Source organism: Vicugna pacos, unplaced genomic scaffold (genome assembly GCF_048564905.1).
Source record: "Vicugna pacos unplaced genomic scaffold, VicPac4 scaffold_106, whole genome shotgun sequence".
In the NCBI taxonomy this organism is placed as follows: Eukaryota; Metazoa; Chordata; class Mammalia; order Artiodactyla; family Camelidae; genus Vicugna; species Vicugna pacos.
Window position 1 is genome coordinate 1,415,832 of NW_027328786.1, and position 270,550 is coordinate 1,686,381.

Consider the following 270,550-nt stretch of genomic DNA (forward strand, 5'->3'; position numbering starts at 1 on the left):
GAGTTGGAGCTTGTACCTCCCCATATATATGTATGGAGTGGAGTTGGCAACTGAAAAGAAACTTTGTGTTCCCTTCAAGCTGGGTGAAGGACGGCTTTCACACACACTTATCTCTCAGAACTGAGCATGTGGAGAGACGTTCGTTCATCCAGCACAAAGGGAACGGGTTGCAGAAGAAACCCTTACTCTGGATTCTCAGTCGGTTTCTTAGTGCTGGTTTGAAGTGCCTGCCGTTTTCACTGTAAAACCGAGTTGGAGCTTGTACCTCCCCATATATATGTATGGAGTGGAGTTGGCAACTGAAAAGAAACTTTGTGTTCCCTTCATGCTAGGTGAAGGACGGCTTTCACACACACTTATCTCTCAGAACTGAGCATGTGGAGAGACGTTCGTTCATCCAGCACAAAGGGAACGGGTTGCAGGAGAAATCCTTACTCTGGTTTCTCAGTCTGTTTCCTTGTGCCGGATAGAAGTGCCTGCCGATTTCACTGTAAAACCGAGTTGGAGCTTGTACCTCCCCATATATATGTATGGAGTGGAGTTGGCAACTGAAAAGAAACTTTGTGTTCCCTTCAAGCTAGGTGAAGGACGGCTTTCACACACACTTATCTCTCAGAACTGAGCATGTGGAGAGACGTTCGTTCATCCAGCACAAAGGGAACGGGTTGCAGGAGAAACCCTTACTCTGGTTTCTCAGTCTGTTTCCTAGTGCCGGGTTGAAGTGCCTGCCGTTTTCACTGTAAAACCGAGTTGGAGCTTGTACCTCCCCATATATATGTATGGAGTGGAGTTGTCAACTGAAAAGAAACTTTGTGTTCCCTTCAAGCTAGGTGAAGGACGGCTTTCACACACACTTATCTCTCAGAACTGAGCATGTGGAGAGCCGTTCGTTCATCCAGCACAAAGGGAACGGGTTGCAGGAGAAACCCTTACTCTGGATTCTCAGTCTGTTTTCTAGTGACGGTGTGAAGTGCCTGCCGTTTTCACTGTAAAACCGAGTTGGAGCTTGTACCTCCCCATATATATGTATGGAGTGGGGTTGGCAACTGAAAAGAAACTTTGTGTTCCCTTCAAGCTAGGTGAAGGACGGCTTTCACACACACTTATCTCTCAGAACTGAGCATGTGGAGAGACGTTCGTTCATCCAGCACAAAGGGAACGGGTTGCAGGACAAACCCTTACTCTGGTTTCTCAGTCTGTTTTCTAGTGAAGGTGTGAAGTGCCTGCCGTTTTCACTGTAAAACCGAGTTGGAGCTTGTACCTCCCCATATATATGTATGGAGTGGAGTTGGCAACTGAAAAGAAACTTTGTGTTCCCTTCAAGCTAGGTGAAGGACGGCTTTCACACACACTTATCTCTCAGAACTGAGCATGTGGAGAGACGTTCGTTCATCCAGCACAAAGGGAACGGGTTGCAGGAGAAACCCTTACTCTGGTTTCTCAGTCGGTTTCCTAGTGCCGGTTTGAAGTGCCTGCCGTTTTCACTGTAAAACCGAGTTGGAGCTTGTACCTCCCCATATATATGTATGGAGTGGAGTTGGCAACTGAAAAGAAACTTTGTGTTCCCTTCAAGCTAGGTGAAGGACGGCTTTCACACACACTTATCTCTCAGAACTGAGCATGTGGAGAGACGTTCGTTCATCCAGCACAAAGGGAACGGGTTGCAGGAGAAACCCTTACACTGGTTTCTCAGTCTGTTTCCTAGTGCCGGTTTGAAGTGCCTGCCGTTTTCACTGTAAAACCGAGTTGGAGCTTGTACCTCCCCATATATATGTATGGAGTGGAGTTGGCAACTGAAAAGAAAATTTGTGTTCCCTTCAAGCTAGGTGAAGGACGGCTTTCACACACACTTATCTCTCAGAACTGAGCATGTGGAGAGACGTTCGTTCATCCAGCACAAAGGGAACGGGTTGCAGGAGAATCCCTTACTCTGGATTCTCAGTCGGTTTCCTAGTGCCGGTTTGAAGTGCCTGCCGTTTTCACTGTAAAACCGAGTTGGAGCTTGTACCTCCCCATATATATGTATGGAGTGGAGTTGGCAACTGAAAAGAAACTTTGTGTTCCCTTCAAGCTAGGTGAAGGACGGCTTTCACACACACTTATCTCTCAGAACTGAGCATGTGGAGAGACGTTCGTTCATCCAGCACAAAGGGAACGGGTTGCAGGAGAAACCCTTACTCTGGTTTCTCAGTCTGTTTTCTAGTGACGGTGTGAAGTGCCTGCCGTTTTCACTGTAAAACCGAGTTGGAGCTTGAACCTCCCCATATATATGTATGGAGTGGAGTTGGCAACTGAAAAGAAACTTTGTGTTCCCTTCAAGCTAGGTGAAGGACGGCTTTCACACACACTTATCTCTCAGAACTGAGCATGTGGAGAGACGTTCGTTCATCCAGCACAAAGGGAACGGGTTGCAGGAGAAACCCTTACTCTGGTTTCTCAGTCTGTTTCCTAGTGCCGGTTTGAAGTGCCTGCCGTTTTCACTGTAAAACCGAGTTGGAGCTTGTACCTCCCCATATATATATATTGAGTGGAGTTGGCAACTGAAAAGAAACTTTGTGTTCCCTTCAAGCTAGGTGAAGGACGGCTTTCATACACACTTATCTCTCAGAACTGAGCATGTGGAGAGACGTTCGTTCATCCAGCACAAAGGGAACGGGTTGCAGGAGAAACCCTTACTCTGGATTCTCAGTCGGTTTCTTAGTGCTGGTTTGAAGTGCCTGCCGTTTTCACTGTAAAACCGAGTTGGAGCTTGTACATCCCCATATATATGTAAGCAGTGGAGTTGGCAACTGAAAAGAAACTTTGTGTTCCCTTCAAGCTAGGTGAAGGACGGCTTTCACACACACTTATCTCTCAGAACTGAGCATGTGGAGAGACTTTCGTTCATCCAGCACAAAGGGAACGGGTTGCAGGAGAAACCCTTACTCTGGTTTCTCAGTCTGTTTTCTAGTGACGGTGTGAAGTGCCTGCCGTTTTCACTGTAAAACCGAGTTGGAGCTTGTACCTCCCCATATATATGTATGGAGTGGAGTTGGCAACTGAAAAGAAACTTTGTGTTCCCTTCAAGCTAGGTGAAGGACGGCTTTCACACACACTTATCTCTCAGAACTGAGCATGTGGAGAGACGTTCGTTCATCCAGCACAAAGGGAACGGGTTGCAGGAGAAACCCTTACTCTGGTTTCTCAGTCTGTTTTCTAGTGACGATGTGAAGTGCCTGCCGTTTTCACTGTAAAACCGAGTTGGAGCTTGTACCTCCCCATATTTATGTATGGAGTGGAGTTGGCAACTGAAAAGAAACTTTGTGTTCCCTTCAAGCTAGGTGAAGGACGGCTTTCACACACACTTATCACTCAGAACTGAGCATGTGGAGAGACGTTCGTTCATCCAGCACAAAGGGAACGGGTTGCAGGAGAAACCCTTACTCTGGTTTCTCAGTCAGTTTCCTAGTGCCGGTTTGAAGTGCCTGCCGTTTTCACTGTAAAACCGAGTTGGAGCTTGTACCTCCCCATATATATGTATGGAGTGGAGTTGGCAACTGAAAAGAAACTTTGTGTTCCCTTCAAGCTAGGTGAAGGACGGCTTTCACACACACTTATCTCTCAGAACTGAGCATGTGGAGAGACGTTCGTTCATCCAGCACAAAGGGAACGGGTTGCAGGAGAAACCCTTACTCTGGTTTCTCACTCTGTTTCCTAGTGCCGGGTTGAAGTGCCTGCCGTTTTCACTGTAAAACCGAGTTGGAGCTTGTACCTCCCCATATATATGTATGGAGTGGAGTTGGCAACTGAAAAGAAACTTTGTGTTCCCTTCAAGCTAGGTGAAGGACGGCTTTCACACACACTTATCTCTCAGAACTGAGCATGTGGAGAGACGTTCGTTCATCCAGCACAAAGGGAACGGGTTGCAGGAGAAACCCTTACTCTGGATTCTCAGTCGGTTTCCTAGTGCCGGTTTGAAGTGCCTGCCGTTTGCACTGTAAAACCGAGTTGGAGCTTGTACCTCCCCATATATATGTATGGAGTGGAGTTGGCAACTGAAAAGAAACTTTGTGTTCCCTTCAAGCTAGGTGAAGGACGGCTTTCACACACACTTATCTCTCAGAACTGAGCATGTGGAGAGACGTTCGTTCATCCAGCACAAAGGGAACGGGTTGCAGGAGAAACCCTTACTCTGGATTCTCAGTCGGTTTCCTAGTGCCGGTTTGAAGTGCCTGCCGTTTGCACTGTAAAACCGAGTTGGAGCTTGTACCTCCCCATATATATGTATGGAGTGGAGTTGGCAACTGAAAAGAAACTTTGTGTTCCCTTCAAGCTAGGTGAAGGACGGCTTTCACACACACTTATCTCTCAGAACTGAGCATGTGGAGAGACGTTCGTTCATCCAGCACAAAGGGAACGGGTTGCAGGAGAAACCCTTACTCTGGTTTCTCAGTCTGTTTTCTAGTGACGGTGTGAAGTGCCTGCCGTTTTCACTGTAAAACCGAGTTGGAGCTTGTACCTCCCCATATATATGTATGGAGTGGAGTTGGCAACTGAAAAGAAACTTTGTGTTCCCTTCAAGCTAGGTGAAGGACGGCTTTCACACACACTTATCTCTCAGAACTGAGCATGTGGAGAGACGTTCTTTCATCCAGCACAAAGGGAACGGGTTGCAGAAGAAACCCTTACTCTGGATTCTCAGTCGGTTTCTTAGTGCTGGTTTGAAGTGCCTGCCGTTTTCACTGTAAAACCGAGTTGGAGCTTGTACATCCCCATATATATGTATGGAGTGGAGTTGGCAACTGAAAAGAAACTTTGTGTTCCCTTCAAGCTAGGTGAAGGACGGCTTTCACTCACACTTATCTCTCAGAACTGAGCATGTGGAGAGACGTTCGTTCATCCAGCACAAAGGGAACGGGTTGCAGGAGAAACCCTTACTCTGGTTTCTCAGTCTGTTTCCTTGTGCCGGATAGAAGTGCCTGCCGATTTCACTGTAAAACCGAGTTGGAGCTTGTACCTCCCCATATATATGTATGGAGTGGAGTTGGCAACTGAAAAGAAACTTTGTGTTCCCTTCAAGCTAGGTGAAGGACGGCTTTCACACACACTTATCTCTCAGAACTGAGCATGTGGAGAGACGTTCGTTCATCCAGCACAAAGGGAACGGGTTGCAGGGGAAACCCTTACTCTGGTTTCTCAGTCGGTTTCTTAGTGCTGGTTTGAAGTGCCTGCCGTTTTCAGTGTAAAACCGAGTTGGAGCTTGTACATCCCCATATATATGTATGGAGTGGAGTTGGCAACTGAAAAGAAACTTTGTGTTCCCTTCAAGCTAGGTGAAGGACGGCTTTCACACACACTTATCTCTCAGAACTGAGCATGTGGAGAGACGTTCGTTCATCCAGCACAAAGGGAACGGGTTGCAGGGAAACCCTTACTCTGGTTTCTCAGTCTGTTTCCTAGTGCCGGTTTGAAGTGCCTGCCGTTTTCACTGTAAAACCGAGTTGGAGCTTGTACTTCCCCATATATATGTATGGAGTGGAGTTGGCATCTGAAAAGAAACTTTGTGTTCCCTTCAAGCTAGGTGAAGGACGGCTTTCACACACACTTATCTCTCAGAACTGAGCATGTGGAGAGACGTTCGTTCATCCAGCACAAAGGGAACGGGTTGCAGGAGAAACCCTTACTCTGTTTTCTCATTCTGTTTCCTTGTGCCGGATAGAAGTGCCTGCCGATTTCACTGTAAAAACGAGTTGGAGCTTGTACCTCCCCATATATATGTATGGAGTGGAGTTGGCAACTGAAAAGAAACTTTGTGTTCCCTTCAAGCTAGGTGAAGGACGGCTTTCACACACCCTTATCTCTCAGAACTGAGCATGTGGAGAGACGTTCGTTCATCCAGCACAAAGGGAACGGGTTGCAGGAGAAACCCTTACTCTGGTTTCTCAGTCTGTTTCCTAGTGCCGGTTTGAAGTGCCTGCCGTTTTCACTGTAAAACCGAGTTGGAGCTTGTACCTCCCCATATATATTTATGGAGTGGAGTTGGCAACTGAAAAGAAACTTTGTGTTCCCTTCAAGCTAGGTGAAGGACGGCTTTCACACACACTTATCTCTCAGAACTGAGCATGTGGAGAGACGTTCGTTCATCCAGCACAAAGGGAACGGGTTGCAGGAGAAACCCTTACTCTGGTTTCTCAGTCTGTTTTCTAGTGACGGTGTGAAGTGCCTGCCGTTTTCACTGTAAAACCGAGTTGGAGCTTGTACCTCCCCATATATATGTATGGAGTGGAGTTGGCAACTGAAAAGAAACTTTGTGTTCCCTTCAAGCTAGGTGAAGGACGGCTTTCACACACACTTATCTCTCAGAACTGAGCATGTGGAGAGACGTTCGTTCATCCAGCACAAAGGGAACGGGTTGCAGAAGAAACCCTTACTCTGGATTCTCAGTCGGTTTCTTAGTGCTGGTTTGAAGTCCCTGCCGTTTTCACTGTAAAACCGAGTTGGAACTTGTACCTCCCCATATATATGTATGGAGTGGAGTTGGCAACTGGAAAGAAACTTTGTGTTCCCTTCAAGCTAGGTGAAGGACGGCTTTCACACACACTTATCTCTCAGAACTGAGCATGTGGAGAGACGTTCGTTCATCCAGCACAAAGGGAACGGGTTGCAGGAGAAACCCTTACTCTGGATTCTCAGTCGGTTTCCTAGTGCCGGTTTGAAGTGCCTGCCGTTTGCACTGTAAAACCGAGTTGGAGCTTGTACCTCCCCATATATATGTATGGAGTGGAGTTGGCAACTGAAAAGAAACTTTGTGTTCCCTTCAAGCTAGGTGAAGGACGGCTTTCACACACACTTATCTCTCAGAACTGAGCATGTGGAGAGACGTTCGTTCATCCAGCACAAAGGGAACGGGTTGCAGGAGAAACCCTTACTCTGGTTTCTCAGTCTGTTTTCTAGTGACGGTGTGAAGTGCCTGCCGTTTTCACTGTAAAACCGAGTTGGAGCTTGTACCTCCCCATATATATGTATGGAGTGGAGTTGGCAACTGAAAAGAAACTTTGTGTTCCCTTCAAGCTAGGTGAAGGACGGCTTTCACACACACTTATCTCTCAGAACTGAGCATGTGGAGAGACGTTCGTTCATCCAGCACAAAGGGAACGGGTTGCAGAAGAAACCCTTACTCTGGATTCTCAGTCGGTTTCTTAGTGCTGGTTTGAAGTGCCTGCCGTTTTCACTGTAAAACCGAGTTGGAGCTTGTACCTCCCCATATATATGTATGGAGTGGAGTTGGCAACTGAAAAGAAACTTTGTGTTCCCTTCAAGCTAGGTGAAGGACGGCTTTCACACACACTTATCTCTCAGAACTGAGCATGTGGAGAGACGTTCGTTCATCCAGCACAAAGGGAACGGGTTGCAGGAGAAACCCTTACTCTGGTTTCTCAGTCTGTTTCCTTGTGCCGGATAGAAGTGCCTGCCGATTTCACTGTAAAACCGAGTTGGAGCTTGTACCTCCCCATATATATGTATGGAGTGGAGTTGGCAACTGAAAAGAAACTTTGTGTTCCCTTCAAGCTAGGTGAAGGACGGCTTTCACACACACTTATCTCTCAGAACTGAGCATGTGGAGAGACGTTCGTTCATCCAGCACAAAGGGAACGGGTTGCAGGAGAAACCCTTACTCTGGTTTCTCAGTCTGATTCCTAGTGCCGGGTTGAAGTGCCTGCCGTTTTCACTGTAAAACCGAGTTGGAGCTTGTACCTCCCCATATATATGTATGGAGTGGAGTTGGCAACTGAAAAGAAACTTTGTGTTCCCTTCAAGCTAGGTGAAGGACGGCTTTCACACACACTTATCTCTCAGAACTGAGCATGTGGAGAGACGTTCGTTCATCCAGCACAAAGGGAACGGGTTGCAGGAGAAACCCTTACTCTGGATTCTCAGTCGGTTTCCTAGTGCCGGTTTGAAGTGCCTGCCGTTTGCACTGTAAAACCGAGTTGGAGCTTGTACCTCCCCATATATATGTATGGAGTGGAGTTGGCAACTGAAAAGAAACTTTGTGTTCCCTTCAAGCTAGGTGAAGGACGGCTTTCACACACACTTATCTCTCAGAACTGAGCATGTGGAGAGACGTTCGTTCATCCAGCACAAAGGGAACGGGTTGCAGGAGAAACCCTTACTCTGGTTTCTCAGTCGGTTTCTTAGTGCTGGTTTGAAGTGCCTGCCTTTTTCAGTGTAAAACCGAGTTGGAGCTTGTACATCCCCATATATATGTATGGAGTGGAGTTGGCAACTGAAAAGAAACTTTGTGTTCCCTTCAAGCTAGGTGAAGGACGGCTTTCACACACACTTATCTCTCAGAACTGAGCATGTGGAGAGACGTTCGTTCATCCAGCACAAAGGGAACGGGTTGCAGGAGAAACCCTTTCTCTGGTTTCTCAGTCTGTTTTCTAGTGACGGTGTGAAGTGCCTGCCGTTTTCACTGTAAAACCGAGTTGGAGCTTGTACCTCCCCATATATATGTATGGAGTGGAGTTGGCAACTGAAAAGAAACTTTGTGTTCCCTTCAAGCTAGGTGAAGGACGGCTTTCACACACACTTATCTCTCAGAACTGAGCATGTGGAGAGACGTTCGTTCATCCAGCACAAAGGGAACGGATTGCAGAAGAAACCCTTACTCTGGATTCTCAGTCGGTTTCTTAGTGCTGGTTTGAAGTGCCTGCCGTTTTCACTGTAAAACCGAGTTGGAGCTTGTACCTCCCCATATATATGTATGGAGTGGAGTTGGCAACTGAAAAGAAACTTTGTGTTCCCTTCAAGCTAGGTGAAGGACGGCTTTCACACACACTTATCTCTCAGAACTGAGCATGTGGAGAGACGTTCGTTCATCCAGCACAAAGGGAACGGGTTGCAGGAGAAACCCTTACTCTGGTTTCTCAGTCTGTTTCCTTGTGCCGGATAGAAGTGCCTGCCGATTTCACTGTAAAACCGAGTTGGAGCTTGTACCTCCCCATATATATGTATGGAGTGGAGTTGGCAACTGAAAAGAAACTTTGTGTTCCCTTCAAGCTAGGTGAAGAACGGCTTTCACACACACTTATCTCTCAGAACTGAGCATGTGGAGAGACGTTCGTTCATCCAGCACAAAGGGAACGGGTTGCAGGAGAAACCCTTACTCTGGTTTCTCAGTCTGATTCCTAGTGCCGGGTTGAAGTGCCTGCCGTTTTCACTGTAAAACCGAGTTGGAGCTTGTACCTCCCCATATATATGTATGGAGTGGAGTTGGCAACTGAAAAGAAACTTTGTGTTCCCTTCAAGCTAGGTGAAGGACGGCTTTCACACACACTTATCTCTCAGAACTGAGCATGTGGAGAGACGTTCGTTCATCCAGCACAAAGGGAACGGGTTGCAGGAGAAACCCTTACTCTGGATTCTCAGTCGGTTTCCTAGTGCCGGTTTGAAGTGCCTGCCGTTTGCACTGTAAAACCGAGTTGGAGCTTGTACCTCCCCATATATATGTATGGAGTGGAGTTGGCAACTGAAAAGAAACTTTGTGTTCCCTTCAAGCTAGGTGAAGGACGGCTTTCACACACACTTATCTCTCAGAACTGAGCATGTGGAGAGACGTTCGTTCATCCAGCACAAAGGGAACGGGTTGCAGGAGAAACCCTTACTCTGGTTTCTCAGTCGGTTTCTTAGTGCTGGTTTGAAGTGCCTGCCTTTTTCAGTGTAAAACCGAGTTGGAGCTTGTACATCCCCATATATATGTATGGAGTGGAGTTGGCAACTGAAAAGAAACTTTGTGTTCCCTTCAAGCTAGGTGAAGGACGGCTTTCACACACACTTATCTCTCAGAACTGAGCATGTGGAGAGACGTTCGTTCATCCAGCACAAAGGGAACGGGTTGCAGGAGAAACCCTTTCTCTGGTTTCTCAGTCTGTTTTCTAGTGACGGTGTGAAGTGCCTGCCGTTTTCACTGTAAAACCGAGTTGGAGCTTGTACCTCCCCATATATATGTATGGAGTGGAGTTGGCAACTGAAAAGAAACTTTGTGTTCCCTTCAAGCTAGGTGAAGGACGGCTTTCACACACACTTATCTCTCAGAACTGAGCATGTGGAGAGACGTTCGTTCATCCAGCACAAAGGGAACGGGTTGCAGAAGAAACCCTTACTCTGGATTCTCAGTCGGTTTCTTAGTGCTGGTTTGAAGTGCCTGCCGTTTTCACTGTAAAACCGAGTTGGAGCTTGTACATCCCCATATATATGTATGGAGTGGAGTTGGCAACTGAAAAGAAACTTTGTGTTCCCTTCAAGCTAGGTGAAGGACGGCTTTCACTCACACTTATCTCTCAGAACTGAGCATGTGGAGAGACGTTCGTTCATCCAGCACAAAGGGAACGGGTTGCAGGAGAAACCCTTACTCTGGTTTCTCAGTCTGTTTCCTTGTGCCGGATAGAAGTGCCTGCCGATTTCACTGTAAAACCGAGTTGGAGCTTGTACCTCCCCATATATATGTATGGAGTGGAGTTGGCAACTGAAAAGAAACTTTGTGTTCCCTTCAAGCTAGGTGAAGGACGGCTTTCACACACACTTATCTCTCAGAACTGAGCATGTGGAGAGACGTTCGTTCATCCAGCACAAAGGGAACGGGTTGCAGGAGAAACCCTTACTCTGGTTTCTCACTCTGTTTCCTAGTGCCGGGTTGAAGTGCCTGCCGTTTTCACTGTAAAACCGAGTTGGAGCTTGTACCTCCCCATATATATGTATGGAGTGGAGTTGGCAACTGAAAAGAAACTTTGTGTTCCCTTCAAGCTAGGTGAAGGACGGCTTTCACACACACTTATCTCTCAGAACTGAGCATGTGGAGAGACGTTCGTTCATCCAGCACAAAGGGAACGGGTTGCAGGAGAAACCCTTACTCTGGATTCTCAGTCGGTTTCCTAGTGCCGGTTTGAAGTGCCTGCCGTTTGCACTGTAAAACCGAGTTGGAGCTTGTACCTCCCCATATATATGTATGGAGTGGAGTTGGCAACTGAAAAGAAACTTTGTGTTCCCTTCAAGCTAGGTGAAGGACGGCTTTCACACACACTTATCTCTCAGAACTGAGCATGTGGAGAGACGTTCGTTCATCCAGCACAAAGGGAACGGGTTGCAGGGGAAACCCTTACTCTGGTTTCTCAGTCGGTTTCTTAGTGCTGGTTTGAAGTGCCTGCCGTTTTCAGTGTAAAACCGAGTTGGAGCTTGTACATCCCCATATATATGTATGGAGTGGAGTTGGCAACTGAAAAGAAACTTTGTGTTCCCTTCAAGCTAGGTGAAGGACGGCTTTCACACACACTTATCTCTCAGAACTGAGCATGTGGAGAGACGTTCGTTCATCCAGCACAAAGGGAACGGGTTGCAGGGAAACCCTTACTCTGGTTTCTCAGTCTGTTTCCTAGTGCCGGTTTGAAGTGCCTGCCGTTTTCACTGTAAAACCGAGTTGGAGCTTGTACTTCCCCATATATATGTATGGAGTGGAGTTGGCATCTGAAAAGAAACTTTGTGTTCCCTTCAAGCTAGGTGAAGGACGGCTTTCACACACACTTATCTCTCAGAACTGAGCATGTGGAGAGACGTTCGTTCATCCAGCACAAAGGGAACGGGTTGCAGGAGAAACCCTTACTCTGTTTTCTCATTCTGTTTCCTTGTGCCGGATAGAAGTGCCTGCCGATTTCACTGTAAAAACGAGTTGGAGCTTGTACCTCCCCATATATATGTATGGAGTGGAGTTGGCAACTGAAAAGAAACTTTGTGTTCCCTTCAAGCTAGGTGAAGGACGGCTTTCACACACCCTTATCTCTCAGAACTGAGCATGTGGAGAGACGTTCGTTCATCCAGCACAAAGGGAACGGGTTGCAGGAGAAACCCTTACTCTGGTTTCTCAGTCTGTTTCCTAGTGCCGGTTTGAAGTGCCTGCCGTTTTCACTGTAAAACCGAGTTGGAGCTTGTACCTCCCCATATATATTTATGGAGTGGAGTTGGCAACTGAAAAGAAACTTTGTGTTCCCTTCAAGCTAGGTGAAGGACGGCTTTCACACACACTTATCTCTCAGAACTGAGCATGTGGAGAGACGTTCGTTCATCCAGCACAAAGGGAACGGGTTGCAGGAGAAACCCTTACTCTGGTTTCTCAGTCTGTTTTCTAGTGACGGTGTGAAGTGCCTGCCGTTTTCACTGTAAAACCGAGTTGGAGCTTGTACCTCCCCATATATATGTATGGAGTGGAGTTGGCAACTGAAAAGAAACTTTGTGTTCCCTTCAAGCTAGGTGAAGGACGGCTTTCACACACACTTATCTCTCAGAACTGAGCATGTGGAGAGACGTTCGTTCATCCAGCACAAAGGGAACGGGTTGCAGAAGAAACCCTTACTCTGGATTCTCAGTCGGTTTCTTAGTGCTGGTTTGAAGTGCCTGCCGTTTTCACTGTAAAACCGAGTTGGAACTTGTACCTCCCCATATATATGTATGGAGTGGAGTTGGCAACTGAAAAGAAACTTTGTGTTCCCTTCAAGCTAGGTGAAGGACGGCTTTCACACACACTTATCTCTCAGAACTGAGCATGTGGAGAGACGTTCGTTCATCCAGCACAAAGGGAACGGGTTGCAGGAGAAACCCTTACTCTGGATTCTCAGTCGGTTTCCTAGTGCCGGTTTGAAGTGCCTGCCGTTTGCACTGTAAAACCGAGTTGGAGCTTGTACCTCCCCATATATATGTATGGAGTGGGGTTGGCAACTGAAAAGAAACTTTGTGTTCCCTTCAAGCTAGGTGAAGGACGGCTTTCACACACACTTATCTCTCAGAACTGAGCATGTGGAGAGACGTTCGTTCATCCAGCACAAAGGGAACGGGTTGCAGGAGAAACCCTTACTCTGGTTTCTCAGTCTGTTTTCTAGTGACGGTGTGAAGTGCCTGCCGTTTTCACTGTAAAACCGAGTTGGAGCTTGTACCTCCCCATATATATGTATGGAGTGGAGTTGGCAACTGAAAAGAAACTTTGTGTTCCCTTCAAGCTAGGTGAAGGACGGCTTTCACACACACTTATCTCTCAGAACTGAGCATGTGGAGAGACGTTCGTTCATCCAGCACAAAGGGAACGGGTTGCAGAAGAAACCCTTACTCTGGATTCTCAGTCGGTTTCTTAGTGCTGGTTTGAAGTGCCTGCCGTTTTCACTGTAAAACCGAGTTGGAGCTTGTACCTCCCCATATATATGTATGGAGTGGAGTTGGCAACTGAAAAGAAACTTTGTGTTCCCTTCAAGCTAGGTGAAGGACGGCTTTCACACACACTTATCTCTCAGAACTGAGCATGTGGAGAGACGTTCGTTCATCCAGCACAAAGGGAACGGGTTGCAGGAGAAACCCTTACTCTGGTTTCTCAGTCTGTTTCCTTGTGCCGGATAGAAGTGCCTGCCGATTTCACTGTAAAACCGAGTTGGAGCTTGTACCTCCCCATATATATGTATGGAGTGGAGTTGGCAACTGAAAAGAAACTTTGTGTTCCCTTCAAGCTAGGTGAAGGACGGCTTTCACACACACTTATCTCTCAGAACTGAGCATGTGGAGAGACGTTCGTTCATCCAGCACAAAGGGAACGGGTTGCAGGAGAAACCCTTACTCTGGTTTCTCAGTCTGATTCCTAGTGCCGGGTTGAAGTGCCTGCCGTTTTCACTGTAAAACCGAGTTGGAGCTTGTACCTCCCCATATATATGTATGGAGTGGAGTTGGCAACTGAAAAGAAACTTTGTGTTCCCTTCAAGCTAGGTGAAGGACGGCTTTCACACACACTTATCTCTCAGAACTGAGCATGTGGAGAGACGTTCGTTCATCCAGCACAAAGGGAACGGGTTGCAGGAGAAACCCTTACTCTGGATTCTCAGTCGGTTTCCTAGTGCCGGTTAGAAGTGCCTGCCGTTTGCACTGTAAAACCGAGTTGGAGCTTGTACCTCCCCATATATATGTATGGAGTGGAGTTGGCAACTGAAAAGAAACTTTGTGTTCCCTTCAAGCTAGGTGAAGGACGGCTTTCACACACACTTATCTCTCAGAACTGAGCATGTGGAGAGACGTTCGTTCATCCAGCACAAAGGGAACGGGTTGCAGGAGAAACCCTTACTCTGGTTTCTCAGTCGGTTTCTTAGTGCTGGTTTGAAGTGCCTGCCTTTTTCAGTGTAAAACCGAGTTGGAGCTTGTACATCCCCATATATATGTATGGAGTGGAGTTGGCAACTGAAAAGAAACTTTGTGTTCCCTTCAAGCTAGGTGAAGGACGGCTTTCACACACACTTATCTCTCAGAACTGAGCATGTGGAGAGACGTTCGTTCATCCAGCACAAAGGGAACGGGTTGCAGGAGAAACCCTTTCTCTGGTTTCTCAGTCTGTTTTCTAGTGACGGTGTGAAGTGCCTGCCGTTTTCACTGTAAAACCGAGTTGGAGCTTGTACCTCCCCATATATATGTATGGAGTGGAGTTGGCAACTGAAAAGAAACTTTGTGTTCCCTTCAAGCTAGGTGAAGGACGGCTTTCACACACACTTATCTCTCAGAACTGAGCATGTGGAGAGACGTTCGTTCATCCAGCACAAAGGGAACGGGTTGCAGAAGAAACCCTTACTCTGGATTCTCAGTCGGTTTCTTAGTGCTGGTTTGAAGTGCCTGCCGTTTTCACTGTAAAACCGAGTTGGAACTTGTACCTCCCCATATATATGTATGGAGTGGAGTTGGCAACTGAAAAGAAACTTTGTGTTCCCTTCAAGCTAGGTGAAGGACGGCTTTCACACACACTTATCTCTCAGAACTGAGCATGTGGAGAGACGTTCGTTCATCCAGCACAAAGGGAACGGGTTGCAGGAGAAACCCTTACTCTGGATTCTCAGTCGGTTTCCTAGTGCCGGTTTGAAGTGCCTGCCGTTTGCACTGTAAAACCGAGTTGGAGCTTGTACCTCCCCATATATATGTATGGAGTGGAGTTGGCAACTGAAAAGAAACTTTGTGTTCCCTTCAAGCTAGGTGAAGGACGGCTTTCACACACACTTATCTCTCAGAACTGAGCATGTGGAGAGACGTTCGTTCATCCAGCACAAAGGGAACGGGTTGCAGGAGAAACCCTTACTCTGGTTTCTCAGTCTGTTTTCTAGTGACGGTGTGAAGTGCCTGCCGTTTTCACTGTAAAACCGAGTTGGAGCTTGTACCTCCCCATATATATGTATGGAGTGGAGTTGGCAACTGAAAAGAAACTTTGTGTTCCCTTCAAGCTAGGTGAAGGACGGCTTTCACACACACTTATCTCTCAGAACTGAGCATGTGGAGAGACGTTCGTTCATCCAGCACAAAGGGAACGGGTTGCAGAAGAAACCCTTACTCTGGATTCTCAGTCGGTTTTTAGTGCTGGTTTGAAGTGCCTGCCGTTTTCACTGTAAAACCGAGTTGGAGCTTGTACCTCCCCATATATATGTATGGAGTGGAGTTGGCAACTGAAAAGAAACTTTGTGTTCCCTTCAAGCTAGGTGAAGGACGGCTTTCACACACACTTATCTCTCAGAACTGAGCATGTGGAGAGACGTTCGTTCATCCAGCACAAAGGGAACGGGTTGCAGGAGAAACCCTTACTCTGGTTTCTCAGTCTGTTTCCTTGTGCCGGATAGAAGTGCCTGCCGATTTCACTGTAAAACCGAGTTGGAGCTTGTACCTCCCCATATATATGTATGGAGTGGAGTTGGCAACTGAAAAGAAACTTTGTGTTCCCTTCAAGCTAGGTGAAGGACGGCTTTCACACACACTTATCTCTCAGAACTGAGCATGTGGAGAGACGTTCGTTCATCCAGCACAAAGGGAACGGGTTGCAGGAGAAACCCTTACTCTGGTTTCTCACTCTGTTTCCTAGTGCCGGGTTGAAGTGCCTACCGTTTTCACTGTAAAACCGAGTTGGAGCTTGTACCTCCCCATATATATGTATGGAGTGGAGTTGGCAACTGGAAAGAAACTTTGTGTTCCCTTCAAGCTAGGTGAAGGACGGCTTTCACACACACTTATCTCTCAGAACTGAGCATGTGGAGAGACGTTCGTTCATCCAGCACAAAGGGAACGGGTTGCAGGAGAAACCCTTACTCTGGTTTCTCAGTCTGTTTTCTAGTGACGGTGTGAAGTGCCTGCCGTTTTCACTGTAAAACCGAGTTGGAGCTTGTACCTCCCCATATATATGTATGGAGTGGAGTTGGCAACTGAAAAGAAACTTTGTGTTCCCTTCAAGCTAGGTGAAGGACGGCTTTCACACACACTTATCTCTCAGAACTGAGCATGTGGAGAGACGTTCGTTCATCCAGCACAAAGGGAACGGGTTGCAGGAGAAACCCTTACTCTGGATTCTCAGTCGGTTTCCTAGTGCCGGTTTGAAGTGCCTGCCGTTTGCACTGTAAAACCGAGTTGGAGCTTGTACCTCCCCATATATATGTATGGAGTGGAGTTGGCAACTGAAAAGAAACTTTGTGTTCCCTTCAAGCTAGGTGAAGGACGGCTTTCACACACACTTATCTCTCAGAACTGAGCATGTGGAGAGACGTTCGTTCATCCAGCACAAAGGGAACGGGTTGCAGGAGAAACCCTTACTCTGGTTTCTCAGTCTGTTTTCTAGTGACGGTGTGAAGTGCCTGCCGTTTTCACTGTAAAACCGAGTTGGAGCTTGTACCTCCCCATATATATGTATGGAGTGGAGTTGGCAACTGAAAAGAAACTTTGTGTTCCCTTCAAGCTAGGTGAAGGACGGCTTTCACACACACTTATCTCTCAGAACTGAGCATGTGGAGAGACGTTCGTTCATCCAGCACAAAGGGAACGGGTTGCAGAAGAAACCCTTACTCTGGATTCTCAGTCGGTTTCTTAGTGCTGGTTTGAAGTGCCTGCCGTTTTCACTGTAAAACCGAGTTGGAACTTGTACCTCCCCATATATATGTATGGAGTGGAGTTGGCAACTGAAAAGAAACTTTGTGTTCCCTTCAAGCTAGGTGAAGGACGGCTTTCACACACACTTATCTCTCAGAACTGACCATGTGGAGAGACGTTCGTTCATCCAGCACAAAGGGAACGGGTTGCAGGAGAAACCTATACTCTGGATTCTCAGTCGGTTTCTTAGTGCTGGTTTGAAGTGCCTGCCGTTTTCACTGTAAAACCGAGTTGGAGCTTGTACCTCCCCATATATATGTATGGAGTGGAGTTGGCAACTGGAAAGAAACTTTGTGTTCCCTTCAAGCTAGGTGAAGGACGGCTTTCACACACACTTATCTCTCAGAACTGAGCATGTGGAGAGACGTTCGTTCATCCAGCACAAAGGGAACGGGTTGCAGGAGAAACCCTTACTCTGGTTTCTCAGTCTGTTTTCTAGTGACGGTGTGAAGTGCCTGCCGTTTTCACTGTAAAACCGAGTTGGAGCTTGTACCTCCCCATATATATGTATGGAGTGGAGTTGGCAACTGAAAAGAAACTTTGTGTTCCCTTCAAGCTAGGTGAAGGACGGCTTTCACACACACTTATCTCTCAGAACTGAGCATGTGGAGAGACGTTCGTTCATCCAGCACAAAGGGAACGGGTTGCAGGAGAAACCCTTACTCTGGTTTCTCAGTCTGTTTCCTAGTGCCGGTATGAAGTGCCTGCCGTTTTCACTGTAAAACCGAGTTGGAGCTTGTACATCCCCATATATATGTATGGAGTGGAGTTGGCAACTGAAAAGAAACTTTGTGTTCCCTTCAAGCTAGGTGAAGGACGGCTTTCACACACACTTATCTCTCAGAACTGAGCATGTGGAGAGACGTTCGTTCATCCAGCACAAAGGGAACGGGTTGCAGGAGAAACCCTTACTCTGGTTTCTCAGTCTGATTCCTAGTGCCGGGTTGAAGTGCCTGCCGTTTTCACTGTAAAACCGAGTTGGAGCTTGTACCTCCCCATATATATGTATGGAGTGGAGTTGGCAACTGAAAAGAAACTTTGTGTTCCCTTCAAGCTAGGTGAAGGACGGCTTTCACACACACTTATCTCTCAGAACTGAGCATGTGGAGAGACGTTCGTTCATCCAGCACAGAGGGAACGGGTTGCAGGAGAAACCCTTACTCTGGATTCTCAGTCTGTTTCCTAGTGCCGGTTTGAAGTGCCTGCCGTTTTCACTGTAAAACCTAGTTGGAGCTTGTACCTCCCCATATATATGTATGGAGTGGAGTTGGCAACTGAAAAGAAACTTTGTGTTCCCTTCAAGCTATGTGAAGGACGGCTTTCACACACACTTATCTCTCAGAACTGAGCATGTGGAGAGACGTTCGTTCATCCATCACAAAGGGAACGGGTTGAAGGAGAAACCCTTACTCTGGTTTCTCAGTCTGTTTCCTAGTGCCGGTTTGAAGTGCCTGCCGTTTTCACTGTAAAACCGAGTTGGAGCTTGTACCTCCCCATATGTATGTATGGAGTGGAGTTGGCAACTGAAAAGAAACTTTGTGTTCCCTTCAAGCTAGGTGAAGGATGGCTTTCACACACACTTATCTCTCAGAACTAAGCATGTGGAGAGACGTTCGTTCATCCAGCACAAAGGGAACGGGTTGCAGGAGAAACCCTTACTCTGGTTTCTCAGTCTGTTTCCTAGTGCCGGTCTGAAGTGCCTGCCGTTTTCACTGTAAAACCGAGTTGGAGCTTGTACCTCCCCATATATATGTATGGAGTGGAGTTGGCAACTGAAAAGAAACTTTGTGTTCCCTTCAAGCTATGTGAAGGACGGCTTTCACACACACTTATCTCTCAGAACTGAGCATGTGGAGAGACGTTCGTTCATCCAGCACAAAGGGAACGGGTTGCAGGAGAAACCCTTTCTTTGGATTCTCAGTCGGTTTCCTAGCGCCGGTTGGAAGTGCCTGCCGTTTTCACTGTAAAACCGAGTTGGAGCTTGTACCTCCCCATATATATGTATGGAGTGGAGTTGGCAACTGGAAAGAAACTTTGTGTTCCCTTCAAGCTAGGTGAAGGACGGCTTTCACACACACTTATCTCTCAGAACTGAGCATGTGGAGAGACGTTCGTTCATCCAGCACAAAGGGACCGGGTTGCAGGAGAAACCCTTACTCTGGTTTCTCAGTCTGTTTCCTAGTGCCGGGTTGAAGTGCCTGCCGTTTTCACTGTAAAACCGAGTTGGAGCTTGTACCTCCCCATATATATGTATGGAGTGGAGTTGGCAACTGAAAAGAAACTTGGTGTTCCCTTCAAGCTAGGTGAAGGACGGCTTTCACACACACTTATCTCTCAGAACTGAGCATGTGGAGAGACGTTCGTTCATCCAGCACAAAGGGAACGGGTTGCAGGAGAAACCTTTACTCTGGTTTCTCAGTCTGTTTCCTAGTGCCGGTTTGAAGTGCCTGCCGTTTTCACTGTAAAACCGAGTTGGAGCTTGTACATCCCCATATGTATGTATGGAGTGGAGTTGGCAACTGAAAAGAAACTTTGTGTTCCCTTCAAGCTAGGTGAAGGATGGCTTTCACACACACTTATCTCTCAGAACTAAGCATGTGGAGAGACGTTCGTTCATCCAGCACAAAGGGAACGGGTTGCAGGAGAAACCCTTACTCTGGTTTCTCAGTCTGTTTCCTAGTGCCGGTCTGAAGTGCCTGCCGTTTTCACTGTAAAACCGAGTTGGAGCTTGTACCTCCCCATATATATGTATGGAGTGGAGTTGGCAACTGAAAAGAAACTTTGTGTTCCCTTCAAGCTATGTGAAGGACGGCTTTCACACACACTTATCTCTCAGAACTGAGCATGTGGAGAGACGTTCGTTCATCCAGCACAAAGGGAACGGTTTGCAGGAGAAACCCTTTCTTTGGATTCTCAGTCGGTTTCCTAGCGCCGGTTGGAAGTGCCTGCCGTTTTCACTGTAAAACCGAGTTGGAGCTTGTACCTCCCCATATATATGTATGGAGTGGAGTTGGCAACTGGAAAGAAACTTTGTGTTCCCTTCAAGCTAGGTGAAGGACGGCTTTCACACACACTTATCTCTCAGAACTGAGCATGTGGAGAGACGTTCGTTCATCCAGCACAAAGGGACCGGGTTGCAGGAGAAACCCTTACTCTGGTTTCTCAGTCTGTTTCCTAGTGCCGGGTTGAAGTGCCTGCCGTTTTCACTGTAAAACCGAGTTGGAGCTTGTACCTCCCCATATATATGTATGGAGTGGAGTTGGCAACTGAAAAGAAACTTGGTGTTCCCTTCAAGCTAGGTGAAGGATGGCTTTCACACACACTTATCTCTCAGAACTGAGCATGTGGAGAGACGTTCGTTCATCCAGCACAAAGGGAACGGGTTGCAGGAGAAACCCTTACTCTGGTTTCTCAGTCTGTTTCCTAGTGCCGGTTTGAAGTGCCTGCCGTTTTCACTGTAAAACCGAGTTGGAGCTTGTACCTCCGCATATATTTGTATGGAGTGGAGTTGGCAACTGAAAAGAAACTTTGTGTTCCCTTCAAGCTAGGTGAAGGACGGCTTTCACACACACTTATCTCTCAGAACTGAGCATCTGGAGAGACGTTCGTTCATCCAGCACAGAGGGAACGGGTTGCAGGAGAAACCCTTACTCTGGTTTCTCAGTCTGTTTCCTAGTGCCGGTTTTAAGTGCCTGCCGTTTTCACTGTAAAACCGAGTTGGAGCTTGTACCTCCCCATATGTATGTATGGAGTGGAGTTGGCAACTGAAAAGAAACTTTGTGTTCCCTTCAAGCTAGGTGAAGGACGGCTTTCACACACACTTATCTCTCAGAACTGAGCATGTGGAGAGACGTTCGTTCATCCAGCACAAAGGGAACGGGTTGCAGGTGAAACCCTTAGTCTGGTTTCTCAGTCTTTTTCCAAGTGCCGGTTTGAATTGCCTGCCGTTTTCACTGTAAAACCGAGTTGGAGCTTGTACCTCCCCATATATATGTATGGAGTGGAGTTGGCAACTGAAAAGAAACTTGGTGTTCCCTTCAAGCTAGGTGAAGGACGGCTTTCACACACACTTATCTCTCAGAACTGAGCATGTGGAGAGACGTTCGTTCATCCAGCACAAATGGAACGGGTTGCAGGAGATACCCTTACTCTGGTTTCTCAGTCTGTTTCCTAGTGCCGGTTTTAAGTGCCTGCCGTTTTCACTGTAAAACCGAGTTGGAGCTTGTACTTTCCCATATATATGTATGAGGGGAGTTGGCAACTGAAAAGAAACTTTGTGTTCCCTTCAAGCTAGGTGAAGGACGGCTTTCACACACACTTATCTCTCAGAACTGAGCATGTGGAGAGACGTTCGTTCATCCAGCACAAAGGGAACGGGTTGCAGGAGAAACCCTTACTCTGGTTTCTCAGTCTGTTTCCTAGTGCCGGTTTGAAGTGCCTGCCGTTTTCACTTTAAAACCGAGTTGGAGCTTGTACCTCCCCATATATATGTATGGAGTGGAGTTGGCAACTGAAAAGAAAATTTGTGTTCCCTTCAAGCTAGGTGAAGGACGGCTTTCACACACACTAATCTCTCAGAACTGAGCATGTGGAGAGACGTTCGTTCATCCAGCACAAAGGGAACGGGTTGCAGGAGAAACCCTTACTCTGGTTTCTCAGTCTGTTTCCTAGTGCCGGTTTGAAGTGCCTGCCGTTTTCACTGTAAAACCGAGTTGGAGCTTGTACCTCCCCATATATATGTATGGAGTGGAGTTGGCAACTGAAAAGAAACTTTGTGTTCCCTTCATGCTAGGTGAAGGACGGCTTTCACACACACTTATCTCTCAGAACTGAGCATGTGGAGAGACGTTCTTTCATCCAGCACAAAGGGAACGGGTTGCAAGTGAAACCCTTACTCTGGTTTCTCAGTCTGTTTCCTAGTGCCGGTTTGAAGTGCCTGCCGTTTTCACTGTAAAACCGAGTTGGAGCTTGTACTTCCCCATATATATGTATGAGGGGAGTTGGCAACTGAAAAGAAACTTTGTGTTCCCTTCAAGCTAGGTGAAGGACGGCTTTCACACACACTTATCTCTCAGAACTGAGCATGTGGAGAGACGTTCGTTCATCCAGCACAAAGTGAACGGGTTGCAGGAGAAACCCTTACTCTGGTTTCTCAGTCGGTTTCCTAGTGCCGGTTTGAAGTGCCTGCCGTTTTCACTTTAAAATCGAGTTGGAGCTTGTACCTCCCCATATATATGTATGGAGTGGAGTTGGCAACTGAAAAGAAACTTTGTGTTCCCTTCAAGCTAGGTGAAGGACGGCTTTCACACACACTAATCTCTCAGAACTGAGCATGTGGAGAGACGTTCGTTCATCCAGCACAAAGGGAACGGGTTTCAGGAGAAACCCTTACTCTGGATTCTCAGTCGGTTTCTTAGTGCCGGTTTGAAGTGCCTGCCGTTTTCACTGTAAAACCGAGTTGGAGCTTGTACCTCCCCATATATATGTATGGAGTGGAGTTGGCAACTGAAAAGAAACTTTGTGTTCCCTTCAAGCTAGGTGAAGGACGGCTTTCACAAACACTTATCTCTCAGAACTGAGCATGTGGAGAGACGTTCGTTCATCCAGCACAAAGGGAACGGGTTTAAGGAGAAACCCTTACTCTGGATTCTCAGTCGGTTTCCTAGTGCCGGTTTGAAGTGCCTGCCGTTTTCACTGTAAAACCGAGTTGGAGCTTGTACCTCCCCATATGTATGTATGGAGTGGAGTTGGCAACTGAAAAGAAACTTTGTGTTCCCTTCAAGCTAGGTGAAGGACGGCTTTCACACACACTTATCTCTCAGAACTGAGCATGTGGAGAGACGTTCGTTCATCCAGCACAAAGGGAACGGGTTGCAGGAGAAACCCTTACTCTGGTTTCTCAGTCTGTTTCCTAGTGCCGGTTTGAAGTGCCTGCCGTTTTCACTGTAAAACCGAGTTGGAGCTAGTACCTCCCCATATATATGTATGGAGTGGAGTTGGCATCTGAAAAGAAACTTTGTGTTCCCTTCAAGCTAGGTGAAGGACGGCTTTCAGACACACTTATCTCTCAGAACTGAGCATGTGGAGAGACTTTCGTTCATCCAGCACAAAGGGAACGGGTTGCAGGAGAAACCCTTACTCTGTTTTCTCAGTCTGTTTCTTTGTGCCGGATAGAAGTGCCTGCCGATTTCACTGTAAAACCGAGTTGGAGCTTGTACCTCCCCATATATATGTATGGAGTGGAGTTGGCAACTGAAAAGAAACTTTGTGTTCCCTTCAAGCTAGGTGAAGGACGGCTTTCACACACCCTTATCTCTCAGAACTGAGCATGTGGAGAGACGTTCGTTCATCCAGCACAAAGGGAACGGGTTGCAGGAGAAACCCTTACTCTGGTTTCTCAGTCTGTTTCCTAGTGCCGGTTTGAATTGCCTGCCGTTTTCACTGTAAAACCGAGTTGGAGCTTGTACCTCCCCATATATATGTATGGAGTGGAGTTGGCAACTGAAAAGAAACTTTGTGTTCCCTTCAAGCTAGGTGAAGGACGGCTTTCACACACACTTATCTCTCAGAACTGAGCATGTGGAGAGACGTTCGTTCATCCAGCACAAAGGGAACGGGTTGCAGGAGAAACCATTACTCTGGTTTCTCAGTCTGTTTTCTAGTGACGATGTGAAGTGCCTGCCGTTTTCACTGTAAAACCGAGTTGGAGCTTGTACCTCCCCATATATATGTATGGAGTGGAGTTGGCAACTGAAAAGAAACTTTGTGTTCCCTTCAAGCTAGGTGAAGGACGGCTTTCACACACACTTATCTCTCAGAACTGAGCATGTGGAGAGACGTTGGTTCATCCAGCACAAAGGGAACGGGTTGCAGGAGAAACCCTTACTCTGGTTTCTCAGTCTGTTTCCTAGTGCCGGTTTGAAGTGCCTGCCGTTTTCACTGTAAAACCGAGTTGGAGCTTTTACCTCCCCATATGTATGTATGGAGTGGAGTTGGCAACTGAAAAGAAACTTTGTATTCCCTTCAAGCTAGGTGAAGGACGGCTTTCACACACACTTATCTATCAGAACTGAGCATGTGGAGAGACGTTCGTTCATCCAGCACAAAGGGAACGGGTTGCAGGAGAAACCCTTACTCTGGTTTCTCAGTCTGTTTCCTAGTGCCGGTTTGAAGTGCCTGCCGTTTTCACTGTAAAACCGAGTTGGAGCTTGTACCTCCCCATATATATGTATGGAGTGGAGTTGGCAACTGAAAAGAAACTTTGTGTTCCCTTCAAGCTAGGTGAAGGACGGCTTTCACACACACTTATCTCTCAGAACTGAGCATGTGGAGAGACGTTCGTTCATCCAGCACAAAGGGAACGGGTTGCAGGAGAAACCCTTACTCTGGTTTCTCAGTCTGTTTCCTAGTGCCGGTTTGAAGTGCCTGCCGTTTTCACTGTAAAACCGAGTTGGAGCTTGTACATCCCCATATATATGTATGGAGTGGAGTTGGCAACTGAAAAGAAAATTTGTGTTCCCTTCAAGCTAGGTGAAGGACGGCTTTCACACACACTTATCTCTCAGAACTGAGCATGTGGAGAGACGTTCGTTCATCCAGCACAAAGGGAACGGGTTGCAGGAGAAACCCTTACTCTGGTTTCTCAGTCTGTTTTCTAGTGACGGTGTGAAGTGCCTTCCGTTTTCACTGTAAAACCGAGTTGGAGCTTGTACCTCCCCATATATATGTATGGAGTGGAGTTGGCAACTGAAAAGAAACTTTGTGTTCCCTTCAAGCTAGGTGAAGGACGGCTTTCACACACACTTATCTCTCAGAACTGAGCATGTGGAGAGACGTTCGTTCATCCAGCACAAAGGGAACGGGTTGCAGGAAAAACCCTTACTCTGGTTTCTCAGTCTGTTTCCTAGTGCCGGTTTGAAGTGCCTGCCGTTTGCACTGTAAAACCGAGTTGGATCTTGTACCTCCCCATATATATGTATGGAGTGGAGTTGGCAACTGAAAAGAAACTTTGTGTTCCCTTCAAGCTAGGTGAAGGACGGCTTTCACACACACTTATCTCTCAGAACTGAGCATGTGGAGAGACGTTCGTTCATCCAGCACAAAGGGAACGGGTTGCAGGAGAAACCCTTACTCTGGTTTCTCAGTCGGTTTCTTAGTGCTGGTTTGAAGTGCCTGCCGTTTTCACTGTAAAACCGAGTTGGAGCTTGTACCTCCCCATATATATGTATGGAGTGGATTTGGCAACTGAAAAGAAACTTTGTGTTCCCTTCAAGTTAGGTGAACACGGCTTTCACACACATTTATCTCTCAGAACTGAGCATGTGGAGAGACGTTCGTTCATCCAGCACAAAGGGAACGGGTTGCAGGAGAAACCCTTAGTCTGGTTTCTCAGTCTGTTTTCTAGTGACGGTGTGAAGTGCCTGCCGTTTTCACTGTAAAACCGAGTTGGAGCTTGTACCTCCCCATATGTATGTATGGAGTGGAGTTGGCAACTGAAAAGAAACTTTGTGTTCCCTTCAAGCTAGGTGAAGGACGGCTTTCACACACACTTATCTCTCAGAACTGAGCATGTGGAGAGACGTTCGTTCATCCAGCACAAAGGGAACGGGTTGCAGGAGAAACCCTTACTCTGGTTTCTCAGTCTGTTTTCTAGTGACGGTGTGAAGTGCCTGCCGTTTTCACTGTAAAACCGAGTTGGAGCTTGTACCTCCCCATATATATGTATGGAGTGGAGTTGGCAACTGAAAAGAAACTTTGTGTTCCCTTCAAGCTAGGTGAAGGACGGCTTTCACACACACTTATCTCTCAGAACTGAGCATGTGGAGAGACGTTCGTTCATCCAGCACAAAGGGAACGGGTTGCAGGAGAAACCCTTACTCTGGTTTCTCAGTCTGTTTCCTAGTGCCGGTTTGAAGTGCCTGCCGTTTTCACTGTAAAACCGAGTTGGAGCTTGTACCTCCCCATATATATGTATGGAGTGAGGTTGGCAACTGAAAAGAAACTTTGTGTTCCCTTCAAGCTAGGTGAAGGACGGCTTTCACACACACTTATCTCTCAGAACTGAGCATGTGGAGAGACGTTCGTTCATCCAGCACAAAGGGAACGGGTTGCAGGAGAAACCCTTACTCTGGATTCTCAGTCTGTTTCGTTGTGCCGGATAGAAGTGCCTGCCGATTTCACTGTAAAACCGAGTTGGAGCTTGTACCTCCCCATATATATGTATGGAGTGGGGTTGGCAACTGAAAAGAAACTTTGTGTTCCCTTCAAGCTAGGTGAAGGACGGCTTTCACACACACTTATCTCTCAGAACTGAGCATGTGGAGAGACGTTCGTTCATCCAGCACAAAGGGAACGGGTTGCAGGAGAAACCCTTACTCTGGTTTCTCAGTCTGTTTCCTAGTGCCGGTTTGAAGTGCCTGCCGTTTTCACTGTAAAACCGAGTTGGAGCTTGTACCTCCCCATATATATGTATGGAGTGGAGTTGGCAACTGAAAAGAAACTTTGTGTTCCCTTCAAGCTAGGTGAAGGACGGCTTTCACACACACTTATTTCTCAGAACTGAGCATGTGGAGAGACGTTCGTTCATCCAGCACAAAGGGAACGGGTTGCAGGAGAAACCCTTACTCTGGATTCTCAGTCGGTTTCCTAGTGCCGGTTTGAAGTGCCTGCCGTTTTCACTGTAAAACCGAGTTGGAGCTTGTACCTCCCCATATATATGTATGGAGTGGAGTTGGCAACTGAAAAGAAACTTTGTGTTCCCTTCAAGCTAGGTGAAGGACGGCTTTCACACACACTTATCTCTCAGAACTGAGCATGTGGAGAGACGTTCGTTCATCCAGCACAAAGGGAACGGGTTGCAGGAGAAACCCTTACTCTGGATTCTCAGTCGGTTTCTTAGTGCTGGTTTGAAGTGCCTGCCGTTTTCTCTGTAAAACCGAGTTGGAGCTTGTACCTCCCCATATATACGTATGGAGTGGAGTTGGCAACTGAAAAGAAACTTTGTCTTCCCTTCAAGCTAGGTGAAGGACGGCTTTCACACACACTTATCTCTCAGAACTGAGCATGTGGAGAGACGTTCGTTCATCCAGCACAAAGGGAACGGGTTGCAGGAGAAACCCTTACTCTGGTTTCTCAGTCTGTTTTCTAGTGACGGTGTGAAGTGCCTGCCGTTTTCACTGTAAAACCGAGTTGGAGCTTGTACCTCCCCATATATATGTATGGAGTGGATTTGGCAACTGAAAGAAACTTTGTGTTCCCTTCAAGCTAGGTGAAGGACGGCTTTCACACACACTTATCTCTCAGAACTGAGCATGTGGAGAGACGTTCGTTCATCCAGCACAAAGGGAACGGGTTGCAGGAGAAACCCTTACTCTGGTTTCTCAGTCTGTTTCCTAGTGCCGGTTTGAAGTGCCTGCCGTTTTCACTGTAAAACCGAGTTGGAGCTAGTACCACCCCATATATATGTATGGAGTGGTGTTGGCATCTGAAAAGAAACTTTGTGTTCCCTTCAAGCTAGGTGAAGGACGGCTTTCACACACACTTATCTCTCAGAACTGAGCATGTGGAGAGACGTTCGTTCATCCAGCACAAAGGGAACGGGTTGCAGGAGAAACCCTTACTCTGGTTTCTCAGTCTGTTTCCTTGTGCCGGATAGAAGTGCCTGCCGATTTCACTGTAAAACCGAGTTGGAGCTTGTACCACCCCATATATATGTATGGAGTGGAGTTGGCAACTGAAAAGAAACTTTGTGTTCCCTTCAAGCTAGGTGAAGGACGGCTTTCACACACCCTTATCTCTCAGAACTGAGCATGTGGAGAGATGTTCGTTCATCCAGCACAAAGGGAACGGGTTGCAGGAGAAACCCTTACTCTGGTTTCTCAGTCTGTTTCCTAGTGCCGGTTTGAAGTGCCTGCCGTTTTCACTGTAAAACCGAGTTGGAGCTTGTACCTCCCCATATATATGTATGGAGTGGAGTTGGCAACTGAAAAGAAACTTTGTGTTCCCTTCAAGCTAGGTGAAGGACGGCTTTCACACACACTTATCTCTCAGAACTGAGCATGTGGAGAGACGTTCGTTCATCCAGCACAAAGGGAACGGGTTGCAGGAGAAACCCTTACTCTGGTTCCTCAGTCTGTTTCCTAGTGCCGGTATGAAGTGCCTGCCGTTTTCACTGTAAAATCGAGTTGGAGCTTGTACCTCCCCATATATATGTATGGAGTGGAGTTGGCAACTGAAAAGAAACTTTGTGTTCCCTTCAAGCTAGGTGAAGGACGGCTTTCACACACACTTATTTCTCAGAACTGAGCATGTGGAGAGACGTTCGTTCATCCAGCACAAAGGGAACGGGTTGCAGGAGAAACCCTTACTCTGGATTCTCAGTCGGTTTCCTAGTGCCGGTTTGAAGTGCCTGCCGTTTTCACTGTAAAACCGAGTTGGAGCTTGTACCTCCCCATATATATGTATGGAGTGGAGTTGGCAACTGAAAAGAAACTTTGTGTTCCCTTCAAGCTAGGTGAAGGACGGCTTTCACACACACTTATCTCTCAGAACTGAGCATGTGGAGAGACGTTCGTTCATCCAGCACAAAGGGAACGGGTTGCAGGAGAAACCCTTACTCTGGATTCTCAGTCGGTTTCTTAGTGCTGGTTTGAAGTGCCTGCCGTTTTCTCTGTAAAACCGAGTTGGAGCTTGTACCTCCCCATATATACGTATGGAGTGGAGTTGGCAACTGAAAAGAAACTTTGTGTTCCCTTCAAGCTAGGTGAAGGACGGCTTTCACACACACTTATCTCTCAGAACTGAGCATGTGGAGAGACGTTCGTTCATCCAGCACAAAGGGAACGGGTTGCAGGAGAAACCCTTACTCTGGTTTCTCAGTCTGTTTTCTAGTGACGGTCTGAAGTGCCTGCCGTTTTCACTGTAAAACCGAGTTGGAGCTTGTACCTCCCCATATATATGTATGGAGTGGAGTTGGCAACTGAAAAGAAACTTTGTGTTCCCTTCAAGCTAGGTGAAGGACGGCTTTCACACACACTTATCTCTCAGAACTGAGCATGTGGAGAGACGTTCGTTCATCCAGCACAAATGGAACGGGTTGCAGGAGAAACCCTTAGTCTGGTTTCTCAGTCTGTTTCCTAGTGCCGGTTTGAAGTGCCTGCCGTTTTCACTGTAAAACCGAGTTGGAGCTTGTACCTCCCCATATATACGTATGGAGTGGAGTTGGCAACTGAAAAGAAACTTTGTGTTCCCTTCAAGCTAGGTGAAGGACGGCTTTCACACACACTTATCTCTCAGAACTGAGCATGTGGAGAGACGTTCGTTCATCCAGCACAAAGGGAACGGGTTGCAGGAGAAACCCTTACTCTGGTTTCTCAGTCTGTTTTCTAGTGACGGTGTGAAGTGCCTGCCGTTTTCACTGTAAAACCGAGTTGGAGCTTGTACCTCCCCATATATATGTATGGAGTGGATTTGGCAACTGAAAGAAACTTTGTGTTCCCTTCAAGCTAGGTGAAGGACGGCTTTCACACACACTTATCTCTCAGAACTGAGCATGTGGAGAGACGTTCGTTCATCCAGCACAAAGGGAACGGGTTGCAGGAGAAACCCTTACTCTGGTTTCTCAGTCTGTTTCCTAGTGCCGGTTTGAAGTGCCTGCCGTTTTCACTGTAAAACCGAGTTGGAGCTAGTACCTCCCCATATATATGTATGGAGTGGTGTTGGCATCTGAAAAGAAACTTTGTGTTCCCTTCAAGCTAGGTGAAGGACGGCTTTCACACACACTTATCTCTCAGAACTGAGCATGTGGAGAGACGTTCGTTCATCCAGCACAAAGGGAACGGGTTGCAGGAGAAACCCTTACTCTGGTTTCTCAGTCTGTTTCCTTGTGCCGGATAGAAGTGCCTGCCGATTTCACTGTAAAACCGAGTTGGAGCTTGTACCTCCCCATATATATGTATGGAGTGGAGTTGGCAACTGAAAAGAAACTTTGTGTTCCCTTCAAGCTAGGTGAAGGACGGCTTTCACACACACTTATCTCTCAGAACTGAGCATGTGGAGAGACGTTCGTTCATCCAGCACAAAGGGAACGGGTTGCAGGAGAAACCCTTACTCTGGTTTCTCAGTCTGTTTCCTAGTGCCGGTTTGAAGTGCCTGCCGTTTTCACTGTAAAACCGAGTTGGAGCTTGTACCTCCCCATATATATGTATGGAGTGGAGTTGGCAACTGAAAAGAAACTTTGTGTTCCCTTCAAGCTAGGTGAAGGACGGCTTTCACACACACTTATCTCTCAGAACTGAGCATGTGGAGAGACGTTCGTTCATCCAGCACAAAGGGAACGGGTTGCAGGAGAAACCCTTACTCTGGTTTCTCAGTCTGTTTCCTAGTGCCGGTTTGAAGTGCCTGCCGTTTTCACTGTAAAACCGAGTTGGAGCTTGTACCTCCCCATATATATGTATGGAGTGGAGTTGGCAACTGAAAAGAAACTTTGTGTTCCCTTCAAGCTAGGTGAAGGACGGCTTTCACACACACTTATCTCTCAGAACTGAGCAAGTGGAGAGACGTTCGTTCATCCAGCACAAAGGGAACGGGTTGCAGGAGAAACCCTTACTCTGGATTCTCAGTCGGTTTCTTAGTGCTGGTTTGAAGTGCCTGCCGTTTTCACTGTAAAACCGAGTTGGAGCTTGTACCTCCCCATATATATGTATGGAGTGGAGTTGGCAACTGAAAAGAAACTTTGTGTTCCCTTCAAGTTAGGTGAAGGACGGCTTTCACACACACTTATCTCTCAGAACTGAGCATGTGGAGAGACGTTCGTTCATCCAGCACAAAGGGAACGGGTTGCAGGAGAAACCCTTACTCTGGTTTCTCAGTCTGTTTTCTAGTGGCGGTGTGAAGTGCCTGCCGTTTTCACTGTAAAACCGAGTTGGAGCTTGTACCTCCCCATATATATGTATGGAGTGGAGTTGGCAACTGAAAAGAAACTTTGTGTTCCCTTCAAGCTATGTGAAGGACGGCTTTCACACACACTTATCTCTCAGAACTGAGCATGTGGAGAGACGTTCGTTCATCCAGCACAAAGGGAACGGGTTGCAGGAGAAACCCTTACTCTGGTTTCTCAGTCTGTTTCCTAGTGCCGGTATGAAGTGCCTGCCGTTTTCACTGTAAAACCGAGTTGGAGCTTGTACCTCCCCATATATATGTATGGAGTGGAGTTGGCAACTGAAAAGAAACTTTGTGTTCCCTTCAAGCTAGGTGAAGGACGGCTTTCACACACACTTATTTCTCAGAACTGAGCATGTGGAGAGACGTTCGTTCATCCAGCACAAAGGGAACGGGTTGCAGGAGAAACCCTTACTCTGGATTCTCAGTCGGTTTCCTAGTGCCGGTTTGAAGTGCCTGCCGTTTTCACTGTAAAACCGAGTTGGAGCTTGTACCTCCCCATATATATGTATGGAGTGGAGTTGGCAACTGAAAAGAAACTTTGTGTTTCCTTCAAGCTAGGTGAAGGACGGCTTTCACACACACTTATCTCTCAGAACTGAGCATGTGGAGAGACGTTCGTTCATCCAGCACAAAGGGAACGGGTTGCAGGAGAAACCCTTACTCTGGATTCTCAGTCGGTTTCTTAGTGCTGGTTTGAAGTGCCTGCCGTTTTCTCTGTAAAACCGAGTTGGAGCTTGTACCTCCCCATATATACGTATGGAGTGGAGTTGGCAACTGGAAAGAAACTTTGTGTTCCCTTCAAGCTAGGTGAAGGACGGCTTTCACACACACTTATCTCTCAGAACTGAGCATGTGGAGAGACGTTCGTTCATCCAGCACAAAGGGAACGGGTTGCAGGAGAAACCCTTACTCTGGTTTCTCAGTCTGTTTTCTAGTGACGGTGTGAAGTGCCTGCCGTTTTCACTGTAAAACCGAGTTGGAGCTTGTACCTCCCCATATATATGTATGGAGTGGAGTTGGCAACTGAAAAGAAACTTTGTGTTCCCTTCAAGCTAGGTGAATTACGGCTTTCACACACACTTATCTCTCAGAACTGAGCATGTGGAGAGACGTTCGTTCATCCAGCACAAAGGAACGGGTTGCAGGAGAAACCCTTACTCTGGTTTCTCAGTCTGTTTCCTAGTGCCGGTTTGAAGTGCCTGCCGTTTTCACTGTAAAACCGAGTTGGAGCTAGTACCTCCCCATATATATGTATGGAGTGGTGTTGGCATCTGAAAAGAAACTTTGTGTTCCCTTCAAGCTAGGTGAAGGACGGCTTTCACACACACTTATCTCTCAGAACTGAGCATGTGGAGAGACTTTCGTTCATCCAGCACAAAGGGAACGGGTTGCAGGAGAAACCCTTACTCTGGTTTCTCAGTCTGTTTCCTTGTGCCGGATAGAAGTGCCTGCCGATTTCACTGTAAAACCGAGTTGGAGCTTGTACCTACCCATATATATGTATGGAGTGGAGTTGGCAACTGAAAAGAAACTTTGTGTTCCCTTCAAGCTAGGTGAAGGACGGCTTTCACACACCATTATCTCTCAGAACTGAGCATGTGGAGAGACGTTCGTTCATCCAGCACAAAGGGAACGGGTTGCAGGAGAAACCCGTACTCTGGTTTCTCAGTCTGTTTCCTAGTGCCGGGTTGAAGTGCCTGCCGTTTTCACTGTAAAACCGAGTTGGAGCTTGTACCTCCCCATATATATTTATGGAGTGGAGTTGGCAACTGAAAAGAAACTTTGTGTTCCCTTCAAGCTAGGTGAAGGACGGCTTTCACACACACTTATCTCTCAGAACTGAGCAAGTGGAGAGACGTTCGTTCATCCAGCACAAAGGGAACGGGTTGCAGGAGAAACCCTTACTCTGGATTCTCAATCGGTTTCTTAGTGCTGGTTTGAAGTGCCTGCCGTTTTCACTGTAAAACCGAGTTGGAGCTTGTACCTCCCCATATATATGTATGGAGTGGAGTTGGCAACTGAAAAGAAACTTTGTGTTCCCTTCAAGCTAGGTGAAGGACGGCTTTCACACACACTTATCTCTCAGAACTGAGCATGTGGAGAGACGTTCGTTCATCCAGCACAAAGGGAACGGGTTGCAGGAGAAACCCTTACTCTGGTTTCTCAGTCTGTTTTCTAGTGGCGGTGTGAAGTGCCTGCCGTTTTCACTGTAAAACCGAGTTGGAGCTTGTACCTCCCCATATATATGTATGGAGTGGAGTTGGCAACTGAAAAGAAACTTTGTGTTCCCTTCAAGCTAGGTGAAGGACGGCTTTCACACACACTTATCTCTCAGAACTGAGCATGTGGAGAGACGTTCGTTCATCCAGCACAAAGGGAACGGGTTGCAGGAGAAACCCTTACTCTGGTTTCTCAGTGTGTTTCCTAGTGCCGGTATGAAGTGCCTGCCGTTTTCACTGTAAAACCGAGTTGGAGCTTGTACATCCCCATATATATGTTTGGAGTGGAGTTGGCAACTGAAAAGAAACTGTGTGTTCCCTTCAAGCTAGGTGAAGGACGGCTTTCACACACACTTATCTCTCAGAACTGAGCATGTGGAGAGACGTTCGTTCATCCAGCACAAAGGGAACGGGTTGCAGGAGAAACCCTTACTCTGGTTTCTCAGTCTGTTTCCTTGTGCCGGATAGAAGTGCCTGCCGATTTCACTGTAAAACCGAGTTGGAGCTTGTACCTCCCCATATATGTGTATGGAGTGGAGTTGGCAACTGAAAAGAAACTTTGTGTTCCCTTCAAGCTAGGTGAAGGACGGCTTTCACACACACTTATCTCTCAGAACTGAGCATGTGGAGAGACGTTCGTTCATCCAGCACAAAGGGAACGGGTTGCAGGAGAAACCCTTACTCTGGTTTCTCAGTCTGTTTCCTAGTGCCGGTTTGAAGTGCCTGCCGTTTTCACTGTAAAACCGAGTTGGAGCTTGTACCTCCCCATATATATGTATGGAGTGGAGTTGGCAACTGAAAAGAAAATTTGTGTTCCCTTCAAGCTAGGTGAAGGACGGCTTTCACACACACTTATCTCTCAGAACTGAGCATGTGGAGAGACGTTCGTTCATCCAGCACAAAAGGAACGGGTTGCACTAGAAACCCTTACTCTGGTTTCTCAGTCTGTTTTCTAGTGACGGTGTGAAGTGCCTGCCGTTTTCACTGTAAAACCGAGTTGGAGCTTGTACCTCCCCATATATATGTATGGAGTGGAGTTGGCAACTGAAAAGAAACTTTGTGTTCCCTTCAAGCTAGGTGAAGGACGGCTTTCACACACACTTATCTCTCAGAACTGAGCATGTGGAGAGACGTTCGTTCATCCAGCACAAAGGGAACGGGTTGCAGGAGAAACCCTTACTCTGGTTTCTCAGTCGGTTTCTTAGTGCTGGTTTGAAGTGCCTGCCGTTTTCACTGTAAAACCGAGTTGGAGCTTGTACCTCCCCATATATATGTATGGAGTGGATTTGGCAACTGAAAAGAAACTTTGTGTTCCCTTCAAGCTATGTGAAGGACGGCTTTCACACACACTTATCTCTCAGAACTGAGCATGTGGAGAGACGTTCGTTCATCCAGCACAAAGGGAACGGGTTGCAGGAGAAACCCTTAGTCTGGTTTCTCAGTCTGTTTTCTAGTGACGGTGTGAAGTGCCTGCCGTTTTCACTGTAAAACCGAGTTGGAGCTTGTACCTCCCCATATGTATGTATGGAGTGGAGTTGGCAACTGAAAAGAAACTTTGTGTTCCCTTCAAGCTAGGTGAAGGACGGCTTTCACACACACTTATCTCTCAGAACTGAGCATGTGGAGAGACGTTCGTTCATCCAGCACAAAGGGAACGGGTTGCAGGAGAAACCCTTAGTCTGGTTTCTCAGTCTGTTTTCTAGTGACGGTGTGAAGTGCCTGCCGTTTTCACTGTAAAACCGAGTTGGAGCTAGTACCTCCCCATATATATGTATGGAGTGGAGTTGGCAACTGAAAAGAAACTTTGTGTTCCCTTCAAGCTAGGTGAAGGACGGCTTTCACACACACTTATCTCTCAGAACTGAGCATGTGGAGAGACGTTCGTTCATCCAGCACAAAGGGAACGGGTTGCAGGAGAAACCCTTACTCTGTTTTCTCAGTCTGTTTCCTTGTGCCGGATAGAAGTGCCTGCCGATTTCACTGTAAAACCGAGTTGGAGCTTGTACCTCCCCATATATATGTATGGAGTGGAGTTGGCAACTGAAAAGAAACTTTGTGTTCCCTTCAAGCTAGGTGAAGGACGGCTTTCACACACCCTTATCTCTCAGAACTGAGCATGTGGAGAGACGTTCGTTCATCCAGCACAAAGGGAACGGGTTGCAGGAGAAACCCTTACTCTGGTTTCTCAGTCTGTTTCCTAGTGCCGGTTTGAATTGCCTGCCGTTTTCACTGTAAAACCGAGTTGGAGCTTGTACCTCCCCATATATATGTATGGAGTGGAGTTGGCAACTGAAAAGAAACTTTGTGTTCCCTTGAAGCTATGAGAAGGACGGCTTTCACACACACTTATCTCTCAGAACTGAGCATGTGGAGAGACGTTCGTTCATCCAGCACAAAGGGAACGGGTTTTAGGAGAAACCATTACTCTGGTTTCTCAGTCTGTTTCCTATTGCCGGGTTGAAGTGCCTGCCGTTTTCACTGTAAAACCGAGTTGGAGCTTGTACCTCCCCATATATATGTATGGAGTGGAGTTGGCAACTGAAAAGAAACTTTGTGTTCCCTTCAAGCTAGGTGAAGGACGGCTTTCACACACACTTTTCTCTCAGAACTGAGCATGTGGAGAGACGTTCGTTCATCCAGCACAAAGGGAACGGGTTGCAGGAGAAACCCTTACTCTGGATTCTCAGTCGGTTTCCTAGTTCCGGTTTGAAGTGCCTGCCGTTTTCACTGTAAAACCGAGTTGGAGCTTGTACCTCCCCATATATATGTATGGATTGGAGTTGGCAACTGAAAAGAAACTTTGTGTTCCCTTCAAGCTAGGTGAAGGACGGCTTTCACACACACTTATCTCTCTGAACTGAGCATGTGGAGAGACGTTCGTTCATCCAGCACAAAGGGAACGGGTTGCAGGAGAAACCCTTACTCTGGTTTCTCAGTCTGTTTCCTAGTGCCGGTTTGAAGTGCCTGCCGTTTTCACTGTAAAACAGAGTTGGAGCTTGTACCTCCCCATATATATGTATGGAGTGGAGTTGGCAACTGAAAAGAAACTTTGTGTTCCCTTCAAGCTTGGTGAAGGACGTCTTTCACACACATTTATCTCTCAGAACTGAGCATGTGGAGAGACGTTCGTTCATCCAGCACAAATGGAACGGGTTGCAGGAGAAACCCTTACTCTGGTTTCTCAGTCTGTTTCCTAGTGCCGGTATGAAGTGCCTGCCGTTTTCACTTTAAAACCGAGTTGGAGCTTGTACCTCCCCATATGTATGTATGGAGTGGAGTTGGCAACTGAAAAGAAACTTTGTGTTCCCTTCAAGCTAGGTGAAGGACGGCTTTCACACACACTTATCTCTCAGAACTGAGCATGTGGAGAGACGTTCGTTCATCCAGCACAAAGGGAACGGGTTGCAGGAGAAACCCTTACTCTGGTTTCTCAGTCTGTTTCCTAGTGCCGGTTTGAAGTGCCTGCCGTTTTCACTGTAAAACCGAGTTGGAGCTTGTACCTCCCCATATATATGTATGGAGTGGAGTTGGCAACTGAAAAGAAACTTTGTGTTCCCTTCAAGCTAGGTGAAGGACGGCTTTCACACACACTTATCTCTCAGAACTGAGCATGTGGAGAGACGTTCGTTCATCCAGCACAAAGGGAACGGGTTGCAGGAGAAACCCTTACTCCGGTTTCTCAGTCTGTTTCCTAGTGCCGGGTTGAAGTGCCTGCCGTTTTCACTGTAAAACCGAGTTGGAGCTTGTACCTCCCCATATATATGTATGGAGTGGAGTTGGCAACTGAAAAGAAACTTTGTGTTCCCTTCAAGCTAGGTGAAAGACGGCTTTCACACACACTTATCTCTCAGAACTGAGCAAGTGTAGAGACGTTCGTTCATCCAGCACAAAGGGAACGGGTTGCAGGAGAAACCCTTACTCTGGATTCTCAGTCGGTTTCTTAGTGCTGGTTTGAAGTGCCTGCCGTTTTCACTGTAAAACCGAGTTGGAGCTTGTACCTCCCCATATATATGTATGGAGTGGAGTTGGCAACTGAAAAGAAACTTTGTTTTCCCTTCAAGCTAGGTGAAGGACGGCTTTCACACACACTTATCTCTCAGAACTGAGCATGTGGAGAGACGTTCGTTCATCCAGCACAAAGGGAACGGGTTGCAGGAGAAACCCTTACTCTGGTTTCTCAGTCTGTTTTCTAGTGCCGGTGTGAAGTGCCTGCCGTTTTCACTGTAAAACCGAGTTGGAGCTTGTACCTCCCCATATATATGTATGGAGTGGAGTTGGCAACTGAAAAGAAACTTTGTGTTCCCTTCAAGCTAGGTGAAGGACGGCTTTCACACACACTTATCTCTCAGAACTGAGCATGTGGAGAGACGTTCGTTCATCCAGCACAAAGGGAACGGGTTGCAGGAGAAACCCTTACTCTGGTTTCTCAGTCTGTTTCCTAGTGCCGGTATGAAGTGCCTGCCGTTTTCACTGTAAAACCGAGTTGGAGCTTGTACATCCCCATATATATGTATGGAGTGGAGTTGGCAACTGAAAAGAAACTTTGTGTTCCCTTCAAGCTAAGTGAAGGACGGCTTTCACACACACTTATCTCTCAGAACTGAGCATGTGGAGAGACGTTCGTTCATCCAGCACAAAGGGAACGGGTTGCAGGAGAAACCCTTACTCTGGTTTCTCAGTCTGTTTCCTTGTGCCGGATAGAAGTGCCTGCCGATTTCACTGTAAAACCGAGTTGGAGCTTGTACCTCCCCATATATATGTATGGAGTGGAGTTGGCAACTGAAAAGAAACTTTGTGTTCCCTTCAAGCTAGGTGAAGGACGGCTTTCACACACACTTATCTCTCAGAACTGAGCATGTGGAGAGACATCCGTTCATCCAGCACAAAGGGAACGGGTTGCCGGGGAAACCCTTACCCTGGTTTCTCAGTCTGTTTCCTAGTGCCTGTTTGTAGTGCCTGCCGTTTTCACTGTAAAACCGAGTTGGAGCTTGTACCTCCCCATATATTTGTATGGAGTGGAGTTGGCAACTGAAAAGAAACTTTGTGTTCCCTTTAAGCTAGGTGAAGGACGGCTTTCACACACACTTATCTCTCAGAACTGAGCATGTGGAGAGACGTTCGTTCATCCAGCACAAAGGGAACTGGTTGCAGGAGAAACCCTTAGTCTGGTTTCTCAGTCTGTTTCCTAGTGCCGGTTTGAAGTGCCTGCCGTTTTCACTGTAAAACCGAGTTGGAGCTTGTACCTCCCCATATATTTGTAAGGAGTGGAGTTGGCAACTGAAAAGAAACTTTGTGTTCCCTTCAAGCTATGTGAAGGACGGCTTTCACACACACTTATCTCTCAGAACTGAGCATGTGGAGAGACGTTCGTTCATCCAGCACAAAGGGAACTGTTTGCAGGAGAAACCCTTACTCTGGATTCTCAGTCAGTTTCCTAGTGCCGGTTTGAAGTGCCTGCCGTTTTCACTGTAAAACCGAGTTGGAGCTTGTACCTCCCCATATATATGTATGGAGTGGAGTTGGCAACTGAAAAGAAACTTTGTGTTCCCTTCAAGCTAGGTGAAGGACGGCTTTCACACACACTTATCTCTCAGAACTGAGCATGTGGAGAGACGTTCGTTCATCCAGCACAAAGGGAACGTGTTGCAGGAGAAACCCTTACTCTGGTTTCTCAGTCGGTTTCCTAGTGCCGGTTTGAAGTGCCTGCCGTTTTCACTGTAAAACCGAGTTGGAGCTTTTACCTCCCCATATATATATGTATGGATTGGAGTTGGCAACTGAAAAGAAACTTTGTGTTCCCTTCAAACTATGTGATGGACGGCTTCACACACACTTATCTCTCAGAACTGAGCATGTGGAGAGACGTTCGTTCATCCAGCACAAAAGGAACGGGTTGCAGGAGTAACCCTTACTCTGGTTTCTCAGTCTGTTTCCTAGTGCCGGTTTGAAGTGCCTGCCGTTTTCACTGTAAAACCGAGTTGGAGCTTGTACCTCCCCATATATTTGTATGGAGTGGAGTTGTCAACTGAAAAGAAACTTTGTGTTCCCTTCAAGCTAGGTGAAGGACGGCTTTCACACACACTTATCTCTCAGAACTGAGCATGTGGAGAGACGTTCTTTCATCCAGCACAAAGGGAACGGGTTGCAGGAGAAACCCTTACTCTGGATTCTCAGTCGGTTTCCTAGCGCCGGTTTGAAGTGCCTGCCGTTTTCACTGTAAAACCGAGTTGGAGCTTGTACCACCCCATATATATGTATGGAGTGGAGTTGGCAACTGAAAAGAAACTTTGTGTTCCCTTCAAGCTATGTGATGAACGGCTTTCACACACACTTATCTCTCTGAACTGAGCATGTGGAGAGACGTTCGTTCATCCAGCACAAAGGGAACGGGTTGCAGGAGAAACCCTTACTCTGGTTTCTCAATCTGTTTCCTAGTGCCGGTTTGAAGTGCCTGCCGTTTTCACTGTAAAACCGAGTTGGAGCTTGTACCTCCCCATATATATGTATGGAGTGTGGTTGGCAACTGAAAAGAAACTTTGTGTTCCCTTCAAGCTAGGTGAAGGACGGCTTTCACACACACTTATCTCTCAGAACTGAGCATGTGGAGAGACGTTCGTTCATCCAGCACAAAGGGAACGGGTTGCAGGAGAAACCCTTACTCTGGTTTCTCAGTCTGTTTCCTAGTGCCTGTTTGTAGTGTCTGCCTTTTTCACTGTAAAACCGAGTTGGAGCTTGTACCTTCCCATATATTTGTATGGAGTGGAGTTGGCAACTGAAAAGAAACTTTGTGTTCCCTTCAAGCTAGGTGAAGGACGGCTTTCACACACACTTATCTCTCAGAACTGAGCATGTGGAGAGACGTTCGTTCATCCAGCACAAAGGGAACGGGTTGCAGGAGAAACCCTTAGTCTGGTTTCTCAGTCTGTTTCCTAGTGCCGGTTTGAAGTGCCTGCCGTTTTCACTGTAAAACCGAGTTGGAGCTTGTACCTCCCCATATATTTGTATGGAGTGGAGTTGGCAACTGAAAAGAAACTTTGTGTTCCCTTCAAGCTAGGTGAAGGTCGGCTTTCACACACACTTATCTCTCAGAACTGAGCATGTGGAGAGACGTTCGTTCATCCAGCACAAAGGGAACCCTTTGCAGGAGAAACCCTTACTCTGGATTCTCAGTCAGTTTCCTAGTGCCGGTTTGAAGTGCCTGCCGTTTTCACTGTAAAACCGAGTTGGAGCTTGTACCTCCCCATATATATGTATGGAGTGGAGTTGGCAACTGAAAAGAAACTTTGTGTTCCCTTCAAGCTAGGTGAAGGACGGCTTTCACACACACTTATCTCTCAGAACTGAGCATGTGTAGAGACGTTCGTTCATCCAGCACAAAGGGAACGTGTTGCAGGAGAAACCCTTACTCTGGTTTCTCAGTCTGTTTCCTAGTGCCGGTTTGAAGTGCCTGCCGTTTTCACTGTAAAACCGAGTAGGAGCTTGTACCTCCCCATATATATGTATGGAGTGGAGTTGGCAACTGAAAAGAAACTTTGTGTTCCCTTCAAGCTAGGTGAAGGACGGCTTTCACACACACTTATCTCTCAGAACTGAGCATGTGGAGAGACGTTCGTTCATCCAGCACAAAGGGAACGGGTTGCAGGAGAAACCATTACTCTGGTTTCTCAGTCTGTTTCCTAGTGCCGGTTTGAAGTGCCTGCCGTTTTCACTGTAAAACCGAGTTGGAGCTTGTACCTCCCCATATATATGTATGGAGTGGAGTTGGCAACTGAAAAGAAACTTTGTGTTCCCTTCAAGCTAGGTGAAGGACGGCTTTCACACACACTTATCTCTCAGAACTGAGCATGTGGAGAGACGTTCGTTCATCCAGCACAAAGGGAACGGGTTGCAGGAGAAACCCTTACTCTGGATTCTCAGTCGGTTTCCTAGTGCCGGTTTGAAGTGCCTGCCGTTTTCACTGTAAAACCGAGTTGGAGCTTGTACCTCCCCATATATATGTATGGAGTGGAGTTGGCAACTGAAAAGAAACTGTGTGTTCCCTTCAAGCTAGGTGAAGGACGGCTTTCACACACACTTATCTCTCAGAACTGAGCATGTGTAGAGACGTTCGTTCATCCAGCACAAAGGGAACGGGTTGCAGGAGAAACCCTTAGTCTGGTTTCTCAGTCTATTTCCTAGTGCCGGTTTGAAGTGCCTGCCGTTTTCACTGTAAAACCGAGTTGGAGCTTGTACCTCCCCATATATATGTATGGAGTGGAGTTGGCAACTGAAAAGAAACTTTGTGTTCCCTTCAAGCTAGGTGAAGGACGGCTTTCACACACACTTATCTCTCAGAACTGAGCATGTGGAGAGACATCCGTTCATCCAGCACAAAGGGAACGGGTTGCCGGGGAAACCCTTACCCTGGTTTCTCAGTCTGTTTCCTAGTGCCGGTTTGAAGTGCCTGCCGTTTTCACTGTAAAACCGAGTTGGAGCTTGTACCTCCCCATATGTATGTATGGAGTTGAGATGGCAACTGAAAAGAAACTTTGTGTTCCCTTCAAGCTAGGTGAAGGACGGCTTTCACACACACTTATCTCTCAGAACTGAGCATGTGGAGAGACGTTCGTTCATCCAGCACAAATGGAACGGGTTGCAGGAGAAACCCTTACTCTGGATTCTCAGTCTGTTTCCTAGCGCCGGTTTGAAGTGCCTGCCGTTTTCACTGTAAAACCGAGTTGGAGCTTGTACCTCCCCATATATATGTATGGAGTGGGGTTGGCAACTGAAAAGAAACTTTGTGTTCCCTTCAAGCTAGGTGAAGGACGGCTTTCACACACACTTATCTCTCAGAACTGAGCATGTGGAGAGACGTTCGTTCATCCAGCACAAAGGGAACGGGTTGCAGGAGAAACCCTTACTCTGGTTTCTCAGTCTGTTTCCTAGTGCCGGTTTGAAGTGCCTGCCGTTTTCACTGTAAAACCGAGTTGGAGCTTGTACGTCCCCATATATTTGTATGGAGTGGAGTTGGCAACTGAAAAGAAACTTTGTGTTCCCTTCAAGCTAGGTGAAGGACGGCTTTCACACACACTTATCTCTCAGAACTGAGCATGTGGAGAGACGTTCTTTCATCCAGCACAAAGGGAACGGGTTGCAGGAGAAACCCTTACTCTGGATTCTCAGTCGGTTTCCTAGCGCCGGTTTGAAGTGCCTGCCGTTTTCACTGTAAAACCGAGTTGGAGCTTGTACCACCCCATATATATGTATGGAGTGGAGTTGGCAACTGAAAAGAAACTTTGTGTTCCCTTCAAGCTATGTGATGAACGGCTTTCACACACACTTATCTCTCTGAACTGAGCATGTGGAGAGACGTTCGTTCATCCAGCACAAAGGGAACGTGTTGCAGGAGAAACCCTTACTCTGGTTTCTCAGTCTGTTTCCTAGTGCCGGTTTGAAGTGCCTGCCGTTTTCACTGTAAAACCGAGTTGGAGCTTGTACCTCCCCATATATATGTATGGAGTGGAGTTGGCAACTGAAAAGAAACTTTGTGTTCCCTTCAAGCTAGGTGAAGGACGGCTTTCACACACACTTATCTCTCAGAACTGAGCATGTGCAGAGACGTTCGTTCATCCAGCACAAAGGGAACGGGTTGCAGGAGAAACCCTTAGTCTGGTTTCTCAGTCTGTTTCCTATTGCCGGTTTGAAGTGCCTGCCGTTTTCACTGTAAAACCGAGTTGGAGCTTGTACCTCCCCATATATATGTATGGAGTGGAGTTGGCAACTGAAAAGAAACTTTGTGTTCCCTTCAAGCTAGGTGAAGGACGGCTTTCACACACACTTATCTCTCAGAACTGAGCATGTGGAGAGACGTTAGTTCATCCAGCACAAAGGGAACGGGTTGCAGGAGAAACCCTTACTCTGGTTTCTCAGTCTGTTTCCTAGTGCCGGTTTGAAGTGCCTGCCGTTTTCACTGTAAAACCGAGTTGGAGCTTGTACCTCCCCATATATATGTATGGAGTGGAGTTGGCAACTGAAAAGAAACTTTGTGTTCCCTTCAAGCTAGGTGAAGGACGGCTTTCACACACACTTATCTCTCAGAACTGAGCATGTGGAGAGACGTTCGTTCATCCAGCACAAAAGGAACGGGTTGCAGGAGAAACCCTTACTCTGGTTTCTCAGTCTGTTCCCTAGTGCCGGTTTGAAGTGCCTGCCGTTTTCACTGTAAAACCGAGTTGGAGCTTGTACCTCCCCATATATATGTATGGAGTGGAGTTGGCAACTGAAAAGAAACTTTGTGTTCCCTTCAAGCTAGGGGAAGGACGGCTTTCACACACACTTATCTCTCAGAACTGAGCATGTGGAGAGACGTTCGTTCATCCAGCACAAAGGAAACGTGTTGCAGGAGAAACCCTTAGTCTGGTTTCTCAGTCTGTTTCCTTATGCCGGTTTGAAGTGCCTGCCGTTTTCACTGTAAAACCGAGTTGGAGCTTGTACCTCCCCATATATATGTATGGAGTGGAGTTGGCAACTGAAAAGAAACTTTGTGTTCCCTTCAAGCTAGGTGAAGGACGGCTTTCACACACACTTATCTCTCAGAACTCAGCATGTGGAGAGACGTTCGTTCATCCAGCACAAAGGGAACGGGTTGCAGGGGAAACCCTTAGTCTGGTTTCTCAGTCTGTTTCCTAGTGCCGGTTTGAAGTGCCTGCCGTTTTCACTGTAAATCCGAGTAGGAGCTTGTACCTCCCCATATATATGTATGGAGTGGAGTTGGCAACTGAAAAGAAACTTTGTGTTCCCTTCAAGCTAGGTGAAGGACGGCTTTCACACACACTTATCTCTCAGAACTGAGCATGTGGAGAGACTTTCGTTCATCCAGCACAAAGGGAACGGGTTGCAGGAGAAACCCTTACTCTGGTTTCTCAGTCTGTTTCCTAGTGCCGGTTTGAAGTGCCTGCCGTTTTCACTGTAAAACCGTTTTGGAGCTTGTACCTCCCCATATATATGTATGGAGTGGAGATTGCATCTGAAAAGAAACTTTGTGTTCCCTTCAAGCTAGGTTAAGGACGGCTTTCACACACACTTATCTCTCAGAACTGAGCATGTGGAGAGACGTTCGTTCATCCAGCACAAATGGAACGGGTTGCAGGAGAAACCCTTACTCTGGATTCTCAGTCTGTTTCCTAGTGCCGGTTTGAAGTGCCTGCCGTTTTCACTGTAAAACCGAGTTGGTGCTTGTACCTCCCCATATGTATGTATGGAGTTGAGTTGGCAACTGAAAAGAAACTTTGTGTTCCCTTCAAGCTATGTGAAGGACGGCTTTCACACACACTTATCTCTCAGAACTGAGCATGTGGAGAGACGTTCGTTCATCCAGCACAAAGGGAACGGGTTGCAGGAGTAACCCTTACTCTGGTTTCTCAGTCTGTTTCCTAGTGCCGGGTTGAAGTGCCTGCCGTTTTCACTGTAAAACCGAGTTGGAGCTTGTACGTCCCCATATATTTGTATGGAGTGGAGTTGGCAACTGAAAAGAAACTTTGTGTTCCCTTCAAGCTAGGTGAAGGACGGCTTTCACACACACTTATCTCTCAGAACTGAGCATGTGGAGAGACGTTCTTTCATCCAGCACAAAGGGAACGGGTTGCAGGAGAAACCCTTACTCTGGATTCTCAGTCGGTTTCCTAGCGCCGGTTTGAAGTGCCTGCCGTTTTCACTGTAAAACCGAGTTGGAGCTTGTACCACCCCATATATATGTATGGAGTGGAGTTGGCAACTGAAAAGAAACTTTGTGTTCCCTTCAAGCTATGTGATGAACGGCTTTCACACACACTTATCTCTCTGAACTGAGCATGTGGAGAGACGTTCGTTCATCCAGCACAAAGGGAACGTGTTGCAGGAGAAACCCTTACTCTGGTTTCTCAGTCTGTTTCCTAGTGCCGGTTTGAAGTGCCTGCCGTTTTCACTGTAAAACCGAGTTGGAGCTTGTACCTCCCCATATATATGTATGGAGTGGAGTTGGCAACTGAAAAGAAACTTTGTGTTCCCTTCAAGCTAGGTGAAGGACGGCTTTCACACACACTTATCTCTCAGAACTGAGCATGTGCAGAGACGTTCGTTCATCCAGCACAAAGGGAACGGGTTGCAGGAGAAACCCTTAGTCTGGTTTCTCAGTCTGTTTCCTATTGCCGGTTTGAAGTGCCTGCCGTTTTCACTGTAAAACCGAGTTGGAGCTTGTACCTCCCCATATATATGTATGGAGTGGAGTTGGCAACTGAAAAGAAACTTTGTGTTCCCTTCAAGCTAGGTGAAGGTCGGCTTTCACACACACTTATCTCTCAGAACTGAGCATGTGGAGAGACGTTAGTTCATCCAGCACAAAGGGAACGGGTTGCAGGAGAAACCCTTACTCTGGTTTCTCAGTCTGTTTCCTAGTGCCGGTTTGAAGTGCCTGCCGTTTTCACTGTAAAACCGAGTTGGAGCTTGTACCTCCCCATATATATGTATGGAGTGGAGTTGGCAACTGAAAAGAAACTTTGTGTTCCCTTCAAGCTAGGTGAAGGACGGCTTTCACACACACTTATCTCTCAGAACTGAGCATGTGGAGAGACGTTCGTTCATCCAGCACAAAAGGAACGGGTTGCAGGAGAAACCCTTACTCTGGTTTCTCAGTCTGTTCCCTAGTGCCGGTTTGAAGTGCCTGCCGTTTTCACTGTAAAACCGAGTTGGAGCTTGTACCTCCCCATATATATGTATGGAGTGGAGTTGGCAACTGAAAAGAAACTTTGTGTTCCCTTCAAGCTAGGTGAAGGACGGCTTTCACACACACTTATCTCTCAGAACTGAGCATGTGGAGAGACGTTCGTTCATCCAGCACAAAGGAAACGTGTTGCAGGAGAAACCCTTAGTCTGGTTTCTCAGTCTGTTTCCTTATGCCGGTTTGAAGTGCCTGCCGTTTTCACTGTAAAACCGAGTTGGAGCTTGTACCTCCCCATATATATGTATGGTGTGCAGTTGGCAACTGAAAAGAAACCTTGTGTTCCTTTCAAGCTAGGTGAAGTACGGCTTTCACACACACTTATCTCTCAGAACTGAGCATGTGGAGAGACGTTCATTCATCCAGCACAAACGGAACGGTTTGCAGGAGAAACCCTTACTCTGGATTCTCAGTTGGTTTCCTAGTGCCGGTTTGAAGTGCCTGCCGTTTTCACTGTAAAACCGAGTTGGAGCTTGTACCTCCCCATATATATGTATGGAGTGGAGTTGGCAACTGAAAAGAAACTTTGTGTTCCCTTCAAGCTAGGTGAAGGACGGCTTTCACACACACTTATCTCTCAGAACTCAGCATGTGGAGAGACGTTCGTTCATCCAGCACAAAGGGAACGGTTTGCAGGGGAAACCCTTACTCTGGTTTCTCAGTCTGTTTCCTAGTGCCGGTTTGAAGTGCCTGCCGTTTTCACTGTAAAACCGAGTTGGAGCTTGTACCTCCCCATATATATGTATGGAGTGGAGTTGGCAACTGAAAAGAAACTTTGTGTTCCCTTCAAGCTAGGTGAAGGACGGCTTTCACACACACTTATCTCTCAGAACTGAGCATGTGGAGAGACGTTCGTTCATCCAGCACAAAGGGAACGGGTTGCAGGAGAAACCCTTAGTCTGGTTTCTCAGTCTGTTTCCTAGTGCCGGTTTGAAGTGCCTGCCGTTTTCACTGTAAATCCGAGTAGGAGCTTGTACCACCCCATATATATGTATGGAGTGGAGTTGGCAACTGAAAAGAAACTTTGTGTTCCCTTCAAGCTAGGTGAAGGACGGCTTTCACACACACTTATCTCTCAGAACTGAGCATGTGGAGAGACTTTCGTTCATCCAGCACAAAGGGAACGGGTTGCAGGAGAAACCCTTACTCTGGTTTCTCAGTCTGTTTCCTAGTGCCGGTTTGAAGTGCCTGCCGTTTTCACTGTAAAACCGTGTTGGAGCTTGTACCTCCCCATATATATGTATGGAGTGGAGATTGCATCTGAAAAGAAACTTTGTGTTCCCTTCAAGCTAGGTTAAGGACGGCTTTCACACACACTTATCTCTCAGAACTGAGCATGTGGAGAGACGTTCGTTCATCCAGCACAAATGGAACGGGTTGCAGGAGAAACCCTTACTCTGGATTCTCAGTCTGTTTCCTAGTGCCGGTTTGAAGTGCCTGCCGTTTTCACTGTAAAACCGAGTTGGTGCTTGTACCTCCCCATATGTATGTATGGAGTTGAGTTGGCAACTGAAAAGAAACTTTGTGTTCCCTTCAAGCTATGTGAAGGACGGCTTTCACACACACTTATCTCTCAGAACTGAGCATGTGGAGAGACGTTCGTTCATCCAGCACAAAGGGAACGGGTTGCAGGAGAAACCCTTACTCTGGTTTCTCAGTCGGTTTCCTAGTGCCGGTTGGAAGTGCCTGCCGTTTTCACTGTAAAACCATGTTGGACCTTTTACCTCCCCATATATATGTATGGAGTGGAGTTGGCAACTGAAAAGAAACTTTGTGTTCCCTCCAAGCTAGGTGAAGGACGGCTTTCACACACACTTATCTCTCAGACCTGAGCATGTGGAGAGACGTTCGTTCATCCAGCACAAATGGAACGGGTTGCAGGAGAAACCCTTACTCTGGTTTCTCAGTCTGTTTCCTAGTGCCGGTTTGAAGTGCCTGCCGTTTTCACTGTAAAACCGAGTTGGAGCTTGTACCTCCCCATATGTATGTATGGAGTTGTGTTGGCAACTGAAAAGAAACTTTGTGTTCCCTTCAAGCTAGGTGAAGGACGGCTTTCACACACACTTATCTCTCAGAACTGAGCATGTGGAGAGACGTTCGTTCATCCAGCACAAAGGGAACGGGTTGCAGGAGAAACCCTTACTCTGGTTTCTCAGTCTGTTTCCTAGTGCCGGTTTGAAGTGCCTGCCGTTTTCACTGTAAAACCGAGTTGGAGCTTGTACCTCCCCATATATATGTATGGAGTGGAGTTGGCAACTGAAAAGAAACTTTGTGTTCCCTTCAAGCTAGGTGAAGGACGGCTTTCACACACACTTATCTCTCAGAACTGAGCATGTGGAGAGACGTTCATTCATCTAGCACAAAGGGAACGGGTTGCAGGAGAAACCCTTACTCTGGTTTCTCAGTCTGTTTCCTAGTGCCGGTTTGAAGTGCCTGCCGTTTTCACTGTAAAACCGAGTTGGAGCTTGTACATCCCCATATATATGTATGGAGTGGTGTTTGCATCTGAAAAGAAACTTTGTGTTTCCTTCAAGCTAGGTGAAGGACGGCTTTCACACACACTTATCTCTCAGAACTGAGCATGTGGAGAGACGTTCGTTCATCCAGCACAAATGGAACGTGTTGCAGTAGAAACCCTTACTCTGGTTTCTCAGTCTGTTTCCTTGTGCCGGTTTGAAGTGCCTGCCGTTTTCACTGTAAAACCGAGTTGGAGCTTGTACCTCCCCATATATATGTATGGAGTGGAGATTGCATCTGAAAAGAAACTTTGTGTTCCCTTCAAGCTAGGTGAAGGACGGCTTTCACACACACATATCTCTCAGAACTGAGCATGTGGAGAGACGTTCGTTCATCCAGCACAAATGGAACGTGTTGCAGGAGAAACCCTTACTCTGGTTTCTCAGTCTGTTTCCTAGTGCCGGTTTGAAGTGCCTGCCGTTTTCACTGTAAAACCGAGTTGGAGCTTGTACCTCCCCATATATATGTATGGAGTGGAGTTGGCAACTGAAAAGAAACTTTGTGTTCCCTTCAAGCTAGGTGAAGGACGGCTTTCACACACACTTATCTCTCAGACCTGAGCATGTGGAGAGACGTTCGTTCATCCAGCACAAAGGGAACGGGTTGCAGGAGAAACCCTTACTCTGGTTTCTCAGTCTGTTTCCTAGTGCCGGTTTGAAGTGCCTGCCGTTTTCACTGTAAAACCGTGTTGGAGCTTGTACCTCCCCGTATATACATATGGAGTGGGTTTTGCAACTGAAAAGAAACTTTGTGTTCCCTTCAAGCTAGGTGAAGGTCGGCTTTCACACTCATTTATCTCTCAGACCTGAGTATGTGGAGAGACCTTCGTTCATCCAGCACAAAGGCAACGGGTTGCAGGGGAAACCCTTACTCTGGTTTCTCAGTCTGTTTCCTAGTGCCGGTTTGAAGTGCCTGCCGTTTTCACTGTAAAACCGAGTTGGAGCTTTTACCTCCCCATATATATATATGGAGTGGAGTTGGCAACTGAAAAGAAACTTTGTGTTCCCTTCAAGCTAGGTGAAGGACGGCTTTCACACACACTTATCTCTCAGAACTGAGCATGTTGAGATACGTTCGTTCATCCAGCACAAATGGAACGGGTTGCAGAAGAAACCCTTACTGTGGTTTCTCAGTTTGTTTCCTAGTGCCGGTTTGAATTTCCTTCGGTTTGCACTGTAAAACCGAGTTGGAGGTTGTTCCTCCCCATATTTATGTATGGACCATATGCCGACACAAAAGAAGAGATTGTAGTTAATATAAAGTGGCTGAAATCAATGTCCGGAAGACCTAGCTAAGTTTCCTAAATGTCCCAACTTAACTAACCACAGGACTGCCGCATCAAGAATGGGGCAAATAGCACCTTGTGAATTTTTTTTAATAAATAAATAATGATCCACTTCCTACCACCGGCAATTATGATAAGACTGAGTATATGTTCTTACAACAAATAGTGTAGAAATCATAATTTCTACTTGATTCAAACCACTTCTTCTATAAAATTTGAATCTTTTTTCTTCAGACGGATTTGTGCCATTTGACCTAGTGATAAAATTTTCAACTTGCTTTTATTAAAAATATTCACCATAGTGAGAGTTTATTATATCAACTATTCCTTTATGGGAAACCCTTGTGCCTTGTCACTCTGTTTCATAATATTTCCTGTGGAAAATTCAATCCTTCATTCAGGAAAAGTCTGAGCAATATTTCTCATGGAAATCCGTCCTAAACTGCAACCCAAGAAATGAAATTGACACTGAGCAGCCCGTGAAGCCGGCAGACACATGCAGTGCACTGTTGTGTTCCCGCCTCGTATTTCTGTAACCAGCAGGGAAATTTGTATCTCAAGAAATAGACATAAACAATTTTCAGGACCTGAGCACACAGTTTCCCTTTCAGGGTTTAGTGGGCTTCCATTTAATTCTATGAGAAATGTTTAAAACAACAGGACAACAGCTGAGATAGGGTTTAAAATAACTTTTATTTCAGTGAAAATAAAGCCAACTGACTGTTATCATTTTTACTTTATTTGATCTCACTCTCTTACTTTACCTTCCCAACCTCCTCCACAAAATGATGGTGAACATCCCCTCCTGGGTCAGAAATCTAAGTAGAAATTACCAATCACATTGAGGTGTGCTTTGTTGTTTTATTTTTCAAAACAACCAAGTTTCATTCATATGATTTAATAATTAAGATCAGAAACAATGTCTACTCAATAAATGGTAGACAACACATGTCGTCATAGCTGCTCATCAGGTTTGGCCCCACGTTACACACTTTTACATGGACATGTGCCATGTGCTGTCATGGGAAACGGTGAGTGGGGACAGGGCCTCTGCTCTCACAGGGCACACAGCCTGGTTGGGCAGGCGGTGTTCAATCATTGCCCTTTTGTCTTTAATATACTTACAAATTATGGGAAATGCTATTTAAAAAGAACAAAATGAGTCACTGAAAGTGAAAAATACAAGGACAGTATTTAGGCTGAGGGAAGACAGGGAATCTCTTTGAAGATCTGACACTCCACTGAGACCCAAAGGACAACTCTGGCACTGAAGGTGAAGGGCAGGGACACACTGATAAAGGGCTGAAATCCAGAATATACCAAAATTTCTTTACACTCAACAAGAAGGATGAATAACCTGATTAAAAAATGAGCAAAATGCCTGAACACACACCTCATCAAAGAAGAAATCTGGATGCCAAAGAAGCCTTTGGAAAGATGCTCCACAGCACCTGTCATCAAGGGGATGCAGACTGAAACAGCGAGATACCACTGCACACCTGTCAGAACTGCCAAAATGCAGAACACTGACAGCACCGAATGCTGGTGAGGATGTGGAGCACCAGAAATTATAATGCATTGTTGGTGGGAATGAAAAATGGCCCAGGTACTTTGGAAGACCGTCTGGCAATTTTTTACAGAGCTAGACGTAATTCTAACATATGATCCGGCAACTGTGCTCCTTGGTGTTTACTCGATGAAATGGAAACTTATGTTCACACACAAATCTGCATACAGATGTTAATAGCAGCTTTATTCATACTCAACAGGATTCAGAAGCAACTAAGCTCTTCTTCAGTAGGTGAATGGATAAATAAACTGTGGTCCCGCCAGAAAATGGACTATTATTTGGTGCTAAAATGAAATGAGTTATCAAGGAATGAAAAGACATGGAGGAACCTTAAATGCATATTACCAAGTGAAAGAAGCCAATCTGGGAAGTTTCAGCAACTGTCTGATTCCAACTGTATGGTGTTCTGGGAAAGGGAAAAACACAGAGACTGAAAGATCAGTGGCTGCCAGAGGCTAGAGGGGAAAGAGCAATGAATGAGGTGAAGCACGGAGCATTTTAAGGTCACTAAGACACACGACTCTGTATGATGCTGTGATGGTGGATACATGTCATTGTACATCTGTCCAAACCCACAGAGTGCACAACACAATGTGTAAATCCTAGTGTCAACTATGGGCTATGGGTGATGATGACATGTCAGTGTAGGTTCACCCATTGTCACAAATGTACACTCTGGTGCAGGTGTCAATATTGAGGAGGCTGTGGGGGCAAACTGCAGTTCATACACCCAATCCAGCCCCAGCCACCGCTGTTAATAAAGCTCTATGGGTGTGTGGACTATCTGGTTGTTCTGGCATCTAAACAGTAGAGCTGAGCAGCTGCACCAGAGATCAGGAGGTTTTCAGACCCTGAAATATTTACCCCCAAGCCCTTGAAAGGAAAAGTCTGCTGAGCCCTGTTCTAAATGAATCAAGATTCACCCTGATGAGGCAGGACAGCAGGGCCCAAACCAGGCATGGTTAATGGGGCTGAAGCAATGTTTTAGTTCCAACACATTTGCTGAAGTCCTGCAAGTCCAGTGACAGACTGTAGCCAGGAAGCGTCTGCAGGAGGAGTCGGGAGCAGGCCTTCCCGCCAGGCTCCGGGATGCCGGGGGCCGCGTGCCGCACGGGGGCCACCCGCTTGAAGAAGGTGGACTTGCAGTGGAAGCCGATCAACTCGTAGAGCTCGGAGAGGATGCTGCACGGCTGAATTTTCTCCTCGGAACGCTGAAGCACAGGGAGAAAAGCAACAAGCATCTGAATGAAACACGTAAGTGAAAAAAGACCCATAAAAATGGTTTTCCCTTAAAACAGAGACCCGATGACACAGGAAGGAAGAGGAAGGCTGACTTAGTGCACTGATGGGACCGGATGCAGAAACACAGGGAAGCAGCACTGTGCAGACACTCCAGACCCCCTCTGGGCCCCACCTCTCCGCATTCCACCTGTCCCTTTACTAGAAAAGCCCGTATTCCCTGAAATAGAGGAATCTGCTACCTAAACATGGGACACAGAGAAGGGAAAGAGGAAAAGGAAGGGAAAGTAAAGGAACAACAGTTCATCTAGACCCTAGGGTCTGGGCGGGACTTTCACCAAACACACAACTTCTCAAAGCACAGAGCGCACAGGGAGAGGCTGACAGAGTGATTGCGACTTCTGCTCCTAAAGCACCCAGCTACCTGTCAGCACACGCTGCGCCCATTACTGAATCATTACAATCATCTCAGAAACAACTACTACCCCGGCTCACAGGCAAGGAAATCTGAAACTCGGGGAGGAATTATTATCATCCTGGACAAAGTCCCACAGCCCAGTAGTCTCAGAGCCTCCGGCAGACCCTGGGCTAAAATGCTCCTCATCACCACGGGCCCTGAGACTCAGGCTGAGGCCACGTCAGGTCTGCACGGGCCCAGAGCACAGTCTGTGGGACAGGGAATGCTCCCACTCGAAGTGCCAGGTCAAGGCCCTCAGGAACTTGAGTAATGAAACCAAATCCCCAAACTCATTTCCAACCCACTGCCCTGTCCGGGAGGACTGCTCGGCACAACTGCGCTGTAACCTGTGCACAGGCTGAGCAAGGGGCACAGACAGTGATGTGACATCCCAGTGGAAGTGGCTCGGAGACCACTTCATCACAGGACAGATTCTCCCGGCTTCCAACGTTAACTCTCCATTCCATTTCCAACTGGAAAGTAAGTTTAGACTTGTTTTCCTCTCTTAGAAACAAAGAGAGCGGTAACATCAGAGGGAAACTCAAGACAGAGGAAGAGTCTCCTGGTCATTTGCAAGGATAGGCCGGGGAGGGAACAGAGACAGGGATCAGAAAGACCCGTGTTCCAGTCCAAAGTCTGCACGTCACTCGCTTTGACAGTTTCCTTTTTAATACAGGTGATAAAATCTAAATATGATTTTTGGGAAAACTAAATGAAATAACGTATTCCACTAGCATAGGTGTAAAATCCTCCATGAGTGTTCCAGAAATGGACGTGATCGTGGTTAGTTACTGTCTGCCAATTCTTGTGTTCTCAGCTCACATCACCCAACCAGAGATGTGCGAGAGATTGCCTCACCAGCCAGCAGCCTTCTCCAACTTGGAAACTTACAGTGTCCGAAGAGCAGGCAGTGTTGGATGCTTTGCGGCACTCTGGAGGTAGCACTCCAGTGATGACTTTAAAAAGCTGGGGAGAATTTAGGGGACCATACAGTTCAAATACAGAGTACTCATTCCATGTCTACAAATATTCATCTCTAGCCATGATGAGTAAGAGAGGAAATACATATTCAAACATACATCATTTTCCCACATAAGTGCATCAAAACAATTTGGAAAGAGTGTAACTTTCTTCTCTAGATCACACAGCGGGGATTACAAGGTTTGTACTGACAGCCCTACTTGTAAATCATCTGCAAACGTAACTGGGTCCACTATCAGTCATCATAATTTGAAGGGAATGTTAGAAAAGAAAAAAGCCAAGCTAATACTCTCCAGTCTTTTGTTTGGTTACGATGTCACAGAGGAGATGGACAGCTCAATAAGGAACCACTCTGCCGTGATCACGGAGCCGGGGAGCGGGATGTGCGGCAAGATGTATGACGCAGCCGCAACTGTGCCCATGATTCTAGGCAGGTACCCAAAGTCACCTTGACAAGGTGTGAAACGTTTATGCCCACGTCCTCATAACCTGACATGTATTAAGGAGAAATGGAAACTTATAAACGGCCAATACCCTTGGTGGATACACCGTCCAAAGAGCAAAGTCACAGTTTGACAACTGGCCATCCCGGTACCTTGGGATTCATTCTTGAAGAACCTTAAAAACCACTCCTCTGCCCTCAAGAAGTGCTGCCTACTAGTCCTATCTTTGGCTCATGGATACCACATGTTGAAGTGAACTTCAATGTCTGCACAGATTTGACTGTCTTTCTCCAGGTTCACTTGTCCATTCTGAAGAGGCCTGAGCTAAGTCCAAATTCCTTAAGATTAATTCCCTCCAGTGACAACTCAACGAGCCTGTAATTACAAGCCAACTGAACAGGACTGTCCTCAGCGAAAAATGTCACCAACCCTTCACTGCTTTCTTAAACTCCTCTCCTGGTTAATTGCAACATACTAACACCACCCTCCACCAAGTTCCCCAACTATGTCAAATAGAAAGTAAGGTCCATAAAAGAGGAGACAACTCCATAGTCACCTTTGAATTCCTAGCATAAAGTAATGTCAATAAATAGAACTATGATTATGGCTTCTTTCCTTTAAAACCTTTCTGGTTATTTAAATGAGACCATGGAAGGGAGGTGTTTGAGTCCAGTATCTTGATCCAGAAGACTCTGGAGGCCTTTTTCAGAATGGCTGTCCACTGATTCATTCAAAACACACCTTCTCTTTCCGGGAGGAGCTGTGATTTTCTGCCATGGGTTTGTGGTCACTCTCATGCCAGAACAGCTTTAAACTAAATCCTTACTTTGGATATGTTATTTTTCCCGCTTCCAAAAAATTTTACTTTCCTTACTTCCTTGCCTTGAGGAATGCTTTTATTCTTTTCTTTCTAATTCAACCTTTTATAAAGCAGGATTCTCAGGATGTGTTTGGCCTTATATAAGAACAGCCATCCAACTCCCAGTGTGAGAGGACACAGGCTCACCTCCTGCCCTCCTGCCAGGGCAACTGAAACTCAGTTCAGGAGCCAACCGGCACCCCAGGGCTTCTAAGGCTCACGTATCTCCCAGAATCCCTGCTTTCTGGTTTGTCTTGGCTTCTGAGAATTTCCCCTCACTTTCTTGACAATTAGCTGTGCAGCTTGAAAGATGAGGAAGGAAGGTTTTATTTCTTAATCAGAATTTAAAGGAACTTATGTAATGAAGCTTTTCACGAGTTTCTAGAACCCTCCATTGCTGAGACAGAAAACACACAAGATATTTTCTAAATTTAGCTATCATGTGCATTTTTTCTTTGCTTTTGTTTTGTTAACTGCTAATAGACATTTTTTAATTAAAAAATAAAATAAGGTCCCAAATAAGATAGAAAATTGAAGGGGCAAACAAAATTAAAGAGCAAAGACAGAAAAATGATAAGTACTCTACAAAGTTAATAGAATAAATACACTATGGATCAGACCAGCAATTCTCAGTAACAGCTAATTGAAACCTGACCATGAGGTAAAACGTCTCTCCTGTCAGGAGATGACCAACAGAAAATAGAATTAAATCAACAACCTAAAATTCTAAGTCTGGCGAGGTATAGAAGTCTACCAGCTAAGTGTGTCTTCTTCTGGAAAAGAGGGAGACTCACCAGCTCTTTTCTGTGGAGCCTGAGCCCAGGGGAGGACAGTGAAGTGTGTTCTGTAAGTACCCAATTAGCAAAGTGAGTGATGAATAAAGAGATGTGAGCTTTGATGAGAGATGATACTACTATTCACTTGTCCTGTAAAGTATGTCTTCGCGTTCAGAGATCAATATCTCAGCAGGAAAATGCACAGCCCGGGACCAGACCACTTCTGTGATTGTGACACTGCACTTAGATGTCTCAAGGGCACCTCCAACTCCACCTGCAAAGAGCTAACTTCACGGTGTTCCTCCCATAGCCATCCTGCCCAGGGCCCTTGGTCGGGGGCAAGGTCTCCCTGCCTCTCCCAGCTCAGGCCAATCACTCACAGATGTGACAAGACCCCTCCTTCAGGGGCAAATTTCCTCAGTCAACGAGATCCACCACCCACACCTGTCCTACCAGGTACTCACTGGCACTCCCTCAGCACTGACTCTGTGCTGGGGACCATGCTGCACACTGTGCACACGTTATCTCACTGGATCTACACAGCAGTCCTGGGAGTTCGGTACATCACTGCTTCTATTGATTAGATAAATTGTTTCACTTCCTTGGGTGTGTCATCCAAAGTGACACGGCTACTGAGCCACAAACCTGGGACTGAAAATCACTTGAAAATTGAACACTGCTACACCTCGCAGCCACCCTACTCTGACTCATCACATCACCTCCTGCCGAGCCTTCTAAATGTTTCTAAGCATTCTACAAGACAAAAGTGATCTACGAGAGCATCGCACTAGCCTACTTAAAATCTGTCAATGACGGTCCACTGCTCTTAGGAGAAAGCCCCACCGGGCCTGAGCACAGCCCAACGGCCCGGCATCCGCTTTCCCTGCGCGGCCGCGCCGCCTCACCCACCACGCAGCTCTACACGTGCAGCGTCCAGGACAGGGATGCTGACTCCGTACAACCCGGGGCTTGTCTCACTCAAACAATGATCACCCTCTTCAGTGGTTACCTTCTTCAATACTGAATCTCAGAAAAATATTTTCTCTGGATGAATCAATATCTTTTTCCTTACAACTTCCCATCATTGATAATGAGCTCCCCCCAAAAGAGAGAAGACCTAATCCTCAGTCTCCTTATCTGTAAAGTGCAAATAACAGGGAAATATGAGAGGTTTTATTAGAAGTAATATTCATGTGAGGCTGAGGGACAATTCCCAACATACAGTAAGTACTCAATATGTGCTTACTTAATATTAATAAGAATAGATTACATTCCAGCAACCTTAAATCAATGCTTTATGGCTTTGTCTAAAAGACTACCGACAAACTGTTGGACGAACTGTTTTGAGCAGATCAGCACAAGTGTACTGGGCGAGGTAAGCGCTGACTCCAGTTACAGCTACAACCAACCAGCACTACAGGGCGGGAGCAGTTTGCTCAAACTCTTACATGTTGCTTGAGCATTTAGTTGTAGTTATTGAATAAAGACAGGTATTATTTACTCAAAGCTCCTGAAACATAAATCTTCAAAGATTGATGCAAATTATGTTTCAAGTACAACACTCTCACTAGAAATTACTTGAAAATTATAGTCTTAGCTCCTCCGCACATCAAAACAGCATTTTCCTAATGTATCTGACTATGTACTCTGAAAGGATTGTTTAAAAGAAATTAAGATGAAGCCATCCTGAATAAGATCTCAGTATCATCTACACAAACCCCACCCAAAGGTCTCATTTCTCACTTCCACATAGGTGTTCAGATGGCTTAAGCTGGGTCTTGGTTTCTTATGACACGGGGGTGGGAAGAATTGTGGATAGATCAATGTAGCAAATATAAACCTAGTGTATTTGCTATGTAGGAATCCTAGAAATAAATAAATTGATATATATAGTCCCACCCTTATGAAGCTAAGCCGTTCCATTTACAACTGCATAAAAAATAAAATGAGAGATACATTTAACAAAAGTTTACAAGATTTGTACATTGAATATTTTGAAGTATCACCAAAAAAATTTTAAAATATCTTCATATATGGAAGGCATCCCATGATCATGCAATGGTAGAAAATATTGTTAAAAATGTTAAGACTTCCCAAAGTAATCTACATATTTAATGGAATCCCTATCAAAATTCCAGCTGACTTCTTTGCAAAAATTGAAAAACTGATCCCAAAATTCATATTGAAAGCAAGGGACCCAGGTCAGCCAAAACAATCTTGAAAAAGAAGAGCAAATTTGGAGGACTCACTCAAAGGTTACAGCAAATCTATAGCACTCAAGTCATTATGCTTCTGTCATAAGTTTGGATGCAGAAATCTATGAGACACAATAAAAAATCCTGGGGGGAAACTTACATTTACAGTCAGTTTTCCAGAAATGTGCCAACAACACTCCATTGAAAGTATAGTCTATCCAACAAATGGAGCAGAGACACCTGGGTATCTGAAGGCAAGAGAATGAATCTGGAATCTGGACCCCGTATTTTATATAACAAATATTAATTCAAAATGGATCACAGACAGAAACGTAAAAACTAAATATATGAACTTTCTAAAAGAAGACATAGTATGAATCTTTGTGGTCATAGGATAGGCTATGGCTTCCTAGATACAATACCAAGAGCACAAGTGATAAAACAAAATAGATAAAATGGACTTCATCAAATTAAAATCATTTGTTACAAAGGACAACATCAAGAGTGTGAAATGAAAGGGGAAAGGGGTAGCTCAAATGATAGAGTGCGTGCTAAGGAAGAAAAACAAAATGAATAAATCTAATTACCTCCCCTATAAAGAAATTGTTTTAATGTTTAAAAAAATTAAAGTGAAATGACAATCTGCAGAATAGGAGAAAAATCTTGCAAAGCATATATCTAATAAGAGACTAGTATCCAGGATATAAAACAAATGCTTACAACTGAACAATACAAAGAAAATCGACCCAATTTTTTAATTTGCCAAGGATTTAAATAGATACACAATTGGCCAATAAGCATCTGAAAAGATGGTCAGCATCACTAGCGAAATCAAAATCAAAATGAGATCTCATTTTAAACTCACTAGGATGGTTATAATCAAAACATGGACAATAACAAGTGTCAATCAGGAGGCAGAGAAATGGATACCCTCAATATGCAGCCGTTGGAAAGGGGCAATGGTGCAGCTTCTTTGGAAGAGCCCGATGTTTCCTCAAAAGGTTAGAGATATGTGGCTGAGCAATTCCACTCCTACATGTAGAGTCATCCTTCAGTGTCCTCGGGGGGTTGGTTTCAGGAACCCCCACCCTGGATACCATAATCCAAGGATGATCAAGTCCCTTTGCAATCAGCCATCTTGGTCCATGAAGTGGAAACTACAGATAAGGTGGGCCAACTGTACAGCCAACAGAATGGAAATGTATTCTCACAAAAACTTGCACATCAATATTCATAGCAGTATCATTCAGAGTAGCTAAAAGTCACTAAAAATATCCATCCATCAATGAATGGATAAACAAAATTACCAAGAATAGTCCCACAAACTTTTGGTAATTGAATCTTTGACAAAGGAGGTGAGAACATACAATTGAGCAAAGACAGCCTCTTCAGCAAATGGTGCAGGGAAAACTGCACAGCTGCATGTAAATCAATGAAGTTAGACTACCCCCTCACAACATACAAAAAAATGAATTCAAAATGGCTTAAAGACTAAAAATTGTAGACAAGACACTATAAACCTCTTAGAAGAAGACATAGGCAAAACATCTGACATATATCTCAACAATATTTTCCAAGAGCAGTCTACTATAGCAATAGAAATACAAGCAAAAATATACAAGTGGGTTCTAATTAAACTTACAAGCTTTTGCACAGAAAAGAAAACAAAAATTAAAGCAAAAAGACAACCTATGGAGTGGGAGAAAATAGTTGCATTAAATGAAAGTGACAAGGGCTTAATTCCCAGAATATGTAAACAGCTTTTACACTTGATAAAAAAGAAAAACAAACAATTCAATCCAAAAATGGGCAGAAGACCTAAAGAAACATTTCTCCAATGAAGACATACAAATGGCCAATAGGCACATGAAAAAATGCTCAATATCATTATCAGAGAAATGCAAATCAAAACTGCAAACAAGTATCACCTTTCACCAGTCAGAATAGCCATCATTCAGAAGTTCATAGACACTAAATGCTGGAGAGGCTGTGGAGAATTGGGAACACTCCTACACTGTGGTGGGAATGCAGTTTGGTGGAGCCATTGTGGAAAACTGTATAGAGGTTCCTCAAAAGACAAAACCTTGGGGGCCCAGATGACACAGCAATCCCACTCCAGGGCATATATCCGAAAGGAAACATAATTCAAAAAGACAGTTTCACCCCAATGTTCACAGCAGCATTATTTACAATATCAAGACATGGAAACAACCTAAATGTCCACTGACAGACGACTGGATAAAGAGGTTGTAGTATATATGTCCAATAGACTACTATTCAGCAATAAAATAATAATAAAATAATGCCATTTGCAGCAATATGAATGGACCAGGAGAATGACATTCTAAGTGAAATAAGCCAGAAAGAGAAAGAAAAATACCATATGAGATCGCTCACATGTGGAATCTAAAACAAAAAAAAAAAAACAAAAACAAAGGAACAAAAAGATAAACTTATCTACAGAACAGAAACAGACACAGAGACATAGAAACCAAACTATGGTTACCAGAGGGGAGAGGGTGTGGAATGAATAAATTGGGAGTTCAAGATTTGCAGATGCTGAGTATGTATACAATAAACAGCAAGTATATACTGTATAGCACAGGAGAATATATTTAATAACTTATAGTAACTTATGTTTAAAAAGGATATGAAAATGAATGCAGGTATGTTCCTATTTAACTGAAGTTTTGTGCTGTACACAAGAAACTGATGCAACACTATAAACTGACTAGACTTCAATGAAAATATTTTTAAATAGACCAAAAACGAAAAAAAAGGAAAAGGATATTATCAAACAAAAAGAATAATGTACTGATTCAGGCTACAATATGAATGAACTTTGAAAATTTATGCTAAAATAAGCCCGTCACAAAAGGGCAAATAGTGCCCTTTAAGGTGAACTGTATCTAAGCATTTATTGTACTACTCCTGTAAATTTTCCGGAGTTTTGAAGTCTATCAATACCAAAATAAAATGTATTATTCATTAAAAACTTAAAACCCTTCCTCACAGGAGGGCTTTAATTATTAAATGCAGAAAAGCATGTAAAACTCTTGGAACAACAATTTTCACGTCCACACACAGTCACTGCTGTCACTGCCACTCAGAGTGTGGTGCCAGCGCTGGTGAGATCTGCCTCCACTCGCTCCCCTGCAGAAAGGAGTGAAGGCCTGAGCTCTGACAGGCAGGGTGAGCGTGAACCTGAGTCATACACAGCCACGTTCCAGACTCTGCGTTACCCAACTTTCTTATACAAACTGCAACATGTAATGTAAACACTCTAGAGGGATGTATCTTACAACACAGGGAATACAGACAATGTTTTACAGTAACTATAAATGGAGCATCTATTGTACACCTGAAACATATATTTTAAATCAGCTATGTCTTTATAAAAAATTAAAAAATAATTTAAAAATGTTATCCCTTTAATATTCAATTTGGTTTTTAATTAACTACTAAACAGCTTAGAATATATAAAAGCATTTAAGTGTGATGTTTGTTTACATATTTATTTACTTCAGCCTCCTGCTAAAAGAGAAATTAAACAATTTTTTAAACACAGCTTAACAACCATAACAACAACAAGGCAAAACTGAGAGTGAAGAGAAAATGGAGATTCAATACTTAAATGAAACCAGGGGGAGGTAAACTCATAAAAATGGATTCCATGAAGTCAGGGCAAGTGTTAAAGGCCGACTAGAAATTCAGCTGTAAGATTCTTGGCAGCTAAAGCAAAAAGAAAAAGATGATGGGGCAGGTGGTAGAGCGTGTGCTTAGTGTGAACAGGGTCCTGGGTTCAAGCCCCAGGGCCTCCACTAACAGATAAATATACCTAATTACCTACCCCCCAAAAGAGCCCCAAAGAAAAGAAAAAGAGAAATTTCTTTCCAAAAAAATCCTGATATTAAATTTGGATTAAATACTTTAAAAATAAAAGGAAAATAGAAAAGATGAGTGACACTGTGAACAAAAACCCCAGCTGGGCTAACAAGCTAAGTCACAAATCTAAGTGTGATAAGTGTCGGTTTACTGATCTAAGTTTTGCTGGGCTAACTCGTAAATCTGAAGTTCAGTGTCAGTTTACTGGGCTAACAAGCTAACTCGTAAATCCAAGGTCAACAATTGTCAGTAACGTGATCTGTTCCAAATTGATAAGCTTCAGTGTACTGATTCCTTGCTTTTTGTTGTTCGAGCCTTATTGGCTAAAAGCCCCATACTTGTAATTAACCCTATAAAACCTCATGTGCACGTCTTGGATGTGCTCAGGGCTTGGGAACAGAAGCCCCTCTGAGCCCGCTGGCATAATAAATCTCAGTACTCCCACCCTCTGAGTGCTGCTTATTTCTTGGCTGGCCTGTTGTTTCCGTAACAACACAAGCGATAATGCCCGTGAGATAAATCTGCAATGGCTGCTGGCAGGTCCCCATGTCTCATGTGGGAAAATCTGAAACATATTTCTCACCACTCAGAGTCATCCTCAGCCCACCCCACATCTCCCGCTGTTAAATGCAGGAACACACGCAGGGCCCGGCCTTTGCTCTCTCTGTGTCATCACAGTGAGACAGGCTGGAAGGGGGCAGAGCAAGCCATTCAAGAAAGACCACAGCAATTAACATCAAAATGGTGGAGAATTCAACCCCCAATAGGTCTTGAGGCTCAGGATGAAGAGATTTAACTTCTAGTAGATCCTGAGCTTCATTATACACCCATTGTAATAGTAACATGGTGAATAACACGGCCCCAGGCACCATGGCCGTCACAAGGCTAGCCACAAAAGGTCAAAGGGTGGAAAATGGCCAACTCCCTGGAATCCCAGCCCCTTGCCCTAAGGCTGGTCCTTCTACTTATTAGCATATGAAACCACGAAGCCCAAGAAAAGGAGCAACACAGAGCCACATCCCAGGAACCCCTCTCTCTACCTCTTCGGAGAAGGCCCACACTATTTCTGTGGAGTGTGTGCCTACTTTTAATCTGAGCATCAAACCCCCATACTTCGTGACGTTTCTCATGCCTGTCAATGTATCTCTCTGAATAAATCTACCTTTACTCAACACTGGCTTGTTCTTGAATTCTTTACTGCATGAAGCCAAGGAACAAAATCTGGTGGGGCACATCCCAGGGGCTCAACGGAAGCCTGGGACACAGCCCTTCTCATGCCCCACATATTTTTTCTTGTATCAACAGGACTGGGATGTGAAGTGAGGTCTGAGGCCCCAGCTAAGGGACAGAAGCAGCCTCCAGGTCTCCAATTGGTGGGCAGCCTCTCCCCCATCAGGGGCCATGGGGTCTGCCTGGTTCTGTGTGTTTTTTTGTTGTGCTGACTCCCCAGTCAGAGAGATTTCTCCTTAGGCCTGGCTCCACAAAACCCTTCTCTCCAAAATACAAGCACATCATGTCACAATCCTCTTGTTCAACCATGAATTGTTCAGCCAAATTTTTCCTTCCCCAGTTAAGTACCTAAATGTCCTCCCTGCCATCCCACCACTTCTTTCTTTTTGAGAACTCTGCACTCCCCACACACCATCCTGAACGCAGGTGCCTTGCTGGCTGGGACCGAGATGTTTCAGTCTCAAACATCCTGAGTCCTTTCTCTTTCCACTTGCTAACTTAAAAAGGCCTTCCTGTGTCTCCCACCGCTCTGATTCTGAACGTCAAAAAATGCTCAGGTTACATTCACTCTGTGAATACCTCCCAGGTTTTGGCTAGGTTTCCTTCCCAAGATCTTCATTAAGGAGCTGCATCAAGAAGTTTAAAGGGGCTATTCTTACATTTGAGTGGAGGAGCCTGCAAGAAATTTAAATGGCTTTGAAGAGAGAGTTAACCAGGGACAGAGAGGTCGCAGGTCCTAGTCAACAGTGTCATGAGGCAAAATGTTCTTCAAAGGCTCAGAGTGGCTTCTGAACACGGAGTCGGCAGGGAGGAGGTGACAGGCAGTGAGTGGGGTGAGAGACACAGGGTACGGTCCCCCAGCAGGGGAAGAATTGGTTATTTTCTAGTTTTCCAATTTCTTACTACCTTTTTCTCTTATTGCCACATACCATTTCCTACGAATTAAGCATATCAATGTCAGTCATTTGGGCCACTTGGGAGAAGCTGCACGATGCCATTCACAGGGCTGGGACATGACAGCCACACCAGTCTAGGTTGAAAGACCAGTGGGGTATTTCCATGGTAATCACGGGCATGCAGCAAACTCCCCAGCTTCAATGACCTCCTCTCAAAGTTGGCGCCAATAAAACTACCAAGCAAAATGCGTGATGATTCTGGCCAACATCTGTTTATTAGTTAAGTGCCTGTGACACCTGCCACTTAATAGGGAATGAGTACGATCAACGAGGCCCTGTCTACCTGGCCACACGCGCCCTGCCTTCCTGCCTTGGTGCAGCAGCACAGCCTGTTTAGCTGAGATGAGCGCCCCCAGAGCAGCCCCGATGGGAAAGCTCCCAGCTCTGCACGGCCAGACGTGTTCCTTTCCTTCTCAGAGCTGATCACAATTTGCTGTCGTCTGTTTTTATGTTTATCCCTTTTGTAACTGCCTCTCCTCCGGAGATTTTGCTCAAGCAGCACAGGACCAGGTGTGTCTTGTGGCCTGCCGGATATTCTGGGCTGGGAAACAGCCGAGCCCACATCTGGCTCTGGTGCTGAACGGAGAGAGCAGAAGGCCCAGGAGCCCATGCTGAACCGAGGCCCCTGCACACAAAATTATGGTCTGACTTTGGGCAAATTACACAGTCTATTTTACCCTGAGATTCCTCATCTGTCCATAAAAATAACTGCCCATGGCACACAGAGTTACAAGTATTAAAGGAAATCACCAAATTCACAAAGTAGCCAAGGGGCTACCAGTGCATCCTAAACAGACACATGCTGCCTTTAAGGCTCTGACACACACCAAGCGTGGTGGTCGAACAAAGTGTACACTGCTAAGTGTCAGTGTGTTAAGTGCTTCATGTGTGCTATAATAATCTTCAGAACTTACAACAAGCCCAGGAAGTAATGAATATTATCATGCCCATTTCACAGACTCACCATCAGTTTAAGAGAGGTTACATTCAAGTCCAAGGCGCTATGGTGAGTAAATGGCGATTTCAACCTGAATATGGGCCCAGGCCTGGGCTCCATCTCTGTCCCATCCACCTGACCACTGCCTATGAATTCCACCTGTCCAATACCCAAGTTGAAGCCAGCCAGCTCTTAAATGCAATGTGTGTCACCGTTTGTCAATGTTGGTTCATTACCATAAACAGTTCTCAGAAAGCACTTCAGAAAGGAAAGTTGGACTCACATACCTGCCCACAAAGAAGAAGAATTCTGCCTTGCCTTCTCCTGTAACGTGCAGAAACCCTTCCCATTCACCACCGAATCCTTTTGTATGCTTCCTCCGTGTTCATGTTTACACATGGCTTATTAAAGTAGAAGTTACCTGCAGTAATTCCATCTCGGTTCCATTCCAAGCTTCCAGATTATCCATAATCAGGGTAATACCATAATTTTCTGTGAATGAAAACACTACAAATTGAATGAAAATATTGCAACCATGTCACTAAACAAAGAATGCTGAAAACAAGTCATCAGCGGCTGCCGCCACCCCCCAGTGAAGACAGGCCTGCAGCCATTCACAATGGTGCCCTCTGAGCAGACTCAGAATAAGAAAGGAAGATTACTGGCCCTAGATAGCTAGGTGCTTGTCTAAAGTATATATTCAGTCAGCCCAAATGTTGGCTTCCTCCCATATATTGAAAAGCATTAAATTCATGAACTTGAGATACCTGGCTTTCTTTAGATAACAAGCAATGTTTTATTGTTCTGACTACCTGGTCTTTGTTGTAAAGCTCCTATATAATCCTAGCTTCTCCCCTACTCTTGCGAGCAGTCCCTCAGAGTGTTCTGAGAGGCGGTCATCCTGGCTTGAGTACTTCTGACAAATAAAACATAACTCTTAATATTCAGGCTGCACGTTTATTTCAATCAAGTCCCAGAATAGACACAACTCATCAATTGTGTAATGGGACACACTGGATCAGGAACCAAAAGAGTGTAGTAGTCCCTAAGAACTACGGCTCCCTCTTTCTTCCTGTCATTATACAATCCCACCAGAACTCATTACTTTGCTGTCTGCTCCTCTGGCAACCAAACTCAGAGAAGAGTCAACTCAGCAGAGCGTCCTGCTGGGGAGAACCCCTGCAGCAGCACTGCAGGCTGCCTGCCCTCCCGCACGCTCTGACGACTGCTAGTGTCCTCCGTGGAAACCAGGCCAACAGAGCTGTTCCCTACAGCTACAAAGTCCCAAATATTAAATAAAACCTTTCATTTTATACTATATGTTACATATATACCCATCTCTGAAAACAGCTTTGCCAGAAGCCCAAATCTTCAACATTAATCTGCAAAGGCAAATCAGGTCCCCAAGGGAAAACAAGTCTTAAGACGATGCTAAGACCTCCAAAGTCCTCTCCACGACCATAAAACAAACTGCCTGTAGGTCTGCAGCTGCAGGAGGCTACATGTCTGCTTTTAAAGCAACCCCTTCCTGCCCTCGGGTGCTACAATGCCCTTCTACGCCCTCCCATCTCAGGGTAAGAGCACCCACTGCAGAACCTTGCAGGGCAGCACTGACAGGACTGGACAATGAGGATCAGAGCTAAATTAAGCCTTCTGATGACACGAGTTGTCACTCTGTCACTTTACAGATGAAGATATATATAGAGAGAGGTGGGGTGTTATTGTTCAAAGTCACACAGATAAAAAGTGACAAAGTCTATAACTCTGCTCCTCCCTCCTGTGTGACGCCCCAACTGGGACAACCACAGGGTTCTTTCGTGCCTGCCTGACCAGTTCTTTCCTATCACTCATGACCCACCAAAGGGTCTGAAATTAGCCTGCATTTGCAGCATCTTTTCCCTCCAGTTTCTAAGGAACAAGGCTGTTCGGGCCACTTTATGACTTCCAGGTCCCCGAAATCTCCGTGCTCAGGCTGCAATACACATATGCCTGTGCATCCGGCCCGCTGCTCAGAGGCTCTTCCTCCCCTGCAGGAGGACGTTTCTACTCTTCACAGGGACACCCCCTTATTGGATCCCTCCTCTCGCCCTCAGCATGGCAGGTGTCCCAGGCCACATCACGAGATGCCCCAATAGGACTGCATCTGCCCAGGTCTGCTAGTCAGACCAGCAGCCTCAGAGCCAGGGATTATGCCCAGGTCACACTGCAAACCTACTGCCCTCCTCACAGACCCCAGCCAGCAGGTCACCTGGAAGTCACAGCAAGTGCCCCACCCAATCCAGAAGCCTCTTCATTTCCCAGCACCACTGATGACTGGTTTCCAAACTTTGGTCAGTTTCGCACAAAACAACACCTTCTACTGTGTAGCGGGTGGTTTTTGCTTCTGCACCCCATTCTTACTGAAAACGTTAAGGGAAACCAAAAAGCCTCTTCTCAACCCTTTTCTGATGATACCCTCCCACCCACAATACACATATGCTCAAGAGATTTGGATCCACGTGATTTTGTTTCCCTTACGATAAGTGGCTCAAAACACTGCGGGATTATTTTTCCTTTGAGGGTATTAGGACTCAGTTTCTCGGCTTTAATCTGTTTTTGTCTTTGTCTTCTTTGTTCCTAGCAGTTGCCACCTCTTACTCTCTTCAGCAGCCTCCCTCCCAACTTCTAGTCTAGGAAATCAGCTGTGATGAGGGGCACGGGGGCATTCACAGAAGATGCAACAAAGGCAAAGAGAGGCTATATAATTTGCCAAAGATATCACCTTCAACCCCCAACAGAGTGTGTCATGTCCCTGTGTTTAACTCTTATTCTAAGCAAGTTAACTTTTTGTAGATTATGTTTATAAAGATGAGAAATCAAAATACATACAAGGACACACATCAACTCTAAGATATTCATTAACTCCACTATTTTGTTTCTATTTATTTTATTTGTATTAAAAAATTAAGAACCCCTGCAACCAATATAGCAAAATGTTACTGGGTTTTAAATACAGAATATAGAGGGGTTAAGTGTGTCATTACTCATCCTTATATGTATGTTCACAGGATAAAATTATTTGAAAGTCTCTCTCCCCTCTCCCTACTCACTACTGGCTCTCACCTGAGATCCCAGACCACACATCTAACAACCTTTCACTTTACCCACAGCTGAACTCATCAGTTTTCCCCCAGAAATCCCTCTGCAGCTTTCCCTCCTCAGAACACAGCAGGACCATCATTTAACTCATTAATCCACCCAGAAACCTGGGCCTTACTCCATCCTACCTTCACAGACAGCTTTAAATCTTTCTTTTTACCATCTAAACATGCCTTCAATCTGTTCGCTTTTACCCACTATCCTACCGCTCAAGTGGAAGCCACCAACACTGCCCACCTGGACTCACGAGTCTCCCAAGTGGCCCCACAGCCACTCTCCCCTACTTGAGACAAATGGGATTGTGTCACTCCCATGCTTTTTGGGCTCTTTTCAGACCCACTGTTCATAGAAGAAACTCCAATTTCTTCACCTTGTGAAGGTGTTTGCCATGAAACTGTCAGCTCATGGAGGGCAGGGCACGCCTTCTCCCCTCAACCCCACTCTCTGGCAGAGCATCAGCTTGGGAGGACCCGCTGAGCTACATCAGCCTGTATCCTAAACCTGGTCTTGGGTTCTTAGCAAACTGCTTCACTTATCCATACATATCCAAGGTAGATAAGAAAGATTTTAGATGTTGAACTAGACTATTCATTTGGGGATTTTGCACTGGCAACCTGCAAGTATATGTTCTAATGTTTGTGTCTTGTTAAAACCACACCCAGATTAAAGGAGTATTTGTGGAATGTCTTCGGAGTAAAAGGGTTCTGTACTTTTACAGATTTTATGTTTTATAACATGAATAACCCGGACAGGGTCACAAATGGAACCGCCTCACAAGTGACAGAAGACAGGTGAGATGCATATAGCAACAGGTCACAAAGATGGTAAGAGCAAAGTTGTTTCTCCAAACCCCAAAAAAATTCCTCCAAGAACAGAAAACTCAGAATTTTGAAAGTAAAATACTATCATATAAGGAAAGAAAATAAATAATCTTCTTCATCAGGGTTTCAAGATCTGACTGCAGAGTTATTAGCAGGCTATACTGAATCCTAGCACAGAAAAATCAGATGGACTACTGGTGAGTAAGTTCCAGGAAAACGGCAGTAATTCCTCCACTTGAAAGAGGACACACACTCACTTGTTCAAGGTGATTGTAAACAACATTCTGCAGAAATTCAGAATATTCAGGCACCGCTTCTAGATGGTGATGACACGGAAGGATGGCTTGGATGCATGCTTCTAACTGAGTCACCGGCATTCTTACACTGCAGGGGGAAACGGAGGCCCTCAGCCAAGAGCAGAGATGTTCCTGTCATGTATCCCAGATCGTGCCTCGGGGACTCAGTGTCCTGTAGCAGTCCGGCCCCAGGCGAGGACCAGCAGCGTGGCCCACCCAAGCAGGAAGGGCACTGTGCTTGAGAAAGCCCACACCAGATGGGAGCAAGAGAGGCTGGTGGGGTTTTGTGAACCTATGAATGCTCATAGAAAAACACCTGCATACATTCAAGTGATACAATTAACAGTAGCATTCTTTTTAACAAAATTTCAAATGTCAGTGGTAATTTTACCATTCCTTTTCTCTTGTCCCCTGCACTCTGAGACAGGCTTAGGTTCTCTCACACTTGCAGCTCTGATGCAATAGTTGTGAAGTTATTTTACTTTACTGCAAGTGTCTTCGCTCCACGTGTCACTGTGACTGTCGTCTCTTAACACACTCAGATATCTTCCTGGATCTCTCCATGAGTTCCTTGCTCCTGCTTCTCAGATCCTGAGATAAAGAACAGGTGAAGGCACATGACTGGAAAAGTCAATGTGGACTTGAGCAAAGTCCTCAGTGACCCCCTAGGTGAGTGTTGACCACCCCTTAGCTTCGATTCTCAAAGTTCTGCCCAGGGTGACATCCAGACAGGAGGGAGTCCTGGGCCCAATTAAAAGCTGTGTGGCTTGGGTGCGGGGAAAGTTGCAGGAGCTAGTTCCGTAGCCGGGACCCTCCACACCTCTGCTCCTCTCTCTCCCGAGGCCCCGCTGCCAAGCCCCCACGTTCCCTGATATTCTGTCCTTCTCTTCTACTCTACTTCAAGCCCTTTTCCTCTTCCTTTATTCCCTGATTATCTGCAGCTGGAGAGATTTTTCCATCACAAAATCTGAAAAAATTTCCTGCAGCTGAAAAAGAGGTCTCCAGAGGTCAACGCGCATATGGTGGTTCCTGAATAGAGCCCCTGGTTAGGGGGACCCTCACCAACACTCACGGGGCATCAGGCATGTTGCAGGGTCGACCACCCCCAACAAGAGTTTGCTGTGACCCCAAGGCACGCACAGCATCCCTGCTCACTAAAGTGTAGTTGTAATCCGTTATTAAGAAGCAAAAATAAAAAAAATTTCTCATGTTTCTTACTAAAATTATTTATGAGTTAGAAAAAGAAATTGTAAAAGAAAAGAACAAATTTGACTCCATGTTAGATGTGTTCGTTTGGCTTTAAACCTGTACCTTGTTTTCTAGGCTCCGACTTGCTATCTCTGCACCTTTTGTAAAAAAAAGTTGCCTTTAGCCTGAAATATCCAGGACAGCCTATTCTCCGGGCTCTGATCTTTAAGGATATTAGCTCTTCTACACTTATGTACAGATGGCAAGTTGCAAAATAGATAATAACCTTTCTTTCATTTGGAGGTTTTACGGGGGCACCTTAATTTGACCCACCATGGACAGCTGCAGGAACAAAGGATTCCAAGGACAAACAATTCGTACAGCGAGAAGTTTGCAACAACCAACCACATCCCCGCCGCTTTTTAGTATAAAAGGAGACTGAATTCTGCTTTGGGGAAGAGAGTTCTACTGGATATCAATATGCCATTTTCTGGGTCTGCCAGATTTTCAAATGAAGTCACTATTCCTTACTCCAACATCTCATCTCCCCATTTATTGGCCTGTCATGCAGCAAGCAGAACGAGTTTGGACTTGGTAACAAAATGACTGCATTAGAGGTAGTATGTCTCCACTGTTTCCTCATTTCCAGTATGTCACAACCTATCAATTTTATATGCTGTTTAACAACATGACAAAGACCTATTATACGGAATTGATTCCACAGAAATAAAATTATTTCTACTCCCTCAAGACTTTTTTCTTTTCTATTTTATTTTGTTTTGCTTATTGAAAAGAAAATAAAAGTCAAATCATTTTATTTCATGTATTTTTATAGCTACATAATGTAAATACTACAAAAATATTTAAATTGCAATAAAAATTGTTAATATATTTGTATAAAGATATATAAACAATCAATGCAGATTAGGAAAGGAGTAGATATTTACTAAAAATCTACTGCACATCCAGTCTTTTACAAGCATATCCTGGAATATAAGCTCTATTATCCAGGGGTCCCCCACCCCCATTCTCACTGCCGATTCCCTTAGTAATCAACTACAAAGGCACCAGCATAGAACCATGCGATCGCTATTTTAGGTATAAATGAATGAATTAGCTCATTCAATTCTAAAACAGAAACCTTAAAATAAATACTGAACTTATTTACAGATAAACAAATTTGGACACAAAAAAGTACAGTTTCTCCCCCAAGACACAAAGATAATAATTGGTAAAGGCAAGATTTCAACTAACCTGCCTGATTATAAAGCTAAGGTGGAAATCCCCTTCGACTGTGTAGGTCCAGCAGCACAGCCCATCACCCTATCTTTGTTCAGATCTGGCTTTAGACAGTCTGAGACAGCACCCCTTCCTATGGAACTCGAGGGCAAACAATAACAATAAGGATTTTATATTCAGTAGTTTCTTAGGTCTCAATTATATAAAGTGTCAGCAGGTCAGCAGAAAACTCTGGGAAATATGAGTGGGTCCAGAGCTTTTCGCTGATAAGAAACTCAATCTATCAGGACAGAGTGACCTTCCCATGAGTGGCCTCATGAACATAAACTAAAGGCAGCTGAAATGAAAACTAGCAAGAACATGGAAGTGAAGCAGGAAGGATCCCTACTATCCCCTGCCCAGTTGCCTCTTCACCCGCATGGACAAGATGGCAGAAGACCCAGGTTCTTGTCTAAGTTACAACATCATGGATTCTCACCCATAAAATGTTGCGACTCTATGCTGTCTTAAGTCCTTTACAACTAAAATATGATGACACCAATATCTCAGCGGAATGTCTATGTCTCCACTTTCTCTCTTCTATTAGGAGACTATATCTATGGCCACAAACAGAAATTCAATTAAAAACACCATGCACGAAGCCTGGTGAAAGTCTGTGTAAGAGACATTGTTCTCACTCTCTGTGAATGAAAACTCAGAAAAAGTGGACCTTCTCCCTCTGTAAGTGGGAGGTAGACTGATTTTGTGTGTGTGTGTGTTTGCACGCACATGTGTGTGTGTAAATCATATAAAATATATTCTGGGATTTGCACAGTTTTTTTTATGATACTATCATTTCATGAGGATGAGCCAACCTTTAAAGTAATTTGAATCTATTTTTCTGAGAGGCTCTTTTGGTGGAGGATGGGAAAGGGGAAAGGAAAGGAGGAAATAAGTAAATGAAGCAAAGCTGTAAGAATACTGCTAGGGAAAGGCAAGACATTAATTTTGTTCCTACTTGCATCACACACAAATTAGGGACTGGCTTTCCCCCATGTCTTGTCAAGCACTGAGCTGCAGAAGAACAGGCGACAGCCCATTTCTCACTGAGCTTGTGACTGTATGTGACATCTTATAGACACAAATTATTTAACCTGATCAAACACTCTAGCAGCAGGATGTAATTCTCCTAATTTGAGAGACAAGAAAACAGGAAGTGAAAGACGGTGTATAGCTTGACAAAAGTCAGAGGACAAGAAAACTAAAGAGGATGAATTCAAACTCAGATCTGAATGCAGAGTCTGATATTCCCACTCCCAGGGCTGGAAAATCCTTAACACAAGGTTCCCCAGCTCCTCTGCATTGTTCCTGGCACCAAGCATTTCCCATGGCGATGGTCTCCAATTCTCAGACACAGTGCTCTGTGCAGCCAATAACCTCCATTCGACCTTGATCATCTACCTGCCACGCCTACCAGGCTTCACCATACAGGCAGGAAAGCTGGATTTCAAGTGCATACAAAGCCACCCTGGTTTAAGCTGGACTGTTTATCAGCTTTTCCAGCATAAAGGCAGCCATGAAAGTGCTCACAGTTTGTACATGAGCCACACTACCTCCCTCCATCTGTCTCCCCACCTATACTACTTAGCTATGACCATTTTGAGAATCTTGGAAACAAATTTTTAAAAACAGAAAAGAAAGGATTCTGTAACAAGTACTTAATACTTACAATTTTAAATGAGAAGTTACAAAGTGAGTATTTACAAACCGAATCTGCCTTCCTAGGTGTCAGTTTTAACAGTTAAAAAATATAATAGCAAAAATTTCTCACTTAAAAAATTAACAAAAACATCAACAATAATCTGGAATAAACTCAAAAACAATGCCCATGTTGTACATGGAGAAAGTACAGGACTGTACTGAGGGGTAAAGTAAAAGTGTGAAAGTAGAGACATCAACCTTTTGTATGGAGGAAAGCAGTTTTAAAGATGTACGTTCTCCTAAAGATAATTCAAAATTACTAAAAAATCCCATGACAACACTTATCTGTTTTTTTTTAACTTGAAAAAATTATATTAGAATTCTTCAGGAATAATAAAGTCATAATACAAGCCAAGAAATTTAGGGATCGAAAAAAGAATCAAAAAATCGCACTGTAATATATTAAATAAATTTTTACAATATGTAAGATATAGTGCTAGAGTAAGAAAGTAAGATTGACAGAAATAAATCATGAGCTCAAAAAGAGACTCTAGTATACATAAGTATTTTTTACAGGTGGGATTTCAAATTAAAAAGCAAAGTATGAATTTAATAATTGTCTTGTTACAATCAGAGAATACCTGGAAAAAACAAATTCTATTCCCGTCAAAATGACCACAAGAAAAATTACAGAAAATGATGTAAATATTAGAAAGTACTAATAAGAGCAAATACAACTCTTTGCTCATATCAATTCAGCTTCTCCTCACTGTAACAAGTACCATTATCATCTCCATCTTAGAGATTAAAAAAACCTACAGAAGAAATTTATACCATTATAAGAAAGCATTTCCAAGAATAAAACCCAAAAAGAAGACATTTACTATCTTAAGATTATTTTGGGCCACAACAATAATGAACCTACTGAACAAAATGAAAGGCAAGAAATGACAAGTAAAAGCTCTCTGATACATGTTGATGAAGACAAGGGGTTAATGTTCATAATACACATTGAGCTGTCACAAAGCAGCAAGAAGCTCCCCCACTTAAATGTTTGCAAAGGACAAAAGGGATCATTCACTTTTTAAAAGTCAGATGGCTAATGAGTGAAAAATGCTCAAAACCACACTGGTCATCAAGTGCAAACTAAAATAATGAAAATCATTTTGCTCCTCATATTGGCAAATATGTTTAAAAGATATTATAGCTAGTGTCCATCTTTGAGACAACAAACTGTGAGCGATCTTTTGGAGGATGACATGTCAATGGATATGTAAACTCTGAAAAACGTGTGTGCACACAGGCTGAACTCCACTTTTAGGAATCGTTACATTTAGAAAAAATCAGTTCAAAAAGATGTACTCATCAGAACATTTGCACAGCACTGTTTACAATGGTGGAAAGAAATGCTGAAGTGAAATCATATCCAGCAATAGAGAATTGGTTACATAAGTTATTCTACATCTTTTCATTCCCCACAGGAGAAGGAATTTCAAGATTCACTTGAAAGCATCCTGTGATGTATGAAGTTGTCACATCCAAGGACTAAATTTCCAGAAACCTTAGCTAAAGGAATACTCATACAAGATCACAGGAATGTTTGTACAAGAAGGATGCCAGTCAATCACCCTTTCTGACAGTGGAAAATGGAGAAAACTTAAGTGTTCACCATCAAGACAATGATGCGGTAAATCACGGAGAGCTGTGGGCACTAAAGTTGCAGCGTTTCAGCATGGTCCAAGGCCTTGTCCACAGTACTCTCCCACGAAAGGTGTCGTTACACAAGAGAACAAACCTGCACATCAGGAGACCCCTTTACTCTATCTGAAAGGACCGGGTGAGTCTGGAGTGGGAGGAGGTCTATGATATATACGTTAGTGAATAAACCGAGCTACAGAAAACATATAGTATGGCCTTATTTTTCAATAAAGCATATATACACACACATATACATAGATTTCTCATATACGTGTATGTATGTGTATATATATATGACAAAGGCATAAAGGTCATGAAATATATACTCCACATTGTCAGCAGCTTTTACTCTCAGGAAAAAAGGGGAAGGGAAGTAGGGGACTTTCGGTACCACCACAGTTCTCTTTTCAGAATTTCAATTAAGTATACTTGGAATTTAAAAGTTTACTTAAGTACAAAGTAAAATGGACGAGGACTCCACAAGACAGAATGCTATACTGGTCATTAAAAATCATGTCAGGGGAGATAGAATATTGTAGAAAAATGTGTAATAAGCCGAATGGAAAATGGAGGTCTCCACACAGTAAACAGGCACACAGTGCTCGCTGGTTTTTATGACAGAGCTGATACACACTGATGAAAAGAACAGAAAATAGATGTTAAAGTGTTAATTATTATCTTTGAGTACTGGGACCAGGATAGACACTTTTGACTCTTTTTTCAGACTTTTATATTAAATACACATTATTTTTCATCTGAAAAATGCATTTTTAGATGTCTAGTACCACACATTGGAAAAAATACATGAGTAGTTACAGAAACAAATAACTAGGAGACACCGCAGCACCGTCACACAGTGTAGAAAGGGCGATCCTGAATAACACCACGCAGTTACATAAGGACCCACAAAGTGAGAGCACCCGCTGTAACAGGACGCGGCTCCCTTCCATTTGTCAGTTGTGTCTTCAGGGCTGAGGCATTTCTGAGCATGGCCAGTGTCAGTGCTGGTGTCTGGATGGATGCCACTGGAGGTGAGGGCACCTGCAAGCCGAGAGGAAGAACAGAAGTAATCCTCTGCTTTTCTGTCTTGTTTCTTTGTTACTTTTAAAGAGAGGCGTAAATAAGATAAACTGAATCTTCCTTACTGAAATTTCAGTAATGAAGCCATTTTTAAAGTGTTCACAACTTATATTCTGCCTATAACTGTCTTTTCAAAAAAGCCTCATATTTATTAAATGTTAATTAACTCAGTTAATTAACTACCTGTTGAAACCTTTTAAAAAACATGAAATGCACTACGTGAAAGCACCACACATGCAGTGACTAGCTCAGCTGTCTTTACGGCAGTGCAGTCAGCCCCCACCATCCCGAGACCCTGAACTCCTGATGCTGGGAAGAGAGCACGCTGCTTCCTCAAATGGAGAGAAACGGTAAAAGCATTTTCTGAAATCTACAGCACTGACAAAACATAACTGACAAATCCCAGGCTCCTTTGAGGCTGTCATTTTCCGTTTCTGGCCAACACCCGTCAATGAGCAGAACCACCCCATTCCCGAGTCATGGGACTCACGTGGGCAGCAGTTTTGGAGAAATTTCCAGGTATAGAATGTTAACCAACTATACATAAAACTCTGAAAAAGAAAAGATGCAATACTCAGATTTTGGAAGACACTCAAAATATTCTCCTAAGTCTTAGTATTTGGAAAGGCTGGGCTTCTCCTAAGCCACTTATTTATTTCACAGCCAGTGAGCATCTCCCACAAACCCTGCTTCCCTGTGTGTGCTGGGAGCCTCAGGCACATTGATGCTGTCTATCTTATAAGTCACAAGGCAGAGGCGTGTGTTTCACGCCTGCAACTCTCACACAGGCTCAACTCCGAGCCTCAATTTGTGAACTTGGCCCCATTTTCTCACCTGTTTATTTGGTATCTGTTCTTCTGTAAGCTGCCTGAAGTGCTTCTTGGAACAAGTCAGAAGAATGAGTGGGTAGAGAAATGGACAGATGGACAGGTGAGAGATGGGCAGACAAACAGGAAGACTCCAAGAGAAGGGGAGCAAACAAAATTTCCTATGCAAAACCCTCTTCTAGTCAAGGAAGAAAACCATCACGAAGAAGTGTGAAGAGGCAGGTGGCTTAGGACTGTTTCCTGGATTCCATCAAAAGTCACACCACGTGATGAGAGGGTAGAAGTATAAATAATAAAAGAAAAAAAGCATGCATGTTTGAAAAATATATCTACATTATGTACTTTCTAAAGAATAGATTTATATCAGCAAGGCTCAATAACACAATCTTTGGGTATTTACAGAAGTGAGAATCCCATCTCCAATCCGCAAGACATCCCTTCGGAGCACTGAGGGTCTACACGGTGCGATCATAAAGCCGTAACCGCAAAAGCTGTGCTATCCTGCACTTATGAGGAACGAGCAGCTGTGCTTGGCCTGCCCACGCGCGTCGTTTACAACCCACAGCACCTCTACGGGGGAGGGATGACTAGCGAGCCCTGTCTCTGCAGGAAAGAAAAAAGTCCGGGAGAGGCTAAGCCGACCTACAAGTTCTCCATTTCACAGGACTTGTCACTCCAGAGCAGGACTCGAACTCGGACCCACGTTTGTAACCACAGTACTACCGTAATTTATGTGCTTTTTGTGTGTATAATACATTTGTTTCTGGCATGAAAGTGTATTTAATAAATGATCGGTTGTCTTGTATATTTCATTAGCTCACAATCTTTATATTTTTGAATTGTACTCTTCCCCTGGAGAAATGAACGGAAAGAGCAGTGGTCAGAATGAGGTGGGGCTTCATTCTTTATCTGTTACCTCATCTCATCCAAGTCCCCAAGCAGGGAGAAGGAGCAAATGTTCTCTTCATCTTTTAAAGAGAGGGCTCCAGTGATGGTGATTTACTCAACTCCAAAACTAAGTCTGGGGGGAGGGCACATGCAGCAACGAGAGCAGTATCACCTGTAGGAAGGCAAAAAGAGCTCAGGGGATGGCTCAATGGGTCAGCCTGATTTAATTTCAATTGATAATTCAATAACACACTCTAAAAATACTAGCATGCAATGGATTTGCTCTTTCTTGACATCTAGCAAGTTTCCACAGCCGACATGTAACATTATCATGAACTAGTGAAAAGAAGAGTCCACAGACAAGGAAAATCAATGCCACAGGCAGGCTGAAACCCAGGCTGGAGGAAAGGAAGAGAAAGGGCATATTTAAGAAAAGGGGAAAGTCTGGGAAAAAGACATCATCACAAGGACTCTCAAGCATCATCCAGCAATCATATAATCATTCTTTCAAGAGAGAGAGTTACTTAGGTCCTATTTTGTGCGAGATTTTACAAAGGGCAAAGAGAGACCACAGCGTCCATGGTGGCAGCAAGTTGCGGGGCTATAGTACAATTCTAATCTTGGTACCTTGCACAATTGTCCTCAGTATAAATGCAAAAATTAAAGTAAAATAATACTATGTAAACCATACACATTGCTGAAATAAATTAAAGAAGACCTAAATACCTGGAAAGACAAACCACGCAAATTCCTGGATCACATGACAATATTCTTGGGATGGCAGTGCTCCCCAGAGTGAAGCACACATACAACGTGGTCTTGATCACAATCCCAGCGGGCTCCTCAGCAATAACTGACTAGCTTCTGCTACAATTCATATGGGAATTCGAGGGTATCAGTAACCAAAACGTACCTGAAAGAGTAGAACAAAGTGAGAGGACTTGTAATTCTCAATTTCAAACATTACAACTGTATCTACAAGTGAGATTAGAGGCCATTTTTAAGGTATTATTGTGTTTATCCTTATTTTCTAAATTCTGTACAACGAATATACCTGTTAGAATAAGAAAAATAAAAACTAAAGTATCTTTTAAAACATGCACACCGATTCATTCATTGGGGAAAATTGTTTTAACTATAAAGAGGTAAACAAATATCTAGTGAAAAAGGACTACTTAAAAACAAGTCTGCATTTACAATTTTCATAAATTGAAAACTGAAAAGCACAAACACATCAAACTTCTAGGGAGACTGGTGAAACATATTAATAATTATTTTCAAAAATTCTAATTGCACAATGAAAACACAAGAAAGAGAAAATCGTGATTGACAGGAAACTGCGAACACGTGGAGAGCAAAGGCCTTGAAATCACTGTTCCTTTAACTCTGCTACTAGCTCAATAGGAGAGGAAATTCCTCACTGAGGGGACAGTGGAATCCCATGCATAAGATAGGATACACAGTACAAACTGCAGTAGTATCGGGAGTGAATATGTTAGAAGAATTCTGAAGTTACAACATTGCTGAAAAACTATAAAAACACTGACAGACAGATTAAAACACACAGTCATACATATTATATAGAAACATGAACTCTGCTCCCATGTTGCATAGAAATACAAACATATTTGTTCATTTATGGGCACTGATTACTTTATCCCAGGTAGAATATTTCAACTAAAACAAATAATCAATATTACACTCCTATTGTCAAATGTACTTGATAACTTACTCTGCTATGTAACCATATGTGTCTAAGATAGATCTAAAATTAGTGAAAAAGAGCTTTGTATGGTTTCTTGAATTCTTCTCAAAATTCCAAGCTTAATTTTAAAATAGATCTGAGCAGTATTTCTATATTATCTTTTCCCTTGTGAAATGAACAACACAGTCTGTTGTCAAAATTCTGTGCTTACAATGATTCACGAGCACCATATCCTCACAAAACTGCTGGACAGCAAGTCACTATCCAGACACTGTGACCAAATAAATGAAACAGAAGGAAGACAGTGATCCTATTCTGGAGGGCTTATAGTCTGTGTCAACACTGGGGTTTTTACTTGATTGGTTTGATTGGGTAGCAAAATAAAATCAATCAAGTACTTTCTTTGAGCATTCTATAAGTCATGACTGTTTTTAGTGTCATGAGCAGGAAAGACTTAAGCATGACTTGGTTAGGTCAACTAGCAACAATCATCACTGGAGAGTGAGTAATAAAGAAGTTAACTGATAGCAATGCTTCTGCCTACATGAGACCTAAAATAAATCTACACTGATATCCGAAAGGAAAATAAGGAGATGAGGTCCCCAATGAGAAAACAAACTAACAAGAAATCAAAAAATGAAAGTCATTTTCATTAACGATTCCAGGCAGTAGTGGAGCATGGTGGTGAAGATCACAAATGCTGGGGACAAACATGAGGGTCTGAAATCCCACAGCACTAGGTAGATGTGACACTGATATTTCAGTGAAATTTTCTGCATCTCAGTCTCCTATCCATAGACTGGGGACAACAACTGCACCCATCTCCTATAACGGTCCTAAGAATTAAGTTATTTTATATATAAAAGCTTAAATAAAATACCTCAGAGTTTAAATAATACCCCAAAAGCACAAGAAACAAAGAAAACAGAGACAAATTGCAGTTCATCAAAATTTAAAACTTTGCTTCAAAGGGCACCATCCAGAAAGTGAAACAACAACACAGAGGAGAAAATTTTTTCAAATCACTTATCTGGTAAGAAATTTGTATCTCAAAATGAAGAAAAAAAAAACCCTACAACTCAACAATAAAAAGGCAACTCAATTAAAAGGTTAATAAAGTATCTGAAAAGGTATTTTTCAAGGAAAATATACAAATGTCCATAAAGCACAATGTAATGATGTTCAATAGCATTAGCTGTAAGGGAAATCAAGTCAAAACCACTAGGAGAAACCGCTTCACACTCACTACAATAGGGTATAATAAAAAAAAAGCGTAACAAGCACTAAAGAGGACACAGAGGAAGCGGAGCACGCAGCCCTTGCTGGTGAGGATGTAACACAGCGTGGCCACTTTGGAAAACAGCCTGGCAGGGCCTCAGAGAGTTGAACATTTCGTTTCTGACTTACCCAGCAATTCTGCTCTCTGGGCACACACGTAAGAGAACTGAAAACAAATATCCACATAAATAATACCACATGAGTGTTCACGGCGACATTACTCATCACAGCCAAAAACAGAAACAACCCAAATGCGTATCACCTGATGAATGGGTAAACAGTGGGGCCCAGCCATAGAGTGGAATGTTATTCAGCAATAGCATAGCATAGAATAGTGACTAAGGCCACAACATGAGCAAATATTGAAAACGTTACTCAGTGTGAAAGAAGTCAGTCACAATAGACGTTTCCACTTATATGAAGTGACTCGATTTACATGAAATGTCCAGCACAGGCAAATCCACAGAGAGAAAAGTGGCTCCTTGGGGCTGGGGGAGGATGGGGAAGATGGGAATGTCTGTTTATGCATACAGGGCTTCCTGTTGGGGGGATGAAAATATTCTAAGATTGAATGGGATGCACAATTCTGGGCATAGAGTAAAAACTGATGTACATTTTAATGGGTGAATTGTATTAAAACTCTTAAGAACTAAAGGACCTTGGGCCAATATCTTCCATAGTAAATGCAAATTGCTAACTTTTATTAGAGGAAAAAGAAACTGCTCTCAGCATGAAAGCAGGAGATCAGCAAATGTGAGTTAACCAAAATTGGACAAGAGCATTTCACTTGAAACAGTTGCTGAGTGTACACGAAATATTCAGAAATAGGAAAATCACCTTGACATCACGAGGAAGCATTCTGTTTCAAATACAGATCAAGGATTCGGCAAGCCCAGCTGCCAGAAATGACCAGAGAAGAAACCTGGTTTATAAAACTAGCACCAGAGACAACAAGGAATGGTGATGAGGAAAGCAGGCGGCAAATATCTGGAACAGTTCACTACAAATAATTTCTCCACCAAAAATTGAAAAATAAAATGAAAGTGATGAAATGCTCTGTTGACATCTCGAGAATGGGCTTCCTTCGGTGCTCGACTGTTCTGTAACCCCGATTGAGAGACTAAGGAGAATCAGCATGGCTCCTGGGGGTCCCCAAAGGACTGCCCACCAGCACGCTGACCACCATCACATCTGCCAGGTTTGAATTGCAGAGAAGAGACCAAGTTCTGAAAGGCACAGGAAATATTGACAAGGGAAGAAAACGCTGAGGTCAGTCCTGGGACAGAGGCCCTCTGAGCAGAGGCCAGAAGGCTGCAGGTGAACTGCAGTAGACCTGGGGCAGGAAGGGATCACGGGGGAGCATATCTCAATTCTCTTCTGTCTCTGCCTCCGGTAGGAGAGATAAAGCCTGCATCCTTCTCACCTGGAACTGTGGGTTCTGGCTGGAAGAAGTCTTACCGACAAGGAATGATTATTCAAGACTCTGTGGAAAAAGTCAAGAAATCGAGAGGGATTAGGGAGCCATCTCCATGAGCCTCTCAAATGCTCCCATATTTATAGGGTATAATCAAAGGAAAACTTCGTTAACAGTTGTGAGATAGTAAGGAGGAAATTCGGGAAAGACAGGATGAGGCAGAGATTGTAGAATACACAATGAGTACAAAGGATTAGTGTATCTTTAGGGAAGTCATGGGGTGAGGGGAACAAGATACATTTTTAGATATGTTCATTAAAAAGCAGACCACCAGACCAGCCAGGTCCTTGTTTTGGGGATAATACATTATCTAACAACACACAAGCCCAGCGTTTATAGCTGAGGGTCTCAGTCCTTGCTTTACAACCAGCAGAGTGCTATCTAAAACCTCAACTACACAAGCAAAGCATTGTCTCTGCTTTTTAAGGCAAGGAGTCTGGAGTGAGGATGCACAGGAACTTGCTTGTAAAGCAGTATCAAAGCATATTTTTTCTTCTTAAAATTCAGAGGCGACTGGGGTGTGTTACAATTTGTTAACCCAATCATCTGCTTCCACATGGAACCATTATGGAGGACACCCTAGGATGAAAATCCGGGATGTGGGTCTTTTCCTGCCATCTTCAGCCACTCTATCAGGGTCTAGACACATCCGTGAATAACGATCCTACAGTACCACTCACTCTCTTAACTCCTGGTGATTGAAACTTAATTTTAGCTCTACACAACTTAACGTAGAAAAGTTTCAGCAATAAAAGATATAATATTCCATTTATATCTCATCATATTACTGATTTTCTGATTGGTCTAAGCTGCTTCTACTTGGTAAAGCACCTCATTCTGAAGCTGAATTCAGTAATTCCCATTGTGCATTTCTAGCCAGTTTGGGCTCGCTAACTTCTTTTGGTCAAATATCGATATACTTAATTGATTTCTTTGTTTATCAATTTCAACCAGGAGGAGAGGGAGTGTCACTCTTTTCCTCAGCCCACCCTCAACTCTTTTCCCATCAACTCAGGCCTCCTGAAAACAAAACAAAGTATTTTTTTCCCTTCTACTCTTTCCACAAACCCAACAGGAAACATCAGCCTGGAGAAAGAATTCAACACAAATGTTAAAACAAAAATCTATAAACCTGAAACAATACCATCTCCGAATCATGATACACAATGACATGAGAGTAAGTGTGTCAGGCACAAAGCATGAGGGAGCCTGACTACCTGATTTCTATTCTTCAAAGGAAGGAAGGTTTTCGTATTTTTTATTATCATTCTTGGTCATTGTTTCTGATTATGCCAAAAAATAATTTATGAAATAATTATGCACTGCAATAACTGATTTTTATTGTATCAATTTTAGAAGGCATTCAGAGGGGATAGGAAAACCCACCTCTGTAAAAAATGCAAAATTTCTTCCCCTGTTAAGAACACGTATACAAAATGCAACAGAGAATTCAAATTCTTGTGGAGAGGAGGAAAAGACACAGAATCAAATCAAAGTCATTACAATGAGTCAATTTAAAATTCACTGGACAAACATGCTCAATGCATACAAATAATTTTAAAGGCACACTGCAAACCATTCACTTAATGATCTGCAGGCTAGAGGAAGAATTTCACTCTTTAACAGACAACAGAAATCAATAGGGTGCCCCACCAAACAAGGAGCAGTGAACAATCAGGTTTTTAACAATTCTGAGAAATCAGCATGTTCTAAAGATCAAAATCCAGAAATTTTAAACATTCATTCAAACCACAATGAAAAAAGCACTTAAAGAAAAAAAAAAAGAAAGTAAGCACATAGATCATTGCAACAGAACAATGAGAATTTCTTGTACCGCTAGAAGAAAGAACAGGCTATAGCCTTTTACTTGAAAAGAGACTACTTTTAAAAATAACTGCTAAAACACATTTCATCATTCATGTTGCATTTAAAAATCTGAGGTACATGTATCTGATCAGAAAAGCAATTCTGAGTAATAGTATGTTACAATTCAGTGCCAGTTTGCTTTAGAAGAAAAGAGAAAAGTTACTGTTTCTAATTCTGCACAAAGTTTAAAGAACCTCCCTGCCTCTATCTCCTCCCATTTCCTAAGCTCATGCTCCCTAATCCTTCTGAAACAAGTATGAGAAAGTCTTATTCCCAATATGCCAAATGACAACTGAATATCAATTTATTAGTGTAAATATATGCCAACACCTTGAAATGGAGGAGAAAGGTATCAGAAGTCTATATGGAATTTCTTTCTACCTTCCTGAAATCACACACACCAACGTTCACACAGACACAGACACAGACACAGACACATACCCCCTGGATTACTGGGCACTTCACAAGCTTAGTACTTACAACTTGTAGAAGGTAACTTTGTAGTTACTTTAAAATACAAAACTGTCAGCTTTTGAAAGCCTTCATCATCTGCTAAACCATCTAAATATCAAAGAGACCCAATTAGCCTTCTCTGTAGAATGTAATTTCCCTTGATGGCAAAACAGTCTCTAAGAAGTACTGGATCAAAGATTCGTGTTTATCACTACCTATGATCGTTTTTAAGCACATTAACAGATTCAGAAATGTATGTCTCAAAAACATTTATTCCTATTGAAATAGTATACGTGTTCAATTGTCTATACAGTGACTAGGTCCCATGATGGTGTTTAAGAGCTATTTTGTGTATAGCAATATTTACCTTCAAGTGCAGAAAAGGAGGGTGTGTATTACTCAGTTGTAGAGCACCTGCTTAGCATGCACAATGTCCTGGCTTCAGTCCCCAGTACCTCCAAAAAAAATAAATAAAAATAAGTGCATATTTAAAAATAAGAATAAAGTTATAAAAAATGCAGACTAAAAACCACTGCAATCTAGGTGCTACAATTATACTAAAAAAACAAGTGTTTCTATCAAATATTAACTATATACCAATCACAGAGACAACCAAAAGTCACACCTGAAGCATCACGTGTGATTCTCAGCAACCCTACTAAGTAGACACGGATGAGAAACCCGCTCTGCGTATGAGGAGACGGAGCTCGGAGGAGCCGGGGACGCTGACTGTCCTGCTCCCCGTGACACCGCGTCAGCCCAGGGCAAGCGCTGACAGAGCTGCACTGAGGGGACACCCAGCTGCATGGAACCTTGGGGCACTGGGGAGTCCCAGAAAACACTAAAAACTTTTCAGTGAAAAACCAGCTAAAATATATTACACTGTGCTGCATCCTTTAAACAGGGAAAGTGACTGAGACCTTTTTGATGCCTCCGTGTCCTTTCTGCCATTATCAGTTACTTGCCCTCACAGTGCGACCAGTGATGATCTGGACCCCATATGAAGTGCACTCAGATGGAAGAGCTTTTAAAGCTGGTTTATGAAGTTTGTAAGACTGTCTATGACTCACAAAGGCGGTCATTCATCACTTCTCACCGGTGTGGACGTACCACCTGAAATCATTCCTTTCTGCTTTTTAAAATCCCTTCATCTACTCCAGACTTTTCAACAGCAAAGAAGTAGCTCAACCACAGACAGTGGACAGCTTTTCACCAAATGGACTCGAACAGCCCATCTGACAACCTGGAAGCCCTTGTCTTCTATTAAACCCACTTCCAGGTACTTCATCATTTTCTGATTGGTGGACTCGGCCTCTGACTGGCCTACTCAGAGAGCTCCCAACCTCACATCCAGGGGTGGGAGAGGACCATGCTGTTGGGGGAAATCAGTGAGGAAGCTGGACATCCTCCAGCCACTTCTGCACGGGTAGAAGTGCCTCAACGTGCTCAGAAATTATACCGTCATCATCCCTGGGCTCCCATGGACTGGTTTCACATTAACCAAGCTCATGAGACACTGATGCAAGAAAACCAGAAACTTAAATTTTTAATGTAACAGAAGACGTGAATCTATGAACCAGACTGAAATATCAGAGTTCAACCATGAGTACATTTTCTCCTCCACGGCCCAATCACGGGCAGGCAGTCACATGGCAAGCAGGGACAGAAACGGAGCAGGAAGGGTTTCTAGATTAATTCAATGGACTATATTTCTATTATACGAACAGATCTACTGCCCAGAAGTCAATTAACGCCAATCACGGTGCACTCTCCGTGGACAGCGGCCAAGAAATGACTATGAGCTCCTGTGTAACACTCCTTTCCCTGTCCTTTCTAGGCTGACTGATGCACAGAGGTATAAAGATTCAGGGATGTCGATAATGCTAAACACCCAAAGCCCATCTCTGGGAGCCTCAAAACCAGACAGCCAAGGTTTAAATACCAGCTCTGCCAATTACTAGTTCTGTGATTTTGCCAACTTAATTACCCTCTGTGTGCCTCAATTTCCACACTGTAAAACTGGGATAACAATCAAACCTTCCTTACTCGCTTGTTGAGAAGATTGAAGGATTCATTTCTGTAAAATGCTCAGAAAAGAATGTAGCACATTTTGGGTGTTCAACAAATGTCAACTTAATATCAAATTGTTTTACAAGTCTCCCCTCTAATCATCTTATCTGTTTCCTGGCTAGCCTAAGTCCCAAATAAAATCCTTATTTCTCCTTTTACACACTCTTGGGGAGCACCCTTATGTTCCATCCAACCACCTGTTTAAACTGAGGGAGTGGATGTCTCCTAACCACTCCTCTGGGCCATGGAGGGTGCTTCTCCCTTCACACCCCTGGCCCCTGGCCCACAGCTAGCACTCATTACACTAACAGAGTGAGGTGTGAGTCCGGGGAGACAAGCAGGGCATGTGAAACCCTTCCTTTCACTCCAGTGTTGGTCACCATTGGGAAGCACCTGGGATGCTCAGCTCCATGTCAGGAAAGCCCTGTGCATGAAAGGGCAGGTCCTCTCAAGGGAAGGCTCGCTGTGGCCCAGAGCTACATGGGACAGGGTGAGTCTGTATTTCTGGGACACAGTATCATGACACGCATTTTCCCACAGCCTTGAAGTTCATGAAGAACGTGGCTTCATCAGTAACAAAGAAGACATTTATCGCCTGTCTACTCTTTTGTGTCATCTCTCAGTAGGCTGCTGGAGACAACATATGTATAAGTATTGGATCTCCTTAAACCCTAAAATATATGAAGTAACAAATAATTCTGTGGCTTAACGTTGGTTTAGGGCGACTGTGTAACAGTTCTGACTCTGCTGATGCTAAATTATGGGTGTAGGAATTATGGAACGTCCTCAAATATCTTTCATCATAAAACCATCTCTTCTTATTTTCCTGTTTCTTAGTAATTGCCAAAGACTCTCAAATGATGGCTTCACACAAAACAGCAGCTAAAGTTTAAGAGCCCTCTTGACATACACACTGTGGTAAACACTGCACATAATTTCTAATTCTCACAATTCTACAAATCAGATACAAATGTCCCCATCTCACAGACGAGGGAAAAACTCAAAACGAACTGACTCAGGCTCAAGTGGCTCAGTGGCAGCGCGTGCAGGCAAACCATATCAAAAACTACACCACTTCGTATATGTACCAAATCTCCTACCACCAATTAACACACAGCGGCGGGATCAAAACTCAGGGAACTCAATACACTTTTCACCTTTAAGGTCCTCCAGATGCCGCTTCTAGCTGTTTTATAAAATCCCGGCTCACTGGTTTCTAACACTAGAAGAAAAGCCCGATTTTGCTATTGTTTGCACAGCAAGTCTGAAATGTTCACAGTGAGATGACAGAATAAATCTAAGATATAAGCAGAATAACTTTTCCAGTTAGACAGACATAATGGACATTGGGCTATTCTGAAGCATTAAGTAAAGTAATCAAAATAAAATAACGTTGTTTAAGCCTCCTTTTACAAACAGGAAAGTTAAGACTGTAAGTAGGTGCAACAGTGCCACCTATGGGTAAAATGACCTTCCAGGTTACCAGGAAAGATGCAACACAAAAATTGCCTGTAGGATCAGTAACGAGAATCAGATAAAAAAACTTATGTAGCACATGCTGCACTTTGATTCGGGGGAAAGGAGGGATATTCAGTATTTAATCTGATATTGCTAATACTCCTGAATATAAACAGAAGATATAGGCTCATGGAAACTCATCTTAGAAGAGGAAAGAATCCAGTTCAGCCACTTCATTTTACAGGAGGGGAAACTGAGACATGGGATCTGTCCTCCTGGCAATCAGCAGCAAAGCTCTCCTATGCCTCATGTCTTGCACTGTAGCAAAAACCAACAGATCTGTATTAGGCCTATATTCATAAAATTCACTTTTGTATTTTTCCAACAGTAGGTTATCTAAGTATCTTGCAAAATACTAAAAGAGCCAGGATATCATAAAATTTTGTTGCCATACAAAAACATTTATTTACATAATAAAACAGCATGAGCTTTATTCTCTCTATTAAAAAAGTGACATGTCAAATCAATGTTTTGATATTTTAAACCTGTTAAGAATGTAGAAAAAAATCAAAATTTTCTTTAATCACAAAAGAGAGGAGCTTATTCCCTGAAAATGATCAATATGGATTTTACTAAACTTAACGGATCTGGTCAGAATCCCACGAATTTAAATGTCTGAGTGGATGGTTACACGGCAACATAAATTCTGATTTGTAACAATACATATTCTGTGTAAATAATCTTCAAGGTCATCTGATTAAGGCAATTTAACTAGTCCCTGTCTCACTAGAATGATACAGATTTCATTAAAACTTCATACTACACCAAAAAAAAAATGAATCCTTGTTACTTTAAACCATATTCAAATATATCATACAAATACATATTGAATATGTATCAGAAATAAGTGACACTCTTTAGTATTCAGAGTTGATCCTTCTAAAATATCTGTCATTGTGACAGCACACTTTTATTAAGCACCTCTTGGGTTCTTTGTATACAAGGCATCTACCTCTCACAGTCAGACAAATTAAACGATATTACTCAAATTTCACAAATGAGGAAATGTACTTAAGCCATGAAAATAACGTACATATTCATCAACAGGAAAGAAAAGAGTAAAGACTTTTCTTACAATATTCACTGACAATCTTTTCTTCCATATTAAAACTACATAAAACCAATTCAGTCTTTGTAAGTATTTCTGTCAAAAAGGGCCACAAGAGAAAAACAAGCAACATCATTAGCAGTGGTTGGACTTTAAGAGCTCACTTCTCTTTTGCACTATAATTATTTTTAATGTTTTGTTTTTAGTGCTTACAGAGCACTAAAATAAAAAAAATAACTTTTTATGTAATTACCTGAGAATTAAAAATTTGTGAAAATGAACAATTTTAATTTCTGCCACTCGGTCTCAACTTCTCAATGGTGTCTCTCCTTTCAAGGCCTCATCAGTCCGAGATCACTAAACTCGGCCGTTTATGGAGTCACAGGTGTTCGGGTAACCACTTAACGGGAGGCTGATAAGAGGAGCAATTAAGAATGCATTCTGTGCAGCCTGGGTTCCAGCACCGAGCTAGCCACAGCCTGCTGCGTGTAATTTGGGACAAGCTGCTCCATCTCTCAATCCCTCAGCTGCAAAAAGGAGACACTGATACCTACAATCAAACACCTGCTATGAATTAAAACATGAGGAAAGCATTTTAGAATTAGGTAGGTGTCCACTCACAGTGAGTTTGGTCATTATGATGATGAGGATGGCTGTTAACAAATTAAGCTAGACCAAACAGGAGAAATCCCCTTAAAGGAGAAACATTTTAAGTCAATGAGCATTTCTTTTTGGATGAATTGCAGAATATTCTAATGATTTTTTAATAAACCAAATTTTTTCCATTAATTATAGATTTACAGGTTCATGGACAAGTCTCCAGAAAAAGAATTAGAGGCCTCTTACCTCTGTAAACTAAGAAAGCAAATTTTAACAAAAATCACGGAGGAGATTATACCTCATTTGGGAGAGTAAGTGCTTAACATGCATGAGGCACTCAGTTCAGTCCCCATTAACTCCATTTAAAAACATGGTATTTTAGGAAATGGAAAATTAAAGCAAAAAGATGGAGGAATACAGAATTTTTTAGAGACTCATCTCAGATTTAAGATGGGGAAGAAACCATCCATTTCCAGAAGAAATCTTGAGGACTATGTAAACTGGATCTGAGATGTCTAGTCCTTTAACATTATTCAAGAATTCATATTACCAAGTCTTAAAATTACCTGATAACGCACAGTGGTGATACTGATCATAACAGCTTCCATCACGGATCGAGCTCCGGCTAGGACTGCTCTGTTCTGACATCTCTGCCCCTCAGGCCTCACCAGGCTGAGAGCACTAAATTCGGTCATTCAAGAGCATCTTTTGTAAGTCCTCCATTTGTGCTTCTGACTCTCCCCTCACCAGCTCCTCTGAGGGAAGCACTGTTATCATCTTTCCCACTCACAGGTAAGGCCACTGAGGCACAGAGACTAAACTCGTTCCAGGTCACATTGGCATTAAAGGAATTCTGTATTTCTGCTGTTTGCTTTTGACAAAGGAATCTGAGATATCAATTCAAGGCAGACTGTTAAATAATCAAGTCTGTCAGGTCTTCACCTCAAAGAGCAGATACTATAAATTCCTGATGTAGGATGAGGCTGCCGCCACAAACTGACTCAGCTTGAAATTAATATCCAAGATGAAGCAGCGGATACACGTAAATATTCACGATTGTCAAGTCTGCTCACGGGTCTGGGCCCTTCACTGCCTGAACGGGGGTGCAATCCCCACCCGTGTCTGGGAGAGAAGCGCAGCTCTTCCCCGGCTCACCCAGGCTTCACAGGGTATTTCCCCCCACAGACTGGCCTCAATGATTAAAAGATCTCAAGAGTTTTACACCATGCAAATCTAAAAGACATTTCTGCAGATGGAGCACTTTCTCAGGCTTAAATCTTTTTTTCCTACACTCAGCCAGGGGGAAAAAAGAAACATGACTCTACAAAGTCTCTGACCCGCACCACTCACAGGAGTAGAATGGCCAGAGCAGAAGATGGTTCTTCACATTGCAGGATGAGAAAAAAATAAAGATGCCCCGACAACAGGCACTCCCAGAGACAGTGCTCAGCAGTCTTCTGCACACTCACGGTTGTGCAGCCCTCATCACCTTCTATTTCCAGAACACTTCATCACCCCAAAAGAATCCCCCTGTCACTAGCAGTCACTCCCTAATCCCCCTCCAACCAGCTCCTTCCAACCATCACCTGCTCTCTGCCTCTGCATGTGCCTATTCTGGGCTTTTCATATCACTGAAATCAACAATATGTGGCCATTTGTGTCTGCTTCCTTTCAATTAACATGCTGTTTTCAAGTCTTGTACATTTTGAAGTGGTATCCGCATCTCTTTCTTTTTTTTTTTTTTGAAAAATTTAAAGATTATTAGAAGGTGGTAAGTACTATCAAAAAGAGTAGAGTGGAGCATAAGTGATTGGGTTTCAAAGGGAAAAGTGTGGGTTGAACAGTCAAAGTGGACTTCCCAAAACAGGTGGCATTTTTCATTTTCCTCTTCTTTTTTGTCTTTTTTATTCACTCTTACGTGTGAATAATGTTCCACTATATGGAGATACTACATTCTGTTCATCCATTCAGCAGCTATTTATGGACGAGGCCAGAAAAATGAGTGTAAGAGGTGACTAGCATGGATGGCATTGAAGCAAAGGGCAAAATGTGCTTTCAAAAAAATCCAACAAAGAGAGGCACAAGGAAATTCAGTCTGTTTCTGAGCAAAGTGCTTGCTTGCTTCGGCAGGACTACCGTGCAGGGCTGGGGTGGATATTGGCAGGAGTCACGGTGAGGGAGTCAACTAAGACTCCCCACTGCAAGCAGCTCAGCCAATCCTCCTCCCTCATCCTGTATTGTTAGAGAAATGTTTCTAGGTTACTCTTATTTCAAGTAATAGCATTTTAACTGCACATCTGATAATCTCCATCAGACCACATTATCTCCAAGCCACAGAAAATCATTCACTGACCGGAGCAGCTCCAGGACATAAAGGTGAATGATCAGGGAGTCCTGCAGCATTCCAGCCTGCAGGCACAAACCCCACATGTGCCCTGGTGATGTCCAGAAAATAAAATGCATGGAAATTTCTCACTGCTGGCACACGACATCTGCCCTCAAATTGCCCCAAAATCATGCTGGCAAAGCACTACTCAACCCTCTCTCTATAAAAAAACCAAAAAGCTAAGAAGGCAAATTTAGGCTCTTCCATTGAAAACCAGCAACCATCACTGCCAGTATCTGAGCAGGAATGCTCCTGACTTCGAAAACCACTGCGCAGATACTTTTCAAACGTGAAACTCATATATGTATTCCAAATAGATGATATTGCAGTAGGATATTTCTTTTCAAAATTTCCACTTGCAACATTAGCACAAGAAAATTTATGTTTAGGCTTTAAAAAAATCATTTATCCTCCACTTTCTTAGTTTTGAACTTATTATTATTTTATAAATGGAGTTATGCTGTGTATTATAAACCGTTTGATTTCTGAAAACAAGACCTTTATGACCTCACTATTTCAGAGCAAACTTTAACGATCCCTTGAGAGGTGGGACCTGGGGCGCTCACTAACAGCTCTTTAAATACTGACAAGGATGTGCTATTAAGTAATGCAAAGGCTCTAACTTCACATTAGCTCAGAAAGCAAAGAAACCACACCAAAGACTTCCTTAAATATTTTATATATTCGTATTCTTTTGAATATTAAAATTCTTAAAAGAGGATTTTTTGAAAACGACAACAGCTGTTTTAAATTTCCTCTCACCAAGAAAGCAATCTTTATCAAGAATAAAAACCCCTATGGAAATCGAAATGACAAGACGTTTCTAGCTAAGTGAACATCCAGATCTGAACACAAACCTAAATCCAATCAGATCTCACTCGAACGAGCTCAACAAAGTCCTGGGCAACCCTGGAAATTATCTCTTTTGTTCCAAATGTTGGCTGAGCTAAGATCATCAAACAAGGAAGGGAAAGAGAGAAGACGAAAGTCCACCTGGCAGCCTCCATCAGTTTTCTTACAGCCACAAGGTGCCTCAAGGGCGGCCCCGCTAACAAGCCCCCCATAAAGAAAGCCGGGATCCACACTGCCCCTGCCGTCCCCAAGTAGCCCCGATGCCCATATTCCAGCCTGTGAATGGTATTCTTATGATCCCCCAGTTGGTGGCACCCACCCCCTCATCCCCGCTACACACACAGAGCCACGGCAGCCTTCCCAAATCACAAATTTGATTACATCAACCCCACTTCGAATGCTTCAGAGGCTCCCTGTTAGAGTTCTAGCCCCACCCCAGACCCTGCTTGCCCAGCCTCACCTCAGTACACAGGTTCCCAGTGACCTCAGGGGTCCCCTGACATGCTCCTACCTCTCACTTGCCTCCAGGCTCATTTTGACTGTTTCCCAAGGAAGCCTTCCCTCCCTCCAACCTCCACAATTTGTTCCTCTCTTCCTAGAGCTTTCTAGGCTAAGTCAACTTCTGACAATGCTAAGCTCTCAAGAAGCAAATACATTTTGCTTATTATCGTGGCTACACCCTCTCTCCCCTATACTCACAGAAGTGCACGTGTTATGAATAAATGAATGACGGGTTGGATCTCAAAGGGACAGACATACCTGCTCTCGCCCATCCCGATCCTTCTGTCTGTAGAATATCAGAAGCAAAACCTGAAGTACCTTTCCTGAGGGTCACTTTCTGTTGACACCCTTCACTGCCTACTGTGTCAGTTCTAGTAAAACTCAACTTCTTCCAAAGCCCTACACCACGGATTGTCTCCAGTGTCCTCCCGAGCAGGGGCTCCGTCCACCCTGGACTGCACAGGGCACTCTCCCCTGGTCCCCACGCCAAAAGCCTCCAGGCCTCTGCCCGGGCTGCACCTGCGACCTGAGCCACATTCTTGACTCCTTCTCCTGGCTGACCCTTACTCTGTCCTCACAACTGAATTTAGAGCCCATTTCTTCCAGGAAGTCCTCTCTGATAATGTCCTTAAGTCTTGTCTGGGCTCTATCTATAGCGGCAATATATGGAGACCAACTGGGTGCCTGCTCCTAATAAGACCACGAACCCTTGGGGGCCACGTGGGAAGGAGTGAGAGATTACAAGACGGGTGGGGGAATCAAAAAGCAAAAATCACAGCCCAAGTCCCAAATTCAAGGATACTTTCTCAGAAAAAAGTATAAACTATTTCACACGGGTCCAATTTGGCTACTATTTTTGTGGCTTGGGGACAGCAAGAACTTGGTGTTCTAGTCCAAAACCTAGGTTACATGCAAAGAAATGTATATATTCATATCCAAAGGAAACAAGAGCTGCTCAACAACAGTTTGCAGTTAGAACTGAAAGGAACTTTGATAAAGGCAATCTCTCTCTCTCTCTCTTCTTTCTTTTCTGGAATCATATAATTTTAGAAGTATTTGCGTGACTAACAGATGGCTACAGCCCGTGATTTTGCACAGGAGTGTTTGGGGCTTAGGAAGCCCAGATTAGATTCACTCTGTAAATGCAATCACACCAACACACTGATAGGTGCCGTGGTGGTGAAGCTGATGTTCCAAAGCAGGCAACCTTATTCTGTAAGAGAACTCTAAATAGAAAGCAAGAATTGCAATGTCCTATACTGAATTTCATTTGCTATATGGGTCATTAATTGATAGTATATCTTGACTAATGGAACCCAAAAATAAATTGTCAATGTCGGTTTTCTTCATCTGACCGTTTTATGCTAACTTTGGATATTAAACACTCACTCCATACGGAAAGCTCAGGTTTACGCTGCAGCACAGTTACATCCCGCGGAAGAAAGCTGACCAAGGGAGAACTGGAGAGTTTCCGTTCAGAAGCTGCAGAGTCTGGTTTTGCACCTGTACATCATTTGCAACCACGTCATCTTCAAAGGAGTTAGACGTTATCTCTGTGGGGCGAAAAGCACTGCGTGCTTCAGAATCATCAAAGAACGCTGAGCTTTGTGAAACAGTCCTGAGGCACTTAAATCATACTTTCTCTGAAAGGCTCCAAAACTGACCCACTTCACCATTCCAGGTATAACAGGGAAGTACTGGAAACAGTAGAGAGAACATGACCTTGAAGTCTGACAAGGCCCTGCTTGAATCCTGCTACAGCATTTACTAGCCGCTAAACAGACCAATTCCTTAACCCCTCTGAGAAGGCTTCCCAATCTGCAAAAGGGGGCTGCCACTGCCCACCTGGGAGGCATGGATGTGAATGCAACACGCAAGTAGGGCGGCCGACTGGTACCTGACACGGGGCCTGGCTAGTTTCCCTCCGCTGCCCTTCTCCCCCTTTAAACTTGCACTGTTCCCCCGGTAACGATCAAGCCCCCGGGACAGACTGCCCGTATCTTCTGTGTATCCCTGGATACATGCCTTACCCTTAGGAGGCCAGAAAAACAACTGCCTCCTCCCAAGTCACTAACAATGTTCTTAAGAGTCTGGGTATATTTAACTCTATTTTTCAGGGAGACTACTCCAGAACTTTCCAAGCACCATTCTCCAGGTTGGCTCCCCTCCCTTTGCCCATCCCTTCTCACCTCAGATCCTCTGTCTGACTGCCTTCTGTTCATGGGAAAGAGAGTCCGGTAAGGTGGGAACTCCCTAGGCCTCCCTCCCTCCCTCACAGGTGACTGTGACTACATTCTCCCCACTCCCCACTCCAACTTCAGCTTCTGAGGATTCTACCCTCCCAGACCCTGCAGCCTCTTCACCTTCCCAAGACGCACATGTGGCCACGACCCTCCCTGCAGATTTCTTCCTGGTTGGCCCTGCCCACCCCCTGGCCCCTTAAGGATAAATAACATTGCTCTGAAAATGGCAAATGCAGCTAACTGACAAACCAAAGCTGCATGGTCTGGGCTTTCCTCCAACCCAGGCACAGCCCTGCCCCCCCTCAGCCTCAGTCTGCAGCCCTCGAGAAGATCTAATTCACATGCAAGGCTGTGAACACCAGCTAAGAATGACGACTCCCAACGTGTATCTCTAGTCCGGCTCCTTCACTTGAGCCCCAGGCTCATCGAACCGAGTGCCTCTTTGAAGTCCTAACTTGGATGAAAAATGGCATCTTAAAAATGCCTCATGTCCACCATTTACTCTGGAATTCGATTCCTGGCAGGTATCTCCCAGACTCCCCATTTTAGTAACAGCCCCAGCACCCACCTAGTTGTCTGAGGTCACATTCAATTTCCACTCTTCCCTCCCCCCGGCCCTGCCCTGCAATCAGTCCTGTTATTTATGACAATAAGTCCATCTCAAGTGTGGTTCTGCAGGGACCATGGTCGGAACCCCACAAGCTCACAGCATGGTGCACTGAATAACAGTCCTCCGTAGGGTGCTCCCCGGCGGGGGAGGCATCTCCTGCCACTGGCCACCTCAGAAGGCACTGGATTCTCACACAGGAGGCCCAGGAGAAGGGACTCAAGGTTCTCCCATGGTCTGAGCTTTGAAGGGCCCGAGGTCTGGGGGAGCTCCTAATTAGCAGACACACTTGAAAGTGAGCAGATGAGGATGTGGGAACCCAGGCAAGGCTGTTCTCACTCCAACTCCTGGGCTCATGGGAGCCACGGGAAAGGCCTGTGTCCAGGGTACAGCCCGGCCATCACAGATCCCAGCCTGCAATTGCCAACCCGGACAGCCTAGACTCCATCTACTTGCGACACTTACTTCTGTTCTGTTCCCCACCCAGAATGTGATGGACTCATTCAGATATTCTGGCCTGTCTCAAGTGAGACAAATTCAGTGAAAAATGAAGTGTCCACATTTGGACCAGAGCATGAAAGGAGAAACAAGACCTCATGGTCAGCATGATGGTGGTGGCCACACCCTTCCACCGGGTGAGATGAACCATGGTGAGGGTGAGAATCCAAGGTCCTAGGTCGGCCAAATCATCTTCCTTCATGGTTGTCTGGGGTGTTGGAGACTGACTACCATAAACTAATGACACGGCCATCAGTGGTGAACGTCAGCTGCAACAGAAACGGATTCAACTCTTTACTACCAACATGGGTTAAAAGTAAATCCCTGGGTAGGAAGGTCTGCACGGCTGCTGAGGCAAACCACAGACCCAGCTCTGAATGCCCACTGGCTGAAGCAGAGAGGAAGCTATGGCCCTTTTAGCTGTCCCTGTGTCCAACAGATCCAGGTGAGCCAGCTAGTTAGGAGAAGGCCATGTTGTCCTGATACTCAGAAAAACCAGCCTCGTAAAGGGAACAAAATAGTGGCATGGATTTTAGACCCAATTCGGCCCCTTTATGAAGGCAAAGTAAAGTAAATGGCACGGGGAAGTTGAATGCAAAAAAAAAAAAATTAAAGAACCAAACGGTGACTGCTTCCTCCAACAGCGTCCCCTGCAGATGCTCACCCCCGAGCCGGCCACTTCCTCACCAGTGACCACCGGCCAGGAAGCGCCGTCACGCACGTCACACAGCGACAGCCAGGAACCTCGTGCCGAGCACGTTTGTATAAAAGCAGGAATCGTGCAAGTTGCCACAGAATTTGACTTTACAAGTTTAAATACTCCATGAAAAGAATTCCTCAGCAGCCGCCTAAATCAATTCGCATCTTACTTCTTCAAAACAATGAAACAAATTTAATAAGGGCGCATTTGTCACCAAATAAAAAGAGGACCAAACAGGTTCCTCAAAGCAAGGAGTTTAACAGGTATCAAAAACCAGTGGGTAATGTGCAAACAAAGTAAATATTCCAAAAATTAAGAAAATACAAAATGACGAGGATAATACATGGATCAAGACAGCTGTTAAGTTTTTGCTTTTTAAAATGATTGAGACAGCACGGATGGCAATCTGGCTATTTCCAATGCAGGATGTGCACAGACCACATTTTCAGATGCAACAACATGCTCACTGGGCAGTACAAGTGAAAAAGGAATAAAGAAAAAGGAAAAGATGAAGACGAGAAAATTAGAAACACACAAGAACAAAAATGATTTTGACAGCATGTACAAGAATTTACGTGAGTGTGTGAGGCCAGGGACGCGGGGATGGTGAAACCCACCCTCACCTCTTGCTCCAGGGAAAGCAGGGGCCTGAGGGGAGCGGTGCTGCCGGACGACCCCAACGTGGTCAGCGCCCCTAAACCAAATTCCACCTACAAGCGTCTAGGCAGATTTTGAGCTACAAATTGTGGTCGCATTTCATTCTGGACCGTTTTACTCACTTCCACCAAGAGTAGCAGGAGAGAATTAGGCTCTGCTCCTTCACCAAAGCATTGTTTAAAAAACTAATGACTGTGGAATACTAAAAGCAACAATGTGGTAAAAGTGACTGGAGGAGAATGTGCTTGACCTGAGCTCACTGGCCGCGTTATCTCACTGATGTTCAGAAGCTGGCTGAGCTCTTATGGTACCAGGACAGACAGACCCACAAGGAAGGAGATTTAATGCGCTGCTGTATTTTGATGCCGGGAGCCATGCCTGGTACATGAGGTTCTGGGTAATCAATGGTGACAGTGTCAAACACTGTGGGCTAAGTACACATTCGGCTACTCCGCCAAGTCCCAAGGGCAGACTTCAAAAGACAAAAACAAGCTGGCATTCTTTGGTGGCTCTGCAGATTCAGAGACAAGCATTTGTTGAGTAAAAATGTCACCAGTGACTCCTATGACAAAAGAGGAGGCACTGGCGTGGGGGCTGGGGCAGGGCTCAAGGCTTCAACTGCTCACTCACCAGTCTGTCCAGGGGGAGAAGGTGGTCCCTGCTTACGTTGCACCGATGCACCTACCTTGACTAATGCCTGGGGCCTCAGCAGGTGTTGACAGGTGAGGTGAACAGAGCCAGACTCGGTGTAGCACGGTGCTGGGAGCTATGCCCTCAGCAGTGCCCAGGCTCCTAAACATACCAGCACATCCCCAAGAAGCAGAAGGGGAGTGCGGGCATGTAGATCACAGGGCCCTGTGAGGACAAGCACAGATCATGGCCACGTCAAGCCTCTCCCCTTCCTTAAGCCATACAGGTATATCTGGGAGGAACAGAAAATTCATCCAGAGACCGCTAGGTGGGCTCTCGCAGGTGGGACTCGGGTCCACTTCTCTTCTCACCCACAGGGCTGGTCTAGATATTCTTTTTATCAATTCTCTAGCATCTTCTCCTCCAACTTACCAACAACCAGAAAGTAGGATCTGATCTTAGGTAAGTTCAAGAATCACAGAGCACTGCCTTCACGGCAGGCCCAGCAGCATGTGCCAGGTTCTCGGACCGTCACCTGTGGGACCACCATGAGCCCTCTCCAGACACAAGGACAGAGGCCATAGGACGGGGGGACACAGCATCCCTTACTCTCCCCAGCAAAGGGGGACCACTTCTCGGCAAAGACATCTCACCCTCTTCTGCCCGAGGGACAGCACGATAGATACACCGGGAAACAGAGCAGAAGGTGGGGGGGTAGGCAGCCCAAAAGAGCTCGTCTGTACTTCCGAGGCAAAGTGGGGACTTTGACTTAATCACAGGGACAAACTGAGAATGAACATTTCCCTGCTCTGTCCCATACACCGTGATACGCCTTTCCCTGCATAAGGAGTTCATTCGGGAGTCCCTGGCGGTGTTTCTGATGTCCTAACTTGGCATGGTGGCTGTCGGGCAAGAAGAGAGGGCCTGAGCCGAACAGGTGCTGGGCCTGAGAGGCAGTAGACACCGGCTCCAGCCCCAGCTCAACCAGTGCCCCGTTCCGCCTCTCGGGGTTAAGCATCTCATCCAAAAGCAAAGGAATGAGACTGTCCCAGGACAGGCTGCCCAAAAGAAATGAAATGAGAGCCATGTAAAGAAAGTTTCCCAGTTGCCACGTATAAAATAGTAAACAAAAAAACAAACCAACAAACAAAAAACAAATACTAGAAACTGATTTTAAGAACAGATCTTACTTAATCAACTGTATGTAAAATACTATCATTTTGACATGTAATCAATGTAGGAAGTAAAGAGATAGTTAATATACATTTGCTAGACAAGCCTCAGCGTCTGATGTGCATTTGACCTACAGCATATCTCAGCTCAGTCCAGCCTCCTCCCCAGTGCTCCTAGCATCAGTGGCTTTGGCTAATTTATTGGACAGCAACTCCAGGGTTCCCACCATGGTCCTGGCTGTAAAGCGGGAGTAAGTGTCCACACTAACCCTAAAAGGATCTCTCTGAAACAAAGGCGGATTCACTTTGAAATGTCTGTAAACCAGCGGGCTGCACCTCCCTCCCCCCTTGGCTACAAGACAGACTTCTTCCTTGCTGATCCCTTTCTGGATGTAGGGAAGCAATCCGGCACAAAGCCAGGGTGGGCTGGCCTCCAGGTAAACTTACCTGCTGTCTGTGTCCAGTCCCATGAAGTCCTCCTTCTCAAACAGGATGCAGAGGAGGGGAATCTTGCCCCAAAATTCTTGTGGCCACCATCCAGCCACTTGGACTTGAGCAAGATGAAGAGTGACTCAGTGAAGTCCTCGATCCTCTTCTCCACCATCCTGCAGTCCTCGTAGATTGAAGGACACGTCGGTGAACGGCTGCTCGGCTACCTCCCCATGCAGCACAAAGACAAAGAGCTGAGAGTCATTAAGCGCGGTGCCATACAGCCCCTCTGCACGTGCAGCTTCTCCAAGGCCTTGGCAGAGAGACAGTTGGTAATGGTGACAAGGCCCACGACTTTGCGGGGTGTCTGGAAGACGCTCCACCCATTCTCGGGCACATAGTGGTGCCTGTAGTGGATACAGAATGTCCACTGGGAGCCGCATGGGCTGATATGGCACACCGAGGTGAGTAGCTGATAGATGCAAAAGAAATTCTCCTCTGAGATGATCTCCATTGGTTGGACCACAACGGGACGAGTCTGGTGGTCCTCAGCACACTGCACATAGTCAGGGATGCTCATGTTGCTGGCCCTGCCGAGAGGGGTGAGGAGATCGAGGTACATAATCTGCTGTGTGCTATGGGCCCATCTGGGTTGCTGTGACCTGGTGTGTACCAGCCAGAAGTCAAGGGAAGCCAAAGCAAATCCAAGGGTACAGTTTGTCCTCAGAGTCTGCATATGGCTACTGTAGCTCGATCACATTACCCAGCTTTTGGTCTAGGCTTCCTGCCTCTGCAGAGAAGGGTCATTTCTTATTTTCTATTTCCAAGCACCTAGCAAGGCCCTGATGCAAAGTCACTGCTCAAAAATGCTGAATAAAAAATGAACAAAGAAAATGCTTTCCCCAAACCCCTTCAGCAGAATATAAAGAAAAGGACCACAGTAGGATTAAAAGATCTGGATTTGTATCCAAATTATTTGATCCCCTAAGCTTCATAATAATGGATAAGAAAACTTGCCTAGGGGAAGAGGATACAGTTCAGTGGTACAGCACATTTTTACCATGAACGAGGTCCTGGGTTCAAAACCCAGTAACACATTTTAAAAAATGAAACAAATAAATACACGTAATTACCCTCCTGAAAAATTATTTTTTAATTCAAAAGTCAAAAAACACCTTGCAATTGACACAACATTGTAAACTTGACTATACTTCAATTAAAAAAAATCCTTGCCTTACAAGAATATATCTGAATTACGGATGTTTGCAAATGTAAAATGTCTAGGGTACCACCTGCATAAAAAGAGGTGACTGTACAAATGTACTATCCCTCCTTAATGAGCTATACTTCCTTTCGGAGGGTTATAACCTCTCAGAGCTAATTTTCTCAGATTAAAAAATATAAACATTGCCTGATTCTCAGTAGTGATGAATAATCAGATAAGCCAAAGAAAGCATATGACCCACAGAGTTTACTCAATAAATGTTTGTTGAATGAATGAATAAACAAGCAAGTGAATGCTGCTCCCTGCCACAGACCATCATAATGGTACTGCCTGGAAATCCCAAGCCCACGTTCACCCGACTCTGCACTAACAAAGTGGGTGACCTGGGTAGGCCTGTGTGCTTCTCTAAGCCCCAGTTTAATCATGAATAGAAATGAGGGCAATAACACAAACCTCAAATTGTTAGTGAGTCAGTAATGAATTGTACCTCACCATTGCAAGATGGAACCATGAAGGAAAACTGGGCAAAAGGATCCATAAGCCCTCTCCATATAATCTCTTACTACCACATGGGAATCAACATTACATCTCAAAATAAAAAGTCTAATTTTTTAAAGAGGTTATTGAGGTTAGGTGAGCTCACTGTCTCAAATTAGGAACACACAGTACAAATAGGTCAATGCCCAGCCCATGAGATACACTCAGTTATCATTCCCACTGGACCCACTGGTACCTCCAACTTCAGAGCAAGAGAATGGGTCATCGTGGCAACAGGCCACAGCACCTGAAGCTAACAAAGCTAATGGTGTCCATTTCAAAGAGCCCCTGAAACCACCCTTGTTCTAATTTTCTATTTGTAATTTTTATTCCTTTTCATTAAATAGAAACTCCCAATTCCATAGAATTCTTACCAGATATCATGATGGCAGCCCTTCAAAGCCTGACCAAAGAGATCATGATGGCAGAACTTCTTGGTGAAACAATAAAATGAAAAGCTATTTCCACAAGACCTCTGAGAAAATCTACAAGGGAACTTCATCCTGGACTGAGGAAGAGGACTGGGGAGGAGGGGGTAAACTGGGGCACAGAGAACTATGGCCCACCTGTCCCACAATGGGCTTCAGACTCACCCTCACCCTCCAGGAACTTAAAATACACACAGACAGTCTGCTATGGACAAGATTTTTTTTAAACAAATCCCTGAATCCCTAGCAGGTCTTGTTTCTACCGAGACACAAATGGCTTATGTGTATAATGTTTCACAAAAGCCTTAAAATATTATCACCCCAACTTGACACATCAAGAAACTGAGGTAGAGAAGTTTATCACATTCTACAAGATTAGAGAGAGGCCACGTCAGTCACCATATTTAAATCCAAGCCCCTGCTCCAGTGCTCACACTAGAAAGTGTGACATACTGCCCCTTTCCTGCCCTTTCCCTGCAATCAATCTCTGAAGAGTCTTTTCTGTTTCACCTGGGATCACAATCACATTCATATTCCACAAAGAGCTATGTCACTCCTTGGAGGACTTATCAAAATCTAAAGGGTTGGGCTGAGAGGAGAGATTTGCATTTTCTGTTTCTCAAAGGAAACATGGCTTTAAAAGAAACTGAAAAGTACTTATCAAGTCTAAGCCCTCATTGTGCAGAGAAAGAACCGGAGGCTCAGATGAGTAGAGGAAAGGGCCTTATTAACAAATATTGCCTCAGCGCAGCACCAAGCCAGCCCTGGGCCCTTCTGGGGGAGGATCTGGGAGGCCCAGGAGAATGAGTGTAATAAAACAGAAAGAGAAGAAGCATACAATTCCCTGTCTCTACACCACCATACCATGAATTTCCACCAAATTACCCAGTATGGGTGCAGCCAATATTAAGGTTGTCTAAACAGGTTATAGAACCCTGGAATTCTCAACCATAGTTGAAATTCCAAAATTTACTGTGCCTTTTTCCCAGTTCAAGCATCAATTCAGTGGGCACTCTGTACCAGGGACTACAGAGGCCTGAATTTGTCCCAAATACAGATCTCTATTACCACGTGTGCAAACCACATAAAGGCCACCAGAATAAAAGCACCCACAGATAAGATGAAATTACTGAAACTGAAAGCAGCCAAAGAGCATATATTAATAGGAAAAACGGTGCTCCTATAAATGGACTCATGAACCTAGAAAGTAAACTGTGTTTAGCAGGCAGGGAAGGGGGGATTAACAGATACAAATTAGTAAATATAAAATAAATGACAAGGACCTGCTGTATAACACAGGGAACTATATTCAATTTCTTGTAATGAGTTATACTAAAAACAATCTAAAACATATATATACATATGCATATGTTTATAACTGAATCTCTTCTGTACACCTGAAACTAACATTGTAAATTGACTAAACTTAAATAAAAAAGAATTTAAAAAAAAAGTAAAAATAAAAGCAACGCCATTAAGAAAAAATAAAAGAACACTCTAATCCCCTTAACTGTATGTGGTGGAGAATTCTGGTTGCAAGCATCAAGTCCACTGGATCACTCCAGCACTGGCTGTCACTCTTTCTGACCATCAGAGAGTCACTTGCTTCACTGAGGTTACTTTTCTCTTCTGTGAAAGGCTACAGTTGCAACTAACAATGTATAGAATCTCATCATTCACAAGTACAACAAGTAGTGAGGACTTCCCATGGGCCAGTCACTGGACAGATGAAAAGATAGGGTCCCAGATATATTCATGGGTAGAAGAAGTTTATGCCATAAAGACATTAATTCTTCCAGTTTTGATAGACAGATTCATTGCAATTCTGATTAGAATTCCTGCCAGATTTTTCTTGGAATGTAACAAGTTAATTTATGATCAGGAATAGCCAAGAAATTTCTTTAGAACCACCACTTCGGAGGGGTGGATAGGTCATTCATTTCCACTGGTCTTTCTGAAGTGATGAAAACGTTCTGGAATAATAATGGTTGCACAACTGTGAATATGCTAAAAGCTGCTGAATTGTACCATTTAAATGGATGGAATTCATGGTGTGTGAACTATATCACAATAAAACTGTTACATGAAGAAATATTTCTTGACAATTATTTTTCTGTTTATACCAGTAGTCTATCACACAATTTAAGAAAAACAAAAAACCAAAACAAACCAAACTGTGCCAGGAGCTCTTTAGGACTGTAATATCACTGGGTCTCCAAGGCCTCTGGTGGTGCTGTTCCTCTTAACACACACTAGCTGGGCTGTGCTAGTTAGGGACTGTAACTATCTTTTGAAAATCGAGGATCACTCCTTTCACCCTGGGAGAGGGAAGGAAGGAGGATGTCACAGCCTCATGCCTTCAGCTCATTTTTAACAGAACCAAGCCCTGCTTTCACCACTGTAATCACTCTCACTATAAAAACACGTGACATCAACAAGCACAGCCATGATAACACCTGAAAGTGTTAAAAGTACTTACCTGCAGCAGAAAAACTGAGGGAGGAGACAGAAGCTCGCTCAGCACTGAGGCTCCCTTTTTCCGACTCCAACTGGAGAAGCAGGGCGTTACAGCCGGAGGTTCTCAGCCCAGGGAGCAGTGCCCAGGCCACTGAGCTGCTCCTCCAGGAGCGGGAAAGGGAGAGGAGGGCTGCCCCGGGGGGGAGGGAAAGGGGAGGGACGCGGGCTGCAGCCCTGCTCGGAGGTCAGCCCCAGCCCCAACCCCAGCCCCCCGCCCCGTCCGGGTCCGCAGTCCCCGCCCGCCCGGACACAGCCCTCCCAGGGGCGTGAACGGGCCGCCGGCCAAGGAGAGGAAGCCCGGGAGGAGAGGACTCGCGGGCGGGAGAGGGGAAGGGGACGCCAGCCGCGGACTGAGGGGATCCCGGCTGGGTGAGAGGTGGTAGGGGCACACCTGGCCCTTGGCAGCTGTGGCCGGGGCGCCGGGGCAGGTGGCGCGGGTAGAGGGGTCTGGCCTGAGCAATTCATCTGAACACGGGCTGCCTGGCGCCCTTGGGGACTGTGACAGGCGGACCGCCCTCCCGCAACCGCCTGACCACTTTCCCGGGAGCCCCCCACCTTGCACTTCCACAGCCAGAGGCCCCGGCCCCAGACAGGAACCAAAGTCCTACCGGGCGACAGAGTTGAGAAACCTTTGGGCCCGATCCCCGGCTAGGATATAGAGCTTCCAACCAGCGGACCACTAGGCACTGACTGCGCATGCGCAGGAGGGCCAGCGATCCTCTCTGGGTTCTGTGAGAGAAGGTGGGACAGGGAGGGAGGGAGGGAGAAGATGGGAGCGGGTGGAGAGGACGGGAAAATTGGAGAGATACAGATGGACACGATGAGCAGAGAGTAGGGAGGGATCTGGAGAGGGGAGGGTCTTAGCGGAGTTGGAGAGAAAAAGCTTTACCTCTGGGGCACCCCTAGGCGGCAGACCTGCCTCTGTACCCTTCTGTAACCCTTCAAGTTCCGCAGCTCAAATTTTACCTCCCTGATCCAGCCCTCCATGGGATGCTTCTGCAGAAACTCTATGGGGATCACACCCATTGCCCCCACGCGGACCTGGGTTTTCTCTTGCTCTGAGAACCAAGCACCCGCACGTGTTGTCGCTCAGAACTACCTTGGAAAGGTACATAATCCCCTTTTACACGCTGGGAAACAGGCAGGCAGGATCACTGCCTTAGCTCCACTGTCACAGGTGTTGGGCTGGCGGGGAGCGGGATGGTACAAGATCAGAGCCCCAGACAGAGCAGACTGCCTGAGTGTTGGTGCATAGTCCCCATCCCTCCTGGGTAAACCATACCCAACCCTAGTGGAAACATCAAGGGCTCACAGTAGTTCCCTGGGTGTGGGAGAGCTGTCCTCATGTGAAGGAAAAGTCCAGCTGGGCTAACAAGCTAAGTCACAAATCTAAGTGTGATAAGTGTCGGTTTAATGATCTAAATTCTGCTGGGCTATCTCATATATCTGAAGTTTAGTGTCAGTTTATTGGGCTAACAACCTAACTCGTAATTCCAAGCTCAACAAGTGTCAGTAATGTGATCTACTACAAATTGATAAGCTCCAGTGTACTGATTCCTTGCTTTTTGTTCTTTGAGCCTTATTGGCTAATTCCCCCTTACTTGTAATTAAGCCTTTAAAACCTCATGTGCACGTCTTGGAGGTGCTCAGAACTTCAGAGCAGGAGCCCCACTGAGCCCACCGGCATAATACTTCTGAGTACACCAACACCCCGATTGGTGCTTTTCTTGGCTGGCCTGTTTCCATAACACTCAGCTCCAGTGCCCAGCTTTCTAGGTAGATAGGAGTGTTACCAAGTCGAAATTCTTTCTCCTCAGTGCAGGACAGGACAATAAGTTGGGAGACCAGATGTTGGGGCATGGAATAGCAAGTTTCTGTAGACCTAGATGGCAAACTAATGTCCTGGAAAACCATCTCTCCAAGTCACAATTCAGGATCCTTTCCTATGTGCTTGGTTGTTGCAAACTTCTTAGTGTAGGAATTCCTTCTTGTTAGAATCCTTTCTTCTTGCAGCTATCTGCGTGGGTCAGATCCCTGCAAACCTCCAACAAAACAAACGTTATTTTCTATTCTGCAATTTGCTATCTTTAAATGAATGAAATAGTGTTAAATATCCTTAAAGGTCAGAGGCTTCAGAATAGGCTCTCCTGTATATTTCAGACTCCAGGTGACATTGATTACAAGCAAGATGAAGCCTAGGAGACAGAGCATAGGGTTAAATTCAAAGGAACAGATCTAATATGGAGTCAGATTTGTTCTGTTCTATTACCCGGCCAGAAGCCACTTGAGGATTTAAATCCGTTTAAGTTAAAAATAACTAAATTTTTAAAGGAATTTACATACATAGGTGGGAATGTGCAAAGCATATCTGGAACAGCACCCAAAGGATAGCAAACAGTGGCATCTCCAGAGAGGGCTGAAAGAACAGAAGATGAGGGAAAACTTCTTTCACTTGTGTATTTTTGTGCTCTGTTTGAGTTTTTTTTTTTAACCATTTGCTTGTATTTCTTTTTCAGTTAAAAAAACTGTGTAATGGAACAAAGGAGTAACTAGCAGAGCAAATACAGCAGCCATGGAATCACTGAGTCATCACTTTTGGTTTAAGCCAGAAAGCATTTATTGACTCTCTCCAATGTGCAGTCGTGTTTTAAGAATTCTTTTAATATAATTATTACTATTATTATTATTACTAATACTACTACTGCTACTACTATTAATATTACTATTATTACTATTATTTTATGAAATAATAACATGGTTTATCTCACCCCTGCCCATGGCTGGTGAAAAACCAACTGAGTTTTTCTTGAGTTGTTTTCCAAGGAGTAGAGATGAGTTTATAAACAGAACACATCTTCAGGGTAAAACAGGCAGAGTGCTTTTCCAGCAGGCCAGACAGCTATGAAGGGTTTTCAACAGAGGCGCCCAGAAGCTGAGAGAGAAAGCCTCCAGGACACTACAAAAAGCTGCCCAAACTGCCTTCTCCATGGCACTACTGAAATAGGAAAGAACAAATCTGACTCCATATTTGATCTGTACCTTTGCCTTTAACAAAGCCAAGTTAATATGCTCCAGTCTTTTCATGGGTTATGATGTGACAGAGGAGATGGACAGGTCAACAAGGAACCACTCTGCCGTGATTACAGAGCCGGAGAAAGGGATGGGCTGTAAGATGTATGACGCAGCCGCAACTGTGCCCGTGCTTCTAGGCAGGTATCCAAAATCGCCTCGACAAGGTGTCAAACACTTGTGCCCACGTCCTCATCAAAAGACATGTATTAAAGACAAATGGAACCATATAAAAGGCCAATACCCTTGCTGGGTACACCGTCCAAAGAACAAAGTCTCAATTTGACAACTGGCCATGTCGGTTCCCTGGGATTCATTCTTGAAGAACCTTAAAAACCACTCCTCTGCCCTCAAGAAGTGCTCCATATTTGTCCTATCTTTGGCTCAGGGATGGAACACGTTCAAGTGAACTTTAATGTCTGCACAGATTTGACTGTCTTTCTCCAGGTTCACTTGTCCATTCCAAAGAGGCCTGAGCTAAGTCCATCCTCCGTAAGATCTAGTACCTCCAGTGAAAGCTCATTGAGCCTGCAATTAAAAGCCAAGTGAACAAGACTGTCCTCAGCTAAAAAGTTCACCCACCCTTCACTGTTTTCTTAATCTCCTCTCCTGGCTAATTGCAACAGACTAACACCTCCCTCCACCAAGATACCCAACTATGTCATTTTGTCTCCCCAAAGAGAACGTAAGGTCCATAAAAGAGGAGACAACTCCATAGTCACCTCTGAATTCTTAGCATATAGTAATGTCAATAAATAGAACTCAGATTATTGCTACTTTCCTTTAAAACCTTTCTGGTTATTTGAATGAGACTTTGGAAGAGAGGTGTTTGCTGTCCAGTATATTGATCCACAAGACTCTGGAGGCCTTTTTCGGAATAGCTGTTCACTGATTCATTCAAAACACAACTTATCAATCAAGGAGTAGCTGTGCTTTTCTGCCAGGAGTTTGTGGTCACTCTCATGCCAGAACAGCTTTAAACTATATCCTTACTTTGGATTTGTTATTTTCCCCCTCTTCCAAAAAATTGACTTTTCTTACTTTCTTGTCTTGAGGAATTTTCTTTTTCCTCTTTCACCCTTTAGTAAACCAAGATTCTCAGGATGGGCAAGGCCCATTATATGATCACCCATCCAACTCCTAGTGTGAGAGGCCTGGGGCTAAACTCCTGCCCTCCTGTCAAGGCAACTGAAAATCAGTTCAGGAGCCAACCAGCACACCATGGATTCCAACGCTCACTTATCTCCCAGAATCCCTGTTTTCTCGTTTGTCTTGGCTTCTGAGGATTTCCCCTTTCTTGACAATGAGTTGTGCAGCTTGAAAGATGAGGAAGGAAGGTTTTATTTCTCAATCAGCATTTTAAGAAACTTGTCTAATGAAGGTTTCCAAGAGGTTATACAACCCTCCATTGCCGAGACAGAAAACACACTAGACATTTTCTAAATTTAGCTCTCATGTGCATTTTTTCTTTGCTATTTTTTTCTTAACTGCTAACAGACATTATTTAATTAAAAAAAAATAAGGCCCCAAAAAGGATAGAACACTGAAGGGGCAAACAAAATTAAAGGGCAAAGACAGAAAAATGATAACTACTCTACAAAGTTAATATAATACATACACTATGTATCAGATCAGCAATTCTCAGTAACAGCTAATTGAAACATGACCATGAGGTAAAATTTCTTTCCTGTCAGGACATGGCCAACAGAAAATACAATTAAACCAACAAACTAATATCCTAAGTCTGGCAAGGTACAGAAGGCTACAAGCTAAATGTGTCTTCTTCTGGAAAAGAAGGAGACACACAAGCTCTTCTCTGTGGAGCCGGAGCCCACGGGAGGACGGTGAAGTGAGCTCTGTAAGTACCCAATTAGCAAAGTGAGTGATGAATAAATAGACGTGAGCTTTGTTGACAGTGATGATACTACTATTCATTTGTCCTTTAAAGTATGACTTCACTTTCAGTGATCAATACATCGGTGTCCTCAGGAGTTGAGATTTTAGGAAAATGCACAGCCTGGGCCCAGACCTCCTCTTTAAGCTCGTGACTCTGCGTAGATATCTCAAGGGCACTCGCAACTCAACCTGCAAAGAGCTGACTTCACGGTGCTCCTCCCATAGCCGTCCTGCCCAGGGCTCCTGGTTGGAGGGTAAGGTCTCCCTGCGTCTCCCAACTCAGGCCCATTACTCACAGATGTGAATGGACCCCTCCTTCAGGGACCAGATATCCTCAGTCACAGAGTACCACCACCCTCAACTGACCTACCAGATACTCACTGGCACTCACTCAGCACTGACTCTGTGCTGGAGACCACGCTGCACACTGCACAGTGTATCTCACTGGATCTCCACAACAGTCCTGGGAATTGGGTACATCACTGCTTCAATTGATTAGATAAATTGTTTCAATTCCTTGTGTGTGTCATTCAAACTGACACAGCTACTAAGTCACAAGCCTGGGCCTGAAAACCACTTGAAAATTGAACACTGCTACACCTCGCAGCCACCCTACTCTGACTCAGCACATCACCTCCTGCCAAGCCTTCTAAACTTTTCCAAGCATTCTACAAGACAAATGTGAACTACGAGAGCAGCCTATTCTCCTACTTAAAATCTGTCAATGATGGTGCACTGCCCTTAGGAGAAAGCCCCACCGGGCTTGAGCACAGCCTAAGACCCCAGCATCCGCGTTCCCTGCGTGGCCGCGCTGCCTCACCCAGCACGCAGCTCTACACGTGCCGTGTCCAGGACAGGGATGCTGACTCCACACAACTCAGGGCTTGTCTCACTCGAACAATGATCACATTCTTCAGTGTTCATCTTCATTGCTGACCCTCACAAAAATGTTTTCTCATGATGAATCAATATCTTTTTCCTTACAACTTCCCATCATTGATAATGAGCTCCCCCCAAAAGAGAGAAGACCTAATTCTCAGTCTCCTTATCTGTAAAGTGAGAATAACAAGGAAATATATGAGGTTTTAAGAGAAATAATATTCATGTGAGGCTGAGGGATAATTCCATCATACAGTAAGCACTCAATGTGTGCTTACTTAATATTAGTAAGATTATATTGCATTCTAGCAATCTTCAATCAATGTTTTATGACTTTGTCCAACAGGCTACTGACAAACTGTTGGATGAACCACTTTGAGCAGATCAGCACTAGCGTACTGGGAGAGGTAAGCACTGACTCCAGTTACAGCTGCAGCCACCCAGCACTACGGGGCGGGGGCAGTTTGCTCAAACTCTTACATGTTGCTTGAGCATTTAGTCCTCGTTATAGAATAAAGATAGGTGTTCTTTAGTCAAATCTCCTGAAACATAATTCTTCAAAGATTGATGCAAATTAGGTTTCAAGTACAACACTCTCACTAGAATTTATTTGAAAATTATAGTCTTAGCTACTCCGCACATCAAAAGGGCATAATCTTAATGTATCTGACTAAATACACTGAAAGGGTTGTTTAAAAGTAATTAAGAAGAAGCCGTTCTGAATAAGCTCTCAGTATTATCTGCACAAAGCCCCAACCATGGGTCTCATTTCTCACTTCCACATAGGTGTTTTCAAGTAGCTTACCTTGGGTCTTGGTTTCTTATAACACGGAGCGGGGAATATTGTGGATAGATTTATGTAGCAAATATATACCTAGGGTATTTGCTGTGAAGGAATTCTAGAAATAAGAAGATTGATATATAGTACCACCAATAAGAAACTCAGCCTTTCCTTTTACAACAGCATTAAGAATAACGTGAGAGATACATTTAACAAAAATTTACAAGATTTGTACATTGAACTTTTTGAAGCATCAACAAAATAAATTTTAAAAGATCTACATATATGGAAGACATTCCATTTTCATGGAATGATTGACAATATTATTAAAAATGTTAAGACTCCTCAAAGTGATCTATATATTCAGTGGAATCCCTATCAAAATTCCAGCCAACTTCATTGCAAAAATTGAAAAACTGAACCCAAAATTCATATGGACGTGCAAGGAGCCCAGGACAGCAAAAACAACCTTGAAAAAGAAGAGTAAAGATGGAGGACTCACTTTAAAGTGTACTAAAATGCTATAGCACTAAGTCAGTATGAAACTGGCATAAGTTTGGATAAATAAATTTAAGAGACACAATAAAAACCCACGGGGAAAACTTTCATTTACAGACAGTTTTCCACCTGGGGGCCAAAAACACTCCATTGAAAGAATAGCCTATTCAACAAATGGTGCAGGGACAGCTGGGTATCTGCAGGCAAAAGAATCAATCTGGAATCTGAACACCCATATTTTATATAACAAATAAAATTAATTCAAAATAGATCACAGACAGAAATGTAAAAATTAAACTTATAAAATTTCTAAAAGAAGACACAGTATAAATCTTTGTGGGCCTAGGATAGGCTTTGGATTCCTAGATACAAAACCAAGAGCACAAGTGATAGAAGAAAAAAGCAGATAAACTGGACTTCACCAAAATTAAAATCTTTTTATTACAAAGGACATCATCAAGAAAGTGAAATGACAGGGGAAAAGGGTATCTCAAGTCAGAGAGGGCGTGCTTAGTAAGAAAAATAAAATAAATCATTTCATCTATCTACCTCCCCTGTAAAAAATTGTTTTAATGTTTAAAAAAATATAGTGAAAAGACAGTTTGCAGAATAGAAGAAAAATTTTGCAAAGCATGTATCTAATAAGAGAGTAGTATCCAGGATATATAACGAATGCTTTCAACTGAGCAATACAAGAAAATAGACACAATTTTTAAATTTACCATGAATTTAAATAGATATACAAATGGCCAATAAGCATATGAAACGATGCTCAGCATCACTAGCGAAATCAAGAACAAAATGAGATCTCATTTTACACCCACTAGGATGGTTATAACCAAAACATGGACAATAACAAATGTCATTCAGGAGGCAGAGAAACCTCATATGCGGCCAGGGGAAAGGGACAATGCTGCAGCTTCTTTGGAGAAGTCTGGTATTTCCTCAAAAGCTTAGAGTTGTATGGCTCAGCAATTCCACTCCTATATGTAGAGTCATCCCTCAATACCCTTGGGTGGTTGGTTTCAGGAACCCCACACCCTGGATACCATAATCCAAGGATGTTCGAGTCCCTTTACAATCAGCCATCTAGATCCATGTAGTGGAAACTACAGATATGGCGGGCCAAATGTACAGCCAAAAGAATGAAAACATATTCTCATAAAAAATTTCACATCAATATTCATAGCAGTATCATTCAGAGTAGCCAAAAGTTACTAACAATATCCATCCATCAATGAACGGATAAACAAAATTACCAAGAATAGGCCCACAAACTTTTGGTCATTGAAACTTTGACAAAGGAGGTGACAACATACAATGGAGTAAAGACAGCCTCTTCAGCAAATGGTGTAGGGAAAACTGAACAGCTGCATGTTAATCATTGAAGCTAGACTACTGCCACACAGCATACACAAAAAAGAATTAAAATCTGTTAAAGACTTAAACATGTAAACAAGACACTATAAACCTCTTAGAAGCAACCATAGGCAAAACATCTGACATACATCTCAGCAATGTTCTTCTAGATCAGTCTACTCAAGTAATAGAAAAACAACCAAAAATATACAAGAGGGATCTAATTAAACTTACAAGCTTTTGCACAGCTATGGAAACAGTAAGCAAAACAAAAAGAAAACCAACCTATGGAATGGGAGAAAATATTTGCAATAAATGAAACTGCTAGGGGCTTAATTCCCAGAATATGTAAGCAGCTTTTACAGTTAATATGAAAAAAAACAAACAATCAATTCAAAAATTGGCAGAAGTCCTAAAGAAACATTTCTCCAATGAAGACGTACAAATGGCCAGTAGCCACATGAAAAAATGTTCAATATCATTATCAGAGAAATGCAAATCAAAACTGCAATCAAGTATCACCTCTCACCAGTCAGAATAGGCATCATTCAGAAGTTCACTGACAATAAATACTGGAGAGGCTGCGGAGAATTGGGAACACTCCTACACTGTGGAGGGAATTCAGTTTGGTGGAGCCATTGTGGAAAAGTGTATAGATGTTCCTCTAAAGACAAAAAATTGACCTCCCATATGAACTAGCAATGCCACTCCTGGGCATATATCCAGAAGGAACCCTAATTCAAAAAGACACCTACACCCCAATGTTCACAGCAGCACTATTTACAATAGCAAGACATGGAAACAACCGAAATGTCCACTGAGAGATGACTGGATAAAAAGGTTGTAGCATATTTGTCCAATAGACTACTATTCAGCCATAAAATAATAAAAAAATAATGCAATTTGTAGCAACATCAATGGACGTGGAGAATGTCATTCTAAGTGAAGTAAGCTATAAAGAGAAAGGAAAATACCATATGAGATTGCTCACAGGTGGAATCTAAAAAAAAAAAGAAAGAAACAAAAAGATAAACTTATCTACAGAACAGAAACAGACACAGAGTCATAGAAACCAAACTATGGTTACCAGAGGGGAGAGGGTGTGGGAAGGAATAAATTGGGAGTTCAAGATTTGCAGATACTGAGTATGTAACAAATAAACAGCAAGTTTATACTGTATAGCACAGGAGAATATATTTAATATCTCATAGTATCTTGTGTTTTAAAAGAGTATGAAAATGAATACAGGTATGTTCCTAATTAACTGAAATGTTGTGCTGCACACAAGAAACTGAAACAAAATTATAAACTGACTAGACTTCAATGAAAATATTTTTAAATAGACCAAAAACGAAAAAAAGGAAAATGATATTATCAAACAAAAAGAATAAAGTACTAATTCAGGCTACAATATGGATGAACCTTGAAACTTTATGCTAAAAAGCCAGACACAAAACGTCAAATAGTGCCCTTTAAGGTGAACTGTATTTAAGGTTTTATTTTACTACTCCTTTAAATTTTCTGGTGGTTTGAAATCTATCAATATCAAAATAAGATGTATTATACATTAAAAGCTTAAAACGCTTCCTCACAGGAGGGCTTTTATTATTAAATTCAGAAACGCATATAAAGCTCTTGGAAAAACACTTTGCACGTCCACACACAGTGACTGCTGTCACTGCCACTCAGAGGGTGTTGCCAGCACTGATGAGAGCTGCCTCCACTCGCTCCCCTGCAGAAAGGAGTGAAGGCCTGAGCTCTGACAGGCAGGGTGAGCGTGAACCTGGGTCAGACACAGCCACGTCCCAGACTCTGCATTACCCAACTTTCTTACACAAACTGCAACATGTAATGTAAACACGCTAGAGGGATGTACCTTACAACACAGGGAATACAGACAATGTTTTACAGTAACTATAAATGGAGCATCTATTGTACACCTGAAACAAATATCATATTTTAAATCAGCTATATCTTTCTAAAAAATTAAAAAATATCTAAAATGTTATCACTTTAATATTCAATTCGGTTTTTAAGTAACTACTAAATAGTTTAGAATGTATAAAAGCATTTAATTGTGCTGTTTGTTTACATATTTATTCACATTCAGCCTCTTGCTAAAGAGAATTTAAAGAATTCTTTTAAAAACAGCTTAACAACCTTAACAACAAAAAGGCAAACCTGAGAATGAAGAGAAAATGGAGATTCAATACTTAAATGAAACCAGGGGGAGATAAACTCATAAAAATGGATTCCATGAAGTCAGAGCAAGTGTTAAAGGTTGACTAGAAATTCAGCTGTAGGATTCTTGGCAGCTAAACCAAAAAGAAAAGATGATGGGGCGGGTGATAGAGCGTGTGCTTAGCGTGCACGGGGTCCTGGGTTCAAGCCCCAGGGCTTCCACTAACAGATAAATACGTCTAATTACCTGTCCCCATAAAAGATCACCAAAGAAAAGAAAAAGAGAAATTTCTTTCCCAAAAAACCCTGATATTAAATTTGGATTAAATACTTAAAAAAAGCAAAAAAGAAAAATAGAAAAGATAAGTGACACTGTGAAGGAAAACCACAGCTGGTCTAACAAGCTAAGTCACAAATCTAAGTGTGATAAGTGTCGGTTTACTGATCTAAGTTTTGCTGGGATACCTGGTAAATCTGAAGTTTAGTGTCAGTTTACTGGGCTAATAAGCTAACCCGATAATCCAAGGTGAACAATTGTCAGTAACGGGATCTGTTCCAAATTGATAAGCTTCAGTGTACTGATTCCTTGCTTTATGTTGTTTGAGCCTTATTGGCTAATAGTCCCATACTTGTAATTAACCGTATAAAACATCATGTGCACATCTTGGAGGGGCTCAGAGCTTTGGAAAAGAAGCCCCTCAGAGCCCGCCAACGTAATAAATCTCAATACTCCAACCCTCTGAGTGATTCTTGTTTCTTGGCTGGCCTGTTGTTTCCATAACAACACAAGGGATAATTCCCGTGGGATAAATCTGCAGTGGCTGCTGGCAGGTCCCCATGTCTCACGTGGGAAAATCTGAAACATCCTTCTCAACACTCAGAGTCATCATAAGCCCACCCCAAACCTGCAGCCTTTAAATGCAGGAGCACAGGTAGGGCCTGGCCTTTGCTGTCTCTGTGTCATCACAGTGAGACAGGATGGAAGGGGGAAGAGCACAGCCATTCAAGGAAGGCCACCGCAATTAACATAGAAATGGTGAAGGATTCAAACCCCAATAGGTCTTGAGGCTCAGGATGAAGAGATTTAACTTCTAGCAGATCTTGAGATTCAGTAAACACCCATTGTAATAGTAACGTGGTGAATAACATGCCCCAGGCACCATGGCAGTCCCAATGATAGCCACAAAAGGTCAAAGGGTGGGAAATGGCCAACTCCTTGGAAATCCCAGCCCCTTGCCCTAAGGCTGGTCCTTCTACTTATTAGCATATGAAACCACCAAGCCCAAGAAAACAAGCAACACAGCGCCACCTCGCGGTCACCACTCTTTCCCTCTTTGGTGAAGGCCCACACTCTGTCTGTGAAGTGTGTACCTACTTCTAATCTGAGCATCAAACCCCCACACCTCGTGAAGTTTCTCTTGCCTATCAATGTATCTCTCTGAATAAATATACCTTTACTCAACACTGGCTTGCTCTTGAATTCTTTACTGCATGAAGTCAAGGAACAAAATCTGGTGGGGCACATCCCAGGGACTCAACAAAAGCCTGGGACACAGCCCTTCTCATGCCCAACGTTTTTTTATTCTTCTATCAACAGGACTGGTCTGTGAAGGGAGGTCTGAGACCCCAGCTAAGGGACAGAAGCAGCCTCCAGGGCTCCAGCTTGCAGGCAGCCTCTCCCCCAGCATGGGTCTTGGGGTCTGCCCGGTTCTCTGTGTTTCTCTGTTGTGCTGACTCCCCAGCCAGACAGCGTACTCCTAGGCCTGTCCCCACAAAACCCTTCTCTCCAAAATACAAGCACATCATGTCACAATCCTCTTGTTCAACCAGGAAATGTTCAGCCCACTTTTTTCCTCCCCAATAAAGTACCCAACTGTCCTCCCTCCCATCACATCAGTTCTTTTTTTGTGAGAACTCTGCACTCGCCACACCCCATCCTGAACACAGGTGTCTTGCTGGCTGTGACCGAGATGTTTCTTTCTCACATAGCCTGCGTCCTTTCTCTTTCCCTTTATTACCTTAAAAAAGCCTTTCCTGAGTCACCCACCCCACTGATTCTGAACTCACAAAGTGCTGTGGTTGCAGTCACTATGTGCATACCTCCCAGGTTTTGGCTAGGTTTCCATCGCAAGATCTTCATTAAGGAGCTGCATCAAGAAGTTTAAAGAGGCTATTCTTACATCTGAGTGGAGGAGCCTGCAAAAAATTTACATGGCTTTGAAGAGAGAGTTAACCAGGGACAGAGAAGTCACGGGTCCTAGTCAAAAGTTTCATGAGGCAAAATGTTCTCCCAAGGCTCAGAGTGGCTTCTGAACATGGAGTCGGCAGGAAGGAGGTGACAGGCAGTGATTAGGGTGGGTGATACAGGGTACGCTCCCCCAGCTGGGAAAGAATAGGTATTTTTCTAGTTTTCCAAACAATTTCTTACTGCCTTTTTTCCCTTATTACCACATACCATTTCCTACGAATTAAGCATATCAATGTAAGTTATTTGGGGCAATTGGGAGAAGCTACACGATGCCATTCACAGGGCCGGGACATGACAGCCACACCAGTCTAGGTTGAAAGACCAGTGGGAATATTTCCATGGTAAACACGGGCATGCAGCAAACTCCCCAGCTTCAATGACCTCCTCTCAAAGTTGGCGCCAATAAAGCTACCAGTCAAAATGCGTGACGATTATGGCCAACATCTGTTTATTAGTTAAGTGACCGTGAGAGCTGTCGCTTAATGGGGAATGAGTATGATCAATGAGGCCCAGTCTACCTGGCCACACGCGCCCTGCCTTCCTGCCTTGGTGCAGCAGCAGAGTTTGTTAAGCTGAGATGAGCGCCCCCAGAGCAGCCCGACGGGAAAGCTCCCAGCTCTGCATGGCGAGACGTGTTCCTTTCCTTCTCAGAGATGATCACAGTTTGCTGTCGTCTGTTTTTATGTTTATCCCTTTTGTAACTGCCTCTCCTCCGGAGATTTTGCTCAAGCAGCACGGGGCCAGTTGTGTCTTGCGGCCTGCCGGATATTTTGGGCAGGGAAACAGCCGAGCCCACATCTGGCTCTGGTGCTGAACGGAGAAGGCACAAGTCCCAGGGGCCCATGCTGAACCGAGGCCACTGCACCCAAAATTATGGTCTGACTTTGGGCAAATTACAGTCTTTTTTACCCTGAGATTCCTCATCTGTCTATGAAAATAACTGCCCATGGAACACAGAGTTACAAGTATTAAAGGAAATCACCAAATTCACAACCTAGCCAAGGGGCTACCAGTGCACCCTCAACAGATAAATACTGCCTTTACGGCTCTGACACACGCCAAGCTTGGTGGCCGCACAAAGTGTAAACTGCTAAGTGCCAGTGTGTTAAGTGTTTCATGTGTGCTATAATACCCTTTAGAACTTACAACAATCCCAGAAAGTAACGAATATTATCATGCCCATTTCACAGATTCACCAACAGGTTAAGAGTGGTTACATACTAGTCCAAGGTGCTATGGTGAGGTAATGGCGATTTCAACGTGAATATGGCCCCAGGCCTGGGCTCCATCTCTGTCCCATCCACCTGACCACTTGCCTATGAAATCCACCTGTCCAATACCCAAGTTTGAAACCGGCCAGCTCTTAAATGCAATGTGTGCCACCGTTTGTCTATGTTCCTTAATTACCATAAACTGTCCTCAGAAAGCACTTCAGAAAGGAAAGTTGGACTCACGTCCCTGCCCACAAAGAAGAGGAATTCTGCCTTGCCTTCTCCCGTAACGTGCAGAAACCCTTCCCATTCACCACCGAATCCTTTTGTATGCTTCCTCCGTGTTCATGTTTGCACACGGCTTATTAAAGTAGAAGTTACCTGCAGTAATTCCATCTCGGTTCCTTTCCAAGGTTCCAGATTATCCATAATCAGGGTAATATCATAATTTTCTGTGAACGAAAATACTACAATGTGAATGAAAATACTGCAACCATGTCACTAAACAAAGAATGCTGAAAACAAGTCATCAGCGACTGCTGCCGCACCCCAGTGAAAACAGGCCTGCAGCCACTCACAACGGTGCCCTCTGAGCAGACTCAGAATAAGAAAGGACAGATTACTGGCCCTAGATAGCTAGGTGCTTGTCTAAAGAATATATTCAGTGAGCCCAAATGATGGCTTCCTCCCATATATTGAAAAGCACTAAATTCTTGAACGTGAGATACCTGGCTTTCTTTAGATAACAAGCAATGTTTTATTGTTCTAACTACCTGGTCTTTGTTGTAAAGCTCCTATATAATCCTAGCTTCTCCCCTACTCTTGGGAGCAGTCCCTCAGAGTGTTCCGAGAGGCGGTCATCCTGGCTCGAGTCCTCCTGACAAATAAAACATAACTCTTAACATTCAGGCTGCACGTTTATTTCAATCAAGTCCCAAAATAGACACAACTCATCAATTCTGTAATGGGACACACTGGATCAGGAACCAAAAGAGTGTAGTAGTCCCGAAGAACTACGGCTCCCTCTTTCTTCCTGTCATTATACAATCCCACCAGAACTCATTACTATGCTGTCTGCTCCTCTGGCAACCAAACTCATAGAAGAGTGAACTCAGCAGAGCACCATGCTGGGGAGAACCCCCCGCAGCAGCACTGCAGGCCGCCTTCCCTCCCGCACGCTCTGCCGACCGCTAGTGTCCTCCGTGGAGACCAGGTCAAAAGAGCTGTTCCCAAAAACTGCAAAGTCCCACATATTAAATAAAAACGTTTTATTTTATACGATATGTTACGTATATACCCATCTGTGAAAACAGCTTTGCCAGAAGCCCAAACCTTCAATATTAATATGCAAAGGCAAACCCGGTCCCCAAGGGAAAACAAGTCTTAAGACGATACTAAGGCCTCCAAAGTCCACTCCACGACAATGAACCAAACTGCCTGCAGGTCTGCAGCTGCAGGAGGCTACATGTCTGCTTTTAAAGCAACCCCTTCCTGCCCTCGTGTGCTACAATGCCCTTTTATGCCCTCCCATCGCAGGGCAAGAGCAGCTGCTGCAGAAACTTGCAGGGGCCTCAGAGCCAGGGATTATGCCCAGGTCACACTGCAAACCTACTGCCCGCCTCACAGCCCCCAGCCAGCAGGTCACCTGGAAGTCACAGCAAGTGCCCCAATCCAGAAGTCTCTTCATTTTCCAGCACAACTGATCACTGGTCTCTAACCTTCGTCAGTTTTGCACAAAACAGCACCTTCTACTGTGAAGCGGGTGGTTTTCGCTTCTGTGCCCCATCCTTACTGGAAACGTTAAGGGAAACCAAAAGGCCTCTTTCAACCCTTTTCTGATAACACCCTCCCACCCACAATACTCATATGCTCAAGAGTTTGGATCCACGTGATTTTGTTTCCCTTATGCTAAGGGGCTCAAAACACTGCGGGATTCTTTCTCCTTTGAGTGTATTAGCACTCAGTTTCTTGGCTTTAATCTGTTTTTGTCTCTCTCTTCAGTGTCCCTAGCAGTTGCCACCTCTTACTCCCTTCAGCAGCCTCCCTCCCAACATCTATTCTAGGGAATCAGCTGTGATGAGGGGCTCGGGGGCAGTCACAGAAGATGCAACTAAGGCACAGAGAGGCTACATAATTTGCCCAAGAAATCACCTTGAGCCACCAACAGAGTGTGTCACGTCCCTCTATTTAACAGTTATGCTAAGCAAGTTAACTTTTTGTAGATTATGTTTATAAACAGATGAGAAATCAAAATACATACAAGGACACATATCAACTCTAAGATGTTCATTAACTCCACTGTTTTGTTTCAATTTATTTTATTTCTATTAAAAAATTGAGAACCCCTGCAGCCTATATAGCAAAATGTTACTGGGTTTTAAATCCAGAATATAGAGGGGTTATGTCATTACTCATTCTTATATGTATGTTCAGAAGACAAAATGATTTGAAAGTCTCTCTCCCCGCCCCCTACTCACTACTGGCTCTCACCAGAGCTCCCAGATCACACATCTAATACCTTTTCACTTTACCCACAGCTGAACTCATCAGTTTTCCCCCAGAACTCCCTCTGCAGCTTTCCGTCCTCAGAACACAGCAGGACCATTATTTAACTCATTAATCCACCCAGAAACCTGGGCCTTACTCCATCCTACCTTCACAGACAGCATTGATCCTTTCATTTTAACCATCAAAACATGCCTTCAATCTGTTCGCTTTTACCCACTGACTGTCCTACCACTCAAGTGGAAGCCACCAACACTGCGCACCTGGACTCATGAGTCTCCCAAGTGGCCCCACAGCCACTCTTCCCTACTTTAGACAAATGGGATTGTGTCACTCCCGCGCTTTTTGGACTCTTCAGACCCAATTTTCTTAGAAGAAACTTCAATTTCTTCACCTGGTGAAGGTCTTTGCCATGAAACTGTCAGCTCAGGGAGGGCAGGACCCGCCCTCTCCCCTTGGCCCCGCCCTCTGGCAGAGCTTCAGCTTGGGAGGACCCGCTGAGCTAAATCAGCCTGTATTATAAACCTGGTCTTGAGTTCTTAGCAAACAACTTCACTTATCCATACAAATCCAACGTAGATTAGAAAGATTTTAGATGTTGAGCTAGACAATTGATTTGGGGATTTTGCACTGGCAACCTGCAAGTATATGTTCTAATGATTGTGTCTTGTTAAAACCACACACAGATTAAAGGAGTATTTGTGGAATGTCTTCGGAGTAAAAGGGACTGTACTTTTACAGATTTTATGTTTTATTACATGAACAACCAGGACAGGGTCACAAATGGAACCGCCTCACAAGTGACAGAAGACAGGAGAGACGCATATAGCAACAGGTCACAAAGATGGTAAGAGCAAAGTTGTTTATCCAACCCCCGAAAAAATTCCTCCAAGAACAGAAAACTCACAATTTTGAAAATAAAATTCTATCATCTAAAGAAAGAAAATAAATAATCCTCTTCATCAGGGTTTCTAGATCTGACTACAGAGTTATTAGCAGGCCATACTGAATCCTAGCACAGAAAAATCAGATGGACTAGTGGTGAGTAAGTTCCAGGAAAACGGCAGTAATTCCTCCACTTGAAAGAGGACACACACTCACTTGTTGAAGGTGACTGTAAACCGCATTCTGCAGAAATTCAGAAGATTCAGACACTGCTTCTACATGGTGATGACACGGAAGGACGGCTTGGATGCATGCTTCTAACTGAGTCACCGGCATTCTTACACAGCAGGGTGAAACGGAGGCCCTCAGCCAAGAGCACAGATGTTCCTGTCATGTATCCCAGATCGTGCCTCGGGGACTCAGTGTCCTGTAGCAGTGCGGCCCCAGGCGAGGACCCGCAGCGTGGTCCACGCAAGCAGGAGGGGCACTGTGCTTGGGAAATCCCATCCCCCATGGGGGCAAGACGGGCTGGTGGGGTTGTGTGAACCTATAAATGCTCATAGAAATAAACCTGCATACATTCACGTGATAAAATTAACTGTAGCAGGCTATTTAACAAAATTTCAATTATCAGTGTTAATTTTACCATTCCTTTCCTCTTGTCCCCTGCACTCTGAGACAGGCTTAGGCTCTCTCACACATGCAGCTCTGATGCAATAGTTTTGAATTTATTTTATTTTGCTACAAGTGTTTTCACTCCCAGTGTCGCTGTGACTGTCGTCTCTTAACACAGTCAGATGTCTTCCTGGATCTCTCCCTGTGTTCCTTGCTCCTGCTTCTCAGATCCTGAGATAAAGAACAGGTGAAGGCATATGACTGGGAATGTCAATGTGGACTTGATCAAAGTCCTCAGTGACTCGCTAGGTGAGTGCTGCCCACCCCTTACCTTCGATTCTCAAGGTTCTGCCCAGGGTGACATCCAGACAGGAGAGATTCCTGGGTCCAATTAAGAGCTGTGTGGCTTGGCTGCGGGGAAAGGTGCAGGAGCTGGTTCCGTAGACGGTCACTTCCATTTCTCTGCTACTCTCTCTCCCGAGGCCCCACTGCCAAGCCCCCAGGCTCCCTGATCTTCTGTCTTTCTCTTCTACTCTAATTCAAGCCCTTTTCCTCTTCCTTTATTCCCTGATTATCCCCAGCTGGAGTGATTTTCCCATCACAGATTCTGAAAAATTTTCCTGCAGCTGAAAAACAGGTCTCCAGAGGTCAATGCCAATATGGTGGTTCCTGAAGAGAGCCCCTGGTTAGGGGGACCCTCACCAACACTCACGGGGCATCAGACATGTTGCAGGGTCGAGCACCCCCAACAAGAGTTTGCTGTGACCCCAAAGCACGCACAGCATCCCTGCTCACTAAAGTGTAGTTGTAGTCCTTTATTAAGAAGCAAAAATAAAAAAATTGCTCATGTTTCTTACTAAAATTATTTATGAGGTAGAAAAAGTAATTCTAATAGAAAAGAACAAATTTCACTCCATGTTAGATGTGTTCGTCTGACTTTAAACCTGTACCTTGTTTTCTAGTCTCAGACTTGATGTTTCTGCACCTTTTGTAAAAGAATGTTGCCTTTAGCCTGAAATACCCAGGAGGGCCTATTCTCCGGGCTCTGATCTTTAAGGATATTAGCTCTTCTACACTTATGTACAGATGGCAAGTTGCAAAAAAATTCTTTTTTTTGGAGGTTATACGGGGGCACCATAATTTGACCCACATGAACAGCTGCAGGAACAAAGGGTTTCAAATAGAAACAATTCGTACAGCAAGAAGTTTGCAACAACCAGCCACATCCCCGCTGCTTTTTAGTATAAAAGGAGACTGAATTCTGCCTTGGGGAAGAGAGTTCTACTGGATATCAATATGTCATTTTCTGGGTCTGCCGTCTTTTCAAATAAAGTCACTATTCCTTACTCCAACATCTCATCTCCCGATTTATTGGCCTGTCATGCAGCAAGCAGAACGAGTTTGGACTTGGTAACAAAATGACTGCATTAGAGGTAGTATGTCTCCACTGTTTCCTCATTTCCAGAATGTCACAACTTATCAGTTTTATATGCTGTTTAACAACACGAACAAAAAACCTATTATACGGAACTGATTCCAAGAAATAAAATTATTTCTACTCCTTCAAACATTTTCTTCTTTTTATTTTGTTTTGTTATGCTTATTGAAAAGAAAATAAAAGTCAAATCATGTTATTTCACGTATTTTTTAAAGCTACATGTTGTAAGTACTACAAAGATATTTAAATTGCAATAAAAATTGTTCATATATTAGTATAAAGATATATACACAATCAATGCAGATTAGGAAAGGAGTAGATATTTACTAAAAATCCACTGCACATCCAGTCTTTTACAAGCATATCCTGGAATATAAGCTATATTACCCGGAGTCCCCCACCCCCATTCTCACTGCGGAGTCCCTTAGTAATCAACTACCAAGGCACCAGCATAGAACCATGCAATCACTATTTTAGGTATAAATGAGAGTATTAGCTCATTCAATTCTGAAACAGAAACCTTAAAATAAATACTGAACTTATTTACAGATAAACAAATTTGGACACAAAAAAGTACAGTTTCTCCCCCAAGACACAAAGATAATAATTGGTAAAGGCAAGATTTGAACTAATCTGCCTGATTCTAAAAGCTAAGGTGGAAATCCCCTTTGACTTTGGAGGTAAAGCAGCACAACCTATCACCCTATCATTGTTCAGATCTAACTTTAGACAGCCTGAGACAGCACCTCATTCCTATGGAACTCGAGGGCAAACAATAACAATAAGGATTTTATATTCAGTATTTTCTTAAGTCTCAATTATATAAAGTGTCAGCAGATCAGCAGAAAACTCTGGGAAATATGAGTGGGTCCAGATCTTTTTGCTGATAAGAATCTCATTCTATCAGGACAGAGTGACCTTCCCATGTGAGGCCTCATGTACATAAACTAAAGGCAGCTGAGCAATGAAAACTAGCAAGAACATGGAACTCAAGCAGGAAGGATGCCTGCCATCCCCTGCCCAGTTGCCTCTTCACCCACGTGGACAAGATGGCAGAAGATCCAGGTTCTTGTCCAAGTGACAACATAATGGATTCTCACCCATGAAATGTTATGACTCTATGCTGTCTTAAGTCCGTTCCAACTAAAATATGATAACACCAATATCTCAGCAGAATGTCTATGTCTCCACTTTCTCTCTTCTATTAGGAGACTATATCTATGGCTACAAAGCCGAAATTCAATTAAAAACACCATGCACGAAGCCTGGTGAAAGTCTGTGTAAGAGACATTGTTCTCACGCTCAGTGAGTGAAAACTCAGAAAAAGTGGTCCTTCTCCCTCTGCAAGTGGGAGGTAGCCTGATTGTGTGTGTGTGTGTGTGTGTGTGTGCACACGTGTGTGTGTGTAAATCAAATACAACGAATTCTGGGATGTGCACAGATTTTTTTTTATGTTACTATTATTTCGTGAGAATGAGCCTACCTTTAAATTAATTTGAATCTATTATTCTGAGAGAGTCTCAGGCTCTTTTGGTGGAGGATGGGAAAGAGGAAAGGAAAGGAGGAAAGATGTAAATGAAGCAAAGCTGTAAGAGTACTGCTAGGGAAAGGCAAGACATTATTTTTGTTCCTACTTGCATCACACACAAATTACGGACTGGCTTTCCCCCATGTCTTGTCAAGCACTGAGTTGCAGAAGAACAGGCAACAGCCCTTTTCTCACTGAGCTTGTGACTGTACGTGACATCTTATAGACACAAATTATTTAACCTGATCAAACACTCTAGCAGCAGGCTGTAATTCTCCTACTTTGAGAGACAAGGAAACAGGAAGTGAAAAAGGGTATATAGCTTGACCAAAGTCAGAGGACAAGTAAACTAAAGAGGATGAATTCAAACTCAGATCTGAATGCAGAGTCTGAACTTCCCACTCCGAGGGCTGGAAATTCCTTAACACACAGGGTCCCCAGCTCCTCTGCATTGTTCCTGGCACCAAGCATTTCCCATGGCGATGGTCTCCAGTTCTCAGACACAGCGCTCTGTGCAGCCAATAACCTCCATTCGACCTTGATCATCTACCTGCCACGCCCACCAGGCTTCACCATACAGGCAGGAAAGCTGGCTTTCAAGTGCATACAAAGCCACCCCTGGTCTAACCTGGACTCTTCAGCAGCTTTTCCAGCATAAAGGCAGCCATGAAAGTGCTCACAGTTTGTACATGAGCCACACTACCTCTCTCCATCTCTCTCCCCACCTATACTACTTAGCTATGACCATTTTGAGAATCTTGGAAACAAATTTGTAAAAACAGAAAAGAAAGGATTGTGTATCGAGTACTTAATACTTACAATTTTAAATGAGAAGTTACAAAGTGAGTATTTACAAACCGAATCTGCCTTCCTAGGTGTCAGTTTTAACAGTTAAAAAATATAATAGCAAAAATTTCTCACTTAAAAAATTAACAAAAACATCAACAATAATCTGGAATAAACTCAAAAACAATGCCCATGTTGTATATGGAGGAAGTACAGGACTGTACTGAGGGGTAAAGTAAGAAGTGTGAAAGTAGAGACATCAACCTTTGTATGGAGGAAAACAGTTTTGTAAAGATGTACGTTCTCCTAAAGATAATTCAAAATTACTAAAAAATCCCATGACAACACTTATCCTTTTTTTTAACTTGAAAAAATTATATTAGAATTCTTCAGGAAAAATGAAGTCATAATACTAGCAAAGAAAAATAGGGATCGAAAAGCAAATCAAAAAATTTGCACTGTCAGATATTAAATAAATTTTTACAATATGTAAGATATAGTGCTAGTGTAGGAAAGTAAGATTGACAGAAATAAATCATGAGCTCAAAAAGAGACTCTAGTGTACATAAGTATTTTTACAGGTGGGATTTCAAATTAAAGAGCAAAGTAGGAATTCAATAATTGTCTTGGGACAATCACAGAATCCCCTTGAAAAAACAAATTCTATTCCGGTCAAAATGACTGCAAGAAAAATTACAGAAAGTGATGTAAATATTAGAAAGTACTAATAAGAGCAAATACAACTCTTTGCTCATATCAATTCAGCTTCTCCTCACTATGACAAGCACTATTATCATCTCCATCTTAGAGATTAAGAAAACCTACAGAAGAAATTTATACCATTATAAGAAAGCATTTCTAAGAATAATATCAAGAATAAAACCGAAAAAGAAGACATTTACTATCTAAAGTTTATTTTGGGCCATAACAAAAATGAACCTACTGAACAAAATGAAAGGCAAAAAATGACAAGGGAAAGCTCTGTGATACATGTTGATGAAGACAAGGGGCTAATGTTCATAATATACATAGAGCTGTCACAAAGCAACAAGAAGCACCCTCACTTAAATATTTGCAAAGGACAAAAGGGATCATTCACTTTTTAAAAGTCAGATGGCTAATGAGTGCAAAATGCTCAATACCACACTGGTCATAAAGTGCAAACTAAAACAATGAAAATCATTTTGCTCATCATATTGGCAAATATTTTTAAAAGATATTCTAGCTAGTGTCCATCTTTGAGACAACAAACTGTGAGCGATCTTTTGGAGGACGACATGTCAATGGATATGTAAACCCTGGAAAACGTGTGTACACACAGGCTGAACTTCACTTTTAAGAATCGTTTCATTTACAAAAAGAATCAGTTCAAATAGATGTACTCATCAGAGAATTTACACAGCACTGTTTACATTGGTGGGAAGAAAAGCTGAAGTGGAATCATACCCACGGATAGAGAATTGGTTACATAAGTTATTCTACATCTTTTCATTCCCCACAGGAGAAGGAATTTCTAGATTCACTTGAAAGGAGCCTGTGATTTATGTAGTTGTCACATCCAAGGACTAAATTTCCAGAAAACTTAACTAAAGGAATACTTATACAAGATCACAGGAATGTTTGTACAAGAAGGATGCCAGTCAGACACCCTTTCTGACAGTGGAAAATGGAGAAAACTTAAGTGTCCACCATCAAGACAATGATGCGGTAAATCACGGTGAGCTGTGGCCACTAAAGTTCTGGTGTTTCGGCGTGGTCCAAGGCCTTGTCCACAGTTCTCTCCCACGAAAGGTGTCCTTACACAAGAGACCAAACCTGCACATCAGGAGACCACTCTACTCTATCTGAAAGGACCGGGTGAGTCTGGAGGGAGAGGACGTCTGTGATATATACCTGAGTGAATAAACCGAGCTGCAGAAAACATATAGTATGGCCTTATTTTTCAATAAAGCATATATACACACACATATACATAGATTTCTCATATACGTGTATGTATGTGTATATATATATGACAAAGGCATAAAGGTCATGAAATATATACTCCACATTGTCAGCAGCTTTTACTCTCAGGAAAAAAGGGGAAGGGAAGTAGGGGACTTTCGGTACCACCACAGTTCTCTTTTCAGAATTTCAATTAAGTATACTTGGAATTTAAAAGTTTACTTAAGTACAAAGTAAAATGGACGAGGACTCCACAAGACAGAATGCTATACTGGTCATTAAAAATCATGTCAGGGGAGATAGAATATTGTAGAAAAATGTGTAATAAGCCGAATGGAAAATGGAGGTCTCCACACAGTAAACAGGCACACAGTGCTCGCTGGTTTTTATGACAGAGCTGATACACACTGATGAAAAGAACAGAAAATAGATGTTAAAGTGTTAATTATTATCTTTGAGTACTGGGACCAGGATAGACACTTTTGACTCTTTTTTCAGACTTTTATATTAAATACACATTATTTTTCATCTGAAAAATGCATTTTTAGATGTCTAGTACCACACATTGGAAAAAATACATGAGTAGTTACAGAAACAAATAACTAGGAGACACCGCAGCACCGTCACACAGTGTAGAAAGGGCGATCCTGAATAACACCACGCAGTTACATAAGGACTCAAAAATTGAAAGCACCCGCTGTAACAGGGCGCGTCCCCCTTCCATTTGTCAGTTGTGTCTTCAGGGCTGAGGCAGTTCTGAGCACGGCCTGTGTCAGTGCTGGTGTCTGGATGGATGCCACTGGAGGTGAGGGCACCTGCAAGCCGAGAGGAAGAACAGAAATCATCCTCTGCTTTTTCTGTCTTGTTTCTTTTCTCTGTTAAAGAGAGGCGGAAATAAGATAAACTGAATCTTCCCTACTGAAATTTCAGTATTGAAACAGTTTTTATATTGTTCACAACTTATATTCTGCCTATAACTGTCTTTTCAAAAAAGCATTATATTTATTAAATGTTAATTAACTCAGTTAATTAACTACCTGTTGAAACCTATTAAAGAACATGAAATGCACTACGTGAAAGCACCACACCTGCAGTGACTAGCACAGCTGTTTTGACGGCAGTGCAGTCAGCCCCCACCATCACGTGGCCCTGAGCTCCTGATGCTGGGAAGAGAGCACGCTGCTTCCTCAGGCGGAGAGAAATGGTAAAAGTATTTTCTGAAATCTACAGCACTGACAAAACATAACTGCTTAATCCCAGGCTCCTTTGAGGCTGTCATTTTCCGTTTCTGGCCAACACCCGTCAATGAGCAGAACCACCCCATTCCCGAGTCATGGGACTCACGTGGGCAGCAGTTTTGGAGAAATTTCCAGGTATAGAATGTAAACCAACTATACATAAAACTCTGAAAAAGAAAAGATGCAATAATCTGATTTTGGAAGACACTCAATATATTCTCCTAAGCCTTAGTAGTTGGAAAGTCTGGGCTTCTCCTAAGCCACTTATTTATTTCACAGACAGTAAGCATCTCCCACAAACCCTGTTTCCCTGTGTCTGCTGGGAGCCTCAGGCATATTGATGCTGTCTATCTTATAAGGCACAAGGCAGAGGCGTGTGTCTCACGCCTGCAACTCTCACACAGGCTCAACTGCAAGCCTCACTGTCTGAAATTGGCCCCATTTTCTCACCTGTTTATTTGGTATCTGTTCTTCTGTAAGCTGCCTGAAATGCTTCTTGGAACAAGTCAGAAGAATGAGTGGGTAGAGAAATGGACAGATGGACAGGTGAGAGATGGGCAGACAAACAGGGAGACTCCAAGAGAAGGGGAGCAAACAAAATTTCCTATGCAAAACCCTCTTCTAGTCAGGGAAGAAAACCACCACAAAGAAGTGTGAAGAGGCAGGTGGCTTAGGACTGTTTCCTGGATTCCATGAAATGTCACACCAAGAGATGAGAGGGTAGAAGTATAAATAATAAAAGATAAAAAGCATGCATGTTTGAAAAATATATCTACATTATGTACTTTCTAAAGAATAGATTCAAATCAGCAAGGCCCAATAACCCAATTCTTGGGTATTTACAGAAGTGAGAATCCCATCTCCAATCCACAAGGCATCCCTTCGGAGCACTGAGAGTCTACACGGTGTGGTCATAAAGGCATCACCGCAAAAGCTGTGCTATCCTGCACTTACGAGGAACGAGCAGGTGTGCTCGGGCTGCCTACTCACGTCATTTACACCCCACAGCACCTCTACGGGGTAGGGATGCCTAGCGAACCCCATCTCTGCAGGACAGAAAACAAGTCCAAGAGAGGCTAAGCCGATCTACCATTTCTCCATCTCACAGGACTTGTCACTCCAGAGCAGGAATCGAACTCGGACCCACGTTTGTAACCACAGTACTACCGTAATTTATGTGCTTTTTGTGTGTATAATACATTTGTTTCTGGCATGAATGGATATTTAATAAATGATCGGTTGTCTTGTCTATCTCATTAGCTCACAATCTTTATATTTTTGAATTGTACCCTTCCCCTGGAGAAATGAATGGAAAGAGCGGTGGTCAGAATGAGGTGGGGCTCCATTCTTTATCTGTTACCTCATCTCATCCAAGTCCCCAACCAGGGAGAAGGAGCAAAAGTTTTCTTCATCTTTTAATGAGAGGGCTCCAGTGATGGTGACTTACTCAACTCCAAAACCGAGTCTGGGGGAAGGGCACATGCAGCAACGAGAGCAGTATCACCTGTAGGAAGGCGAAAAGAGCTCAGGGGATGGCTCAATGGGTCAGCCTGATTTAATTTTAATCGATAATACAATAACACACTCTAAAAAATCTAGCATGCAATGGATTTGCTCTTTCTTGACATCTAGCAAGTTTCCACAGCCCACATGTAACATTATCATGAACTAGTGAAAGGATGAGTCCACAGACAAGAAAAATCAATGCCACAGGCACGCTGAAACCCAGGCTGGAAGAAAGGAAGGGAAAGGGCATAGTTAAGAAGAGAGGAAAGTCTGGGAAAAAGACATCATCACAAGGACTCTCAAGCATCATCCAGCAATCATATAATCATTCTTTCAAGAGAGAGTTACTTAGATCCTATTTTGTGCGAGATTTTACAAAGGGCAAAGAGAGACCGCAGCGTCCATGGTGGCAGCAAGTTGCGGGGCTATAATACAATTCTAATCCTGGTACCTTGCACACTTGTCCTCAGTATAAAGGCAAAAAATAAATAAAATAATACTATGTAAACCATACACATTGCTGAAAAAAATTAAAGAATACCTAAATACCTGGAAAGACACACCACGCAGATTCCTGGATCAGATGACAGCATTCTTGGGATGGCAGTGCTCTCCAGAGCGATGCATACATACAACGTGGTCTCAATCACAATCCCAGCGGGCTCCTCTGCAGTAACTGACTAGCTGCTGCTACAATTCATATGGGAATTCGAGGGTCTCAGTAACCAAAACGTACTTGAAAGAGAAGTACAACGTGAGAGGACTTGTAATTCTCAATTTCAAACCTTACATCTGTATCTCCAAGTGAGATTAGAGGCCATTTTTAAGTTATTATTTTGTTTATCCTTATTTTCTAAATTCTGTACAACAAATATACCTGTTAGAATAAGAAAAATAAAAAGTAAGTTATCTTTTAAAACATGAACACCGATTCATTCATTGGGAAAAAATTATTTTAACTCTAAAGAAGTAAACAAATATCTAGTGAAAAAGGACTACTTAAAAACAAGTGTGCATTTACAATTTTCATAAATTGAAAACTGAAAAGCACAAACACATCAAGTTTCTAGGGAGACTGGTGAAACATATTAACAATTATTTTAAAAATTCTTATTGAAAAATGAAAACTCAAGAAAGGGAAATTCGTGATTTACAGCCAACTGCAAACACATGGAAAGCAAAGGCCTAGAAATCACAGTTCCTTTAACTCTGCTACTAATGGAATAGGAGAGGAAATTCCTCACTGAGGGGACAGTGGAATCCCATACATAAGATAGAATACACAGTACAAACTGCAGTAATATCGGGAGTGAATAACTTAGAAGAATTCTGAAGTTATAACATTGCTGAAAAACTATAAAAAACACTGACAGGCAGATTAAAACACACAGTCATATATATTATATAGAAACATATGTAGTCTGCTCCCATGTTGCATAGAAATACAAACATATTTGTTCATTTATGGGCACTTATGACTTTATCCCTGGTAGAATATTTCAACTAAATCAAATAATCAATATAACACTCCTCTTGTCAAATCTACTTGATAAGTTACTCTGCTATGTAACCATAAAGTGTCTAAGATAGATCTAAAATTAGTGAAAAAGAGCTTTGTATGGCTTCTTGAATTTTCTCAAATTTCCAAGCTTAATTTTAAAATAGATCTGAGCAGTATTTCTATATTATCTTTTCCCTTGTGAAATGAACAACACAGTCTGTTGTCAAAATTCTGTGCTTACAAATATTCACGAGCACAGTATCCTCCCAAAACTGCTGGACAGCAAAGCACTATCCAGACACTGTGACCAAATAAATGAAACAGAAGGAAGACAGTGACCCTATTCTGGAGGGCTTATAGTCTGTGTCAACACTGGGGTTTTTACTTGATTGGTTTGATTGGGTAGCAAAATAAAATCAATCAAGTACTTTCTTCTTTGAGCGTTCTGTAAGTGTTGACTGTTTTTAGTGTCATGAGCAGGAAAGACTTAAGCATGACTTGATTAGGTCAACTAGCAACAATCATCACTGGAGAGTGAGTAATATAGAAGTTAACTGATAGCAATGCTTCTGCCTACATGAGCCCTATAATAAATCTACACTGACATCCGAAAGGAAAATAAGGAGATGAGGTCCCCAATGAGAAAACAAACTAACAAGAAATCAAAAAAGGAAAGATGTTTTCATTAATGATTCCAGGCAGTAGTGGAGCATGGTGGTGAAGATCACATATTCTGGGGAAAAACATGAGGGGTCTGAACTCCCACAGCACTGGGTAGCTGTGACACTGATATTTCAGTGAAATTTTCTGCACCTCAGTCTCCTATCCAAAGACGGGGGAAAACAACCGCACCCATCTCCTAGACTGTTTCTACAAATTTAGATATTTTATACATAAAAGCTTAAATAAAATACTTCATATTTAAAATAATACCCCAAAACACATGGAACAAAGAAAACAGAGATAAATAGGAGTTCATCAAAATTTAAACTTTGCTTCAAAGGGCACCATTCAGAAAGTGAAAAAACAACACACTAGAGAAAATTTTTTCAAATCATTTATCTCATAAGGAATTTGTATCTCCAAATGAAGAAAAAAAACCCCTACAACTCAACAATAAAAAGGCAACTCAATTAAAAAATTAATAAATGTTCTGAAAAGGTATTTTTCAAGAAAAACATAGAAATGTCCAATAAGCACAATGAAATGATGTTCAATAGCATTAGCTGTAAGGAAAATCAAGTCAAAACCACTAGGAGAAGCCGCTTCACACTCACAACAATAGGTTATAATAAAAAAAAATGGTAACAAGCACTAATGAGGACACAGAGGAAGTGGAGCGCACAGCCCTTGCTGGTGAGGATGTAACACAGCGTGGCCACTTTGGAAAACAGCCTGGCAGGGCCTCAGAGAGTTGAACATTTCGTTTCTGACTTACCCAGCAATTCTGCTCTCTGGGCACACACGAAAGAGAACTGAAAACAGATATCCACATAAAAAATCCCACATGAGTGTCCACGGCGACATTACTCATCACAGCCAAAAAGCAGAAACAACCCAAATGCCTATCACCTGGTGAATGGGTAAACAGAGGGGCCCAGCCATACAGTGGAATGTTATTCAGCAAAAGCAAAGCATAGAATAGTGACTCAGGCCACAACATGGACAAACATTGAAAACGTTACTCAGTGTGAAAGTAGTCGGTCACAATAGACGGTTCCACTTACATGAAGTGACTCGATTTACATTAAATGTCCAGCACAGGCAAATCCACAGAGAGAAAAGTGGCTCCTTGGGGCTGGGGGAGGATGGGGAAGATGGGAATGTTTGCTTATGCATACGGGGCATCCTGTTGGGGGGATGAAAATGTTCTAAGATTGAATGGGATGCACAATTCTGGGCATAGAGTAAAAACCGATGTACATTTTAATGGGTGAATTGTATTAAAACTGTTAAGAACAAAAGCATCTCGGGGCAGTACCTTCCAGAGTAAATGCAAATTGCTAACTTTTATTAGAGGAAAAAGAAACTGCCCTCAGCATGAAAGCAGGAGATCAGCAAATGTGAGTTAACCGAAATTGGACAAGAGCATTTCACTTGAAACAGTTGCTGAGTGTACACGAAATATTCAGAAATAGGAGAATCACCTTGACATCACGAAGAAGCATTCTGCTTCAAATGCAGATCAAGGATTCGGCAAGCCCTGCTGCCAGAAATGAGCAGAGAAGAATCCTGATTCATAAAACTAGCACCAGAGCCAACAAGGAAATGGTGGTGAGGAAAGCAGGCGGCGAATATCTGGAAGAGTTTGCTACAAATATTTTCTCCACCGAAAATTTAAAAATAAAATGAAAGTGATGAAATGCTGTCTTGACATCACGTGAATGGGCTTCCTTCGGTGCTCGACTGTTCTGTAACCCAGATTGATAGACTCAGGAGAATCAGCATGGCTCCTGGGGGTCCCCAAAGGACTGCCCACCAGCACGCTGACCACCATCACATCTGCCAGGGTTGAATTGCAGGGAAGAGACCAAGTTCTGAAAGGTACCGGAAATGTTGACAAGGGAAGAAAAGGATGAGTTTAGTCCTGGGACAGAGGCAGTGTGAGCAGAGGCCAGAAGGCTGCAGGTGAACTGCAGTAGACCTGGGGCAGGAAGGGATCACGGGGGAGCATATCTCAATTCTCTTCTGTCTCTCCCTCCGGTAGGAGAGATAAAGCCTGCATCCTTCTCACCTGGAACTGTGGGTTCTGGCTGGCAGAAGTCTTACCGACACGGAATGATTATTCAAGACTCTGTGGAAAAAGTCAAGAAATCGAGAGGGAGTAGGGAGCCATCTCCATGAGCCTCTCAAATGTTCCCATATTTATTGTGTATAATCAAAGGAAAAATTCGTTAACAGTTGTGAGATAATAAGGAGGAAATTCGGGAAAGACAGGATGAGGCAGAGATTGTAGAATATACAATGAGTACAAAGGATTAGTGTATCTTTAGGGAAGTCATGGGGTGAGGGGAACAAGATACACTTTTAGATATGTTCATTACAAAGCACACCACCAGACCAGCCAGGTCTTTGTTTTGAGGATAATAGACTAACAACACACAAGCCCAGCGTTTATAGCTGAGGGTCTCGGTCCTTGCTTTGCAACCAGCAGAGTGCTACCTAAAACCTCAACTACACAAGCAAAGCATTGTCTCTGCTTTTTAAGGAAAGGAGACTGGAGTGAAGATGCACAGGAACTTGCTTGCAAAGCAGTACCAAACCATATTTTTTCTTCTTAAAGTTCAGAGGCGACTGTGCTGTGTTATAATTTGTTAACCCAATCATGGGCTCCCACATGGAACCATTATGGAGGACACCCTAGGATGACTAATCCTGGATGTGGGTCTCTTCCTGCCATCTTCAGCCACTCTAGCAGGGTCTACGCACATCCGAGAATAACGATCCTACGGAACCACCCACTCTCTTAACTCCTGATGCTTGAAACTTAATTTTAGCTCTACACAACTTTCCGTAGAAAAGTTTCAGAAATAAAAGATATAATATTCCTTTTATATCTCATCATATTACTGATTTTTCTGATTGCTCTATGCTGCTTCTACTTGGTAAAACACCTCATTCTGCAGGTGAATTCAGTAATTTCCATTGTGCATTTCTAGCCAGTTTGGGCTCGCTAACTTCTATTGGTCAAATATCGATACACTTAATTGATTTCTTTGTTTATCAATTTCAGCCAGGTGGAGAGGGATTGTCACTCGTTTCCTCAGCTCAACCTCAACTCTTTTCTCATCAACTCAGACCTCCTGAAAACAAAACAAAGTATTTGTTTCCCTTCTACTCTTTCCACAAACCCAACAGGAAACATCAGCCTGGAGAAAGAATTCAACACAAATGTTAAAACAAAAATCTATAAACCTGAAGCAACTCCATCTCCGAATCATGATACACAATGACATGAGAGTAATTGTGTCAGCCACAAAGCATGAGGGAGCCTGACTACCTGATTCCTATTCTTCAAAGGAAGGAAGGAAGGTTTTCGTATTTTTTATTATCATTCTTGGTCATTGTTTCTGATTATGCCAAAAAATAGTTTATGAAATAATTATGCACTGCAATAACAGATTTTTAATGTATCAATTTTAGAAGGCATTCAGAGGGGATAGGAAAACCCACCTCTGTAAAACATGCAAAATTTCTTCCCCTGTTAAGAACACGAATACAAATTGCAACAGAGAATTCAAATTCTTGTGGAGAGGAGCAAAAGCCACAGAATCAAAGCAAAGTAATTACAATGAGTCAATTTAAAATTCACTGGACAAACATGCTCAATGCAAACAAATAATTTCAAAGGCACACTGAAAACCATTCACTTAATGATCTGCAGGCTAGAGGAAGAATTTCCCTCTTTAACAGACAACAGAAATCATTAGGGTGCCCCACCAAACCTGGAGCAGAGAACAATCAGGTTTTTAACAGTTCTGATAAATCAGCATGTTCTAAAGATCAAAATCCAGAAATTTTAAACATTCATTCAAACCACAATGAAACAAGCACTTAAAGAAAAAAAAACACAAAGAATCTAAGCACAGAGGTCATTTAGATAGATCAATGAGAATTTCTTGTACCGCTGGAAGAAAGAACAGGCTATAACCTTTTACTTGAAAAATAAAACTTCTTTTAAAGATAAATGCTAAAACATATTTCATCTTTCATGTTGCCTTAAAAAATCTGAGGTACTTGTATCTGATCAGAAAAGCAATTCTGAGTAATATTATGTTACAATTCAGTGCCAGTTTGCTCTAGAAGAAAAGAGAAAAGTTACTATTTCTCATTCTGCACAGTTTAAAGAACCTCCCTGTCTCTATATCCTCCCATTTCCTAAGCTCAACCTCCCTAACCCTTCTGAAACAAGTATGAGAAAGTCTTATTCCCAACATGCCAAATGACAAAAGAATATCAATTTATTTATGTAAATATATGCCTACACCTTGAAATGGAGGAGAAAGTTATCAGAAGTCTATATGGAACTTCTTTCTATCTTCCTGATATCACACACACAAACGTTCACACAGACACAGACACATACCCCCTGGATTACTGAGCACTTCACAAGCTTAGTACTTACAACTTGTAGAAGATAACTTTGTAGTTAATTTAAAATACAAAACTGTCAGCTTTTGAAAGTCTTCATCATCTGCTAAACCATCCAAATATCAAAGAGACCCAATTAGCCTTCTCTGTAGAATGTAATTTCCCTTGATGGCAAAACAGACCCTAAGAAGTACTGGATCAAAGATTCGTGTTTATCACTACCTATGATCGTTTTTAAGCACATTAACAGATTCAGAAATGTATGTCTCATCAACATTTATTCCTATTGAAATAGCATACGTGTTCAATTGTCTATACAGTGATTAGGTCCCATGATGGTGTTTAAGAGCTATTTTGTGTATAGCAATATTTATATTCAAGTGCAGAAAAGGAGGGTGTGTTTTACTCAGTTGTAGAGCACCTGCATAGCATGCACAATGTCCTGGCTTCAGTCCCCAGTACCTCCAAAAAAATAAATAAACTAAGTGCATATTTAAAAATAAGAATAGTGCAGCCACTATGGAAGACAGTGTGGAGATTCCTCAAAAGACTAGGAATAGACTTACCATATGACCCAGGAATCCCACTCCTGGGCTTGTACCCAGAAGGAAAACTACTTCAGGATGACACCTGCACCCCAATGTTCATAGCAGCACTATTTACAATAGCCAAAACATGGAAACTACCTAAATGTCCATCAACAGGTGACTGGATGAAGAAGATGTGGTATATTTATACAATGGAATACTTCTCAGCCATAAAAACCGACAACATAATGCCATTTGCAGCAACATGGATGCTCCTAGATAATGTCATTCTAAGTGAAGTAAGCCAGAAAGAGAAATAAAAATACCATATGAGATCGCTCATATGCGGAATCTAAAAAACAAAAACAAACAAAAACAAAGCATAAATACAGGACAGAAATAGACTCATGGACCGAGAATACAGACTTGTGGTTACCGGGGGGGGGGTAGAGGGTGGGAAGGGATAGACTGGGATTTCAAAATTGTAGAATAAATAAACAAGATTACACTGTATAGCACTGGGAAATATACACAAAATGTTATGATAAATCACAGAGAAAAAAATGTGACAATGAGTGTGTATATGTCCATGAATGACTGAAAAATTGTGCTGAACACTGGAATTTGACACAGCACTGTAAAATGATTATGAATCAATAAAAAATGTAAAAAAAAAAGAATAAACACAGGGAAATATACACAAAATGTTATGATAAATCACAGAGAAAAAAATGTGACAATGAGTGTGTATATTTCCATGAATGACTGAAAAATTGTGCTGAACACTGGAATTTGACACAACACTGTAAAATGATTATAAATCAATAAAAAATGTTAAAAAATAAAAATAAAAATAAATAAACAAAGTTGCAAAACAAAAAAATAAGAATAAATTTATAAAAAAACGCAGACTAAAAACCACTGCAACCTAGGTACTACAATTATACTAAAAAAACAAGTGTTTCTATCAAATATTCACTATATGCCAATCACAGAGACAACCACAAGTCACCCCTGAAGCTTCACGTGTGATTCTCAACAACCCTACTAAGTAGACACGGATGAGAAACCCGGCTCTGCGGATGAGGAGACGGAGCTCAGAGGAGCCGGGGACGCTGACCGTCCTACTCCGTGTGACACCGCGTCAGCCCAGGGCAAGCGCTGACAGTGCTGCACTGAGGGGACACCCAGCTGCATGGACCCTTGGGGTACTGGGGAGTCCCAGAAAACACTAAAAATTTTTCAGTGAAAAACCAGCTCAAATATATTACACTGTGCCGCATCCCTTAAACAGGGAACGTGAACGAGACCTTTTTGATGCGTCCATGTTCTTTCTGCCATCATCAGTTACTTGCCCTCACTGCGTCACCAGTGATGATCTGGACCCCATATGAAGTGCACTCAGATGGCAGAGCTTTTAATGCTGTTGTATGAAGTTTGTAAGACTCTGTCTATGCCTCACACTGGTGGTCATCCATCACTTCTCACCAGTGTGGACGTACCACCTGAAATCATTCCTTTCTGCCTTTTAAAATCCCTTCATCTACTCCAGACTTTTCAATAGCAAAGAAGCAGCTAAACCACAGACAGTGGACAGCTTTTCACCAAATGGACTCAAACAGCCCATCTGACTACCTGGAAGCCCTTTTCTTCTATTAAACCCACTTCCAGGTACTTCATCATTTTCTGATTGGTTAACTGGGCCTCTGACTGGCCTACTCAGAGAGCTCCCAACCTCACATCCAGGGGTGGGAGAGGACCCTGCTGTTGGGGGAAATCAGTGAGGAAGGTGGACATCCTTCAGCCACGTCTGCATGGGTAGAAGTGCCACAGCGTGCTCAGAAATTATACCGTCATCACCCCTGGGCGCCCATGGACTGGTTTCACATTAACCAAAGTCATGAGACACTGATGCAAGAAAACCAGAAACTTAGCTTATTAATGTAACAGAAGACGTGAATCTATGAACCAGACTGAAATATCAGAGTTCAACCATGAGTACATTTTCTCCTCCACTGCCCAATAACGGGCAGGCAGTCACATGGCAAGCATGGACAGAAACGGAGCAGGAAGTGTTTCTAGATTAACTCAATGAACTAAATTTCTATTATACGAACAGATCTACTGCCCAGAAGACAATTAACGCCAATCACGGTGCACTCTCCGTGGACAGCGGCAAGACATGACTATGAGCACCCATGTAACTCTCCTTTCCCTGTCCTTTATAGGCTAACTGATGCACAGAGGTACAAAGATTCAGGGATGCTGATAACGCTAAACACAAAAAGCCCATCTCTGGGAGCCTCAAAACCAGACAGCCAGGGTTTAAATACCAGCTCTGCCAATTACTAGTTCTGTGATTTTGCCAACTTAATTACCCTCTGTGTGCCTCAATTTCCACACTGTAAAACTGGGATAACAATCAAACCTTCCTTACTCGCTTGTTGAGAAGATTGAAGGATTCATTTCTGTAAAATGCTCAGAAAAGAATGTAGCACATTTTGGGTGTTCAACAAATGTCAACTTAATATCAAAGTGATTTACAAGTCTCCCCTCTAATCATCTTATGTGTTTCCTGGCTAGCCTAAGTCCCAAAGAACATCCTTATTTCTCCTTTTATAAACAATTGGGGAGTACCCTTATGTTCCACCCCACCACCTGTTTAAACTGAGGGAGGGGATGCCTCCTAACCACTCTTTTGGGCCATGGAGAGTGCTTCTCCCTTCACACCCCTGGCCCCTGGCCCACAGCTAGCACTCATCACACTAACAGAGTGAGGTGTGAGTCCGGAGAGACAAGCGGGGCATGTGAAACCCTTCCTTTCACTCCAGTGTTGGTCACCATTGGAAAGCACCTGGGATGCTCAGCTCCATGGCAGGAAAGCCCTGTGCATGAAGGGGCAGGTCCTCTCAAGGGAAGGCTCGCTGTGGCCCAGAGCTACATGGGACAGGGTGAGTCTGTATTTCTGGGACACAGTATCATGACACGCATTTTCCCACAGCCTTGAAGTTCATGAAGAACGTGGCTTCATCAGTAACAAAGAAGACATTTATCGCCTGTCTACTCTTTTGTGTCATCTCTCAGTTGGCTGCTGGAGACAACATGTGTATAAGTATTGGATCTCCTTAAGCCCCAAAATATATGAAGCAACAAATAATTCTGTGGCTTAACATTGGTTCAGGGCGACTGTGTAACTGTCCTGACTCTGCTGATGCTAAATTATGGGTATAGGAACTATGGAACCTCCTCAAATATCTTTCATCATAAAACCATCTCTTCTTATTTTCCTGTTTCTTAGTAATTGCCAAAGACTCCCAAATGATGGCTTCACACAAAACAGCAGCTAAAGTTTAAGAGCCCTCTTGACATACTCACTGTGGTAAACACTGCACATAATTTCTAATTCTCACAATTCTACAATTCATATATGAATGTCCCCATCTCACAGACGAGGGAAAAACTCAAAACGAACTGTCTCAGGCTCACGTGGCTCAGTGGCAGCACGTGCAACCAAACCCAAGTCAAAAAACTACACCCCTTCGTATATGTACCAAATCTCCTACCACCAATTAACACACAGCGGAGGGGTCAAAACTCAGGGAACTCAATACACTTTTCACCTTTAAGGTCGTCCAGATGCCGCTTCTAGCTGTTTTATAAAATCCCGGCTCACTGGTTTCTAACACTAGAAGAAAAGCCCGATTTTCCCATTGCTTGCACAGCAAGGCTGAAATGTTCACAGTGAGATGACAGAATAAATCTAAGATATAAGCAGAATAACTTTTCCAGGTAGACACACATAAAAGACATTGGGCTCTTCTGAAGCATTAAGTAAAGAAATCAAAATAAAATAAAGTTATTTAAGCCTTCTTTTACAAACAGGAATGTTAAGACTGTAAGAAGGTGCAACAGTGCCACCTATGGCTAAAATGACCTTCCAGGTTGCCGGGAAAGATGCAACACAAAAATTGCCTGTAGGATCAGAAAGGAGAATCAGATAACTAAAAGCTTATGTAGCATATACTGCACTTTGATTCGGGGGAAGGGAGGGATATTCAGTATTTAATTTGATACTGCTAATACTCCTGAATATAAACAGAAGACATAGGCTCATGGAAACTCATCTTAGAAGAGGAAAGAATCCAGTTCAGCCACTTCATTTTACAGGAGGGGAAACTGAGACATGGAATGTGTCCTCCTGGCAATCGGCAGCAAAGGCATCCTAGGCCTCATGTCTTGCACTGTAGCAAAAACCAACAGATCTGTACTACGCCTATGTTCATAAAAGTCACGTTTGTATTTTTCCAACAGTAGGTTATCTAATATCTTGCAAAATACTTCTCAAAGATCCAGGATATCATACAAGTTTGTCGACATACAAAAATATTTATTTACATAATAAAACAGCATGAGCTTTATTCTCTCTATTAAAAAAGTAATGTGTCAAATCAATGTTTTGATATTTTAAACCTGTTAAGAGTGTAGAAAAAAATCAAAATTTTCTTTAATCACAAAAGAGAGGAGCTTATTCCCTGAAAATGATCAATGTGGATTTTACTAAACTTAATTGATCTGGTCAGAATCCCACGAATTTAAATATCTGAGTGGATGGTTACACGGCAACATAAATTCTGATTTGTAACAATACATATTCTGTGTAAATAATCTTCAAGGTCATCTGATTAAGGCAATTTAACTAGTCCCTGTCTCACTAGAATGATACAGATTTCATTAAAACTTCATACTACACCAAAAAAAAATGAATCCTTGTTACTTTAAACCATATTCAAATATATCATACATATACATACTAAATATGCATCAGAAATAAGCGACACTCTTTAGTATTCAGAGTTGATCAATCTAAAATATCTGTCATTGTGACAGCACTTTTATTAAGCACCTCTTGTGTTCTTTGTATACAAGGCGTCTAACTCTCACAGTCAGACAAATTAAACAATATTACTAAAATTTCACAAATGAGGAAATGTACTTAAGCCATGAAAACAACTTACATATTCATCAACAGGAAAGAAAAGAGTAAAGACTTTACTTACAATATTCACTGACAATCTTTTCTTCCATATTAAGACTACATAAAACCAATTCAGTCTTTGTAAGTATTTCTGTCAATAAGGGCCACTAGAGAAAAACAAGTAACATCAATAGCAGTGGTTGGACTTTCAGAGCCCACTTCCCTTTTGCACTATAATTATTTTTAATGTTATGTTTTTAGTGCTTACAGAGCACTAAAATATAAAATTAACTTTTTAAGTAATTACCTGAGAATTATAAATTTGTGAAAATAAACAATTGTAATTTCTGCCACTCTGTCTCACCTTCTCAATGGTGTCTCTCCTTTGAAGGCATCATCAAGCTGAGATCACTAAACTCTGCCATTTATGGAGTCACAGGTGTTTGGGTAACCACTTAACGGGAGGCTGATTAGAGGAGCAATTAAGAAAGCATCCTGGGCAGCCTGGGTTCCAGCACCGAGCTAGCCACAGCCTGCTGCGTGTAATTTGGGACAAGCTGCTCCATCTCTCAATCCCTCAGCTGCAAAAAAGGAGACACTGATACCTACAATCAAACACCTGCTATGAACTAAAACATGAGGAAAGCATTTTAGCCTTAGGTAGGTGTCCACTCACAGCGAGTTTGGTCATTATGATGATGAGGATGCCTGTTAATAAATTAAGCTAGACCAAACAGGAGAAATCACCTTAAAGGAGAAACATTTTAAGTCAATGAGCATTTCTTTTTGGATGGATTGCACAATATTCTATTGATTTTTTTAATAAACCAAATTTTGTCCATTAATTATAGATTTACAGGTTCATGGACAAGTCTCCAGAAAAAGAATTAGAGGCCTCTAAACTCCGTAAATTAAGAAAGTAAATTAAAAAAAAATCAGGGAGGAGGTTATACCTCATGTGGGAGAGTATGTGCTTAGCATGCATGAGGCACTCAGTTCAGTCCCCAGTAACTACATTTAAAAACTTTGTTTTTTAAGAAATGGGGAATTAAAGCAAAAAGATGGAGGAATACAGACTTTTTTAGAGACTCATCTCAGATTTAAGATGGGGAAGATACCATCTATTTCTCAGAGGAAATTTTGAGGACTATGTAAACTGGATCTGAGATATCTAGTTCTTTAACATTATTCATGAATTCATATTACCAAGTCATAAACTACCTGATAATCAACAGTGGTGATACTGATCATAACAGCTGCCATCACGGATCGAGCTCCGGCTAGGACTGCTCTGTTCTGACATCTCTGCCCCTGAGGCCTCACCAGACTGACAGCACTAAACTAGGTCATTCATGAGCACCTCATGTAAGTCCTCCATTTGTGCTTCTGACTCTCCCCTCACCAGCTCCTCTGAGGGAAGCACTGTTATCATCTTACCCACTCACAGATAAGGCGACTGAGGCACAGAGGCTAATCCCGTTCCAGGTCACATTGGCATTAAAGGACGTCTGTATTTCTGCTGTTTTGCTTTTGACAAAGGAATCTGAGATATCAATTCAAGGCAGACTGTTAAATAATCAAGTCTGTCAGGTCTTCACCTCAAAGAGCAGATACTATAAATTCCTGATGTAGGATGAGGCTGCCGCCACAAACTGACTCAGCTTGAAATTAATATCCAAGATGAAGCAGCGGATACACGTAAATATTCACGATTGTCAAGTCTGCTCACGGGTCTGGGCCCTTCACTGCCTGAACGGGGGTGAAATCCCCACCCGTGTCTGGGAGAGATGCACGGTGCTTCCCGGGCTCAAACTGGCTTCACGGGCTATTTCCTCCCACAGACTGGCCTCAACGATTAAAAGCTCTCAAGGTTTTTACATCATGCAAAACAAAAAGACATTTCTGCAGATGGAGCACTTTCTTAGGCTTAAATCTTTTTTTGCCTACACTCACCCAGGGGGAAAAAAGAAACATGACTCTGCAAAGTCTCTGACCCTCACCACTCACAGGAGTAGAACAGCCACAGCAGAAGATGGCTCTTCACATTGCAGGATGAGAACAAAATAAAGATGCCCCAACAACAGGCACTCCCAGACACAGCGCTCAGCAGTCTTCTGCACAATCACGGTTGTGTAGCACCCATCACCTTCTATTTCCAGAACACTTCATCACCCCTAAAGAATCCGCCTATCACTAGCAGTCACTCCCTAATCCCCCTCCAACCAGCCCCTTCCAGCCATCACCTGCTCTCTGCCTCTGCATGTGCCTTTTCTGGGCATTTCAGATCACTGAAGTCAACAATATTTGACCGTTTGTGTCTGCTTCCTTTCAATTAACAAGCTGTTATCAAGGCTTGTATATTTTGAAGTGGTATCAGCATCTCTTTCTTTTTTTTTTTTTGAAAACGTTAAAGATTATTAGAAGGTGGTAAGCACTATCAAAAAGAGTAGAGTGGAGCATAAGTGATTGGGTTTCAAAGGGAAAAGTGTGGGTTGAACAGTCAGGGTGGAGTTCCAAAAACAGGTGGCCTTTTTCATTTTCCTCTTTTTTTTTCTTTTTTATTCACTCTTACGTGTGAATAATCTTCCACTACATGGAGATACTACATTCTGTTCATCCATTCAGCAGCTATTTATGGACGAGTTCCAGAAAAATGAGTGTAAGAGTTGACTAGCATGGATGGCATTTAAGCAAAGGGCAAAATGTGCTTTCAAAAAAAAGCCAACAAACAGAGGCACAAGGAAATTCAGTGCGTTTCTGAGCAAAGTGCTTGCTTGCTTCGGCAGGACTACCGTGCAGGGCTGTGGCGGATATTGGCAGGAGTCACGGTGTGGGAGAAACATGAGAAGACTCCCCACTGCAAGTAGCTCAGACAATTCTCCTCCCTCATCCTGTATTGTTAGAGCAATATTTCTAGGTTACTCTTATTTCAAGTAATAGCACTTTAACTGCACATCTGATCATCTCCATCAGACCACCTTTCCTCCAAGCAACAGAAAAGCATTCAATGACCTGAGCAGCTCCAGGACATAATGGTGATGGATTAGGGAGTCCTGCAGCATTCCAGCCTGCAGGCACAAACCCCACATGTGCCCTGGTGATGTCCAGAAAATAAAATGCATGGAAATATCTCACTGTTTTTACACGACATCTGCCCTCAATTTGCCCCAAAATCATGCTGGCAAAGCACTAATCAACCCTCTCAATACAAAAATAAAAAAGCTAAGAAGGCAAATTTAGGCTCTTTCATTGAAAACCAGCAACCATCACTGCCAGTATCTGAGCTGGAATGCTCCTGACTTTGAAAACCACTGCGCAGTTACTTTTCAAGCGTAAAACTCATATATGTATTCCTTGTAGATGATATTGCAGTAGGATTTTTCTTTTCAAAATTTCCAGTTGCAACATTAGCACAAGAAAGTTTATGTATAGGCTTTAAAAAAATCAATTATCCTCCACTTTCTTAATTTTGAACTAATTATTATTTTATAAATGTGGCTATGCTGCGTATTATAAACCGTTTGATTTCTGAAAACAAGACCTTTATGACCTCACTATTTCAGAGAAAACTTTAACGATTCTTTGAGAGGTGGGGCCTGGGGCGCCCACTATCAGCTCTTTAAATACTGACAAGGATGTGCTATTAAGTAATGCAAAGGCTCTAACTCCACATTAGCTCAGAAAGCAAAGAAACTACACCAAAGAATTCCTTAAATATTTTATATATTTCTATTCTTTGAATATTAAAGTTCTTAAATGATATGATTTTTTTGAAAAAGACAACAGCTGTATTAAATTTCCTCTCACCAAGAAAGCAATCTTTATGAAGTAAAAAACCCCTATGGAAATCGAAATGACAGGACGTTTCTAGCTAAGTGAACATCCAGATCTGAACACAAACCTAAATCCGATCAGATCTCACTCGAACGAGCTCTACAAAGTCCTGGGCAACCCTGGAAATTAGCTCTTTTGTTCCAAATGTTGGCTGAGCTAAGATCATCACACTAGGCAGGGAAGGAGAGAAGAGGAAAATCCACCTGGCGGCCTCCATCAGTTTTCTTCCAGCCACAAAATGCCTCTAGGTCGGCCCGCTAACAAGTCCCCCAATAAGGAAAGCCGGCATCCACACTGCTCCTGCCATCCCCAAGTAGCCCCGATGCCCATATCCCAGCCTGTGAATGGTCTTCTAATGATCCCCCAGTTGGTGGCACCCACCCCCTCTTCCCCGCTATACAAACACAGAGAGCCACGGCAGCCTTCCCAAATCACAAATTTGATTACATCAACCCCCACTTCAAACCCTTTAGAGGCTCCCTGTTAGAGTTCTAGCCCCACCCCAGACCCTGCTCGCCCATCCTCACCTAAGTACACAGGTCCCCAGTGACCACAGGGGCCCCTGACCTGCTCCTACTTCCCACTTGCTCCAGTCTCATTTTGACTGTTTCCCAAGGAAGCCTTCCCTCCCTCCAACCTCCACAATTTGTTCCTCTCTTCCTACAACATTCTAGGCTAAGTCAACTTCTGACAATGCTAAGCTCTCAAGAAGCAAATACATTTTGTTTATTTATGTGGCTACACTCTCTCTCCCGTAGACTCACTGAAGTGCACGTGTTATGAATAAATGAATGACGGGTTGGATCTCAAAGGGACAGACATACCTGCTCTCGCCCGTCCCGACCCTTTTGTCTGTAGTATATCAGAAGCAAAACCAGAAGTACCTTTCCTGAGGGTCACTTCTGTTGACACCCTTCACTGCCTACTGTGTCAGTTCTAGTAAAACTCAACTTCTTCCAAAGCCCTACACCACGGACTCTCTCCAGTGTCCTACCCAGCAGGGGCTCCCTCCACCCTGGACCGCACAGGGCACTCTCCCCGGGTCCCCACGCCAAAAGCCTCCAGGCCTCTGCCCGGGCTGCACCTGCGACCTGAGCCACATTCTTGACTTCTTCTCTTGGCTGACTCTTACTCTGTCCTCACAACTGAATGTACAGCCCATTTCTTCCAGGAAGTCCTCTCTGATAATGTCCTTTAGGTCTTGACTGGGCTCTATCAATAGCAGCAGTACATGGTGACCAACTGGGTGTTTGCCCGCTCCTTTGAGACCACGAACACTTGGGAACCACGTGGGAAGGAGTGAGAGATTACAAGACAGGTGGGGGAAGCAAAAAGCAGAAATCACAGCCCAAGTCCCAAATTCAAGGATACTTTCTCAGAAAAAAGTATAAACTATTTCACACGTGTGCAATTTGGCTACTATTTTTGTGGCTTGTGGACAGCAAGAACTTGGTGTTCTAGCCCAAAACCCAGGTTACATGCAAAGAAATGTATATATTCTTATCCAAAGGAAACCAGAGCTGCTCAACAACAGTTTTCAGTTAGAACTGAAAGGAAATTTGATAAAGGCAATCTCTCTCTCTCTCTTCTTTCTTTTCTGGAATCATATAATTTTAGAAGTATTTGCGTGACTAACAGACGTCTACAGCCCGTGATTCTGCACTGAAGTGTTTGGGGCTGAGGAAGCCCAGATTACATTCACTCTGTAAATGCAATCACACCAACACACTGATAGGTGCCGTGAGTGGTGGAGCTGATGTTCCAAAGCAGGCAACCTTATTCTGTAAGAGAACTCTAAATAGAAAGTAAGAAATGCAATGTCCTGTACTCAATTTCATTTGCTATATGGGCCATTAACTGATAGTATATTTTGACTAATGAAACCCAAAAATAAATTGTCAACGTCGATTTTCTTCATCTGACCGTTTTATGCTAACATCGGATATTAAACTCTCACTCCATATGGAAAGCTCAGGCCTATGCTGCAGCACAGATACATCCCGAGGAAGAAAGCCGACCAAGGGAGAACTGGAGAGTTTCCCTTCAGAAGCTGCAAAGTCTGGTTTGGCACCTGTACACCATTTGCAACCACGTCATCATCAAAGGAGTTAGACTTTACCTCTCTGGGGCGAAAATCACTGCGTGCTTCAGAACCATCAAAGAATGCTGAGCTTTGGGAAACAGTCCAGAGGCGCTTAAATCATACTTTTTCTGAAAGGCTCCAAAACTGACCCACTTCACCATTCCAGGTATAACAGGGAAGTACTGGAAACAGTAGAGAGAACATGCCCTTGAATTCTGACAAGGCCCTTCTTGAATCCTGCTACAGCATTTACTAGTCACTAAATGGACCAATTCTTTAACCCCTCTGAGAAGGCTTCCCAATCCCCAAAAGGGGGCTGTCAGCGCCCACCTGGGAGGCATGGATGTGAATGCAACACGCAAGTAGGGCGGCCGACTGGTACCTGACACGGGGCCTGGCTAGTTTCCCTCCGCTGCCCTTTTCCCCCTTTAAACTTGCACTGTTCCCCCGGTAACGATCAAGCCCCCGGAACAGACTGCCCGTATCTTCTGTGTATCCCTGGATACATGCCTTACCCTTAGGAGGCCAGAAAAACAACTGCCTCCTCCCAAGTCACTAACAATGTTCTTAAGAGTCTGGGTATTTTTAACTCTATTTTTCAGGGAGACTATTCCAGAATTTTGCAAGCACCATTCTCCAGGTTGGCTCCCCTCCCAGTGCCCATCCCTTCTCACCTCAGATCCTCTGTCTGACTGCCTTCTGTTCATGGGAAAGCGAGTCCGGTAAGGTGGGGCTCCCTAGACCTCCCTCCCTCCCTCACAGGTGATTGTGACTAACTTCTCCCCATTCCTCACTGCAACTCTAGCATCTGAGGAGTCTACCCTCCCGTACCCTGCAGACTCTGCACCTTCCCAAGACGCACACGTGGCCACGACCCTCCCTTCAGATTTCTTCCTGGCTGGCCCTGCCCAGCCCCTGGCCCCTTAAGGATAACTGGCATTGCTTTGAAAATGGCAAACGCCACTGACTGACACACCAAAGCTCTATGGTCTGGGCTTTCCTCCAAACAAGACACAGCCCTGCCCCCCCTCAGCCTCAGTCTGCAGCTCTCGAGATGATCTAATTCACATGCAAGGCTGTGAACACCAGCTAAGAATGACGACTCCCAACGTGTATCTCTAGTCCGGCTCCTTCACCTGAGCCCCAGGCTCATCGACCTGAGTGCCTCTTTGAAGTCCTAATTTGGATGACAAATGGCATCTTAAAAATGCCTCATGTCCACCATTTACTCTAGAATTCCATTCCTGGCAGGTATCTCCCAGACTCCCCATTTTAGTAACAGCCCCAGGACCCACCGAGGTGTCTGAGGTCACATTCAATTTCCACTGTTCCCTCCCCCAGGCCCTGCCCTGGAATCAGTCCTGTTATTTCCATCAATAAGCCCATCTCAACTGTAGTTCTGTAGGGACCATGGCCGGAAACACACAAGCTCACAGCATGGTGCACTAACAGTCCTCCGTAGGGTGCTCCCTGGAGGGGGAGGCATCTCCTGCCGCTGTTCACCTCAGAAGGCAGTGGATTCTCACTCAGGATGTCCAGGAGAAGGGACTCAAGGTTCTCCCATGGTCTGAGCTTTGAAGGGCCCGAGGTCTGGGGGAGCTCCTAAATAGCAGACACACTTGCCAATGAGCAGATGAGGATGGGGGAATCCACGCAAGGCTGTTATCACTTCAACTCATGGGCTCTCAGGAGCCACGGGAAAGGCCTGTGTCCAGTGTACAGCCCAGCCATCACAGATCCCAGCCTGCATTTGCCAACCCGGACAGCCTAGACTCCATCTACTTGCGACACTTACTTCTGTTCTGTTCCCCACCCAGAATGTGTTGGACTCATTCAGATATTCTGGCCTGTCTCAAGCGAGACAAATTCAGTGAAAAATGAAGTGTCCACATTTGGACCAGAGCATGAAAGGAGAAACAAGGCCTCATGGTCAGCATGATGGTGGTGGCCACACCCTTCCACCGGGTGAGATGAACCATGGTGAGGGTGAGAATCCAGGGTCCTAGGTCGGCCAAATCATCTTCCTTCACGGTTGTCTGGGGTGTTGGAGACTGACTACCACAAACTAACGACACGGGTGTCAGTGGTGGATGTCAGCTGCAACAGAAACGGATTCAACTCTTTACTGCCAACATGGGTTAAAAGTAAAGGCTGGGGCAGGGAGGTCTGCACGGCTGCTGAGGCAAACCACAGACCCAGCTCTGAATGCCCACTGGCTGGAGCAGAGAGGAAGCTACGGCCCTTTTAGCTGTCCCTGTGTCCAACAGATCCAGGTGAGCCAGCTACTTAGGAGAAGGTCATGTTGTCCTGATACCCAGAAAAACCAGCCTCGTAAAGGGAACAAATAGTGTCATGGATTTTAGACCCAATTCTGCCCCTTTATGAAGGCAAAGTAAAGTAAATGGCACGGGGAAGTTGAATGCAAAAAAAAAAAATTAAAGAACCAAACGGTGACCGCTTCCTCCAACAGCGTCCCCTGCAGCTGTCACCTCCGTGGCGGCCACTTCCTCACCAGTGACCGCCGGCCAGGAAGCGCCGTCACGCACGTCACACAGCGACAGCCAGGAACCGCGTGCCGAGCACGTTTGTGTAAAAGCAGGAATCGAGCAAAATGCTGCAGAGTTTGACCTTACAAGTTTAAATACTCCATGAAAAGGATCCCTGAGCACCCGACAAAATCAATTCGCATCTTACTTCTTCAAAACAATCAAACAAATTTAATAAGGGCGCATTTGTCACCAAATAAAAGGAGGACCAAACATGTTCCTCAAAAGCAACGATTTCAACAGGTATCAAACACCAGTGGGTGATGAGCTAACAAACAAATATTCCAAAAAATTAGAAAATAAAAAATGACTAAGATAATAGATGGATCAAAACAGCTGTTAAGTTGTTGCTTTTTAAAGTGATGGAGACTGTACGGAGGGCAATCTGGCTATTTCCAATGCAGGATGTGCACAGCCCACATTTTCAGAAGCAACAACATGCTCACTGGGCAGTACAAGTGAAAAAGGAGTAAAGAAAAAGGAAAAGAGGAACAAGAGAAAATTAGAATCACACAAGAACAAAAATGATTTTGACTGCATGTACAAGAATTTATGTGAGTGTGTGAGGCCAGGGACACGCGGATGGTGAGGCCCAACCTCACCTCCTGATCAAGGGAAAGCAGGGGCCTGAGGGGAGCGGCGCTGCCGGGGGACCACAACGTGTTCAGCTCCCCTAACCAAAATTCGACCTACAAGCGTCTAGGCAGATTTTGAGCTACAAATTGTTGTCGCATTTCAGTCTGGACAGTTTTACTCACTTCCACCAAGAGTAGCAGGAGAGAATGAGGCTCTGCTCCTGCACCAAAGCATTGTTTAAAAAATTAATGACTGTGGAATAGTAAAAGAAACAATGGAGTAAAAGTGACTGGAGGAGAATGTGCTTGACCCTAGCTCACTGGCCGCGTTATCTCAATGACGTTCAGATGCTGGCTGAGCCCTTATGGTACCACAATAGACAGACCCACAAGGAGTCAGGTTTAATGCGCTGAACCACTGTGGGCTAAGTACACATCCGGCTACTCCGCCAAGTCCCAAGGGCAGACTTCAAAAGGCAAAAACAAGCTGGCATTCTCTGGTGGGTCTGCAGACTCAGAGACAAGCATTTGTTGAGCAAAAATGTCACCAGTGCCTCCTATGACAAAAGAAGTGGCACTGGCGTGGGGGCTGGGGCAGGGCTCCAGGCTTCCACTGCTCACTCACCACTCTGTCCAGGGGGAGAAGGTGGTCCCTGCTTAGGTTTCGCTGATGCACCTACCTTGACTAATGTCTGGGGCCTCAGCAGGAGTTGACAGGTGAGGTGAACAGAGCCAGACTCTGTGTAGCACGGTGCTGGGAGCTATGCCCTCAGCAGTGCCCAGGCTCCTAAACATGTCAACTCATCTCCAAGAAGCAGATGGAGAGTGCGAGCATGTAGATCACAGGGCCCTGTGAGGACAAGTACAGATCATGGCCACGACATGCCTCTCCTCTTCCTTAAGCCATAGAGGTATTTCCGGGGAGGAACAGAAAATTCATCCAGAGCCTGCTAGGTGGGCTCTCGCAGGTGGGACTAGTGTCCCCTGTGCTTCTCACTCACAGGGCTGGTCTAGACATTCTTTTTATTAATTCCCTAGCATCTTCTCCTCCAACTTACCAACAACCAGAAAGTAGGATCTGATCTTAGGTAAGTTCAAGAATCACAGAGCACCACCTCCAAAGCGGGCCCGGTAGCACATGCCAGGTCTTCTGACCGCCACCTGTGGGACCACCATGAGCCCTCTCCAGACTCAAGGACCGAGGCCGTAGGCCGGGGGGACACAGCTTCCCTCACTCACCCCAGCAAAGGGGGACCACGTCTCGGCAAAGGCATCTCACCCTCTTCAGCCCGAGGGACAACACGATAGATATATGGGGAAACAGAGCAGAAGGTGGGGGGTAGGCAGCCCAGAAGAGCTCATCTGTACTTCCGAGGCACAGTGGGGCCATTGACTTAATCACAGGGACAAAGTGGGAATGAACATTTCCCTGCTCTGTCCCATACACCGTGATACACCTTTCCCTGCATAAGGAGTTCATTAGGAAGTCCCTGGCGGTTTTTCTGATGTCCTAACTTGGCATGGTGGCTGTCGGGCAGGAAGAGACGGCCTGAGCTGAAAAGGTGCTGGGCCTGGGAGGCAGGTGACAGCGGCTCCAGCCGCAGCTCAACCAGCGCCTCGTTCTGCCTCTCGGGGCTCAGCATCTCATCTATAAGCAAAGGGATGAGCATGTACCAGGACAGGCTGCCCAACAGAAATGAAAAGAGAGCCATGTAAAGAAAGTTTCCCAGTTGCCACGTTTAAAATTTGAAACAAAGAAACAAACCAACAAACAAAAAACAAATACTAGAATGTGATTTTAAGAACAGATCTTACTTAATCTACTGTATGTAAAATGCTATTATTTTGACATGTAATCAATATAGGAAGTAAAGAGATAGTTTATGTACTTTTACTAGACAAGCCTCAGCGTCTGATGTGCATTTGACCTACAGCACATCTCAGCTGAGTCCAGCCTCCTCCCCAGTGCTCCTAGCATCAGTGGCTTTGGCTACTTTATTGGACAGCAACTCCAGGGGTCCCACCATGTTCCTGGCTGTAAAGTGGGAGTAAGTGTCCACACTAACCCTAAAAGGATCTCTCTGAAATAAAGGCGGATTCACTTTGAAATGTCTGGAAACCGGCGGGCTGCACCTCCCTCCCCCCTTGGCTACAAGATTGACTTCTTCCTTGCTGATCCCTTTCTGGATGTAGGGAAGCAATCCAGCACACAGCCAAGGTGGACTGGCTTCCAGGTAAACTTACCTGCTGTCTGTGTCCAGTCCCATGCAGTCCTCCTTCTCAAACGGGATGCAGGGGAGGGGGATCTTGTCCCCAGAATTCTTGGGGCCACCATCCAGCCACTTGGACTTGAGCAAGATGAAGAGTGACTCAGTGAAGTCCTCGATCCTCTTCTCCACCACCCTGCAGTACTCTTAGATTGAAGGCAACGTCGGTGCGCGTCTGCTCGGCTACCTCCCCATGCTGCACAAAGACAAAAAGCTGAGAGTCATTAAGCGATGTGCCATACAGCTCCTCTGCATGTGGAGCTTCTCGAAGGCCTTGGCAGAGAGACATTCGGTAATGGTGACAAGGCCCACGACCTTGGGGTGTTTCTGGAAGACGCTCCACCGATTCTCGGGCACATAGCGGTGCCTGTAGTGGATACAGAGTGTCCACTGGGAGCCACAAGGGCTGATATGGCTAACCGAGGTGAGTAGCTGATAGATGCAAAAGAAATTCTCCTCTGAGATGATCTCTATGGATTGGACCACAACGGGACGAGTCTGGTGGTCCTCAGCACACTGCACGTAGTCAGGGATGCTCATGTTGCAGGCCCTGCGGAGAGGGGAGAGGAGATCGAGGTACATTCTCTGCTGTGTGCTACGGGCCCATCTGGGTTGCGGTGACCTGGTGTGTACCAGCCAGAAGACAAGGGAAGCCAAATCAAATCCAAGGGTACAGTTTGTCCTCAGAGTCTGCATATGGCTACTGTAGCTTGATCACATTACCCAGCTTTTGGTCTAGGCTTCCTGCCTCTGCAGAGAAAGGTCATTTCTTATTTTCTATTTCCAAGCACCTAGCAAGGCCCTGATGCAAAGTCACTGCTCAAAAATGCTGAATAAAGAAATGAACAAAGGAAATGCTTCCCCAACCCCCTTCAGCAGAATATAAAGAAAAGGACCACAGTAGGATCAAAAGATCTGGATTCCTATTCAATTTATTTGAACTCCTAAGCTTCATAATAATGGATAAGAAAACTTGCCTTGGGGTAGAGGGTACTGTTCATTGGTAGAGCATATGCTTAGCATGTACGAGGTCCTGGGTTCAAACCCCAGTACCTCATTTTAAAAATGAAACAAGTAAATACACCTAATTACCCAGCTGAAAAAGTATTTTTTAATTCAAAAATCAAAAAACACCTTGCAATTGACACAACATTGTAAACTTGACAATACTTCAATTAAAAAAAAAAAGCCTTGCCTTACAAGAATATATCTGGATTACGGATGTTTGAAAATGTAAAATGCATAGGGTACCACCTGCATAAAAGGAGGTGACTGTACACATGTTCTATCCCTCCTTTATGAGTTATACTTCCTTTGGGGGGGTTATAACCTCTCAGAGCTAATTTTCTCAGATTAAAAAATATAAACATTACCTGATTCTCAGTACTGCTGAAGAATCAGATAACTCTATGAAAGCATCTGACCCACAGAGTTTACTCAATAAATGTTTGTTGAATGAATGAATAAACAAGCAAAGTGAATGCTGCTCCCTGCCACAAACCATCATAATGGTACTGCCTGGAAATCCCAAGCCCACGTTCACCCGACTCTGCATTAACAATGTGGGTGACCTGGACAGGCCTGTGTGCTTCTCGAAGCCCCAGTTTAATCGTGAATAGAAATAAGGGCAATAACACAAACCTCAAATTGTTAGTGAGTCAGTAATGAATTGTACCCCAACACTGCAAGATGGAACCATTAAGAAAACTGGGCAAAGGGCCCATAGGCCCTCTCCATATAATCTCTTTCTACCACATGGGAATCTACATTACATCTCAAAATTAAAAGTCTAATATTTTAAAGAGGTTATCGAGGTTAGGTGAGCTCACTGTCTCAAATAAGGAACACACAGTACAAATAGGACAATGCCCAGCCCATGAGATACACTCAGTTAACATTCCCACTGAGCCCACTAGTCCCTCCAACTTCAGAGCAAGAGGATGGGTCCTCGTGGCAACAGGCCACAGCACCTGAAGCTAACAAAGCTAATGGTGTCCACTTAAAAGAGCCCCTGTCACCACCCTTGTTCTAATTTTCTATTTGTAATTTTTTTCTTTTCATTAAATTGGAACTCCAAATTGCATAGAATTCTTACCAGATATCATGATGGCAGCCCTTCAAAACCTGACCACAGAGATCATGATGGCAGCCCTTCTTGGTGAAACAATAAAATGAAAAGCCATTTCCACAAGACCTCTGTGTAAATCTACTAGGGAACTTCATACTGGACTGAGGAAGAGGACTGGGGAGTAGGGGGTAAACTGGGACACGGAGAAATATGGGCCACCTGTCCCACAATGGACTTTAGACTCACCCTCACCCTCCAGGAACGTCTAAATACACACAGACAGAGTGCTATGGACAAGAATTTTTTTTAAACAAATCCCTGAATCCCTAGCAGATCTTGTTTCTACCGAGACACAAATGTCTTATTTGTATAATGTTTCACAGAAGCCTTAAAATATTATCACCCCAACTTGACACATCAAGAAACTGAGGTAGAGAAGTTTATCACATTCTACAAGATTAGAGAGAGGCCACGTCAGACACCGTATTTAAATCCAAGTCCCTGCTCCGTTGCTCACACTAGAAAGTGTCACATACTGCCTCTTTCCTGCCCTCTCCCTGCAATAAATCTCTGAAGAGTCTTTTCTGTGTCACCTGCAATCAAAATCACATCAAGTTTTCACAAAGAGCTATGTCACTCCTTGGAGGACATACCAAAATCTAAAGGGTTGGGTTGAGAGGAGATATTTGCATTTTCTGTTTCTCAAAGGAAACATGGCTTTAAAAGAAACTGAAAAGTATTTATCTAGTCTAAGCGCTCATTGTGCACAGAAAGAAACGGAGGCTCAGAGGAGAAGAGGAAAGGGCGTTATTAACAAATATTGCCTCAGTGCAGCACCAAGCCAGCCCTGGGCACTTCTGGGGGAGGATCTGGAAGGCCCAGGAGAATGAGTGTTAGAAAATAGAAAGAGAAGAAGAATATAAGGCCCCGTCTCTACACCACCATAACATGAATTTCCACCAAATTACCCAGTATGGGTGCAGCCAATATTAAGGTTGTCTAAACAGGTTATTGAAACCTGGAATTCTCAACCATAGTGGAAATTCCAGCATTTACTGTGCTTTTTTCCCAGTTCAATCATCAATTCAGTGGGCATTCTGTACCAGGGACTACACGAGACCTGGAGTTCTCCCAAATAAAGATCTCTATTACCACGTGTGCAAACCACATAAAGGCCACCAGAAGAAAAGCGCCCACAGATAAGATGGAATTACTGAAACTGAAAGCAGTCAAAGAGCATATATTACTAGGAAAAATGGTGCTCCTATAAATGGACTCATGGACATAGAAAGCAAACTGTATTTAGCAGGCAGGAAAGGAGGGATTAACAGATACAAATTAGTAAATATAAAATAAATGACAAGGACCTGCTATATAACACAGAGAACTATATTGAATTTCTTGTAATGAGTTATACTAAAAACAATCTAAAACATATGTATATACATATGCATATGTTTATAACTGAATCTCTGCTGTACACCTGAAACTAACATTGTAAATTGACTACACTTAAATAAAAAATAATTTAAAAAATAAGTAAAAATAAAAGCAACGCCATTAAGAAAAAATAAAAGAACACTCTAATCCCCTTAGCTGTAGGTGGTGGAGAATTCTGGTTGCAAACACCAAGTCCACTGGATCACTCCAGCAATGGCTGTCACTCTTTCTGACCATCAGAGAGTCACTTGTTTCACTGAGGTTTCTTTTCTCGTCTGTGAAAGGCTACAGCTGCAACTAACGATGTATAGGATCTCATCATTCACTAGCCCAACAAGTAGTGAGGACTTCCCATGGGCCAGGCTCTGGACAGAGGAAAATATAGGGTCCGAAATATATTCATGGGTAGAAGAAGTTTGTGCCATAAAGACGTTAATTCTTCCTGTTTTGATAGACAGATTCATTGCAATTCTGATTAGAATTCCTACCAGATTTTTCTTGGAATGTAACAAGTGAATTTATGGTCAAGATTAGCCAAGAAATTTCTTTAGAACCACCACTGGGGAGGGGTGGATAGGTCATTAATTTCCACTGCTCTTTCTGAAGTGATAAAAACGTTCTGGAATAATAATGGTTGCACAACTGTGAATATGCTAAAAGCTGCTGAATTTTACCATTTAAATGGATGGAATTCATGGTGTGTGAACTATATCACAATAACGCTGTTATATGAAAAAATATTTCTTGACAAATATTTTTCTTTTTATACCACTAGTCTGTCCCACAATTTAAGAAAAACAAAAAACCAATACAAACCAAACTGTGCCAGGAGTTCTTTAGGACTGCAATATCCCTGGGTCTCCAAGGCCTCTGGTGATGCTGTTCCTGTTAACACACACTAGCTGGGCTGGGCTAGTTAGGGACTGTAACTGTCTTTTTAAAATCGACGGTCACACGTTTCACCCTTGGAGAGGGAAGTAAGGAGGATATCACAGCTTCATGCCTTCAGCTCATTTTTAACAGAACCAAGCCCTGCTTTCACCACTGTTAATCCCTCTCACTATAAAAACACGTGACATCAACAAGCACCGCCATCATAACACCTGAAAGTGTTCAAGGTACTTACCTGCGGCAGAAACACTGAGGGAGGAGACAGAAGCTTGCTCAGCACTGATGCTCCCTTTTCCCGACTCCACCAGGTGAAGCTGGGCGCTACAGCCAGAGGCTCTCAGCCCGGGGAGCAGCACACACGCCACTGAGCTGGTCCTGAGGGAGGGTGAAAGGGAAATGAGGGCAGCCCTAGGGGGGAGGGAAAGGGGGGGTGCGGGCTGCAGCCCCACTCGGAGGCCAGCCCCAGCACCAGCATAAGCCGCCCGCTCCCGTCCAGGTCCGCAGACCACGCCCGCCCGGGAAACAGCCCGCCCATTGATGGGGACGGGCAGGAGGCCGAGGAGAGGAAGCCCGGGAGGAGAGGACTCGCGGGCGGGAGAGGGGAAGGGGACGCCAGCCGTGGACTGAGGGGATCCCGGCTGCGTGAGAGGTGGCAGGCGCACACCTGGACCTGGACAGCTGTGGCCGGGGCGCCGGGGCAGGTGGTGCTGTCAGAAGGGTCTGGCCAGAGAAATTCAGCTGAACACGGGCTGACTGGCGCCCTTGGGGGCTGTGAAAGGCGGATCACCCTCCCGAAGCCGCCTGAACCCTTTCCCGGGAGCCCCCCACCTTGCACTTCCACAGCCAGAAGCCCCGGCCCCAGGCAGGAACCAACGGCCTAACGGGCGACAGAGTTGAGAAGCATTTGGGGCCAATCCCCGGCTCGGACATGGAGCTTCGAACCAGCAGACCACCAGGCACCGACAGCGCATGCGCAGGAGGGACATGGATCCTCTCTGGATTCTGTGAGAGAAGGTGGGACAGCGAGGGAGGGAGAAGATGGGAGCGGGTGGAGAAGAGGGGAAAAGTGGAGGGATACAGATGGACAGGAAGAGCAGAGAAGGGATGGGTCTGGATAGGGGAGTGTCGTAGCGGAGTTGGAGAGAAAAAGCTTTACCTCTAGGGCACCCTGAGATGGCAGACCTACCTCTGTACCCTTCTGTAACCGTTCAAGTCCCGCAGCTCATGTTTTACCTCCCTGATCCAGCCCTCCATCAGATGCTTCTGCAGAAACACTACGGGGATCACACCCGTTGCCCCCATGCGGAGCTGGGTTTTCTGTTGCTCTGAGAACCAAGCACCCGCAGGTGTTGTCGCTCAGAACTTCCTTGGGAAGAGCACATATTCCCCTTTTACACGCTGGGAAACAGGCAGGAAGGATCACTGCCTTAGCTCCACTGTCCCAGGTGTTGGGCTGGGGGGAGTGGTGTGGTACAAGATCAGAGCCCCAGACAGAGCAGACTGCCTGAGTGTTGGTGCATAGTCCCCATCCCTCCTGGGTAAACCATACCCCACCCTAGTGGAAACATCAAGGGCTCACAGTGGTTTCCTGGGGGTGGGAGAGCTGTCCTCATGTGAAGGAAAAGTCCAGCAGGGCTAACAAGCTAAGTCACAAATCTAAGTGTGATAAGTGTCGGTTTACTGATCTAAGTTCTGCTGGGCTATCTCGTAAATCTGAAGTTTAGTGTCAGTTTATTGGCCTAACAACCTAACTCGTAATTCCAAGCTCAACAAGTGTCAGTAATGTGATCTACTACAAATTGATAAGCTCCAGTGTACTGATTCCTTGCTTTTTGTTCTTTAAGTCTTATTGGCAAATATCCCCTTACTTGTATTGAAGTATTTAAAACCTCATGTGCACGTCTTGGAGGTGCTCAGAACTTCGGAGCAGAAGCCCCTCTGAGCCCGCCGGCATAATAATTCTGAGTACTCCAGCACTCCGATTGGTGCTTGTTTCTTGGCTGGCCTGTTTCCATAACACTCAGCTCCAGTGCCCAGCTTTCTAGGTAGATAGGAGGGTTACCAAGTCCAAATTCATTCTCCTCAGTGCAGGACAGGCCAATAAGCTTGGAAACCAGATGTTGGGGCTTGGAATAGCAAGTTTCTGTAGACCTAGTTGGCAAACTAATGTTCTGGAAAACCATCTCCCCAAGTCACACTTCAGGCTCCTTTCCTACGCGCTTGGTTGTTGCAAACTTCTTAGTGTAGGAATTCCTTCTTGTTAGAATCCTTTGTTCTTACAGCTATCTGCGTGGGTCAGATCCCTGTAAATCTCCAACAAAACAAACGTTATTTTCTATTCTGCAATTTGCTATCTTTTAATGAATGAAAAAGTGTTAAATATCCTTAAAGGTCAGAGCTTCAGAATAAGCTCTCCTGTGTATTTCAGGCTCTAGGCAACAATTTATTACAAGCAAGATGAAGCCTAGGAGACAGAGCATAGGGTTAAATTCAAAGGAACAGATCTAATATGGAGTCAGATTTGTTCTGTTCTATTACCCGGGCAGAAGCCACTTGAGGATTTAAATCTCTTTAAGTTAAAAATAACTAAAATTTTAAAGGAATTTACATACATAGGTGGGAATGTGCAAAGCATATCTGGAAAAGCACCCAAAAGATAGTAAACAGTGGCATCTCCAGAAAGGGCTGAAAGAACAGAGGATGAGGGAAAACTTCTTTCACTTGTGTATTTTTGTGCTCTGTTTGAGTTTTTTTTTAACCATTTGCTTGCATTTCTTTTTCAGTTAAAATAATGTGTAATGGAGCAAAGGAGTAACTAGCTTAGCAAATACAGCAGCCATGGAATCACTAAGTCATCACTTTTGATTTAAGCCAGAAAGCATTTATTGACTCTCTCCAGTGTGCTCAGTCCTGTTTTAAGACTTCTTTTATATTATTATTATTATTATAATACTATTATTATTTCTAGTACTATTACTATTACTATTATTACTATTATTTTATGAAATAATAACATGGTATACCTCACCCCTGCCCATGGCTGGTGGAAAACCAACTGAGCTTTTCTTGAGTTGTTTTCCAAGGAGTAGAGATGAGTTTATAAACAGAACACATCTTCAGGGCAAAACAGGCAGTGAGCATTACCAGCAGGCCAGACAGCAATGAAGGGTTTTCAATAGAGGCGCCCAGAAGCTGAGAGAGAAAGCCTCCAGGACACTACAAAAAGCTGCCCAAACTGCCATCTCCATGGTACTACTGAAATAGGAAAGAACAAATCTGACTCCATATTTGATCTGTTTCTTTGAGTTTAACAAAGCCAAGTTAATATGCTCCGGTCTTTTCATGGGTTATGATGTCACAGAGGAAACGGACAGGTCAACAAGGAACCACTCTGCCGTGATCACGGAGCCGGGGAAAGGGACGGGATGCAAGATGTATGAAGCAGCCGCAACTGTGCCCGTGCTTCTAGGCAGGTATCCAAAATCGCCTCGACAAGGTGTCAAACATTTGTGCCCATGTCCTCATCAACAGACATGTATTAAAGACAAATGGAAACATATAAAAGGCCAATACCCTTGCTGGGTACACCGTCCAAAGAACAAAGTCTCAGTTTGACAACTGGCCATCTCGGTTCCATGGGATTCATTCTTGGAGAACCTTAAAAACCACTCTTCTGTCCTCAAGAATTGCTGCATATTTGTCCTATCTTTGACTCAGGGATGCAGCACGTTCAAGTGAACTTTAATGTCTGCACAGATTTGACTGTCTTTCTCCAGGTTCATTTGTCCATTCCAATGAGGCCTGAGCTAAGTCCATCCTCTGTAAGATCTATTCCCTCCAGTGACAGCTCATTGAGCCTGCAATTAAAAGCCAAGTGAACAAGACTGTCCTCAGCTAAAAATTTCACCCACCCTTCACTGTTTTCTTAATCTCCTCTCCTGGCTAAGTGCAACAGACTAACACCTCCCTCCACCAAGATTACCAACTATGTCATTTTGTCTCCCCAAAGAGAAAGTAAGGTCCATAATAGAGGAGACAACTACATAGTCACCTCTGAATTCGTAGCATATAGAAATGTTAATAAATAGAACTATGATCATGGCTTCTTTCCTTTAAAACCTTTCTGGTTATTTGAATGAGACCTTGGAAGGGAGGTGTTTGCTGTCCAGTATCTTGATCCACAAGACTCTGGAGGCCTTTTTCAGAATGGCTGTTCACTGATTCATTCAAAACACAACTTATCAATCAAGGAGTAGCTGTGCTTTTCTGCCAGGTGTTTGTGGTCACTCTAATGCCAGAACAACTTTAAACTATATCCTTACTTTGGATTTGTTATTTTTCCCCTCTTCCAACAAAAGTGACTTTCCTTATTTTCTTGCCTTGAGGAATTTTTTTTTTTCCTATTTCACCCTTTAGTAAACCAAGATACTCAGGATGGGCTTGGCCCATAATATGATCCCCCATCCAACTCCTAGTGTCAGAGGCCTGGGGCTCACATCCTGCCCTCCTGTCAAGGCAACTGAAAATCAGTTCAGGATCGAACCAGCACCCCAGGGATTCTAAGGCTCGCATATCTCCCAGAAACCCTGCTTTCTCATTTGTCTTGGCTTCTGAGAATTTCCCCTCACTTTCTTGACAATTAGTTGTGCAGCTTGAAAGATGAGGAAGGAAGGTTTTATTTCTTAATCAGCATTTTAAGGAACTTGTGTAATGAAAGTTTTCACGAGTTTCTAGAACCCTCCATTGCCGAGATAGAAAACACACTAGACATTTTCTAAATTTAGCTCCCATGTGCATTTTTTCTTTGTTTTTGTTTTCTTAACTGTTAACAGACATTTTTTAATTAAAAAAAAATAAGGCCCCAAAAAGGATAGAACACTGAAGGGGCAATCAAAATTAAAGGGCAAAGACAGAAAAATGATAACTACTCTACAAATTTAATATAATACATACACTATGTATCAGATCAGCAATTCTCAGTAACAGCTAATTGAAACATGACCATGAGGTAAAATTTCTCTCCTGTCAGGACATGGCCAACCGAAAATACAATTAAACCAACAAACTAATATCCTAAGTCTGGCGAGGTACAGAAGGCTACAAGCTAAATGTGTCTTCTTCTGGAAAAGGGGAAGACACACCAGCTCTTTTCTGTGGAGCCTGAGCCCACGGGAGGACGGTGAAGTGAGCTCTGTAAGTACCCAATTAGCAAACTGAGTGATGAATAAATAGACGTGAGCTTTGATGACAGAGGTGATACTACTATTCATTTGTCCTGTAAAGTATGACTTCCGTTCAGTGATCAATACTTCGGTGTCCTCAGGAGTTGACATTATTCGAAAATGCACAGCCTGGGCCCAGACCTCCTCTTTCAGCTCGTGACACTGCACTTAGATGTCACAAGGGCACCTCCAACTCCACCTGCAAAGAGCTGACTTCACGGTGCTCCTCCAATAGCCGTCCTGCCCAGGGCCTCTGGTCCGGGGCTAAGTTCTCCGTGCCTCTCCCAACTCAGACCCATCACTCACAGATGTGAATGGACCCCTCCTTCAGGGCCCAGATATCCTCAGACACCGAGTCCCACCACCCACACCTGACCTACCAGATACTCACTATCACTCACTCAGCACTGACTCTGTGCTGGGACCATGCTGCACACTGCAAACGTTATCTCACTGGATCTGCACAACAGTCCTGGGAATTGGGTACATCACTGCTTCAATTGATTAGATAAATTCTTTCACTTCCTTGAGTGCGTCATTCAAACTGACACGGCTACTGAGCCACAAGCCTGGGCCTGAAAACAACTTGAAAATTGAACACTGCTACACCTCGCAGCCACCCTACTCTGACTCATCACATCACCTCCTGCCAAGCCTTCTAAATGTTTCCAAGCATTCTACAAGACAAAAGTGAACTAAGAGAGCACCCCACTCTCCAACATAAAATCTGTCAATGATGGTCCACTGCCCTTAGGAGAAAGCCCCACCGGGCCTGAGCACAGCCTAAGGCCCCAGCATCCGCTTTCCCTGCACGGCCGCGCCGCCTCACCCAGTACGCAGCTCTACACGTGCCTTCTCTAGGACAGGGATGCTGACTCTGCACAACCCAGGGCTTGTCTCACTTGAACAATGATCACCTTCTTCAGTGTTCATCTTCTTCTTTGCTGACCCTCAGAAAAATGTTTTCTCATGATGAATCAATATCTTTTTCCTTATAACTTCCCATCATTGATAATGAGCTCCCCCAAAAGAGAGAAGACCTAATTGTCTGTCTCCTTATCTGTAAAGTGAGATTAACAAGGAAATATGTGAGGTTTTATGAGAAATAATATTCATGTGAGGCTGAGGGACAATTCCATCATACAATAAGCACTCAATATGTGCTTAATTAATATTAATAAGATTATATTGCATTCCAGCAACCTTCAATCAATTTTTAATGACTTTGTCCAACAGACTACTGACAAACTTTTGGACGAACCACTTTGAGCAGATCAGCACAAGCGTACTGGGATAGGTAAGCGCTGACTCCAGTTGCAGCTGCAGCCACCCAGCACTATGGGGTGGGGGCAGTTTGCTCAAGCTCTTACATGTTGCTTGAGCATTTAGTTGTCGTTATTGATTAAAGACAGGTGTTCTTTAGTCAAAGCCCCTGAAACATAAATCTTCAAAGATTGATGCAAATTAGGTTTCAAGAACAACACTCTCATTAGAAATTATTTGAAAATCATAGTCTTAGCTACTCCGCACATCAAAAGGGCATGTTCTTAATGTATCTGACTAAATACACCGAAAGGGTTGTTTAAAAGAAATTACGATGAAGCCATCCTGAATAAGCTCCAGTATCATCTGCACAAAGCCCCACCCAAGGGTCTCATTTCACATTTCCACATAGGTGTTCAGGTAGCTTAACTTGGGTCTTGGTTTCTTATAACACGGGGTGGGGAATAGTTGTGGATAGATTTAAGTAGCAAATATATAACTAGGGTAATTGCTGTTAAGGAATTCTAGAAATAAGAAGATTGATATATAGTCCCACCCATAAGAAACTCAGCATTTCCAATTACAGCAGCATTAAAAATAAAATGAGAGATACATTTAACAAAAATTTACAAGATTTGTACATTGAACTTTTTGAAGTATCACCAAAATAAATTTTAAAAGATCTACATATATGGAAGACATCCCATTTCCATGGAATGATAGACAGTATTATTAAAAATATTAAGACTCCTCAAAATGATCTACATATACAGTGGAATCCCTATCAAAATTCCAGCTGACTTCTTTGCAAAAATTGAAAAACTGATCCCAAAATTAATATGGACGTGCAAGGGGCCCAGGATAGCCAAAACATCCTTGCAAAAGAAGAGTAAAGTTGGAGGACTCACTTTAAAAGTTACTAAAATGCTATAGTAATAAGTCAGTATGTTGCTGGCATAAGTTTGGATAAATAAATCTATGAGACACAATAAAAACCCACGGGGAAAAACTTACATTTACAGACAGTTTTCCACTAGGGGGCCAAAAACACCCCATTGAAAGAATAGTCTATTCAACAAATTGTGCAGGGACAGCTGGGGGTCTGCAGGCAAAAGAATCAATCTGGAATCTGAACACCCATATTTTATATAACAAATAAAAATTAAAACAAAGTAGATCACAGACAGAAATGTAAAAATTAAACCTATAAACTTTCTAAAAGAAGACACAGTATAAATCTTTGTGGTCCTAGGATAGGCTTTGGTTTCCTGGATACAATACCAAGAGCACAAGTGATAGAAGAAAAAAGCAGATAAACTGGACTTCATCAAAATTAAAACCCTTTTCTTACAAAGGACATCATCAAGAAAGTGAAATGACAGGGGAAATGGGTATCTCAAGTCAGAGAGTGCTTGCTTAGCAAGAAAAATAAAATAAATCATTACATCTAACTACCTCCCCTGTAAAGAAATTGTTTTAATGATTAAAAAAATATAGTGAAAGACAATGTGCAGAATAGAAGAACAATTTTGCAAAACATGTATCTAATAAGAGAGTAGCATCCAGGATATATAACGAATTCTTACAACTGAACAATACAATAAAACAGACCCAATTTTTAAATTTACCACGAATTTAGATACATATACAAACGGCCAATAAGCATATGAAAAGATGCTCAACATCACTAGACAAATCAAAATCAAAATGAGATCTCATTTTACACCCACTAGGATGGTTATTACCAAATCACGGACAATAACGAATGTCGTTCAGGAGGCAGAGAAACCTCATATGCGGCCAGGGAAAAGGGACAATTGTGCAACTTCTTTGGAGAAGCCTGGTATTTCCTCAAAAGCTTAGAGTTATATGGCTCAGCAATTCCACTCCTATATGTAGAGTCATCCCTCAATACCCTTGGGGGGTTGGTTTCAGGAACCCCACACCCTGGATACCATAATCCAAGGATGTTCGAGTCCCTTTACAATCAGCCATCTGGATCCATGTAGTGGAAACTACAGATATGGAGGGCCAACTGTACAGCCAACAGAATGAAAAGATATTCTCATAAAAATTTCACATCAATATTCATAGCAGTATCATTCAGAGTAGCCAAAAGTTACTAACAATATCCATCCATCAAAGAACAGATAAACACATTTACCAAGAATAGGCCCACAAACTTTTGGTCATTGAAACTTTGACAAAGGAGGTGAGAAAATACAATGGAGTAAAGACAGCCTCTTCAGCAAATGGTGCAGGGAAAACTGCACAGCTGCATGTAAATCAATGAAGTTAGACTACTCCCTCACAGCATACACAAAAATGAATTCAAAATGTGTTAAAGAATTAAACATATAGACAAGACACTATAAACCTCTTAGAAGCAACCATAGGCAAAACATGTGACATACATCTCAGCAATGTTTTCCTAGAGCAGTCTACTCAAGCAATAGAAAAACAACCAAAAATATACAAGAGGGATCTAATTAAACTTACAAACTTTTGCACAGCTAAGGAAACAGTAAGCAAAACAAAAAGACAACGAACCTATGGAATGGGAGAAAATATTTACAATAAATGAAACTGCTAGGGGCTTAATTCCCAGAATATGTAAACAGCTTTTACACTTAATAAGAAAGAAAAACAAACAATTCAATTCAAAAAATGGCAGAAGTCCTAAAGAAACATTTCTCCAATGAAGACGCACAAATGGCCAGTAGGCACATGAAAAAATGTTCAATATCATTATCAGAGAAATGCAAATCAAAACTGCAATCAAATATCACCTCACACCAGTCAGAATAGCCATCATTGAGAAGTTCACAGACAATAAATACTGGAGAGGCTGCGGAGAATTGGGAACCCTCCTACACTGTGGTGGGAATGCAGTTTGGTGGAGCCATTGTGGAAAAATGTATAGAGGTTCATCAAAAGACAAAACCTTGACCTCCCAGATGACCCAGCAATTCCACTCCTGGGCATATATCCAGAAGGAACCCTAATTAAAAAAGACACCTACTCCCCAATGTTCACAGCAGCACTATTTACAATAGCAAGACATGGAAACAACCGAAATGTCCACTGACAGATGGCTGGATAAAGAGGTTGTAGAATATTTGTCCAATAGACTACTATTCAGCCATAAAATAATAATAAAATAATGCCATTTGCAGCAACATCAATGGACATGGAGAATGTCATTCTAAGTGAAGTAAGCCAGAAAGAGAAAGGAAAATACCACATGAGATTGCTGACATGTGGACTCTAAAAAAAAAAATAGAAAGAAACAAAAAAATAAACTTATCTACAGAACAGAAACAGACACAGAGTCACAGAAAACAAACTGTGGTTACCAGAGGGGGGAGGGTGTGGGAAGGAATAAATTGGGAGTTCAAGATTTGCAGTTACTGAGTATGTAAAGAATAAACAGCAAGTTTATACTGTATAGCACAGGAGAATATATTTAATATCTTATAGTAACTTATGTTTAAAAACAGTATGAAAATGAATGCAGGTATGTTCCTTTTTAACTGAAGTCTTTTGCTGTAGACAAGAAACTGACACAACATTATAAACTGACTAGACTTCAATGAAAATATTTTTAAATAGACTAAAACCAAAAAAAATGGAAAAGGATATTATCAAACAAAAAGAATAAAGTACTGATTCAGGCTACAATATGGATGAACCTTGAAATTTTATGCTAAAATAAGCCAGACACAGAAAGCCAAATAGTGCCCTATAAGGTGAACTGTATCTAAGCGTTTATTGTACTACTGTAAATTTTCCAGAGTTTTGAAATCTATCAATATCAAAATAAAATGTATTATGCATTAAAAACGCTTCCTCACAGGAGGGCTTTAATTATTAAATGCAGAAACGCATATAAAGCTCTTGGAAAAACAATTTGCACGTCCACACACAGTCACTGCTGTCACTGCCACTCAGAGGGTGGTGCCAGCGCTGATGAGAGCTGCCTCCACTCGCTCCCCTGCAGAAAGGAGTGAAGGCCTGAGCTCTGACAGGCAGGGTGAGCGTGAACCTGAGTCATACACAGCCACGTTCCAGACTCTGCGTTACCCAACTTTCTTATACAAACTGCAACATGTAATGTAAACACGCTAGAGGGATGTATCTTACAACACAGGGAATACAGACAATGTTTTACAGTAACTATAAATGGAGCATCTATTGTACACCTGAAACTAATATCATATTTTAAATCAGCTATATTTTTATGAAAAATTAAAAAATATTTTTAAAATGCTATCACTTTAATATTCAATTCGGTTTTTAAGTTACTACTAAACAGCTCAGAATGTATAAAAGCATTTAATTGTGCTGTTTGCTTACATATTTATTTACATTCAGCCTCTTGCTAAAAGAGAATTTAAACAATTCTGTTAAACACAGCTTAACAACCATAACAACAAAAATGCAAAACGGAGAGTGAAGAGAAAATGGAGATTCAATACTTAAATGAAACCAGGGGGAGATAAACTCATAAAAATGGATTCCATGAAGTCAGGGCAAGTGTTAAAGGCCGACTACAAATTCAGCTGTAAGATTCTTGGCAGCTAAAGCAAAAAGAAAATGATGAAGGGGCGGGTGGTAGAGCATGTGCTTAGCGTGCACGGGGTCCTGGGTTCAAGCCCCAGGGCCTCCACTAACAGATAAATACATCTAATTACCTCCCCCCCAAAAGAACCCCAAAGAAAAGATAAAGAGAAATTTCTTTCCCAAAAAACCCTGATATTAAATTTGGGTTAAATACTTAAAAAAAGATAAAAAGAAAAATAAAAAATATAAGTGACACTGTGAAGGAAAACCCCAGCTGGGCTAACAAGCTAAGTCACAAATCTAAGTGTGATAAGTGTCGGTTTACTGATCTAAGTTTTGCTGAGCTACCTGGTAAACCTGAAGTTTAGTGTCAGTTTAATGGGCTAATAAGCTAACACGTAAATCCAAGGAAAACAATTGTCAGTAACGGGATCTGTTCCCAATTGATAAGCTTCAGTGAACTGATTCCTTGCTTTTTGTTGTTTGAGCCTTATTGGCTAATAGCCCCATACTTGTAATTAACCCTATAAAACCTCATGTGCACGTCTTGGAGGTGCTCAGAGCTTTGGAAATGAAGCCCCTCTGAGCGTGCCAGCGAAATAAATCTCAGTACTACAACCTTGTGAGTTATACTTGTTTCTTGGCTTGCCTGTTGTTTCTATAACAACACAAGCGATAATGCCCGTGAGATAAATCTGCGGAGGTTGCTGTCAGGTCCCCATGTCTCACGTAGGAAAATCTGAAACATTTTTCTTACCATTCAGGGTCATCATAAGCCCACCTCACACCTCCCACCTTTAAATGCAGGAGCACAGGTAGGGCCCGACCTTTGCTGTCTCTGTGTCATCACAGTGAGACAGGATGGAAGGGGGAAGAGCACAGCCATTCAAGGAAGGCCACAGCAATTAACATCAAAATGTTAAAGGATTCAAACCCCAATAGGCCTTGAGGCTCAGGATGAAGAGATTTAACTTCTAGCAGATCTTGAGCTTCAGTAAACATCCATTGTAATAGTAACTTGGTGAATAACATGCCCCAGGCAACATGGCAGTCCCAATGCTAGCCACAAAAGGTCAAAGGGTGGGAAATGGCCAACTCCCTGGGAATCCTAGCCCCTTGCCCTAAGGCTGGTCCTTCTACTTATTAGCATATGAAACCACCAAGCCCAAGAAAACAAGCAACACAGCGCCACCTCGCGGTCACCACTCTCTCTCCCTCTTTGGGGAAGGCCCACAATGTGTGGAGTGTGTACCTACTTCTAATATGAGCATCAAACCCCCACACCTCGTGAAGTTTCTCTTGCCTATCAATGTATCTCTCTGAATAAATCTACCTTTACTCAACACTGGCTTGCTCTTGAATTCTTTACTGCATGAAGTTAAGGAACAAAATCTGGTGGGGCACATCCCAGGGGCTCAATGAAAGCCTGGGACACAGCCCTTCTCATGCCCAACGTTTTTTATTCTTGTATCAACAGGAATGGGCTGTGAAGGGAGGTCTGAGGCCACAGCTAAGGGACAGAAGCAGCCTCCAGGGCTCCAATTGGTGGGCAGTCTCTCCCCCAGCATGGGTCTTGGGGTCTGCCCGGTTCTCTGTGTTTCTCTGTTGTGCTGAATCCCCAGACATACAGCGTACTCCTAGGCTTGTCCCCACAAAACCCTTCTCTCCAAAATACAAGCACATCATGTCACAATCCTCTTGTTCAACAAGGAAATGTTCAGCCCACTTTTTTTCCTCCCCAATAAAGTACCCAACTGTCCTCGCTCCCATCACACCACTATTTTCTTTGTGAGAACTCTGCACTCGCCACACCCCATCCTGAACACAGGTGCCTTACTGGCTGTGATTGAGATGTTTCTTTCTTACACAGCAAGCGTCCTTTCACTTTCCCCTTGTTACCTTAAAAAAGCATTTCCTGAGTCACTCACCCCTCTGATTCTGAACTAACAAAGTGCTGAGTTTGCAGTCACTATATGCATACATCCCAGTTTTGGCTAGGTTTCCATCACAAGATCTTCATTAAGGAGCTGCATCAAGAAGTTTAAAGAGGCTATTCTTACATCTGAGTGGAGGAGCCTGCAAAAAATTGAATGGCTTTGAAGAGAGAGTTAACCAGGGACAAAGAAGTTGCAGGTCCTAGTCAAAAGTGTCATGAGGCAAAATGTTCTCCCAAGACTCAGTGTGGCTTATGAACACGGAGTCGGCGGGGAGGAGGTGACAGGCAGTGAGTAGGGTGAGTGATACAGGTTACGCTCCCCCAGCTGGGGAAGAAAAGGTTTTTTCCAGTTTTCCAAACAATTTCTTACTACCTTTTTCTATTATTGTCACATACTATTTCCAACGAATTAAGCATATCAATGTCAGTCATTTGGGCCACTTGGGAGAATCTACACGATGCCATTCACAGGGCTGGGACATGACAGCAACACCAGTCTAGATTGAAAGAACAGTCGGGGTATTTGCAAGGTAATCACGGGCATGCAGCAAACTCCCCAGCTTCAATGACCTCATCTCAATGCTGGGGCCAATAAAACTACCAAGCAAAGTGCGTGATGATTATGGCCAACATCTGTTTATTAGTTAAGTGCCCGAGACAACTGTCGCTTAATGGGGAATGAGTAAGATCAACGAGGCCCTGTCTACCTTGCCACACGCGCCCTGCCTTCCTGCCTTGGTGCAGCAGCAGAACTTGTTTAGCTGAGATGAACACCCCCAGAGCAGCCCAGACGGGAAAGCTCCCAGCTCTGCACGGCGAGACATGTTCCTTTCCTTCTCAGAGCTGATCACAATTTGCTGTCGTCTGTTTTTATGTTTATCCCTTTTGTAACTGTCTCTCCTTCGGAGTTTTTGCTCAAGCAGCACAGGGCCAGATGTGTCTTGCGGCCTGCCGGATATTCTGGGCAGGGAAACAGCCGACTCCATATCTGGCTCTGGTGCTGAACAGAGAGGGCAGAAGGCCCAGGGGCCCATGCTGAACCGAGGCCTCTGCACCCAAAATTATGGTCTGATTTTGGGCAAATTATACAGTCTTTTTACCATGAGATTCCTCATCTGTCCATGAAAATAACTGTCCATGGCACATAGAATTACAAGGATTATAGGAAATCACCAAATTCATAACCTAGCCAAGGGGCTGCAAGTGCATCCTCAACAGACAAATGCTGCCTTTACGGCTCTGACACATGCTAAGCGGGGCGGCCCCACACAGTGAACACTGCTAAGTGCCAGTGGGTTAAGTGCTTCATGTGTGCTATAATACTCTTTAGATCTTACAACAATCCCAGGGTGAAACGAATATTATGCCCATTTCACAGATTCACCAACAGGTTAAGAGATTTTGAATACTATTCCAAGGCCCTATGGTGAAGAAATGGCAATTTAAACCGGAATCTGGGCCCAGGCCTTGGCTCCATCTCTCTCCAATCCACCTGACCACTTGCCTTTGAATTCCACCTCTCCAATACACAAGTTTCAGCCGGCCAGCTCTTAAATGCAATTTGTGCAGTTTGTCAATGTTGGTTAATTACCATAAACTGTTCTCAGAAACCACTACAGTAAAGAAAGGTGGACGTAAGGAATTCTGCATTGCGTTCTCCTGCAATGTGCAGGATCCCTTTCCTACACCTCCAAATCCAAGTGTATGCTTCCTCCCTGTTTATGTTTGCACACGGCTTATTAAAGCAGAAGGTACCTGCAGTAATTCCATCTCGGTTGCTTTCCAAGGTTGCAGATTATCCATAATCAGTCTGTGAACGAAAATACTACAATGTGAATGAGAATACTGCAACCATGACAGTAAACAAAGAATACTGAAACCAAGTCATTAAAGGCTGCCGCCACCCCCCAGCTAGGACAGGCCTGCAGCCCAGCTGCTACAGCAACTCACAATGGTGTCGTCTGAGCAGACTCAGAATAAGAAAGGACAGGCTACTGGCCCGAGATAGCTAGGTGCTTGTTTAAAAAATGAATTCAGTGAGTCCAAATATTTGCTTCCTCTCACACATACAAAAGTACTAAATTCTTGAACTTGAGATACCTGGCTTTCTTTAGATAACAAGCAATCTTTTATTGTTCCAACAACCTGGTCTTTGTTGTAAAGCTCCTATATATCCTAGCTCTGCCTCAACCTCTTGGGAGCAGTCCCTCAGAGAGTTCTGACAGGCTGTCATCCCGGCTCGAGTCCTCCCGCCAAATGAAACATAACTCTTAACTTTTAGGCTGCACATGTATTTCAGTCAACAGTTTTGGACACCATGAAGCACCACAGCAGATTTCTCTCCACCTGAACTCTCCAAGTAACCGGAGCCTTGGTACCAGCAGTGGCCCTTTGTGCCCATCCACCTCCTCGGGGAGTCCAGATGAATTTGGGTGAGTCTCTCTAGGTTCTCAGATCTCACATATTGGTTGATGATCCTAAGTTTTATCTGGCGGTGTATCCAGGTACGTGGCCCTCCAGTTGAAAGAAACTGAGGTGAATTACCCACCCAGTGGAGACATATTGAGTGGGGCCTGGTTGAAAGATAACAGGAAATATCCACCTTGAGGATATGTCCAAAGTGGGGCTGGTGGAAACATATGAGGAAAATACTCACCCAGTGGAGACATCCTGAGTGAGTCCAAGTTGAAAGACACTGGGTTCAGGACTGAGTGGTTAGGTAAGAGTCTGGTCTAATATTTTCCTCAATTTGGTTACCTCCATTGAATTTTTCAGGATAAAAGTAAAACTCTTATGAGGAAACTTTCAACTCCAAAATTCGGACCATCCTCCTGGCTGGTAACAGCTTTCTCGGGTGACAGAGAATCTTCCAGGAGTGGTAGACACAAAGACTTCATGACACAGAGTTGTCCCTGTGGGAAATCTTACTAGCAAATTTATTCTGAGAACCCGACCTTACAATGGGGAATAGAACTTTCAAAAAAAAAAAAAAGAACAGAAAAAAAAAGAAAAGAAAAAGAAATGACAGATTGCCAGTCTCCAACTATTACCCCAGCCAGGTTTATGTACATACAAAATTTACAACATTAATTGGGAATAAGAAAAAAAAAAAAACTCACTCTGAAAATAACTAACCAGGCCTGATAAAAACATTTTTTGGAATTCTGAACTTATAAAAACAAAATCCCCTTTAGGGGTAACTTGGATTTCTCTTCCTGTGTCCTTGAAATGTAAATGTTTTATCTTTCTCTGGGTGTTTTAAGTGTGTGTATGTATGTATATGTATGTTTAGTTTATTTTTTAAAGGAAACCTTGGACTCCACCATACAAAAGTTTCAAGTATTGTGTACATATGGTGGCCACGCAAATAAATTGGGATTCTAAGCAATTCTTTGATTGTACCAATTTTCAGATATTTTGCCATCTTAAACTTGGCTGCATCAGCCTGGAACACAAAGGCTTTTAGCTTTTGGAGAGTAAACCTTTGAATTTTATTTAGGCAACACCCCGACTCTCATGTGGAAGTGCCTCTTCATCTTATTGGTTTAAAATCACTATATATAATTATATTTGTATATAAATTGACGGCCATATGATGGATTTTTTAATTTGGAAAAACTTTTTAATTGGTGAAAGTTTAAAGAGATCTCATTATAAACAGTTGTTTTATGGTTTCTATTAAAATCAAGTTTAAATGTAGAAAAATATATCTAATGGTTAACCTAAGAACTTAGTTAAAAAAATAAAACTGGTTTGAGAAGCTACGTTTGTGTTTTCCTTTCTGATAAATGTTTCTAGATATGCTAATAAAAACTTAGAATAATTAATGTTAATTAGGTTGAATAACTGGAAAATTGATTGTAAAAATGTCGAAAAAAAAATAAGTGGCTTATCCCAAAAGGATAAATATTTTTATATGGTTATTTTGAATCAAATAAATAAAATGGACATTTTTGGATTTACATACAGGGTTTTGATACAACACAACGTAAAGTTAAAAAAAAAAGGGCCAAAGAGTTCACCTACTGCCCCCCAAGATTAAAGTTCAAACAAGCCCATTTTACTTACCACAGTTTGAAATATATGTATATATAGACTGAAATACTTGATCAATAATTGGGATAACAGACCAATTAATGAAATTAAAAACTGAGAAGTGCCTAAGCTCTTTGGCTGAATCTTGGGCATCCTAGAGACTTCTATAAAATTATATACAATGCACACACACACAAAAAAAGGTTTCTGGCACTCCTTCTAGAAATAAGAATTATTGATTAAACTTAATAAATATAAAAATTAAAGGTATAAGATTTAATAAAATTGAGATAAAAGTTTGTGAAATTGGTATATTTAAATGGTCTTTATACAAAACTTTTGCTTGTGTTGTTGGATACATATGTTTAAGAGGAAAAACACTTCCCCTTCTTGGTATTATAAGGCTAGGCACATATCTGTCCCTCTGAAAATATTAATTGAACAAATTAAAATAAACCAATATAGTTACATAAGCCGTCCAATATAATGTAAAACTAAAAACTAATTTGAGTGGCTAATAAAAAAATACAGGTTTACCCTGGGTTTAACTTATAACACAAGGAAAAGAGATCTTACTAAATGCCTTATGCAAGTTTTGGAAGACATATTTAAGTAAGCCTTAAAGTTTTAAAACATGGAATTCTTTGTTTACAGCTCTTCTCACTGATACAAAAATGCCATTTAAGGAGATAAAATACATCCTGGGTGAGAGAGCAGTTATCTGGGGACCTGGAAGAGAGTGTCTTTGTCTTGCACATCAGAAATATAAATACAACAAACAGTGACCTAGGACTGAGTCTAATTAGTTCAACGAAATAAACCTTAAGGCCAAGAAATTTTTGGCATATTAGAACTCAGAACTCTGAAGGGTCCTTCAGACATTGTGAAGAAATTTTAACTGTCTGTTTCATAAATAGTAAGCCTTAATGATTTGAGCAAGCAAATTCAGCTTACTCCAACTATTATTATACCTATCTTATAAGTAAGTTTTAAAGTGAAGCTATGAGATCTCTAGCTTTTTTCTGATTATAAGCCTGTGTACACATTATAGAAGTGAGATATTTCTACTGCTAAAGAAAAAAAATTCAAAGTCATAGAGCTCTGCTTAATTGACGTAAAAATATAAGAGCTTAAACATTAAGTATTTTTAAAATAACAACTGAACAAATTGACTTTCAGCGTCATGTGAAATGGAAAATATTCAATATTAAGATAATATTTGATATTGTTTAGTTTAAGTATGTTCTAATTAATATAGACATCTTTAAAGTCATCAATATTATGTATAATACCTTTACTGTACCTAGGTTTAATGAAAGTCAAATAAGATCCTGTTATATCTGTTGCAGATTTGTCAAAAAAAAAATAAAAGTAATGTGCTGTGGTAAAATTTTAAGTAAATTAAATGCAAATGAGATGAGAGCTTTGGGTAAATATTTAAAATATATGTTTAAAATGTATGTTTAAGATAATCTCTAAGTGTTTGGTATCTTTAAATTCTAGTGTTGTGCTAAATTAAGTTAAATGACAAGATTTTATTAAATAGCTATGCCATTTTCAGATAAAATAACATTGAAATACGAATTACTTAACATTTAACTTCCTCTTACAGTGAAACTAAAGGTATATAGAAATATTAATAAATGGTTGGTGCCACACTGAAATAGTCTCTATTAGTAAGGGAATGATCTCAGTATCCTAGGAAAGTAATATAAATGCGTAAAGGAAGATATAAGAATGGAATTATATTTTGTTAATGAAAAATAGTGACTTTCTCCTGAACCTGGTTACTTCTGAATAGAAGAAAAATAAGGGACACACTAATATAAGTATAGAAAGCTGTGGAAGGCTTGTGGAAAAGGAACCCTGAGGGAAGAGTTTTGTACATGGTCAGAATTGGCTAAGTTTAGAAACAAATTGGGCAACGTAAATGAATCTTAGAAGTAAGCTGGTACAAGATTAGAATTGTTTTTCTCTCTGTTAAGAGGAAAAAATTTTCTTAAAATGTTAATCCTCCTTCAGTAACAGATTGTAAAACTTCTTATACCACTTAGCTGATCTGTTCTGCCTTTACCTTTGACGTATTTTCTTGTTAATGAATTAGTACTACTTTACAGTGATCTATATGTTTATCTGATCAAGTGTTCTGAAATCTTTCAAAAAGCTCCCCAAATATAAAATTCTAATTCATTAAATAAAAATTAATTTAATTAATTAAAATTCTTTTAATCTCCAGTTAAGTTTGGGATGCTACAGAAGGCCCCTGAAACATCCCAAAGAGAGATTTTTAACTATAAAGTTTCATTTGGCATTTTAAATAACATGGAATTGTCAAATGAATCATAAAACTTCTAAGGTTATATTGAATGAGACAATATTATTAATATAGATATTGTAGAAATTATATGGACTCCCTAAAATTCTGGTATATCTGAAATGTTACCAGTGATAATTATGGGTATAGTGAACAGATTTCTTTATTGATTATAGTGTAACGGTGTTTAAACATGCTTTTAAATCTTTTGTCATTTATAGACAGTTAATTGTTTTCTTCTGATGGTTTTGCAAAATGCTTTCTCTTCAAGGAGATTTACTGATTCCTAATAAATTTCACACTATAGCACTGAACTAAACTGGGTAAGAAATTTTAAAGTTCTAATGAAAACTCTCATTAAAAGAATTAGTTACATGGGACTGATTAACCTGCTGAATATGGTTATAATTTTTGATATTGTTTGAAATACTACTGGCTTTTAACCTGTTTCCCAGACGTAAAGAATCTCTTCTCCTTAAGCTAGTTATGGTTCACAGCAATTTGATAAATTATACCTATGTAATCACACTTGGAACACTTATCTTTTCTCTCTATCTGATCCCTCAAGAGACTAAAAACACTTAGGTCCCCAGTGGCTCTATCAAACAAATTAGGGAGATCATCTCCTAACAGATATAGGAGTATAAAGATATTTTAAGGATTTTAAAGAGAAAAGAATTTACCTAAATCTGTAAGGCAGAAACCCATGAAAAGCCTTGACGTGTCTTTCTTGGCCTTAGCAAACCTTAACATTCTACCCTGAGACTCCGTATTAAAACTTCCAACACAGCCAATTTAAAAAAGCCTATATGATCAAATAATCAGACTTAACTTGTAAAAAATTAATCTTGATTTGGCTATATTTGAGAAAACTGAGGGTAACTTAAGAGAGAAAATAAATTATATTTTAGTGGATATTAAATTCTAGTTTTGTTAATTGAGGTCCATATTTACTAAGACACTTCCCAGATCATTCCTTGCTGTTATGTCACATTACTGTACGGTTTAATTGAATTATGAAAAGGATACTCTAGGTTTGTTTCTGAAGCTCAGAAATCTATCCTTGGGTAAAGTTCCAATGCCCCATGACCTGCAGCCAGGGGATTATACATACTGCAACAGGCATGACTTAAAGAACTGTCTCCAACCTGAATGGAAGGACCCTTTTTCAGGTACTCTTTACCAGACCATACACACCAAAGCTGAAGGAAACGGAGTCTTGGATTCATTTCCTATCTGAAACATCCCCTGCAGTGCACTGGCCTATCGAGTGCTGCTCACCTTAAAACAATGCCCAAATGGAGAAAAAGCTACCAGACCAGGATGACAAGAAGATGACATCTGAGCTAGACAGCTGACCCAAGACACCGGACCAGGACTGTATACCAATTACTTTGATAATTTCTCCAACCTTTGATTATGATCTACTCCACTTGTTAAGTTTATGATAAATTACCTATGTCTAGTACTTCTGTGTTACCTTGGTGGGTTTCCCTACTCCAAGGCTCTAATTAGATAGCCCTCAGAAACTTTATTCTAAAAAGAATTTATAGTTCTGTTTAGGCCACTGTTGATCTTACAAGGTGGGAGATTTCAACTGGCCAATTAATACCTGCTCTGACCCTGACCATAAATATGAACTTTCTCATAGGATCAAACTCAGAAACACAAGCAAAATTTTAACCCAAAAATACAACTTCTCGACTATTAAATTCTTACTCGTGACTTTATTAACGTTAGTAGCTGTATTACTTATATCCTGTCTATTTTATAAAATTGTTGTCTGTTACATTTCCCAATGTGTAACTAGGCCCACAAGATTGATGATGGCTAAACATCTTGAAGAAACAGATAAAATTTATAACCCTGAATAAAATAAATATAATAGTGTGATTCTAGGTATGGGAATGAGCAAAGATGGGTAAACACTTTCTGTATCATAATAGACTAGTAAGACAGGTGATCCAGAGAACTTTTAGTATCAACAGGGCCTGACAAAAAAAAACTTACACCTTGAATGGCAACTTAGAAGATTCTTCACCTGAACTAGGAATGAGCCATCCTAGCACCGTGGGACAAAATTGGTCATGAAATATCTCTCAAAATATTGGTCAAATTTAGGACCAAGTGGGAGCACTGTGAATGAAAATACTACAATGTGCATGAAAATACTGCAACCATGACAGTAAACAAAGAATGCTGAATCCGAGTCATCAGCGGCTGCTGCCAACCCCCAGCGAGTACATGCCTACAGCCCGGCCTCTCAGCCACTCACAGTGGTGCCCTCTGAGCAGACTCAGAGTAAGAAAGGACAGGATACTGGCCCTAGATAGCCAGGGGCTTGCCAAAGGAATGAATTCAATGACTCAAATGTTTGCTTCTCACCATACATAGAAAAGCAGTAAATACTTGAACTTGAGATATCTGGTTTTCTTTAGATAACAAGCAATATTTTATTGTTCCAATTACCTGCTCTTTGTTGTAAGCTTCTATATATCCTAGCTCCTCCCCTACCTCTTGGGAGCAGTCCCTCAGAGTGATCTGAGAGGCTGTCATCCCGGCTCGAGTCCTCCAGCCAAATAAAACAAAGCCCTTAACATATAGGCTGAACGTTTATTTCAATGACGTTCCAGAATAGACACAACTCATCAATTCTGTAATGGAACACACTGAATCAGGAACCAAAGCGTGTTTCAGTCCGGAAAATCTCCGGGTTCCTATTTCTTCCTGTCATTATACAATCCCTCTAGAACTCATTAATTTGCTGTCTGCTCCTCTGGCAACAAAACTCGTAGAAGACTCAACTCAGCAGAGCGCCCTGCTGGGGAGAACACCCCGCAGAAGCACTGCAGGCTGCCTGCCCTCCTGCACGCTCTGCTGAACCTTGGTGTCCTCCGTGGAGACCAGGCCAACAGAGCTGTTCCTAACAGCTACAAATTCGCACACGTTAAATAAATCATTTTATTTTATATGATATTTTACGTATATACACATCTCTGAAAACAGCTTTGCAGAAGCTCAAATCTTCAACATCAATCCCCAAAGGCAAATCCGGTCCCCAAGGGGAAACAAGACTTAAGACGACGCTAAGGCCTCCAAAGTCCTCTCAAGGACCGTCAACCAAACTGCCTGCAGGTCTGCAGCTGCAGGCTGTTACATGTCTGCTTTTAAAGCAACCCCTTCCTGCCCTCGGGTATTACAGTGTCCCTCTATGCCCTCCCGTCTCAGGGCAAAAGCAGCCGTTGCAGAACCTTGCAGGGAAGCACTGACAGGAGTCGACAAAGAGGATCAGAGCTAAGCTAATACTTCTGATGACACGACCTTGTCACTGTGTCACTTTACAGATGAAGATATATATAGAGAGAGGTGGGGTGATATTGCTCAAAGTCACACAGCTAATAAGTGGCAAAGTCTATAACTCTGCTCTTCCCTTCGGCGTGACGCCCCAGCTGGGACGCCCACAGGGTTGTCTCATGCCTGCCTGAACAATCCTCTCCTGTCACTCATAACCCACCACAGGGTCTGACCCTAGCCTGCCTTTTCAGCATCTATTCCCTCCAGTCTCTCAGGAACAAGGCCGTTTGGGCCACTGTATGACTTCCGGCTCCCGGAAACATCAGTGCTCATGCTGGTCTTGCCTGTGCATCCGGCCCGCTGCTCAGAGGCTCTTCCTCACTTGCAGGAGTACATTTCCACTCTCCGCAGGGACACCTCCTCAGGGGAGCCCTCTTCTCGCTCTCAGCACGCAGGGCCACATCCCGAGCTGCCCCATTAGGACAGTGTGCGCCCAGGTCTGTTAATCAGACCAGCAGCATCAGAGCCAGGGATTATGCCCGGGCTACCCTGCAAAACTACTGCCCGCCACACAGCCCCCAGCCAGCAGGTCACCTGGAAGTCACAGCAAGTGCCCCACCCAATCCAGAAGCCTCTTCATTTGCCAGCATCGCTGATGACTGGTTTCCAAACTTTGGTCAGTTTCGCACAAAACAGCACCTTCAACTGTGAAGCAGAGGGTTTCGCTTCTGCTCCCCATCCTTACTGGTAATGTCAAGGAAAACAAAGAGGCCTTTTCTCAACACTTTTATAATGACACCCTACCACCCACAATACTCATATGCTCAAGAGCTTTGGATCCACGTGATTTTCTTTCCCTTATGATAAGCGGCTCAAAACACTGCGGGATTCCTTCTATTTAGAGGGTATTTGTACTCAGTTTATCGGCTTTAATCTGTTTTTGTCTCTCTTCAGTGTCCCTAGCAGTTGCCACCTCTTACTCCCTTCAGCAGCCTCCCTCCCAACATCTACTCTAGGAAATCAGCTGTGATGAGGGGCCCTGGGGCAGTCACAGACGATGCAACTAAGGCAAAGAGAGGGTCCATAATTTGCCTGAGAAGATCAGCTTCAACCCCCAACAATGTGTGTCACGTCCCTGTGTTTAACTCTTATGCTAAGCAAGATAACTTTTTGTAGATTATGGTTATAAACAGATGAGGTATAAAAATACATACAAGGACACACATCTACTCTAAGATGCTCACTAACTCCACTATTTTGTTTCTACTTATTTCTATTAAAAAATATTAAGAACCTCTGCAGTCAGTATAGCAAAATGTTACTGGGCTTTAAATCCAGAATATAGAGGTGTTAAATGTGTCATTACTCATACTTATTTGTATGTTCACAATACAAATTATTTGAAAGTCCCTCTCACCTCCCCCTACTCACTACTGGCTCTCACCTGAGCTCCCAGACCACACATCTAACAACCTTTCACTTTACCCACAGCTGAACTCATCAGTTTTCCGCAGAACTCCCTCTGCAGCTTTCCCTCCTCAGAGCACAGAAGGACCATCATTTACCTCATTAATCCACCCAGAAACCTGGGCCTTACTCCATCCTGCATTCACAGCCAGCCTTCATCCTTTCCTTTTTACCATCTAAACATGCCTTCAATATGTTCGCTTTTAAACACTGACCGTCCCACCGCTCAAGTGGAAGCCACCAACACTGCCCACCTGGACTCACGAGTCTCCTAAGTGGCCCCACAGCCGCTCTCCCCTACTTGAGACAAATGGGACTGTGCCACTCCCGCGCTTTTTGGACTCTTTTAAGACCCACTCTTCTTAGAAGAAACTCCAAGTTCTTCACCAGGTGAAAGTCTTTGCCATGAAATTGTCACCTCAGGGAGGGCAGGACCCGCCCTCTCCCCTCGGCCCCGCCCTCTGGCAGAGCATCAGCTTGGGAGGACCTGCTGAGCTACACCAACCTGTATTCTAAACCTGGTCTGAGTTCTTAGCAAACTGCTTCACTTATCCATACAATTCCAAGGTAAATTAGAAAGATTTTAGATGTTGAGCTAGACTATTGATTTTGGGATTTTGCACTAGCAACCTGCAAGGACATGTTCTAAAGATTCTGTCTTCTTAAAACCACACCCAGGTTAAAGGAGTATTTGTGGAATGTCTTCGGAGGAAAAGGGACTGTACTTTTACAGGCTTTATGTTTTATAACATGAACAACCCGGACAGGGTCACAAATGGAACCGCCTCACAAGTGACAGAAGACAGGTGAGAGGCACAAAGCAACAGGTTGCAAAGATGGTAAGAGTAAACATGATTCTCCAACCCCCCCAAAAAATTTTTGAAACAACCAAAAATTCTGAATTTTAAAAGTAAAAGAGTATCATATAGAGAAATGAAATAAATAATGCTCTTCATCAGGGTTTCAAGATCTCACTCCAGAGTTTTTAGCAGGCCATACTGAATCCTAGCACAGAAAAATCAAATGGACTTGTAGTGAGAAAGTTCCAGGAAAACTGCAGTAATTCCTCCACTTGTGTAAGGACATACACTCACCTGCTGAAGGTGAATGTAAACCGCATTCTGGATAAATTCGAAAGCTTCCAGGCTCCGCTTCTGGATGCCAAGGACATGGACAGCTTGGAAGCATGCTTCTAACTCAGTCACCGGCATTTTTACACTGCAGGGGAAACGGAGGCACCCAGTCAAGAGCAGAGATGTTCCTGTCGTGTCTCACAGGCCGTGCCTCGGGGATTCAGTGCCCTGCAGCAGCCCGGCCCCAGGCAAGGACCAGCAGCGTTTTCCACCCAAGCAGGAGGGGCACTGTGCTTGAGAAAGCCCATCTCCGATGGGGGCAAGAGGGGCTGGTGGGGTTCAGTGAACCTATAAATGCCCACAGAAATATGCCTGCATTCATTCAAGTGATGCAAACAACTGTAGCAGGCTATTTAACAAAATTTCAATTGTCAGTGGAAATTTTGCCATTCCTTTCCGCTTGTCCCCTGCACTATGAGACAGGCTTAGGCTCTCTTACACCTGCAGCTCTGTGCAATAGTTGTGAAGTCATTTTACTTTACAGATACCACGGTTCTGCCCAGGGTGATATCCAGCCCAGAGAGGTGGCCCAGGCCAATTTAAAGCTATGTGGCTTGCGTGCAGGGACAATTACAGGAGCTGGTTCCGGAGCCAGGCCCCTCCCCACCTCTGCTCCCCTCTCTCCCGAGGCCCCGCTGCCAAGCACTCAGGCTCCGTGATCTTAAGTCCTACTCTTCTACTCTACTCCAAACCCTTTTCCTTTTCTTTTTTTTCCCTAATTATTCCCAGCTGGAGTGATTTTTCAATCTCAATATCTGAAAAAATTCCTGCAGCCGAAAAAGAGGTCTCCAGAGGTCAATGCCCATATGCTGGTTCCTGAAGAGAGCCCCTGGCTACGGGGACCCTCACCAACACTCACGGGGCATCAGAGATGTTGCAGGGTCGGCCACCCCCTACAAGAGTTTGCTGTCACCCCAATGCCTGCACAGCATCCCTGCTCACAAAATATAGTTGGTACACTTATCGGTTATTAAGAAGCAAAAATACAAAATTGCTCATATTTCTTACTAATATTATCTATGAAGCTGGAAACGGAATTGTAATAAAATGTAACAGTTTTTACCCTATGTTAAATCTGTTCCTTTGAGTTTAAACCTGTGCCCTGTTTCCTAGGCTCAGACTTGGTAGCTCTGCACCATTTGAAAAAGAAAGTTGCCTTTAGCCTGAAATCTGCAGGAAAGCCTATTCTCCTGGCCCTGATCTTTAAAAATGTTAGCTCATCTGCACTTCTGTAGAGATGGCAAGTTGCATAATAGAGAATAGCCTTTGTTATTTTGGAGGTTTTACAGGGGTACCATGATTTGATCCACATGGACAGCTGCAAGAACAGCGGATTCAAAGGACAAACAATTCATAAAGCAAGAAGTATGCAACAACCAACCACAACCCCCCCCTTTTTAGTATAAAAGGAGACTGAATTCTTACTTGGGGAAGATAGTTCTCCAGGACATCAGTCTGCCGTCTTCTGGGTCTGCCAGCATTGCAAGTGAAGTCACTATTCCTTGCTCCAACACCTCATCTCCCGGTTTATTGGCCTGTCATGCGGCGAGCAGAACGAGTTTGGACTCGGTAACAAAATGACTGCATTGGAGGTAGTATGTCTCCAATGTTTCCTCGTTTCCAATATGTAACATGCACATCATTTATGATCTAGTGCAAATAATTCATCAAAGACAACCACAAAAAGAAACTATACTCACCTAGCTATCAACACTGAAGTCACAACCTGTCAATTTTATATGATGTTGAACAACACAATGGAAAAACCTAACATAGGTAGTTGATTCCACGGAAATAAAATTATTTCTACTCCTTCAATACTTTTTCTTTTCTTTTCTATTTTATTTTGTTTTGCTTATTGAAAGGAAAATAAAAGTCAAGTCATTTTATTTCACGTATTTTTGTTATAGCTACATTCTTTAAATACTACAAAGAGATTTAAACTGCAAAAAAAATTGTTCATATATTAGTATAAAGATATACACACAATCAATGGGGATTAGGAAAGGAATGGACATTTACTAAAAATCCACTGCAATCTTGTCTTTTACAAGCATATCCTGGAATATAAGCTGTATGATCCAGGGGGCCCCATCCCCATTCTCACTGTTGAGTCCCTTAGCAATCAACTACTAAGGCACCAGCATAGAACCATGTGATCAGTATTTGAGGAATAAATTAGGGAATTAGCACATTCAATTCTAAAACAAAAACCCTAAAATAAATACTGAACTTATTTACAGATAAAGAAAATTGGAACCAAAAAAGTAGTTATTTCCCCAAGGTCACAAAGCTAATAACTGGTAAAGACAAGATTTGAACTCATCTGCCTGATTCTAAAAACTAAGGTGGAAATCCCATTCGACTGGGGAGGGTCCGGCAGCAGAGCCTATCACCCTATCTTTGTTCAGATCTAGCCTTAGACAGCCTGAGACAGCACCCCATTCCTATGGAACTCGAGGGCAAATGATAACAATAAGGATTTTATATCCAGTAGTTTGTTAGGTCTCATTTATATAAAGTGTCAGCAGGTCAGCAGAAAAACTCTGGAAAATATGAGTGGGTCCAGAGCTTTCTGCTGATTAGTAACTCAGTCTCTCAGGACATAGTGACCTTCCCATGAGAGGCCTCATGGACATAAACTAAAGGCAGCTGAGCAATGAAAACTAACAAGAACCTGGAACTCAAGCAAGAAGTTTCCCTGCCATCCCCCACCCAGTTGCCTCTTCACCCGCGTGGACACGATGGCAGGAGACCCAGATTCTTGTCCAAGTTACATCATCATGGATTCTCATCCATAATAATGTATGACTCTATGCCGCCTTATGTCCATTAAAACTCAAATATGATAACACCAATATCTCAGCAGAATATCTATGTCTCCACTTCCTGTCTTCTAATAGGAGAATATTTTTATGGACAAAAAGCAGAAATCCAATTTAAAAAACCATGCACGAAGCCAGGTGAAATTCTGCTTAAGAGACTGCTCTCACGCTGAGTAAATGAAAACTCAGAAAAAGTGGCCCTTCTCCCTCAGTAAATGGGAGGTAGCCTGATGTGTGTGTGTGTGTGTGTGTGCACGTGTGTGTGTGTGTAAATCAAACACAATGAATTCTGGGATATGTACAGTTTTTTTAAGTCACTGTCATTTCATGGGAATGAGCCAACATTTAAATAATTTGAATCTAGTGTTCTGAGAGAGTCTCGGGCTCTTGGTGGAGGAGGTGAAAGGGGAGAGTGAAGGAGGAAAGAGGTACATGAAGCAAAGAAGTAAGAATACTGCCAGGGAAAGGCAAGACGTTAGTTTTGTTCTTCCTTGCACCACATACAAATTAGGGACTCGCTTTCTGCTGATGACTTATCGAGCACTGAGTTGCAGGAGAAGAGGGGACAGCTCATTGCTCACTGAGCTTGTGACTGTACGTGGCATCTTACAGACACAAATCATTTACCCTGATCAAACACTCTAGCAGCAGGCTGTAATTCTTCTGTTTTGAGAGACAACAAAGCAGGAGTTCAAACAGGATACATAACTTGACAAAAGTCAGAGGTCCAGTAAACTAAAGAGGATTAATTCAAACTCAGATCTGAATGCAGAGTCTGATCTTCCCACTCCCAGGACTGGAAAATCCTTAACACAGGCTCCCCAGCTCCCCTGCATTGTTCCTGGCACCAAGCATTTGCCATGGCAATGGTCACCATTTCTCACAGACACAGCGCTCTGTGCAGCAAATGACCTTGATCAGACCTTGATCATCTACCTGCCACGCCCACCAGGCTTCACCATACAGGCAGGAAAGCTGGCTTTCAAGTGCATACAAAGCCATTCCTTGTCTAACCTGGGCTCTTCTGTGGTTTCTCCAGCCTAAAGGCAGCCATGAAACTGCTCACAGTTTGTACATGAGCCACACTACCTCTCTCCATCTGTCTCCCCACCTATACTACTTAGCTATGAACATTTTGAGAATCTTCGACACAAATTTTTAAAAACAAAAAAGAAAGGATTCTGGAACAACTACTTAATACTTACAATTTTAAATGACAAATTACAAAGTGAGTATTTACAAACCGAATCTTCCTTTCTAAATTTCAGTTTTAAGCGTTTAAAAATATAATAGCAAAAAATTTTCACTTACAAAATTGACAAAAACATAAACAATAATCTGGAATAAGTTAAAAAATAATGCCCATGTTCTAAATGGAGAAACTTCAGGGCTGTACTGAGGGGTAAAGTAAGAGGTGAGAATGTAGAGACATCAACAAATTGCATGGAGGAAAGCAGTTTTGTAAAGATGTAAGTTCTCATCAGAATAATTCAAAACTTACTGAAAACTCCCATGACAAATCCAATCTGATTTTTTTTTAACTTGAACAAAATATTTTGGAATTCTTCAGGAATAATAAAATCATAATACTAGACAAGAAAATTTGGGATGGAAGAAAAGAATGAAAAAAAATTCAGACTGCCAATTATTAAATAAATTTTTACAATATGTAAGGTATGGTGCTGGAGTAAGAAAGGCAGATTGACAGAAGGGAACCATGAGCTCAAAAAGAGACTCTAGTGTACATAAGTATTTTGTAAAGGTGGGATTTCAAATCAAAGAGAAAAGTATGACTTCAGTAATTGTCCTGAGACAATCAGACAATCACCTAGAAAGAATAAATACTATTCCTCTCATAAGGACCACAAGATAATTTACAGACAGTGATGTAAATATAAAAAAGTACTAATAACAGCAAATACAACACTTTGTTCTTATTAACTCAACTTACCCTTACATTAACAAGTACTATTATCATCTCCATCTTAGAGATTAAAAAAAACCTACAGAGGAGATTTATTCCAGTATAAGAAATTATTTTTAAGAATAATTTCAAAGATAAAACACATAAGGAATACATTTATTTTCATAAGAATATTTTGAGACACTACCAAAATTAAAATCCTCCTAAACAAAGTGAAAGGCAAGAAATGACAAGAAAAAGCTCTGTGATACATGTTGTTGAAGACAAGAAGTTAATGTTCATAACATACAAAGAGCTGTCACAAAGCAACAAGAAGCTCCCCCACTTAAATGTGTGCAAAGGATAAAAGGAATCATTCATTTTAAAAAAGTCATATGGCTAATGAGTGAAAAATGCTCAATACCTCACTGGTCATCAAATGCAAACTAAAACAATGAAAAAGCACTTTTGCTCATCATATTGGCAAATATTTTTAAAAGATATTCTATCTAGTGTCCATCTGTGGGAGAAGAAACCATGAGCGACATTTTCAGAGGACGACATGTCAATGGATATGTAAACTCCGAAAAACGTACGTACACACTGACTCAACACCACTTCTACGAATCGTTTCCTCTAGGAAAAAACAAATTTAGTCCAAAAAGATGTACCCATCAGGGCATTTACACAGCACTGTTTACAATGGTGGGAAGAAAAACTGAAGTGAAATCATATCCAGCAATAGAGAATTGGTTACATAAGTAATTGTGCATCTTTTCATTCCCCTATGGAAGGAATTTCTAGAGTTACTTGAATGGAGTCTGTGATGAATGTAAATGTCACATCCAGGGACTAAATTTCCAGAAGCCTTAACTAAAGGAATACTCATAAAAGATCACAGGAATGTCTGTACAAGAAGGATGCCAGTCAAATATCCTTTCTGACAGTGGAAAATGGAGAAAACTTAACTGTCCACCATCAAGACAATGATGCGTTAAATCACGACGAGCTGCGAGCAATGAGGGAGCCGGCGTTTCGCCGTGGTCCAGGGCCTTGTCCACAGCATTCTCTCACCAAAGGTGTGCGTGGGAAAGAGACCACACCCGCAAATCAGGAGACCCCTCCACTCTATCTGAAAGGACCGTGTGAGTCTGGAGTGGGAGGACGTCTATGATATACACCTGAGTGATTAAAGCGAGCTGCAGAAAAACATATAGTATGGTCTCATTTTTAAATAAAGCATATATACACACACGTATACATGGAATTCTCATATGTGTGTATATATGTATGTCATAGGCATAAAGGTCATGAAACATATATATCAAATTTTCAACAGTTTTTACTCTTCGGAAATAAGGGGAAGGGAGGTAGGGCCTTCCTCTACCACCACAGTTCTCTTTTCAGTATTTCAGTTAAGTATACTTGGAATTTAAAAGTTTATTTAAGTCCGAAGTAAAATGGACAATGCCTCCACAAGACAGAATGCTATACTGGTCATCAAAAATCATGCCAGAGGAGATAGAATATTGTAGAAAAACATATAAAAAGCCGAATGGAAAATGGAGGTGTCCACACAGTAAACAGTCACAGAGTGCTCTCTGGTTTTTTATGACAGAGGTGATCCACACTGATGAAAATATACGTTAACGTGTTAATTATTATCTTTGAATAGCGGGACAAGGATAGCCTTTTTTGCCCCCTTTTTCAGAGTTATTATTTTAAATGCACATTCTTTTTCATCTGAAAAAAAGCATTTTTAGGTGTGTAGTACTATGCATTGGAGAATAATACAAGAATACTTAGAGAAACAAGTAACTAGGAGACAAAGCAGCAGCATCACACAATGTAGGACGGGCGATCCTGATTAACACCACGAAGTTACATAAGGACCCACAAAGTGAGAGCACCTGCTGTAACAGGGCGTGGCCCCCTTCTATTTGTCAGCAGTGTCTTCAGGGCTGAGGCAGTTCTGAGCACGGCCAGTGTCAGTGCTGGTGTCTTGATTGATGCTACTGGGGGTGAGGGCACCTGCAAGCCGAGAGGAAGAACAGAAATCATCCTCTGCCTTTTCTGTCTTGTTTCTTTGTTACTTTAAAAGAGAGCCATATATAAGATAAACCATGTATCTCCCCAAATGAAATTTCAGTAATGAAACCGTTTTTAAAGACTTCACAGCTTATATTCTGCCTATAACTGTCTTTTCAACAAAGATCATATTTATTAAATGTTAATTAACTCAGTTAATTAACTCCCTGTTGAAACATTCTAGTAAAGAACATGAAATGCAGTATGTAAAAGAACCACACCTGCAGTGACTAGCTCAGCTGTCTTGACGGCAATGCAGTCAGCCCCCACCATCCCGTGGCCCTGAGCTCCTGATGCTGGTAAGAGATTACGCTGCCGCCTCAGATGGAGAGAAACGGTGAAAGCATTTCTTGAACCCTACAGCACTGACAAAACATAACTGACAAATCCCAGGCCCCTTTGAGGCTCTCATTTTCTGTTTCTGGCCAACCCCCATCAATGAGCAGAACCACCCAATCCCCGAGCCATGGGACTCACGTGGGAAGCAGTTTTGGAGAAATTTCCAGGTATAGAATGTAACCAACTATACATAGAACTCTGAAAAAAGAAAAGATGCCATACTCTGATTTTGGAAGACACTCAAAATATTCTCCTAAGCCTTAGTAGCTGGAAAGGCTGGGCTTCTCCTAAGTCACTTATTTATTTCACAGCCAGTAAGCATCTCCCTCAAATCCTGCTTCCCTGTGTCTGCTGGGAGCTTGAAGCACACTGCTGCTGTCGATCCTATAAGTCACATGGCAGAGGCATGTGTCTCACACCTGCAACCCTCACACAGGCTCGCCTCCTAGCCTCACTGTCTGAACTGGGCCCCATTTTCTCACCTGTTTATTTGGTATCTGTTCTTCTGTAAGCTACCTGAAATGCGTTTTGGAACATGTCAGAAGAAGCAGTGGGTTGAGAAATGGACAGATTGAGAGGTGAGAGATGGGCAGACAGAGAGAGAGACTCCAAGAAAAGGGGAACAAATAAAATTTCCTATGCAAAACCCTCTTCTAATCAGGGAAGGAAACCACCACGGAAAAGTGTGAAGAGGCAGGTAGCTTAGGACTGTTTCCTGGATTCCATGAAAAGTAACACCAAGAGATGAGAGGGTAGAACTTTAAATAGTAAAAGAAAAAAAGCACGCATGCTTGAAAAATATATCTACAATATGTACTTTCTAAAGAATAGACTGAAATCAGCAGGACCCAATAACACTATACTTGGTTATTTACAGAAGTGAGAATCCCATCTCCAAACCACAAGGCATCCCTTCAGAGCACTGACAGTCTACATGGGGCGGTCATAAAGCCATCACCGCAAAAGCTATGCTACCCTGCACTTACGAGGAATGAGCAGCTGTGCTCAGGCTGCCCACGCGCGTCATTTACACCCCACAGCACCTCTACGGGGGGGACGCCTAGCGAGCCCCGTCTCTGCAGGACAGAAAACCAGTTCTGGAGAGGCTAAGCCGACTTACCAGTTCTCCATCACACAGGACTGGTCTCTCCAGAGCAGGACACGAACTCGGACCCACGATTGTAACCATGGTACTACAGTGCTTTGTGTGCTGTTTGTGTGTATAATACATTTGTTTCTATCATGAAAGGTTATTTAATAAATGATCGGTTGTCTTGTCTATCTCATTAGCTCACAATCAATCTTTATACTGTTGAATTGTACTCTTTTCCCCTGAAGAAAGGAACGGAAACAGCGGGGGTCAGAAAGAGGTGGGGCTCCATTCTTTATCTGGGATCTCATCTCATCGAAGTCCCCAAACAGGGAAAAGGAGCAAATGTTCTCTTTATCTTTTAAAGAGAGGGCTCCAGTGATGGTGACTTATTCAATTACAAAATCAAGGCTGGGGAAAGGGCACATGCAGCAACTAGAGCAGTATCAGCTGTAGGAAGGTCAAAAGTGCTCATGGGAGGGCTCAGGGGGCAGCCTCATTTAATTTCAATCAATAAAACAATAACAAACTCTAAAAATACTGGCCTACAATGGATTAGCTCTTTCTTGACATCTAGCAAGTTTCCACAGCCCACATGTAACATTATCGGGAACCAGTGAAAGGAAGAGTCCACAGACAAGGAAAATCAATGCCACAGGCAGGCTGAAACGCAGGCTGGAGTTTAGGAAGAGAAAGGGCATAGTTAAGAACTGGGGAAAGGCTGGGGAAAAAAATCATCACAAGGACTCTCAAGCATCATCCAACAATCATATAATCATTCATTCAAGAGAGAGTTACTGAGGTCGTATTCTGTGCAAGATTGTACAGCGGGTGAAGCAAGAGCGCAGCGTCCATGGTGGCAGCAAATTGCGGGGCTCAAATACACTTCTGATCCCAGTACCTTGCACACTTGTCCTCAATATAAAGGCAAAGATAATTAAAGTAAAATAATACTCTGTAAACTCAAAGCATTGTTGAAAAAAAAAGTTAAAGAAGACCTAAATACCAGGACAGACACTCCACACACATTCCCCTATCAAAAGAAAGTGCTCTTGGAATGGCAGTGCTCCCCAGAGCGATCCGTATATTCAACGTGGTCTCGATCACAATCCCAGCGGGCTCCTCTGCAGAAACTGACTATCTGCTGCTACAATTCATATGGGAATTCAAGGATCTCAGTAACCTATACGTACTTGAAAAAGAAAAATTTGAGAGGACTTATAATTCTCAATTTCAAACCTTACAACTGTATCTCCAGGTGAGATTAGAGGCCATTGTGAAGTTATTACTGTGTTAATCCTTATTTACTAAATTCTCTACAATGAATATTACTGTTACAATAAGAAAAATAAAAAGTAAGTTATCCTTTAAAACATGCACACCAATTCATTCATTGGGAAAAATTATTCTATCAATTAAGAGATAAATATCTATTGAAAAAGGACAACTTAAAAACAAGAGTGCATTTGCATTTTTCATAAATTGAAAACTGAAAAGCACAAAGACGTCAAGTTTCTAGGGAGACCAATGCAACATATTAATAGTTATTTTCAGAAATTCTAATTTAACAATGAAAACTCTGGAAAGGGAAAATCGTGACTGAGAGCCAACTGCAAACACATGGAGAGCAAAGGCCTAGAAATCACAGTTCCTTTAACTCTGCTCCTAACACAATAGGAGAGGAAATTCCTCACTGAGGGGACAGTGGAATCCCATGCATAAGACAGGATACACAGTACAAACTGCACTAGAATTGGGGGTGATTTTTTTAGAAGAATTCTAAAGTTACAAAATTGCTGAAAAACTATTAAAACACTGACAGAAAGATTAAAACACACAGTCATATATATTATATAGAAACATATGTAGTCTGCTCCCATGTTGCATTTAAATACAAATATATTTGTTCATTTATGGGCACTTATGACTTTATCCCTGGTAGAATATTTCAACTAAAACAAATAATCAATATAACACTCCTTTGTCAAATCTACTTGATAAGTTACTCTGCTATGTAAACATAATGTGTCTAAGATAGATCTAAAATTAGTGAAAAAGAGCTTTGTATGGATTCTCGAACTATTCTCAAAATTCAAAGCTTAATTTTAAAACAGATCTGAACAGTAATTCTATATTACCTTTTCCGTCGTGAAATGAACAACACAGTCTGTTGTCAAAATTCTGTCCTTACAATGATTCACGAGCACCGTATCCTCACAAAACTGCTGGACAGCAAGGCACTATCCAGACACTGTGACCCAACAAATGAAACACAATGAAGACAGTGACCCTATTTTGGAGGGCTTATAGTCTGTGTCAACACCGGGGTTTAATTTGATTGGTTTGATTGGTTGGCAAAATAAAATCAATCAAGTACTTTCTTCTTTGAGCATTCTATAAGTCATGACTCTGCTGTTAGTGTCATGAGCAGGAAAGACTTAAGCATGACTTGATTAGATCAACTAGCAACAATCATCACTGGAGAGTGAGTAATAAAGAAGTTAACTGATAGCAATGCTTCTCCCTACATGAGACCTAAAATAAATCGACACTGATATCCGAAAAGAAAATGAGAATTTGAGGTCCCCAATAAGAAAAAAATCTAACAAGAAATCAAAAAAGTAAAGATTTTTTCATTAACGTTTCCTGGAAAGATTGGAGCATGGTGGTGTTGAGCTCAGATGCTAGGGAAAAACATGAGGGTCTGAATTCCCACAGCACTGGGTAGCTTTGACACTAATATGTCAGTCAAATTCTCTGCATCTCAGTCTCCGATGCATAGACTGGGGACAACAACCGCACCCATCTCCTAGAACGGTCCTAAGAATTAAGTTATTTTATATATACAAGTTTTAATAAAATACATCAGATATTAAATATTACCCCAAAAGCACAAGGAAAAATGAAAACAGAGATAAATTGGAGTTCATTAAACTTTAAAACTTTGCTTCAAAAAACACCATCCAGAAAGTGAAAAAACAACACTCAGGAGAAAATTTTTTCAAATCATTTATCTGATAAGGAATTTGTGTATCAAAAAAAAAATTCCACAGCTCAACAATAAAAAGGCAACTCAATTAAAAAATGAAAAAAGAATCTGAAAAGATATTTTTCAAGGAAAATATACAAATGGCCAATAAGCACAATGAAACGGTGTTCAATAACATTAGCTCTAAAGGAAATCAAGTCAAAACAACTAGGAGAAACCACTTCACATTCACTACAATAGGTTAAAATCAAAAAAAGATTAACAAGCACTAATGAGGACACAGAGGAAGCGGAGCCCGCAGCCATTGCTGGTGAGGATGTAACACAGCGTGACCACTTTGGAAAACATCCTGGCACGTCCTCAGAGAGTTGAACATTTGGCTTCTGAATGATCCAGCAATTCTGCTTCCTGGGCACACAAGTAAGAGAACTGAAAACAAATGTTAACATAAAAACTCCTACAGGAATATTCACCATTACTTTTCGCCATTAATTTTCAGAGCCAAAAAACAGAAACAACCCAAATGTCTATCACGTGATGAATGGGTAAACAAAGGGGCCCAGCCATACAGTGAAATATTATTCAGCAATAGCAAAGCATAGAGTACTGACCCAGGCCACAATGTGGACAAACATTGAAAACGTTACTCAGTGTGAAAGAAGTCAGTCAAAATAGACGGTTCCACTTACATGAAGTGACTCGATTTGCATGAAATGTTCAGCACAGGCAAATCCACAGAGACAGAAGAGTGGCTCCCTGGGGCTTGGGGAGGATGGGGAAGTTGATAATGTCTGCTTATGCGTACTGGGTTTCCTGTTGGGGGGAAGAAAATATTCTAAGATTGACTGGGATGCACATTTCTGGGCATAGAGTAAAATCCACTGTACATTTTAATGGGTGATTTGTATTAAAACTGTTAAGAACAAAAGCACCTCGGATTAGTACCTTCCATAGTAAATGCAAATTGCTAACATTTATTACAGGAAGAAGAAACTGCCCTCAGCATGAAAGCAGGAGATCAGCAAATATTAGTTAACCGAAATTGGACAAGAGCATTTCACTTGAAACTGTTGCTGAGTGTACAAGAAATATTCAGACATGACAAGGAAAATCAGTTTGACATCACGAAGAAGCATTATGCTTCAAATGCAAATCAAGGATTCGGCAAGCCCAGCTGCTACAAATGACCAGAGAAGAAACCTGGTTCTTAAAACAAGCACCAGAGCCAACAAGGAAATGGTGGTGAGGAAAGCAGGCGGCCTAAAATCTGGAACAGTGTGCTACAAATAATTTCTCCACTGAAAATTCAAAAATAAAATGAAAGTGATGTAATGCTGTGTTGAACTCACGTGAATGGGCTTCCTGCAGTGCTTGACAGTTCTGTAACCCCGAATGACTCAGGAGAATCAGCATGGCTCCTGGGAGTCCCCAAGTAACTGCCCATCAGCACGCTGACCACCATCACATCTGCCAGGGTTGAACTGCAGAGAAGAGAGCAACCTCTGAAAGGCACAGGGAATGTTGACAAGGGAATAAAAGGCTGCGGTCAATCCTGGGACAGAGGCCCTGTGAGCAGAGGCCAGAAGGCTGCAGGTGAACTGGAGTGGCCCTGGGGCAGGAAGGGACCACAGGGGAGCATATCTCAATTATCTCCTCTCTCTCCCTCGGGTAGGAGGGATAAAGCCTGCATCCTTCTCACCTGGAACTGTGGGTTCTGGCTGGCGGAAGTCTTACCGACACGGAATGAATTTCTCAAGACTGCGGAAAAAGGAAAGAAAGCGAGAGGGATTAGGGAGCCAAATCCACGAGTCTCTCAAATGCTCCCATATTTATTGTGTATAATCAAAGTAAAAAGTCAATAACAGTTGTGAGATAGTAGGCAGGAACTTGGGGAAAGAAAGGATGAGACAGAGATTGTAGACTCCACCATGAGTACTAAGGCTTAGTTTACCTTTAGGGAAGTCATGGGCTGAGGGGAACAAGACATTTTTTAGACATGTTCATTACAAAGCAGACCACCAGACCAGCCTGGTCCCTGTTTTGGGGATAATAGACTATCTAACACCACGCAGGCCTGGCGTTTATAGCTGAGGGCCTGGGTCATTGCTGTGCAATAAGCAGTGTGCTATCTATAACCTCAAATATGCAAGCAAGGCATTGTCTCTGCTTTTTATGGCAAGGAGACAGGAGTGAGGATGCACAGGTGTTTGCTTTAAAGCAGTTAATAAGCACTTTTTTTTTCTTAAAGTTGACAGGCGGCTGGGATGTGTTACAACTTGTTAACTCAATCATAGGCTCCCACATGGAACCATTATGGAGGACATCCTAGGATGACAAATCCTGGCTCTGGATCTTTTCCTGCCAGCTTCGGCCACTCCAGCAGGGTCTAGACACATCCCTGAATAACGATCCCACAGAACCACCTAAACTCTTAACTCCTGGTGCTTGAAACTTAATTTTAGCTCTACACAACTTAATGTAGAAAAGTTTCAGAAATAAAAGATATTATATTCTTTTTATATCTCATCATAAGACTGATTTTTCTGATTGCTCTAAGCTGCTTCTACATGGTAAAGCACCTAATTCTGCAGGTGAATTCAGTACTTTCCTTTGAGCATAACTAGACAGTCTGGGCTGTCTGACTTCTATTAGTCAAATACCAATACACTTAATTGATTTCTTTGTTCATCAATTTCAGCCTGGAGGTGAGGGTCTATCACTATTTTCCTCAGCCCACCCTCTACTCTTTTCTCATCAGCATCTCAGGCCTCCTGAAAACAAAACAAAGCATTTGTTTCCCTTCATCTACACTTTCCACAAAGGCAACAGGAATCATCATGCCTAGAGAATGAATTCAACACAAATGTTAAAACAAAAATCTATAAACCTGAAGCAACTCCATCTCCGACTCATGATACACAATGACATGAGAGTAAGTGTGTCAGGTACAAAGCATGCGTGAGCCTGACCACCTCATTTCTATTCTTCAAAGGAAGGAAGGTTTTCGTATTTTTTATTATCATTCTTTGTCATTGTTTCTGATTAAGCCAAAAAATTTTTTATGAAATAATTAAGCACTGCAATAACAGATTTTCGCTGTATCAATTACAGAAGGAATTCAGAGGGGATAGGAAAACCCACCTCTGTAAAAAATGCAAAATTCCTTCCCCTGTTAAGAACACGAATACAAAATGCAACAGAATTCAAATTCTTGTGGAGAGGACAAAAGCCACAGAATCAAAGCAAAGTCATTATTATGACTCAATCCAAAATTCACTGGACAAACATGCTCAATGCATTCAAATAATTTTTAAGGCACACTGCAAACCATTCACTTAATTATCTACAGGCTAGAGGAAGAATTTCCCTCTATAACAGACAACATAAATCAATAGGTTGCCCCACCAAACAAGGAACAAACATCAGGTTTTTTGCAGTTCTGATAAATCAGCAAGTTTTAAAGATCAAAATCCAGAAATTTTAAACATTCATTCACACCAGAATGAATCAAGCACTTAAAAAAAATAAATAACCCAAAGAAACTAAACACATTGATCACGTACCTGGATCAATGAGAAATTCTTGTACAGCTGGAAAAAAAGAACAGTCTATAGACTTATACTTGAAAAATAAAACTACTTTTAAAGATAACTGCTAAAACACATTTCATCATTCATGTTGCCTTGAAAAATCTGAGGCACTTGTCTCTGATCAGAAAAGCAATTCTGAGTATTAGTATGTTACAATTCAGTGCCAGTTTGCTTTAGAAGAAAAAAGAAAAGCTACTGTTTCTCATCTTGCACAAAGCTTAAAGAACCTCCCTGCCTCTATCTCCTCCCATTTTCTAAGCTCATGCTCCACAACCCTTCTGAAACAATTATGAGAACCTCTTATTCCCACCAATATGCCAAATCACAAAAGAGTATCAATTTATTTGTGTAAATATATACCTACACCTTGAACTGGAGGAGAAAGATTTCAGAAGGCTATATGGAACTTATTGCTACATTCCTGAAATCACACACATACACGTTCACAGTGACACAGACATATACAAACTGAATTACTGGGCACTTCACAAGCTAAGGACTTACAACTTCTAGAAGATAACTTTGTAGTTAGTTTAAAATACAAAACGGTCAGCTTTTGAAAGCCTTGAACATTGCAAAATCATCCAAATATCAATGAGATCCAATTAGCCTTCTCTGTAGAATGTAATTCCCCATGATGGCAAAGCAGACCCTAAGAAGTAGTGGATCCAAGACTCGTGTTTTTCACTAGCTATGATCGTTTTAAAACACATAAACAGATTTAGAAAGGTATGTCCCTATGACATTTATTCTTATTGAGATGGCATATGTATTCAATTGTCTATGCAGAAAATAGGACCCATGATGGTGTTTAAGAAATATTTTGTGTATTGAAATATTTATTTTTAAGTGCAGGCAAGGAGGGTGGGTATTACTCCATTGTAGAGCACCTGTTGTGCACGCACATGTTCCTGGCTTCAATCCCCTGTACCTTCATGAAAATAAATAAATACAAGTGCTTACTTAAAAATAAGAATAAATTTATATAAAAAAATAAATGCAGACTAAAAACCACTGCAATCTAGGAGCCACAATTATAATAAAAAACAAGTGTTTCTATCAAATATTGACTATACGCCAATCACAGAGACAACCACAAATCACACCTGACAACCATCACGTGTGATTCTCAGCAATCCTACTAAGTAGACACGGATGAGAAACCCGGCTCTGCGGATGAGGAGACGGAGCTCGGAGGAGCCGGGGACACTGACCGTCCTGCTCCCCGTGACACCGCGTCAGCCCAGGGCAAGCGCTGACAGAGCTGCACTGAGGGGACACCCAGCTGCATGGAACCATGGGGGATTGGGGAGTCCTAGAAAATACTCAAAAGTGTTCAATGAAAAACCGGCTCAAATATATTACTCTGTGCCCCATCCTCTAAACACAGAACATGTCTGGGACCTTTTTGATGCCTCCGTGTCCTTTCTGCCATCATCAGTTACGTGCCCTCTCAGCGCGACCAGTCATGAACTGGACCCCATACGAAGTGCACTCAGATGGAAGAGCTTTAAAAGCTGTTTTATGAAGTTTGTAAGACTCTGTCTATTCCTCACACAGGCGGTCATCCAGCACTACTCACCGGTGCGGATGTACCACCTGAAATCACACCTTTCTGCTTTTTAAAATCCCTTCATGTAATACAGACTTTTAAACAGCAAAGAAGCAGCTCAACCACAGACAGTGGACATCTTTTCACCAAACGGACTCAAACAGCCCATCGGACTACCTGGAAGCCCTTTTCTTCTATTAAACCCACTTCCAGGTACTTCATCTGATTGGTGGACTCGGCCTCTGAATGGCCTACTCAGAGAGATCCCATCCTCACATCCGGGGGTGGGAGAGGACCCTGCTGCTGGGAGAAATCAGTGAGGAAGGTGGACATCCTCCAGCCATTTCTGCACGGGTAGAAATGCCACATGCTCAGAAATTATACCGTCAGCACCCCTCGGCTCCCATGGACTGGTTTCACATTAAGCAAACTTATGACACACTGATGCAAGAAAACCAGAAATTCAATTTATTAATGTAACAGGAGATGTGAAACTACAAACCAGATTGAAATATCAGAGTTCAACCATGAGTACAGATTCTCCTCCACGGCCCAATCTCGGGCAGGCAGTCACATGGCAAGCGTGGACAGAAGCAGAGCAGGAAGGGTTTCTAGATTAACTCAATGGACTAAATTTCTGTTATAAGAACAGATCTACTGCCTGGAAAACAATTAATGCCAATCACGGGGCACACTCCATGGACAGTGGCTGAAACACGACTGTGAGTACCTGTATAACTCCACTTTCCCTGTCCTTTCTGGTCTAACTGATGCAGAGGTACAGAGATCCAGGGATGCAGATACCTGTAAACACCCAAAGCCCATCCCTGGGAGCCTGGAAACCAGATAGCCAGGATTTAAATCCCAGCTCTGCCACTTACTAGCTCTGTTACCTTGGCCAAATTACTTACCCTCTGTGTGCCTCAATTTCCACACTGTAAACCTGGGATAACAATCAAATCTTTCTTACTCACTTGTTGTGAAAATTGGAGGATTCATTTCTGTAAAACTCTCAGAAAAGAATGTAGCACATTTTTGGTGCCCAACAAATTTCAATTTAATAAGAAAGTGATTTACAAGTCTCCCATCTAATCATCTTCTGTGTTTCATGACTATTCTGAGTCCCAAAGGAAACCCTTATTTCCCCTCTTATAAACTCTTGAGGAGCACCCTTCTGTTTCAAGCCACCACCTGTTTAATCTGAGGGGGGATTCCCTCCTCCCCACTCCTCTGGTCCATGGGAGACTGCTTCTCCCTTCACACCCCTGACCACTGGCCCACGGCTAGCCCTCCTCACACTAACAGATTGAGGTGTGAGTCCGGGGAGACAAGCAGGGCATATGAAAGCTTTCCTTCTCCTCCAGTGTTGGCCACCCTTAGGAAGCAGCCGGGATGCTCAGTTCCATGGCAAGACAGTCCTGTGCATTATGGGTCAGAATCTCTCAAGGGAATGCTCGCTGTGGACCAGAGTTACCTGGGACTGCGTAAGTCTCTAATTCTGGGACATAGTGTCATGACACTCACTCTCCCACAGCCCTGAATTTCATGGAGAACGTGGCTTCATCAGTAATAAAGGAGACATTTATCGCCTGCCTGTTCTTCTTTGTCATCTCTCAGTTGGCTGCTGGACACAACATGTGTATAAGTATTGGGTCCCCTTAAGCCCCAACATATATGAAGTAACAAAAATTCTGTGGCTTAACATTGGTTCAGGGCGACTGTGTAACTGTCCTGACTCTGCTGATGCTAAATTATGTGTATAGGAACTATGGAACCTCCTCAAATATCTTTCATCATAAAACCAGCTTTTCTTATTTTCCTGTTTCTCAGTAATTGCCAAAGACTATCAAATGATGGCTTCACACCAAACAGCAGTTAAGATTATGAGCCCTCTTGTCATACACACTGTGCTAAACACTTTACATAATTTCTAATTCTCACAATTCTACAAAGCAGAAATGAGTGTCCCCATCTCACAGACGAGGGAAAAACTCAGAAAGAACTGACTCAGGATCACGTAGCTCAGTGGCAGCGCGTGCACGCAAACCCAAGTCAAAACACCACACCCCTTTGTATATGTACCAAATCTCCTACCACCCATTGACACACAGCGGTGGGGATAATACTTAGGGAACTCAGTACACTTTTCAGCTTTAAGGTGCTCCAGAGGCCACTTCTAGCTCTTTTATAAAATCCCGGCTCACTGGTTTCTAACACTGCAAGAAAAGTCCGATGTTGCAACTGTTTGCACAGGAAGTCTGAAATGTTCACAGCGAGATGATAGAATAAAACTAAGGCATAAGCAGAATAATAGTTCCAGGTAGTCAGACATAATGGACATTGTGCTACCCTGAAGCACTAAGCAAAGGAATCAAAAAAAAAAAAAAAAACAAAAAACGTTGTTTAAGACTTCCTTTACAAACAGGAAAGTTAAGACTGTAAGAAGGTGTAACAGCGCCACCTATGGCTTAAAAGGCCTTCCTGGTTGCCTGGAAAGGTGCAACACAAAAATTGCCTGTGGATCAGAAACAAGAATCAGATAACTAAAAGCTTATGTAGCACATACTGCTCTCCTAGTCCTCATGTCTTGCACTGTAGCAAAAACCAACAGACCTGTACTAGGCCTATATTCATAAAAGTCATGTCTGTATTTTTCCAACAGGAGGTAATCTAAGTATCTTGCAAAATACTTCTCAAAGAGCCAGGAAATCATAGAAGTGTATTGAAATACAAAAACATTTATTTACATATTAAAACAGCATGAGCTTTTTTCTATTAAAAAAGCTGACATGTCAAATCAATGTTTTGATATTTTAAAACCTATTAAGAGTGCAGAAAAATAAATCAAAATTTTCTTTAATCACAAAAGAGAGAAGCTTATTCCCTGAAAATGATCAATGTGGATTTTTCTAAACTTAATGCTTCTGGTCAGAGTCCTACGAATTTAAATGTCTGAGTGTATAGTTACACGGCAGCATGAACACTGAGTTGTAACAATACACATTCTGTGTAAATAATCTTCAAGGTCGTCTGCTTAAGTCAATTTAACTAGTCCCTGTCTCAATAGAATGATACAGATTTCATTAAAACTTCATACTGCACGCACACACACACACAAAACCCTGAATCCTTGTTACTTTAAGCCATATTCATATATATCCATATTGAATATGCATCAGAAACAAGCCACCCTCTTTAGTATTCACAGTTGATCCTTCTAAACTATCTGTCATTGTGACAGCACATTTTTACTAAGCAGCTCTTGGATGCTTTGTATACAAGGCGTCTACCTCTCACAGTCAGACATGGTAAACGGCATCACTCAAATTTCACAAATGAGGAAATATACTTAAGCCATGGAAACAACGTACATATTTATCATCAGGAAAGAAAAGAGTAAAGATTTTACTTTCAATATGCACTGACAAACTTTTCCTCCATACTAAGACTACATACATAAAACAAATTCAGTCTTGTAAATTATTCTGTCAATAAGCACCACTAGAGAAAAACAAGCAACATCATTAGCAATGATTGGACTTTCAAAGCCCACTCCTATTTTGCACTATAATCATTTTTAATGTTTTGTTTTTAGTGCTTACATAGCACTAATATAAAGAAAACATAAACTATTTAAGTCATTACCTGAGAATGCAACATTTGTGAAAATGTACAATTTTAATTTATGCCACTCTGTCTCACATTCTCACTGGTGTCTCTCCTTTGAAGGCCTCATCAGGCTGAGATCGCCAAAATCGGTCATTTATGGACTCACAGGAGTTCGGGAAACCACTCAACGGGAGGCTGATCAGAGGAGAAATTGAGAATGCATCCTGTGCAGCCTGGGTTCCAGCACCGAGCTAGGCACCGCCAGCTGCATTTGATTTGGGACAAGCTGCCCACCTCTCAATCCCTCAGCTGCAAAAAGGAGACATTGATACCTACCGTCAAACACCTGCTTTGAAGTAAAACATGAGAAAAACAGTTTAGCCTTTGGTAGGTGTCCACTCACAGCAAGCTTGGTCATTATGATGATGAGGATTACTTTTAATAAGTTAAGCTAGACCAAAAATTAGAAATCACCATAAAGGAGAAACATTTTAACTCAATAAGCATTTCCTTTTGAATGGATTGATAAAAGTTCTAATGATTTTTTTAATAAACCAAATTTTGTCCATTAATTTTAGATTTACCGGTTTATGGACAAGTCTCCAAAAAAAGAATTAGAGGCCTCTAACCTCTGAATACTAAGAAAGTAAAGTTTAAAAAAATTATGGGGGAGAGTATACCTCAGTTGAGAGAGTATGTGCTCAGCACGCATGAGGCCCTCAGTTCAGTCCCCAGTAACTCCATTTAAAAACTTTTATTTAAAAAAAAGGAGAATTAAAGGAAAAAGATGGAGGACTACAGAATTTTTTTAGAGAATCCACTCAGATTTAAGATGGGGAAAAAATATCCATTTCTCACAGGAAATCTTGAGAACTATGTAAACCGGATCTGAGTTGTCTAGTCTTTAACATTATTCATGAATTCATATTACCAAGTCTTAAAACTACCTGATAACCCACAGTGGTGATAGTGATCATAAAACCTGCCAATGCGGATCGAACTCCGGCTAGGACTGCTCTGTTCTGACATCTCTGCCCCTGAGGCCTCACCAGGCTGAGAGCACTAAATTTTGTCATTCATGAGCATCTCGTGTAAGTCTTCCATTTGTGCTTCTCAGTCTCCTCTCACCAGCCCCTCTGAGGGAAGCACTGTTATCATCTTCCCCACACGCAGATAAGGTCACTGAGGTACAGAAACTAAACCTGCTCCAGGTCACATCGGCATTAAAGGACGTCTGTATTTCTGCTGTTTTGCGATTGACAAAGGAATCTGAGATATCAATACAAGATAGACTGTTAAATAATCAAGTCTGTCAGCTCTTCACCTCAAAGAGCAGATACTATAAATTCCTGATGTAGGATGAGGCTGCCGCCACAAAATGACTCAGCTAGAAATTAATATCCAAGATGAAGCAGCGGATACACATAAATATTCATGACTGTCAATTCCTCTCACGGGTCTTGGCCCTTCACTGCCTGAATGGGGGTGAAATCCCCACCCGTGTCTGGGAGGGTAGCGCGGCTCTTCCAAGTCTCACCCAGGCTTCACAGGCTGTTTCCCCCTACAGACTGTCCTAAATGATTAAAAAGCTCACAAGATTTTTACACCAGCCAAAACTGAAAGACATTTCTGCATATGGAGCACTTTCTCAGGCTTAAACCATTTTTGCCTACACTCAGCAAGGGGGAAAAAAGAAACATGACTCTGCAAAGTCTCTTAGCCTTACCACTCACAGGAGTTGAATGGTCTCAGCACAAGATGACCCTTCACATTACAGGATGAGAACAAAATAAAGCCGCCCCAACAACAAGCACTCCCAGAGACAGCGCTCAGCAGTCTTCTGCACACTCACGGTTGTGCAGCCCTCACCACCATCTATTTCCAGAACACTTCATCACCCCAATAGAACACCCCTGTCACTAGCAGTCACTCCACAACCCCCCTCCACCCAGCCCCTTGCAACCATCATCTGCTCTCTGCCACTGCATGAGCCAATTCTGGGCATTTCTAAGATCACTGAAATCAACAATATGTGGCCGTTTGTGTCTGGTTCCTTTCAGTTAACGTGCTGTTATCAAGGCTTTCCCATGTTGAAGTGGTATCAGCATGTCTCTTTTTTTTTGAAAATGTTAAACTTTATTAGAAGGTGGTAAATACTATCAAAAATAGTAGAGTGGGGTATAAGGGGTGGGGTTTCAAAGGGAAAAGGCCGGGTTGAGCAGTCAGGGTGGACTACCCAGAGCAGATGGCTTTTTTCATATTCCCCTTTATTTATTTTTTCTTTTTTATTCACTCTTATGTCTGAATAATATTCCACTAAATGGAGATACTACATTTTGTTCTTTCATTCAGCAGCTATATATGGACGAGGTCCAGAAGAATGAGTGTAAGTGGTGGCTAGCAGGGATGGCATTTAAGCAAAGGGCAAGATGTGCTTTCAAAAAAAAAAGTGAACAATCAGAGGCACAAGGAAATTCAGCGCGTTTCTGAGAAAGTGCATGGTTGCTTCAGTAGGACTGCCATGCAGGGCTGTGGGGGATAGTGACAGGAGACACAGTGAGGGAGTCACCTGAGAATATTCCCCACTGCAAGCAGCTCAGCCAATTCTCCTCCCTCATCCTGTATTTTAGAGACATTTTTGCTAGCTTTTCTCTTATTTCAAGTAACAGTACTTTAGTTACACATCTGATCATCTGCATCAGACCACATTAGCTCCAAGCCACAGAAAATCATTCACTGACCGGAGCAGCTCCAAGACATAACATTGATGGACCAGGGAGTCCTGCAGCATCCCATCCTGCAGGCACAAACCACACATGTTCCCTGGTGATGTCCGGAAAGTAAAATGCATGGAAATATCTCACTGCTGCTGCACGACATCTGCCCACAAATTGCCCCCAAATCATGCTGGCACAGCACTACTCAACCCTCGCACTACCCCAAAAAAAAAAAAAAGAGAGAGAGAAAAGAAAAGAGAAGAAAAGAAAAGAAAAGAAAAGAAAAGAAAAGAAAAGAAAAGAAAAGAAAAGAATAAAGCTAAGAAAGCAAATTTAGGCTCTTCCATTGAAAACCAGCAACCATCACTGCCAGTATCTGAGCTGGAATGATCCTGACTTCAAAAACCACTGTGCAGTTACTATTCAAATGTGACAGACATATATGTATTTCACTTAGATGATATTACAATAGGATTTTTCTTTTCAAAATTTCCAGTTGCAACAATAGCACAAGAAAGTTTATGTTTCATTTTTTAAAAAAAATCAATTATTTTCCACTTTGTTAATTTTGAATCTATTATTATTTTATAAAGGGAGCTATGCTGCAGATTATAAACCTATATGACTTCACTATTTCAGAGCAAGCTTTAATGATGCTTTCAAATTGGGGGCGCTCACTAACAGCTCTTTAAATACTGTCAAAGATGTGCTATTATGTAATGCAAAGGGTCTACCTACACATCAACTCAGAAACCAAAGAAACTACACGAAAGCCTTAGTTTATCATTTTAAAATATTCCTATTATTTTGAATATTAAATTTCTTAAAAGATAAGATATTTTTTGAGAAAGACATCAGTTGTATTAAATTTCCTCTCACCAAGAATGCAATCTTTATCAAGAATTACTACCCCTATGAAAATCCAAAAGACAGGACGTTTCTAGCTAAGTTAACTTACAGACCTCAACACAAGCCTAAATCCTATCTGCTCTCACTTGAACGAGCCCAGCAAAGTCCTGGGCTACTCTGGAACTTAGCTCTTCTGTTCCATATGTTGGCAGAGCTAAGATCATCACACAAGGCAGGGAAGGAGAGAAGAGGTAAGTCCACCTGGCGGCCTCCATCTGTTTACTTCCAGCCACAAGGTGTCGCTAGAGCGACCCCGCTAACAAGCCCTCCACACAAGGAAACCCGGCATCCACTCTGCCCCTGCGGTCCCCAAGCAGTCCCGACGCCCCTCTCCCACTGGTGGCCTCCGAGCCTGTGAATGGTCTTCTAATGACCCTCCCAGTTGGTGACACCCTCCCCCTCTTCCCCGCTACACACACACACACACACACACACACACACAGCCAAGGCAGCCTTCCCAAAGCACAAATTTGATTACATCTCCCCCACTTCAAACCCATCAGAGGCTCCCTGGTAGAGTTCTAGCCCCACCCCCGACCCTGCTTGTCCATCCTCACCTCAGTACCAGGTCCCCAGTGACCTCAGGGGCCCCGTGACCTGCTGCTACTTCCCACTAGCCTCCAGGCTCATTTTAACTGTTTGTCAAGGAAGTCTTCCTTCCCTCCAACCTCCGCACTTTGGATTAGGTGCCCTGCTGTGTTAATAAAACATTTTAATCTAAGTCAACTTCTGACACTGCTAAGCTCTCAAGAAGCAAGTACATTTTGCTTACTACTGTGGGTCCACCCCCTCTCCCCTAGACACTCAGAATTGCGTGTGTTGTGAATAAAAGAATGAAGGGGTGGGACTCAAAAGGACAGGCAGAGCTGCTCTCCTAAGGGTCACTTCCTGCTGACACCCTTCACTGCCTCTTCTGTGTCAGTTCTAGTAAAAACCAAGCTCCTCCAAAGCCCTCCACCCCTAGGCCCTCTCCAGTGTCCTTCAAAGCAGGGTCACCCACCACCCTGGACCACATAGGGCAGTCTCCCCGAGTCCCCACCCCACAAGCCTCCAGGCCTCTACCCGGGCTGCTCCTGCCACCTGAGTCACCCTCTTGATTCCTTCCCCTGGCTGACTCTTACTCTGTCCCCAGAACTGAATGTAGAGCCAATTTCTTCCAGGAAGTCCTCCCTGATGATGTCCTTTAGCTCTTGGCTGGGCTCCATCTACAGCAGCACTGCTTGGCGACCAACTGGTATTTGTCCACCTGCTCCTATGAGACCATGACCTCTTGGAGGCCACGTGGGAAAAAGGAGTGAGGTGACAAGAGGGGTGGGAAGAGCAAACAGGAAAGTCGCAGCTCAAGTCCCAAATTCAAGGATTCTGTCTCAGATAAAAAGAATAAACTGTTTCATACGTGTGTCATTTGGCTATGATTTTTGTGGCTCATGGAAAACAAGAGCTTGGTGTTCAAGCCTGAAATCCAAGTTACATGCAAAGAAATGTATATATTCATATCCAAAGGAAACCAGAGCTGCTCAACAACACTTTGCAGTTAAAATCCAAAGGAACTTTGATAAAGGCAATCTCCCTCTCTCTCTTTATTTTTATTTATTTATTTTTTTGGTATCATATAGTTTTAGAAGTATTTGTATAACTAAGTGATGGCTACAGCCTATGATTCTGCACTGGAGTGTTTGGGGCTAAGGAAGCCCAGATTACATGCACTGTGTAAATGCAATCACACCAACACAATGACAGGCGCCCTAGTGGCTGAGCTGAAGTTCCAAAGCAGAGAACCTTATGTTGGAAGACAGCTCTCAGTAGAAAGTAAGAAATGCAATGTTCTGTACTCAATTTCATTAGCTTTATGAGCCATTAACAGATAGTATGTCTTGTCTAATGAAACCCCAAAATATATTGTCATCTTCGATTTTCTCCATCTGACTGTTTTATGCTAAATTGGATATCAAACCCTCACTCCATACGGAAAGCTCAGGCCTTAGCTGCAGCACAGTTACATCCCGTGGAAGAAAGCCGATCAAGGGAGAACAGGAGAGTTTCCCTTCAGAAGCTGCTAAGTGTGGTTTTGCACCTGTATGTCATTTACAACCACGCCATCGTCAAAGGAGTAAGACCTTACATCTGTGGGGCAAAAAGCACTGCGGTGGTTCCGAACCATGAAAGAACACTGAGCTTTGTGCAACAGTCCTGAGGCACTTAAAGTGTACTTTCTCTGAAAGGCTCCGAAACTGACTCACTTCACCATTTCAGGTACAACCGGAATTAGTAGAGAGAACATGCCCTTGAAGTCTGACAAGGCCCTGCTGGAATCCTGCTACAGCATTTACTAGCTGCTAAATGAACCAATTCCTTAAACCTCTGAGGAGGCTTCCCAATCTTCAAAACGGGGCTGCCACCGCCCACTTGGGAGGCATGGATGTGAATGCAACACGCAAGTAGGGCGGCCGACTGGTACGTGACACGGGACCTGGCTAGTTTCCCTCCGCTGCCCTTCTCCCCCTTTAAACTTGCACTGTTCCCCCTGGTAAGGGTGAAGCCCCAGGAACAGACTGCCCGATTCTTCTGTATATCCCCGGATACATACCTTACCATTAGGAGGTCAGAAAAACAACTGCCTCCTCCCCAGTCACTATCAATATTCTTAAGAGTCTGGGTTTTTTTAACTCTATGTTTCAGGGAGACTATTCAAGAATTGTTCAACCACCGTTCTCCAGGTTGGCTCCTCTCCCAACGCCCATCCCTTCTTACCTCAAATCTTCTGTCTGATTGCCTTTTGTTCGTGGGAAAGAGAGTCCGCTAGGGTGCGGACTCCCTAGGCCTCCCTCCCTTCATCACAGGAGAGTGTGACTACATTCTCCCAACTCCCCACTCCGACTCCAGCTTCTGAGGAGTTTCCCCTTCTGGACCCTGCAGCCTCTGGATCGTCCCAAGACGCGCACACGTGGCCAAAACCCTCTCTTCAGATTTCTTCCTGTGTGGCCCTGCCCACCCCCCAGAACCTTAAGGATAAATGCCATTGCTCTGAAAATCACAAACGCCGCTGACTGACACACCAAAGCTGCATGGTCCGGGCTTTCCTCCAAACCAGGCACAGCCCTGCCCCCCCTCAGACACAGTCTGCACCTCTTGAGATGAGCTGATCCACTTGCACGGCTGTGAACACCAGCTAAGAATGACGAATCCCAATGTGTATCTCTAGTCCGGCTCCTTCACCTGAGCCCCAGGCTCATAGACACGAGTGCCTCTTGGAAGTCCTAACTTGGATGACAAATGGCATCTTAAAAATGCCATATGTCAAAAAAAAAGGCCTTATGTCCACCATTTACTCTAGACTTCGATTCCTGGCAGGTACCTCCCAGGCTCCCCATTTTAGTAACAGCCCCAGCACCCACCTAGGTGTTTGAGGTCACATTCAATTTCCACTGTTCCCTCCACCTGGCCCTGCCCTGGAATCAGTCTTGTTATTTCTGTCGCTAAGCCAGTCTCAAGTCTGGTTCTGCAGGGAGCACGATGGAAACCCACAAGCTCACAGCAAGGTGCACTAAGTCACAGTCCTCCGAAGGGAGTTCCCTGGAGGGGGAGGCATCTCCTGCTGCCAGTCACCTCAGAAGGCACTGGATTCTCACAAAGAAGGACCAGAAGAAGGGACTCAAGGATCTCCCGTGATCTGAGGTTTGAAGGGCCCGAGGTCTGGGGGAGCTCCTAGTTAGCTGACACTCCTGTCAGTGAGCAGATGAGGATGGTAGGAACCCAGGCAAGTCTGTTCTCGCTCCGACCCCTTTTCTCTCGGGAGCCACGGGAAAGGCCAGTTTCCAGGGCACAGACCGGCCATCACAGATCCCAGCCTGCATTTGCCAACCCAGACAGCCTAGACTCCTACTTGCGACTCTTACTTCTGTTCTGTTCCCCCCCAGAATGTGATGGACTCTTTCAGAAAGTCTGGACTGTCTCAAGCGAGACCAAGTCAGTGAAGGATGAAGTGTCCACATTTGGACCAGAGCATGAAAGGAGAAACAAGGCCTCATGTCCAGCATGACGGTGGTGGCCAAGCCCTTTCCCTGGGTGAGATGAACCAGGGTCGGGGTGAGAATGCAAGGTCCCTTCACGGCTGACAGGGGTGTTGGAGACTCACTACCGCAAAATAACCACACGGCCGTCAGTGGTGGACATCAGCTGCAACAGACACAGAGTCAGCTATTTACTGCCGAAAAGGGGTAAAAGTAAAGGCCGGTGCAGGGAGGCCTGCACGGCTGCTGAGGCAAACCACAGACCCGGCTCTGAATGCCCACTGGCTGAAGCAGAGAGGAAGCTACGGTCCCCTTTAGCGGTCCCTGTGTCCACCAGATCCAAGTGAACCAGTTACTTAGGACAAGGCAATGTTTTCCTGATACTTAGAAAAACCAGCCTCATAAAGGGAACAAAAGAGTGGCATGGTTTTAGGCCCGCTCCTGCCCCTCTATGAATGCAAAGTAAAGTAAATGGCACTGGGAAGGTGAATGCAAAAAAAAAAACCAAAAAACAAAAAACCGGTGACTGCTTCCTCCAACAGCGTCCCCTGCAGCTGCTCACCCCCGAGCCGGCCACTTCCTCACCAGTGACCGCCGGCCAGGAAGCGCCGTCACGCACGTCACACAGCGACAGCCAGGAACCATGTGCCGAGAAGGTTTGTGTAAAAGCCAGAATCAAGCAAGGTGCTGCAGAATTTGACTTTCCAAGTTTAAATACTCCATGAAAAAAATCCCTCAGCAGCCGCCTAAATCAATTCGCATCTCACTTCTTCAAAACAAATAAACAAAATTAGTAAGAGAGCATTTGTTACCAAATATAAGGACGAACTAACAGGTTCCTCAAAGCAAGGACTTTAACAGATATCAAACTCCAGTGGGTGATGTGCTAACATAGCAAAAATTCCAAAAAAGTAGAAAATAAGATGACTAGGATAATATACGAATCATGGCAACTGTTAAGTTTTTGCTTTTTATAGCGATGGAGACGGCACAGAGGGCGATCTGGCTATTCCAATGCAGGGTGTGCACAGCCCACATTTTCAGACCCAACAACATGCTCACGGGGTGGTATAAGGGAAAAAGGAAAATAGAAAAAGGAATAGAGGAACAGCCAAAATTAGAAACACACGAGAACAAAAATGACTTTGACAGCATTTACAAGAAATTACGTCAGTGTGATGAGGACAGGGACGCAGGGACGGTGAGACCCACCCTCACCTCCTGATCCAGGGGAGGCAGGGGCCTGAGGGGAGCGATGCTGCCAGGGGACCCCAACGTGGTCAGCGCCCCAAACCAAAACTTCACCTAGATGCGTGTAGACAGCTTTTGAGCTACAAAATGTGGTCGCATTTCAAGCTGGACAACTTTACTCACTCCCACCAAGAGGAACAGGGGAGAATTAGGTTCTGCTCCTGAACCAAAGCATTGTTTAAAAAATTAATGACTGTGTAATAGTAAAAGCAACAATGGAGTAAAAGTCACTGGAGGAGAACGTGCTTGACCCGAGCTCACTGGCCACGTTATCTCACTGACTTTCAGATGCTGGCTGAGCCCTCCCTTATGGTACCAGAACAGACAGACCCACCAGGAGGGAGGTTTAATGCGCTGCTGTATTTTGATGCCGGCAGCCATGCCTGGTACACGAGGTTCTGGGTAAACAATGGTGACAGTGTCAACCACTATGGGCTAAGCACACATCCAGCTACTCCGCCAAATCCCAAGGGCAGACTTCAAAAGGCAAAAACAAGCTGGCATTCTCTGTTGGCTCTGCAGAATCAGAGCCAAGCAGTTGCTGAGCAAAAATGTCACCAGTGCCTCCTATGACAAAATAGGAGGCACTGGCGTGGGGCTGGGGCAGGACTCCAGGCTTCCACTGATCACCCACCAGTCTGTCCAGGGGGTGAAGGAGGTCCCTGCTTTCATTGCACTGATGCACCTACCTTGAATGACGCCTTAGGACTCAACAGGAGGTGACAGGTGAGGTGAACGGAGCCAGCCTTGGTGTAGCACGGTTCTGGCAGCTATGCCCTCAGCAGTGCCCAGTTTCCTAAACCTGACACCTCATCTCCAAGGAGCAGAAGTGTAGAGTGGGCATGTAGATCACAGGGCCCTGTGAGGACAAGTACAGATCATGGCCACGACATGCCTCTCCCCTTCCTTAAGCCATAGAGGAATGTCCGGGGAGGAAGTGAAAATTATTCCAGAGCCTGCCAGGCACCACACGCAGGTGGGACACGGATCCCCTGTGTCTGTCATTCACATGACTGGTGTGGATTTTCTTTTTGTCAATTCTCTGGCATCTTCTCCTCCATCTTACCAACAACAAGAAAGTAGAATCTGACCTTAGAATCACAGAGAATCACAGAGCCCCTCCTGCACAGCGGGCCCGGCAGCACGTGCCATGTCCTCCGACCGTCACCTGTGGGACCGCCATGAGCGCTCTCCAGACTCAAGGCCCGAGGCCGTAGGCCGGGGGGACACAGCTCACCTCACTCTCCCCAGTAAAGGGGGACCACCTCTCGGCAAAGACGTCTCACCCTCTTCTGCCCGAGGGACAGCTTGAAAGATACACAGGGAAACATAGTAGAGGGTGAGGGGTTAGGCAGCCCAGAAGTGATCGTCTGCACTTCCAAGGCAGAGTGGGGCCTTTGACCTAATCACAGGGACAAAGTGAGGACGAATTTTTCCCTGCTGTGTCCCATACACCGTGACACGCCTTTCCCTGCGTAAGGAGCTAATTCGGAAGCCCCTGGCAGTGTTTCTGATGTCCTAACTTGGCATGGTGGCTGTCAGGCAGGGGAGAGGGCCTGAGCCGTGCTGGTGCTGGGCCTGGGAGGCAGGAGACATCGGCTCCACCCTGAGCTCAACCAGCACCTTGTTCTGCGTCTCGGGATTCAGAGTCTCATTTATAAGCAAAGGGATGAAACTGTCCCAGGACAGGCTGTCCAACAGGAATGAAATGAGAGTCATGTAAATAACGTTTCCCAGTTGCCACGTTTAAAATGTAACAAAAAAAAAACCAAGTAACTGATTTTAAGAACAGACCTCACTTATTCTACTGTATGTAAAATACTATCATTTTGACGTGTAATCAATATAGAAAGTAACAAGATAGTTTATATTCTTTTTACTAGACAAGTTTCAGCGTCTGATGTGCATTTGACTTACAGCACATCTCAGCTCAGACCGGCCTCCTCCCCAGCACTACTAACATCAGTAGCTGTGGCTACTCTATTGGACAGCAACTCCAGGGGTCCCCCCAAGTGTCCTGGCTGAAAAGGGGGAGTAAGTGTCCACACTAACCCTAAAAGGATCTCTCTGAAACAAAGGCGGATTTAGTTTTAAACGTCTGCAAACCGGCGGGCTACACCTCCTTCCCGCCTTGGCTACAAGAAAGCCCTCCTCCTTGATGATCCCATTCTGGATGTAGGGAAGCAATCTGTCACACAGCCAGGGTGGCCCGGCCTTCAGGTTGACTTGCCTGCTGTCTGTGTCCAGTCCCACGAAGTCCTCCTTCTCAAATAGGATGTAGAGGAGGGGGGTCTTCTCCCCAGAATTTTCGGGGTCCCCATCCAGCCACTTGGACTTGGGCAAGATGAAGAGTGACTCAGTGAAGTCGTCGATCCTCTTCTCCACCACCCGCAGTCCTCGTAGATTGAAGGCCACGTCGGTGTGCGGCTGCTCGGCCACCTCCCCATACAGCACAAAGACAAAGAGCTGAGAGTCGTAGAGCATGGTGCCATACAGCTCCTCTGTGCGTGGAGCTTCTAGAAGGTCTTGGCCAAGAGGCAGTCAGTAATGGTGACAAGGCCCATGACATTGCGGTGGGTCTGGAAGTCACTCCATCCATTCTCGGGCGCATAGAGATACCTATAGTAGATACAGAGTGCCCACTGGGAGCCGCACGGTCTGATCTGGCTCACCAAGGAGATTCCATTATAGATGCAAAAGAAATTCTCTAAGATGATCCCCACGGGTTGGACCACAATCGGGAGAGTCTGGTGGTCCTCAGCGCACTGCACGTAGTCAGGGGCGTTCATGTTGCAGGCCCTGCCGAGAAGGGAGGGTAAATCGATGTACATACTGTGCTGTGGGCTGCGGGCCTCACTGGGATGCGGCGACCTGGTGTGCACCAGCCAGAAGGCAAGGGAAGTCCAAGCAAATCGGGGATAATTTTGTCCTCAGCATCTGCACATGGCTACTGAAGCTCAGATCACATTACCCAGCTTTTGGTCTAGGCTTCCATCCCCTGCAGAAAAGGATCATTTCTTGTTTTCTGTTTCCAAGCACCTAGGCAGGCCCTGATGCAAAGTCGGTGCTCAAAACTGCTGAATAAATGAATGAATAAAGGAACTGCTTCCCCACCCCTCAGCAGGATATAATGAAAAGAACCATAGTAGGATCAAAATATCTGGATTTCAATGCCAATTTATTTGAACTCCTAAGGTGCAGAATAATGGGTAAGAAAACTTGCTTTGGGGAGGAGGGTACAGTTCAGTGGTAGAGCACGTGCTTAGCATGTTCAAGGACCTAGGCTCAATCCTCAGTACCTCATTTTAGAAAAATGAAACAAATAAATATACTTAATTAACCCCCTCAAAAAATATTTTCTCCATTCAAAATTCAAAAAAAACCACCTTGCAATTGACACAACATTGTAAACTTGACTATACTTCAATTAAAAAAAAACTTCTTGCCTTACAAGAATATATCTGGATTATGGAAGTTTGCAAATGTAAAATGCCTAGGGTACCACCTGCATAAGAAGAAGGAACTGTACAAATGTACTATCCCTCATTTATGAGCTATTTTTCCTTTGGGGAGATTATAACCTCTCAGAGATATTTTTCTCATATTAAAAAAAAAAAGAAAAAGAAAACATTACCTGATTCTCCATACTGCTGAAGAATCAGATAACCCTATGAAAGCATCTGACCCACAGAGTTTATTCAATAAATGTTTGTTGAATGAATGAATAAACAAGCAAAGTGAATGCTGCTCCCTGCCACAGACCATCATAATGGTACTGCTTGGAAATGCCAAGCCCACGTTCCACCCAAATCTTCACTAACCACGTGGGTGACCTGGGCAGACCTGTGTGCTTCTCTCAACACCAGTTTATTCATAAATAGAAATGAGGGCAATAACACAAACCTAAAAGGGTTAGTGAGTCACGAATGAATAGTACCCCAACTTTGCAAGATGGAACTATTAAAGAAAATTGGGCAAAGAGTCCATAGGCCCTCTCCATATTATCTCTTACAACTACATGGGAATCTACATTACATCTAAAAATAAAAAGTCTATTATTTTAAAGAGGCTATTGAGTTTAAATCAGCTCACCGTCTCAAATAAGGAACACACAGTACAAATAAGAAAATGCGCAGCCCATGAGATGCACTCAGTAAATATTCCCACTGAACCCACTGGTCCCTCCAAATTCAGAGCATGAGGATGTGTCCTCGTGGCCAGAGGCCACTGCACCTGAAGCTAAAAAAGCTAATGGTCCCCACTTTCAAAAGCCCCTGCCACCAACCTAGGTCTAATTTTGTATTTGTAATTTTTTTCTTTTTATAAAATAGAAATCCCCAATTGCATAGCCTTCAGGTCACCAAAACCTGACCACAGAGATCATGATGGCAACCCTCCTTGGTGAAACAATAAAATGAAAAGCCATTTCCACAAGACCTGTGTGTAAATCTACTAGGGAACTTCATCCTGGACTGAGAGGAAGAGGACTGGGGAGGAGGGGGCAATCTGAGGCACACAGACCCATGGGCCACCTGTCCCACGATGGACATTACACTCAACCCTCACCCTCCAGGAACTTCAAAATACACACAGACAGAGTGATGTGGACAATATATATGTATTTTTAAAGAAATTCCGACTCTCTAGCAGGTCTTGTATCTACCGAGACACAAATGGCTTATGTGTATAATGTTTCACAAAAGCCTTAAAACATTACCACCCCAACTTGACACATTAAGAAACTAGGGATAGAGGTTTATCACATTGTGCAAGATTAGAGAGATGCCACATCAGACACTGTATTTAAACCCAAGCCTTTGCTCCAGTGCTCACACAAGAAAGTGTGACATACTGCCCCTTTCCTGCCCTCTCCCTGCAATAAATCTCTGAAGAGTCTTTTCTGTGCCACGTGGAATCACAATCACGTCAATTTACCACAAAGAGCTATGTGACTCCTTGGAGGACGTGTCAAAATCTAAAGGGTTGTGATGGGAGGAGAGATTTGAATTTTCTGTTTCTCAAAGGAAACATGGCTTTAAAAGAAACTGAAAAGCACTTATCTAGTCTAAGCCTTCATTGTGCAGAGAAGGAAATGGAGGCTCAGAAGAGATGAGGAAAGGGACTTATTAACAAATATTGCCTCAGTGCAACATCAAGCCAGCCCTGGGCCCTTCTGGGGGAGTACCTGGAAGGCCCAGGAAAATGATTGTTAGAAAAAGGAAAGAGAAGAAGCATACAAGGCCCTGTCTCTACACCACCATACCATGAAGTTCCACCAAATTATCCAGTATTGGGTGCAGCCAAAATTTAGGTGGGCTAAAGAGGTTATAGAAACCTGGAAGTCTCAACCATTGTGGAAATTCCAACATTTACTGTTTTTTTCCAAGTTCAAGCATCAGTTCAGTGGGCGCTCCATACGAGGGACTACACGAGGCCTGGAGTTCTCCCAAATACAGATCTCTATTATCACGTGTGCAAACCACACACAGGCCCACCAGAAGAAAAACGCCCACACATAAGATGGAACTACTGAAACAGAAAAGAGCCAACCAGCATATATTGCTAGCAAAAACGGTGCTGCTAGAAATAGACTCATGGACATAGAAAGCAAACTGTTGTTAGCAGGCAGGAAAGGGAGGATTAACAGATACACATTAATAAATATAAAATAAATGACAAGGACCTACTATATAGCACAGGGTACTATTTTCAATTTCTTGTAATGAGTTGTACTAAAAACAATCTGAAAAACATTTATATACATATGCATAAGCTTATAACTGAATCTCTGCTGTACATCTGAAGCTAACATGGTAAATTTACAACACTTCAATAAAAAATAATTTTATATAATAAGTAAAAATAAAAGCAACGCCATAAAAAAAAAAGTAAAAGAACACGGTAATCCCCTTAGCTGTAGGTGGTGGAGAACTCTGCAAGCACCAAGTCCACTCGAATACTCCAGCACTGGCGGTCACTCATTCTAACCATCAGAGAATCACTTGGCTTCTACGAGGTTACTTTTCTCTTCAGTGAAAGGCTACAGTTGCATCTAATGATGTATTGAATCTCATCATTCACAAACCCAAGAATTAATGAGGATTTCCCATAGGCCTGGCTCTGGACAGATGAAAAGATAGGGTCCCAGATATATTCATGTGTAGAAGAAGTTTATGCCATAAAGACATTAATTTTTCCTGCTTTGATAGACAGATTCATTGCAATTCTGATTAGAATTCCTCCCAGATATTTCATGGAATGTAACAAGTTAATTTATGGTCAGGAACAGCCAAGAAACTTCTTTAGAACCACCACTGGGAAGGGGTGGATAGGTCATGCATTTCAACTGGTCTTTCTGATGTGATGAAAACGTTCTGGAATAATAATGGTTGCACAAATGTGAATATGCTAAAAGCTGCTGAATTGTAACATTCAAGTGGGTGGACTTCATGGTGTGTGAACAATATCACAATAAAGCTGTTATATGAAAAAATCCTTCTTGCCAATTATTTTTCCCTCTATACTACTAGTCTGTCCCACAATTTAAGTAAAACAAACAAACAAAAAAAACAAAACAAACCAGATTTTGCCAGGAGCTCTTTAGGAGTGCAATGTCCCTGGGTCTCCAACGCCTCAGGTTGTGCTGTTCCTGTTAACACACAATAGCTGGGCTGGACTAGTTAGGGACTATAAGTATCTTTTTAAGATCGACGGTCTCACGTTTCACCCTGGGAGAGTGAATGATGGAGGATGAGACAGCCTCATGCCTTCAGCTCATTTTTAACTGAACCAAGCCCTGCTTTCACCACTGTAATCCCTCTCAGTATAAAAACATGTGACATCAACAAGCACCACCATCATAACACCTGAAAGTGTTCAAGGTACTTACCTGGGGCAGAAATCCTGATCAAGGAGACAGAAGCTCCCTCAGCACTGCCGCTCCCTTTTCCCGACTCCACCAGGAGAAGCTGGGAGTTACAGCCGCGGGCTCTCAGCCTGGGGAGCAGCGCCCACGCCGCTAATCTGGACCTCAGGGATCGGGAAAGGGAGAGGAAGGCAGCCCCGGGGTCGCGGGGCAGGGAGAGCGGGGTGGGGGACGCGGGCTGCAGCCCCGCTCGGAGGCCAGCCCCAGCCCCAGCCCAAGCCGCCCGCCCCGTCCGGGTGTGCAGACCCCGCCCGCCCGGGACACAGCCCGCCCAGTGGTGGGGACGGGTCGGTAGGAGAGGAAGCCCGGGAGGGGAGGACTCGCGGGCGGGAGAGGGGAAGCGGACGCCAGCCGCGGACTGAGGGGAGCCCGGCTGGGCCAAGAGGCGCAGGGGCACACCTGGCCCTGGACAGCTGTGGCCGGGGCGCCGGGGCAGGTGGCGCGGGCAGAGGGGTCTGGCCCGAGCAATCCAGCTGAACACACGCTGACTGGCGCCCTGGGGGGCTGTGACACGCCGACCGCCCTCCCGCAGCCGCCTCACCCCTTTCCCGATATCCCCTCACCTTGCACTTCCACAGCCAGAGGCCCCGGCCCCAGGCAGTAGCCAAAGGCCTACAGGGCGACAGAGCTGAGAAGCCATTGGGGCCGATCCCCGGCTCGGAGCTGGAGCTTCCAACCCGCGGTCCAGCTGGCAGCAACTGCGCATGCGCAGGAGGGCCAGCGATCCGCTCTGGGTCCTGAGAGAGAAGGGGAACCGAGGGAGGGAGAATAGGGGAGGAGGAGGAGAGGCGGGGAAAAGTGGAGGGAGACACATGGACAGGAGGAGCAGAGGGAAGGCAGTTATCTGGAATTGGGAGGGGAGTAACAGAGATGGGGAGAAAGCGTTTTACCTCTTGTGGCACCCCGAAGGAGGCAGCAGTCCTGCCTATACACCCTTCTCTTACCCGTCATTGCCCACAGCTCATATTTTACGTCCCTGGCCCAGCCCTCCAGCTAAGGTCTCTGCAGAAACCCTACGGGTATCATACCCGTTGCCCCCACAAGGAGCTAGGTTTACTGTTGCTCAGGGAACCAAGCACCCGCAGGTGTTGTTTCTCAGAACTACCTTGGGAAGAGTACATATTCCCCTTTTACACGCTGGGAAACAGGCAGGCACGATCTCTGCCTTAGCTCCACTGTCCCAAATGTTGGGCTGGCAGGGAGCGGGAGGTAAAATGTCAGAGCCCCAGAAGGAGCAGACTGCCTGAGTGTTGGTGTAGAGTCCCCATCCCTCCTGGGTAAACCACACCCCAACCTCGGGGAATAATCAAGGGCTCACCGTAGGCCCCTGTGTGTGGGAGAGCTGCCCTCAGTCCCAGTGTCCAACTTGCTAGGTAGGTAGAAGTGTTATTGAGTCCAAATTCATTCTCCTCAGTGCAGGACAGGCCAGTAAGTTGGGAGACCAAGTGTTGGGGCATGGAATAGCAAGTTTCTGTAGACCTAGATGGCAAACTAATGTCCTGGAAAACCATCTCCCCAAGTCAGAATTCAGGCTGCTTTCCTATGTGCTTGGTTTTTGCAAACTTCTTGGTGTAGGAATTCCTTCTTGTTAGAATCCTTTGTTCTTGCAGCTCTCCCTGGGTCAGATCCCTGTAAACCTCCAACAAAACAAACGTTATTTTCTATTCTGCAACGTGTTATCTTTATATGATTGGAAAAGTGTTAAATACCCTTAAAGGTCAGAGCCTTCAGAATAGGCTCTCCTGTATATTTTAGGCTCTAGTCAACATTGTTTTACAAGCAAGAAGAAGCCTAGGAGACAGAGCACAGGGTTAAAGTCAAAGGAACAGATCTAATATGGAGTCAGATTTCTTCTTTTCTATTACTGTGGCAGAAGCCACTTGAGGATTTAAATCCCTTAAAGTTAAAAATAAGTAAAACTTTAAAGGAATTTACATACATTGGTGGGAACTTGCATAGCATATCTGGAAAAGCACACAAAGGATTGTAAACATTGGCATCTCCAGGGAGACGTGTAAGAACAGAGGATGAGGGAAAACTTCTTTCACTTGAGTATTTTTTGCTCTGTTTGAATTTTTTTAACCATATGCATATATTTCTTTTTCAGTTAAAATAAATGTGTAATGGAGCAAAGGAGTAACTAGTTCAGCAAATACAGCAGCCATAGACTCACTGAGTCATCATTTTCGATTTAAGCCAGGAAGCATTGATTGTCTCTCTCCTATGTGCCCAGTGCTGTTTTAAAACTTTTTTATATTTTTTTTTATAAAATAATAACATGCTATCCCTCACCCCTGCTCAGGGCTGGTGGGAAACCAACTGAGTTTTTATTGAGTTGTTTTCCAAGGAGTAGAGATGAGTTATAAACAGAACACAACTTCAGGGCAAAACAGGCGGACTGGTTTTCCAGCAGGCCAGATAGCGATGACGGGTTTTCAATAGAGGCGCACAGAGGCTGAGAGAGAAAGCCTCCAGGACCCTACAGAAAGCTGCCCACAGTGCCTTCTCCATGGCACTACTGAAATAGGAAAGAACAAATCTGACTCCATATTAGATCTGTTCCTTTGACTTTAAACCTGTGCCCTGTTTCCTAGGCTTAGTCTTGCTGTTTCTGCACCTTTTGTGAAACAATGTTGCCTAGATCCTGAAATATACAGGAGACCCTATTCTCAAGGCTCTGACTTTGAAGGATATTATCACTTTTCCATTCGTATAAAGATAACAAGATACAGAATAGAAAATAACATTTGCTTGTTGGAGGTTTACACGGATCTGCCCCAGGTGAAGAGCTGCAAGAACAAAGGATTCTAAAAACAAAGAATTCATACACCAAGTTTGCATCAACCAAGCATTCCCGCTTCCCCTTTTTAATATAAGAAGAGCCTGAATTCTGACTTGGGATGATGGTTCTCCAGGACATTGGTCTACCATCTTCTCCACTGGCTTTACAAATTAAAGCCGCTATTTCTTGCCCCAAATCCTTGTCTCCTGATGTGTTGGCCTATAATGCACGAGTAGAACAAGCGTGGACTCGGAAACACAAACATACATTGAAAGTACGCATTTGGTATATTAAATGACCTGCTTCCACTCGTATTCCTGAGGTTTTCTTCTCTTGACCACTCCTACTATATTTATGAAAAACCTGTCATGTGGACACATTTCCTTCTCTAGCCACTACCCTTCCATGTAAAAACTGATGCCAAGAAGGCAATGGAAGTTGCTAGAAGGTATTACCTGGCCAAAAAAGAGCAGAAGTGGGTTCTGGCTGATGTTCAGGAGCAGGCCGGGGCACCTGACAAGATGTCATAAGTACGGATAGACAGCTGGGCACCAAAGGAGAAGCTTCTAAACTTCCATGAGGGACTTGGATAGGAAGGAACAGTCCCAGACTATAGCTCTGATCCCACCACGAGCTTCCTGGGCAAGGCTGGGCAAGTCATTTAAATTCTCTAGACCCGTGCTGTCCAACACGGGAGCCACCAGCCACATGCAGGATTATGATGTTATTCTGTAGCCAGACAGAATTATAAATAAACACTTTATTGCAAAGGGTCATCAGGTATAATATTTAAAAACATTATTGGTTATCTTGCCTTAACAAGTTATTTTTGTATGTCTAGCTTTCTGTGGGTTGTGATGCCTGCGACTAATGTTTCCCTTACAGTGAGGTATTTTGAAATTATAAGTTACTGGACACAGTACACTCATATCACAGTTGAAAAAAACTGATTAAATAAGCAAGGTGATCTGACTTAGTAGTTATGAGCAGGGGCTCTGGGGCCAGCCTGCATAAGTATTAATTCTCACTCTCCCTCCAGGGAGTTCTGTGTGAATCTTGGACAAATTATTGTTGCTGTTGTTGTTGTTGTCGTTGTCATTGTTATTATTTGTGCCTCTTTTTCCTTACCTTTTAAATAGCGAGGGAAATGTAGACTCTATCCCCTACAGTGTTGGCAGGATTAAATGAGTAAACGTCTGTGCTGCCCACTTCCCTGGGTTTCAGCATTCTCCAGGCAATCAGTGCAAAACACAGTGGCATTCTCCACTGTCTTCGTCAGTCTGGGATTCTGTAACAAATTACCGTGTGTCGGGTGGCTTAAACAACCAGCATATTCCTTATGGTTTGGAGGCTGAGGCTTTCAAGGTCAATGTATCTGGGAGAGGATTGCCAGCTCGAAGATGGCTGTCTTCCCACTATCTTCATGGCCCAGAGAGGAGAGAGAAGCAAGCACTTTGGGGCCCTGTATAAGAACACTAATACCATTCATGAGGGCTCTACTCTCATGACCTCATTTTATCCTACTAATCACCTCCCAAAGGCCCCGCATCCCTATATCATCACCCTGGGAGATGAGGTTTCGACATATGGATTTTGAGGGGATGCATTCAGTCCACACATCGGCTAACTCTCCCAAACATGCAGTCATCAAACCTGTAGCTAATTTCAAAATAATGTTTATATCTCTCTGCCCATTTCCATTCCTACATCTACTAACACTGAAGCCCTGCTACATTTTATTTCTTATTTTCCTTGTGAGGTTTAATTGATTCCTCTAACTCCAAGGATTCGCTCACTCCAGTCTGCTTGACAGCCCTGCCAGGTAGGTCTTCCTTAAAACACCTTCCCACTTCACCTGGTTGTTTTTAGGTGTAAATGTCAGAATTCTCTCCACACCCCATCCTAGACCTTTAATCCCTTACACTACCACTCACTATGTTATTTTCCTATTACCACTGTAACAAATTCCCATAAGCTTAATAGCTTAAACCAGCACAGACTTATTAGCTTATGGCTGTGGATGTCAGAGATCCAACACAGTTCTCATTGGGATAAATTCAAGATACCAGCAGGGTTCCTTCCTTCTAGAGGGTCTAGAAGAGAATGTTTCCTTTTTTTTTTCCACTTTACAGAGGTCACCCACCTTCCTTAGCTTGTGCCCCTCAACTTCCTCCATTTTCATGGTCAGCAGCCTTTCTGAACATTGCTCCATCGCTACACCTCCCTCTGATTTTAAACTCAGCTGGGAAATATCCTCCAATTTAAAGACCCCTGTGATTACATTCAGCCCACCTGGACAATCCAGACTACTCACCCTATTGTCTCATCTCAGGATCCCCTTGTCCCATCCCACTCAGGCAGTATGTATGTGGCTGTGACATTCACCTTGTGTAACATTTCCTCATGAGCAATTTATGGTTCAAGGCACTTATAAGTGACTTTTTGTTTTTCTTCCTTATCCTTTCTACATTCAGTTTTTCTGGTGAGATTATATGAATCCTTTTTATTTGTGCCCCTGCACTAATCTATAATAATGTATCATGGGTTTAAAGGCTAACTAATAGACAATTTAGGAGACAGAAATCCTCTAAGATTTTTAATCCTAAAATATCTGTCATCCCTTTTGCCATGTACAGTAACATGTCACAGGTGGCTACCCTGTGGCCGGGGAGGGACATGATTCTGCCATCACACTCCCCTCATTCTCACCAATGTGCTGATCAACTAACCAAGGATCTATGCTCTCCAATTCACTCACTTCCTCCTCCTTTCCATTGACTATCCTGTTCCCACCGCTTCCTTCATTCACCACATCAGGATTTCATGACCACATTCTCCCCTAAATGAAATGGGTATCTTGCATCTAATGTCTGACAGCTGTTCTTATTGTATATGCACACACTGACCTACACATAATCCCGTCCATCTCTTTATTTTCCTAGAATCTTCCAGAAGAATCAGTTCCATGATGATGATGATGATACTGACAATGATGACAGGGGCCTCTCAAGGATTCTGATAAAGAGGGAATCGATAAAGGGAGGGAATCATTGCAAAATTGCCCCAGAAAGAGGCTTAAAGGTAAATAACTCTTATAGTGTTTAATGAAATTGACTAATATTTAACTATTTTTAAGACTTTATATCACTGAATTTAAAATTTTAACGGGAATTTTCATTCACCACTAACCAAGATTCAACTCTGGGACCAAAATCTAAGGATTTCTGTCTTCTAAAAAATTGTCCACTAGCCTTTTAAACACGTGATCCTTTTAAAAAGTTTAGTGCTGGGCTGAAAATAAGCAGGATTCATATAATCTCACGAGACACAGTGAATGTGGAAAGACTAAGAAATAAAAACAAAAAGCCATTCATAACGTCTTGAACTTTATGTTGCTCACAGGAGAAAATATTTGCCAATGTGTGTGTCACATCAACATGACGACTGAGTGGGATGGGGAAGCTGATCTTACTCATCAGTCATTTATGCTGATTTGTTAGATGCCAAAACAGTTTCCTCATTGAAATTGCTTCTAACAAGTATGGAAGAATTTAGGTTCTACCAAAAGCAGGCTAAATATTTTCCCCTGCTTTCAGGTCTCTGGACTGAATGTCCCCACAAGAAGGACATGGTTATGTTTCATAGGGAAGTCTTCCTGAGAAGCAACAGGCTTTTCTAGGGCAGAACTGCAGGGCCCCCCATGGAGGGCTGGAGGAGGTCTAGAGGGGACACTGGAAAAACAGCAGGAGTGAATTCAGATACTGCTGCTCAGGTCGCCAAAGACAGCATTGCTATCTCTAAGGATATGACATTCTCCCAAATTTTCCATGAGTGAAGGAGCCTGTGAACACTAAGCAGGTTGTTAAGACACAGCAGCACATAATTTGCGTGACAACACAATTAGAGTATGATTTGATATTTGGAAAATAACTAGCCCATTGTTCTTTGAAACTGCAGCAGTAGCAATAGAAATAAAAAAGACTGAGCCGTCTTGGAGACAACAATCAATAAACAATTCTAAATCAGCAGAATTCCTTGACAATATTCAAGCAATGAGCTAGATGTGTGCTGCAGATACCTCTTACTGCAGGGCTCACTCCTGCAAAGCATAGAACTAGTTTCTCAGCACACAGAGGGAACCAAGTCAAGATTCCTAATCTTTTGAGATTTACTAAATGGCTGGAAAGATCAGACAAGTACATACAGGCAAATATGATTAAATGTAATCAAATAATATCAAATGTGATTTGAGCACAGACGAAAGAGAAATTCCTTTCACCTGGGATCTAGAGAGACTTCTTCAGAAAATGTGGCTTTGGAGACGGCCAAAGACATGGGTGGAATTTTGGCAGAACAGGATGTAAGGAATTTAAAAACTTATTCTATAATTCATATAAAAATTCAAAGGATCCCAAAAATCCAAAACAACTTTGAACAAGAAAAACAAAGTTGGAAGACTTGCACTATCTGATTTTCAAACTTTTTTTTATAAAGCTACAGTAATCAGAAATTATGGTGTTGGTGTAAAACAGGAAAATAGAATAATGGAACACAATAGAATGTTCAGAACTAAACCAAGACTTATACAGACAATTGATTCTCAAAAAGGATGCTGTGGAGAAAGGATCTTTTCAGCATGTAGTGCTGGAACAATTAGATCGTGATACGCAAAAAAAAAAAAAATGAACTTTGATCCACACCTCACAAAATATACAAAATTTACCTCAAAATGGATCATAGATCTTAATAGGAAATCTAAAACTATAAAACAGCTAGGAGAACAAGCATAGGCTTAAGGTTTATGGCCTTGGGTTTGGCAAATTTTTCTTTGCTATGACACCAAAAGTATCATCTATTTTAAAAAGAAACTGATAGAGTGAACTTTATGAACATGAAGACTCTTCAATGCTCTTCTAAACACTGCTAAGCAAATGAAAAGACAAGCCATAGACAGAAGCTATTTGCAGATCATATATCTGATAAAGGTCTCTCTTTGTATCTGATCCAGAATAAAGAGGTCTCAAAATTCAATAATAATTCAAACACCTGAATGAATGAGGCCAGAAAACACACTTCAGTAAAGATATCCAGATGGATAATAAGCATATGAAAAGATGCTGATTAAAGGTGTCATTAGTCATTAGAGAAATACTTTTAAAAACCACAGTGAGATACTAGTTCACATACATACTAGAATGAATACAGTTAGAAAGACTGACCTTACAAGGTGCTGGCAAGGAAGTAGAGCAACCAGAACTGATACACACCACGAGGAATTTACAATAGTACAACCATTTTGGAAAAGTCTTTAACAGATTCTTTTAAAAAGGTAAACACCTGTGTACCATATAATCCAGACATTCCTCATCTGGTGCTTTAGAAAGGAAAAGCATATGTCCATACAAAGACTTGTAACCAAATATTCACTGCTATTTTATTTATAATAGCACAAGTTGTAAATAACCCATGCATCCATCAAGAAGTAAATGCAGAAAGAAATGATGGTCTATACAAACACTGCTCACAATAAACTCTTCAGTAAAAACTCAGCACTAAACAATACTCTACTATAAGACAAACAAGCTATTAATACAGCAACACAGATGATTCTCAAAATAATTACACTGAATGAAAGAAGTCAGACAACATAGAGTAGATACTGCATGAATCCATTCATATAAGGATCTTGAAAATGCAAACCAATATGTTGTGATAGAAAGCAGATCAATGGTTCCCAGGGGAAGAGACGGGGAGGGAGGGAGGGACAACAAAAGTCAGGAGAGAAGCTTTGTGGGTGATGGGTATGTTCACTGTCTTGAGTGTGGTCATGGTTCCTTGGGGATATACTTACGTCAAAACGTATTAAGCTGTACACTTTAAACGTGTGAAAATTATTTTGCCAAGTATACCTCAAAGCTGTTTTAAGAAAAAAGGCACTTTAGTCCTGATCCACCTCAGCGCCTGATTGGAGTGACATGATCAGTCCCTCACACTGTCTGCCTAACGGGAAGGTAGAAAAGCTCTCACAGAAGATAACATGGATTTTTCATTTGCAATGTCTGCCATGTAATAAAGAATTTCTAGACATGCAACATGTCCAGACTATATGACAGATAACATGAGAATAAGGAGCATTAGACAAAGGATGCAAACCCCAGGTGATGTAGGCATCAGAGTTACCAATAAAGGCTATAAAATACTTTTAATATATTCAAGAAAATAAGGAAATGATGGGACAATAGATAACAGGGTAGAGACTTTCACCAGAGAAATATACTGGAATGTATTTTTAGGAAAAATCAAACTGATACTCTAGAACTGAAGCTTTCAGCTCTGGAAACAGGTAAACAGAGCTAATTAGGATCCCTTTTAAGTAAAACTTTCAGTAATTCTGGGTAAAATATAACAACAAATTAACACAGAGCTAACTATGGAGAGAGAAGTTCCCTGATGACAATACAAAGAGGACACTTAAAGCCCAGAGTGGTCATCTTGTGAGCTGATGCCACCGCACCCTGGAGGGAAGGGGTTTTCATCTGCACATAAATAGGGATACAATGTCCATGTAGGAAAAAGGGTCCATACCAGATATAGAAGACTCTTCCTCTATATCTATATAGTCAGAGACAGAGATGTAAAGTGGCAGCAGAGGTCACAGTGACACAGGGCCCTGGGCCAAGGAGTGTGAGCACCTCTGCAAGCTGGGAAAGGTAGGATGACGAATCCCTCCCAAGAGCCTCGGTGTGGAACTTAGCCTTGGCCACTCGTTGGTTTTAGCCCACTGACATTGACTTTGCACTACTGCACCCTAGAACAGTGAGAAGATGAAAGTGTATTGCTTTAAGCCACTGAGTCTGTGGTCCTTTGTTACAACAGCAATAGGAAAGGAACTCAGGAACCAATATGAACTTGAACCACAGGCTGCCTGCTGTGCTGGCAGGAAGTCCTTTGTCTCTGATCCTGGGGGAGTGTCCTGTCCTCTGGCAGCATCCACAAACTACCTCATGCTAACTTGGCAGTTTGCAGAGGGTTAAATCTTATCCCTGCACAGTTCTTGATATTTAGTTAATAAAAATGATGGTGTCATCATGGGTATTTTTCCATCTTTTAAATACCCTTCAGTCTTCTAATAAAGCTACTTCTAATTAAGAGACCGTGTAAATAGTTTTCAATCGTCATAATAAATAACTGTGGTTTTATCTGGTTACTTAAATTATGAATAATAATGTTCACATTTGTAAAAGTTATTAAAATCTACATTGTTTAATGAAAATATCATTTCTTTTCACATGAACATGTATTAACTACAAGAAATGTTCCATGCTTTCTTCTACGATTTACTGTTAGAGCCTTAAAGAATAATATTTTCCTCAAAAGATATTACGGCAAAGGGATTTCTTTTGGTGGAACTGTTCCGGCATCAAATCTGGTGCATGTCTCAGGCCACTGGCAACATAGAGATGATAGAAATTAGGAGGCATTATAAACACAGAATCATTTTTAAAGGAATTAAAAAAACTGGATGTGTGTAAACAAAGAATCAGAGAATATTCTGGTGAAATAAATGTATTTTTCAGCTTAAGCAAGACATGGGGTGAATAAATCTGAAATGAAAAAACCACCCAGAGATTAGCAGCGAGTCATGCATGCAGTGTGAATGATCAAAACCAAGTTGTTTCCAAACCAGTGTGCAGGCTTGATGCCTTCATGAATCAAATCTGTGTGGCACCAGGCCACCTCGAATACATGTTGATGAGGTATTTATAAGCCCTTCACCATCCCAAATCAAAGCCCACGCACGAGCCACAAGACCATCACCTACACATTTGGAAAACACACAACATGGTGAATAGCACTTTTCTTGTTCAGTAGCCGGTGGCAGCGAACTGTGAGCAGACAGAGATACAGGGACACAGAGGCACCTCCCCTCACTCAGCTGATAAACTTCCGTGCATCCCTGGGGACAGGATTGTCATAAAATGCACCATGGATTTATTCCCCTCCTAGGAAAGGAACCGTAGTGTTGTCATTAGGTTTGAGCAGGGGTGGGTGGAGGATCTCAGAAGAGTTGTTTCAGCACACCAATAGAATTCTTGGCCACCGTGACCACGAAAGACAAGTCCCCTGCCATCCCGGTAGGCACTTGGGCTCCTGACAAAAGCTGGGCTCAGTAAAGGGTTGAGTAGAAGGCACAGACCTCAGGGATGCCCCAGCAATAGGCAGGAGGTAGGGCCTGGTTTATACTGCTCTGGGTGTATCCCAGACTCATCCGAATACAAAATCAGAAATTTGCAAAACAGCAGAGCTGGGGTGGATCATCTACTCCAGACTCCTCACCTTACAGTTAAAAGGGTGGCAACCCTGACAGGCAAAGCAACGTGCTAAAGGCAGAGCGTGGAAGTCGCAGTGCCAGATGAAACGCAGCGTGCAACCCCCGTTCAAGGCCGCTGACTCTGACGACGGGGCCAAGGTTTCCAATGAGGAGAATAAGACAGTGTAAATACTTTGTTCCCCCTAAAACCCCAAATGTTTTTTAAAGGCACAAAAACTCACCTTAACTAGATCTCTTCTGAGGGGGCTCTCTTCTGCTTCTTCGTCTTTCTGTCTCCATTTCCCTCTCTCAGACACAAACACATTCAGTTTTGTGAAAGGGGACTTCCTTCCATACAAAGACAGACTTCACATCTTCAGAAAGATACCTGAGAAAGCACGTTTCTTAATTCAAGTCTTTGTGTGAGTTCTGGGCAACTGGCTTATTTTCTAGAACAATCGGTAGTTACAAAATCAGGAAATCATCTTCCACAAAGGCAGAGTTCTGGTCCGTGTTGATAAAGTTGGGGATGTCACATTTCATGAGTCTGTTCGGCTCCTCCTCTGGCCACCTGCTGCATCTGATGGCTTCCTGGAGCCGAATAACACTGTAAAGGGCTATGGTAGGGATACCAGCTTTGGCCTTGTCCAAGTGGTCCACTTCATTGATGTAGCAGTGAAAGAGGGACCTAGATTCGTCATTGCACTGCCAGAGAACACCTTGGGCAGCAGCGGTCTTCCAAAGTCTGACACAAAGCTGTTGAGTCTAAATCTCTTCTCGGGAGACTCTGCATTGCTACAAAGAAAACCAAAATAAAATATCGTTCACAGTGTACCTCGGTGACCCGAAGAATCATAGTTTTTGCCATCTACTGAGAGTAAATCCCTGCACAGAGCATGCTGACATGCACTGGAATTGAAAGACATCACTTCTGAACACATACAATTAAACCCAAGGCAAAAGTCTAAAGTGAGGGCCCATGGACCATCCTAAAAAGACATCGTTCCCTGAGAATCCTCAATATTGGTGCCTCGCACACCAGTGTTTCTCCGTGGGACACTCAGATCTCTTCATCAGGATTCGTTAAAGTGCTTCTTAAAATGCAGAATTCTGGGGTGCACACCCTCAGAGTCTCCAGAGGTAGCGACTGGTAGTCTGTATTTTCATAGCCACCAGGATAACTAAACATGCTCAGGTTTAGCACCGCAGTCTACATCGGGTCACCTGAGCATCGACAATTCTGTCTCACGGGATGGGGGGTGCCATGTGTGTCAGGGTGCTGTCCTACCCATGTGTCTCCCCTGATTCTCAGAACTGACAGTGCTGCCCCATTGGGCACGAAATACCACCGTTTCACAATGCATACGCAGGGCGCCCGACTGAAAAACAATCAGTGATAGGAGAGGGGACAAAACTCAGCTTCCTGTTACCTTGTTTCACTTACTGTGGGACGAGTGATCAATTCAAGGGTAATAAATCAGTGAATGAGTGAATAACATGACTCGCGTTAGTCCCACGAGTGCCTGGAAGAGCAAGCCTGGGCACATTGAGAACCATAACAGCCCATCTACTTAAATGTCATCCTCCACAGATCTATGTAAAGGTTACTTCCACCCAGGCAGTGACTCCAGAAGGGCAAGAATCATGTATGAACACACTCTCAAATCCAGAACAGAACCTGACAACAATTAGGCTCTGGAGTCTGTGTTTAGCGAGTGTGGAATCTCAGTGATTCCAGCTCTTACACCTTGCCTTCCCATCCCACCACACACGATATGGCCCTTATGTCCAGTTCTCCCGGGGCTGGGGCCACGGAACCCATTTATAGGACTGGAAGAATCTGATCATTTAAACCATCCCCCAGATTATCATCAAGAGTCACCTGCATTTCAGGGATCAGTAATCCCAGAAGCTTTGCAGTTCAGGCAGCTGAGGGATTTTTATATCAGCTCTGTCTTCTACTGTGACTGCCTGGGTGACATCAGACAAGGAATTCTGAAAAGCCTGAACTTTTCCTTTCAGGAATAATCTAATTAACAAATCTCGTTGACCACTCAACAAATGTGATGTGAAGATCAATAATTTACACAGGAGTACAACATTCACTAGGTCGTGGATTTAGAATCAGAGGAAAATCATTTTAGAAAGATTGACAGAATGTAGCTTTAATGCGAATTTAAGTATTCTTACCTTTCAGTAAATCATCTTCCCCTACTTATCACTTCACCCAAGTTTAAAAGATGTCTGAGAACAGGGATGAGTGTGCCAGCAATCTGAGACTCAATAACCTAAAATGTCACCTAGGAAAAAGAGGGGACTAACACATTTTTAAAAAGCATGGTGAGGATGGCGGGGCCATCCCCAACCCCAGACTAAGAAGCTCTGAGTAATAGCTTTCCTGCCTGCCTGGGGCATCAGCTGATGTGAAAATCCACCCAGAAACCTCACTGTCCAGCAGCTCTTCCATAACACAGGCTACACTTTCTCAGAATTAAGAATTGCGTCCAGTAACCACTTCGCTGAAGAATAAAGACAAAGGAGAACAAGAGAGTTCTGCCCCTCCCAAGGGAGAGCCCAGACCTCGGGCTGCATGCACTGCGCCCACCTCCCTGGAGAAGAATAAACTGGAGAAAGGCGTTCTGCGAAACTGCGGCAGCAAAGGTTGAGATGGGAACAAATTGACCAGTTGGCCAGGGACAGCCCCCTCCGTCGCTGCCTTGGCGGCTGCCTCAGCCCTCTCAGCCCATCCTGCCCACCTCCGGTGGCTAAGCTGTCAGAGAAATTGCTTTGCGACCTGGAGCAACAGAGGCTGCCCTCAGGCCAATCTGCGGAAAAGATGGGAGCTAAACCCCCAGCTCCCGAGCGGCAGGCTCCATACCCCCGCCAACACCCCGACGCCCCCGCACCCTACCGCAACCCCGGGGAAATATGACCCGAAGAAGTGTGACCTGGGAACGAGGGGCAGCAGAGGCCGCCCCCACGTCAGGCCTGCAGAGAGATTGGAGCTTATCCTCCAGCTCTCCAGGGGCAGCCCCTGTCCTCTCCACCTCCTGATCTCACCGCGCCCACCTTCCAGGAGCAATCAGACCAGGTGTGGGGTGTCAGGCGAATCTTGCGCCAGAGAGGACGTCCCCAGGCCAGGTCAGGGGAGAGGAGAAGAAGTGGCCCCATTAGGCGGGGCAGCCGGCCGTCGCAACTGCCTCTGCCCCTCGACCACATCGGGCCCGTCTCCCAGGAGCAAGCTGACCTGGAGACGGGCATCCGGCTTCTTGGGCAGCAGAGGACGCCCCCAGGATTGGTCACGGGGAAGAGGAGAGCAAATTGACAGGCTCCGCGCTGCAGGTCTTCTACCCCCGCCATCGCCACCCCCGCACCTTAAAGGCACCGCCCAGGGCGCCCCTCCCCCAGCAGGCTGAGTGGGACAGGTGCGTCTGGTGACCTGGGGCAGGAGAGGCCACTCCCACACCAGGCCATCGGGGAGACGGGAGCCAATCCACCAGCTCCCCAAGGCAGCCCCTACCCCCGCAGCAGCCACCACTCTTGCCCATGACCTCACAGTGGCCTTCTCTAGGGAGCAGGCTGACCTGGAGATGGACGTCCGACGAACTTGGGACAACAGGGACCGCCCCCAGTGCAAACCATGGGGGGAAGTGGGAGCAAATGGACAAGTTCCATGGGAAAACCTGCCGCTGCTGCCACCACCCCCAAAGTACCAAGTCCAACTCCCGGGGTCAGGCCGACTAGGACACACGCGTCTCATAACACAGGGCAACAGCGACCGCCCCCAGGACAAGACGCGGGGAAGATGGGAGCAAATGGTCCGCTCCCCCGCTGCAGGCCCCCGACCACCGCCACCCCTGCACCCTGACTACCCTGCCTCCCGCCCCCAGCAGGCAAAGTGGGACAGGGGTGTCCCGGGACCTGGAGCAGCAGAGGCCGCCTTCAGGCCACGCGGTGCAGACATGGAGCTAATCCACAATCTCCTCCGGGGCAGCCTCCCTATGCCTGCAGCCACCACCTTACCAGCCCCCTGACCGCACTGCACCCATCTCCCAGGAGCAAGCTCACCTGGAGTCGGACCTCAGGCAAATCTCCGGCGGCAGACGTCGCCCCCAAGCCAGGCCGTGGGGGAGAGAAGAAATGGAGCAACTCCCTGGAACACATCCCCTGCCCCTGCCGCCTCCGCCGCCGCCTCCCAGGAGCAAGTTCATCTGGAGACCCGCGTCCCGCCTCTAGGGCAGCAGAAGCCGCCCCTGGCTCCGCCTCCGGGGAGAGCGGAGCGAATTGATCGGCTCCCCCGCGGCAGCCTCCCTCCCCCCGTGGGTCCCGCACCTTAACGGCCCCGCCCCCACTCCGCACTCAGCAAGCTGAGTGGGACAGGAGTGTCCGGCGACCTGGGGAAGAAGAGGCCGCTCCCAGGCCCAGCAGCCGGGACAAGGCAGCTATTCCACCCGTTCGCCAGGGGTAGGCCCGCTCCGCCCCTCTGCCGCTGCCACCGCCCTCTGACCTAACCGCCCCACCTAACAGGAGCAAGCTTACCTGGAGTGCAACATCTGGCGAATCTCCGGCGGCCAAGCCCCACCCCAGGCCAGGCTGCAGGGAAGAGAAGAAATCGATCGGCTTGCCCGGGCAGCCTCCCAACCGCCACCGCCGCCGCCGCCGCCCAAAAGCATTGCAATAGCCTACCGGGGTCAGGCTGACTGCAAGGATGTGCACTTGCCTTCTTATCCTGGCCAGGTCCCTGAGCACCTCCCTGCATCCCTACACTCCCTGCACCTCTGCACCCCTGCTACTCTCTGCAATTCTGCATCCCTCCACCCCCACATCCCCTGAAATGCCTGCGCCCTCCACAGCCCCTGCACCCCTGTCACCAGTTACACTTTTGCGCTGCTTACACTCCTGCACCCCTGCATGTCCCACACACCACCTCTTGGGCCTTTGGCAGAGTCTCTGCTGTTAGACCAATGCACAGTGACTCACTCTTTGCCAGTATATGATGCATCAGTGGACGTCAGGGGTTGCCTGCAGGAAGGTACATGTTCCCGGTCACTAGCCTGGGCCACTAGGGTGATCTCTGTGAGGTCACCCAGGACGGGTTCAGAGATGCTGTTCTCTGGGAAGAGAGGAGTTGAAACCGGTCTTGAGGGCAGAGCTGTGCTCACCAGGCCGTCCACGCTTCATGTTTTACACAGGGCTTCGGAGAAGTGAAATGGATCCGGCCAAGTAATACCGGCCTGCTGTGAGCCCACCTCAGTCCTGGGCTCTGAGTCAGACCGACTGGCTCCCTCAATCAGGGCCCAGTTTGGGCACCTGAATGGTCCCTTTGAGGCATCCCAACAGTTCTCAGGATGAAGTCTGGCTGCTTCCACCCCATGGCCCTCCCTCCTACTGTGCTGGCCTCAGGAAGGTTCCTTATATGGGGAAGAAGGCAGCCCACACCCTACCCCACCCCTCACCTTTCTCTAACCCAGGCTGGTGCTCTCTCTGCCCCTCAGAGTCTGGGAAGCCATCCCTCTTCAGTTATGTCCCTTCTGAGATGGACTTGCTTCCACTCAATTCTAGGCGAGGATGCACCATGGAATGCACTGGGTAAGAGAACCAAAATAAATAATTTCTTCTGTGAGGTTGTCTGTTTATCTACTGGGGCTGGGCTGTGTGTAGTTTGCTACAGCTATTGGTGTGAGAGGCTAAAACAGCCTGTGTGTCCTTGTTTTCATCTCCCCGCTGTCTTTGGGTTTTCCCTAGACACTCCTGAGACATTTACTTCTGTTAGTATTATTCCTGTTATTACACACGGGCCCTACTGACATGGAGGTAAGGTGTTGGGGGAGCGGGACAGAGCAGGGCATCTGCAGTCCTGTGATTAGTTCTCATTGAGCCTGTGCCCTGAGCTGTGACCTCCACAAGTGTGTCTCTTTCCCCCCACCCCAATTTGGGTGACACAGAAGGGATTTCCCTTCTCCCAGGTTGGTTAGGCTCTGGTAAAATAATTTATCATTAAAAAAACAAACAAAAAACAACTTCCCCCAATGAAACAGAATGTTCTGGGTGTATTTCAATACAGTTATTTTCTCCTCTCCAGGCAGGAAGCATGAGGAGTTATCCTCTGACCTTCATTCTGAGAACAGGACACAGTCCTGGATGTAAAATACATGAAAAAGAGCATGGGGCCCCTCTGACTGGCCCCCTGGAGTTGTCACACTCTGATTTCCCCACACTGAGCCTCCTGCTGGCCTCAAGGACCTGTTAAATCTGCCTGCCCCCGGGGTTCTTACAAAAGCAGGTTCTGCCTTGGGAGCTGTGACTCTCCAAGCCTGCACGCTGTTCCCTTTGCAACCTCTCTGGGTTGGAAGCAGCTTTCCCCCTCAGTCTTCTGGGATCTAAGAAGAGCAGTGGGTTTGCAGCTCCCTCAGATTTGGTGTTATTTTCAGGACAGGAGGAAGAACTTCTGAGCTCCACACGAGCTGGACCAGAGGCTGGAATCCTCCCTTCCTCTGCCACCGTGCAATCAGTGGCTGTGGTTCTAGCCGAGTTTCTGAAGATGTGGACATAAACACACATATCCCAGCCCTCACAGGAGCACACAGTCCCATAAATCCCCCTAGTTTCCACTGGTAACTATGGAGCCGATGGGGACACGGGTTTCGGGACCACAGAGGCCTGACTGCACGACTTGCTCCGTGGCCTATTTACGTGGTTGCTCCGGGCCTTGTCTGAAGTGGCTTGCTTACCACACCTGGTACGTGGGAAACACAAAATAAGTACTAGAACCTTCACTTTTTCTCCCTCCAGGGCCTTCAAACGTAGAAAGTAATAAGTGAACTCAGACAGCCTAGTCACCACAATGAGGTCCGTCCAGCCCAGCTCTCCTGAGTGATGGGCACTGACTTGCACCTTAACTCGGAACAGTAGGGGAACTGCCTTCCTCTAACTGGGCCTCTCCCCACACCAGGCACGCCCGCAGCTCAGACGGGGCCAGCTCCCCAACTGAGGTGTGTGCTGGTGGCTTCAGTGTGACCTGGCCCTGCCGGGACATGAACCTGCAGTGAGTGAGGTGGAGGGTCGGGTGGAGGGTGGTCCCTTCTGGGGTGGCAGGGGGCCCGGTAGCACCCCTTCCAGCCTGGTGCCTGGGGCTCCCTAACACCTCCTACAGCTCCTGGGTTGGCTCCGGTCCTGGCCACTCCACACACCCTCCCAGTATCTTTTCATTATGTCCCTTTTCTGCTTTTATCAGCGAGAAGTGGCTTCTGTTGCTTGTTCAGTGAAACAGTACATCGGGAAACCAGACTACTTCTAACATCAGTAAAATACCAACCTCGGTCAGCTCGCCGGGCAGACCGTGCAGCACAAAGGCCTGAACAGGGCTGTGCGAACGGCTTACGTGAAGGGTCCTCAGCATCTGTCTTCAGAGATACAGAAGCTGATGGTTCAGGTAAAACCTCAGGGTGGGATTGAGGAATCCAAAGCTGGTTGGTTTCAAAGGCTAATTGGTCAGACCAGACCCCTGAGCTGTGGTCAGAAGCCTGGCTCACCGTCACGCAGACTCAGCGCCCTAAGTGCCGGGTGGGGCCGGTGCTGTTCCCTTTGTAGGCTCTCGTTGGGGATTCAGTGTAGCCCCTTAAATACAGCAGAAAATCCAGCCCCATTAGCCCCCACCCTGAGTGTTCCATGACACAAATCCCGGGAGTGTTTAATTTTCATCTTTGTTTAGGAGGATGAAAGTGGTTCAAGAGAAGACATAAATTCACACTTAGTGACACAAGGTCACAACCAGTACTTCCTCCACGGAGAGCTATGTGCTCCCACAGTGGTGGCTGGGGGCTCGGCAGAGACCCTCTGCTGGTCCCAGAAGGACTCGCTCCTCTGGCCACAACTCATGGGTTGGACAGCAGATCCAGAGGGTGACAGAGCATCTTTCCTGGGAATTTGGAACTGACACATAGAAATCAAGTTCACTCATCTGGAGTTTGGCGGAGGGGAGGGGCGGTGGTTGGAAATCAAATGAAACCAGAGCATGAGAGACACTTAGAAGTGAAAGAGCGAGAGACAGAGAGACTGAGCTTATGAGAGCAAATAGTCAGAAAGAAGGCAAACAATCAGGGGACAGAGGAATTCCAGCTCCTGACTGTCTAGTCTGTCCCAGCCCATCAATGACCCCGTGAGATGTTTAATAACATTCCAGTTTTGCAGATTAGGAAACAGGCTGAAAGAGGTGGGGGCTGGGTTTGGGTGCACAGTTAATTCAATTGCCACTGGTCCCCACACTTCCCATTGCCTGAAGGCACCCTAATCCTCACTGGGACCCCTGTGGTCCCCTGACAGCCCAGCACCCTGATCAAAGGGACCCTGCGGGAGTGGGAACCCCTCTTGAGTGTGGAGAGTTCCCTGCCCCGAGATGCCATGCATCAGCAAGCTCCCGCTCACCCCAGGTTAACATCAGCCCAGCTGTACAGTCTCCCAACCCGCTTCCCTCCCTGCCAGGCACCCCCAACCTTACCACCGAGTGTACTGCAGGAATTCAGGCACAGGGATGCCCAAATCAACACGAGCCCACCGGCTATAGAAACAGCAGACTCCCAGCCCCGCCTGGGTTGCGAGGGGACAGAAGGTGTCCTCAACTTTCATGTGTCTAAAACAATCTTCTTCAGCTGGAGGTTCTAGAGAAAAATAAAAGGTCCAAAACATAGTTCGGTGAGGAATTCCTCCAAGGACCTGACTCCAGTGTCTACAACCATGTGTACCTACCCCCGGAATTGGGGTGAAGGTGGATTATTGATCAGCACAACCCCTGGTGGCCCAGCTCCTTGGCTTGGCTGCCCAGAGGGGGCTGGGGGAATGGGTAAGGCCAGGGCACTCAGGAAAAGCACAGAGGACCTGACCTCTCCCTTCTGCACTCGTAAACCCTTCCCCAAATCTCAAGGCATTGGACAGAGAGCCGCCACAATAATGAGATGCTCCCATCTCTTCACTCACTCCTGTCGGTTCACTTACATGCTGAGCATCCACTGGGTCCCAGGACAAGACACATAGAATGGCTGATGGGACAGGCTTGGTCCTTCCCCCTGGAACCTGTTCAATCTGATCAAAGAATGATCACTCATAAAGAGTTTCTCAAAATTATACAGAGACCAAAGACCAACTGCAGAGTGAACCAAATTTAAAAATATATATGAAGATCCCCCAGTCTCCCCGCCTAAGGTTAACAGCATAAAGCAAAAAATTCTTGCCTTTAATCACCAGGGAAGTTGTCACCCCCTCTCAGGTGGAAAGGAGAGTTATTCTTTGAGCACGTCACAGAAGTGCTCCATCGGATTGGACCAGGGCATCTACATTCATTCAGCAAATGTGTATAAGCTCCTACTACATACGGGAATCTCCTAACTAGACCGTTCCCAAGGCTCTCGGGCTTTATCAGTCAACAAAATAGACATGACTCCCCATCACTGGGGGCTCAGAATTTTAGCAGAGGAAACAGGCAGCATGTTGGGGTAGCAAGAGTTTGGAAAAATTTTTAAAAAAGAGTGATATGAGCAAACTCGGGTGATGGCGGTGGGGTGGGAGGCAGGCAGGAGAGAATAAGGCAATCCTGGCAGATCTCACGGAGTAATGAACTTGAAGCAGAATAGATCCGGAGGAAGAAGGAAGAGCCGGAGCCAGAGGCCCCCAGAGTGAGGGGGAGAGTGTGGGCAGAGAGGCAGAGCACGCCGGGTCCTGAGGCCTTTGTGACGACTTTGGCTCCTAATGACATGGTGACCCGTTTAGTGAGTTTTGAGGGGAGGGGTGATGTAGTCCAACTTATGCTTTTGTGTTTGTGTTTTTTGGGGGGAAGTAATTTATTTATTTTAATGAATGTGCTGGTGATTGAACCCAGGATCTCAAGCATGCTAAGCATGCGCCCTACCACTGAGCAACACCCACCACCCCCAATGTATGTTTTTACAGGCTCCCTCTGACTCTGTGTGGATGAGAGATTGTAGGAAAGCAAAGATGGAAACAGAAGGCTATTGGTATCCAGGAAAGGCTGAAGGTGGCTCTTAGGAGGGCGGGGAGCAGAGAGCAGGTATTTAATTAAGACAGAATATCCAGAATTTTCTAACAAGCTGGATTTGCTGTCTGTGAGTGTAAAAGAAAGAGAGAGAAAGGACATGGTTCCAACATCTGGGCCTGGACAATGGGAGGGATGTCCTCTCCGGATGGGAAAGGGGATGGGAAAAGGTGGGGCTGAGCAGGTGGAAAGGGGCTGGTATCAGCTCAGTTCTTCAATGCCATGGTTAAGGGGTGTGTTACATATTGCCACAGAAGTGCCTAATAGGTAGAGGAATCTGTTTTCTTTTTCTTTTTAACATTTAAAAAATATAATTAAACATATTAATTGTATTATGTGAATGATTTGGGAATTTTGTTTCATGCCAAGTTATATGTTATATATAGCCAAATGGAGCATATATCAAAAAGGGGAGAAATGAGGGCTTTCATATAAACTGACTGTCCGTAACGTAGGTAAAATTTCAATAAAACCAGTCTTCAGGGCAAAAACCTCATCTCGGTGTTACATAAAAATAAATGAAAAACGACTATGTTGATGTACCATTATTTCATGTTACATAATAGCCCCAAACTAACAGTGTTTAACTATGAGGCTTGTAGAAATACTATTCACTTTATTCACATAAATACAGAAGTGCAGAAATGTTCTAAGGTAGAATTAGCATCTTAGTGGAAATAATACATATTTGAGCATTTTACATGATATATATGTACTGATTCAAAATTTGGAAAAGTAATTTCATAGTAGAACATATGTATGAATGTGAAAGCAAGGTGGATGAAAGGAAAAGAATGTGATGTGAGTCTCAGGGATAAAGGCTCAGATGGAAAGGGGAAATCAGGGAATTTTGGAGAAATCGAGAAATTGATGGCATGCCAATTTCCAAGGCTGGGTTGCTTCCACCAAAGGAATAGCAGAGAGAGAGAGGAGAGGCCCAGGAACCCACCCTGGTTAACACCCACAGTATATGTTTGGAAAAAACAGGAGACATTGGCAAAGGACCAGCCAGCAGGCCAAAAGCAGAAACAGACAGAGAGATGGGCTGGAGGTTGAGTGAAGCAGGAACACGGGGTAGGAGGGATGGAAGAGCTGGGTCAAATGCTGCCGAGGGGCCAAGCATGATGAGGAGTCAAAATTGACCACGATATTTAGCAACATGGGGTCACTGATGGCCTTGACAGGGCAGTTTCCATAGAGCGAGGGATCAGGCGAAAAGCCAGAATGGGTGTAAAAGGGGATGGCTCAAGAGAAGATGCAGACAGTGAGTTTAAACAACTCCTTAAAGATTTGCTGCAAAGACACAGGGTGGCAATTGGTGGGGGTGAATTAGGGTCAAGGAGTGCTGTTGGTTTAAGAGGATGGACGTTTATATACTGATGGTGCCAACTAGCAGGAGAACAAAATAGATGAGGCAGTGAAAGAGAGGATGGTTTTGGGAGTGACAACCCAGAGAAGATGGGAGGGATGGGGCCTCGGGGACTTTTGGAGGAACTGGCTTTCGATGCCACTTTTAATAAGCGGTGGGGCACCGAGAGTGAGGTCACAGACATCAGAAGGCGAGCGGATGTGCTGGGAGTTGCTTGTGAAATTTCTCTTCTGTTGGCTTGTTTGCTTGTTCAAAGTAGAAAACTAACCTTACCAGCTGAGGAACAAGGAGGAAGAAAGAGTTACTGGAGCCATGAGCAGAAGATAAGAAAGAGCCTTCCAGGGAGAATGGGACAGTAAAAAGGGCAGGGGGAGGAGGGGGAGTGCGCTCCCAGAAAGTTACATTTTCTCTTTGACGTCCCCAAATGTGTGACGTGTTATTACCCTTCCTGCTGTCTACAAAATAAAAATTAATTATGGTTCAGAGGAAATGCTATTTCATTCTAAGAGGCTGCCTGTTTCTCAGGAATGGTCATCTTAAACTGCAAATATTACAAACAATGTTGAAAAGATGAACCTGTGTACCTAAAATCCCCTATTTTCTATTAATCTGTTTACTACTTGGTTCCCCTATCAATAACACATAACAAATACTGCCATGATGGAGGTACATCGATGCTTAAAAGGAAATGAGATCTGTATCCTTTTGCTAAATTCCATGGCTTCCTTAATATGCAGTTCCACTTGGAATTTAGGAATGTCTGGTATAAGAAGTGAGAAAGAGTTTGAGAAAATCCCGACTCAGAATTATACATCACAACCACATCTCACAAGTATATACAGCCGTAAAAAAGTTTAAAAGCAAAACTCCGTAACTACTCTTAAAGACCTTTGCAAACCTGGGCCTGCCAAGATGTTTCCAAACTGGAAAGGAACTCCAATCTCTTGCCTGGTACCGGACCAGGGGCTGGCCAGCCTTTTCTGTAAAAGCGAGAGAGTAAATATTTTCAGTTTTGCAGATCATTTTGTTGTAACCATGCAGGTAGGCAATAAGAAAGCTAAGAGCACTGGGAGATAGGAAACAAACGGGCATGCCCACACTCTCCCTTCCACTCAGGGCAGCTTCTCTGTGGTGGGGAGCTTTGCCACAATCACTTGCTTCTTTTTTCCATTGGTTTCTTTGTTTCCACCTTACTGCTCGAGCTCAGAACTTCAGGTGGGCCTGGTCCTTCAGCATCCATGCAGAGAAGGCTGAGCGGGGTTGGGAACCCCACCTGATGGAGAAGAGAGATTACTGGGAGGGACATTGTGGAGGCCACCATGACACGAGACAATCACACCTTCCGGGGTGAAAGGGAACGAAGACAAGGGAAGGACACAGTAGTGGGACCCCTAGGTCGCCTGCCAGGCTTGTTCTCCCTCCACGGCAACCATGGGGGCCTGTGGGGTGTTGGGCTTCAGCTACGGTGATTAGGATGAAGGGACTCAATATAAAGGACCCTCCAACTCCTCACTAGATTCCAAACGCAGCCCCTCTAATTCCACCCTCTGAGTTTCTGGAACTCTGCTGGAAGAATACATGAGCAGGCCAGAACCAGAGCCCAAGCCAAACATGACAGGGGCTCGTGGGGCTGTAACCCCATGCTCAGTGGTCGGGGACTCCTTGCAAATCTGCAGAAATCCCTGTTCCACCTCATTCCTGGGAGAAACCCCAGATCTCCTCCTGCTCTGTCTGTTCTTCTCTTGAGGCTATTGTCCTGGAGGGATGCTGAGTCCTTGAACCTGGTCCTCCAAACGTACATAAGCAGCCTGTTCAATAAAACAAATTATGTACTTTTTCACATTTGCCAGTTTTTTGATTCCAGAAAGGCTGTGGGACTCATTCTCACAGTCTCCTGTGCCCCCACCACATGGTGGCCCTCTGCTCATGTAAACACGATTTCCCACAACTGCACCCTGCCTCCCAGCTTGTCAGAGGGGAGTGTCCCACAAAGACACAGGTGTTTGTGAGGATCCTGTCCCCCAGCAGAAAGCCTGCTCCTGGAGCCACGGACAGGGATCTGGCCTCCTAAGCCGCTCAGCTCTAATTCAAAGCCTAAAGTGGGGGCCCCGAACATTGCTGAATGACTTTCTGAATCACCTGGACTGGAGGGGACTGATTTTCTTTCCAGGAATGGAGGTAGCGCAGCCTCCATTTTCAGGGCTGACCTTGACGATGGATCTAGTTCCCCCGACTGCACCGCAGGAAGGAGTGGCCCTTCCATCGCACAGGTTGGAGACCCAACCCAAGGGAGTACTGAAGCAGTGCATTGCTGCCAGGTCCAGCATCCCTGCAGAGTGGCCTCTGCCCTTGAATGACCCCCTTCCCAGGGCCTTTCTTGCCCGGACACCACCACACCCCAGGCTGTGCCAGAGCTCTGGGGCTCTGCGTGTCCAGGGCACACAGGTGGCACCTGAGCCAGGTGTCCCCTGGGCCTCAAGGGAGAGAGGTCTGCTTCTGCATCAGGGGAAGGTGACCCCACAAGGCTGGCAGGACACTCTCAATATGGACCTCCAGGAGCCCTGGGAGCAGTTTCCCTGCAGGTGTTAAGAGCCATCATCAGGAGGGCAGGCCCCTCTTTGTGCAGACCATCCAGCAGTGCTGGGCCCACGTGCTGACCTCAGAAATCTACATGCCCCCAGGATACCCCAGGCAACCTCACAACTTCGTCAGTTGGTGACCTGGGTACCACGAGCTCCTTGGCCATCCCATGAGGGTGGTCCTTGCAGGCATGGTCTCCAGGTTCTCCCGTTGAGAAATCCCCCTGGGTTTCTGTGGTCACAGAGCAGACACCAGAAGATTCTAGTCCTGCAGTGACCCCCACAGCAGTCAGCTCCCCTGTGCATGTCCAGGGACAAATGACAGCAATTTATTGCCAGGTACCGTGATGAACAAGGGGGTGGGATTTCATACTAAGTTCACGATCCTGGTAACTCACTCTGCACCCCAAAAAGCTTCCATGAGAAATGTGTGTATTGGGATGTCTGTGCCACTAGAAGAGCTGTTCCTGAGGGTTCCTGGGACCCTCCAGCCCCTCTCAAGGTTCTCAGATCCTGGGTCTAAATTTCTATCTGCCTCTTTTGGTGTACGGCCACCTGTGTCTCGTGGTCATGGGTCACTTTATTGCATGACTTGGCATGTTCTTAGTGCTCGTCCTCCACCCCTGCACTAGACTCCCAAGATGTTCCCACTGACCCTTGGCTCCCTGGGTGGCTCAGGGGGCCCTAAGTCTGCACCCTTCACTCTCCTCCTCTACCCCCACCTCTGGGGCCACCCCTAGGTGGACTTGGAGGTGTTTGTAAATGAGTCTTACACAAGGACATGTCTGGACAAAGCAGGACCCCACCCCCGGAAAACTCACCTGCTCCCTTCTCAGAAGAGGACCCCACAGCCCCACATTGCCTCCCAGGTGTCTACTCAGGACACAGTCCCCCAGTTCTGGGCAAGGTGTCTCCCTGGAATCCTTGCTTCCAGGAAGAGTCTCTCTGTCCTTCTTCAGAGTTTAGAGGTGTTCCCATGTCCCTGACCACCAAGATGCCCAGCACAGTCCCTTCAGTGACCTGGAGAGACAAGTAACTTATGTGGCCACAGGTCTCACAGGACACACCTGCTGGGACCCCAGGCTAAAGGGCTGTCCTTCTGCCTTCTCAGGTGTGGCTCCCGTGGTAACTTTTTGCAGGGGGCCCAAACGGGGAGTGTGGCCCAAAGCAGTTCATGGGGCTCTCTGGGCAGGGAAGACTTGGGCCAGGTGGCCTTGCCTGGTTTCCCTGCTGGGCCACTCTGAAAACCCCCGCTCCTCTGGCTGTGGCTGGAGGCCCCTCAAACCTCAGGGCGGGGCTCTTTCGCTCAGCCTCCACTGACTCCAAAGCCACGCTGGTGCTGGCGAGGGGAAAGAGCTTTCTTGCCTTCTTTTGGCCAAGTTGCCACAGGTGGATGCTGCGGGGAGCTGGAGAGAGAGGTAGCACTTGCTCAGATGTGAGTGGTTAAGCAATTTGACACCCTGTCAACTAGCCTTAAACATTGGAATGAGGTCTTTCCCGGTAAAGCTGGAAGTTACTTTCAGTAACTTGTCTAAAGATTTCTTTTTTTTTTTTCCACTTAAAGACTCATAAAACCTCTCCCAGGTCATTCCTGGTATGGACCATTATCCAGGGATCAATCAGGAAATGCAGGAGGAGAGGGGTGGGGGAGAGGGGAGGTTAGATCAGAGCCCACGGAGAGGAGATGCCCCTCCCAGGAGCCTCACACTGGGCAGTGGCTTCTGACATCCAGCTCTCCTGTTCTCAGGCCCATTCCATCTGCGGGGTTTTCCAAAAACATAATGGTGGAAGGGCCATGGAGGACACCTAGAACTTCCAGAATAGACAGGGGGAGCAGAGTTACCATGCTGGCCCTGGGTTTGGAGACAGACCTGCAGTGGAGACCACAGGCTTCTGAGAAGCCAGTTTCGAAATAAAGGCAGTATGCACTGGAATACCCGGCTCGAGAGAGTGCTTCATCATAGACATGTAATTTACATAGTTCTCACCACTAAATTCTGTGTTCCCAACACGCTACATGAATGACGGCTTCAACACACATTCATTTCTGAGATGTGAAAAAGTGTAGAGCCGCTCTTTCATCCTGCATAATGGGCATAGCTACACTTAAGAACACTTACCAAGATTTCTCAGCAAGAGCCAATTTCGAAATAAAGGCAGTTTGTGCAGGAAAACCCTGTTGGAGTGAGGGCTTCCCCATACACATGTAAGTTATAGAGTTCCCCTCACCATGAAACGCTGTTCCCAACATTTTACATGCATGAAGGCTTCGACACACATTCAGTTCTAAGCTGTTAGCATGTGGAGAGCCGCTCTTTCATTCAGCACAAAAGGCATGGTTACACCCAGGAAGATTTACCCAGATTTCTCAGCTGCTTCCTTCAGCCAGATTCAAAATAAAGGCAGTTTGTGCTGGGAAAGCCTGTTGGAGCGTGTTCAGAGCTGTTTCGGGCTCTGTCCCAGCTGGAGGGTGCAAAGCCCAACCTCCAGAAAGAGGGACCAGGACCCCACCCGCCAGGTGGTGTTGCCTTTGTAGGGGAACAGTGATCTTTGGGTAAGATATATTGCGGCTCTCTCTAAAAACTGCTTTGACTTAAGTTTGCATCCTAGTCACCAGTTCCAGGACAACAGAAAAGGCATACCCTACATCCCTTTGCACTCAACTCTTCCCAATAGAGCAAATATTTGTCCATGAAAATACCAGCTGCTCTTCTAAGGCCCACTATATACCCAGCAGTGTGGGCGGTGCACTCTTGATCAGGGACAGGTGGAGAGGGAACAGCGGTCCTCCAGCAGGCTTGGCCTGGTGTGGCAGCTGCGCTGTGGGTGCGTGGTGGGGAGGGAATGCAGGGAATCCTGTTTGAGGGGCCTCTGTGCACGCCTGCATTATAGTCTGAGGTTTCATACAAAGGCTCCAGGCATCCTAACTGGTCAGATACAGCCCCCACCCTTGGGCTGGAACCACCAGGAGATAAGTACCTGTAACAGGGACGGTGCCTGGTGTGGGGAGAGGTCATGGGACACTCCGGGGGCAGGGGCGGTGGTGCTGGGGAAGGCAGGGGATGCAGTGAAGGGTGGAGGGAGCAGGGTCCTTTGCTTGGGGGTGCGAGTTCTTTGGGAGACCACAGGGAATGGCACACATCATCCCCACCCTATACCCCAAATTCCTAGCCCCGCCAACACAGGGGCTGCTCTGCACCCTCTCAACGTGGCTCTCCTGTAAGACCGCACCCAACCAGGCATCTGGCACCCTGCCCTACCTCCCCTCTTGGGACAGATCCCGTCTTCTTGGAAACTGCCTAGCAGCGCGTATTCAAGGCCGGCAGCCGGCCTGGCGGATCTGCACTTCAGGTGCCCTACCTGGCCAGCCGTGCCTGCCTGGGCTCAGTCCTCTATCTTGCCCACCGGTAGCCTGGGTCCACTTCCGGTGCAAGCGGAGGCCGCGGAGCCCAGGCTGAGCCCCGCACACAGACAGGTGAGGGTGCCCCCGCCCCGCTGCCCCGCCGCCCCGCCCACTGTTGGCAGCATTGCCCCAGCCTCCGGCCGGTGCCACCTGCAGCTGAGGACCTCCGCGCGGCCCCGCCCGCCCCGGCCCCACCCAGCTGCCCCATAAGCCTCCCCCCACCCCCGTCCTGGCCGCGCCCTTGCTCCCATTGGCTCCGAAAGTTCTGCTGTCGCACGTCTAGCCTCGGGAGGACGCAGACGCAAGCGCTAGGGGAGGGCCCCGCGGCGTTGCCATGGATAAAGACGCCGCGCTCCTCGCGGGCTGGCGTGCGCTTCTGGGGCAGGCAGCGGGCTCCGGAAGTGTGCAGCTGCCCGGGACCATGGCGGTGTTTGCTGCTGGGGATGGCGGCTTTCTTGGCCGGGCCACTAGTTCTGGCCGCGTCAGCTGGCGGCCGACATCCTTTCTGGGGCGGCGTCTCACAGACGGTAAACGTACGGCAGCGCCGTTGGCGGGGCCAGTGGACATGGACCGGGGTGGGATCCGGGTTGGTGTGGCGGCCGGGGAGGGCTGTGGTGCCGGGGAGCGGGTTGGGGCGGGGGGGACAGGGCTGGGGCACAGCCTCCGGCTTTCCTCCCCCTCGGGCTCTGGGGCTTGGACCGCGAGTCCGGGTAGCCCTGCGTGGCCGCGGCCTCCCAGAACCCCTGGGAAGGGCAGGTGGAGGACCCGTCTTTTATGAAGCGGGGCCTTACCCGCGTTTTGAAGAGCCCCAGAATCAGATGTTGGAATAGGATGGTTTATCAGCCTTGTATATCAGCAGGGAAATTTCAGTTCCATCCAGATGTTGGCTCCTTCGCTAAAACTCAGGAATAAGACAAGGGTCAGTGTCAATTAGCAGTTATCTAGGGCTTGACTCAAAATAGACTGTGCGGGGTGTAGAGATGGTAGATGGGCCCTCCCTTTCAAGGTTGGTAGTCTTCTGGGATTAGAGGCCTCAGTTGAGGATTACATCCTCATCTGCAGTAATGGAGGTTGTGGGAAACATTAACACAGAGAAGGGAGGGGTGTTGCTGCGGTAACTCATTAAAGAAGCCAGGACACTTGCCTGGCTCTTGTGTAGGAGAGTCTCGCCTAGGGTAGGGCAGCAGTTATCAAAGTGAGTCCGAGGCCCCTGAGATGCAAGACTATTTTCGTAGGAACGCCGGGAAGTCACCTGCCTTTTGCACACTCTTGCACTCCCGAGTTTCCTGTGGGGTTTTCCAGGGAAAACCTAGTCTGTGATATCACAAAACAGGTAATGTAGAGGCAGATAGAATTAAGCTCTCACCAGTCCAAAAGAGATTCTCAGAAATTAAAATCACTGCTATTCCTCTCATTAATGATTTTTGTTTAGAAAAATATACTTATTTTTTGCTTAAGAGTATTAATGGTATCATGTAGTAGGTTGTTATTATTTTTAAGTGAACTCATAAGCATTTTTTAAAGTTCTTATTTAACTTCTAACACAGGAACTATTGATAGATTTAACCCACATAAACAGCAGCCTTTTGAAGTCCTCAGTATTTAAGAGTGTACAGGGGTCTTTAGGCCAAGAAGTTTGAGATCCCCTGGAGAACGGGTGCTCAGGTACTAGTCAGGTGCTTAGCGTTGATAGACAGATGCCAAGATGTCTTCTGCATGTGCTCCCGGACTCGAAATAATTGGCCACACAGAGATCGGTGGGCAGTGCCTCCACTATACAAACCAGAAGCTGCTGAACGTGTCTTGAGTCTAGGCCATGTGCTGTTCAGAGATTCCCATTGTATCTGTTCTATCTAAGCCGGGATTCCTGTGCAGAGACCTGGCTCTGAAGACCCGCTCTCCTTTGCTCCCTGCCAGGTACCTTCTGTGTTATGTCAACCCTCCGGAGGGCTTCAGCCTCCGTAGGGGCGTCTGTATCCACATCGCCTTCCTCCTGAAGACCCTGCTGAAAATGGAAGAGTCGGTGCTGGTGATACCCCCTTGGGGCCGCCTCTACCATTAGCAGAGCCTGGACATCCACCAGGTCCGGATTCCCTGGTCTGACTTTTTTGATCTCTCATGTCTCAACAGAAACATCCCTGACAATGAGTACGAACAGTTCATTGCAGGTGAGATGGTGATCGTTTAACTGGGGCCAGACGGTTTTTGTTCTGGTTCCGATGTGAACATCGGGCCGTCTTGCTTCGGGTTTGTCAGTCTGCTTAGGGGCCATGCTCATGTTTCCTGCACTGCAGGTGAATTTGCTCTTTCCACAGTTTTTCTCAGGAAATATATCTGAAGTGTATGAGCTCTGTGTTCCCTCCCCTCTGAAAACCCTGGCCTTCTGGTGAGATGGAGCGGTGACAAGGAGGCCACTGCCACAGAGGCCTTGTCCCAGCAGGACTCGCTCCCTGGGCATTAAGGGCCATTCTTACCTGAAGGAAAACACGATGTATGTGTACCATGGGCCACGTGCTGGAGAAGGTATGTAACCTCTCATTCAGTATAATTTGGTCCTGCTCAAGCTTCCCATTTTACTTTTTGTAGGAGGTAAGATTTGAAGATTTTCTTTGAATACAGCTATTTAGAGCTTATCTTTTTTTTTAATTGAAATGTGGTTGATTTACAATGTTTAGTTAGTTTCAGATATACAGCTGTTTTGTTAGTTTCAGGTATACAGCATAGTGATTCAGTTGTACATATACATAGTCTATTCTTTTTCAGGTTCTTTTCCATTATAGGTTGCAAGATACTGAACATTTTCCCCTGTGTTCTACAGTGAATCCTTGCTGTTTGTCTGTTTTACATATAGTAGTTTGTAATTGTTAATCCCAAACTCCTAAGTTTGTTTCCTAAGTCTGTGAGTCTGTTTTTGTTTTGTAAATAAGTTTATTTGTATCTTTTTTAAAAATTCCACATATAAGTGGTATCATATGTTACTTGTCTTTCTCTGTCTGAGTTATTTCACTTTAGTGTGATAATCTCCAAGTCCATCCATGTTGCTGTAAATGGCATTATTTCCTTCTTTGTTACAACTGTGTAATATTCTTTTATATCTAAATACTACATCTTTATCCAGTCATTTGTCAGTGGGCGTTTAGGTTGCTTCTATGTCTTGGTCATTGAAAACAATGCTGCTGTGAACATTGGGGTGCAGTTATATTTTGAAATTAAGGTTCCCTCTGGATATATGCCCAGGAGTGGGATTGCTGGATCAAATGATGTCTTTTTTTAGTCTTTTGAGGTATCTCCATATTGTTTTCCACATTGGCTTCACCAAACTACATTCCCAGCAATAATGTAGGAGGGTTCCCTTTTCTCCAAGCCTCTCCAGCATCTATGGTGAGTGGATGTTTGAATGGTGGCCATTCTGAGTAGTGTGAGATGATAACTTATTGTAGTTTTGATTTGCATTTCTAAGATAATTAGCGATATTGTGCCTTTTTTTCATATGCCTATTGGCCATTTGTATATCTTCATTGGAGAATTGCTTGTTCAGTTGTTCTGCCCATTTTTGGATTGGGTTGTTTATTTTTTTTTCTTATTAAGTTGTATGAACTATTTTTATAGTCTACAAGTTAAGCCATGTTCAGTCTCATCTTTTGCAAATATTTTCTCACATTCCATAGGTTGTCTTTTCATTTTGCTTATGGTTTCTATTGCTTTGAAATAGCTGATAGGTGTAACTAGGTCCCATTTGTTTATTTTGGCTTTTATTTTCTGTTGCTTGGGTGGATTGCCCTAGGAAAACACTGCTGAGATATATGTCAAATAATGTTTTGCCTATGTTTTCTTCTGAGAGTTTTTTAGCGTCTTGTCTAATGTTTAAGTCTTTAAGCCATTTAGAGTTTGTTTCATTTTTGTTTTTTTTTTCAACTCTATTATATGCTTTCGATTTGTGGTTACCCTATTTTTCAAGTATATCAACCCATTATCATATCTATTTCCTTTAGACTGATAATCACGTAGGCTCCAACACATCCTAAGAATAATGAGAAAAAGGAAAAAGAAAGAGAAAAAAATCTATCTTTTCTTGCTACCGTCTCCCTTTCCCACCTTTTTGTATTTTGATATACATTTTCTTTTTTACATCTTCATGTTTATTGTCTTGTAACTCGTTATTTCATTTCCAATGATGGTTTTCCCATTTCTATAGCATCCTGCTTCCTTTCTGTTTAGAGTAGAACCTTTTAATGTCTCTGTTTGGTTCCATAATGCTGAATTATCTCCCTAACCCCCTCCACCCTGAGCCTCTGAATACTCAGTACAGGGAAGCCAAACCATCCTAGCCTTCATCAGTCTTGGGATGCAATCTTCAGAGTGGGAAAGAAGAATCATTGAAAAATAATATTCTGTTTGTTGCTTTCTACCCTTGCCCAGAGAGTGAGAATCACCTCTGAAGGCGGAGGAAGAAAGATGGGGGCATGGGGCACAAAGTCTTTTCTCCTTTTGCTACTGAAAAAATGATTTCTTTTGTAATTAGTGATGATGCCCTTTAAATTGGTAAGATCGAGATTCCACAGCTTCAGCGCCTGTGAATAACCAGCTGGGAGAAAGCTCTCCAGGGCCCCTGCAGTGGGAAAGGCAGCCCCTCTGAGCACCTGTTGTTCTGTATTCTTCCGGCCTCCACACAGGTTCGCTAGGCACTGTGCAGGACGATGAAGTTCCCCAAGGTGGAGGACTGGGAGACCCCTGCTTGGTGGCAAGCCACAGGAGCCCACACTTGAAGGACAAAATGAAGAGTAGTGGGGCGGGCATAGGAACAGAGGATGGTTGAGACCCAGGATAGTTTCCTGGAGGCCAGCAGGTGAGACTGGCGGGGCAGATGGGGCCCTGGTGCATGGGCAGTCCTTGAGGGATCTGAAGCAAAGATATGAACCAAGATACTGGATTCGTGTGGGGGTAAATCGCCCCCTGGAGGCCACGTGGCAGTGTAGCGAGCCCAGGAGGAGAGGGCATTTCCCCAAAGTTGGGTTGACAGATCACAACCAACTCACTGGGAACCGAGAGGTACAGAGATATTGTTAACTTTTTGTCCCTCTTCCTGGAAAAAAAATTGCTTCCTGTTGAATAGCCTGTGTAGTTAGTGAGAATTAAAGACATGAATAACATTTCCTCAAAAGTCATCCATTGTGCAGTTGTTAATAATGGTCAAATGCAAACTTGAATAGATTAAATCAAACAGTCATCATCGTATTTTAAAATCTTTTAAAATAAAAAATCTTGCTGTCTTTGTTCTTCATTTCAGGGTTCACTTGGTGATAATAGTAACAAAAGCAACAGCAAACCTTTAAAGAATTCTGTCCTGCTGTTCAAGGAACTCTGTGTTCATGACAAACAAATGAGGTGGCACTTTACAGGAAGGACAGTCATTAATCACACAGCTAGTAAATGGCAGGGGTGGGACTTGAACCCAAGCTGTCTGACCCCAGAGCCCCCTCTCAGGCCCTTCAGTGCAGCTCATCACTTGGTATGCCCAACAGAGGCCAGCATTAAAGAGCAGCATGACCTTGGCTGCTTGGCCTCTGTTTCTTCATCTGTAGAATGGGGGTGTGGGCAGTGAACTCTGTGAGCTCAGTGGTCACTTCCTCCAGCTCTGCTATTCTACTGCTTTGAGTTAATTTAAGAAGTATCCGAGCCCCTGAATGGCCCACCCATAGGCTGGCGCTTTGCTAGGCCGTGGGTTACGGAGAAAAATAAGATCAGCCTGCTTCTCCAAGGAGCCTGTGTCCCTCCACGGCAAACGGCTTTGAGGCCCAGGCTCCCTCGCTGGCAGTCGGGGACTGGGCAGGAATGTCTGATAGAAGATGGAGGCAGAGCCCTTCCGGGAACAGTGGTGGCCACAGAGCTATCAGGAGCGGGAGCATCTGTCCAGGCTGCTGAGAGGGGGGCCCTCATGAGGCCAGTAGCCCCCCCAAACTAAGCCCTCAGGACAAAGATCCAGCCATTCCTGCAGTGTCACAACAGAGCCAGTCCATCCTCATCACTGTGCCCCTGTGCTCCTTTGTCCTGGGGCCTCTCTTCCCCCTACACCCAGAAGACTCATCTCTCTCTCTTCTCTGAGTGTCCCCTCACTTCACCCATGGTCCCTGCTTCCTAGGCCACCATCTCTGGAGTTGACGATTTGCCCCCTCACACTCTCCGTTTGATCAGGAGCCTGGGTTGACCTCCTTGTGCTCACTTTCCCCCATGAGGTGATTTCTCCTCCTCTCTTGGGAACACCTGGAAAACCCAGTCCATTCCTAGCAGTGCCTGCCACCCTGGCCTCCCTGCTCATCTGCCTCAGTCAGGAGCAGCTGGACCACCAACTCTGTATTGCCTCACCGCCTACCATCAAGACGTCAATGTTGATTCTCCCTCCACCACCCAGTATGGACATTGTAGGGTCTTCTTCTCCATCAGCCTGAGCCAGACACCTCCCATTCACCCTACCCCCGGGCTCATACCTGGGCGTGTCTCCACCCCAGGTCCAGCCTCTCTCCTTTATGTGCCCAACTCTAGCCATCCAGCTGCTTCTCCACCAGCCTCGTTGGCCCTCCTTCACCCTCACTGGGGCATCATGCACTGACTCCTCTGCTTTCCTACCTGTCCACGTTCCTCTTACTTCCACTTCCCCACCTTCCAGCTCTGCATCCACAGTCAGCACTCTCTTTATGACAAACAAAACTCCCTTGACCCTTGATCTTTTCATTTCCTCACCAGGATGACTTCCATCTCGGTTCACCCAGCTCTATTTGTTCTGAGCCTGCAGGCAGCAGGCTCTCCCAGCACAGATTTCTAAGACTACAAATCAATGCCCAGCATGTTGCCACTGCCAGGCAATCCTCCAGGATTTCTCTAGTGAGCACATTTCCCCACTTGCCACACAGTGGTGTCAACATTCTATGCTCTCTGCACACCTCTAAGCTTCCCTCTGTCTCTTCCCTGACTCCCAGCAGATGGCCTTGCCTCCTGCTTCAGAGAGAATGACATGTTACTTGAAGGGAACTCGCTCACCTGCAGCAAATCTGCTCACCTCACCTTTTATCTGTCCCTCTCCCACCTGGACTCTAGCTGTAGTTGTTCTTAATTTAGTGAGTTTAGTTGACATATATATACACAGTTAAAAGCTTAGCACACTATAGGCTACCTTCTTGGGCTTACTTTTTCAATTTAACATAGGGTGTATGATGCATCCACTTCATTGCATGTACCTGCAGTTCATTTGTTTTAACTGATCTTAAATGTTGTGTGTGTGAAAGTAACACAAGGCAAGTGTAAGCCAGGATTCAGGATGCTGGTTTCTTCCTGTGAGAAGAGGCCTAGGGCAGGATAGGACACAGTATGTCACTGTCAATAGTCCTGTTCTGGTGCTGGGTGACAGGTTCACAACTGTTTCTTATAATATTAATTTTAATACATAAATACTTCTGACAGGCACCTAAGGTGAGAATGTGTCATGAGCCAAGATATACAATGGATAATATTACATCATTATTGTTATGTAATCTTGTTATAAAATATAATATTCATAATCCTACATTGTTATGTGTTATATATTATATAGATGCATGAATTATATATTATGTATATAAATAACTACATATGTATTATATACTATCTGATAATAAATAAACAGAACATAACATGCTAGTATATCTACTATTATGTATTATTTAATAAATAATATACTATATCCTGTTATATGACATGGCACCTAATCTTTAATCAAATAAAAATATGTCACTATATGTAATGGTAATTAATAAAATTAAATGAAAATGCCCGCAGCTTTTAACGCCAACACCGCTCCAGCTGTCACTGTCTATCTTCTTCCCTTTCATGGTCGAGGTCCTCACGGTGCTATCTGTTCCCCTTTTCATCTCGTTATCCTGAACCTTCCTCCCCCTCCCATCCCATGCTGCCTTCTTCCCCGTGGTCCCTCTAGTCACCAGCGGCCTCTGGGGCACTGATTTCAGGGCAGTGTCTCAGGCCCAAGCTCACCCGCCTGTCCTCCACCTCTGCCACTGCTGGTGGGGACGGGGCGGGGGGCAGAGTGCACCTGTTGTCCTGGAAGAGAATACAGCACAGACTCCGTGACCAGCAGGAGGTGTGGCCGGAACCTGCAGGACTGGGGGGAGAGCCAGACTGTCTGCATCCAGACCGGGGGCACTTGGAGTGTGAAGAAGCCCAGTCCTCACTGCCCCTGAAGTGAGGAAAACACCCTCAGGTGAGTTAAAGTGCTTATGACCTAGGTCTGTTGGCTGCAAAGGACAAAGGGGTCCCTAAGGGGAGGTTAGTTGATGTTCCAGGCCCCACAAAGGCCCTAAGGGCTGGCGGGGAAGCAGGCTGGACGCTCCACTGGACCCAGTGTCCCCTCGGGGGTGGGGCCTTCCGGAACAAGCAGAAAGCCCTCAGTCTCTGGGGGAACGCGGCAGTGTGGGAGCATCCCTGCAGTGAGTCAAGTGACATCAGGGCCTGTGGGATCCGTTTTTATGGCCACATTGAGCCACAGCAGAAGCCACAGCAGGAGTGAATTCCTGTCTCTCCAGCTGACATCCTCGTGTCTGAGTGCCAGGCTTCAGACCCGATCCCCTGGGGTGCTAGGACAGTTATACACAGAGGCGGCTCGGGGAGGCCTCAAGAGGGCTGTACTGGCCTTGCTGTCGACATGATTACTCAAAGATCAAACAATCCATCGATGGGAAGAAAATAAGAACCATGGTCACATCTGGACCACAAGCTTAGATGTGGTATATGGGTGATATTTATCGACAATCTGGCGAGGATCTGGTCAAAGCTAGAGGCCAAGGCAGCAAACCGGTAGTGACACTAAGGAACATCGTGGTGCAGAGGCTGGATTGGGGGTCTGAAGTCTCCTCCCAGGAGGAGCCTCAGTGTTTGGGAGGTGGCTAATGTGCCTGCTTCATGTCACTAGCAAGTGATGCCACCTGCGGAAAATCAGCTATAATCCTGAGCCGGGTCAGCCCTGGGTGATGTGATAAAGGCTCCTACAAGAGGAGGCGCCAGACGGATAGTGAACCAACCAACAGGCTGATGAGTTTCTGGCCTGTGTTTATCGTGCTTTCGCAGCCAAGAATGAGGAGAGAGTTGAATGGTTCACCATGAAGATTTTAACAACTTAAGAGAGTTCCGTGTCTCACTGCATTTCAGTGTCACCCGGAGGAATTCAAGAGGTGTTTAGACCCAGAAGGGACTAACAGCCTCTTGGTTCCTCATCAACCTGACAAACCCACCAGCCCTCTATGGCCAGACCTTGGCAAGTGCCTTCCCTTGTTCTAACAAATCCCTTTCCACTCACGCCTGTGGTATGCTTTTATTTTTGTTTAATTAATGGGAATGAAGATACCTTACAGCCTCTTCAGACCTTTCCTTAGGCCTGCTGCTCTTAGACCCCGGCAAGGGGGCCCGCTGCCCTGGGTCCTGCACTGCAGAGGGTCCCTCTGGCCCTGACACTTCCTCTGGCCACGCCCTCCATGGGGTGGAGTCAGCAGGGCCAAGGGGGCAGGGTCATTGGCTCCATCCCATGCTCTAGAAGCCCAGGACCCCAGATGCCCTGTCTCAGCAGCCCCTGACCCATTCCTAGTGCCTGCACCGGCTCTCCCGGAAGCTCAGATTCCCAGGACTCACAGAGAGGCCAAAGGGCAGCTGTATGTATGGAGGGTATGAGCAGATCCCGAATGTGAGTTTTGAGTGTCCCCCTGTGAACATCCAAGGCCACTTGTGGCAAGGGATGGACCCAGCATTGGGAAGAAAAGGATCAGGCTAGTGGTCAGAGACTGGGAATCAGCTCTCCCCACACGCTCACTTTCTTTGCCGGACTCCCCTGTGTCTTGGAATTCTAAATTTGAACCTGGTCTTCCCCCTTATAATGAACGTATATTTGTAAAGGCAGGACTTTAGAACCTACTGCACTTAACATGTTTACATGTACAGGATGTGAGCTCCCAGGTATGCTCTGGCCTGCACTTCCAAAGGTCCAGAGCAGTTATGTTGGCTCTACTGAGACTGTAATTGGTAAAGACCATCTCCAGAGAGGAGAGCTCCTGCTTCACGCTCCAAAGTCAGGACCTTCTGAGTGGATAAAACAATGGACACTGTGACCCTCAATTGTAAATTGATTTAGAATAACGCCAAAGTGTGTAAGACGTGTGTGTGTGCACGCGCGCACCTGGGGACGTGTGTTGTACATGACTGTGTGTTTGTGTGTGCTCACGTGCACCTGGGGATGTATGTGGTTCTGTATGTTATGTGTGTGTGTGCGCCTGAGGATGTGTGTGGTTGTGCGTATGTTATGGGTGTGTGGGTGGTACATGACTCCATGTGTGTGTGCCCGTGGGGATGTATGTGGACTAGAGCCAGTGTGTCTGCACGTGTGTTTGTGTGTACGTGCATGCATTACTTTTAATAGTAGAAGCTGTCCTTTAGAAATACGATGTAGTAAAAATTGTATGATGTCCTTTGCTGTATAAATCAAAATTAAAATTATCTTCAATCACCAGAAATTTAGTCCCCCTCAGATTCTGTTTTTTTTCCATATTGATTATGTCCTCATTTTACTGATGAGGAAACTGTAGCTTAGAGATGTTGACTGACTCAACCAAGGGCATGGAGCTCGCGCGCCCAGGGCCAGGACCCAGTCCAAGCCGCGCTGCTCCAGAGGCCTGGAGCCCTGCTCATGATCATGCGTGGCCTCTTGGCGGGGGAACAGATTCTGATGGGCTGTGGCCAGCGTGCAGGCTGCCCGTGCCGGGGACTCGGGAAGCCGGGTGGAGAGTACCAGACAGCAGACAAGAGTGAAGGGCTGCTCAGAAGTCAGATAGTTTCCTAGGTCTTGGATGAGGAAGGAGGCTCACTGCTCATCCTTGATCCCTTTGCTGGTGGCCAAAAGGGACCAAGGCCCACGAGAGCACTTCTGGGAGCTGCCTGCCAACACCTGGAAAAGGACTGCTCAGGACTGGCTCTGCAGTAGGAGCAGAGGAAGGAAATGTCGCCTCCTGGTGGACATCCTTTGTGATGGCAGTAGGAGGCCTAGGAGCCTTGGTATCGAGGTGGCAAGGCAAGGTCCTAGTGGATGATCGTTTCCACGTGTCTTAAAAATCATTGCTTCATATATTTTATCCATTTTGTGGTTTATTTTAGGGTGGTAAATATGGTCAGTGTTACTCCATATTACCTAGATTAATTAATTTTTTTATTGTTAATTTTCTCTTCAGTGATTTGGAAGCATATTGCCTCTTAAAGAAAATTCTCTCTAAATCTTTATAAATCATCTCTAAGTTCATAAATTTTTATGCAATTGGACCAGTATTCCTATAAGAGTCTCAAAAATGAAATAATCTATTAGATCCTGTTCCTCAATAATGATAAATTTAGCATATTTTACCTCTCTGTTGTTCTAAATTGTGTGTGTGTGTGTTTGTGTGCTCCAGTTACTACTTTTTAGACAGTTGCTTTAAGTTTGTTACATTAACAAAGAAAATATAGGTATATACATCTTGGATTTCATTGCTCACTACCACTATTTAATCCCATGTCTTTCCCACTTTTGAGTTATTTACTTATTGGGATTTCCCAATCAACTGGACACATGATTGACTAATTGTTTTTGAGTGGTGGACTTGGAACACTTACATATCTATATGCAGATTTATGTTCTCCTCGTCAACAATTCTCAGAGTGTTGTTGATGGCCCAAGCCTTGTTTTAAATTAAGGCATTGTTTTTCATCACCAAAAAAAAAAATATATTAATTTAAGGTGTTGTCTTTTTATGGCTGGCTAGTCTTTTATGGTGAATGGATATTAATAGAGATTTCCTTAACCTTCCTCCTTCTTTTTGCCATAACTCGAATTCATTGAGAAACATGTTTTTACCATTTCTCAGATGGGCTTCAACTTTGACTTCTGCTTTAAACCATCACCCCACTCTTTTTCTCCATGCTTATTCCTGAAAAAGTGAGCTCTCTATTGGTTTATAGGTGGTTCCCGTCAAAGATTTGTGACTCCCTGTCCAAAGTTCCAAAGGAAGAGAAAAGGAAAGATTCCTGTTTCTGGTGGTTACATTTTGTCAGGTTAGAGATCTAGTTATCCATGTGGCTGCAGTGGAATCTGCAATATCTTGGCTCAGAGTTTCGTTTTTCTGGCTTACTAGGGGAACCGCATTAGCTGGGGTCACGTCGCTGTGGCCATTGTCAGGATCCTGGGACTGAGGCAGCCCCTTTGCCTCCTTGTTATTTTGATCTTGCAAACTGGGTCCCAGTTATGTGAACCCTGCACCTGGTGGCCAGGATCGCCCCACACGTGACGTGTACCCAGTTCCTTGGCGTCCCTCACTGCTGTCAGCTAGTTCCAGTAAGAGTACGTGATGGCTTCCACTACTGTCCTTCCTCCATCCTCTCCAGGCAGGCCCTCCTTTCCCACTAGTTGGCCCTAAACCTTCTCTCCTGCTCTACATACGCTGACGGAATTCCTCAGGGTTTCCAGCAGGTAGATGGGTCTCTTCTATGTTTGGACCCCTTCAGTGTTTGCAGTGAAAATATAGGATGTGGGAAGGAGGAGCTTGGGGATTCTCCATATCTAGGGCCTCCCTATCCAGCAGATTCAACTAACGGTGGATTGAAAATATTGTTGAAAAAACAGAAAGTTTCAAAAAGCAACACTTGAATTTGCCATACACTGGCAACTACTTACATAACATTCATGTTGTATTAGATACCATGAGTAATCTAGAGATAACTTAAAGTACACAGGAGGACACAGTGAAAGAGAAAGTGACAACAAATATATGTGTATACTCATGTATAACTGAAAACTTGTGCTGTATGCTGGAATTTGATACAACTTTGCAAAATGACTATAACTCAATAAAAAAAGTTTGTATATATGTATAAAAGTAGATGGGGGGATGTACATGAGTCCCATGCAAGTCCTATGTCATTTTATACAAGAGGCGTCAGCATCCATGGATGTTGACTTCAGGGTGAGTCCTGGAACCAGTGCCCCATGGTTACCAAGGGATTACTGGAAGTCCAGGCTCCTTATCCCAGCCTGCCATGTCCCCACATGGTCTGACCCCTACCTGTACCACACTTCCCTTGTCACTCTCCTCCAGCCCTGGCAGACTGCCCTCTGATTCTTGAACAGGCCACACTCACTGCACTTCATGTCTGGCCCTTAGAAATACCCATTACTTTCTGAGCATGGCTCTGCTTTCACAAGATGGGCTGCATTGTCACTAGAGAAGTCAGTGTGGAGGTTCCTTTAAAAACTGAAAATGGACTTAACTCATGATCCAGCCTTCCCATTCCCGGGCATATGTCAGAAGAAAACTCTAATTCAAAAAGTCACATGCATCTCAATGCTCACAGCAGCAGTATTTATAATAGCCAGGACATGGCAACAACCCAAATGTCCATTGACAGGTGACTGGATAAAGAAGTAGTAGTATATTTATACAATGGAATACTACTCAGCCATGAAAAAACAAATAATGTCATTTGCAGCAACATGGATGGACGTAGAGATAGTCATTCTAAGTGAAGTAAACCAGAAAAAGAGAAAAATGCCATATGATATCACTTATATGTGGAATCAAAAAAAGAAACATATGAACTTAAATACAGAAGATAAACAGACCCACAGACATAGAGAAACAAACTTACGGTTCACAGGGAGAGAAGGGGATGGGAAGGGATAAATATGGGGATTCGAAAAGTGCCCCTCTTGGGGAGTGATGGAAATGTTAGCTATCTTGATCGTGGTTATGGTTTTCTGGGTGTAGACATTTATCAAATTCACCAAGTAGTACATGTGAAATATGTGTATTTTATTGTACAGGTATCATACCACAATAAACGTGCCCTTAAAAAAAAAACAGGAAAACACTGGCAGCATTTTGTCCTACGTTTTTATGTGTCTTAAGTGAGTGGGTCTTCAAGATTCTGGTCTGCCATATTTTCTGAACCAGAAGTGCCCTCCTTCCCTTTTCTTTGGTAAACTGTCAGTGGGTGGCATTTATTCCCATGGCTTCAACTGCTCTCTGTCCACTGATTAACTGTCAAATCTTTTCCAGCATGGACATCTCAGTTCAGTCCCAGAAATATATTTCTAATTGACAAGTAGACATTCACATTTGGTTAGCACATAAAAATCTCAAGCTCTGTTTGTCTGGATTTACACTCGCCCAGAACTAGTTTTACTTTTTCAAACAATGGCATCACTGTCCCATCTCTTTTCTGTGCCAAACATCTGGGAGTTTTCCTTTACTTTTCCACTCCCTCACCCCCGTCAGTACTACAATTCTCTTCCTTAATGTCCCCCAACTAAGTCCCTGCTCCTCGCTCCCCACTGCATTAATTCCCACCCCTTTCTAGTCTCCCCAGTGCTGTACTTTAGAGTGAACAATCCACTTTGCTCACTTTTAATGACTAATCTGTGTCACTCTCCTCCTTAAAACCGCAAAGAATTCCACGCTGCGTGTGTGAGGAAGTCCACGCTCTCTGATTTAACGTCACACCTTCTCATCACCTCGTTGCTGCTTTTTTTCAGCCTCAGCTTCCGTTAGTTCCTCACAGCCTCTAGCCTCACTGACCTTCCTTCCCTAAGTGCAAAGTGCTCTTAGACATGACCAGGGGTCTGCACAAGACACGCAAGCTGCTGAGAATCCCGCCCCCACCACGCACTCTCCTGGTCTAGAGATTTGCTGGAATCCGTCAGATGTCAGTGCAGAAAGCATTTCCTCTCTGACACCTTCCCTACCTTCTAGAACACAGCCCCAGGCAGTGCAAGAGCCCCTCTGAACATATAGTATATATGATGCAAAGTGACTCTTACCAAATTGTTTTGAAAACCTATTTAAATTTTTCCCTTCCACGACACACTGTGATCTCCTTGAGGGATGGGGGGCTGTGTGGTATTTGTCTAGACAGCTAATGTCTGACATAGACCCCGGGCCATCGGAAACAGTCTGCTGACTCATCAAGAAGACTTGTCGTCTTTGCGATGTACGAAAGACTACATGCTCTCTGATCTTACACCATCCGGCAAGGGTCAAAATAATTTCACATAGAACTACAGAGGCAAAATATGTGTATTCTTTTCCTCTTTGTGAGCCCTAGATCATAGGCATCCTGGAACGGAGGTGTCACTCAAAGCTGTCTGTCCCCTAGGCTGTTACGCCCAGCTTCAACATATTTTTTGAAGTTGTAGGGATACGTGTACATCACCCCGTCTTAGAGCAAATGGTGCTTCAGCCTGACCAAGTTTAATGTCCATATAAAAATCAGAAATCATCCAAACTGAAGCCTGAATAAACATTTCCCTTTTCTCCTTCCAGTCTGTGTGTCATCTGCACCCCACATCCCCACTGCTCATCTGCGTCAGGCCACGTTCTATCTAGAAACATTTCCGGTGGGACACTTGGACAAGAACTAATTACAGCAGTAATGAAACTGGTCCCATGAACGTAGGCTCTGCACAACAAGGATGTTTGACGGGAGGCCTCAGCCGCGGCCTGCAGGGTCTGTTCACGTTTTCTGCCTGGCTTCCCTGCAGATGTTGTGCAGAAAATGAAGCCTGCAGTTAAAGTCATAGAAGGCCCAAGAAATCCAGAAAAATGGAGTGAGATTCATCTCCTTGGGAATATTTTTGAAAACCATCCACTAATAAGAAGAAATTTAAGAGGTTCGTTTCAGAGCAGATGATGTCCAACTGCAGGTGGGTCAGTTTTGTCATTGTTGCTCGCTAGTTGGCTTTCTGCTGCTTCTAACACGCCGCTTTTAAGAGAAGTGGCCTGAGTCGGCCCTCAGAGCAGAAAGGTGAGCTGGGCCTGGAGACAGCCAAGCTCCTCTGCTGTGTAGTGACCCGCTGAGAAGGAAGGGTTGGCCCAGGGCTTCCTCTGACTCTCTCCCTCAGTTATAAACTCTATGAAGGGAAAATGGAACAAAAATCTTAATTCAATATGGTATTGTCAAAGTATAAAAATAATTGTCTTTGGAGGGGATGGTATAGTTCAAGGGGTAGAGTACATGCTGGATTCAATTTGCGGAACCTCAATGTAAAAAAATAATAAGAAAAAATCTTAAAAAAAAGAAAAATAATGAAGAAGAAAAGAGATCTCAAACAACCCCAGTTTAAAAAGAAAAAAAGTTCCTTTAAAAATAGTAGTCAGCTAGGTCTTTTGCTAGATTAGGAGTTTGGGATTAACAGGTACACACTACTATGTATAAAATAAATAAACAACTCTCAGGTCCTTAATAAATTATTTCAACCTGAATCCTTTTTCTTTTTTCCCCTAAGCAACCCGTGGAAGCCTCTGAAATTCTCATCTTATAAAAGAATTCATTTAAAGGTGGTTTGAAAGTTACTGGTTAAAACAGTTATTTGTGGTTCCATGAATATAGGTATAGTAAGAAAGACAGACAGTAAACCAGTAAGCAAATAAATATATGATGTACTACCAGGTACTAATAATTGCCACAAAGAAACACAAAGCATTTTAGGAGGGAAAATGTTTGAATAGGAAATATGTGCATGCTATTCTAAATAATCTGGTCAGATAAGTCCTCTCTGAGGGTAAATAATTTGAACAAAGTCCTGAATAAAGCAAAAGAATAAGCCACGTATGTAACAGACAAGAAAAGCCTCCCAGGCCGGAAGAAGTGTAAGTACTAGACTTGGAGTTAGAAACGCAGCTGTCCTGGTGGGGACCATCGGGGCGGTGAAGATGGGCTGGAGCAGAACGGTGAGAGCTGAGGCTGCAGAGATCGGTGAGGGCCCGGATCACATAGGGCCTTGGTAGGGACTCTGGATATCCTTCTGAATACAATGGAAAATCACAAAAGTATTTTGCAATGCGGAACAACTTGATCTGATTCATACTTTAATAAGACCGTTGTGGGTAACGTATGGGGAATAAGCAATGGAAGCAGGGCAAGGTAAGCTGATGGGAAGCCAGTGGGAAGAGTACTGCTGACCTGGAGAGAGACACCGAGGTTGGACTGGGATGATGGCGGGAGACGGGCAGAAAGGGGGACACGAATTAACAGTAACGGTCACAGGCCTTAATGCTCGAGTTGGACACAGACACAGAGTGGTACAGGGTGATGGGTATGTGATATTTGGGGATGAGCCACAGTTTTTGTGCAGAGACCTGACAGGAGAATAAAGTGGGGATGTTGACGTCGGTAAGAAAGGTTGGTGGGTTTTGAATTCCCCCTAGAGTCGCGTCTGTTTCTCTGTACATGACGTCAGCCGAGCAGGGATGGGTGTTCCTACTACTGCAGAGAATTGCGTGTCCTCCTCATCGACTAATTCGAGAGGCCGACCTGCCCATCCAATTGCAACATCTTGAATCTGCTTCTTTCTATCCAGGAGGAGATTTCCAACTAAGATGCTAATCAAAAATTCCCGTGTCCAGAGTTAGAGGTGTGCCTTTGGGAGGATCTCAGAGATGCCTCCACAGAGGCTCGGTGTGCTCTCTCTCCCTCAGAGAACACAGTTCCCTTCAGCCCACTGGGTCTCAGCAGAGAAGATTTCACACATAGCCCCTCTCAGGCCCTGGGGACCAACCTCCCGCTTGGCCGAGCTCTGAAAATGAGCACGAGTTCTGGGCAAAGGGCCTTCTCCAGGGGGCCATCTGGCAGATTACATGAGGACAGTGTACAAAAGGGTGGGAGGGTTGATGGTATAAATGCATTTTAATTTTTGCTCTGAAACTGATTCTGTCCTTCTGTTTTGTTAAGCAAGTGTTCTTAGGCCAGACATGATTCTCCTTTTTTCTTTATATTTGATCATCCAAGAGGTTTAGATAGGGGATTTGTTTTAGGGTAAGAATCTTTAAAAAAAAAAAAAACCTTGCAAATAGCGTCTTGTTAGGCATTTTGACAAGTGAATTCTCCAGGCAGTATTGAACCCCCTTGTTCCTCCAGGGGGTCTCCAAAGGTATACATGTTCCAAATCTGACCCAAAACCAATGAGACTTTTCTTTTTTTTAAGAACTTCACCATGGGCAAAAGATGTCACTAAAGAAGGTGAGAAAAGAGCAGGTCCCCATAATCCAGAGTCCCTCCCAAAGAGCCCACAGAAGTAAAGAGGAGATGAACGAGAGAAACGTTTTATTTATACACACGCAGGAGCCAACCAGAAAAGTACCTACCATGTTAAATGGTGAAAGTTAAAGGCTTTTTTATCAACCTAACTTAATAGGGAAAAGGGAAAGGAGAGAATTGGCTTCCATGACAGGTTTTCTTCTGCATCTTTTGAATCTCAGTTATTTTCAGCTTAAAGAGGTTTTGTATTAACCGTGGGTTCCATCTGACTTTCCATTCCTCGAACTTTGTTCTTCTTTTTCAAGATTCACTCATGTATTCTGACCCCCTGGATTTTCCACGTGAATTTTAGATTGATTGTCAATTCCTGCAAAATACCACCTGGGATTTGGGTAGGCATTCTTTGAATCCTTAGATCTATTCATGGACCTTTGTCAACTTAGTAGAATGAAGCCTTCTGCTCCATGAATATGGGATTATTCTCTTTGAATTTAGGTCTTAATTTCTCTCAACAGACTCTCTCATCTATTGTAGTCTTCAGTGTCCAAGTCGGGTACTTCTTGCTCACCTGTATTGGATGCTGATTCAGAAGAGACACGACCTCCTGGAGAACCTCTGCTTCCACTGAGCTGAAATGGAACTGAGTCCTGAGAAGGCTTTAAATTCTTTTAAAAATAGGATTAATGTACTTTAATTACTCCATAGATGAGTAATGAATGGGTCACATTAACATAGGATTTTAATCCTTTTAGAATTAGTAGAGTAATACAGACACAGTACAAAAAATTGAAATATTGCCTAAAAAAGAAGTGATTTGTAATTCCCACCCACAGCGGTGTCTGTCATGAATGATTTGGTGCTTATGTCTCAGTCTCTGTGTCTCTCAGTATGTCTCTCTCCATCTCTGTCTCTCACACACTCACAATCAGATCAATTTCCATCTATACTGATTTCACACACATGTGGTCGTGCAGATGGGACCCTGGATGCAGAGAGTGGGTCTGCATACTTCCACCCTGAGGCCTCCCTTGACATTGGGTTGAGACCAGGCACCCACTTTTCCAACTGAACAGCATTCATTCATCCACATGAACCAGAACGAATGGACCCCATCCCCTCTCCATCAATATTATTGTTGCTTTAATTCCGACTGTTTCAACCAGTGCTGTGATGAACACCCTTGAAAAGGCATCTTTGAATATGTGTGTAAGGATTTTAGCGGGATGAACTGTAAGTATCAGATCTTCTGAGGAAGAGATGCATCTGTCGCCCTTTGATGCGTCCTGCACCCTGTTCTCCTGAAGAGGAGCGTCCCTTCACTCTTCCCTCCAGGGGATCTGCTGGAGCCTCTGCCTGCTTACATTGTCACCAGGGCTGGTTGTCACCTGACTAAAGAACCGCCAGTGTGATGGTGACCAATGCTGTCTCTGCAGTGTTTCCGTCTGCCTCTGTTCTCACCTGAGAGGTCAAGCATCTCTAACACACACTGGCCACCTGCATTGCCTCTCATTGGAACTGCCCATGCGTGTTCTGTTACTGTTTAGAACACTGGGTTTCGAAAGGATTTTGGACTACAGGGATGGGAAAAATTTCTCCAACCTTGCGTTATGAGGAATGCATTTTCCAGGTTGTGGTTTGTCTTCCAAGCAATTTTTCTGGGCTTTTACTAATTTTTTTGATTCGTTTGGTTTTGTTTTTGCCACAGGAAGAGCTAAGCATCTCCCTTGTGTCTTCTGGCTGTGGTGTCACAGGGGGAACAGCAGTGTCTACCCTGAGATTATGCACAGAGTTACCAAAAGGGCTTCATTTTGTGCATCACATCTTTAATCCCCCTGGATAACCCTTGAAAATAATAAAAATGCTGTTTCAAGTGAAAACAAACAAAAGTCCTCAGCCCCAGCTTAAAACATGTGGGCAGGGAGGAAAAAACCCTTTTTTAAAATTTCATTGGCATGGAACAACCAGTAGAGGTAAAGACACGCAAAGAGAAAGAGGACTTGGGTTTGTCAGGGGCTGGGTGAGGAGGAAGGGGAGTGCGTGCTCTGGATCCAAGGTTTCACTTTGAGGGAAGAAATAGTGTGAAACTAGATGGTAGTGATGGTCGCACAACATTGTGAATGCCTCTAATGCTCCTGAATTGCACAATTTAAAAGGGGAAAAGTCTATATTTTATTACATGAAACTCTGAAAAGAAAAATAAAGGATGTCATAAATCATGTGAAAGAAGCAAAGGAAACTAAAGAAAATGAAACAAAAACATCTCCAGCGGAAGTGACGTGAAGTTTGAGAGGGGGAGGGGACTGATGATGGGATTTTGGAGATCATTTTGGAGAAGAAGTTGTGGGTGGGTGCAGAGGTGGCTCTGCCCCAAGTGGTGGTGTTTCCTGAACTGGTTCTCCGTTACCCAGCAGTTCAGCTGCAGATTAAGGTTCAGGAGGAGCTGCAGGAGAGGCAGGAGGGAGCTCGGTGTCTCCTGCTGGATCCAGATCGTCTTTTTCTGGCCTCTGACATCTTCCCTTGCCCCTGCCTCCTCTGTAACTATTGGATGTGGAGACAGTATTAAGTCTTGTGGAAGAGCTCATGTTGTGAAAGAGGAAAAATTTACGCACCTACCTCCCTTTCCATGTGCCTCTTCAAGGACAGAAAACTTCCCAGAGCTTTCCAGACAACTCCCACCCAGAAAGTGCCCACAGGATGTGTTCTGTGACTGAATTTTTCCAGACAGGTGGTCTGAGGCCATTCTTTTTTCTGGTCCCAACAGTAGCCTCTAGGGACACTTCCCTGTGTGGCCCAGCCCTCGCCCCTCCCTCACCTACACTCATACACCAGTCCTGCCTTTCTGACCTTTGGTCTCTGCTTCAGGGGCTCCTGGTCCTCCACCTGACTTGCAGCGAGGTGGGCATGGTGTTCCAGGTCAGACCCGGGTGTGCTGAGCTACCCGTCAGCCCCGGGTAGGTCCCTGGGAGAGCCCTGGTTGATGTCTTGGTCGGAGGCCTGCCCCACTGATTTGTGGGCCATTTTGGTGGGGACCGCTCCATATCCAGACCCACCAGGAGTCTGCGCTGGCCCTCAGAAGAGTGGCACACCAGCCCTTCACTTGGGGAGGGGGCGTTGGTGTTCTTATTCATCAGCTTCTGTTCAATATGTGGTATCTGGCTCTGCA

General features: G+C 44.2%; 2 protein-coding genes across 17 annotated transcripts; both read right to left on the bottom strand.

The window, feature by feature from the left end:
• Nucleotides 1–51,899: 51,899 nt before the first annotated feature.
• Nucleotides 51,900–161,045, bottom strand: LOC140694875 (uncharacterized). Its single transcript, XM_072957897.1, has 5 exons — nucleotides 160,616–161,045; nucleotides 160,023–160,162; nucleotides 155,366–155,584; nucleotides 76,141–76,274; nucleotides 51,900–52,426 (listed from the first exon to the last, which is right to left on the bottom strand). Exons 1-5 carry the CDS (start codon nucleotides 160,771–160,773, stop codon nucleotides 52,178–52,180), a joined length of 900 nt encoding a protein of 299 aa, XP_072813998.1. The 5' UTR covers nucleotides 160,774–161,045; the 3' UTR covers nucleotides 51,900–52,177.
• A 29,616-nt stretch (nucleotides 161,046–190,661) lies between these two features.
• LOC140694876 (uncharacterized) lies at nucleotides 190,662–224,309 on the bottom strand. 16 transcript variants are annotated; one of them, XM_072957898.1, is made up of 12 exons: nucleotides 224,049–224,309; nucleotides 221,375–221,655; nucleotides 220,776–220,854; nucleotides 220,467–220,535; nucleotides 197,948–198,006; nucleotides 197,598–197,750; nucleotides 196,938–197,061; nucleotides 195,398–195,510; nucleotides 192,308–192,367; nucleotides 192,052–192,209; nucleotides 191,653–191,773; nucleotides 190,662–190,941 (listed from the first exon to the last, which is right to left on the bottom strand). In XM_072957898.1, exons 1-6 carry the CDS (start codon nucleotides 224,119–224,121, stop codon nucleotides 197,655–197,657), a joined length of 657 nt encoding a protein of 218 aa, XP_072813999.1. In that variant the 5' UTR covers nucleotides 224,122–224,309; the 3' UTR covers nucleotides 190,662–190,941; nucleotides 191,653–191,773; nucleotides 192,052–192,209; nucleotides 192,308–192,367; nucleotides 195,398–195,510; nucleotides 196,938–197,061; nucleotides 197,598–197,654. The 16 variants fall into 16 exon arrangements, 1 of the variants encoding a protein (XP_072813999.1); XR_012070523.1 differs by lacking the exons at nucleotides 192,052–192,209; nucleotides 195,398–195,510; nucleotides 196,938–197,061; ... (4 more) ...; nucleotides 221,375–221,655; nucleotides 224,049–224,309 and adding an exon at nucleotides 192,652–192,891; XR_012070521.1 differs by lacking the exons at nucleotides 190,662–190,941; nucleotides 191,653–191,773; nucleotides 192,052–192,209; ... (4 more) ...; nucleotides 220,776–220,854; nucleotides 224,049–224,309 and adding an exon at nucleotides 196,385–196,656 and having other exon boundaries at nucleotides 197,598–197,715; nucleotides 221,375–221,588.
• Between the last annotated feature and the right edge of the window lie 46,241 nt (nucleotides 224,310–270,550).

Bases quoted from the DNA above. Each gene is read 5' to 3' on its own strand.
- LOC140694875 (XM_072957897.1), bottom strand. From the start codon at position 160,773: ATGTCCCTCCTGCGCATGCGCTGTCGGTGCCTGGTGGTCTGCTGGTTC. The intron at 160,163-160,615 runs GTGGGGGGCTCC...ACCCTCCCTCAG, and splicing joins TCTGGCTGTGGAAGTGCAAG to GACCAGCTCAGTGGCGTGTG. The intron at 52,427-76,140 runs GTGGGTCCTTAT...CCTGTGCTTCAG, and splicing joins ACAGCGGGTGCTCTCACTTT to CGTTCCGAGGAGAAAATTCA.
- LOC140694876 (XM_072957898.1), bottom strand. From the start codon at position 224,121: ATGACATCTTGTCAGGTGCCCCGGCCTGCTCCTGAACATCAGCCAGAA. The intron at 221,656-224,048 runs GTAATACCTTCT...TCCCAATTCCAG, and splicing joins TTCTGCTCTTTTTTGGCCAG to ATAACTGCCTTCCCTCTGCT. The intron at 197,751-197,947 runs GTGAGAAGGATG...TGTGCCTTTCAG, and splicing joins GCCAGAACCCACAGTTCCAG to AGGTTGCTCTCTTCTCTGCA.